At 43.2% G+C, this 288358-nt stretch overlaps 5 protein-coding genes and 1 pseudogene across 31 annotated transcripts; 3 read left to right on the top strand and 3 right to left on the bottom strand.

Annotated features, from left to right (window-relative positions):
• Positions 1-43907: 43907 nt before the first annotated feature.
• On the bottom strand, positions 43908-66855 carry Acad9 (acyl-CoA dehydrogenase family, member 9). The gene is given in 18 exon segments (NM_181768.2): positions 43908-44534; positions 45173-45245; positions 45864-45992; positions 46396-46473; positions 46688-46814; positions 47442-47521; positions 49546-49674; positions 52607-52726; positions 52951-53021; positions 54549-54624; positions 56411-56484; positions 57960-58134; positions 59096-59174; positions 59941-60041; positions 60756-60862; positions 61545-61646; positions 62739-62832; positions 66655-66855. Coding segments are annotated over 18 exon segments (1878 nt in total). The 5' UTR covers positions 66817-66855; the 3' UTR covers positions 43908-44433.
• An 18613-nt stretch (positions 66856-85468) lies between these two features.
• On the top strand, positions 85469-147148 carry Ccdc144b (coiled-coil domain containing 144B). 4 transcript variants are annotated; one of them, XM_087640295.1, is made up of 13 exons: positions 85478-85563; positions 93485-93628; positions 95724-95916; positions 109287-109470; positions 119139-119276; positions 127161-127231; positions 127760-127853; positions 132307-132597; positions 133671-133885; positions 137361-137583; positions 142052-142097; positions 144409-144485; positions 146909-147148. In XM_087640295.1, the coding sequence occupies exons 2-12, from the start codon at positions 93508-93510 to the stop codon at positions 144480-144482; spliced, it is 1650 nt and encodes a 549-aa protein (XP_087496421.1). In that variant the 5' UTR covers positions 85478-85563; positions 93485-93507; the 3' UTR covers positions 144483-144485; positions 146909-147148. The 4 variants fall into 4 exon arrangements, with proteins under 4 accessions (XP_087496425.1, XP_087496421.1, XP_087496428.1 ...); XM_087640302.1 differs by lacking the exon at positions 144409-144485 and adding an exon at positions 144239-144283; XM_087640301.1 differs by having other exon boundaries at positions 142052-142101; positions 144415-144485.
• On the bottom strand, positions 116998-117452 carry LOC134485900 (small ribosomal subunit protein uS13-like; annotated as a pseudogene).
• An 11616-nt stretch (positions 147149-158764) lies between the features above and the next one.
• On the top strand, positions 158765-210718 carry Mccc1 (methylcrotonyl-CoA carboxylase subunit 1). Of its 5 annotated transcripts, NM_001009653.1 has the most exon segments (19): positions 158850-158944; positions 161061-161107; positions 162740-162876; positions 165972-166067; positions 168135-168256; positions 168767-168914; positions 168996-169117; positions 174716-174827; positions 175932-176013; positions 191885-192012; positions 193889-194072; positions 194909-195018; positions 196438-196654; positions 198208-198294; positions 201957-202006; positions 205616-205753; positions 206376-206483; positions 209664-209735; positions 210388-210718. In NM_001009653.1, coding segments are annotated over 19 exon segments (2148 nt in total). In that variant the 5' UTR covers positions 158850-158867; the 3' UTR covers positions 210499-210718.
• Positions 210719-224703: 13985 nt separating this feature from the next.
• Positions 224704-237975, bottom strand: LOC147996219 (uncharacterized). Its single transcript, XM_087638557.1, has 3 exons — positions 237963-237975; positions 237091-237928; positions 224704-229094 (listed from the first exon to the last, which is right to left on the bottom strand). Exons 1-2 carry the CDS (start codon positions 237973-237975, stop codon positions 237114-237116), a joined length of 828 nt encoding a protein of 275 aa, XP_087494683.1. The 3' UTR covers positions 224704-229094; positions 237091-237113.
• Positions 232383-286720, top strand: Dcun1d1 (defective in cullin neddylation 1 domain containing 1). 20 transcript variants are annotated; one of them, XM_087622151.1, is made up of 9 exons: positions 237422-237473; positions 243848-243988; positions 246830-246954; positions 249019-249235; positions 251083-251251; positions 253779-253909; positions 281336-281418; positions 281639-281735; positions 282888-285615. In XM_087622151.1, exons 4-9 carry the CDS (start codon positions 249061-249063, stop codon positions 282965-282967), a joined length of 735 nt encoding a protein of 244 aa, XP_087478277.1. In that variant the 5' UTR covers positions 237422-237473; positions 243848-243988; positions 246830-246954; positions 249019-249060; the 3' UTR covers positions 282968-285615.
• The last annotated feature ends 1638 nt before the right edge of the window (positions 286721-288358 follow it).

Here is a 288358-nt window from a genome sequence, read left to right as displayed (position 1 = left end):
AATCAGTTGCCTTCCTCTATACAAAAGAGAAACAAGCCGAGAAAGAAATTAGGGAAACGACACCCTTCATAATAGACCCAAATAATATAAAGTACCTCGGTGTGACTTTAACCAAGCAAGTAAAAGATCTGTACAATAAGAACTTCAAGACACTGAGGAAAGAAATTGAAGAAGACCTCAGAAGATGGAAAGATCTCCCATGCTCATGGATTGGCAGGATTAATATAGTAAAAATGGCCATTTTACCAAAAGCAATCTACAGATTCAATGCAATCCCCATCAAAATACCAATCCAATTCTTCAAAGAGTTAGACAGAACAATTTGCAAATTCATCTGGAATAACAAAAAACCCAGGATAGCTAAAGCTATCCTCAACAATAAGAGGACTTCAGGGAGAATCACTATCCCTGAACTCAAGCAGTATTACAGAGCAATAGTGATAAAAACTGCATGGTATTGGTACAGAGACAGACAGATAGACCAATGGAATAGAATTGAAGACCCAGAAATGAACCCACACACCTATGGGCACTTGATTTTTGACAAAGGAGCCAAAACCATCCAATGGAAAAAAGATAGCATTTTCAGCAAATGGTGCTGGTTCAACTGGAGGGCAACATGTAGAAGAATGCAGATCGATCCATGCTTATCACCCTGTACAAAGCTTAAGTCCAAGTGGATCAAGGACCTCCACATCAAACCAGACACACTCAAACTAATAGAAGAAAAACTAGGGAAGCATCTGGAACACATGGGCACTGGAAAAAATTTCCTGAACAAAACACCAATGGCTTATGCTCTAAGATCAAGAATCGACAAATGGGATCTCATAAAACTGCAAAGCTTCTGTAAGGCAAAGGACACTGTGGTTAGGACAAAACGACAACCAACAGATTGGGAAAAGATCTTTACCAATCCTGTAACAGATAGAGGCCTTATATCCAAAATATACAAAGAACTCAAGAAGTTAGACCGCAGGGAAACAAATAACCCTATTAAAAAATGGGGTTCAGAGCTGAACAAAGAATTCACAGCTGAGGAATGCCGAATGGCTGAGAAACACCTAAAGAAATGTTCAACATCTTTAGTCATAAGGGAAATGCAAATCAAAACAACCCTGAGATTTCACCTCACACCAGTGAGAATGGCTAAGATCAAAAACTCAGGTGACAGCAGATGCTGGCGAGGATGTGGAGAAAGAGGAACACTCCTCCATTGTTGGTGGGATTGCAGACTGGTAAAACCATTCTGGAAATCAGTCTGGAGGTTCCTCAGAAAATTGGACATTGAACTGCCTGAGGATCCAGCCATACCTCTCTTGGGCATATACCCAAAAGATGCCTCAACATATAAAAGAGACACGTGCTCCACTATGTTCATCGCAGCCTTATTTATAATAGCCAGAAACTGGAAAGAACCCAGATGCCCTTCAACAGAGGAATGGATACAGAAAATGTGGTACATCTACACAATGGAATATTACTCAGCTATCAAAAACAACGAGTTTATGAAATTCGTAGGCAAATGGTTGGAACTGGAAAATATCATCCTGAGTGAGCTAACCCACTCACAGAAAGACATACATGGTATGCACTCATTGATAAGTGGCTATTAGCCCAAATGCTTGAATTACCCTAGATCCCTAGAACAAACGAAACTCAAGACGGATGATCAAAATGTGAATGCTTCACTCCTTCTTTAAATGAGGAAAAAGAATACCCTTGGCAGGGAAGGGAGAGGCAAAGATTAAAACAGAGACTGAAGGAACACCCATTCAGAGCCTGCCCCACAGGTGGCCCATACATATACAGCCACCCAATTAGACAAGATGGATGAAGCAAAGAAGTGCAGACCGACAGGAGCCGGATGTAGATCGCTCCTGAGAGACACAGCCAGAATACAGCAAATACAGAGGCGAATGCCAGCAGCAAACCACTGAACTGAGAATAGGTCCCCCGTTGAAGGAATCAGAGAAAGAACTGGAAGAGCTTGAAGGTGCTCGAGACCCCAAAAGTACAACAATGTCAAGCAACCAGAGCTTCCAGGGACTAAGCCACTACCTAAAGACTATACATGGACTGACCCTGGACTCTGTCCCCATAGGTAGCAATGAATATCCTAGTAAGAGCACCAGTGGAAGGGGAAGCCCTGGGTCCTGCTAAGACTGAACCCCCAGTGAACTAGACTATGCCGGGAGGGTGGCAATGGGGGGAGGTTTGGGAGGGGAACACCCACAAGGAAGGGGAGGGGGGAGGGTGATGTCTGTCCGGAAACCGGGAAAGGGAATAACACTTGAAATGTATATAAGAAATACTCAAGTTAATAAAAAAAAAAAAAAAAAAAAAAAAAGAGCACCCGACTGCTCTTCCAGAGGTCATGAGTTCAATTCCCAGCAACCACATGGTGGCTCACAACCATCTGTAAAGAGATCTGATGCCCCCTTCTGGTGTATCTGGAGACAGCTACAGTGTACTTATATATAATAAATAAAATAAATCTTTAAAAAAAAAAAGTTCACTTACGATATTCATACAATGCTCTTTTTGCTATGACTTTGCCTTCATCCTTACCCAAAATCGAAGCTGAGATAAAACTGACCTCCGAGCATCCTTTGCAGTGACTGGCAGCAGCCCTAGCCAGCCCCACCTTTTTCAACCTGAAAATTAATGAAGATTTGTGTTTACTGTAGAACATATCCTCAGTTGGAATGTTCTTGATCAACAAAATTATGCCCCTAATTTTGCAAGAGCAAATCTACAATCCCATTCATCTTTTTATCTACACGATTTCAATTGTCAGGGTTGGCAGCAAGTGCCTTTAACGACTGAGCCATCACAATGGCCCTTAGAACAAACTTTACCATGAGTCTTATTTAAGATTTCTGCATGTAGCCTCATTAGAAATATCAGCCTTTAATTTTTCCATGTATTGTCCTTATTTGACTTTGATGTGAAGCTATTGCTGGTGTGTGTGTGTGTGTGTGTGTGTGTGTGTGTGTGTGTGTGTGTGTATGGGTGTTTTGTCTGCATGGGTGTTTTGTCTGCATGCATGTCTGTTCATCACCTGTGTGCCTGGTGTCCAGGCCAAAATAAGGCATTGTTAGGTCTCAGAAACTTGAGAAAAACAGTGGAGGTGCCTATTAACATATCAAAGCAGACACTGGCCTGTCTCCTAGCATCCCTCAGTACCTGTGGCTCCTCCCAGAACTCCAGAGCTGGGCTTCTGCTTCCCTTCCCCAAGCCTGATCCCTGCATGACAGCCATTTTGACCATGCCAGTCTCTTGGCCTTTTGGCCCTCAAGGCCTCCTCTCTTGATCAACTGTTCCACTCTTGCTCTCCCTCCTCTCATGGTTCAATTTAGTCTGCCAGCCATGTTCAACTTGGACTCTTTCCCCTGCCTGCTTTATCCCATACATCAACAATAAAAACCTCTCCATACTTTGGAATCGTCATGTCTGCCTCCTTTTATATCATTCTTTCATTTACACATGAGATTTTGAAAGTTGAAAGGGAAGTTGTTAGCACCACATGGTTGCCAGGAATGGAATCTGAATCCTCTGCAGGAGCAGCCAGTGCTTTTAACAACTGGGGCGTCTCTCCAGCCCTTTCCATTAGTGTTCTTGCTTGCTATTTTTAAGAGTTTAAGAATGATTGGCCCAGTGTAGGGGAATGTCAGGGTGGGGAGGCAGGAAGGGGGGATGTTTGGGGAGGGGGAACACCCTCATAGAAGAAGGGGAGGGGGATGAGAAAGGAGGCTTATGGACGGGAAATCAGAAAAGGGAATAACATTTGAAATGTAAATAAAAATATCCAATAAAATATATATATATAAAATAAAAGCAATGTGAAATTGAAAAAAAGAATGATTGGGATTAATTCTTTAAGTGTTTTGTAGAAATCACTAGTTAAAAACCTCAGATCCAGGGTTGGGGATTTAGCTCAGTGGTAGAGCGCTTGCCTTGCAAGCACAAGGCTCTGGGTTCGGTCCTCAGCTCCGAAAAAAGAAAGAAAGAAAGAAAGAAAGAAGGAAAAAAGAAAGAGAGAAAGAAAGAACCCCAGATCCTGGGTTTTTCTTTGTAGGCGATCATTATTGTTGTTGTTATTATTAAACCAGACTTGGTACTGCTTTATTACTTTCCACACGTGCGTCATGTTGGCAGGGCAAAGATTCTTCCATCTTGTCTCGGCTGGAGTCCTCTTTGGTTTAACCTGAAAATGACCCTCTTACCCCCATTTTCTATCCTGCCATGAAAAGTTCCCTGGGAAACAATGCCAGCCTGTTCTGGAAATTCAGGGTCGAAGTGCCCTAGCTCAGCATGTATGGCTTTTGGCGTCTATTAAACTGTTTGCCTGCTTTCTTTCCCCCTGTAACTGCAAACCAGGATGTAGTCTTCCTGTGATTTTGTCTTGAAAAGCTCCCTGTAAAATGTATTCAAGGCTTCTCCGTGAGAAGTGTTTCTTTCCTGGTAGTTGCTGCAGATTGATACAGACTCCCAATTTGGACTTGGGTCATGCTGAGTGGTCTTTCTTTGAGTCTCTACACCACAATATTTGGACATCCCACCAAGAGCCTCACCGGTTTGACCAAGCCCAAGGTCTCCACGCAGGCCATGAACTTTGGCAGGGGGACTTCCTCCTAGGGTTGTAGCCTGTGGTGTTCCAGGGCTCCAGGAAGGAAGGTGTTAACACTTATAGCTATCCAGGTCCCCCTGTCACCCCTATCTAAATCCCCCTCAGTGAGAGTTGCCTCATCTGTCACCTCTGGTTGTGGGCTATGGTATTGCCCTGTGACACACATGTTCAATTAATTGGACCCTATAGCCACAGGATGACCCAGCTCTCTAAGAGCTGTGGTGGCTGCCACTATGCTAGTGAAAGATGCACACAAGTTAACTCTAGATCAGGACCTTATACTCACAGCACCACACACAGTTGAGGCTCTCCTCTGAGGAACACCAAACCTCACTGGCTATCTAATATCCATATGACCAAGTGCCAGGTCCTACTCCTGGACCACCCTCAAGTCCGGTTTTAGAAATTCAGCACCATCAAACTGCTACCATCTTACCAGATAACAACCTACAGGTGCTCATGCATGACTGTCTCAAGGAAACCATGGTGACCCCATGTAGAGAGACCCAGTGCTCTACATGGGTGGGAACAGCTTCATTAAAGATGGAGCCAAGAATGCAGAAGAGGTGTGTGTGTGTGTGTGTGTGTGTGTGTGTGTGTGTGTGTGTGTGTACGTGCGTGTATGAAAAGTCACTATGCCTTTGCTACTGTGCGTGTCCAGGGACAGTATAATCTACTGAGGAAAATGGCTTCTTACCACTGGGGGTCGGGGAGGACATTATGAACAAAGAGGAAATCTTGACTCTTCTAGAGGCTCTTTGGCTTCCCCTACAAGTTTCTTTCCTCCACTGCCATGGACTTCAAGAAGATGACTCTTCTGAGGGGAGAGGTAACCAGGCCACTGCCTGACAAGCTACACAACAGTGGAGAGCTATTGATGTTCTGGTGACATACCCTGACCCATTGTTGTCTGAGACTCCATGATACAACCAAGAGGAATTAGAGCAAGTGAGAAGAAGAAGAGAAAGACAGCAGAAACCCACAGGTTGGTGGAGGACACCAGAGGGAAAGATCATCCTCCCAGAAACACTGGCAAGACTCTGGTAACTGACCCTCACCAGGATACTCATCTGGGCTCCACAAAACTTTCTGAGTTGCTCAGACCAAGGGATGTTGCTCTTAAACTGAACAGCCTGGTAGGGGAATTTTTGCCAGACGCCAGGTTTCTGTTCAAGTAAATTTAAAACAGAGAGCCTTTACCCAGGAAGGAATGTGAATGACCGAAGGCCAACACCCCAGCAAACTCTGGGAACGGACTGAGATCTTGCCTACCAGGGGACCATACACAAGTCTTCAGTTGGCTCACCCCCCTGCAAAGTTTGGCAAACTCTGTCCCCCCCCCCTTCTCCAGCCCCACCCACTCTGAACAAAGAAAAGGAGACAAAAGCTGTTCCGTGTTCCTGACAGCTGTTATAACCTCTTCTCCTGATGTCACCAGCCACCCAAATCCCATCTAAGTGACCAAACTTGGGCACAAGCCCAATTTGTGGCTGACACATCATTTTCCTTCATGTACATTCAATAAAAATGTCCCTGGACATGACTTCCCTGGCCTCTGAGACTGGTGAACTCACCTGGGAGCTATTCCCAAATGAACCTTTAATTTAGCGTGAATTGGCTTATTACATTGGCAATGAAACCTGCCATCTTGGTGTGGAAACCCAGGAGGTGCAGAACCCTCAGCCCAGTGGAAACCACACCTTTAGTGATGCATTTGGTGGATGTGCAGTCAGGTGTGGGGGAAGTCAGTGGGCCCATGCTGAGGCATCCCTTCCTCTACCCCCCAGAGACCAGCTTCAAGAAGGTATAGTAAGTATAGAATAGAGTTTATTCAGGGCATGGGGAGGGGAATTGAGGGGGTAGTAGAGACAGAGAAAGGGAGAGAGAGAGAGAGAGAGAGAGAGAGAGAGAGAGAGAGAGAGAGAGAGAGAGAAGAGAGGGCAGCCATGAGCACATGGAGGGAAAGGGGGAAGGAGAATGGGGAAAGAGGGGGAGAAGGAGCAAGGGGACAGAGCAGGAGCAAGAAAGAGAGAGAGGGGAGGGGGCAAGCAGCCCCTTTCATAGTGAGTCAGGAACACCTTGCTGTGCTGTTGCCAGGTAACTGTGGGGCGGAGCCTAGACAAAATGCTAACACTTTCTATCTTTCTTTCTACCTGGTGAGTTCTACTTTTGATGGTAAGCAAGCTACCCTTCCCAGCCGCAGCCTAAGAGGTATCTGATACTTCTTCCAGATCGAGGACCTATCAGGATCTCGGCAAAGAGCTGCAGCTGTACCAGGGCAAGCCTGTTCTGGAACAGAGATGGTATCTGTTTTGGGAGCCTCATGGAATTGCTAGACATCTCCTCTCCCCAGAGGCTAATCCCCAACCCCACCACCTACACACTGTAAGACCCCAGGCTATCAAGTGAGTGCTGCATTCTCATCTGGTCCTCAACACAGGCTGATCCTCAGGTACCTGATTCAGATTTACGCAAATTGATATTGTCTCATATCTTGCACCCAAAATGGTTGATTATCCTTTGTCCTCAGTACACTCTAGATAACCAATCTAAATGGGCACCAGAGGGCACTCTAGACTTTAACATTCTTTGTTGATCTTGAAATTTTCTGCCAAATGCAGAAATTTCTGCCTGAACAACCTCATGCCCAGGATTTTTGGGAACTGTGCTCCCACTCTGTCTTAGTCAGGGTTTTACTGATATGGACAGACACCATGACCAAGGCAACTCTTGTAAGGACAATATTTAATTGAGGCTGGCTTACAGTTTCAGGGGTTAAATCCATTATCATCAAAGTGGGAACATGACAGCATCAAGGCAGGCATGGTAAAGGAGGAGCTAAGAGTTCTTTCTACATCATCTGAAGACTGCTAGCAGAATACTGGCTTGAGGCACTTACGACCTATTATTATAGCCCACACCCACAGTGACATATCTACTACAACAAGGCCACACCTCCCAATAGTGCCACTCCCAGGCCAAGCATATTCAAAACATCACATCACCTTTAAGAAAAATCCCGCCCAGAGAGTTCACGGGTGAGACGAGCATTTTTGCTCCAACAACTGGCCAAAGAGGGACCTGCCAGGAGGCACCAGACTCAGGAACCACAGAGGAACTGGGGACAAGATCATTCCAGTCTCCATCGGCACTGGGGAGTTAATGTGGAGGCGCAGCTTTCCAGACACAAATCCTGCCCTGAGAGAGCTGGTCTCCCAGGAGTACTGACACACCTATAATCATAGGCTCAGGCTCACTGGTGCACAGGAGGGACAGGCTCCAGTCAGAGACAGCAAGACCAACACCAGAAACAACCAGATGGTGAGAGGCAAGCACAAGAACCTAAACAACAAAAACCAAGACTACTTGGCATCAGCAGAGCCCATTCTCCCACCACAGCAAGTCCTGGATACACCAACACACCAGAAAGGCAAGATTTGGATTAAAATCACATCTCATGATGATGATAGAGGACTGTAAGAAGGATATAAATAACTCCCTTAAAGAAATACAAGACAACACAGGTAAACAGGGAGAAGCCCTTAAAGAGGAAATGAAAAATCCCTTAAAGAACTACAGGAAAACACAACCAAACAGGTGAAGAAATTGAACAAAATCATCCAGGATCTAAAAATGGAAATAGAAACAATAAAGAAATCATAAAGGGAGACAACCCTGGAGTTAGAAAACCTAGGAAAGAGGTCAGGACTCATAGATGCAAGCATCACCAACAGAATACAAGAGATAAAAGAGAGAATCTCAGGTGCAGAAGATACCATAGAAAAGATTGACACAACAGTCAAAGAAAATTCAAAATGCAGAAAGATCTTAACCCAAAACATCCAGGAAATCCAGGACACAATTAGAAGACCAAACCTAAGGATAATAGGTATAGAAGAGAGTGAAGATTTCTAACTTAAAGTGCCAGTAAATATATTCAACAAAATTATAGAAGAAAACTCACCTAACTTAAAGAAAGAGATGCCCATGAACATACAAAAAGCCTTCAGAACTCCAAATAGATTGAACCAGAAAAGAAATCCCTCTCATCACATAATAATAAAAGCACCAAATGTATAAAACAACAAAGAGTATTAAAAGCAGTAAGGGGAAAAGGTCAAGTAACATAAAAAGGCAGACCTATCAGAATTACACCAGACTTCTCACTGGAGACTATAAAAGCTAGAGGATCCTGGGCAGATGTCATACAGACCCTAAGAGAACACAAATGCCAGCCCAGGTTACTGTATCCAGCAAAACTCTCAACATAGATGGAGAAACCAAGATATTCCATGACAAAACCAAATTTACACAATATCTTTCCACAAATCCAACTCTTCAAAGGATAATAGATGGAAAACTCCAACTCAAGGAGGAAAATTACACCCTAGAAAAAGCAAGAAAGTGATCCCTTAGCAATTAATCCAAAAGAAGAGAGCCACAAAAACATGATTCCACTTCAAAAAACAAAAATAACAGGAAGCAACAATCACTTTTTCTTAATATCTCTTAACATCAGTGGACTCAATTTCCCAATAAAAAGACATAAACCAACTGTCTGGATATATAAACAGGATCCAGCATTTTGCTACATGTAGGAAACACACCTCAGTGACAAAGAAAGACACTAACTATTTCACAGTAAAAGGCTGAAAAAATTTTCCAAGCCAATGGTCCCAAGAAACAAGCTAGAGTAGCCATTCTAATATCAAATAAAATTGACTTTGAACTAAAAATTATTGAAAAAAAGATAAAGAAGGATACTTCATACTTGTCAAAGGAAAAATCTACCAAGATGAACTCTCAATTCTGAACATCTATGCTCCAAATGCTAGGGCACCCACATTCAAAAAGGAAACTTAACTAAAGCTCAAAGTACACATTGTATCTCACACAATAATAGTGGGAAACTTCAACACCCCACTCTTATCAAAGGGCAGATCATGGAAACAGACACTAAAGAGAGACACAGTGAAACTAACAGAAGTTATGAACCAAATGGATTTAACAGGTATTTATAGAACATTTCATTCTAAAACAAAAGGATATACCTTCTTCTCAGCACCTCATGGTACCTTCTCCAAAATTGATCATGTAATCAGTCACAAACAGGCCTCAACAGATACAAGAAGATTGAAATAATCCCATGCATCCTATCAGATCACCACAGACTAAGTTAGCTAACCTTTAATGACAACAAAAAAACAAGAAAAAGCTGCCATACACATTGAAGCTGAATAATGCTCTACTCAATGACAATTTGGTCAAGGAAAAAATAAAGAAATTAAAAACTTTTTAGTATTCAATGAAAATGAAGCCACAATGAAACCAAATTTATGGGACACAATGAAAGCAGTGTTAAGAGGAAAACTCATAGTTTTGAATGGCTGCAAAAGGAAACAGGAGAGAGCATACACTAGCAGCTTGACAGCACATCTGAAAGCTCTAGAACAAAAAGAAGCAAACACTGAAGAGGAGTAGACGGCAGGAAATAATCAAACTCAGGACTGAAATCAACCAAGTAGAAACAAAAAGGACTATACAAAGAATCAACGGGGGCTGGAGAGATGGCTCAGCGGTTAAGAGCACCAACTGTTCTTCCAGAGGTCCTGAGTTCAATTCCCAGCAACCACATGGTGGCTCACAACCATCTGTAATGGGATCTGGCGCCCTCTTCTGGTGTGTCTGAAGACAGCTACAGTGTACTCATATATAATAAATAAATAAATCTTAAAAAAAAAAAAAAAGAATCAACAACACCAGGAGCTTGTTCTTTGAGAAAATCAACAAGATAGATAAACCCTTAGCCAGGCTAACCAGAGGGTATAGAGACAGTATCAAAATTAACAAAATAAAAAAAGAAAAGGGAGACATAACAAGAGAAAATGAGGAAATTCAAAAAATTATCAGATACCACTACAAAAGCCTGTACTCAACAAAAGTGGAAAATCTGGATAAAATTTTCTAGACAAATACCAGGTACCAAAGTTAAATCAGGATCAGATAAGCCATCAAAACAGTCCCATAACCCCTAAATAAATAAAATCCGTCATTAAAAGTGTCCCAACCAAGAAAAGCCCAGGGTCAGATAGGGTAATGCAGAATTCTATCAGACCTACAAAGAAGACCAATATTCTTCAAATTATTACACAAAATAGAAATGGAAAGAACACTACCCAATTTGTTTTATGAAGCCATAGTTATGCTCATACCTAAACCACACAAAGACCCAACAAAGAAAGAGAACTTCAGGTCAATTTCCCTTATGAATATCGATGCAAAAATAATAAAATTCTCATGAACCAAATCTAAGAACACATCTAAATGATCATTATAATCTTCATCCCAGGGGTGCAGGGAGGGTTCAATATACAGAAATCCATCAACATAATACAGTATATAAGCAAACTCGGAAAAAAAAACCACATGATCATTTCATTAGATGCTGAGAAAGCATTTGACAAAATTCAACACCCCTTCATGGTAAAAGTCCTGGAAAGATCAGGAATTCAAGGCCCATATCTAAACACAGTAAAAGCCATATACAGCAAACCAGTAGCCAACATCAAACTAAATGGAGAGAAACTGAAACAATCCCACTAAAATCAGGGACTAGACAAGGCTGCCCACTCTCTCCCTACCTATTCAATATAGTACTTGAAGTCCTAGCCAGAGCAATTAGACAGCAAAAGGAGGTCAAAGGGATATAAATGGGAAAGGATGAAGTCAAAATATCACTATGTAGATGATATGACAGTATACTTAAGTGACCCCAAAAATTCCTAAACCTAAAAAATAGTTTCAGCAAAGTGACTGGATATAAAATTAACTAAAACAAATCAGTAGCCTTCCTCTACTCAAAGGATAAACAGGCTGAGAAAGAAATTAGGGAGACGACACCCTTCACAATAGTCACAAATAATATAAAATACCTCGGTGTGATTCTAACCAAGCAAGTGAAAGATCTGTGTGACAAGAACTTCAAGTCTCTGTAGAAAGAAATTGAAGAAGGTCTCAGAAGATGGAAAGATCTCCTATGCTCATGGATTGGCAGGATTAATATAGTAAAAAAATGGCCATCTTGCCAAAAACAATCTACAGATTCAATACAATGCCCATCAAATTTCCAACTCAATTCTTCATAGAGTTAGAAAGAGCAATTTGCAAATTCATTTGGAATAACAAAAAAAAAAAAACCCCAGGATAGCAAAAACTGAACCTAATAGAAGAGAAAGTAAGAAAGAGCTTTGAACTCATTGGCAGGGGGGTGAGGGGATTTCCTAAAGAGAACATCAATGGCTCATGTTCTAAGATCAAGAATTGATAAAGGTGACCTCATGAAACTGGAAAGCTTCTGTAAGGCAAAGGACATAGTCAATAGGACAAATAGGCAACCTACGGATTGGGAAAAAAAACTTCACTAACCCCAAACCCCATAGAGGGCTAATATCCAAAATATATAAATAACTCAAGAAGCCAACCACCAAAAAAAAAAAAAAAAAAAAAAAAAAAACCAAACCAAAACAAAACAAAACAAAAAAAATAACAAAAAAAAAAAACATACAACCCAATCAAAAAATGGGGTATAAAATTAAATAGAGAATTCACAACAGAGGAATCTCAAATGGCTAAGACACATCTAAACAAAGTCCTTAGTGATCAGAGAAATGCAAATCAAAATGACCCTGAGACTCCACCTTACACCAATCAGAATGGCTAAGATCAAAACCTCAGGTGACAGCACATGTTAGTGAGGATGTGGAGAAAGAGGAACACTCCTCCATTGCTGGTGGGACTTCAAACTGGTATAACCACTTTGGAAATGATTTTGGAGGTTCCTCCGAAAATTGGCAATAGATCTACCTGAAGACCCAGCTAGACCACTCTTGGGAATATACCCAGAAGATGCCCCACCAGGCTATAGGAGCACGTGCTCCACTATGTTCATAGTGACCTTGTTTGTGATAGCCAGAAGCTGCAAACAACCCAGATGTCCCATGACAGAAGAACAGATACAGAAAATGGGGTTCATTTACACAATGGAATACTACTCAGCTATTAAGAAGGCAAATGGATAAAACTAGAAAAGATCATTCTGAGTGAGGTAACTCAGACCCAAAAGTACATGCATGGTATGTACTCACAAATGAGTGGATATTAGCACACACACAGAGACAGAGACAGAGACAGAGACAGAGACAGAGACAGAGAGAGAGAGAGAGAGAGAGAGAGAGAGAGAGAGAGAGAGAGAGAGAGAACAGAATACCCAAGATACAGTCCACAGAATTCAAAAAGGTCAACAAGCTGAAGGGCCCAACTGAGGACGCCTCAGTTCCACTTGGGAGGAGAAGAAAGCAACCACAAGGGTGGAGGGAGGGACAGGGGAGGGAAAGGAGATGGGGTGGGGGGAGAGGAGAGCAAGATCTGGTATTGGGTTGGGGGAAAGGACTAATGCCTTGAGGACCAGCAGAAAGGATGGAAACAGGCAACCTTGGGAGGTAGGAGGTCAGGGGCAAGGGGGGAGGTTCCAGAATGTTTCAGGGACCTGGGAGGCAAGAGACTCTCAGGATGCAAAGTGAGGACCCTAGATGAAATGTCCTACGTGGGGAGAGGGAACTTACTGAACCCACTTCCAGCAGAAAGACAGGGCATCAAGTGAGGGATGGGGTTACTACCCCACAGTCAAAACTCTGACCCATAATTCTTCCTGTCTGAAAGAACTGCAGGGATAGAAATGGAGAAGAGCCTGAGGAAAAGAAGGTCCAGGGACAAGCCTAAAGTGGGATCCAGCTCAAGGGGAAGACCCAAGACCTGACACCATTACTGAGGCTATGGGGCGCTCACAAAGAGACCTACCATGACTGCCCTCCGATAGACCCAACAAGCAGCTGAAAGAGTCAGATGCAGATGTGTGCACCCAACCAATGGACAGAAGCTGCTGACCCCTGTGGGTGAATCAGGGAAAAGCTGGAGGAGCTGAGGAGGAGGTCTCAGCTAACCTGGACCCCCGAGATCTCTCAGACACTGGACTGTCACACCCAAATGCCACACCCACTCCAGTGGCGTCTGCGTGACATGAAGCTCTTGTGCTTCGTTTCTATGCAGAGCAGAGGCGTGTGCCTGGAATGGCTCGGCCTCCTGGAGGTCCTGGCCGTCTCCCTACAGATAGATGATGACCAGGGTCTATGCTTGCGGTGGAGGTGCCTTCTGTGTTCTAGCCTTGGTGATCTTAGCAACTTTAAGCCTGTCAACATCTGATTTTAAGAATGTAGCAGTGTGGGAAGATGGTCATGTACCTTTAGATGTCTCAGGAACTGAAAATTCAGAGACGGAAACGTCTCACCACCATGATCCTGATGAACTCAAGAGCTGTGATGAATTCAACTGCTGCACCCATTAGCTCCCAGCAAATAGGAAAGAAATTAATGGCAGCTACTAAGAACATGACTGTTCCAGAAAAGCCTTTTCCCCCTTTTGGAAAAGTTTTGTCTAGCATGATTCAGAATAGTAACGAGTCTTTTAGACTGATCATAGACAAGTTCCAACAAATGGAAGAAACTTATCAAGAGTTAACAACGGTTACAAAAGTTCCCTTACTATTCTGAGGGGCCATAAACAGAGTTTAAACTTTATTAAAACGAAGGTAAATGATGAATGCATACCTGGTGCCCACAAGGTATAACTGTCAGTTTAACTGCAGTTTTTTAAACTATTGTTTGCGGCTGAGAATTGTTTCCTAGACTGTACGTTCAGCTTCCTCCTTGCAAGGGACATTTGGTGGGGTGATGACTAAGAGCTGGATGACTGCCAATTATGATGTACCTGTTCTAACTGCTTAAATCTATGCCGAGAAGTAAAGCTTTTTGCAGCAGCACACACCTCGAGTTTGTGTCTGTCTGTCACGCCAAATCCGTTCTCTACCTGAAGTCCAAGCCTTGGTCCCTCTGCTGACACACTCCCCTGGGTGGTCTGCGGCACTGGATCACCAACCAGGCAGCAGACACCAGCTAAGATGAGACTCCCAACACATATACAGTAGAGGACTCCTAAGTCTGGGTTCAGTCAGAGAGGATGCACCTCACCCTCAAGAGACTGGAGGCCCCAGGGAGTTTAGAGGTCTGGTGGGGTGGGGACCTCCTCTTGGAGACAGGGAGCGGACAGGGAGGAGGTATGGGATGTGGCACAGTCAGAGGGTGGACTGGGAGCGGAATAAAATCTGGAGTGTAAAGATAGATAGATAGATAGATAGATAGATAGATAGATAGATAGATAGATAGATATAATAAAAAAGAAAAATGTGTTGTTTTGAATGTTAGACTGTTATTTGCAAGCGGTTGTATTCACAGTAAGAGGTTTATATTTACACCTTGACTTTATTGTGTAGACCAGGCTGGTCTAGGGTCCGAGATCTGTCTGTCTCTGTCTCCTGTGCCTGCTGTGGTTTAGTTAGATGCTGTGTGGTGCCTCGCCACATCCCTATCTTTCTGTTTACAGGGAGATACATTTGGCCTCCAGCCTGACTGTAGTGTAGCAGCTGACCTAGAGCTTCATCTCCACACCCATGACTAGCCTGACCCTCCCCCACCCTTCCCCTGGGCAGCTTTATACTGTCCGCTTGGGTTCTAATGGCTGTAAACTGGGCGCCATTTATACGTTGGATCTGCTTCTCCCTCCAAGCCCTATCTCCTAGAAATAGGAGTCAGACTCAACATACATTTAGAAATACCTTGTGCATATAGCTAGGCTCTTGTCTGACTGTATCATAACTTAAAATGACCCATCGTGCCACGTGGCTGGTTACCTGTGCTCAGGTACCCTGTGTCTGTCTCCTCGCATCCTCCTGGGCACATCTCCCAGACCTGACTCTATCCCAGAATGCTTTCTGCCTCCCAGATGTCCCATCTTCTATTCAATTCTCTCCTGTAGGCCACAGGTTTGTTCATTGACAAGTGATGCATCCATACAGTAAATGAGATATTCTCTCTACAGAGCAACTTCTTCCTCTGCACCCCTCTGGGCTGCTCCCCTCCTCCCCAGCACCTGGGTCTCTCTGGCCCCTTTAAACATCAATCTGCCCTACCACACACATGTGCCAACCCCAATCCAGGGTTTCCCTGCCTTCTAGGGTCCTCCAGATGCCCTGCTTCACTTCTGCTACTCAAGTTCCTCTACCCTCTGCATACCACCAAATTGACATCAACACCCACCCCTAATGCTGGCCTCTTTTGGTGCAATGGAACTTTATCTAAACATTTCACATCTGAACCTTATCTGAACTCCCCTTCTCTATGCCTCCTGTAACCTTGGCTCCCCAGATGACCCTACATGGACTGGTAGAATTTGCTATGATTTTTTTTCTCCCTCACCCACACTCAGTGAGGTTCACACAGGCCTTGCTGCTTTTCTTCCAGTCATGGTAGGTATCTCTAGTGGTGGCCAGGGGTACTAGGTCAGCGAAATAAAAACTGTCTGAAAAACTTCAAAAGACCATGGGTAACTCCACAGAATCCCTGCCATCCCTCCAGTGACAGGTCATCTTACTGGCCCAAGTTGAATTACAGAACACCTGAGCATTAGATCTCCTTACTGCAGACAAAGGAGGCACTTGCTTGCTCCTGGGGGAAGAATGCTGTTAATACTTCAATGAGTCCAACCTAGAAGAGACCCGGTTAGAATCTCTCCACATGGTGGGGAAGGACTCAGGAGAGGAAACCTGGGCACCTGCTCCACTTCCATTGGTTATAGTCTGTAGGCTTAGATTTTTTCAAATCCTACTTTTAATATGAGTTCTTAAAATGCTTTTGCCTCCCTTCTACCCCACCCCAACCAGACATAGTGGAAAAGAAAGGTTATTAGGATACAGGGGGAGTGGACCTGATTAGAAATTGTTCTTTGGAGCAAATCCAGTCTGCATTGTCAGGAAATCAGCAGTTTAGTTCACAGAAGTCTGTAGCGGCAGCTTGATCCACTCACAAACACTTCATGAACACACCAGAAGTCCAGTTCAGTAGTGTCAGGATAGCAAGCATGAATCAGAAGTGGTGGCACGACCTAGCAGGAACAGCCAGGCCTCAGTGGAATCAGTACAAGTCAGCAGGAGCGACCAGGACCACCAAGGATGCCAGGAGGAGTTCTTAGCTGTGCCTCTCTCCGTGAAGATATGAGACCAACATGCACTGCAAAACTAGCAGTCCTATTTATCCTCCCTCCAAACATCATGTGTCCTCCACGGGTCTTGCCTCACTCACCACGTGAGTCTGTATCATCTGACATCACTCTGACAACTGGCCTGAGTGCACTGAAGTGGCAAGAAACCACCAGAACACCACCAGAAGTTTTTTGATGTATTTCTCTCTATGGAGTCACCACAAATGGAGCTATGCAACAGAAGGTGAACCAATATGTGTGGGTGTCATGAGCAAAGAATCCTTCATCACGTGTCCTTTCTTGTGCTTGCTTTAGCCAAACATCCTTTCACCTGTGTCCTCTACAATCCTTCACGTGTTTGTCCCAGCAAAACACCATCCAACACAACTGACTTTCCAAAGAAACCATAAGTTTCCACTTCAGCAGTCCTGCCCCTCTCTTTTTTAATGGCTCGCACCTCATTCTCATTTGCCCCTTTCCCCGCCTAGCATCCTCCAATTTCTCCAGGACCAGATTAGAAAGGTTTCCCGGGGAATGGTCAGCCAGACACTTCCTCACCCATACATATCCCAACTCAGTACAAACGCGCCCTCCCTTTGCAATCCCTCTTCAGCAGGAAGTAGTTAGACATGACCCAGTGCCTCTGTACCCAGAGGTACAGATGTTCGGTTGAAGCCTCTGGCTACCTGCCCTGACCTCACTGCCCCCCACAATCCTGCATGGTCCCGTAAACTCTGTCTCTCCTCCTCTCTCTAGATCCATCCATTCAGAAAGTCTCTGAACAAGGAAAGGAGCCCAAAGCCCGTTCCTCATTCCTGACAGCTGTTGCAACCTTCTCCCCTGAAGTTTCTAGCCATCCTAATCTCTGCCTAAGCGACCCTACTTGGGCACAAGCCCAGCTTGTGGCCAATAAGAAAATTTCCTTCACCTATAGTCAATAACAACATCCCTGCCAGAGCCTGGACATGACTTCTCTGGCCTGGTTCTCTGAGACTGGTGAACTCATCTGGGAGCTATTCCCAAATTAGCCCGCCTTTATACTTTTTAAATTTGGCTTGAATTGGCTTATTACATTAGCAGAGAAAACTGTCGACAATTACTTGCTAGCTTTTATAGATATATTTTCTGGGTGAATAGAAGAAGCATTACCCATCAGGACTAAAATGGCTCAAATAGTAGCTAAAAAATTCTTCCAGGAACCTCAATTTGGCCTCTCTTTAGTGATGGGGTCTAAAATAGCCTAGCTTTCACATTCAAAACCTATCAAATTAATGGCTAAAGTTTTAAACATTGATTGAAAACTCCACTGTGTGTATAGACCTCAGAGTTCTGGACAAAAGAATGAACAGGTTGTTAAAAGAAACCCTAAAATACCTCTCATTAGAGTCTGGCAAAGGGTGAATAGAACTCTTTCCCTTTGCTTTGCTCCAGGCCCACTGCATCACTTATAGAGAGGGATTTACACTATGAGATTATGTTTGTTACTGTTTCCCCAGCGCAGAGAACAGCAGTTGGCAGAACTCTCTGCCATTCCTTCCTCAGGCCCCCCAGTTCTGCATCAAGGCTATTCACTGGATTATCCTAAATTCACAGATGGCCTCCAAATCCACCATCAATTTCCCCCTGTTCTAGCCCAGTGGTACCACCTAGGTTAAGCAGGTAGCCAAAGGGGCACTGGCACCAACTTGGAAAGGACCCCAAATGGTGATTATCTCCACTCCTATGGTCGTGAAGGTAGCTGGCATTATACCATGGATCCACCACGCCCAGGTCAAGAAGGTGGAAGCAACAGAAGATGATGCCAGTTGGGCTGTCTCCCAGACTAATGGCCCATTAAAATTAAGGTTTCATTAGTTCCATATTCTTCTACTCCATACCTCCTCCCGAGTCTTGTGTTTGTCCTATGGGTATGGTTATGAGTAGAGGGTCATAGTCTGAGCCCATTGCCTTTAGGCCTGACATGGGAACTGAGGAAGTCAAAGGGGATGTGTTGGTAACACAACATACTCTATCTACCTTGACTTTGCTCACAGATATTCACTTTGTCTGTCTGGTTAAATTGGAGAAAGAAAAAAAATGTGAGAGCATGCCCTGTGGCTGGGTTGTTAGTTTCCAAGAACAAGGGAGTGTCCATTGCAAAGAATGAGGTTGTCACACACACACACACACACACACACACACACACACACACACACACACACCTCTCAAGGAATGCACAATAGAAAAATGTAATCCAATGGCCATAAAATTAAAGGTCTTAAAATTTCTTAAGAAAGAATTTCTGGCCTATGGGAAACAGAGAGGACCTGGGAAATCAGACTCTATGTCACAAGAAGGGACCTTGGAGATACTGAAGTGGGAATTTCTGGTTTAGTTGGAGACTCAGTTGTGTCATGTGATGTTTTTCTGGAAACTGCCTTATGAGACGATGCTTTGCTGAGAACAGACGCAGGGTGTTAGTTATTTTGTGTCTGGTGAAGGAGCATGTGATGCTTTGCTGAGAACAAACACAGGGTGTTAGTTATTTGGTGTCTGGTGAGGAGCATGTGATGCTTTGCTGGAGCAGACACTTTAGAGACACAGATGTTTGGAAAGAGTATAAGTATAACCCAGGAGACAGTGGATGACCCTATGGTATTGGTTCGTCTTGCAACTCTTTGCTGGTCTTCCCTGGGCTTCGCTGAGGCTTGTCTTCACTGATGACACTCTTGTATTGGTTTGCTTTGCTTTCTTCGAAGATCATTGCTTGTCGTGACTTCATACAGATAAACACACTAAAAAAACTTCTGATGGTATTCTGGCTGCTTCCTGCCGCTTCTGTGAACTAGTAATGATCAGCAGAGCCTAATGGTTTCTTCTGAATTAAATCGCTGCTGCTGATTGGTGTTTGGTGTTTGCTAGTGGACTAGGCTGCTGACAAAGAAGAAGATTGAATCCCCCCCTAATATGTCTGTACAGGCCCACAACCCCCATTTTCTTTTTTTTTTTATTTTTTTTCTTATTAACTTGAGTATTTCTTATATACATTTCAAGTGTTATTCCCTTTCCCGGTTTCCGGGCAAACATCCCCCTCCCCCCTCCCCTTCCTTATGGGTGTCCCCCTCCCAACCCTCCCCCCATTGCCGCCCTCCCCCCATAGTCTAGTTCACTGGGGGTTCAGTCTTAGCAGGACCCAGGGCTTCCCCTTCCACTGGTGCTCTTACTAGGATATTCATTGCTACCTATGGGGTCAGAGTCCAGGGTCAGTCCATGTATAGTCTTTAGGTAGTGGCTTAGTCCCTGGAAGCTCTGGTTGCTTGACATTGTTGTACTTTTGGGGTCTCGAGCCCCTTCAAGCTCTTCCAGTTCTTTCTCTGATTCCTTCAACGGGGGACCTATTCTCAGTTCAGTGGTTTGCTGCTGGCATTCGCCTCTGTATTTGCTGTATTCTGGCTGTGTCTCTCAGGAGCGATCTACATCCGGCTCCTGTCGGTCTGCACTTCTTTGCTTCATCCATCTTGTCCAAGTGGGTGGGTGTATATGTATGGGCCACCTGTGGGGCAGGCTCTGAATGGGTGTTCCTTCAGTCTCTGTTTTAATCTTTGCCTCTCCCTTCCCAGACAAGGGTATTCTTTTTCCTCATTTAAAGAAGGAGTGAAGCATTCACATTTTGATCATCCGTCTTGAGTTTCGTTTGTTCTAGGGACCTATTCTTTCCAGGACTTTTATCATGAAGGGGTGTTGAATTTTGTCAAATGCTTTCTCAGCATCTAATGAAATAATCATGTGGTTCTGGTCTTTCAGTTTGTTTATATAATGGATCACGTTGATGGTTTTCCGTATATTAAACCATCCCTGCATGCCTGGGATGAAGCCTACTTGATCATGGTGGATGATTGTTTTGATGTGCTCTTGGATTCGGTTTGCCAGAATTTTATTGAGTATTTTTGCGTCGATATTCATAAGGGAAATTGGTCTGAAGTTCTCTTTCTTTGTTGTGTCTTTGTGTGGTTTAGGTATAAGAGTAATTGTGGCTTCATAGAAGGAATTCGGTAGTGCTCCATCTGTTTCAATTTTGTGGAATAGTTTGGATAATATTGGTATGAGGTCTTCTATGAAGGTTTGATAGAATTCTGCACTAAACCCGTCTGGACCTGGGCTCTTTTTGGTTGGGAGACCTTTAATGACTGCTTCTATTTCCTTAGGAGTTATGGGGTTGTTTAACTGGTTTATCTGTTCCTGATTTAACTTCGATACCTGGTATCTGTCTAGGAAATTGTCCATTTCCTGAAGATTTTCAAGTTTTGTTGAATATAGGTTTTTATAGTAAGATCTGATGATTTTTTGAATTTCCTCTGAATCTGTAGTTATGTCTCCCTTTTCATTTCTGATTTTGTTAATTTGGACGCACTCTCTGTGTCCTCTCGTTAGTCTGGCTAAGGGTTTATCTATCTTGTTGATTTTCTCAAAGAACCAACTTTTGGTTCTGTTGATTCTTTCTATGGTCCTTTTTGTTTCTACTTGGTTGATTTCAGCTCTGAGTTTGATTATTTCCTGCCTTCTACTCCTCCTGGGTGTATTTGCTTCTTTTTGTTCTAGAGCTTTTAGGTGTGCTGTCAAGCTGCTGACATATGCTCTTTCCTGTTTCTTTCTGCAGGCACTCAGCGCTATGAGTTTTCCTCTTAGCACAGCTTTCATTGTGTCCCATAAGTTTGGGTATGTTGTATCTTCATTTTCATTAAATTCTAAAAAGTTTTTAATTTCTTTCTTTATTTCTTCCTTGACCAGGTTATCATTGAGTAGAGCATTGTTCAATTTCCACGTATATGTGGGCATTCTTCCCTTATTGTTATTGAAGACCAGTTTTAGGCCGTGGTGGTCCGATAGCACGCATGGGATTATTTCTATCTTTCTGTACCTGTTGAGGCCCGTTTTTTGACCAATTATATGGTCAATTTTGGAGAAAGTACCATGAGGAGCTGAGAAGAAGGTATATCCTTTTGCTTTAGGATAGAATGTTCTATAAATATCCGTTAAGTCCATTTGGCTCATGACTTCTCTTAGTCTGTCGACATCACTGTTTAATTTCTGTTTCCATAATCTGTCCATTGATGAGAGTGGTGTGTTGAAATCTTCCACTATTATTGTGTGAGGTGCAATGTGTGCTTTGAGCTTTAGTAAGGTTTCTTTTACGTATGTAGGTGCCCTTGTATTTGGGGCATAGATATTTAGGATTGAGAGTACATCTTGGTGGATTTTTCCTTTGATGAATATGAAGTGTCCTTCCTTATCTTTTTTGATGACTTTTAGTTGGAAATTGATTTTATTGGATATTAGAATGGCTACTCCAGCTTGCTTCTTCTGACCATTTGCTTGGAAAGTTGTTTTCCAGCCTTTCACTCTGAGGTAGTGTCTGTCTTTGTCTCTGAGGTGTGTTTCCTGTAGGCAGCAGAATGCAGGGTCCTCGTTGCGTATCCAGTTTGTTAATCTATGTCTTTTTATTGGGGAGTTGAGGCCATTGATGTTGAGAGATATTAAGGAATAGTGATTATTGCTTCCCGTTATATTCATATTTGGATGTGAGGTTATGTTTGTGTGCTTTCATTCTCTTTGTTTTGTTGCCAAGACGATTAGTTTCTTGCTTCTTCTAGGGTATAGCTTGCCTCCTTATGTTGGGCTTTACCATTTATTATCCTTTGTAGTGCTGGATTTGTGGAAAGATATTGTGTAAATTTGGTTTTGTCATGGAATATCTTGGTTTCTCCATCAATGTTAATTGAGAGTTTTGCTGGATACAGTAACCTGGGCTGGCATTTGTGTTCTCTTAGGGTCTGTATAACATCAGTCCAGGATCTTCTGGCCTTCATAGTTTCTGGCGAGAAGTCTGGTGTGATTCTGATAGGTCTCCCTTTATATGTTACTTGACCTTTTTCCCTTACTGCTTTTAATATTCTTTCTTTATTTTGTGCGTTTGGTGTTTTGACAATTATGTGACGGGAGGTGTTTCTTTTCTGGTCCAATCTATTTGGAGTTCTGTAGGCTTCTTGTATGCCTATGGGTATCTCTTTTTTTAGGTTAGGGAAGTTTTCTTCTATGATTTTGTTGAAGATATTTACTGGTCCTTTGAGCTGGGAGTCTTCACTCTCTTCTATACCTATTATCCTTAGGTTTGATCTTCTCATTGAGTCCTGGATTTCCTGTATGTTTTGGACCAGTAGCTTTTTCTGCTTTACATTATCTTTGACAGTTGAGTCAATGATTTCTATGGAATCTTCTGCTCCTGAGATTCTCTCTTCCATCTCTTGTATTCTGTTGGTGAAGCTTGTATCTACAGCTCCTTGTCTCTTCTTTTGGTTTTCTATATCCAGGGTTGTCTCCATGTGTTCTTTCTTGATTGCTTCTATTTCCATTTTTAATTCCTTCAACTGTTTGATTGTGTTTTCCTGGAATTCTTTCAGGGATTTTTGTGTCTCCTCTCTATGGGCTTCTACTTGTTTATTTATGTTTTCCTGGAATTCTTTCAGGGATTTTTGTGTCTCCTCTCTATGGGCTTCTACTTGTTTATTTATGTTTTCCTGAAATTCTTTCAGGGATTTTTGCGATTCTTTCAGGCATTTTTGCGATTCCTCTCTGTAGGCTTCTACTTGTTCTCTAAGGGAGTTCTTCACGTCTTTCTTGAAGTCCTCCAGCATCATGATCAAAAATGATTTTGGAACTAGATCTTGCTTTTCTGGTGTGTTTGGATATTCCATGTTTGTTTTGATGGGAGAATTGGGCTCCGATGGTGCCATGTAGTCTTGGTTTCTGTTGCTTGGGTTCCTGCGCTTGCCTCTCACCATCAGATTATCTCTAGTGTTACTTTGTTCTGCTATTTCTGACAGTGGCTAGACTGTCCTATAAGCCTGTGTGTCAGGAGTGCTGTAGACCTGTTTTCCTCTCTTTCAGTCAGTTATGGGGACAGAGTGTTCTGCTTTCCGGCGTGTAGTTTTTCCTCTCTACAGGTCTTCAGCTGTTCCTGTGGGCCTGTGTCTTGAGTTCACTAGGCAGCTTTCTTGCAGCAGAAAAGTTGGTCTTACCTGTGGTCCCAAGGCTCAAGTTCGCTCGTGGGGTGCTACCCACGGGCTCTCTGCAGCGGCAGCAACCAGGAAGACCTGTGCCGCCGTTTCTGGGAGCTTCTGTGCACCAGGGTTCCAGATGGTCTTTGGCTTTTTCCTCTGGCGTCCGAGATGTGTGTGCAGAGAGCAGTCTCTTCTGGTTTCCCAGGCTTGTCTGCCTCTCTGAAGGTTCAGCTCTCCCTCCCACGGGATTTGGGTGCAGAGAACTGTTTATCCGGTCTGTTTCCTTCTGGTTCTGGTGGTGTCTCAGGCACAGGGGTCCTGCCGCTCCTGGGCCCTCCCCCACGGGAGCCCAGAGGCCTTATACAGTTTCCTCTTGGGCCAGGGATGTGGGCAGGGGTGAGCAGTGTTGGTGGTCTCTTCCGCTCTGCAGCCTTAGGAGTGCCCACCTGACCAGGCGGTTGGGTCTCTCTCTCACAGGGTCTGGGGGCAGAGAGCTGCTGCGGGCCGGGATCCGAGGGTGTGGGACTTCCGGTAAACACAGAACGTGCCCGGTTCTACAGGAATTCTGCTTCCGTGTGTCCCAAGCTCACCAGGCAGCTTTCTTGCAGCAGAAAAGTTGGTCTTACCTGTGGTTTCGGGGCTCAAGTTCGCTCGTGGGGTGCTGCCCACGGGCTCTCTGCAGCGGCAGCAACCAGGAAGCCCCCATTTTCTATTAACCTTTCTTTTCCTCTGCCTCTGGTAGCTGGTGGACCAGAAGGGAGGTTGAAGCATTAAAGATCCACATTAAAGTAGGTTTGAAAAATGTAACCCTACAGGATAGGTTTACTATCCAGAAGAAACCCATCCCCGTGGGTCCCCAGACCTTAGAGTCCTAACAAAGATCTATCCATGTCAATGCCACAACCAACTCTCCCCTCCACAGAATCTATCTTACTCAACACACTGGAGGGCAGAGTCCTGTCACCTACTGTGCAGGAAGCTGAGGATTCCCATTCCCACCTCTCACTCTTGACAGTCTACCTCTTCATCAGTCCTGGCCACTTAGTTCTTATGAAACAGGGTGAACTACATGTATCTGTTGTTTCTATGCTAGTCGACAAGGAGTAATTAAAAAATATCTTGCCATGGACGGAGAAAACCTCAAAAAGGATTTTGTTGATTTTAACCCTTCTCTTTCTTTTATTTTATTAATTGGTTGTTTTATTTATTTACATTTTAAATGTTCACCTCTCCCTGGTCTCCCCTCTGCAAACCCCCATCCCATTCACCTTCCCTTTTGCCTCTAAGAAGGTGCTCCCCCTACCCACCCACCCACCCTCTCCTCACACCTCTAGCAACCCCCTATGCTGGAGTATCAAGCCTCCACAGGAGTAAGGGCCTCCTCTCCCATTGGTCCCAGCAAAGGCCATCCTCTGCTACATATATAGCTGGAGCCATGAACTCATTTATGTATACTTTTTCATTGGTGGTTTAGTCCCTAGGAGCTCTGGAAGGTCTGGTTAGTTGATGTTATTCCTGTGGGGTTGCAATCCCCTTCAGCAACTTCAGTAATTCCCCTAACTCTTCCATTGGGGTCCCTGTGCTCAGTCTGATGGTTGGCTGTGAGTATTTGCATCTATCTGTCTTAGTCAGATGCTGGCAGAGCCTCTCAGAGGATACCCACACTAGGCTCCTGTCTGCAAGCACCTCTTGGCATCAGCAATAGTGTCAGAGTTTGGTGTCTGCAGATGAAATAGATCCCAAGGTGGGTTGGTCTTTTGATGGCCTTTCCTTCAGTTTCTGCTCCATTTTTGTGCCTGTGTTTCCTTTAGAAAGGAGCAATTCTGGGTTAAAATTTTGAGATTGGTGTGTAGCCACATTCCTCAACTGGGGGGTCATGCCTATCTGCTGAAGGTGGTCTCTGCAGGTTCTATCTCCTCTCTGTTGGTTATTTAGGCTATGTCATCTGGGTGGGTTCTGGGAACTTCTCAGTTCTCTGGCATCTGGAACTTTCTAGTGGCTTCCCTCCCCCATCCCACACTCCCTCCCATTGCTACACATTTCTATTAATTTTCCTGACCCTCGGGATCTCTCTTCTATCTCTTCCCATACCTAATTCTGCTCCCTCTTTTCCCCTTTCCCTCCTCTCTCCTTCCCAGGTCCCTGTCTCCCTCTACATCCCATGATTATTTTGTTCCCTGTTCAAAGTAGGATTGAAACATCCACACTTTGGTCTTCCTTTTTGTTAAGTTTCATATATGGTTTGTGAATTGTATCATGGGTATTCTGAGTTTTGGGGCTAATATCCCCTTATTTAAGTACATACTGTGTGTGTCCTGTTGTGTCTGGGTTACCTCACTTGGGATGCTCTTTTCTATTTCCTTCCATTTGCCAGCAAAATTCATGAAGTCATTGTTTTTAATAGTTGAGAAGTATTCCATTGTGTAAATGCACCACATTTTCTCTATCTATTCTTCCATTGAGGGACATCTGAGTTGTTTCCAGCTTCTGATTATTATAAATAAGGCTGCTACGAACATAGTGGAGCATGTGTCCTTGTGATATGGTGGACATAGTGGCATAGCTGCATCTTCAAGTAGAACTATTTCCAATTTTCTGAGGAACTGCTATATTTATTTCCAAAGTGGCTGTGCCAGTTTGCAATCTCAGCAGCAATGGAGGAGTGTTCCTCTTTCTCCACATCCTTGCCAGCATCTGTTGTCACCTGAGTTTTTGATCTTAGCCATTCTGATTGATGTGAAGTATAATCTCAGAGCTGTTTTGAATTACATTTCCCTGATGACTAAGGATGTTGAACATTTCTTTAGGTGCCTTTTGGCCATTCAAGATTCCTCATTTGAGAATTCTCTGTTTAGCTCTGTACCCCATTTTTTAATAAGGTTATTTGGAGTCTAACTTTGTGAGTTCTTTGTGTATTTTGGATATTAGCCCTCTATCAGATGTAGGGTTGGTAAAGATCTTTTCCCAATCTGTAGGTTGCTGTTTTGTCTTATTGACAGTGTCCTTTGCCTTACAGAAGCTTTTCAGTTTAATGAGATCCCATTTGTCAATTGTTGATGTTTGGCCATTGATGTTCTGTTCAGGAAATTTTCCCCTGTGCTGATATGTTCAAGGCTCTTTCCCACTTTCTCTTCTATTAGATTCAATGTATCTGGTTTTACTCAAAATAGTTTCAGGAAATCCCTGAAACTGACCAGACTCATTGCTCCCCAACCCCTGCAACAACAACCAATAAGGAGTGAGGAGTTACTCTCAAATGAACCCAGCTGCAAGGCAGACTCTGAGACAATCCCAACCACTTGGAAGAAGCAAGGATCAGCCAAACAGCCTAGAGGGAGCCATCTCTCCAGCCCCGTTTATGTTTTCTTTGTTTTTTTTCTTTCTTTCTTTCTTTCTTTCTTTCTTTCTTTTTTTTTTTTTTTTTTTTTTTTTTGGAGCTGGGGACCAAATCCAGGCTAGCAAACACTCTACCACTGAGCTAAATCCCCAACCCCCCGTTTATGTTTTCTTTTTTTATTTTTATTTTCTTTTTTTTATTAACTTGAGTATTTCTTATTTACATTTCGAGTGTTATTCCCTTTCCCAGTTTCCAGGCAAACATCCCCCTAGACCTTCCCCATCCCCTTCTTTATGGGTGTTCCCCTCTCTATCCTCCCCCCCTTGTCGCCCTCCCCCCAACAATCTAGTTCACTGGGGGTTCAGTCTTAGCAGGACCCAGGGCTTCCCCTTCCACTGGTGCTCTTACTAGGATATTCATTGCTACCTATGAGGTCAGAGTCCAGGGTCAGTCCATGTATAGTCTTTAGGTAGTGGCTTAGTCCCTGGAAGCTCTGGTTGCTTGGCATTGTTGTTCATATGGGGTCTCGAGCCCCTTCAAGCTCTTCCAGTTCTTTCTCTGATTCCTTCAACGGGGGTCCTATTCTCAGTTCAGTGGTTTTCTGTTGGCATTCGCCTCTGTATTTGCTGTATTCTGGCTGTGTCTCTCAGGAGCGATCTACATCCGGCTCCTGTCGGCCTGCACTTCTTTGCTTCATCCATCTTGTCTAATTGGATGGCTGTATATGTATGGGCCTCATGTGGGGCAGGCTCTGAATGGGTGTTCCTTCAGTCTCTGTTTTAATCTTTGCCTCTCTATTCCCTGCCAAGGGTATTCTTGTTCCCCTTTTAAAGAAGGAGTGAAGCATTCACATTTTGATCATCCGTCTTGAGTTTCATTTGTTCTAGGCATCTAGGGTAATTCAAGCATTTGGGCTAATAGCCACTTATCAATGAGTGCATACCATGTGTGTCTTTCTGTGATTGGGTTAGCTCACTCAGGATGATGTTTTCCAGTTCCAACCATTTGCCTACGAATTTCATAAAGTCGTTGTTTTTGATAGCTGAGTAATATTCCATTGTGTAGATGTACCACATTTTCTGTATCCATTCCTCTGTTGAAGGGCATCTGGGTTCTTTCCAGCTTCTGGCTATTATAAATAAGGCTGCTATGAACATAGTGGAGCACGTGTCTCTTTTATATGTTGGGGCATCTTTTGGGTATATGCCCAAGAGAGGTATAGCTGGATCCTCAGGCAGTTCAATGTCCAATTTTCTGAGGAACCTCCAGACTGATTTCCAGAATGGTTGTACCAGTCTACAACCCCACCAACAATGGAGGAGTGTTCCTCTTTCTCCACATCCTCCCCAACATTTGTTGTCACCTGAGTTTTTGATCTTAGCCATTCTCACTGATGTGAGGTGAAATCTCAGTGTTGTTTTGATTTGCATTTCCCTTATGACTAAAGATGTTGAACATTTCTTTAGGTGTTTCTCAGCCATTCAGCATTCCTCAGCTCTGAATTCTTTGTTTAGTTCTGAACCCCATTTTTAATAGGGTTATTTGTCTCCCTGCGGTCTAACTTCTTGAGTTCTTTGTATATTTTGGATATAAGCCCTCTATCTGTTGTAGGATTGGTTATTGAAGACCAATTTTAGGCCGTGGTGGTCTGATAGCACGCATGGGATTATTTCTATCTTTCTGTACCTGTTGAGGCCTGTTTTTTGACCAATTATATGGTCAATTTTGGAGAAAGTACCATGAGGAGCTGAGAAGAATGTATATCCTTTTGCTTTAGGATAGAATGTTCTATAAATATCTGTTAGTCCATTTGGTTCATGACTTCTCTTAGACTGTCTATGTCTCTGTTTAATTTCTGTTTCCATGATCTGTCCATTGATGAGAGTGGTGTGTTGAAATCTCCCACTATTATTGTGTGAGGTGCAATGTGTGTTTTGAGCTTTAGTAAGGTTTCTTTTACGTATGTAGGTGCCCTTGTATTTGGGGCATAGATATTTAGGATTGAGAGTTCGTCTTGGTGGATTTTTCCTTTGATGAATATGAAGTGTCCTTCCTTATCTTTTTTGATGACTTTTGGTTGAAAATTGATTTTATTGGATATTAGAATGGCTACTCCAGCTTGCTTCTTCTGACCATTTGCTTGGAAAGTTGTTTTCCAGCCTTTCACTCTGAGGTAGTGTCTGTCTTTGTCTCTGAGGTGTGTTTCCTGTAGGCAGCAGAATGTAGGGTCCTCATTGTGTATCCAGTTTGTTAATCTATGTCTTTTTATTGGGGAGTTGAGACCATTGATGTTGAGAGATATTAAGGAATAGTGATTATTGCTTCCTGTTATATTCATATTTGGATTAGAGGTTATGTTTGTGTGCTTTTCTTCTCTTTGTTTTGTTGCCTAGACGATTAGTTTCTTGCTTTTCCTAGGGTGTAGCTTGCCTCCTTATGTTGGGCTTTACCATTTATTATCCTTTGTAGTGCTGGATTTGTACAAAGATATTGTGTAAATTTGGTTTTGTCATGGAATATCTTGGTTTCTCCATCTATGTTAATTGAGAGTTTTGCTGGATATAGTAACCTGGGCTGGCATTTGTGTTCTCTTAGGGTCTGTATGACATCAGTCCAGGATCTTCTGGCTTTCATAGTCTCTGGCGAAAAGTCTGGTGTGATTCTGATAGGTCTGCCCTTATAGGTTACTTGCTCTTTTTCCCTTACTGCTTTTCATATTCTTTCTTTATTTTGTGCATTTGGTGTTTTGACTATTATGTGACGGGAGGTGTTTCTTTTCTGGTCCAATCTATTTGGAGTTCTGTAGGCTTCTTGTATGCCTATGGGTATCTCTTTTTTTAGGTTAGGGAAGTTTTCTTCTATGATTTTGTTGAAGATATTTACTGGTCCTTTGAGCTGGGAGTCTTCACTCTCTTCTATACCTATTATCCTTAGGTTTGATCTTCTCATTGAGTCCTGGATTTCCTGTATGTTTTGGACCAGTAGCTTTTTCCGCTTTACATTATCTTTGACAGTTGAGTCGAAGATTTCTATGGAATCTTTTGCTCCTGAGATTCTCTCTTCTATCTCTTGTATTCTGTTGGTGATGCTTGTATCTATGGCTCCTTGTCTCTTCCTTTGGTTTTCTATATCCAGGGTTGTTTCCATGTGTTCTTTCTTGATTGCTTCTATTTCCATTTTTAATTCCGTCAATTGTTTGATTGTGTTTTCATTTTTGTCATTCCTCTCTGTAGGCTTCTACTTGTTTGTTTATGTTTTCCTGTGTTTCTCTAAGGGAGTTCTTCGTGTCTTTCTTGAAGTCCTCCAGCATCATATTCAAATATGATTTTGAAACTAGATCTTGCTTTTCTGGTGTGTTTGGATATTCCGTGTTTGCTTTGGTGGGAGAATTGGGCTCTGATGATGCCATGTAGTCTTGGTTTCTGTTGCTTGGGTTCCTGCGCTTGCCTCTCACCATCAGATTATCTCTAGTGTTACTTTGTTCTGCTATTTCTGACAGTGGCTAGACTGTCCTATAAGCCTGTGTGTCAGGGTGCTGTAGACCTGTTTTCCTGTTTTCTTTCAGCCAGTTATGGGAACCGAGTGTTCTGCTTTCAGGCGTGTAGTTTTTCCTATCTACAGGTCTTCAGCTGTTCCTGTGGGCCTGTGTCCTGAGTTCACTAGGCAGGTCGCTTGGAGCAGGAAGGTTTGTCTTACCTGTGGTCCCGAGGCTCAAGTTTGCTTGTGGGGTGTTGCTTATGAGCTCTCCGTGGGGGCAGCAACTAGGAAGATCTGTGCTGCCCTTTCCGGGAGCTTCTGAGCAGCAGGGTTCCAGATGGCGTTTGGTGTTTTCCTCTGGAATCAGTAATGTGTGCAGAGTGCAGTCTCTTCTGGTTTCCCAGGCGTGACTGCCTGTCTGAAGGTTTAGCTCTCCCTACCACGGGATTTGGGTGCAGAGAACTGTTTATCTGGTCGGTCCCTTCAGGTTCTGGCGGTGTCTCAGACGCAGTGGATTTGCTGCTCCTGTGCCCTTATCCAAGGGATCCCAGAGGCCGTATACAGTTTCCTCTTGGGCCAGGGATGTGGGCAGGGGTTGGCAGTGTTGGTGGTCTCTTCCGCTCTGCAGTCTCAAGAGTGCCCACCTGTCCCGGCAGTGAGCTCTCTCTCCCACGGGGTTTGGGAGCAGTCCCATTTATGTTTTCTGAAGGCATACTTTATAACTTCAGTTTTGGCTGCTGTTTCAATGGCATTCTTAAAACTTCAAGTTCCAATAATTGCTATGCTGCTCCTGTGTAGGATACCAACTGACATTTGCTGTTGGCCTTCTACTTTGCTTCATGTTTTCTTCATCTGTTTTGGTCTGCTTTTTGTTGGTATAACTTAGTTCCTGAGACCAAGTATCAAGAAAATAAACTTTATTGTTCTGGACACTTGAAGTGGCTGCATCTTGTATGCCTACCAGTGTGGCCTCGTGCTCCTGACGTAATGCCAGGCACCACACAGTGAGACCCAGTATGATAGAGAGCCACTTTATAATGCCATTGATTCAAGGTTTATAAGTGCTCATAATTATGATGTAGAACATTAATATTGAGATTCAAAGCTTCTCCACAATGACAGGAAAGCTGCCACCAACACTGGTGTGCTAGACAGTTTCCTGGGTCTGCAAGCCCTCTGTCTACCACATCCTGCTGGGCCTGCTGGAAGGACTGGAACTTTCTTCCCAGGACCAGGCTTTGGGAGATGCCTGGGAAGCTTTGGAGATAATGGGATGCAGCTGAGGAAGAGTCAAGCAGGGGACTTTGCTGTTCTCACTTTCTTTGTCTTTTCTTAGCAAGATGGATTTACAAAAATGTCCACTCATTAAAGCTTTTGACCGATCATTGTAACATACCAACTCCAATATGCTTTCATTCATGTTTTTCATATTTTAATCTATGTCTAAGCATGTCTGTGTAAATATGTGTGTGTCTGTCCGTCTGTCTGCCCTGGAGGCCAGGAGAGATATGTCAGATTCCCTGGAGTTCGGATCACGGGTGGTTGTGAGCTGTTTGACATGGCTGCTAAGAATCAGTCCCCAGCTCCAAAAAAAAAAAAAGAAAAGAAAAAAGAAAAAAAAAAAAAAGAAACTGCAGGCACTGCTCCTGTCTTAATTAGGGTTTTATTGTTGTAAAGAAACACCATGGTCATGGCAACACTTGGAAGGAAAACATTTAATTGGTCCTGGCTTACAGTAATAGAAATTTAGTCCATTACCATCATGGCTGGAAGCATGGCAGTGACCAGGCAGATATGGTGCTGGAGGAAGAGCTGAGAGTCTACATACAGATTGACAGGCAGCCAAGAAGAGACACTGGGCCTTGCTTGAGCATTTGAAACCTTGAAGCCTACCTGTGGAGAGCTCTTGGTGCTGCTTCTAGGAATTTGGCAAGAATTTGACACTGGGCTAGGACAGGGAAGTAGGCTCAGATAAGAATATTTACATTTGGGTTAGGACAAGGCTCAAGATGAATACAGCCAAGGAATATACTGTATTCCTTTTATCGTGGTCATCCAGATCCACCTAGACACAGTGACCACAGGACTCTGTTTATTGCCTTGTTTGATTACATTGTCTTTGATCTAAAAACTGACTTTTTTTTTTTTGCATGTACCTAGAATGGTATAAAATCTGACTGGGAGAAAAATTATCCCACTTCAGCCTCAGCCCTGACTGGAGTCATGTTATAATGTTGTCTAATTGTCTTTTCAGTTCTCACTCCCTCCCTTGAGACCCTTTTGACTGACAGAACTGGCTTGGTCAGATGGCGCCCAAAGTGGAGCCTGAGTACGAGTTGCACAGTGAAGGACACCATTGGAAAAGGAAGTATGGGCAAAAGAGGATTTGGACCAGTGGTGAGTAAACCTGTAAGAATGGGACAAGGTAATGGTAGAATGTTTTTTTATATATGTGTTTAGAGTTATGCTAAAATCTAGAGGAGTGAAGATAATTCTCATAGATGCTTTTAGTCTTTGGACTTTAATTAGAGATAGTTTAGACACTAGACATGAGAAGGAGAATGGGTTTCAGAAAAGCAGTAACTTATTTAAAAAAAAACAGTCTCAATTGGCATAACAAAAACTGGTAAGTTGCCCTGCCCCTGTGGCTAGGAGTCTAGCACAGCTGGAGAGGCCCCGTCAGGGGCTGATTGTCTGTACAAGCTGCCCTTAAAGGGGCCAGCAGATTCTCAGCTTCTATGGTAAGGAAGATGATGGCTGTTTCTCCTACAAAAATCTCTGTGACTGTGATTATTAGGGTCAGCAGGTGACAAGGTGCTCCTCGCTTGAAATTACAGATAGAAAAAGTAAAAATGTTGTCTAGTAAATGTGTGTGGACACTTCTGTGTTTCTTTCTAACTGATCCTAAATGTATAAATATGTTATGTATGTTGTTGCTATAGATTATTGGCTTATAAGTTATTGGGTATTGATAACAAAAGGTTGGCTTAAAACTGGTGACTCAGGGTTGGAGTCATTCTGGGCAACAACACATGGCATGAGCCAACCCAGGGAAACAGGTCTCTAAAGATATCTCTAAACTGGGATAATATTTTATGTAATTCCTACCCTAGAAACCAGACTTATAAAAGATAGACTTTAAAAACAAGTTTCTTTAGTGAGGAATTAAAGCTGCACTGTCATGCATTCATACGCAAAACCTGGCAGCTAAAGTTTGTGACATGAAAGTAATGCACTTGGTATTGATTTTAGAGAGACTGGATTGTCTACGCTGTTAAAAATTGGGTTTGCTTTCCAAAGTTATAGTTATGCTCTGTTATTTCAAAAGAAACACTTAAAAATTATAGTTAAATATATATAAAGCTAATTGGCAGTTTACAATTCGAGCACAAGCTCAAGATTTTAACGCCCCTGGGATCTCACCCATATTTGTAATTAAGAAAAAAATCAGACAAGTGGAGATTACTGCAAAAAAAATTTTTTTTATTAACTTGAGTATTTCTTATATACATTTCGAGTGTTATTCCCTTTCCCGGTATCCGGGCAAACATCCCCCTCCCCCCTCCCCTTCCTTATGGGTGTTCCCCTCCCAACCCTCCCCCCATTGCCGCCCTCCCCCCACCAGTCTAGTTCACTGGGGGTTCAGTCTTAGCAGGACCCAGGGCTTCCCCTTCCACTGGTGCTCTTACTAGGATATTCATTGCTACCTATGAGGTCAGAGTCCAGGGTCAGTCCATGTATATAGTCTTTGGGTAGTGGCTTAGTCCCTGGAAGCTCTGGTTGCTTGGCATTGTTGTACATATGGGGTCTCGAGCCCCTTCAAGCTCTTCCAGTTCTTTCTCTTATTCCTTCAACGGGGGTCCTATTCTCAGTTCAGTGGTTTGCTGCTGGCATTCGCCTCTGTATTTGCTGTATTCTGGCTGTGTCTCTCAGGAGCGATCTACATCCGGCTCCTGTCGGTCTGCACTTCTTTGCTTCATCCATCTTGTCTAATTGGGTGGCTGTATATGTATGGGCCACATGTGGGGCAGACTCTGAATGGGTGTTCCTTCAGTCTCTGTTTTAATCTTTGCCTCTCTCTTCCCTGCCAAGGGTATTCTTGTTCCCCTTTTAAAGAAGGAGTGAAGCATTCACATTTTGATCATCCGTCTTGAGTTTCATTTGTTCTAGGCATCTAGGGTAATTCAAGCATTTGGGCTAATAGCCACTTATCAATGAGTGCATACCATGTATGTCTTTCTGTGATTGGGTTAGCTCACTCAGGATGATGTTTTCCAGTTCCAACCATTTGCCTACGAATTTCATAAAGTCGTTGTTTTTGATAGCTGAGTAATATTCCATTGTGTAGATGTACCACATTTTCTGTATCCATTCCTCTGTTGAAGGGCATCTGGGTTCTTTCCAGCTTCTGGCTATTATAAATAAGGCTGCAATACTGCAAAATTTTTGAAAGGTCAATGAAACTACGGAACTTACGGGAGCATTACAACCTGACTTACCCACTCCACCTGCCATTCCAAAAAATATGTATAAAATTATTATAGAATTAAAAATTGTTTTATACTATTCCTTTGAATCCTGATGACTGTAAAAAGTTTGTATTTAGTGTGCCTGCTTGTAATTTTAAAGAACCCATGAAGAGATATCTTTGGAAAGTTTTGACTCAAGGAATGGCTAATAGCCCCGTATTATTTCAAAAATGTGTTGCTGCTTCAATACAAAAAGTTAGGACCTGGCATCCTCCTGTGAATGTGATTCACTGTCACATGGAAAGACTTTTACTAAGTCTTTGCTCTTCTACAACAAGCTTTAAAATCTTGGGGATTAGCTGTTGCTCCAGAAATTACTCAAAGACAATATCTTTTTCAATATTTGGACATCAGTTATATCCTAGATAAAATATGGCACAGAAAATTCAAATAAGAAAAGATAATTTACTTATTTTAAATGATTTTTCAAAAGCTGCTAGCAGATGTTAATTGGCTAAGACCTCACCTTAAGCTTACCACAGAACTTAAACCTCTGTTTGATATTCTCAAGGGGGATACAAATTCTAATTTCCCTTAATAATTAACTGATGAGGGACGAATAGCTTTGCAGAAAGTAGAGGAAGCTATTAGTCAACAGATACGTTATATAGACTATGATCAATTGTTGGCTGTTTGCATTCTTGCTACTTCTCATGTACCTACAGCAGTTCTTTGGCAGAAAAGACCATTAATGGGGATTCATCTTTCTTCATCTCCAAAGAAAGTCTTAACACCCTATTATGAAGATGTCACTATGTTAATACAGTACCATAGGATAGAATCACGGAAGTATTTTGGGGAAAAAAACTGATGAAATATTTGTTCCTTATTCCAAACATCAATTAAATTGGTTATTGCAGAACACTGATATTTGGCCTATTGCATGTGTAAACTTCTCAGGAAAATTTGATAATCATTATCCAAAAGACAAGTTGTTACAATTTGTCTCTATGCATGCTTCTGTATTTACTATAAATGTGTGCATGCAACCCATAGAGAATGTGCTTGCTGTATTTACAGATGGCTTATTTAATGGAAAGGCAGTGTATATACTGGATCACATGTTTATTCTCTTGAGATTCCCTGCTTCAGCACAAATAATTGAATTATATGCTATAGCTGTTGTTTTTGAAATGTTGGAAAATCAACCTTTTAATTCATATACTGATAGCCAATATATAGCATGGGACTGTAAAAGGCACCCTGGTTCCCAGTTGAGCTAAGGCTAGAAACCCCAGTGACCCTAAGGGATAGTAGGCATTTAGCCTGACTCCCAAAAACCAGGCCTGTCACTAGCCGCAGCCCTCCATAGATTTATGGCCATCAGTCATCTAAGGGGAATGCCCCAAGCCCTTCCACAGGTAGAGGACGTGACCACAGGTCACATAGGCTTAAGACAGATCTCTCTTAAACATTTCAGACGTTCTGTTGACAATTTGGCATTACCCATATTACTGGGATTCATTATAATCCTCAAGAACAAGGTATTGTGGAACAGGCTCATGGAACTTTAAAACAGTATCTTAATAAAATAAAAAGGGGGGAATTTTATTCTTGTACACCACAAATTTATTTATACCATGTTCTTTTCATTTAAAAAAATTTAAAATTTGGATGCCAGGGAACTCTCTACTGAATGTTTATAGCGCTCTACAACTTGGCATACTTAGGCCTAGGTGAAATCAAAGGTTCCACTTACTGGTATATGGCATGGTTCTGATCAGGTATTAATATGGGGAAGAGGGCAAGTTTCTGTTTTTTCTACAGGATGCTGCAGGAGCATGGTAGCTGCCAGAGCAATTGGTGAGGCATGCTGATGATGGGACAAAGAATGATGCTGACTGTGAGCTTGCTGAGTACCCTGACAATGGTGACAGGGACTTGCTGAGTACCCTGACAATAGTGACAATAGTACTGGGCATATTTTCCTGACCCACCTTTGCATGTCCCAGAATTGACAATCTGCCTTGCCTCAAGCTTTTAGACCTTGTGGGACAAGAAAACATGGAGACTGTGAAAATTACCTTCAAATTTTTAATCAAATAGAGAAGTTGTTATAATGTTCCTTCTCTTTCCTTTAATGTGACCAGTTAATGAAGGAAAAGACAGTGGGCATGTGGAGGGCTGGTCATAGACATTTTGAGAGACATATTTGAAAATTGACAGTGGCTTTGTATGAAGTTACATTTGCAGTGGATAAAATTGGGATAGGATCTGGATTTTTGAACAAATGTTAGTGCACGTGTTAAGGATCCTAACCTATTATTAGTTGATCACATTAAAATTACTTTTGTTTCTTCTATGGTATTTAATGTTAAGTTTTGTTGGTCATATACTCTCTAATTGTGTAAGTGTATTGAAACTTAGCATGTCTGTTATGGTGATCTATCACCCAGCTTTTATTTTATTGCCTGTGAGTATTACAGGACCTTGATACTCTGAAAAAAAGCTTATAGAAACTGGAAGAAGTGAGTCAGGCTTTAATCAGAAGCAAGAGGGTAATGGGCTTGATTAAGGCTGGCATAGCAACTTTGATTACATTAATAGCTAACACCACTGTTTCTGCAATTCCTTTGATACGAGAAGTTAAGACAGCTACTTTTGTTAACTATTTAGTAAAAAATATTTACTAATGCTCTGAGTATTCAAGAGGATTTAGATAGGTATTTGGAACAAATTGATTGTCTTTATGATACTATTCAAATTATTGGAGAGGAAGTACAGAGTTTCAGAGTAAGAAGTCATCTTGACTGTTATGCTAAATATCAATGGATTTGTGTCACTTCTAAAATTTACAATGACAGTCACTATAATTGGGAGAAAATTCAAAGACATTTGCAGGTATTTGGCATAATTCTAATACCTCTCTGGATATTTTAACTTTGCATAATGAGATTGTGAATTTAAAGAATGTGTTTCTGCTGAGTTTTATTGCTGTGGGTACTGCTGATAAAATTATTCATGATTTAAGGTCAGCAATTCCTTCTTGGTCAAGCTTCAAGAATGGCTTGTATAGTTTCATCATGTTTGCCCTTCTTGTCCTGAATACTTTTATTCCTGCCCACTTTGATAAAACTTGCCTTTAACAGCATCAACATGTTGGCGGCCAAAATATTTGGCTTGAAATTAAAAATGGATCTCCAGCATTATTAATTTAACAGGCTGGCAGTCAAAGATGGGTAAGATTCTGCTCAGAGCCTTACCAAGGTGAGACAGAAATGTATTGCTTTTAATTATGTATAGTCCATGATGGATAAGGAAGGCATTCTTGTCAGAACAACCAGGCAGACACAATCTTGTTTATGAAATAACCGGTGTGGGGGGGCTGGGGGGTTGGAGAGCTCTTGGGGCCCACTCGCTTCTAGGAATTAGGCAAGAATTTGACATTGGGCTAGGACAAAGAAGTAGGCTCAGATAAGAATATTTACAATTGGGCTAATACAAAGCCCAAGGTAAACACAGCCCAGGGATGTGTGGCATTCATTCCTCTTATCTTGGTCATCCTGATAAGCCCCTAGAAACAGTGACCATAGGGCTTTGTTTATTGCCTTGTTTCATTACATTGTCTTTGATCTAAGAACTGACCCTATTCTTTGCAAGTACCTAGAATGGTATAAAAGCAGACTTGGGGAAAAAAAAAACCTGTTTCAGCTTCAGCACTGGCTGGAATCATGTTATAATGTTGTCTAATTGTATTTCCTTTTTCAATCCTCATTCCCTTCCTTGAGACCCTGTTGACTGACTGAGCTGGCTTGGTCATCCACCCCCAGTAACACACTTTCTCCAACAAGGCCACAGCCCCTAACAGTGCCCTGGTGACTAAGCATTCAGATGTGAATCTGTGGGGGGCTTTCTTAGTCAGACCACCACAGCTTTCATGTATGTTGGGCTTCCAGGACCAGACTACAGTGAAGTGCAAAGATCAGGAAAAGGCTTACAGCCTCCCCCGTTTCACATACCAGAACTCTTACGAACATGGAGATTAACAGACTAGCAGTTTCCATGCTTCCCTCCAACCCTATACAAACCCTCCTGGAGCCAGGGAACTTCAGCTTTTAATTCAGAGCAGTGGTGCCAGCAATTCATTTCAGAAGTGTTTTGTTTGTTTGTTTGTTTTTACATTTACTTTTATTTTCTGAGACAGGGTCTCTCTGTGTAGACCAGGCTGGCTTCAATTCCAGAAATCCACCTGCATCTGTCTCCCAAGTGCTGGAACTAAAGTGTGCTGCACCATACCCGGGGAACGTAAATTATGTGTGTGGCTGTGCACATGTGAAGACCAGAGGTATTGGATTCCTTGGAGCATCAGGCAGTTGTTAGCTGCCTGATGTGAGGGCCGGGACCTGAACTTGGGTCCTCTGTAAGCATATCATGTGCTCTTAACCACTGAGCTATCTCTTCAGCTCCACTTCCTAATTATATGCTTCCATATCTTTAACAATCTATATAATCTCTGGGCCCTAAGGTATTCCAATGCTCCCCTCCTACTTACATTACCTGCTTCAATTGTTTTCTCTTCTCAAAGTGGATCTAATATTTAGTCAGTATTATCTTTTAACTATGTGAAAATGTGTTTATGGGTACATGCATGAGCATACAGGTGTCCAAGGAGACTAGAGAATGTTTTCTGGATCTGGAGTTATAGACAGTGAGCCACCCGATAAGCATGCTGAGAATTGAAATATGGTCTTCTTCACAAATAATACGTACTCTAACCCACTGAGCTATCTTTGCATCCCCTTAACCCTTATTCTGACCTACTCCCCCTCCACTCCTAATCTTACTAAAATCTGAGTACATACCACCCTATCCTTGGTAGTTGTTTATTCTCCCACAACTACTGAAATCAAAGGGGTTACTGTTATTGGATAGCATGACAATTACATAGTGGTAACATCAAACTGCTGTGGTTGATTCTGCAGTTAACACTCTACACAAAGCTTACACAGAGAGCTTATACCAGGCACTTTGAGCTTTGGGTCTGAGGTATTATTTCTAAACTACACAATGCTACCACATTGAAGTCTCACTCACCCACTACAAATACTTCAACTGAAAGGACATATCTAATAAAAATGCAAACCAATAAACATGTATAAATCACAAAAAATAACATAATAAATGTGAAAATCAGGTTAATGATTCTTTGATAACCATAGACAGCACAAGTCTGGGAGGCAAGGGTGCATTTATGTCCTTAGCAAAAATGGTAAATGCTGACAGCCCTTAAGGCTGTGGGAAACAATTTTGAGAACATGAGTACAAAACTATATAAATTCTTAACTATACAAAATATAAGGATGCAGTATGACTTGTATGAGGGGCTTCATGGACCTAAAAGAACAGAGGCAGCTACACTATGAGGCAGCTTGTCAGAAAGATATTAAAGATGGAAATAAAGATATTTGGGGAGTGATGGCTGCAGGGCAAGATTCCACCCAGCTAAGTTTATTGTCTGTGCTTAAAAAGGCAGATTCCTGAGTTCAAGGTCAGCCTGGGACAGGCAAGGTGGGAATGGTAATCTCAGGACAGGATCCCACCCAGATAGCTTATTGTCTATACTGACAAAGCCAGGCAGATCTCAAAATAAGTGCTTGCTGACTCTAAGAATCAAAGGGCTGGGGTCATTAAATGCTGATTTGAGGGATAATCAAAAAGGAACCTGGCGTAAATGACGAAATCGATATGTAAATAAAAGACTGGTCTTTTGGTTTGCAAGAGATGAGCTATCCAGAGAGTTTTTAGAATTTTTTTCAGGCAAGAGAGGGCTGTCTGGAAAGCTTTCTTGAGCAGAAAACATGCCATCAGCTTGACTTTGAGTCATTTTTCCACTGCTCTCAAACAACCCTCTCCAAGGTGAGGCTGGTCTTTGGCAGTAGTGTATTTTTAAATACTTAAAGATAGTAACTGCCATGCTGGTGAGAATGTGGAGAAAGAGGAACACTCCTTCATTGTTGGTGGGATTGCAAGCTGGTACAACCATTCTGGAAATCAGTCTGGCAGTTCCAAAGAAAATTGAGCATAGGACCTGAGGACCCAGCTATACCTCTCTTGGGCATATACCCAAAAGATGTTCCATCACATAACAAGGACACATGCTCCACTATATTCATAGCAGCCTTAATTATAATAGCCAGAAGTTGGAAAGAACCCAGATGCCCTTCAATAGAGGAATGGATCCAGAAAATGTGGTACATCTACACAATGTACTCAGCTATTAGAAACATCTACTCAGCTATTAGAAACAAGTACATCATGAACATTGCAGGCAAATGGATGAAGCTAGAAAATAACATTTTGAGTGAGGTAACCCAGACCCAAAAGGAACATGCATAGTATGTACTCACTGATAAGTGGATATTAGCAAAAAAGTTCAGAATACCCAGGATAAAACTCACAGACCATATTAAGCTTAACAAGAAGGAAGCCCCAAATGTGGATACTTCAACCTCACTTAGAAGGGGGAAACAAAATAGTCATGGAAGGCAGAGGGAGGGAGGAACATGAGTGGGAGAGGGGAGGAGAAGGGAAAAAGGGGTACAAGATCAGGTAAGGAGGGAGACAATAGGAGAGAAGACCAGTGGGCAAGGAGAATGAATAGAAATATGCAGCAGTATGGGGTGGGGGGGCCAGGGGAACCTCTAGAAAGTCCCATACACCAGGGATATGAGAGGCTCACAGGACCCAGTGGGGATGACTTTAGCTGAAATGCCCAACAGTTGAGTGTTGGAACCTAAACAGACTACCTCCAGGAGATAGACATGGCCCCACTGAGGCATGGGGCCATCCACCTATCTTCAAAAATTTTGACCCAGAATTGTTCCTGTCTAATGGAAATGCAGGGACAAAAATGGAGAAGGGACTGAAGGAAAGGCCATTGAGAGATGCACCTAACTTGCAATCCATCCCATGCATAGGCACCGAACCCCAACACTAGTACTGTCGTGCTAAGAGACAGGAGACTAGCATGGCTGTCCTCTGAGAGGCTGTACTAGCAGCTGACTGAGACAGTTGCAGATACTTACTGCCAATCATTGGACTGAGGTCAGGGACCCCTATGGAAGTTATGGGAAGGACTGAAGGAACTGAGAGGATGGCAACCCCATAGGAAGAACAATAGTGTTAACTAATCTGGACCCCTGGGAGCTCCCAGGGACTAAGCCACCAACCAATGAACATACACGGGCCGGTCTGTGGCACCCACACATGTGTAGCAGAGGACTGCTTTGTCTGGCTTCAGTGGGAAAGTAAGTGCTTAATTCTGTAGAAACTTGATGCCCCAGGGAAGGTAGGAGTGAGTTGGTGGGTGGGGGAGCACCCTCTCAGAAGCAAAGGGGAGGGGGAAGGGGATGGAGTGAGGAACTCATGGAGAGGGGGACTAGAAAAGGGGGGCAACATTTGGAATGTAAATAAAGAAAATAATAAAGATAATATTAAAAAGGAAATTGACGTCTGAGAGTGTACTGTTGCAGAGATAGAACTGAGAGTGCTGGCTTTGGGGTTGGATTGTGGAACTTAAGGAAGAACATTTTTGAGGAAAAAAAAATAGAAATGTTGCCAAAGAGAAGTTTAAAATTTAATGAATCAAATGACGCAGTGGAAACCATTATCAAGACCAAAGTAAAAGGAAGACCACCAGAGGTGGAGGGCAAGGGAGATGAAGACCCACATTCAAACATCTGTAAAGGAAAACAAAACAACACAAGCCAAAAAGACAAACGAGTGTGACTGAAAAGTCAAGGAGCTCTGGGTACAAGCAAAGAAGAAACTCAGGAATCCATGAAACGAAAGAAGGGGAAGAGAGAAAAGTAAAAGTTGGGAAGTTATTCAATAAAATTATAGCCAAAAGATTTTCAAGGGAAGAAGAACAAACACCAGAGGCATCTGGAACCCAAACCCATACACCATAGAGGACCTGCCATACTGCAGTCAAATAGTCCAAAGAGGAAAGCACCAGCCCTGCCCTGCCAGCCTGAGAACCACAGAAATGAGAGGAGAGAAACCTCTCCACACAGCCCTCCTCTGAGCGCTACACAGGTATGCCCTCCCTCCCCACAATGTAATGAAATAAAGGTCAATTTCCAAAAAACAAAGGAAAAAAAACCCCTGCCAATCCAGCATTCTCTAGCTAGCAAAACTATGTCACAATTAAAGGAAAATTAAGCAAATTCCTTGATAAAAAAGAATTTCTGACCACAGGCCAGCTCTACAGAAGATACTTGAAGGAATATTTCAGAAAAACAAATCTATAAGGCCTTGGGAAAGAATAAACCTTGTTACAATAACTCTAAGCAAGAGACGAAGTTAAAACAAATACTAAAATCAACAAAGTGGGAAGCGATGCTGAGTCAGACTGAGTGTTTAATGAGGACTTGTGGAGCTCGGGAGGCTACAAAGAACAAGGACTACCCGGTACTCAGCTCACAATGGGGCGGCCAGGTTAACCCCCTCCCAAGAGAACACTGCTTGAAGAGGATAAAAATAATCCACACACAAGAGCAAGCCAGCAAGCTAACAGTCCCATGCAGCACTAAGGACAGAGTTGAAAACAAGAAGTAGGAAGGGGAGCATGCTGGGATGCCAGAAAAACAGAAGGGAGGAGTTAGGATGACCAGGATACATCCTTTAGTGTACAAAACCATCAAAGAGTAAACAAACAACATTCTAGTAAGATAAATCACCTAACCAGCCCCCTGGAGTGGCCCTAACAAAGGAAGTAAAGGAGCACTACAATCCCAACCTGAAAATACCCAAGAAGAAACTTTATTGTTACAATGTTGCACCCCTCACAGTCATGGACTGAAGAACAGTCTACATGAGAAATAAAGGTGATCCTGTGTATTCCTTAAGTGATTCCTGACACAGATTGGAAACAGTCTCAAGTGAGTGGTATAGACTCAACTTCTCCGGCTTTCTTCAACACATGATTGAGAAGGAATGGCTGCTCAAATCTTAGTTCACTGTGAGCCTTGTATCTTAAAAGTGGGCCCATGTCCACTGAGATGTATCCCTGCAGTCACACACAGGAGCCATCAGCATTGATTGTTTTTCTTTCTTTCTTCAACAATTTGGTCGGTACTTCCTTCCTTGCAGGAGAAGGGATCCCTCTAGATACAGGGCCTACAGGTCAACACCTAAGTATTGCTTTTCCTCAGAGAAGAAAGGGGTAGTGTATGCAAACGACATACAGTGCACACAGATGACCCAACGTTTCTGTCTTCTGAAGAGGCTGGATTATGTTAACCTGGGCTAGGTGGGTACAGGGTTCCAGCCTCAGGATGCTCTGTCCAGAGGGTGGGCACAGATGTAGGCTCGCTTCTCAAGGATCTGCTGAGACACCTTCTTAATCTGTTCATCCAGGTTCTCTGGAGCATCTGTGAGAGCAGAAAGGCGATCCTTTTGCAATATAGTAGTACAAACAGGTCTGGGAAGTATGTTTTCACCCAGGGCAGTTCTCCACCTCAGGTCTTATGTGGGAAGGCCCTTCTTAGCAAAGGGCTCATGGAAAGACGATTTCACTACCTCCCACCACATCAGTCCTGCAGGCCAGTAGGGCTGCTGGGCTAGGCTCCATCGCTTTAGAGTATTATTACATCTCCACTAAGGGTTAACGGCCCTCCCCACCACAACTGGCAACAGGGCTAGGCTCTTCAGAATGCATTTTAAGGAGAACCTGGCTATATTTCAGAATGTGGACAAGCAGTCAAGACAGAAAAACGCCATTTCAGATAGACAAGCTGGCCTGAAGTCGCATGCTTTCCAGGGCCTAAGCTTTTAGAGAAGCCATTTCATCACCTGTACAGCATACTGCAGCTCCGAAACCCATTTTAGTAAGGGTGTGTGGCTAAAGAGACAGGTATAAGAATTGTCTCCTTCTTTGGGGACATGACCTAAACAGACAGCATCATAGCCACTTTGTGGGCAGCAGCTCTGGGAGGGAACAGAGCACCAAGTGCTCAGTATCAACACGACTGCACCTGGAGCTTTCTTTCCCACGTGCCCTCTCACTTACACTTGTCCAGCTGAGACAGGCTGAAGAGATTCTGGAAATAAGCTTCCACGCAGAACATGTTGGCCAACAGAATCTAGAGAACCAAAGTCAGAGAGGATGGCAACTAAGAACTCTGAACTCTAAGAAACCCAGCCTATTATCACCTCTTAGGCAATAAAGCCTGGCTTAGAAGGTACACAGTACCCTGCAAATACATGCTGACCAGGAGCAGGCTACTCAGGATCCCTGAGACAGCTCCTTTTTTCTGTCAGGTGGGCATCCATAGGCTAGTCTGGAAGAACCTGTGTCAAGAGCCTGGTAAACAGGAGTTGTTAGTGACTAATCTGCTTCCTCCTGCAGGGTGAGAAAAGTGGGATACTGGTAATGAATGAGGATGGGCCTGCCACTCACCTGTCTGTCTTCTGTAGGAGACTAACGGCACTAGTCATACCCCAGGAGCAGCACCAACATAGCCATACCACGGCAAACTCATCTACCCATCTCTGCAACTACCATTGGTGCTAGAGACCCTGACTCATTGTCTCTCTGGTGCACGACTCTGTAACAGACCACATGACCCAATCGACCCCTTCCTCAATTCCAGGCTTCATTAAAGCACAGTGAGATTAAGGGAGTGTTCCAGTAGGCTTGACCTTGACAGCAGCTCACTGTGGCTCTGTGTATTTCCTGTGTGGGGCCATGCAAGGCTTACCTCATGGTCGTGATTCTTGAGCCCAATTCTGATGGAGCGGCTGGCCCTTGACAGCACAGCGGTCATGCCATACAGGTTGATGAGGATGTTGGCTACCCGCTTCAACACCAGCTGTTCCTCTACAATGGTCTGAGGACAGAGGTTCAGAGTGGTGACTAATGCCGCTTTCCCTTCTCTATACTTAGGCACATGTCATGGTGTATATTTTAACAGATCTCAGAAGCGTGTCTGACATCAGAGACTGGTGCTCAGTGTGCTCAGAGTTGCTCCAGCAAGATTCCACACAGAGATTAACTCCTTGCATTCAGCCCCAGGAAGGTGCCCCCCGCAGATACTCAAAAAGCCACTCTGGTTGGAAGGTGCTAAGAACACTGAACAAACCACTTGGGGGGCTCCTCCACGGGCTGGACTGGCTAGCAGTTCCAGCCTCACGGAGGTCAAGATTTCTGTTCTAAGCCTGGCCTCGTGGCTGCTGGTCATGGGGAGTGTGTGTAGGGGAAGCAGTGCGCCATTCCTGGCCGGACCCACTCACCTTTCCAAATCGGAGTAACAGGGTCTCAACAGTCCGGCCAAAGTAATGCACATTTTCTTCCAGCTTGTTGGCACTGTCCTATCAGTGAAGGAGAGAGTTAGCACCTCTCTCTCTGATGTTCTCTTGACCCACCTAATATTCAGCCTGGAATTCCAGGGAGACAGGGCAGGGGTAGAGTGGGGCATCTGAATATTCCCAACTTTCTGGAGGATCCGAGCTGCCAGTCACAGCCTTCTGGATTGGAAATACATTGCAGCAGGGTCCCAAATGTGCGAGTGGTGGGCGTACTTACTCCAAGACTGGGGTGGACAACAGCAATATTGCTCGACAGCCCCAGGTCTACAGTTCGGCCCAGCGAGTCCCGAAGCTTCCGACCAATCGTCTCCATGACTGTGGTCACATTGCCACTTTTGAGCTCTCTGCAGGAAGTTGATAGTTTTGTGACGTGAGACCCTACAGCCAGCTCCCACTGGTCAGCAGTGTGGTGCCACAGAGCTCTGTGCTCTTCTGTGGCTGAGCCTGGGCTCTATACATGCTGGCTCTTCCCGCCTGGCAGAGGGAGGCCAGTTGTATGGCTAGCTTCCAGAGCTGATGAGTCTGCAAAACCCTAGCAGCAGCCCTTACACGGCTCTGCCAGGGATGTGACTGCTCTGCCCTGGAATGAGGGGCAGACAGGAGAAACTAGGCGCAGACTGGCCCGGTTAATGGGACATCTCTCATTCCCCAGACACTTTCTGGGTGCTTGGCAGTGTAGCCAAAGTAATAAACACTTCCAAGCAGCAGTGGGAGAGATGAGAGCTAGCCGGGGACGGGGAGACAGAGTTAAGTGTTCCCAGAGGACAATGTGACAAGGGCAATGAAGGGCAGGCTAGAGGTGTGGTCTCCAGACATTGTCACAACACCAATGCTACTGTCCTTCCTTGTGTCAGCTCTGCAGTGAGCCTTAGTGCAGGCTACTCCCCACCCACTGTTCCAAGACCGGGCAGCCTTTTCCTCTGGCCTCCTATAGGCAGGGGCCAAGGAAGACATGGGAATGCAGTACATACTTGATCCTCGAGGTCAGGATGCGTCCAGCATGCTGCAGGCCTGTCAGGGCAATGAACAACCGAAGAATCTCATTGGTTCCCTGTGGCCAGAAGTGTGAAGGTCAAAAGCGGCCCAGCAGTGCCATCTGTGACTGGTTAACTACAGCCACTACACACAGGCTGTGGCCAGGTGATGGGGATCACACAGGGAAGGAGAGTAGGGCTGACCAGATGATATGGCCTCCCTTTCCCTGGAACTTCTACCTCTCACAGGCTGTCCTGCATGGTCCACACCTTTCTCTAGGTCCCAGAATACTCAGGGAAACCAGATTTCCCAGGGTGATAAACGATACGATACCCGGGACACAAAAGTATGGAACAGATAACCCATGGCTCTCTTTTAGACCAGAATCCCCAGCAAACAATAGACAGCTGAGCAGCAGTAGCTGTAAACTCCTCATGGGACACGCCCCATTACACACACATGCATACACACACGCACAGACACACACACTCACAGACACACACACACACAGACACACACACACACACACAGTGCTTCTCAATGTAAGAGCAGTACCCAACAGGACTCCTAGACTTCTCAGACAACTTTACTATAGAACAACTGTAGGCCATTGGCCTAGGCTTGCCAGCCAGAACCATCCTGCAGTCAGCTGGACTGGCACCAAGGAGATAGAAGTTTGCCTTGGCAGGAAAACTGGGTATGGAGGATCTGGGGTATGGCCCCCGGCTCTGAACAAAGTACACCTCACATCATAACTCTCCCAACCTTCTGGGAATTACGGTCCTGAGAGCAGACCCTGCTTGACCACACCACCTTGTCAGGATCTAGAGGAACCTAGGTCTCTTCTGTAGAGTCTCTGCCAATAGAGGGCAGCCACCAGACAAACAGCTTAGACATGCCTTGCTCTTGAAAAAGCTAACCCTTCTGCTATTAGGTTGTGGCTGACTGATAAGGCAGAGATATTGGCTGGGACTAAAAGACTGAGGAGACCTTCCATTGGAGCTAGCAAGAGTCTAAGGATTCGCCTCACTGCCAGACCACACTGCAGTTCAAACCCCCTTCCTGCCTAAGTGCCCACCTCGCATGGCCATGGTGACACTGTCAAGACTTATCCATCTTGCTTGTCCCTTCCTCCCAGGAGAACACTGCACCACCACAATAATCCCTTATCAAAAGTTTCCCCAGGCTTCCAAAACCCATGTACTGGTCAAGGTCATCCACGGCCCAGCTCCTTTTCTATCTTTGCCATTCAACCGCCAACATCCAACTCCGGCACATTCTACTACCGTATCCAAATTATGAGCAGGGTGACTGATGTGTCCACAAATACTTCCTTACCCCTTGTTTACCTAGTGCTAAGCATAAAGTCCTATCTGGGTTCAGAATGTGCCACTTGCCTACTTGCCACACAAACTGCCCTGCCCCCCAAGGCAGTTCTTCTGCCAAGGGTCATCAAGTTCATCATGAGACACGAGCTCCCTTTGGGAGCTATTCCCATGCCTCCATGTGTGCTCCAGGCAGGCAGGCCCTAATGGCGTCCCAATGCCCTTCCTATGTGCTATTCTTCAACTCAATTGACCCTGCAGGTTTATACATCTATGGAAGCAATAACAAGAAACGAGAAAGGCAGGGCTGAGCGAGTCTTCCGTGGACACTACTGAGCCACCTCGATTTACTGACAGTGGCCTTATAGCCTGCAGAGGGTGAGATGGGAGTAGCAGGAGCTGGGACTGGATGCTGGGTCTCTCACACATGGGTCCAAACCTGCCCAGCCAGCATTAACTTAGCAAACTACAGGAGTCACTGGGAAGCTGAGGGCTCAGTGAGATGGGCTTTCGGGAGTGTGATGGAGGGGACTCTTTGGTCTCTCCAGTCTAAACACCCTCTACAGAGCAGGGTGGGGGGGAGGGGCACTGATATATTAGGAGGGTTCAACCAGGGGACACAGCCTGCTCTACATCACTGTAGGCCATTTCATTTCTGAACACTCAGCAGCCTCTCTTAGGACTAGGAAGGCTGGAGGGTGGGGTGTACAGGGGGTACAAGATCATCACTGAGGAAGTATACAGGGGGTACAGTCAGTCAGTAGGGGACACTTACCTCAAAAATTAGGAGAATGCGGGCATCACGTAGCATGCGCTCATAAGGGTAGTCCTTCATGTAGCCTGAGCCCCCAAGGATCTGCAGAGCCTCGCTCACACACTGCCAGGCAGCCTCAGAGCTAAACACCTGCCACAGACCCAGACAAGGTTAATCCCTGGTGGGAGCACTCCACAACCTAGTCACTCCCTCCTAAGAGCAAGACCTAAGCTATGGGGAGCAGCTGCCTGGGATGCAGTTGGAGGATGTGTGGAGAACCTGACCTCGGAACTTTCCAGGCAAGCACAGGCAGGACAGACGACACCAGCCTGTGTGCTCTATCCTAACATGACTTGCATGCCTCTCATGCCAACGCCTGGCTGTTATTCACTCAGACTTCCCCTCTTAGGAAGTATGCCCACTCTTGCCATTCTCATGTGTCTGCCATCTTGCTCTCATGACCACTGTCTACTGAGCATCCTACGATAATGACACTTGGATCTAGGGCTAGCCTGTGGACATGGGAATGAAATGGGTCTCACCCAGCACACAGCTGCCCCTCTTCCTAAGCTTAAGCTGGACCCTCATGGATTCACCACTGCCCATCTCTACAGGATGCCACTTCTTCCAGCATTTCTCTCAAGAGTTCTAGAGGTTACTTTAAAGTGGGGTTGTCATCTGTATTACAGCTTTAAAAAAAACCCTTGCTTAGCCCCACCTCCCCGCCCATTCCCATAGGTCAGCCACCAATTCCTAGAAACAATTTCTACTTGGGACCCTCAGTGGCCACTCAGGACTCGGACTCAGTGGCTCTTAGCACCAGGCAACCTACAGCCTAGAGATCCTGTCCTGAGATCCAGAGAGGGCAACAGAAACTAAGGCACAGAACACCTACCCAACAAAGGCAAGGCCAGATAGATGGCGACACCTACAATACCCCCAGGCGTAACTACAGATTCGATACGCCAGAGCAAACACGCAAACATTAACAACCGAAGCATGTCTCCAGCAGAGCCCAGGGCCCTTACGGAAGTAGACCTGAGAAATTCTAATATAGCAGAAGCATAAGACAAGGACTCTAAGGATGACACAAACAAGCCCATTAATGAAGTCATGAAAACAAACAGTGGGATAAAGGTTGAAAACAGCTCAGGACATGGAAGTAGAATCACTAAAGGAAACCCAAAGTGAAGTAAAACCGGAAATGAGTAACTCAGGAAGTCAGTCAAAAACCTCAGAGTAAGCCCTGCCAACAGAGGACCAGACATGGAGGCCAGACTCTCAGGTGTCGAAGGCAAGGTAGAAGACAAGGATAATGTTAAAGTCAAAGAAAATGTTAAATCTAAAAATCCAGGCACCGTGAAAAGATGAGATAGAGAGAGGAAGGAGAAGAAACCCAAGTCTAAGATACAGAAGATATTTTCAACAAAACAAAAGAGAACTTTGCCAACCTCAAAAAAGGACCCCAAACAGAAGCAGCAGGGAATGGATAAGTACACACACACTGCTGTTTATTTTATAGACATTTTACTTTTTGTCCTGACTATGCTTTGCTATTATAAAACTGTGCAGCAGGAGACACGTGCTATGTTCGGTACCCTGAGCTGGTTATTACAACTCCTGCAGCTTCCACAACAGTTCCAAGCGGTGCTTTTATTCCCCTACTTCATCAGTAGCCCGGAGACTAAGAGATCAAGTGGCCGGGTCTAGGTGACACGGTTAGGAGCGGGCAACTGCAGAGTGACCCAGGCTCCAGAGCTTACTGCTGCTGCTCTGATGTGATGGCCGACCAGCGTGTGCTCCTTGCAGGTCTGCCCTGACCTCAACACATTAGCAGCACCCATATCCTGGGCTCCGTCTAGGTTTAGGCGGCCCAAAATGACTGATGCCTGTGGCCTCAGAGATATAGCTTTCTACAGCCAGCACCTCCAGACTGTGTAATACCCAGCTACTTAGTACAGCCCTACTTACCACAGCCCTGCTCAGGGCTCAGGGATGAATGCAGAAGAAAGGGTACAAGAGCCAGAGGTGGTGCATGACGTGGAGGAAACAGTTTCCAGTCACAAAAGAACTGACACACACACACACACACACACACATAAACTCCCAGAGACTATGACATGGGACAAATTCCAGCACGGAGAAAGGGAAGTGGACACCCCTAGACAAGAAGTAGTTGATTGCTGCTGGGAAGGGAAAATCATTTTCTTTAATGGAATGACTCTGGGCATACTACCCACACTCCAGGGCAAGCCTGATCCAACTGACAGTAATGACCCAGAGAACAGGTCTGGCAAAAAGGTGGCTGTGCTGGAGAAGGAAGAGCAGGAAACAGCTAACACCAGAGGTGAAGGTAACTGCTGAATGCTGTGGGTCACTTGTTTAACCTGCAGGCATCCATGTGAGACACCAGCACTATTATCTTCCCTTGTTATAGCTCACAGGTAAACCTAGGAGAATCAGTGCAGCAAAGCACTGGCCATCTTGAGAAGGGACGGTCTGAGGAAGCCCGGGACAGGGATATAAACTTGGGACTATTCTGGACTCAAAGGTTGTTTTAGAACATTTCCTATGTGCGATGTTCCTAGAACATTAAGATAGAGCAGCAAAAAGGAAACTCAGGACATGGCCTAAAAGTCAACACAGTTCTTTTACAGACCAAAGAGACCAGAATCTAGCAGCCAATTTTCTAAAAGAAAATTCTGACCAAGAAGAAAGACCATTTACTCTGGGGGAAAAAATGGCATTCCTTTGCAGGAGAGCCCAGATAATTCACATGGATATGAAGTTTTGATGTCTGTGTTTTCTCCTGTGGCTACTTAGTAGGAACAATCAAAAAGAAAAGAAAATGGACACAATCCATATAGGCAAGCAGTGAGCTATCCTGTAGACTCACACTCAAGTGAGTGCCACTCTGAATCCCTTCTCCCAGCTTCACCCTAGGGCCCTGCTGGCCCAGAAAGCTGCACAGGTGCAAATCACAAGATCAAGGGCCATCAACTAACAAAAGGAAGGTGGCTGACAAGCCAAGAGTAGCAGCACAAAGGATGATCTCCCTGCACGCTCTAGTTGCTGGGATTACCTTCACCATGGCTGCCTCGATAGAGCAGTCGGGAAATCCCGGTTGGTCCAGCATCCCTGAAGTGAGGTAAGCCATACTCTCCATTACATACGCCTTCTGAGCCATGAGCGCAAACTTTTCCTGAAATGTTTAGAAGAATAAAATCAAGAAACGATTTACACATGCATAGACTTAAATAAGTCTCCTAACCTCTCTTCTGAAAAAGCCAATTATATCAGAGCCTAGCTGTCCCAGCATCAATAATGCCTGGTGCACTTGTCTTCCCATTCCCCTGCCCACAGGCACAGTACAGAGACAGCAACTGAAAGCCTCTCCCACCTGCAGCAAACCAAAGTCTACAGTACCTGAATCAGCCCAAATTCACTGAGATTCCTATTGAACTGTTTCCTCGTACAGGCATACTCAGCAGTCTGTTCTAAAGAAGAACAGAGTTGTCAAAACAAATAAAACTGGCTTTTGGTTACTGGAAAACTATTTCTAAGGGCAACATGATGACTCTTCAGCACTCAAAAGGAACTGTGAGGGTTCTGTCTTTGAAAACAGAAGCCCTAAGCCAGAGTTCCCACTTTCAAAGCTGGTTGGAGATGGAATTCTCAGGCCTCATGGGTCCACAGGCAGCAGGCAAAAAGGTTAAGAACACAGAATGCTGAGTCAGTTGTGAGGGTGTGGAAGGAAACACTGCCTCCCTCACAGTACCCACCTCTCAGGAATGCTGGGAAGGTAAAGGGGGTGGATGGCTGGAGGCATGTAGCACAAATCAGGGTGCACAGGGCATCCAAGTAGGCCATGGGAGTGGGCTCACAGAGTACTACAGTACGGGGAGTATCTCCACATCAAAGCTCTGCTGGGGCCTCACTCTGTGCACGGCTGTTGACAGTGCTGGGTTCTACTTGCCGGGAGGGACACCCAGCTGTCTACTCTCATCCTTAGCTCTGCCTGCAAATGTTTTCCAAATCCTTCCTCTGGTGTGGTCCAGCTGTTGCTGGTCCCCATCTGCTCCGATGCCCATGTCTCTAGATGGCGAGGAGCCTCACTGATGAGAGCCACAGGCATGTTCAAAGGAGCCTGACCCTAGCAGGCAGGTTTACCTTCAGGTCACGATGCACAGGCTTGTGTAACCACCACTCTCTTTGGACCTTAGTTTCTCTACTAATCAAATAGAGAGAAGAACCCAAATGCATGCCTACATTGTTGTAAGCTCCAACAGGCGTGGATTCACAGGGCTGGTTATTCCAGCACTTCAGACCTACAGCTATGTCCAAGGAGCCCTGTGGCTCTAATGGGATCAGAGCTAATGTTTTCTTTCACTCATGGAACAAAGTTCACTAAACAGTCATATTTGTCATGGACAAAGCAGCAACCCTTTATGCTCTGACAGATGCCTGACTAGTGTTGAAAATATACACAGCCTCTGGGGAAGGAGTACATTTGGTCTACATCAAGGGTCAGGTGCTAACTTGAGCTGTCTGTCCAAGTGGTGAAGCTCGCTCAGACTTGCCCACCCAGTGGGAGTGGCGAGACAGTCTCAGGTGCAGCAGAGGGCTCCTGCTCCTGACTTCCCTACTGTGATTGGTCTTTGGCGTCAACCTGAATGGCTTTAGAATCACAAGTCTCTATACTAGGAGACACCTCTTGGCATGTTTGTGAGGGGGTTTTCAGAGATGTTTAACTGAGGAGGGAAGAGCCACCCTGAATATGGAGCCCATCAGCTGAGGCTCCAAACCAAATAAAAGAGGAGAAAGCTGTGGGAGACCAACACCCATTCTTTCTGCTTCCTGACTTCACACACAACGTGACCACCTTCCTCATATCCTAGCAGCCACAGCCAGAGATGCTTTCTAGCTGCACCTTGCCAAGATAGTCTATGCATTCAAACTGGGAGCAAAATCAACCTCCCTTTCTAAAGTTTTGTAGAGAATTTTGTCACAGCAGTGACACATACCAATCAGTTTCTTGAGCATCCCGGCCACAGCACTGCCCATGCTGAATCGTCCACTGTTGAGGATGTTCATAGCCACCTGTAGGGAGAGTGGAAAAGGTGGAGAGACACTGAAGGAGGCTGAGGGAGCCAGCCATACCAGTTTTCATGAAAGCAAAAGCAAGTGTGTACATATTCCATGCCAGCATGCAGACCGAGTTAATCCCCTGCCAGTTTTCAAGCCAGAAGTAAGCAGTTCTAACTCTTGACTTGGGTGGCTTCGGTACTGTTGTGCATTTCCATCAGCATCACTGGCCTCTGACTGCAAGTCATTGCCCACACTCTAAATGCACCCGTCAGCCGGCAGTCCTCGAGCAGGTGCAAGAACAGAAACGCAACTGGGCTGAGTGCTGTGAGCAGCGAGAACGCTGCGGTGGACTGCAGGAACAGCATGCATGCTGTGCAGACAAAGCGGCTGAGCTTCAGCGTGGGGTCATGGCTTTCTCCAGACTCCAGCCAGCACACACGTGGCAGGCAAACACAGAGGTGGCCCTAGTGACTGCTGCCAGCTACATACTATCTGGCTTTGCCAGCCCCCCCTTTCCTCGCCCTGCATTCTGACCCACTATAGTCAACAGCTGGGAGCCACACAGGCTGCGCTACCTCATCCAGTCTCAGGGGTTCTCCTCACCACCAGCGAGTCCAACTGAAGAACCTGAGGGAAGCCTCAGGCTTAATTTTACAAATGGACAGCATCCAAGTGTTGGTAAAGATGTAGAACCTAATTCACGATAACCACTGTGGAAAAAGTTCTTCAACAAAGTACCATTCTATTCTATTACAGGCTAACCATGATGGAAATCCACAACTGTGTTACTGACACTGGCCCCCAAGTGACAACCTAGCCTAATGAACAGATGAGCAAGACGTGGCTTGCCAACACAGGAGAACATCATCTACCCACTCAAAAGAGTGAAACAGTGACTCATGCTGTGACACGGAGGATGGCTTGAGAATATGACGTGAAAGCAGCGGGTCACGAACACACTGTATACGGTTCCGTCATGTAATGTTCATCATACGCAGACCCAAGGAAGCACAAAAGCAATCAGCAGTTGCCAAGCACGGGGTAGAATAGGAAGCACAGCACTTCTGGAATCAGAAGTGATGATGGCACAAAGGAATATTAAAAATGTGTATGTTAAATGTCACACAAACTATTTCTCGATAACATATAAATGTGGGGCTGGTGAGATGGCTCAGTGGCTATGGCCACTTGCTGCTCTCACAGAATACTCAGGTTGTTCCCAACACCCACACGGTGGCTCACAAACAGCCTGTACTCCAGCTCCAGAGATCAGATGCCTTCCTCTGGTCTCTGCAAGGCGCCAAGCACACATGCAATGCACATGTATAAATCTAGACACCCACGCATATACGTAAAATAGAAAGAAATGTGGCTGAATAGGGTAGCATAGGATTGGGAGTAAGAGGAGGGGGGACGGTAGAGCCAGGTGGGTTTCTGGCCAGTGTGGTCTACACAGTGAGTTCCAGGCCAGTCAGAACTACTTGGTGAGACCCTATCCTGCTAGAAAAATAAATCTTTAAAACACAAACCTGACTATAGGGGAAGGCTTAGGGTTTGTGGAACCTGAACTTCTCAAGACCACTAGCCTGTTTTTCACACTTGCTAGAGAGAGGAACCCCATTCCTCACTCAAGAAAAGGAGGTCTCCAAGGGGAACAAAGACTCCTCATCCTCACCAGACTCCCTCCTCTAAGAGCAAGCCATCCTAGCCAAGGCCACAGGTAGCTAGGAGGTAGGGCAGACAATGAGACTCATGTGTGAGATGGCACAGCACCTACATTAGACTGCCTGCAACTTACCTTAAAGCCACCCCCAACTTCTCCAAGGACATTCTCCACCGGCACTCTGGTATTTTCAAAATGGACTTCACATGCTAAAATACAAGGAATTTAAAGATCATGATAAACTCAAACTGCTCCGGTCTGGACCACGGGCCTGTGGCTGACTGGCTAACACACTCACTTAGCATCGGAAAGAACAGCGAAGAAAGGCTGCTCCTGCCTTCACAGCACAAGGACATGTCAGCATGGTCAGTGCTATGGTGAAATAACTAGCTCCATACAGAGAGGGAGGGAGCTGAAGGGAGGCTGTCACTTTCTGAAAGACCATGACAGACTCTTCTAAGGTGACATTTAACAGAAGCTGAAAGGACCAAAATAGCCAGACAGAAAAGCAGATGGAGAGTACCTGCGTTTCCTCAGACCTTAGGATCTACGGGATTCGTTTTAACAGACCCATACTCATGTACTGTAGCACAGCATCTTCCCAGCTCAGGGTGGGGTGTTAACAGACGAGGTGTGGACAGCCTGACATGAACAGACACAACTACCTCAACCCAATTCACCAACATCCTTCAGGCTGAAGCAGGCATCCCCAGACCATAAGAAATAAAATTCCACTGCTATAAGCTAAATCCTAAGGTGATACCGTAGCCAGGGACATCCAGCCACCCTGAAAGGAAGGCTGACTCCATTGCTCAGCATGAGTGAAACAATGAGAAGAACCCAGGATGAGGGCTGAGCATGCCCTCTGCACAGCATTCCCTGTAGCACTGCGTAGATGCTTATTACACAAACAATGCAAGTCCTGGCATGTTAAACCAGAGACAGAGACTCAGGATAAGGAAGGCTGGGGTTCAAGGGACAGTCGTAGGGGCGGAATGCCATGAAGCGTTCTACTAGTCATATTTAAGGGCTGGGTATGTGGGCTAGAGGACCTGGGCATTTCTTCAGAGTACTATGTACGGGGCACACCCGCCTTCCTCTCTCACTTCATATTCATGAACCGTCTTTTGGGGTCCTGCATGCTGCTGGGGCACCAGCCTCCCGGCTGTTAGCAGGTGAATGACACTACTCAATGTTCAGCTGCAAAGACACAGGGTGCCCAGCTGTGGGGCCTGACATGCCACTCTACACCGAGAGACTAGTATAAGAACATTATGGCCAGACCGGGTGAGCTGAGGGAACAAATAGGACACCAGCGTCCACTGAAGCAAGGGCTGACCAAGGAATGAAAGGTGGACAGTAGGAAGAAAGAAAAGGGATTCCAGGAAAGAAAGATGTGGTAGCCTGCCATGGGCTGTGTGCCTGTGTGGCTGTGTAATATGCATTCCTGCCACTACCGAGGCTGGGATTTCAGCTGCCTTCACTCACCTGGAGTCGGCAGCGCGAACTGCACCAAGGAGCATGGGTTGTGATTCTTAATTTGATGTTACTAAAGTGCAAAACTAAAACCATGAGCAACGAAGTGCCCTTCACCTTTGTAGCAGGTCAGAGTGGCCAGAGGCCTGCCTTTCAAGTCTCTGTGCCACCCACACCCATGCACAAGCACATCTGCCATACTACTTACTGTTGGAGCCTCGAATGCCTAATTTATCTTCAGGTTTCCCATTAGTGATTCCACCAAAGTCTCGTTCTACTATGAATGCGGTCATTTTGTCTTTTATCGAACCATCAGAATCAACCACCTCAGTTTTTGCAAACACAGTAAAAATATTGGCCAGTCCTCCATTAGTGATCCAAACCTGAGGAAAACACAAGAGATCTGTGGAGATCCCTCAGCTCTATCCAACACTGAGCTTCAGGCCAGACATGCAGAGTACTTCACACCGGGCTGGACATGGTCAATCTCCATACCAGCCAAGCCTGTGTGAAAGAGCACACTGTGTGAGCAAGTCTCTGCAGAGCGGGATGCTCCAGGAAGCCAGTGCTAGGGCAGGAGTGGAGACCAGCTGATGACCCAACACAGCCTCTGAGCATCTGCACCAGAGATCCCTTCACTACCAGGCCACTGACAGATTAAAGGAAGAAGTCTTCCTGTCATTGCTTCAGAAATATAAGCGCACAAACTTTATAGACTGTATTTCCTTACTAAGTAAACAAGTGAAAATGGGGCATGAGTAATAGAGAGGGTGCTCAGTGGACCATGACAGATGGGAACTGTTTACTTTTGATTTAAGGAAAACGGATCAAGGGCAAAGGGTAAGAGGTGAGCAGGGAAAGGCAAACGCTAACGCGATAAGGAGATATTACTGTCCTTTCTCCCACTTGCTAATGGCTTCACTGTACTCTATTTTTAAGCAATCCTTGATTAAATCTCAAAGATACCATCCAGAGGTGGTGACGTCCAAAGAAATACTACCAGTGTGAGGTATGTAACCCCTCCGGCTGGGTGCCTGGGTCATGCAAGTGCACGGACTATACTTTGCCTCTTTGAAATCTTGCGTAATAGAAACTGAAAATGCACGCACAAAAGCAACTGTGAACCAAGGAGGCTGTGTCGATAAGACCGCCTTGCTCCAATTCAGGCTCTGCCACTCGAAGGACTTAGGCCGACCACTGTGCTCTGCCTCAGGCTGTCCTGAGACAGGAGTGGCACACACCCAGTGTGATGTGCACATGTCTTGGCCTCTGGTGTGCAGAACGTAGACACAGAGGCAGTGAGGACTGACTAAACCTGACAGGGCAATGAGGACAGGGCTGTACCTTGGAGCCATTGAGAACAAAGTACTTCTTATCTTCACTTAACGTAGCTCTGGTCTGGATGGAGGCAGCATCACTCCCACTGCAGAGACGGAAAGACAGGACTGAGGGAGAGCAAGCCCGGGAGTAAGCATAGAATGGGTCCGAGGGCTTGGATCTAAAGACAGCCCTTAAATACTGAGTCACACAAAACCAGGTCTGTTCATTTCAAAGCTGATGCTTGAACTAGGGAAGTGGTCCACTTCTGGAAGCAGATGGGCACATCCAGTAAAATGTGTAAGGTTTGTGTGGATAACGAGTAAAAAGTGGTAGTGAACAGTGTGGTCTGAACCCAACATGGGAACATGAGCTCCCCAAAGCTTACCAAGAGCTTCTGGGTGTGATCAGGCCACAACATGAGACAGCCTGTTCCAGAATTTCAAACACAGGGAATTAAGATTAAACGAGGTGCCAGTTGGACTTGCATCGGTCTTGTCCAGGCCTGCCTCGTCCTTGCCCTGTGACCGTGGACTGATTACAACATCACTGCAGCTAATCTGCATCATCAGCTCCTAATCTGAAAACGTGCACTCACCACCCACCCCATGTGTTCTGCAAGCCTGGCAGAGGTGTGAACGCATCCCTGAGTGTCAGGAGGCTTGTGAACCGCAGACACTGGCTTAGTAGATGCTGCAGGGCTGTCATCTGTACATCTCAGTGAGTCAGAGGTAGGTAATTATCCTATCAGAGGGTGTTGACTCTGAAGGCTTCAGAGATGAGGATATACAAGCCATGTACCCCACACAAGCTCCACGTCCAGGCAGCCTGGAAGGTGCTAAGTATACACACGATGTTTTGAAGAGACAGACCTGGCTGGCTCCGTTAGGCAGAAGGCTGCGATGTGTTCCCCAGACGACAGTTTGGGCAGATACTTGGCCTTCTGCTCCTCATTGCCGACCAGGATAATCCCCTAAATGAAACACACAGACCGACTGAAGATGAGAGTGAGATGCATTTATGAGGCAGCCCCTTCTGGTGATAATTATTTCCTTTACTCAAGAGAAGACAGGGTGAGTTCAGAGCCAGCATCCTCAGACAGAACTTAGGAGGCCAACCTACTGAGGGAAGACCTTACACAATGGGCAGGCAGACACAGTGGTAGCTTTGAAGTCCACATCTAGGACTGCCATCCCTGGCTATTCCAGGGCAGTCCTGGGTGACCTGGGGTCAGATGACTCTTTTCTGAGTCTCCACCTCACCAGGTTGGCTTGGATGACAGCATGTGCATACACGGGGGTGCTAGGACTATACACAGTACAGACATGCCCATTCCAAAGCTGTGCTCTTCAACCCCAACCCTGTTGCTAAGTAACTACAGTCTGGAGACTCAACTGTGGGCTTCGATGCCAGACATGGAATCCAATTACCTGCCTTCCACCTGTACACAGCAGAGATGTATGCATCTAATGTGTGCCTTTGAAGCTGCCTTAAAGCAAAGTTGAGGGAGCAAGTAAGGTATATATAAAGATGGGACACCTCAGGGAAGGATTCATCTCCAAACACAGCACTAACCTTTGTCTCAAAGGGCTGGACTTCCCCTCCAGACCCCGAGCTGTAAAGTCCATTTATGTCACACAAACAGTCTTGTCTCCTACTCCCCCAAATGCAGCTCCAGACAACTGACCTTGAGGCCGATAGCCTGGTGTGCTGCCAGGGTCACTGTGATGGACGCATCCGTGCTGATGATCTCCCCAAGCCGGGCATACATGGTGTTGGAGAGGCCCAGGCCACCTAAGATAGACAGACAGACAGATAGACAGACAAGTCTAGCTGCTTCTCTTGGCTGAGGAAAAGGTATCCATTTTATTTTCCTAATTTCAAAGCAACAGTAGTTTTGTTTTAATTTTTAAAAGTTAACAATCCACAGAATGGCACAATGAAACGTCACCTATACCTTACTCAGCACTTCTGTGCACACCCTCAGATTCCTTCCAGGCAGGAAACACAGAGGAAGCTGAACTGTTAACACAGACACCTACACAGACAGCAGGTCTCTGAGTGTGCTGCCAGTCCCTGTTCTAGGATTCCAACCCAGACGGCCAGGCCAAGGCTCTTCTGCTGTGGCACTGGACTCTTGGGTGCTCGTTTCCTGCCGTGCAGGCTGCCCTGTGCACGGTTTCACCTAGGGCTCCAGATCTGGCTGTGCTGTGGACTTATCCTGTCTGTATACACGAGGGCCCACCTTCTGCTGTACTTCAGTATCTGGCAACACAGACAGGTAAGGAACCATGAAAACCTCCCATTTGCTACAGTAATGGCATCACTTGGGTGTGGCAGGAAAATGCCCCACAGAGCACATCTGGAAGACTGGATTTAAAGACCATGACTCCTAAACAAGAAGCCTTTATGCACCCATGGGAAGCACCTGCTGAAGAGCCAGCCCACCAGGTGGGTGGCCACTGTGCTGACTCACCATATTCTTCTGGGACCTGAATGCCAAAAAGTCCCAGGCTCTTCAACTTCGCTAAGGTGTCAGCTGGGATTTTTCCCTCCTGGTCAATTTTTCGAGAGTCCACTGACAAAAACAAGTTATCTTGATTAAGCAAGTAAAAATAAGTAAGATAAGTTCGTGTTTAATAAAAGTATACAGAATGGTTTTTTTAAGAGTATACTCATCACTGGTAGAAAATGTCTAAAACCCGAAGTTGTTTAGTCAGGCTCCCTCGGCATGTTGTTGATTTTATGTAATTAAGTATGTAAGAACTGTATTCTTAGGTGACTAGTGCTAAGTGTTTCTCCTAGTTTAGGTGCTAGTCACCAGGTTCACGTAAAGTAGCAGTGTATCATGCATGTACTTCTATGATGCAGATTCCTGGAGACATGCTCTCTATGATGGCTCATCTTGTCAGCTGGTTTTAGAATGATTTAGGAACCAAACCTTTGGTGTGACTTTGAGGGAGTTTCCAGAGATGTTTATCTTTAAAAAGACAGTGTGAGAATCTTCACTATCTCACGGAATCTGTATCTTCATGACTGTACACACACAACGGCACTGTCTGTGAACACGCACGCACACACACAGGCTCACACTCACACACACACAGATGACACACGCACTCTCTCACACACACGCACCAGTATACACTAAGCTTTGAGAACTCTGAGTGAAGACAGCAGGCTTGTATTGATAGCAATATCCTGTTTGTGCTGTTAAAGGAGCTATCCAAGATGTCACCACTGTGACAAATGGGAAATGCAGACGGTCCCCGAGAAAATACTGGGCCCCAGACCGTGAATGGTCCCTAAAACAGCCGGTACAAAGAAGCTGGCGTGAGCCTTAGGAACATGCATATCATCCTCAGGCATGCAATTAGCAAGTCTGGACCACCTGGCCTCAGCGATTTTCATCTTTTCTAGTTATTCACTTTATCATGTCGTTTGCAAGTTTTAGCCTGAGGCAACACAGAAACATTTAAAAGAGGCTGTACACCAGGAGGACCAAATTAGTATCTTTTAAGTAGGCAGAAATGAGTGATGCCTGCAGGTCCCGCTATGAGCAGAACTATGTGTAACCTAGTAATGACACTAGGAGCTGCTTCTGTCTACAGTGCTTCCAGTGTGTGCAATCTTGTAATGCAAGACAGCAATGAGAGAAAACCATACATACCTTCTTCATTAAAGAATTTTTCCAACGGTCCCACAAACTGATTGATTTCACTAAGCTCTTCTTGACTAACCTCTGGAAATGGGAAAACTCCTTTCTAAAAATGAAAAACATGGATGACAAATTTAATTTTCAGCAACTACTCATTATTGTGTTTATCACAAAGGAAAGAGGGGAAATGGTCCTGGGAAGGAGGCAGAAAGGTGACTTCCCACAAAACCTCAGGTATGGGTCTTAGCTTAGATGCTATCTATAGCTATTTTCCTCCCCATGCAGGTGGGCTGAACCCCAATCTTCAACAGTTTCCTTATCAATACCAAGCGGCAGAGTGTGCCCCATAAGAACCTAGGATTACATTTAGGTGTGTGGAGCCATCAGACTCCAGCAGCACTTGCACTTTCTCACCCACAATGTGCAGGTCACATTCTCTCAAGGTCCTTTTGAGACTTGTAGGAGAGAACAGATACGAGGCTTCCTCACTAAAATGGACCCCAGTCTTTATGTGAGCTCAGATGGTCCCAATGGTAAGAATATATGTTAATCATCCTGTGTGTCTCTGTTTGGGCAGCTGTTTCTTGTGTTGTGGATACTGGCTTCCTGTGCTGAGCATGTGAGGTAGCAGGGTCACAGGAGAAGAATCAACCTGAGCCTAGCTGCTCTATATGTGCGTGACTGGCTTTGAGCAACTTATATGTCCTCTATTGGTGTGTTTTTTCCTATATAATCCTGTTCATCAGAAAAAGTAGCTGTGAGAATCAGAAAGGACATACTTAGGTCCTGAAACATGAAGTAACCATGCCTGTGTAAGATTCCAGCTCTTCTCATGTCCACTCTTCTCCTGGAGAATGACTTGGCTTCTAATCACTAGCGGACAACTTGCCAGGTTTCCCTGCTGGCCTTTGAAATCATCCCATAAGGCTCGAGGACCTGTGGCCCTCTGAGTTCTAGCTACTCCTCTAGCTGCTTGGGATAGGGTGTATATTTGGAGCCAGGGCTGCTGAACAGGGACAAAGCACAAGTTTCCAGGCTCAGGAGCCCCCCTATCTCCTTGGTCCTCTCATTAAGGGGAGCCTTCAATTGTCCCTACCCTGTCCTATTACTCACTCTCCTGACTTCTCTACATTAGCACTGTTCCAGAATCTATTTGCTCCTCTCTAGCCCAAGGACAAGAGGTTTATGGGTCTCTATCTAAAAAGAGACAAGTGACTTAAGAGACTATGCTGCTATGCACCAGACTCTGTTGAGGCAGACTAAAAGGGAAACACAGTTCCTTTTGGCACTCTGAGCCTCTTAGAACAAGGCTGCCCACTTTGTGGAGAGGAAGGGCTCAAACCACCACCACTCCATCTCCTTCACAACCTCTCTGGTCACCTAGTCTGGGTGAAATGGCTGTATGAGAGGAAGGTAATGTCAATCCCAGAGGGCAAACTGGGCAAGACCAGACAGCCTGGCAAGTAGCTGATATACAGACAGACTTGAAGGGTAAAAACTTCAGGGCCCAGGCACAGGGAGGCACACTTTTAATCCCCGCACTTGGAAGACAAAGGCAAGTGGACTCCTGTGAGTTCAAGCTAGCCTGGTCTACACAGCAAGTTCCAGGCCAGCCAAGGCTACACCATCACGACCCAGCTCAAAAACAACAACAACAACCCAAATACAATCTCCCAAAACAGAACAAAACCCAACAAAACTAAAACAAAAAATATCAGGGGAGATGCTGGGGGGACTAGAAGGAAAATATCCTCTAGCTAAATGACAAAAACTGAATGATGCACAGCGTGGGTGAGGAGTGTGATATCAATTAGCATCTTTCAAGCTGATAAAGCAACAGAACCTGTTATTCAAGTAATCCTACAGCAGAAGCCAATTATATAAGCCAAGGGGCTGTAACTAAGTCTGCTAACGCCCCACAAACCTCACCCATTCAACCTCCCACTTGCCCCTGTGGCAGCCTCGGGTCCAACTAAGTGTATAAGTCAGCCGCTGGCATGGATAAGTGGGGTACTCTCCACTCAGACTCCTGAGTACCATGGCCACTGTCCTAATCAAGGCCCAGAATTGCCTAAGAGCTGGAGTTTGCCCAATCTAGGAAGTAGCAGTGAAGTTAAAAGTAGTCAGATCTGAATATAACTTGAAGACAGACAAAGGTTTACCTACTATAAGAGTCAAAGTGACAATGAGAATAAGAAGAATCAAAGCTGTCACTGGGGAATGTATTGAAAAGGTTGCATCACAGAGTAGCCATTATCTATGGTAAACGGGCTGCTGGGAGAAGCAGGACTGGGTGGGACCCAGGAGAGATGGTCACATATACTTATTAAAGATGTGTATTAGACAGCTAGGAGGAGATGTGGAGCAGAAAGGCAGACACAAGTCTGGAGTTAAGGGAAGAACTCAAGTTGAAAAATCAATCAGAGTCATAAGAATAGAGGTGTCATTTAAAGCTAAGACATTGAATTAGGTTATCAAGGTGCTGGTCATACTAAAAAGAGAGAGGCCCACAGGCCTGAACTTCAGCATTGCCAAAAGTAGCGCACAATTGCAATCTAGTTCTCAGGAAGGAGGGCAGAGGCAGAAGGATCTGGAGTCCCAGGGAGACTGTCTCAAAACAAGCAATCAACACAATGGCCACCCCCACATTTAAAAGAGGGGGGGAAAGGGAGGAGGAGAACAATAAGGACAATGACACTCCCTCTGACTTCAACTGTGCTACCAGAGACACTGGCCAAGGTCACAGGTTGAGAAAACAAGAAACTAATAAAGGAGATAAAAGAGAAAACTTTTTTTTCTCCAGAAACCTCAGGACTGGAGTGTGTTCAGAACAGACATTAAGTACTTATCTGCATTAGCTACCAAAGATGGGTGGGGTGGGAATAGGAATGAGAACTGATTACTCAGATCTGACAATGTGGAGACTACTGGCCATTGGGCCAAAGCCAAAGGGCACAGGTTCAAGATGCAGAATTATCCTTGAATAGTGAGAAAGTTGAGTTCTAATAACCAGGTCAGCCTCGATAGGGATGGATGGCTCAGAATAGTAGGGGAAAGTAGACGACATCAGAGGGCAGCTGACCACTGGGATTCCCACTAACTACAGAAATGTAAAACTTGAAGCAAAGCTAATGGGTGATGAAGGGTAGACTTAAAGACTGAAGGGGGATAAGGATGGCCGCTCTCTTCCTCCTGCTTTCGAAAGGCACAAGAAGCCAAGACGCAGGGCCCTCGACCCCAGGGTGGGGGGTAAAATGGTTCCTTTGCAGCAGGGCAGCCACACTTAGCCCAAGTCTTGACTTCTGCTTTAATGAAGTCAATCAGACATTATGAGAAAACTGTTCTTGAGAGAATATACCTAAAGAGTCAAATTCACTGCCAAGCCTTCTCACTCTTAATGTGATAGGTGCATTATGGCCTCAAGATTGCTCCAAGGTAGGTTGTAGATCTCTGAAAAGAGGAAAGGAACCTTGGAGTGAGTCGGAGCTGAAGGGAGGCCAGAGAAGCGGCACAGAATGAGCTGTTTCGAAATAATAATGTGAATAAAAATAATACATCATGGAAGAAGAAGAAAAAAAGATATCATATTTCCTTGCCGGAGCAGAGGGATGTCTTCATAATCATCTCTTCAATGATTCCCCAAACTTCCCTCACAAGAAACAGCGGGAAAGGCAAGTGTGATGGAGCTCTGTAAACCTAAACTCTGGAGACCGAGGCAGGAGAACCACTATTCAAGTCATGCCTGGCTGCAGAGTGATGGGCTACTTAATGAGATCCTGTCTCAAAACAAAAACTACTGTGACACTACTTAAGCTACATTCCGAGCTGTTTGCCTTTTAAAGACTCAGATAACGTTCCATCCAACTCCGGTCAGGTACCAAGGAAAGGTGGGAGCAGAGAACACCGGCAGCCCCGACTTGCCGCTTACCTGCTGGATGTGACCCAGGAAGAGCTCCTTGGCGAACGAGCAGCTCTGCAGACTGGTGTGCAATGTGCGGCGCCTCTCCGTGAAGACCCTCAGCACGCGGGAAGCTCGCGCCGCAGCTGCCGCCGCAGTCGCCCCACGCGAGAACAGTACATAGCCAGACATGCTTGCTATTCTTGACTTCAGACTTCAAGTCACTGGAAGCACCGCCGCGCCTCCTAATGACGCAAATCACCCGCGTCCCAGGAGTCCTCAGCCAGCCGGGTACCCAAGGTCTCTCCCTGCGGAGCTCCGCAACCGGAAGCTAGCTCGCACTTCCTGATGACGCACGGCCTGCTGCGCCTGGTGATGGCTCCTGAGCACATCTTGAGGAAACCTTGATCAAGCTGTTGGACAGGTCGTTACGGAATATGTTTAAAATGCCTCCGCGCCAAGCATTGCTGTATGTAATGTCTGAGTATGTAATTTAGAAATTGTATTTTTTTTACTCATCCGAAAAAGCTAGGGTTGGGGATTTAGCTCAGTGGTAGAGCGCTTGCTTAGGAAGCGCAAGGCCCTGGGTTCGGTCCCCAGCTCCGAAAAAAAAAAAAGAACCAAAAAAAAAAAAAAAAAAAAAAAAAAAAAAAAAAAGAAAAAGCTAGGAATAGGATTTTTTTTTTTTTTGGTATTCTTTCTTGTTGTACTTTTGTCAGTAAGGAAACGAAACTATTCAGAAGTCAAGTTGCAAAACTTCTACCTGGGCTCCCAAAACATGGTCCTTGAGCCTGTGTGCTATTCTCAACACATCCCCTAAGTAGCAGAATAGATTTCGGCAAATAAACCTAGAAACACAGCTTTTGTTATTCTCCTCTCACTTGATATAGGACTTTGAATATTGCTAAATGGGTATAACAAAACAAGGGCTCCATTTTACTAACCCACTTCTACCTAGTTCTATTAAATGTGTGAGTGGAGTGGTATCATTTTGTATGCAAGATTGCATGAAGCACTAACATACTGTTTCGTCCTTTCCTGAATCTGCCACTCCCTGTGTGTGCACCAGCTAATCTGGCCCCTACTGGCCAGTCTTCAGCGCTTGCTTTGTCCTTCCCTATGAAACTATAAATACCGTGTGTGTGTGTGTGTGTGTGTGTGTGTGTGTGTGTGTGTGTGTGTGTAAGTGAACCATGTGTTGAAGAAGTAAGATGAGGCAGGATCTGGTCCAGCTTCCTGACTCTTACATCAGGGTTTATTCATGTGTGTTTTGTATTGTTTCTAAGCAGGTCATCATCAGGGAACCAATGTGGCATCAACTGTTGCAAGACGACTCCTTCAGAAAATACATGCAGTATTAACAGCAGTAGAAAGTATCTATTCCCTCCATTGGGACTATACAAGGAACTTCCCAAACTATGTAGCCCAGAGCTTCGCTATTCTTTTCCTTTTAGCACAAAAAAGCAAGTAAGAACAGTCAGCAATAAGTGAAACTACAGAAGGGAAAAAGCACGGTTAATATGTTTAGGAAATTTCCTAGGTCCTGGCTCAGACAAGGTCTGTGATGAATTAGGTCTTTGTTCCCAGTTTGGTAGGTTGGGGGCCTATGTACTGAGTTCTAAGGTCAGAATGGTGGCTCTAACATGGCATCAGTTGAGTTAAGGTCTCAGGGCTACTAAGACCACATTTTAATTCATAGGAGCCAAGGAACTGCTTGCCCTAACCTAGTCTGAATCTTAGTAGACTGCCTCTTAGAAATTATTTGTTTGTTTGTTTGTTTGCTTGTTTATGTGAGAAAACAGGCATGCTGTGAAGACCAGAAGATAACTTCTCGGGGATTGAACCCTGATCCCCAGGCTTGGTGGCAAGTGACCTCACTCATTAAGCCACCCTGCTAGCCCAGACTGCCTCTTTAAAGGTTGGCACCAGTACTGTAGCCTCTGTTCCATTGATTTGAGATTTCAGGTGACCCAGGAGACCTCACACCAGTGTAGCCACCCAGTGTTGCTTTCTTTTATAAGAGTTGCCTTGATCACAATGGGGTCTCTTCATGGCAATAGAACACTGACTAAGACACCAAATGTGGTGGGAACTTTCTAAAATATGTAAAAGTGGTCTTAATGATGTCTCCAAAAATGGGGAGGCAGCTCTTTATCTCTTGTTACTGAACAAGGCTTCTGTTAGCAAGCCTGAGTTATATCCAATTGAGTTGTTGGCCAAAGAGGTTCTATGGAAATGCTCCAAACAACCCAGACTGTTGTCAATACAATAGTTTGCTCTCCACAAACTGACAAGAAGACTCCATTGCTGAAGATAACACCCAGACAATTATTCAATCATGGAGAAGTCTATGTTCTAGAGTCTTGGGTATGGAAAGTTACCCTGCGGGATACCAAAAGAGAAACATATACACCAACACAGCCACAAAACCTTTGATCTACAATGTTGTCTTGCCTGCAAACTATGCTTAGGCCAATGGTCACACAAACTAGTAGGAATAACGAACTAATATCTGATTTGAACAAGGCCCACTCTACAAGATAGAACCTATAACCAACACTGCTTGGTTGACCAAGAATCAGAGACTTAGGGTAAAATCAAATACCACTGTTCTTATAACACAGTACTAATAAAATGACTCCTAATGATATGCCAAACTCATAGATCAGTGCCTTATTTAACCATCATCAGAAACGCTTCGTCCTCCAGCAGATGGGAACAAACAGAGATGCACAGCCAGACAGTATGCAGAGGAAGAGTCCTTGGAACACACAGCTCTACGTGTGATGTCTCTAACAGCTCTCTGGCCCCTGCCCCCTCAGAGCTCAGGAGACTTTGCAGAGTATGGAGTATATGCAGAAGAGGAGGCATAAAGAGTGTGAGAGCGAGAGGGGATGGAGGACACAAGGAGAACTGTGCCCTGTAAATAAACGTAACAAAGTGTGTTTGACTCACAGAGACTGGAGCAGCAAGCAGAGGCTCTGCACGGGTCTGCACAAGGTCCTCTGCGTATTTGTTACGACTTTCAGTTTAGATTTATGGGATTCCCGAATGTGGGAATGGGTGGGTCTCTGATTCTTGTACCTTCTCCTGGGCTCTTATATTGGGTTGCCTTGTCCAACTTTGAGGTGATGGTCTTTGTTTTATCTTACTATATTTTATTTCCTTATGTTTTGTTATTATCTCTTAGAAGCCTCTTCTTTCTAATGAAAGACAGAAATGGGGTAGATTCAAATGGAAGGGGAAAAGGAGGAGCGTTGTGGAGTGGAGGGAGGGGAAGCTGCAATTAGGATTATTTTATGAGAAAAGAATATATTTCCAATAAGAAGGAAATCTTATTTTTTGTGTGTGGGTATATTGCCTACATATATGTATGTCCATCACGTGTTTCCTGGGCTTGGAGAGGCCAGACAAGGATGCTATATCCCCTGGAAGTGGGGTTGCAGATACTTGTGAGCTCCATATGGGTGTTGGGAATTGAATCAGGTTAAATACAAGAGTAGCAAGTGTCCTTGTGACAGCTGAGCCACCTCTCCAGTTCCTTCAACGATTTTAAAGCAGTTTATTCTTTAGTACTTGTGCAACTGAACTTCTGGGTATCTGATGGCCATACTTTGAAGCCTGTACCAATGTGGTCAGAGGGACTGAAAAAGAGGGCAGTCAAGCATTTTTCCCTCCAAGATCATCTAGCTCCAATGAGACTATGGTTTTGTTTTTGTTTTTTGTTTTTTATCAAAATGTCTTGTATTTCTGGTAATGCATCTGTCCTGTTATTCAGAGAGCCGTGGAGACCCCATTGTGTGGTTTCTAGCCAGTCTGCATTTACTAAGAAGAGGGTCAGTGCACAGGTGGAGTCATGGTCAAGCAATGCCTTTGATTCATTCTCAACATACGAAATTACTAATATAAAAATGAAAAAGAATAAAAGATCCAGGGACTTCTCAGTCACTTAAGGACAAGAGTGCTAACTGGCCTTAATGGGTCAGGGTTGGAGTGGGGTCATTTTGGTCATAAATAATCCAAATTAAAATGATTGACATACCACAAAACTAGATTTTAAAGGGAACAAATACATTCAGCCTTGAACATGCTTTCTCAGGGCTGGAGAGATGACTTACCAGTTAAGAGCACTGGCTGTTCTTCCACAGGCCCTGAATTCAATTCCCAGTACCCACATGGTGGCTCACAACCATCCCCAATAAGATCTGATGCCTCTTCTGGCACACAGATGTCCATGCAGAGAGAGTACACATACATAAGACATGCCTTCCCATTAAATCCTATGTGTGAGTTACTGTCACGCCTGATAAAATGTCAGAGCCTTCCCTTGTATGATTTTTTTAAAAGCCCATTTAGATTGTTTGTCTGAACCTATCATTAACTGTGGCCTCACTCCACACTTCGCTTTCCTTATAGGATTGTCTTTCTTTTATTATATTTCTCCATCACATTCCTTTTTAAAATTATTTTTATTAAGTATATTATATTCTTTTATGTGCATAAAATGTTTTACCTGCATGTGTGTATGTGCACCATGTACATGCCTGGTGCCCACTCAGGTTAAAAGAGGGCACCACAGCCCAAGGAGTGACAGACAGTTGCCAGACACCGTGTGGGTGCTGGGAATTGAACTTGGGTGCTCTGCAAGAGTAGCTAATCTACCTAACTGATGAACCCTTTCTCCAGCACGCTTAAGTCACATTCCTAATATATCACACCCAATATGATTAATAAAAACACAATCCAAGTGATTGCACCCATGAAGGATGATGATTGTTTTAAAATAAGCATGGCATGGCTTTCCTTGCTCTCATCCTCTCTGTGGTCACTGATCAACACAGTAATATTCTTCTTGCTTAAACCTCGCATTTTATTTTATATTGATTTATTTTTAATTGGTTATTTTTATTTGCATTTCAAATGTTGATCCCCCTTCCACAACCCCCATCCTATTCCCCTCCCCTTTGCCTCTAAGAGGGTGCTCACCCACCCACCCACCTGCTCCTGCCTCACCCTTCTAGCATCCCCTTACACTGGGGCATCAAGCCTCCACAGAACCAAAGGACTCCCTCTCATTGATTCTGGATAAGGCAGTCCTCTACTACATATATAGCTGGAGCCATAGACTCACCCTTGTGTGCTCTTTGGTTGGTGGTTTATTCCCTGGGAGCCCTGGGGGTTCCAGGTAGTTGATATTGTTCTTCTTCCTATGGAATTGCAAATCCCTTCAGCTCCTTCATTCCCTCCTCTAACCCTTCCATCGGAATCCCTGGCTCAGTCCAATGGTTGGCTATGAGTATCTGCATCTGTATTAGTCAGATACTGGCAGAGCCTCTCAGGGGACAGCTATACCAGGTTCCTGTCAGCAAGCACTTCTTGGCATCAGCAATAATGTCAGAGTTTGGTGTCTGCAGATGGGATGGGTTCCAAGGTAGGGTGGTCTCTGGATGGCCTTCCCTTCAGTCTCTGCTCCATTTTTTGTCCCTGCGTTTTCTTTAGATAGGAGCAATTCTGGATTAAAATTTTTGAGATGGGCGGGTGGCCTCATCCCTCAACTTGGGCCTTGCCTATCTACTGAAGGTGATCTCTACCGGTTCTATCTGCCCTTTTCATTTGGTCCGTGAGTTGTACCCTGGGTATTTTGAGCCTTTGGGCTAATATCCATTCACTTATCAGTGAGTGCATACCATGTGTGTCCTGTTGTGGCAGCATTACCTCACTCGGGACGATATTTTCTAGTTCCATTCATTCGCCTAAGAATTTCATGAAGTCATTGTTTTTAATAGCTGAGTAAATGTACCACATTTTCTGTATCCAATCTTTTCCTGAGGGACATCTGGGTTGTTTCCAGCTCCTGGCTGTTATATATAAGGCTGCTATGAACATAGTAGAACACATGTCCTTGTTCATGCTGGAGCATCTTTTGTGTATATACCTAGGGGCGTATAGCTGGGTCCTCAGGTAGAACTGTTTCCAGTTTTCGGAGGAACCTCCAAACTGATTTCCAGAGTGGTTGCACCAGCTTGCATTCCCACCAACAATGGAGGAATGTTCCTCTTTAACCACATCCTTGCCAGCATCTGCTATCACCAGAGTTTTTTTTTTTTTATCTTAGCCAACTGATTGAGGTAAGGTGGAATCACAGGGCCATTTTGATTTGCATTTCCCTGATTACTAAGGATGTTGAGCATTTTTTTTTTTTTTTTGGAGCTGGGGACCGAACCCAGGGCCTTGCACTTGCTAGGCAAGTACTCTACCACTGAGCTAAATCCCCAACCCCGATGTTGAGCATTTTTTTAGATGCTTCTTGGCCATTCAAGATTCCACAGTTGAAAATTTGTTTAGCTCTGTACCCCATTTTTAGTAGGGTTATTTGGTTCTCTGGAGTCTAATTTCTTGAGTTCTTTGTATAGTTTGGACATTAGCCCTCTATCAGATACAGGATTGGTAAAGATCTTTTCACAATCTGTTGGTTGCTGTTTTGTCCTAATGACAGTGTGTTTTATCTTACAAAAGCTTTGAGATTTTATGAGGTTCCATTTGTCCATTAAACCTTGCATTTTTAATCTTGTAAGATTCATGTCTCCTTGGAGATCTAATGGTTTCAAATACCCCAATGCCATAGGAATTCCAGCTAACCCCCATGCCTGGAAATATGAAGTGTCATCTTCAGTCAATGGATGGAATAGGGGATCTGTGGTCCTTCTTAAGTGCAGACTATGCCCACAATCAGTAGGGAAGCAGTCCTAGAAGACTAATTGATCATTTTCTTCGTTCAGATTTTTATTGCTGTGACAAACGCTGGTTAAAATTTAATGTAGCAGGCCAAGGGCTTATTTGTCATATGAGTCCTAATGACTGTTTATCACTGAGTGAAGCCAAGGCAAGAACTTCAGCAGGCCATGGTACCTCCTTTCACAGCAGGCTGGGAGTTCTGCACCCATCATTACTAAGGCTTCACCACAGACTTGTCTGCAGGCCAGTCTGATGGAGAGCTTCTCTACTGAGGTTACCTCTTCCCTCATGATCCTGGATCCTTGACAAACTAGCAAGCATAACTGACTCCTTCTACTTAATACAAGTATGTCATTATCAAACTATGACTTCTCCTTTTATTTCAAGATCTCGTGTTAATATTACAATGCATCTGTTAACCTAGCAAAGATAACCACAGAGAAGGCACCAAAGTGTGTCAGATGTATTCAAATACTACAAATGAAGTGACTTTCTCTTGGATTAGTTTGTCCAAGGGTGAGCCTAAATTTAAATTCTCCACTTCTCTCCCTGTGTCTGTCTGTGTTACTGGCTTGTCTGCAGTCTGTCTGTTGTGTGTGTGTGATCAGATCTGTCTCTATTTCCTATATCTGTTTTGTGTCTGTGTGTGTGTGTGTGTGAATCTACCTGTCCCTTAAAAAGTGATCCACTCTGCTTTTCTTGAGCAATATATAAAGCAGTATGGGAGAAGAATGAAGGGTCCTTCACAGAAATCTTAAACAGAGGGTTTTTTGTTTTGTTTTGTTTTTTGTTTGTTTATTTGTTTGTTTTTAGACTGTCTCACGCTGTAGCCCTTGCTGGCATGTGACTCACTGTGTAGACTAGGCTTGTGTCTGACACATCTGCTTTCCTCTATAGCTGGAACCTCTCTGTAATCAGCACTGAGATACTGATGAGAGTAGAAGAGAAATGTCAGTAGTGGACTGCAGCTAGGCTAGGCTCCATTTCTCAGTCCACTTCACAGTTTCATTTTACACACTGAACCACAAGATGGCGCCAGTAGGCAAGGGAGTGGGATTTTTCAGTCAGAAGCATACCTGCCAGTTAGCTTTTTACTATGTATGTATGTATGTATGTATGTATGTATGTATGTATGTATGTATTTATTAAATAAATTAATTTTATTTATTTGTTTGACACTCCAGATTTTATTCACCTCCCGGTCCACCCTCCAACTATTCCACATCCCGTATCTCCTCACAAGGATGTCCCTACCCCCGACCCCCACCCACCCCCACCCCACCCGACTTCTAAACTTCCTAGGGCCTCCAGTTTCTTGAGGATTAGGTGCATCTTCTCTGACTGAACCCAAACCGGGTAGTCCTCTGCTGAATATGTGTTGGGGCCCCCATCTCAGCTGGTGTATGCTGCCTAGTTGGTGATCCAGTGTCTGAGAGACCTTGGGGATCTAGGTTAATTGAGACTGCTGGTCCTCCTACAAGGTCACCCTCCTCCTCAGCTTCTTTGACAGGTGTAACTTTTGGTGGTCAGGCTCCTGAGGTCAATAACTACCTTGAGGCTTTGTCTTTCCAGTTGCCTTGGCCCCTATCCAGAGTAAGAGTTAGAAGGATGACGTTAGGGTTTAGGTAGATTAAGGTCAGGGTTACTTTGAAAGGTCTAGAGGGTTACGGTTAGATGGTTATAGGGTTAGGGTTAGTCTAGGATTAGGGCTTGGATTATGGTTTGGATTAGACATGGTTTAGAGAGGTTTTAGGCTTAGGGTTAGGGTTAGAATAAGGGGTTTAGGGATAGGTTTAGGGTTTAGGATCTAGTTCAAGGTTTCTACTCGCAGTAACATCAGCTCCTGTGTATATAGCTTTTGTGAGGATCTAATTATTTGAAACTGTAATATAAAGTTTATCAGTAGATATTAACTGAGTCCACTACACATTCATGGAATCACGTGTTTGCTTCCAGCAACCATTATCAGTCTTAAGAATAATAACCAATTCTGCCCATTGGGTTAGAGCTGGAGTTTTGTGCAGGAGCACATGTTATTACACAGAGTAGAGATGGGACTCATACTTGGATGCATGAACCTCAAGTTCTTTCTCATGATGTCTGTAACAAAAATCATTTCACCATCTGCCTATTTAGAGAAACTCCGAGAGTTCCACCTGGCTCACTGATAAAACCCCACAGAATTCCCAGCAGGGATGGCTTAATCACTGCTGGTCATGGCCTCTGTGCTAATGTCCATGCTGTCTCCAAACAAGCCCCCCATCGCCACCACACACCTCAAATCTTATCCATTGGGTTTTTAAAATATGCACAATCTTTTGAGGGTGGTTGTCGGAATTACCCCAGTCTATTGGAACATGCTCAGGATTTTCTTCATTGCCTTAGATAGAAACCTGGCAGCCTTTAAACAGAAATTGAATAGTTTACAGAAATATTGAGTAGACTGGGATACCATCGATGATGCTTTACAAGAATTTTGAGAACTCATTCACCAACAGGTCACGTCTAACTCGACATCCTCTGTAGGAGCTTGCCTGTAATGTTACTTATCTAATCTTATTACCTCACAGATGGGCGACGTCTCCTAATCATAAACTTCAAAGAACTCAGGTAATTTAAAGAAGACACAAACATCTCAATGAACTTAAAAGAGACCAGCAATAAATGCCAGCACAATGGGGGAAAACACAAATACATGGACAAATTAGAATTTGAAGAACACCTTGGATGTGAAAGCTGAACTCAAGAGAGAAAGAAAGACAGGAGAGAACTCAAGCTGAAGTGAAGATGAAAGTGAGAAACACAACATGACTAGGACATTTAGGGGAGACATTACAAACACAGCATGACTAGGACATTCAGGGGAGACATTACAAACACAGCATGACTAGGACATTCAGGGGAGACATTACAAGTAGAATGGACCAAGTAGAAGATCGCATATCAGGAACCAAAAACAAAGCAGAGAAGATACATCCACAAGCAAAGGATATAAAAAATTAAATCCCATGCAATGAAGAAATGTAGAGCACCATTAAAAGACTAAGTCTTCTAGTTATATGCACTCATAAAGGAGAAGGATCCCGGGACAATGTTGGAGACCAGGTCTTTAGCAGGACCATAGAAGGTGTCTCCAAATGGAGGCAAGACCTACAAAGATACAAGAAGCAAATAAACGTCCCATGTGTATCGTAAACAAAGAAAGAGTATTGAAAGATGCAAGAGAAAGAAAGAGAGACAGATACAAAGGAAAAACCCAACACAACAACAACCAGTTTCTCAACAGGAACTGTAAAAATCAGTAGAGCCTAGAGCGATGCACTTCAAATCTGAAAAGACCACAGATGCCAACCTAGACTACTACTGTACTACTGTACTGCTGTACTACTGTACTACTATACTACTGTACCGCTGTACTGCTGTACTACTGTACTGCTGTACTGCTGTACTACTGTACTACTATAATACTGTACTACTGTACTACTGTACTGCTGTACTGCTGTACCACTGTACTGATGTACTGCTGTACTACTGTACTACTATAATACTGTACTACTGTACTACTGTACTACTGTATTACTGTACTACTGTACCACTGTACCGTTGTACCGCTGTACCGCTGTACTACTGTACTGCTGTACTACTAGACTACTGTACTACTAGACTACTAGACTACTGTACTATTGTACTACTGTACTACTAGACTACTAGACTACTGTACTATTGTACTACTGTGCTACTGTGCTACTGTGCTACTGTACTACTGTACTACTAGACTACTGTACTACTGTACTACTAGACTACTATACTACTAGACTACTGTACTACTGTGCTACTGTACTACTGTACTACTGTACTACTGTGCTACTGTACTACTGTACTACTATACTACTGTATACTGAAGAACCCTCAATTGTCACTGATGGAGAAAACAAGATATTTCAAGACACATCCAAATTTAAACAATTTCTATTCACAAATTCAGCCCTGCAGAAAATACTAGAAGGAAAAATCCAATCCAAGAAGGTAACTACATCCAAGAAAACACAGGAAATAAGTAATTCCTTATCAGCAAAAAACAAGGGAAGCACAGGCGTGTGCACACGCATATACCACTAACACCACCAACATCAAAAGAACAGGAATTATAGGGGGGTTTGTGGAGGGGAAACTGAGAAAGGGGATAACATTTGAAATGTAAACAAATAAGATATCCAATAAAAAGTAACAGGAATTAATAATCACTGGCTATTAATATCTCAACATCAATTCCCCGAAACAAACTAACAGAATGGATGAGAAAACAGGATCCATCATTCTGCTAAATGCTGGGAACTGAACCTGGGGCCTCTGCTAGATTGCACAACTGTTCCAAGTCCCACTTTGTCTTGATTTAGCTTTGTAGGTTGCATATATCTAGAAATGCATCCACTTCTTTTAGATCTTCTAGTTTGGTAGAATACAGATTTCTTTTTTACATATATTCTTATGATTCTCTACATTTCTTTCATGCCTATTGTAATGTCTGTCTTTTCATCTCTAATTTCATTAATGTGGATCATATCTTGTTGGTGAATTGTTTCACATGGAACCATCAAAGAGAGAGACACTGAGGAAGGAAGTAGCCTTCACTGGCAGGGACAGCCTCTGAGGAATGAAGGCAGAGCTTTCTTGCAGACACTTTTACTCATTGTTACACTAAAGGCCCTTTAGTAAGTCAATTTCCCCATACTAAAACCTTTCTCCACATAGAAACAGATTATTAGTTCAACAAATGGTCTGGTCTAGGAGATCTCTGAAGAAACCATTTCCTGAATACTTCTCAGCCACTGCAAGACTGAGGTCATTCAAAGGCTCTGGAGTTCCCATAGGAAGGGCAACCCCATAAACTCTGATTGTTTACAAAAGATTACTTCAAAGGCCAGCACTCCGGAGTTCATGTCAGACACCTGAACTTTCCCATATCTCCCTCTTCCCTCTCCCCTAACTCCCTGCGAGCGTGTGTGTGTTTGTGTGTGTGTGTGTGTGTGTGTGTGTGTGTGTGTGTGTGTCTCATAAAATAAATGAAATAGTTGTACAGTGAGAACTCTAAGACACTGAAGGAAATTGAAGAAGATATCGGAAGATGAAAACACTCATGGATTAGAAGGATATTGTTAAAAATAGTTGTCCTATCAAAAGCAATCTTCAGATTAAGCACAATTTCCATAAAAATTCTAATGTAATCATTCACAGAAATTAAGAAACAAATTAAATTTCATGTAGATATAGAAAAGACCCAAGATAGCCAAATGATCCTGAAAGAACCAACCAAACAAACAAACAAAAATGCTGGAGTTATCGCCCGGTGCTCAGTACCCAGACTACAGGATATATTACAGAGCTATAGTTCTGAAAGCAGCATGGCACTGGCATAGAAACAGATTCATTGTCAGTTGAATAGAACTGAGGACCCACAGAAAAATTCCCATTCCCAGACTCTACAGTAAACTGATTTTGAGCAAGAAGCCAACAAAACAGGTTACAGAAAAGATAGACTCTTTCACAAATGGTGCTAGTCAAACTCAATAACTATATTGAAAGAATTGAAAGAATATTGAAGAATGAAACTCACCATTCATTTCTTAATGTGCACAAAATTCAACTCCATATGGATCCAGGGCTTCAATGTAAGACATGATAGATAGATGAGAGAGTAGATAAAATATTTGAACTCACTGACACAGGAATTAACTTTCTGAACAGGATTATGGTAGCATTAAGACCAACAATTAATAAACGAGACCTCATCAAACATTGGAATAAAGAGGCAGCCTATAGAACAAGGAAAAATATTTACCAGCTATACATCTGAAAAAATATTAATATCTATAATATATAAAGCATTTAAAAAAATCAAACAACAACAAAATGAACAACCAAATTAAAAAATAGTTCCTAGAACTAAACAGGAAGTTCTCAAAACATGAAGTATAAATGGCCAAGGGATGATTTTTAGAATATTCAACATCTTTAGCTATCAGGAAAACATGAATTAAAACTTTTTGGAGATTTCATCTCACTCCAGTCAAAATGGCTGAGGGAAAAAACAAGGGACAACACGTTCTGGCATAGATGTGGGGAAAGGAAACGACTTAGTGTCTACATGGGAATGCAGACTGGTGCAGCTACTATGGGAATTAGTGTGAAGGTGCCTCAAAAGGCTAAAAACATTCCCTGTAGGATCCAGCCACATGTTCTTGAGGACATTCTGAAGGATTTCTGACCCACTGAAGGTCTAGAAGTACCCGCTCACCCACGTTCATTGCTTTTGTGCTCACAATAATCAAGAAATATAAACTGATGAATAGGTATTAAAATGTGTTAGATTTACACATCAGAATTCAGCTATTAACTTTCAAGGAAAATATCATCAATTTTTTATAAACTATTCCACAAAATAAAAAGGCAAATATTAGTACCAATTCATTCTACAAAGTTAATATCACCATGATCCCTGATTCCAAAACACAGCAAGGAGAAAGGGGGGAGGGGCAGGAGGCAAGGAGGGAAAAATACAGACTGACTTCCTTAATGGTCATAGATGGCAACATTGTCAGCGAAGTACTTACAAACCAAATTCAAGAACACACGAAGACAATTATACACCACAATAAAATTGTTTCCATGTGAGGGGACATGAATTTTACTGAACATATGCAAATCAATAAATATAATATAACATTCAGGTAAACTTAGAGACAAAAATCTTAACAGACACAGAAAAAGCATTTGACTAAGTTCAAAATATGCTCATAACTGAAGTCCCCCAAATCCCAGCAATAGAAAGAACATATTTAAACATAATAAAGTCTATGAACAAAAAAACCCCTATAGTTAACATTATACCAAACAGCAAAATTTGAGATCACTTTCTATAAAATCTAGAAACACTGTTCTCTCTAACATCACCTTCTTCTTATACATCATGTAGTGCTTGAAGTTTTTCCTGAAGCAGTAAGACATGAGAAACAGAAGGGATACAGAAAAGAAAGGAGAAAATCATCTGTATATACTGTGATCCTGCCCTATGGACTCCAAAAAAACTTCTTAGATATGACAAATATTTTCAGTGAAGTTGACGAATACAAAATTGTGGGAGGTCATGGGTGTAGCTGCTTGGATTTGTACAGGATTTGCATTTAATCTACAATCCACTTTCATAGTATAGGCATTTTCACAATATTAATTCTATCAACCCAGGAGCATGGGAGGTCTTTCTTCTTGCACTTTATTAAGTTTTCCTTTCCATGGTCTTCAAGTTTTCATCACAAAGGCCCTAAACCTCCTTTGTTTGGTTCATTATTATCTCTCTCTGTGTGTCTGTGTGTCTGTGTGTCTGTCTATATGTTGCCTATTGTGAGTGGGTTCTTTTCCTGATACCTTTCTTAGCAAATGTATGGTGGGGGAGACAGGGTAGAAGAGAGATTATGGGGAGGAATGACTAACACTGAAGGCCCTTTGAAAGTCCACATGGAAACCTGGAGGAGCTTTCTAAAATATATACACATAGAAAAGGAATTTAAAGAAAAATAACTTATAATGGGGGTCAGTACCCCAACATCATATGCTACCAAAAAAGATCCCTAAACATCACAGGGCATTGTTACTGATTCCCTTCCACAATCTGGTGATAAAACCTTATTGCTGAAGACACCACATAGTAATAGAACATGGAGAAATCAAATTAGTGTTCACCTGGAAATGTCACCTCTACTGGGTAGTGTTTATAGTTCTGGAAGGTGCTACTTAAAGAGACTATGCTACTGAAGGAAAAAAGCCGTCATCTTACAGAGACCGTAATTAGTAAAGAATGCACAATTGAACAACATGTAGAGAGTCAGGAACTTTGGAGGCCTCAGCCCTGAATCCAAGGTCTTTCTCAGACCCCTCCCCTTAGGGCTCAGGGATCTCTGAGTAAGAGCCAATGGAAAGACTAAGAGCCAGGTGGGAAGCAGGTGCCAGGACTGAGGCGCATATGAATGAATGCACATATGAATGAATGCACATATTAATGAATGCACACACAGTGCGACAGCATGCACAAGACCTGTACAAGCTTAAACCAGACAAAACCACAGCACACAGAGAGGGAAGTGGGCACAAAGGAGCTATCTGCAGTTGATGGTTACTCTGAGGGAGAAAGTCAGATGTCTTCAGTAGCTTGACAGTAATACGTAATCCACACTCCAGGACAGGCCCCAGGTTCAGAAATAGTTGGCCAACACAAATCAGACTCCATGGTTTTGTGGGTTACTTTTTAGTTTGTTTTAAGAAAGAAAGAAGATGAAATTGGATATGATAGGGTGGTAGGGTATATCTGGGAGGAATTGGAAGAGGAGAAAGAATGTGATCAAAATAGATTATATGAAATTTTCAATAAATAAAAAGCTTTTAAAATAAAAAAAATCTCACTGCTTCCTTATAGTAACTTCACATCCTGCTACTTTGCTGAAAGTGCTTAACTAACTTAAGAAATTTCTGCTGGACTCCTTAAGACTTTTTAAGTATAGGATCATATTTTCTACAAGAAGAGGTAATTTTTTTCCTATTTGTCTCCCTTTAATGCCATTCCCTTGCTCTTGGTAAATGTTGCACTGTGCTGAATTGAGAGGTGAAAGATATATCTCTCACTTGTTCCAGATTTTAGAGGAAATGGGTTCAGTGTTTTCTCACTTAACACAGTATTTGCAACATGTCTGCTGCTATGATGTTGAAGTATGTTTCTTCTGCTATTTTCTTCAAGACTTATAAAGAAATGTTGATATTTTTCAAAGTCCTTTTCTACAGCTTTTCAGATGATTGGGTGGCTTCTGTAGTTGAGTCTAAATATATATTCCATTTTCAGATTTGTATATTTGAACTATCCTGTATCTCTGGAATGAAAAAAGTTGGTCATAGTATATGGATTTTTTTAGTGTGTTGTTGAATTTAGTTTTTGGACATTTAATACTTAATTTTCTTACTTTTATTTTTATCTTCAACAATTTAATTATATATATCGTCCCACTCTTTCTGGTCCTTTACTTTTCCTGTCTGTCCTCTCGCCTAACTTAGGTCTTTTGTGTGTTTGTTTCCCTCACTAGGTATAAATAGGGTTGGTTTCACAAAAATTTACTACCAGTGGCTACATCTCCAAAAGAAAATTTGCCCCTTCCCCCAAGAACATTTAACTCCCAAAAGATCCTCAGAAAGGGATGGGGCTTCATTTTGTGAATCCCTATCTTGAGAAGGTAGCCACAACTGGCCTGTGTTCGTGATTGCAACAGCCATGGCATACCCAGAAAAGAGATTCCATAGCTTGGTTCTCCATCCTGCTGTTTAACAGTCTTCCCACTTAATACTCCATGACATTATCTGGACCTTGGAAGAAGTTGTTGAAATCTGTGTATGTCTGTTTATCAGGAATAATGATGTATCATTTTCTTTTTTATTGATCTGTCATCCAATTTTAGTCTCAGGGTAAAACTGGCTTTACAAAATGTATTTGGTAGTGTTCCTTTCTGTTATGATTAGTTTTTTCTATTTGTTTTTATTTTAATTTTTATTAGTTTTGTTGAGAACAAGCAAAAGAAATTTGTTCTAAATACTACCATTTTGTTTCAAGACTCCATTTAGTCCTAAGGAGAAACTACCCAATAGCTGGACAGCTTCTGTTGTTCAGAAAGAAATAGTTGTATGAGTCCAGCAATCTCAAGGACAATTCCATCTTGCTGGTAGGGTTACACTAAGTTCATGTTCCCAGGCTCAGGAATCAACTCCTATCATGATTGGTGGGAAAATGGAACAATAACTTGGTGCAGATTTTTATGATTTGCAAGCTTAAATATTCTGTCATGTTCTGACTGTTGCCATTCAACTCTCGAGTCTGCTCTGCAGCCTTGATCAGTCAGTAGTAGCTTGATTACAATACATTTTTGTCATCTGTATTGACCTGCTGTTTGTTTGAGCTACATTGGATTGAAGCAGACTCCATAACAGTTTTTCTTTTTACTAGACACAAGCGAGACTTATCTGGGAAGAGTAGTCTCAATTGAGAAAGTGCCTCCATCGGATTGTCTGTAGGCCAGAGGTGATGGATGGTTCTAGAAAAAGAGTGTCCTACAGGTACGACATGACTGATACATACTGCTATGTGTATTCACAAAGATTGTAGCAGCACATACCACAGGCTCAAGTCAGATGAAATCCCAGCAGTGACAGAAGGAAGCAGACTCAGGGTCCCACTCATACTCAACAGAATATAAGGAAAAATCCGTTTTCTCCAATGAAGTCTCACTGGATATAATAGTTCCACTTCCTGGTAGGCTCCATGCTCAGGAGTAGTTGGCCAACACGAAATAAACTCAACAGTACTTTTGTCAACCTTTTAGCCTCGTGTAGCTTTGTTCGGGCCTTTGTTATTGTCTTTTTTGTCTTTCTCTTGTTTGTTTTGATTTCTGTATTTGTGGCTTTCTCTGTTAGTGTGTTTTTTGTTTTTGTTTGTTCATTTGGTTTAAATAGAGAGAAAAGGAACATAAAGTTGGATGGGTAGAAAGACGAGGATCTGGGAGGACCTGGGGAAGGGGAAATGATCAAAACAGATATGAACAATGTTTCAATTAAAATTAACTATAAGAAACAAAGTTGGAATAAATTTAATAAAGGAAACAATTAACTATATAGCACTAATATACTTTGTATCACAAAAAAGAGAGACTTTTGCTTTTTAGAGATATTGTATATTTTAAAGAACTAAATGTCTCAGTGAGGGTTTTTTTTGCTGTGATAAAATGTCATGATATGGGGTTGGGGATTTAGCTCAGTGGTAGAGCGCTTGCCTAGGAAGCACAAGGCCCTGGGTTTGGTCCTCAGCTCCGAAAAAAAAAGAACCAAAAAAAAAAATGTCATGATATAAAGCAACTAGGGAGAAAGGGGCTTATTTTAACTTAGATCTTGTAGTCTGTCTCCCAGGGAAGTCAGGACAGTAAGTTGAGGCAGGAACTTCTCCAGGCTGAAGCTGATGCAGAGGCCATGAAGGAACTGCTTCCTGGCTTGCTCAGTCTGCTCTCTTACATCATCTAGGACCACGTGCCCTTAGGGGGCAACCCCCAATCAGATGGGACCAGCCACATCAACCACTAATTAAGAAAATGCTTCACAAACATGATTACAGACCTATCTTATGAAGGTGTTTTCTCAATTCTGATTCCCTCTTCTCAATTCTAGCTTATATCAAGCTAAAAACAGAACAAAACAAGAAACCCAAACAAACAAACAAACAAAAACAAAACCAGATTCTGGATTTCATTAGTATCTATTGTGGGGGGGTCACTGTTTCCATATCTAATTTTATTAACCGATCTTTTTCTCCTTTGGTTATATAAAGCATTTCTCGACCTTGTTTGTGTCAAAGAATGGAAACTATGTTTCACTGATGCTTTGACTCTGTTCTCTCTGCCTCCATTTCCTTCATCTCTGCCCTAATCTTTGCTACTTTCTTTCTATTAGTTTTGTGTGTTTTCCTTAGCTCCTCTTGTTTGTCTTCTTACTGTTGCTTTTGGTACAGCTCCTCACGTAGCTCAGGGTAGCTTTTAAATCACCATGCAATCAAGAAGAGGCTAAGGCTGGAAACCTGATTCTCTTACTTCCAACTTTTAAGAGTTGTCATGTGTTTCTAAGACGTGGAGGTACATTGTTATTAGCGACCTACTGTTTATCCAGAATATACATTGTTCCAGTTCCTTATTTTTACATTTCTGTATTCTTTTTGCTGATTTTTAGATTTATCAATTATAATCTGCTAATATACAGAATTATTTCAATTATTTTGTATTTGTTAAAAGTCACATTAAGAAACTAGAAAAGAGATATGTCTGCCACTTGGTGCTTTAAAAAATAATTTATCCACAAAACTCAAATAAATATAGAAATAATATTCTCATGCAGTGTATATGTACTAACAAGGAAAATATTGGAGAATTTTTACAAACTTGCTACATTTGATCATCTTGCAACATGGGGTGCAGCGGCTATCAAAGACAACAGAACACGTGCTGCCCAGGACTCCCAGAGGCCTCTGCGCCTAGCCATAACCCTCACGAGTCTACCGCGGGACGGTTGAACCCTCCAGGAAAGGGGACATGGCTAGAGACAACTGTGAGCTCTTGTATTTTCGGTGAAGAGGTGAGGAATAAGGGATGCTATGCGATCTCGGAAAAATTTAAAAAGCTCGCTGATAAGAATTCAAAGTTGGGATTTTTCCAAGTCACTCCAAAACCCAAGTGTATCCGTTTGACCATTGCTTATATTCCGGGGAAAGGGATGGTTTACGTGTAATAAAAAGTAAAGTATAGTCAATAAGAGACCATGAGATCCAAAGCACCGACCATGTCACTAAGCTGGCTTATACGATGCATGTTTGTAGATTCGTGAGTAAACATGTCCATTGAGGAATTTCCTTTGGAAAAAAGGGAGCTTCCACAAATTACCTATGTTTCTTGTCATTTTATTTTTAAGAGTATTTTTCAATATTTGGGGGTGATGATATGACTCAGTAGGCAAAGTGCTTGCCAGCATTAAACCTGCGATCGGGTCCCCAGCACCCGCATAGAAGCCCAGCACTAGAAGACAGAGGCAGGAGGGTTCCCAGGACTAAGATTAGACAAATGGTGCACTCCAGGTTCAAGAAACTCTGTCTTATAATAAGATAGAAGGTGCAGCGAGGTTACCAATTAGGAGCACTTGGGACTTGGGCGTTTGGTTCCCAGCATTCTCATGTCAGCTCGCAACTTCCTGTAACTCCAGTTCCAGTGGACACAATGCCGCACTCTTTTTTTTTTTTATTATTAACTTGAGTATTTCTTATATACATTTCGAGTGTTATTCCCTTTCCCAGTTTCCGGGCAAACATCCCCCTCCCCCCTCCCCTTTCTTATCGGTGTTCCCCTCCCCACCCTCCCCCCATTGTCCCCCTCCCCCCAACAGTCTAGTTCACTGGGGGTTCAGTCTTAGCAGGACCCAGGGCTTCCCCTTCCACTGGTGCTCTTACTAGGATATTCATTGCTAAGTATGAGGTCAGAGTCCAGGGTCAGTCCATGTATAGTCTTTAGGTAGTGGCTTAGTCCCTGGAAGCTCTGGTTGCTTGGCATTGTTGTACATATGGGGTCTCGAGCCCCTTCAAGCTCTTCCAGTTCTTTCTCTGATTCCTTCAACGGGGGTCCTATTCTCAGTTCAGTGGTTTGCTGCTGGTATTCGCCTCTGTATTTGCTGTATTCTGGCTGTGTCTCTCAGGAGCGATCTACATCCGGCTCCTGTCGGTCTGCACTTCTTTGCTTCATCCATCTTGTCTAATTGGATGGCTGTATATGCATGGGCCACATGTGGGGCAGACTCTGAATGGGTGTTCCTTCAGTCTCTGTTTTAATCTTTGCCTCTCTCTTCCCTGCCAAGGGTATTCTTGTTCCCCTTTTAAAGAAGGAGTGAACCATTCACATTTTGATCATCTGTCTTGAGTTTCATTTGTTCTAGGCATTTAGAGTAATTCAAGCATTTGGGCTAATAGCCACTTATCAGTGAGTGCATACCATGTATGTCTTTCTGTGTTTGAGTTAGCTCACTCAGGATGATATTTTCCAGTTCCAGCCATTTGCCTACGAATTTCATAAAGTCGTTGTTTTTGATAGCTGAGTAATATTCCATTGTGTAGATGTACCACATTTTCTGTATCCATTCCTCTGTTGAAGGGCATCTGGGTTCTTTCCAGCTTCTGGCTATTATAAATAAGGCTGCAATGAACATAGTGGAGCACGTGTCTTTTTTATATGTTGGGGCATCTTTTGGGTATATGCCCAAGAGAGGTATAGCTGGATTCTCAGGCAGTTCAATGTCCAATTTTCTGAGGATCCTCCAGACTGATTTCCAGAATGGTTGTACCAGTTTGCAATCCCACCAACAATGGAGGAGTATTCCTCTTTCTCCACATCCTCGCCAGCATCTGTTGTCCCCTGAGTTTTTGATCTTAGCCATTCTCACTGGTGTGAGGTGAAATCTCAGGGTTGTTTTGATTTGCATTTCCCTTATGACTAAAGATGTTGAACATTTCTTTAGGTGTTTCTCCGCCATTCGGCATTCCTCAGCTGTGAATTCTTTGTTTAGCTCTGAGCCCCATTTTTTAATAGGGTTATTTGTTTCCCTGTGGTCTAACTTCTTGAGTTCTTTGTATATTTTGGATATAAGGCCTCTATCTGTTGTAGGATTGGTAAAGATCTTTTCCCAATCTGTTGGTTGCCGTTTTGTCCTAACCACAGTGTCCTTTGCCTTACAGAAGCTTTGCAGTTTTATGAGATCCCATTTGTCAATTCTTGATCTTAGAGCGTAAGCCATTGGTGCTTTGTTCAGGAAATTTTTTCCAGTGCCCATGTGTTCCAGATGCTTCCCTAGTTTTTCTTCTATTAGTTTGAGTGTGTCTGCTTTGATGTGGAGGTCCTTGATCCACTTGGACTTAAGCTTTGTACAGGGTGATAAGCATGGATCGATCTGCATTCTTCTACATGTTGACCTCCAGTTGAACCAGCACCATTTGCTGAAAATGCTATCTTTTTTCCATTGGATGGTTTTGGCTCCTTTGTCAAAAATCAAGTGACCATATGTGTGTGGGTTCATTTCTGGGTCTTCAATTCTATTCCATTGGTCTATCTGTCTGTCTCTGTACCAATACCATGCAGTTTTTATCACTATTGCTCTGTAATACTGCTTGAGTTCAGGGATAGTGATTCCCCCTGAAGTCCTTTCATTGTTGAGGATAGCTTTAGCTATCCTGGGTTTTTTGTTATTCCAGATGAATTTGCAAATTGTTCTGTCTAACTCTTTGAAGAATTGGATTGGTATTTTGATGGGGATTGCATTGAATCTGTAGATTGCTTTTGGTAAAATGGCCATTTTTACTATATTAATCCTGGCAATCCATGAGCATGGGAGATCTTTCCATCTTCTGAGGTCTTCAATTTCCTTCTTCAGTGTCTTGAAGTTCTTATTGTACAGATCTTTTACTTGCTTTGTTAAAGTCACTCCGAGGTACTTTATATTATTTGGGTCTTATGAAGGGTGTCATTTCCCTAATTTCTTTCTCGGCTTGTTTCTCTTTTGTATAGAGGAAGGCAACTGATTTATTTGAGTTAATTTTATACCCAGCCACTTTGCTGAAGTTGTTTATCAGCTTTAGTAGTTCTCTGGTGGAACTTTTGGGATCACTTAAATATACTATCATATCATCTGCAAATAGTGATATTTTGACTTCTTCTTTTCCGATCTGTATCCCCTTGACATCCTTTTGTTGTCTGATTGCTCTGGCTAGAACTTCAAGAACTATATTGAATAAGTAGGGAGAGAGTGGGCAGCCTTGTCTAGTCCCTGATTTTAGTGGGATTGCTTCAAGTTTCTCTCCATTTAGTTTAATGTTAGCAACTGGTTTGCTGTATATGGCTTTTACCATGTTCAGGTATGGGCCTTGAATTCCTATTCTTTCCAGGACTTTTATCATGAAGGGGTGTTGAATTTTGTCAAATGCTTTCTCAGCATCTAATGAAATGATCATGTGGTTTTGTTCTTTCAGTTTGTTTATATAATGGATCACGTTGATGGTTTTCCGTATATTAAACCATCCCTGCATGCCTGGGATGAAGCCTACTTGATCATGGTGGATGATTGTTTTGATGTGCTCTTGGATTCGGTTTGCCAGAATTTTGTTGAGTATTTTTGCGTCAATATTCATAAGGGAAATTGGTCTGAAGTTCTCTTTCTTTGTTGTGTCTTTGTGTGGTTTAGGTATAAGAGTAATTGTGGCTTCGTAGAAGGAATTCGGTAGTGATCCATCTGTTTCAATTTTGTGGAATAGTTTGGATAATATTGGTATGAGGTCTTCTATGAAGGTTTGATAGAATTCTGCACTAAACCCGTCTGGACCTGGGCTCTTTTTGGTTGGGAGACCTTTAATGACTGCTTCTATTTCCTTAGGAGTTATGGGGTTGTTTAACTGGTTTATCTGTTCCTGATTTAACTTTGGTACCTGGTATCTGTCTAGGAAATTGTCCATTTCCTGAAGATTTTCAAGTTTTGTTGAATATAGGTTTTTGTAGTAAGATCTGATGATTTTTTGAATTTCCTCTGAATCTGTTGTTATGTCTCCCTTTTCATTTCTGATTTTGTTAATTTGGACGCACTCTCTGTGTCCTCTCGTTAGTCTGGCTAAGGGTTTATCTATCTTGTTGATTTTCTCAAAGAACCAACTTTTGGTTCTGTTGATTCTTTCTATGGTCCTTTTTGTTTCTACTTGGTTGATTTCAGCTCTGAGTTTGATTATTTCCTGCCTTCTACTCCTCCTGGGTGTATTTGCTTCTTTTTGTTCTAGATCTTTTAGGTGTGCTGTCAAGCTGCTGACATATGCTCTTTCCTGTTTCTTTCTGCAGGCACTCAGCGCTATGAGTTTTCCTCTTAGCACAGCTTTCATTGTGTCCCATAAGTTTGGGTATGTTGTACCTTCATTTTCATTAAATTCTAAAAAGTTTTTAATTTCTTTCTTTATTTCTTCCTTGACCAGGTTATCATTGAGTAGAGCATTGTTCAATTTCCAAGTATATGTGGACATTCTTCCTTGATTGTTATTGAAGACCAGTTTTAGGCCGTGGTGGTCCGATAGCATGCATGGGATTATTTCTATCTTTCTGTACCTGTTGAGGCCCGTTTTTTGACCAATTATATGGTCAATTTTGGAGAAAGTACCATGAGGAGCTGAGAAGAAGGTATATCCTTTTGCTTTAGGATAGAATGTTCTATAAATATCCGTTAGGTCCATTTGGCTCATGACTTCTCTTAGTCTGTCTACATCTCTGTTTAACTTCTGTTTCAATGATCTGTCCATTGATGAGAGTGGGGTGTTGAAATCTCCCACTATTATTGTGTGAGGTGCAATGTGTGTTTTGAGCTTTAGTAAGGTTTCTTTTACATATGTAGGTGCCCTTGTATTTGGGGCATAGATATTTAGGATTGAGAGTTCATCTTGGTGGATTTTTCCTTTGATGAATATGAAGTGTCCTTCCTTATCTTTTTTGATGACTTTTAGTTGGAAATTGATTTTATTGGATATTAGAATGGCTACTCCAGCTTGCTTCTTCTGACCATTTGCTTGGAAAGTTGTTTTCCAGCCTTTCACTCTGAGGTAGTGTCTGTCTTTGTCTCTGAGGTGTGTTTCCTGTAGGCAGCAGAATGCAGGGTCCTCGTTGCGTATCCAGTTTGTTAATCTATTTCTTTTTATTGGGGAGTTGAGGCCATTGATGTTGAGAGATATTAAGGAATAGTGGTTATTGCTTCCTGTTATATTCATATTTGGATGTGAGGTTATGTTTGTGTGCTTTCATTCTCTTTGTTTTGTTGCCAAGATGATTAGTTTCTTGCTTCTTCTAGGGTATAGCTTGCCTCCTTATGTTGGGCTTTACCATTTATTATCCTTTGTAGTGCTGGATTTGTAGAAAGATATTGTGTAAATTTGGTTTTGTCATGGAATATCTTGGTTTCTCCATCTATGTTAATTGAGAGTTTTGCAGGATACAGTAACCTGGGCTGGCATTTGTGTTCTCTTAGGGTCTGTATGACATCAGTCCATGATCTTCTGGCCTTCATAGTTTCTGGCGAGAAGTCTGGTGTGATTCTGATAGGTCTGCCTATATATGTTACTTGACCTTTTTCCCTTACTGCTTTTAATATTCTTTCTTTATTTTGTGCATTTGGTGTTTTGACTATTATGTGACGGGAGGTGTTTCTTTTCTGGTCCAATCTATTTGGAGTTCTGTAGGCTTCTTGTATGCCTATGGGTATCTCTTTTTTTTAGGTTAGGGAAGTTTTCTTCTATGATTTTGTTGAAGATATTTACTGGTCCTTTGAGCTGGGAGTCTTCACTCTCTTCTATACCTATTATCCTTAGGTTTGATCTTCTCATTGAGTCCTGGATTTCCTGTATGTTTTGGACCAGTAGCTTTTTCCGCTTTACATTATCTTTGACAGTTGAGTCAATGATTTCTATGGAATCTTCTGCTCCTGAGATTCTCTCTTCCATCTCTTGAATTCTGTTGGTGAGACAATGCCGCACTCTTATGATCTCCCCCGGCCACCAAGCATGTACCCGGTATAGATACACATGTAAAATTTAAAAATAATTAAGGGGGCTAGAGAATGGTGTGATGGTTATCAGTATTTGTTGCTCTTCTTGGGGACCCACGTTGGGATCTCGGCTTAACATGGTGGTTAGGCTATATACCGGTGAAAGATGCTTACACATGCGTGACCACACAAATATTTACAAGAGTCGGAAATTATCAATTTTTAATAAGATAGGGGTGATAATATGGATTCCCCTGCTAATATATGACTTAAACACAGTTGGAAATACTACATTTATAACATATTGTGAAACAACATGTTGTGGAGTCAGAATCCCTGGGTGGAAATTCTCTGGGTTTAGCCACTTCCTACGTGATTCAGGCTTTCTCTTAAAATTTTTTTTATTACATTGATTAATGGGGGGACACACGCTTGCCACTCGCCACATGTGTGGAGGTCAGAGAACCACTTGTGGAGTCAGGCCTCCTCTTCCGGCCTGTGGGTCCTGGAGATTGAACTCAGGTCCTCAAGCTGCGCACGGAGTGAGTGCCTTTACCTATTAAACCTTCTTGCTAGCCCAGGACCGTAGAAATGTTTCTAATTCATCTCTTCATAATATAATTAATGTGTAACCTACCTCATAATTCTGTGAGGACTGGAATGAATTCAACACATGCCCAGTGCTTAGATTAACACCCAGTAATTACCTAGTAGGTCTCAAGAAAGCGAAGGGCTTATGTCCGGGAAACCGGGAAAGGAAAGGGAATAATGTTTGAAATGTAAATAAAAAAATATCCAATAAAAGAAAAAACGGTTTTCCCCAAATAAGGATTTAAGTAATATTTTCCCAAATTGAGTTTAATTGTCATAAAAACTTGTTTTATAAAATGTAGCAATAACAGAATACCTGGTGTGTGTCTATTTAATAAACTGTTATCCTCTTGCTTAGACTGACATCTGATCTAAATTTAATTGTTACATTGTTAGTAGTCGTAGCCTTTGTCCCTCAATGTCCCTTTCCAGCACAGACATGTCCCCCTGGCATTGTTTTTCAAGAGTTTATAAATACTATCTCTGGGGCAAAGAACAAAATCATTCTTGTATGAAATGGCTTGTGAGTACTGTATAAACTTTATGAACAAGATAAATAGCAAATGTGGTATTTTATGCACAGATGACAGCAGGTACAGAACTTTTCTGTATTTTACAGATTTATTATCTTCTTACAGGGGTTTTATGGTTTGGGAATCCTGAAGGGCAGCACTAAGGGCAATGATGTAAGCTGCTATAAAAATAAACAAAATAACATTTCATTAAAACATATTACAAAATGCAAAAATGATGCATTTTAAAACAACCAGAAGCTTCCAGGGATGTTGAAGGGAAAGAGGGAATTGGAGAGAGGATAAAGGAGTACAGAGTGGGGGTTGGAGAGATGGCTCAGTGGTTAAGATCACCTGACTGTTCTTCCAGAGGTCCTGAGTTCAATTCCCAGCGACCACATGGTGGCTCACAACCATCTGTAATGAGATCTGATTTCTTCTTTTGGTGTGCATGAAGACAGAGAGCTTGCATATGTAAAATACACAAATGAATTCTTTAAAGAGAACAGAAGAGATGGAGGTGGTCAAAATATACAAGTGTATATGGAATGACACAATGAATCTTTTTATTTTGTACCATTAATACAGACTAGTACAGTAATATTAAAAGGTACATTATAAAAGTTAAGTTGAAAGTAGAAAATGTTGTTATGGGAAGTCATTTAACTTTTAAAATGAAACTGAGAAACAATGGTTCATGGATAGTTTCCTTCTGATTAAACGTCAGTTCTTTCAGAAATCCCTGAAGTTCTCTTATTATATAAAATGATTGGCATTTGCCTTTTCTGTGTGGATGGCATGTGGTAGGAGATATTAAAGTACACTTTGAATTGGTATGACTTATTTTAAAGGTCAAAAAGAAAATCTGCCTACTATGGAAGATTTGGGTGACTTAACTCAGTCATCTGAAACAGCCTCGGAGTGTGGCAAGTTTCCCTCCCCTAACTATGAAGCTATACTGAAGCTAATTGAACGTCTTAGCTTAGAATGCAAAGGTAAGTCTGCTGTGGATAGATCAGCAGGGGCTCGAAACACAGTTTGCACGGCACCCCGGAACACTAATGCGTCTTGGCGTGGCCATGCCGGAGACGTGCTATACATTTAAGGAGAAAGAGAATCAATCATACACTATTAGCCATTAATTTTATTCCTACTGTAGTTTCTTCAGTGTGGGTGGCACACCCTGTCTTTTTAAAACCATTGTTTCTCTCTTGAATTTCCTATAACAGATCAGGTTATCTTTGTCTCTGCCTTGTATATTTGGAGCCCCTTGGAATGAATGGCTTAGAACTGTTTCTCTGCTAACCTCACCCATCTCTTGAGACCACCGCCTACCTCACAACCCTAATGATGTGCTGTTAACAGTTAAGATGCGATCATGTTAACACCTTGCTTAAGACCAGCTGTTTCTCTACTTTCATTTATACTTCCTGTCTCTGTCTGTATGTCCCTTCCTGTCTGTATGTCGATCCTCTGCCTTAGACATTTGTTCTTGTAATGGAGCCTTTTGTTTTCTAAGGTTTTACTGAGATTTTTCTTATACCATGTACTGCACATGTACAGAGTGTACCATTTGAGAAGTTTTAACATACACATTAAACACGGTTAGTCAACGTACTAAGACATAGACAGATCTACCACTTAGAACACTGTTTCCATTCCTGATTTATCGTCACTTGTGAGATCACAAAAACTGTTTCCACGTTTGGACCATGTTCCATCCCTTCCCTCACAGCATAGATATTGCCAGCTGTTTTTAATTTTTCCATGTATTGTAATTCATGTAACATAAATCAATAATAACGATCAACACTTCTCCACGTGCTCGTTTACGCTTGTGTGTTTTCCTTGGAAACTGTCATCCCCAGTCTTTTTGCCAAATAAAATTAAGAATGTTTGTTTGATTTTTAACCTTGCTATTTATGTTCCAGACTTCAGTCCTTTATCCGCTGTGCTTTTTGACAGGACTCTCCCCACTCCAGCTTTAGGGAATTTATGTGTTCTCTTGAGACTATCTCAAGTACTGTCTCTTCCTTTGTGCTAGGGAATGAACTCAGGGACCCACACACTATAGGCAAGCATTCTAACGTTAAACTGCATCCGTTAACACTTATTGGCATATACTTACACCTTTCTTCAGTCAAATGATACTAGAGCGGTGAGGCGGGAGTGGGCGAGTGGCTGGAGGAGCAGTTGTTTTGCAGTCTAGATCTTTTGCATTTCCATATGATTCCTTGGTAGATTTGTTTTACTTGTGTTTGTTTTTGTATAGTGGTAAAGATTAAGCAGAAGCCTTTGAATCTACTCCTTAAAGACCTAGCCATAGATGTAGATGTGAATTTTAAAATCAGCTTGCCAACTAAAAATGAAGTGTGTGGCCCTGGTTAGACGGCTGAGCGCTAACATCTTAGTAAATCTTCAAACACCTAAGCAATGGTTTGCGTTTATTTTCATGGGCAACATTTCATATTTCCATGTCGTTAATATTTCCATGTTTTTGTGCATTAGATATGCAATATTTCTATATTTTAAAAGTTTTATTTGTTTTTCAGATATTTTGATAAAATAGTATTTGCTTTGTGAAGTAGCATTTATTTTAGCTAACACATAGGAAGGTATCTTTACTTGTATTTATGAAGCTATACTAAAGCTAATTGAACGTCTTAGCTTAGAATGCAAAGGTAAGTCTGCTGTGGATAGATCAGCAGCAGCTCTACACACATCTGCACGGCACCCCAGAGCACTAATGCGTCTTGGCATGGCCAAGCTCATGCCACATATGCATTGTGTGTATAATTACCAAAACATCATTTTTATAGATATATAACCTCAAATATTTGTCATTTCCTTGCTGTGAGAACATCAAGAAGTGTCTTTAGTAGCTGTTTTAAGATATTGAGTTAATGTCAAGCATAGTTATCTTGTGCTGTGTGGATGCAAAAGTGACTTTCCTCATCTGGTGGCCTTACACCCCTTTATAAACCTTCTCTCTGGTCAGTATTGGAATTGGGGAATGAGGCAACATACAGCCATTCATATATAAAAAGTTCTCTCATATTTTATTCCCTTATTGCTTTCTCGCTGATTCAGATTCTGGTAGCCTACTAAAAATCCAGAATGCAGTTTATTCATATAAAAGGTTAATACAGCTGAAAAATGGTCACTGCAAAGTACTTCAAGGGAAGCTTCAAGTGGTGGAGAAGGAAGTCAGTGGACTCCGTAAGAAGCTTACGGATGCAGAACGTGAACAACTTGAACAAGAACAAGAACTCTGCAATGTAAGGTATGACGTCTCCATTTCAAAAATGTCTGATGGTTGTGGGGACAGTTTACTGAGTCCTCGGCTAGCATGTGTGAGGCCCTGAGTTTTATCACTGTATTACACAAGAGGGTTACAATAGTGTGTGTAATTCCAGTCCTTGCAAGGCAGAGGAAAGCGAATCTCAAATTCAAGGCCAAAGGCAGTCTGCAACATATGGGGAACACTGAAGAAGGGGAAGAGAAGGAAGGCAGAGGTGTGGGGGAGGGCAGTGGACATTAAGTAGCCAGATTATGTAAAGCAGAGAAGTATCTGTGATAGTCCACAGATGCTGTCTGGTGACATTCTTACCCTTTGAGTTGAAGTCTACCGGTTCCCTTTGAAAAGGATCTTACCCAATAGTCACAGGGATGTTAGCTTAAACAAACACATGGCTGTTAAGAAAGCAGAAGATATGGCTGTCCTCTGAGAGCCCAATAAGCAGCTGAAAGAGTCAGATGTAGACACCAGCATCCAACCAATGGACAGAAGTCCTGGACTCCCGAGATCTTCCGGACACTGAGCCACCAACCAGGCAGCATATACCAGCCCATATGAGGCCCCTGACAGCAAAAGACTATCGGGTCTGGGTTCAGTGAGAGAAGATACACCTAACCCTCAAGAGACTTGAGGCCTCAGGGAGTGGAGATGCCTGGGGTGGTGGGGGTAGAGGCAGGAACATCCTCTTGGAGACAAGGAAAGGTGGGGAGGAGGTATGGGATGGGGAGTGGTCGGGAGACAGACCAGGAGGGGGATGAAGTCTGGACTATAAAAAAGAATTAAAGAATAAAAATAAAATAAATAAAAATAAAAAAATAGAAGAAAGCAGAAGATAAGACTAATAATCAGGGTCTGCAACCTTTTAGCTCTCCACAATCAGAGACATTTTTCCTTCCAATTTTATTAAATTGGGTATTTCTTATTTGCATTTCAAATGCTATTCCCTTTCCTGGTTTCCTGTCCATCAGCCTCCTAACCCCTTCCCCTTCCCTTCTATATGGGTGTTCCCCTTCCCATCCACTCCCCATTACCATCCCCTCCACAGTCCCCTACACTGGAGGAGCAACCTTGGCAGGACCAAGGGCTTCCCCTTCCACTGGTGCCCTTAAAAGGATATTCATTGCTACCTATGAGGTTGGAGTCCAGGGTCAGTCCATGTGTAGTCTTTGAGTAGTGGCTTAGTCCCTGGAAGCTCTGGTTGCTTGGCATTGTTGTTCATATGGGGTCTCAATCCCCTTCAAGCTCTTTCAGTCCTTTCTCTGATTCCTCCTTCAACGGGGGTCCCAATCTCAGTTCAGTGGTTTGCTGCTGGCATTCGCCTCTGTGTTTGATATATTCTGGCTGTGTCTCTCAGGAGAGATCTATATCCAGTTTCTGCCAGCATGCACTAATCAGAGACTTTTTAATAAGTCAGTCAGATGTGCCCTCCCTCCTTATTTTTTTAGTTGCGAGAGGGCTTCCAGTCATAGTTCATCTTTTGGTCAGGACCATATGTTGTGCTAAAGGAGGCAAATATTGTTTTGTGTTTCACTGTAGTTGGAAGGTTCATTCTTAGAATCTGTTATAGATGAGGCTGAGTCAAGAGGAAAGAGAGAGAAAGAGAGAGAGATAAAGACAAACACAGAAACACAGAGAGAGACAGAGAAAGGCAGACAGATAGAAACACAGAGAGAGTGAGGAGAGAGAGGGGGTGAGAGAGGGAAAGAGGAAAGACAGGGAAAGAGACAGACAGACACATACACAGAGACAGAGATACAGAGAGACAGAGACAATGATAGCTACAGAGAGAGACAGAGACAGAGACAAAGACAGACACACACACAGAGATACAAAGTAAGTGGAGGGTTCAATCCCTGGAGGAAGAAGAGAACTGACCAATGTGAATTTCTCTGAATTCCACACACATGAGGTCCCCTCCCCCAAACACACAAGCTACAGCACAGGAGCCCAAACACACACACAAAACAAACAAACAAACAAACCAGGGCTGGAGCCCCAAAACAGTGAGCTCCAATATCAGTGAAGGACGGACTTACTAGCGAGCTAGAGCAAGCAGGCAAAGAGCAAAAGCTTCCTCCTTCCATGTCCTTACATAGCTGCCAGCAGAGTGTGTGGTCCACATTAGATCTGGATGAAAGAACTGGATTAACAATCTGTCTTCCTACCTCAAAGATCCAGATTAGAAGTAGATCGTAAGCAGAAACGCCCCACAGGAGTGCCTCCACTTGGGCGTTTTAGTTAATTCCAGATGTAGTCAAGTCGACAACCAAGAACAGCCGTCACATCTTCCCTCTGCCAACCCCTTTCCTATCTAGGTCGTTACCAGACGTTTCCATCCATAATCAGAGAGGGCCTGCCCTCAGCACTTAAGACAGCCAGGACAGTTGTTAGTTCAGACTCCCTGCTCAGGTTATCCTACTTTGTAGCAATTTGACATGATAGTCCTGACCATCTCACAATATAAAACGAATTCAGTCTAACATCAAGTCTCTGGGGGCATCCACAGTTCCAAGGCTGGAGGTTCAAAGACTCGTAGCTGTCAGCTCTCACAAATAAAGGACAAGTTATAGACAAAAACATATGGCATGAAAGCAACAGTCCCATTCCAACATGGCAGATTCAGGGTATATCATTGAGCAGTGACCCCACCCCAAAGCCAAACTCCAGCATGGCAAACACCAGTGAAATCCTGAAGCATCTGTCTGCTGTCTGGGGGCTCCTGATGTAGCCAGCTGGGCTCCACATAGCATGGGCAGTCCCAGTTCTCCAGTTCCAGTACCACCTCCGGTCTCCTGCACCACAGCTGTTCTGGGTGCTCAACCCATGATTGTACAATATCCACTATCCTGGGGTCTCCACTGAAACCGTGCTTCTTCCTCACACGTTTATAAAGTAGTTCTCTTGCAGGGACTTTGAATCTGCCAGAGGCTGTGTGTGGTCTAATTAACCCAACAGTGGCTGGCTGTGAATGGAAAATCCAAGAATCCAGTAGCTGCTCATTCTGTGAGGCTGGATGCCACAGCTAGTTTTCAGCATATGCTGGAATCCTACAGAAATAGACTCTAATGCGATGAAGGAGTGGACTTGCTAGCAAGGCCAGAGCAAGCAGGCAAAGAAGAAAAGCTTCCTTTTCCCACAGGCTTACAACCTAGGCAGAATAAAGCCGAAATAGCATATTAATTGCTCCTGTCCCCATTTCCGAGCAAGTCCTTGTTCCAGTCTGAAACCTAGAGAGCCAGTATGTCACTGCCTAACGTTCTTTCAGCATTCTTTTTAGCTCCCACTGAGATGGCCTCCCCTACTCTCTAGACCTGATGAACCCCTCAGTTCTTTTATCTTTCATGTCTGGAAAATCAGTACCACAGGGATGCTGCTGGCCTGCTTGAGATGCAGTGTTTTTCTCCCTGGGACAACAGCGTCTGTGTGCTAACTCTGGGAATATACTTTCCTAGGCAGGTGCTTTTAAGGATCAGGGAATCTCTTCTGTCTTTAAATGAACTTGGATCTCCACATGACGGAGCCTCCAAAGAGTGGGATCTTGCCCTCGGGACATCTTTCCTGCTGTCCCATGGTAACATAGGGAGTTTCTTTCTCTTTGGTGGTGCTGAGGCCTTCAAAATACAGCTGGTTTCTCAGCACCAACCTGAATGCTCTCCTCTCTTGAAAATTTTCTCTGCCAAATAAATTAGTCCTTTGTCATTCCGTTCATCTGACTTGGACTCTTAAAACACAGAGTAAAGCCAAAGTATCATACAAATGGCCTCTGACCCAGTTTCCGAGAGACTCCTTGCTCCGTTTTGAAACCTCAGGAGCCCAGACCCAACTCTCCACATTTCTATCAGCGTTGCTATCTAGCTCCCACCGAAAGGGGCTGGTTAAATCCTGCCCACAGCATTTGTGGGTTTTTCTGACCACCAGTTTCGAACTTTTGAACATTTCTCCTGCAAGCCAGTTCTAAAGGCCTGCGAAACTCACGGTCGGATTTATCACAGCAGTGTGCCCTCGTCTCGCTATCAAATCCTGTCTCTTTCTTTTCTTTCTGCTGTGATAAAACCTTTTTGCAGTGGAGTTAATGGAGACAGCGTTTATTTGGCTCGCAGTTCCTGGATATGTTCCATCATAGCAGGGGAATCACAGCCCCAGGGGCTTGAGAGATCTGGTCATAGTGCACGTACAGCCAAGAAGCAGAGGGCGACAAATCAAGCCTCATGACTGCTCAGCTTGCTTTATTTTATACAAACCAGGCTGACCTGTTCAGGAAATTGTTCTGCCCACAGTCAAGATGCATCTTTCCACACCATTTATGTAATCAAGATAACCCCCTGCAGGCATGCTCAGAAGCCCATCTCCCAGGCGATTCTAGACTTTATCACATTGACAATGCTAACGGCCAGAGTCTTGGGGCATAGCTGTGAGGGCTTATCTGGATAGTCGAGGTTGGAAGGCATAACTTGAAAGTGAACATCAGCCTTCCACAGGTTGGAGTTCTGAACCAAATGGAAAGGAGAAAGTGAACTCAAGGCCAGCATATTTTCCCTATCCTTCCTGACTGTGGATGCCAAGTGGCCAGCTACCTCAAAGCCGCCACCACGGTTTCCCTGACATCCTGAACTGGACACCAGGGCTGTGAGTCCATCCTTAGTTTCCCTTTATCAGGTATTTATTTTACCACAGCAAGGAAGAAAAGTAACTAACACAGAAAACTAGTAACAAGATATAGGGTGATTGTGTAAAATTAATGGTGCGTGTGTTACAAGCTAACCTATAGGAGGAACGCCAAAGAGTTTGTAGAGTAAGATGAAAACCAAACCAACAAAAGCGCAGGGCGCTGCCAGCAAGCAGAGCGTACCACACCAGGCTTCTGGAAGGTTGGAAACAAGTGTACCTAGAGAGAGGGGTCTGGACCAGAACTCCCGTTAGATGGTCCCAGACTAGCTTCTACCTACCTGCCTGCCAATCAGCCACCATACCAGTCTTTCTTTTTTTCTTTTTCTTTTCTTTTTTTTTTTTTTTTGAGCTGGGGACCGAACCCAGGGCCTTGTGCTTGCTAGGCAAGCGCTCTACCACTGAGCTAAATCCCCAACCCCCAAGGCAACTCTTCTAAGGACAACATTTAATTGGGGCTGGCTTACAGATTCAGAGATTCAGTCCATTATCATCAAGGTAAGAACATGGCAGCATCCAGGCAGGCATGGTACAGGAGGAGCTGAGAGTTCCACATCTTCATCTGAAGGCTGCTAGCAGAATAATGACTTCCACTCAATTAGGACGATGCTTTTAAAGTCCACACCTGTGATGGGACACCTACTCCAACAGGGTCACACCGTCTAATAGTGCCACTCCCTGGGCCGAGCGTATACAAACCATGCCAATACCACAATGCCCATTGCACCTCGAGGCATGATGCTGAGTCTGACATGGAACTCCAAGTAGTTCCCCCAGACCCATTCCACCTGCCCATCAACTTACGGCGCCATCCAGCACTGCACGGAATCCAACCTGGAGTTACAGGTGTATCCCTCAGAGCCTGTCTGCCACCATACCTACCAAGATGCCCTAGGAGTACACAATATTCTGCGTTTGATCTTGGATAAAACCCTATAGCCTATCCTCCCTCTCTCTCACCTCTACCTGAGGATGGTGCGCTATCCTGCACTATGTCCCACAGGACACTTCCTACTCCCACTGTGAAAGCCCCCTGCTCCCCTAGGACCACCTGCAGAATGGAAGAGTTTCCCACAAACCTGTGAAGATCCGCAGTGAAAATGCAACCCTAAGGAAAGATTACTGTTGGGTACAGAAGTCCCACTGTACCTAGCAGATGTGGGAACACTTCCGACCTTAGAAGATATAGAGTTAGAGGCACAAACATAATAAAAGCTACAGAGTGGCCCCGAGACTGAGCATCAAGCATCGTTCATCTGGTCAACAACATGACGAGTTGTGACAGTAGCAAAGATCCACCCAACAAAGGCGAGGCCAGGAACCCATATCAAGAAACATTGTCGATGTCCTGGCTCCAGACACCTAGCTCACCTACCCCCAAACACAATATGAACAACCAAGACGAGATGTGTGTGTACTCCAGGAACTAGAACCTTCATTGCACTATCTCTCTGGTGATTTCAAAACAGCAGTTATGAATATGGTCAATGAAAGTTCAATGTATATGTCCTTCTTCGTATGTGTGTGTTGTTGATGTATAGAAAAGCTATTGATCTGTGCAAACTGACTCTGTATCCTGTCACATTGCTGAATTTATCATTCCTAAAAATTTTTTCTGGTATAATCTTGGAATCTCTAGCATATAGTATCATATCATCTGCAACTAGGGGTAGTTTGATGTCTTCTTCCTCTGTCCATATCCCTTTAATTTTCTTCTCGTGCCTTATTGCACCAGCTAGTACTTCAAGAACACAGCTGAAAGGGAGTGGGATAGTGCATGCTCCTGACTGCACTTGGGTTGCTTCGAACTCATCTCCATTTAGGATGCCATTGGGTGTGCACTTCTCATATGTAGCATTCATTGGGTGTGTGCCCTCTAATCCTACAAACTTTAAGATTTTTACAATGAAGGCATGTTGGGTTTTGTCAACAGCTTTTGCTGTATCTATTGAGGTGGTCATGTGATTTTTTTAAACATCAACTTACACGTTTATTACGTTTATTCACTTGGGTATGTATGGCAAACCATACATACATCCATTTTAGAGATAAAGTCAGCTAGTTCATGACATTTTTTAGTATTCTGTATGCAAGGATTTTTCTTGAATAATTTTGAGTGTAAGCTCATCAGGGAGATTGGCTGATAGTTTTTCTCCCTTGTATCTTTGCATGGTTTTTGTATGAGAGTGATACTAACTTCATAGAAGGATTTGGGGCGTGTTCCTCCTGTTTCTTCTTTTTGAATAGTCTAAGGAGGACTGGCTGTAGATCTTGGAATGCCTGGTAGATTTCTGCTGTGAATCCTTCTGGTCTTGACCATATCTTAGCTAGAAGGCTTTTTTTTTAAAGATTTATTTTACTTATATGAGTACACAGTAGCTGCCTTCAGACACATCAGAAGGGGAGCATCAGATTCCATTACAGATGGCTGTGAGCCACCATGTGGTTGCTGGGAATTGAACTCAGGACCTCTAGGAAGAGCAATCCCGCTGAGCCATCTCTGGAGCCCAACTGGAAAGCCTTTCATTACTATTTCAGTCTCCTCATTTACTATAGTCCTGTTTAGGTTTTTGAATTCTTTTTTATTTAATTTTGATGTTTTGGCTTAATCTAGAAAAGAATTCATTTCTTTTAGATTTTTCCAGCTTTGTGGAATGAAGGTTTATAAAATACCCCCCCATACTGCTCTGAATTTCTCTGGTGTCTGTTGTAATGTTTCCCTGTTCATTTCTCAGTGCTAATTTAGGTCCTTTCTTTTTTCTGTCAGTTGGCCAAGGGTCTGTCAGGTTTGCTTGTCATCTTCTCCAAGAGTCAGCTCTTAGATTTCTGGATTCTTGGTGTTGTCTTCTTTGTTTCTACTTCATCAATTTCTGCTCTGGATTTTCTTATTTCTTGTCATGGCCTGGGTTTGAATTTGAGTTGTTGAAGTTTTTCCATCTCATTTGCTGCATGTATCAGTGCTCTTTCTGACTTTCTGATGTAGGCAGTCAGAGCTGTAAACTTCCATTGTAGATTGCTTTTAATGTGCCTCAGGGGAATTCATTTGCATTCAGTCCCAGAAACTTTTTCTATTCCTTTCTTGATTTCTTCTTTGACACATTCATTTTTTTTTGTAATGAGTGTTTTAATTTTCATGGGTTTGTGTATTTACTAGAGGTGGGCTTTTTATGTTAATTTAAAGATATTGTACTCTGGTAAGATAGCATAAAAGTAATGAGTTCAATCTTTTTTAATTTATCAGTATTTCTTTTGGGTCCCAGCATATGTTATATTTTACAAGAGCTGGGAAGAAAGTGAATTCTTGGTGTTTAGATGGAATATTCTGTAAGATATCTATTAAGTCCATTTAATGTATGATGTCAGCTCTGATGTTTCTCTCCTTTTGTGCAGATAATGTGTATATTGGAGAACGTGGGAGTGATCTAATGGATTGATGTTAACCTGTGCCTTAACTGCAGTTGTAGATTTTTTATGAGCTTGGCCACCCCTGAGTTTGATGTGTATGTGTCTAGGATAGGAATGTATTCACGTGTATGTGTTCCCTTGATTAGGAAGAAGTGTCCATAACTCTTTGTATCTTCTGGCTAGTTTCAGTTTGATGTTTATTTTGTCAGATGTTAGGATAGTGACGCCCGAGTGCATCCCAGTCCTATTCGACTGGAGTGTTTTGGTCCATTCTTTAACCCAAAGTCAGTGCCTGTCCTAAACACGAAGATATGTTTCTTACAGGCAGCAGATCGGTGGGTTCTGTTTCCTGATCCATTCAGTCGGTCTATGTCTTTTGATTGGAGAATAGAGCCTTTGAAATGCTCTTTTTGAAGTGTATGTGTTAGCCATGGTCGTGCTGTTGAGCTGGGGTGTATGTGTTAGCCGTGGTCGTGCTGTTGAGCTGGGGTGTATGTGTTAGCCGTGGTCGTGCTGCTGACTGGGGTGTATGTGTTAGCCGTGGTCGTGCTGCTGACTGGGGTGTATGTGTTAGCCGTGGTCGTGCTGCTGACCTGGGGTGTATGTGTTAGTCATGCTCGTGCTGCTGAGCTGGGGTGCTGTTGCTCTATGCTCCGTGGTATTTTGGGTTTAGTGGCTGTGGCTCTGCATTGTTTGCCATGTCTGTCTCCCATTCTCACGCCCGAAGCACCACTTCCTGTGTTTTCTCCAGCTTTGGTTTGTTGTATATAAATTTTTATAAGCTCTTGTCTCAGAGTCTTACTGCTGTGAAGAGACACCATGACCAAGGCCCTAGGCCAAGCATATTCAAACCATTTCCTGGCCCCCCTGGCTTGTTTAAACACACGAGTCTATGGGGGCCATACCTAGCCATAGAGCACAATGCAAAATAAATCTAATCCAACTTCAAAAGTTCCCATATATCACAGTCTCAACAATGTTTACAAGTTCAAAGTCTCTTCTGATATCATGCAATCTCTTAACTGTAATACCCAATAAATTCAACATTAAAAAGCAGTTCACATACTTCCAATATCATAGAACATACAGTTTCATTCTGAAACATCATAATGAGGAAACATCAGACCAAAGAAAGACCAGTAACCAGCTGCACAAACTCCAAAATCTGAATCTCCATGTCTCATGTTCAACAAAGCATAGCCATCACAATCCATCCAGGGTCAATTTGATACACAATCATCTTATTTTGTCCAAATGCAAACAATAACTAGGTCAAAATAATACCTAACATAATAAAACTGTCCCTTGTTCAACTGCAAATGCATAAACAATAAAGTTAAATGGGTGGGATCTTGCCGAGGTCACCACTTCTTTAATTCCATTTAATATACTTGAACACAGATTTAACTCCATTTTACCTCTTGGTGCCCCTTTAATAGTTGAAGCATACATTTTGTATTTTTACTTTTTAACTTTTATTTTTCATAAGAGTGAACTACAGGACAGAGTCTATGCTGGGCTTTTTTGAGACTTCCTTTGTCAATGCAATTAATCTAAATCCTGTCACCCTAGCCTCAAGCAGACTCTTCGGGCGAGGGCAAGAGGTAGCCCCATTTGTCACCAAAATATCACAAGAATGATCTCTAGCCAACGTACTAAAATTCTTCTCCTCTGAAACTATAGGTCCCCAGAGTTCAAATCACCCTCAGCACCAATGGCTTCCATATTTCTCCTAGGATGGCCCATTAAGCCCTGCTTAAAGCATTCCGCTGCTTTCCAAATGCAAACTCTCCAAATTCACATTCCTCCAAACAAAAGCACGGTCGGGCCTATCACAGCAATACCCCAGCCCCTGGTACCAACTTCTGTCTAGGTGAGGGTTTTACTGCTGTGAACAGACACCATGACCAAGGCAACTCTTATAAAGACAAACCTTTAATTGGGGCTGGCCCATACTTTCAGCAGCTCATTATCATCATAGCAGGAAGCATGGCAGCAAGCGGGCTGACACAGGGCTGGAAGAGCCTAGAATGCTATATCTTGATCTGCAGGCAGCAGAAGTGGACTGTCTTCCTCAGGCAGCCAAGGGGAGGGTCTGGATCACACTGGCCAGATTTGCGCATATATCTGAGACTTCAAAGCCCGACAGTGACACAATTCCTCTACCAAGACCACACCTCCTCCAATAAGGCCACACCCCCAATAGTGCCACATCCTATGAACCAAGCATACACAAACCACCTGTGTATGATGTAGAAAGTTTTTCTTTTTCCTGCATCCATAGTAGATAGTTTTACTAAATATATTAGTCTAGGTTTGCAGTCATTTAAGGACTTGACATGCATCTCTCCAGACTTTTTCAGGCTTTCAAAGTTTTCACTGAGAAGTTAGCTATTATTCTGATGGAATATGTTCTTCGTGCTACTTGCAATTTTTGTCTCTTGTAGCTGTCTATACACTTTCTTGTTCCTCAGTGTTTTAACCACTGCATGCTGTGGGGGTTTCCTTCTGGTCTTGTCTATTTGCTCTTCCATGTGCTTCTTGTATTTGGGTCTTTTCTTAGTTTGGGGACATGTTCTTCTGTGATCCTGTTGAAGCCCTGGTCTATGCCATTGACTTGGGATTCTTCTTCCTCATCTATGCTTATAATTGGAAGACTTGTTTTTATGGTGCCCCACGTTCCCTGTGTGCTCCCTGCTGTTTTATTTTTTAAATTTATTTATTATATATAAGTACACTGTAGCTGTCTTCAGACACACCAGAAGAGGTTATCAGATCTCATTACAGATGGCTGTGAGCCACCATGTGGTCGCTGGGATTTGAACTCAGGACCTCTGGAAGAGCAGTCAGTGCTCTTAACCGCTGAGCTGTCTCTCCAGCCCGCTCCCTGCTGTTTTTAAATGTTTTCACGTTCATCGATAATTTGGTCTAGATATTGCACTTCATCTTCCAGACCTGATATTCTAGTCTTTGCCTGATTCATTCTGCCAGCAAGGCTTTCCTTTGTGTCTTCTAGTTGGGCCATTGGGTTATTCAATTCCATCTCCATCTCAGACTGAGTCCCCATCAGTCTCTATTTATTTAATTTTGTTTCTATTTATTTAATTTTGTTCTCAAGTTCTGGGTCGCTGCCATCACTGCCATCAGCCTTAGGTTTGTGTTTTCTTGGGCACCACTCAGGCATTTATTCTCCTCAAGCTCTTTCTCCCTGACTTCATTGAGCGGTTTCTTCATGATTTCTTCAAACTGTTTGAATTCTCTGAGGAGGTTTATGGCTGTTTTCTTTTTTTAAATTTCTGGGCCTTGGAATTCATCTAGATAATTCTCTTTGAAAATCATTTCTATAGGACTAGAAAATTTTGGAGAGAAGTTACCAGCTTGATCTTTTATATTGCTGGTATTGCTGGGGTGACATCTTGGCATGTAGAATTCCTGTATTAGTTTTAGGTTTGTGTGGATGGAGCAGGGTCGGGGAGAGAGAAGATGTTGGGGCAGGTTGGGTCTAGAGATTTGAAGTGGCAGTCAGATGTGTGGAGGGAACTGGGCTGGTACACAGGATGTGCTTCTTGTTCCAAGTTGGAGTATGGGTGTAGATAGGTCTGAGTGGGAAGGGTGGTTATGACTTGGGAGAGTCCTGTTGTATGGCAGACAGGTAGGGAAGATATGGGACCAAACCTAGAGCAACTCTGCAGTGAAGACAAGACTAGGTTTACGCACTTATTGTGGGATCAAGGCTAATCCTGGTAGATTGTAGAAAATGTGTGGATGAAGTGATCGGGAGTATTCACCAGGATGAACCCTGGAGGAGGACATTGGGATCTGAATATGGAATGGGGTTGTGAAGGCTGCACTATAGGAACAGTGGGTAGATGATGGTAAGGAAAAGGTCCAGTGGGTAAATGATGGTAAGGAAAAGGTCCAGTGGGTAGGTGATGGTAAGGAAAGGTCCAGTGGCTAGGTGATAGTAAGGAGGGTCTTGGTGGAAGCCTGGATGTTGGCTGCAGTATAGGAGGAGATGGTGAGACTAGGTCATAGGTCAGATCATGGGACTAGGGGCACTGTGGAAGCCTAGAGGTCACTATTATCAGGCATGGGCCATCAGATTTGGCTAGCACACTGTCTGAGAAACCTGAACTATATTCAGCAGGATATGTAAAACAAGTATGGGGGTCGTGATACTTACCAGGCTAGAACCTGGAGGAGGATGTGGAAAGTTTAGATACAGAGTAGGGTGGTTTATGCAATAGCAAAGAGACCTGTGGGTTGATTTCAATAGTTTTTATTTTTTGTTTGCTCTATCTGGTTGGTTTACTTATTAAGTAATTAAATGAATGTTGTTATTTACCATGTACTTGTATTTGTCTGCATCTGTTACTTTTTTTGTTGCTGTGACAAAATAGGCCATTCCATAATGAATTTCCACTATGCGTAATAGAAAGAAGCTAGTTTCTACTCTAGACATCCTTTGTGGGTAAATAACAGTGATGTCTGCTGGGAATGGTTTACGTCTCAGTTGCTCTAAGGATATAGGGCCTTTACCCTCAGGCTGCTTTATTGTTCTTCTTTTCTTCATCACAGAGTCAGGGCTCAACCTGACCCATGATAGGGATTTATGAGAACAGAATGGGGCAAACTTGCTTGTTCCTGAAGTGGGCAGCCCAGATTCCTCTCTAGAGCCAGCTTCTCGGGGAGCTGTAATAGCACGTGACCACTTATCCATACATCACACATGTAAAGAGACATTTGCTTCTGTGTAGAGCAAAACTCAGTGGTTTACATCAGACAGGAGATTCGCTGGGGCATCCAGTGACAACTGGCTGGGCCCACAGTCCCTGTCCTCTGTATGGCCTGTCCTTCTTCAATCAAGTCATATATTCTGGGTTGTCCACTGGGAAAAGATTGACAAGAGGCAGGAAGTGTTTCCCCCTTTCAGTGTCCTATAAGAAACAGAAAACTTGACTTAGGTTCCACTCTGGTTTCCTTACATTTCGCAGGTTTTGAGTGTGTGGATCCAGGTGGCAGAGGTGTCTGCCTTTGCTGGTGTCTAACTTGACATTCTCCCTGGCTAGTCTTGGGGTTACCCACGGCTCGCAAACCTGTACCCAATTTGTGTGTGTCTGAGGATGGAGAAGAGACATCAGAAGGGGCAACGGGGGGTAAGCATGCTTCAGAGGAAGGTTGGATTCTCTAGAACCTTCAGAATAAACAAACCTATAGGCGACTAGCCAGGCGAAAGAAACATTTTCTAACAAAACGCGTTCCTAACAAAGCATCTTAAACTGTAGGTTTACTTTAAAACAAGAAGAGGAGAAGAGAAAAAATGTGGACTGGATTTATAACAAAATAAAGGAACAGCTAAGAGAAAAGGAAGAGCAATATAATAAAGAAGTTAAAGCGAGACAAAAGCTCGAAATTCGTATCAGGGAACTGGATGTGGAAATGAAGACCGTGAGAAATAATCTTAACAAAGTGAGTGCACTGTTTACACTTTGTAAGGTTGGGAGTGTGTGCCAGTCTGAATCAAGCAGGATCAAATACATTTAAAATTATACTTTCCCCCCATTTTTATTAAATTGGGTATGGCTTATTTATATTTCAAATGTTATTCCCTTTTCCAGTTTCCTGCCCATCAGCCCCGTGACCCCTCCCTCTCCCCTTCTATATGGGTGTTCCCCTCCCCATCCATCCCCCCTTACCACTCCTCCAACAATCCCCTACACTGGGAGTTCAACCTTGGCAGGACCAAGGGCTTCCCCTTCCACTGGTGCTCAACAAGGCTATTCTCTGCTACATATGCAGTTGGAGCCCAGGGTCAGTCCATGTATAGTCTTTGGGTGGTGGTTTAGTCCCTAGAAGCTCTGGATGGTTGACATTGTTGTTTTTATGGGGTCTCAAGCCCCTTCAGCTCTTTCAGTCCTTTCTCTGATTCCTCCAACAGCGGTCCCGTCCTCAGTTCTGTGGTTTGCTGCTAGCATTTGCTTCTGTATTTGACATATTCTAGCTGTGTCTCTCAGGAGAGATCTATATCCAGTTCCTGTAAGCATGTACTTCTTAGTTTCACCCAGCTTATCTAGTTTTAGTGGCTGTAAATATATGGGCCACATGTAGGGCAGGCTCTGAATGGCCATTTCTTCAGTCTCTGCTCTAAACTTTGCTTTCATATCTCCTCCTATGGATATTTTTGTTCCCCTTTTTAAAAAAGGAGTGAAGCATTCGCATTTTGGTCATCCTTCTTGAGTTTCATGTGGTCCGTGCATTGCATCTTGGGTAATTCGAGCATTTGGGCTAATAGCCACTTATCAATGAGTGCATACCATGTGTGTTTTTCTGTGATTGGGTTACCTCACTCAGGATGATATTTTCTAGTTCCATCCATTTGTCTATGAATTTCATGAAGTCATTGTTTTTGATAGCTGAGTAATATTCCATTGTGTAGATGTACCACATTTTCTGTATCCATTCCTCTGTTGAAGGGCATCTGGGTTCTTTCTAGCTTTGGCTATTATAAATAAGGCTGCTATGAACATAGTGGAGCATGTGTCTTTGTTGTATGTTGGAGCATATTTTGGTTATATGCCCAGGAGAGGTATAGCTGTGTCCTCAGGTGGTTCAATGCCCAATTTTCTGAGGAACCTCCAGACTGACTTCCAGAATGGTTGTACCAGTCTGCAATCCCACCAACAATGGAGGAGTGTTCCTCTTTCTCCACATCCTCGCCAGCATCTGCTGTTGCCTGAGTTTTTGATCTTAGCCATTATGACTGTTGTGAAGTGGAATTTCAGGGTCGTTTTGATTTGCATTTCCCTGATGACTAAGGATGTTGAACATTTCTTTAGGTGGTTCTCAGCCATTTGATATTCCTCAGCTGAGAATTCTTTGTTTAGCTCTGTAACCCATTTTTAATAGGGTTATTTGGCTCTCTGGAGTCTAACTTCCTGAATTCTTTGTATATTTTGGATACTAGCCCTCTATTGGATGTAGGATTGGTAAAGATCTTTTCCCAATCTGTTGGTTGCCGTTTTGTCCTAACCACAGTGTCCTTTGCCTTACAGAAGCTTTGCAGTTTTGAGGTCCCATTTGTTGATTCTTGATTTTAGAGCATAAGCCATTGGTGTTCTGTTCAGGAAATTTCCCCCAGTGCCTATGTATTTGAGACTCTTCCCCACTTTTTTTAAAAGATTTATTTATTTATTATATATAAGTACACTGTAGCTGTCTTCAGATAAACCAGAAGAAGGCATCGGATCTCTTTACAGATGGTTGTGAGCCACCGTGTGGTTGCTGGGAATTGAACTCATGACCTCTGGAAGAGCAGTCGGGTGCTCTTAACCACTGAGCCATCTCTCCAGCCCTCTTCCCCACTTTTTATTCTATTAGTTTGAGTGTATCTGGTTTGATGTGGAGGTCCTTGATCCACTTGGACTTAAGCTTTGTACAGGGTGATAAGCATGGATCGATCTGCATTCTTCTACATGCTGACCTCCAGTTGAACCAGCATTATTTGTTGAAAATGCTATCCTTTTTCCATTGGATGGTTTTGGCTCCTTTGTCAAAAATCAAGTGCCCATAGGTGTGTGAGTTCTTTTCTGGGTCTTCAATTCTATTCCACTGGTCTATCTGCCTGTCTCTGTACCAATACCATACAGTTTTTATCACTGTTGCTCTGTAATACTGCTTGAGGTCAGGGATGGTGATTCCCCCAGAAGTTCTTTTATTGTGGAGGATAGTTTTAGCTATTCTGGGTTTTTTGTTATTCCAAATGAATTTACAAATTGCTCTTTCTAACTGAAGAATTCAGTTGGAATTTTGATGGGGATTGCATTGAATCTGTAGATTGCTTTTGGTAAAATGGCTATTTTTACTATATTAATCCTGCCAATCCATGAGCATGGGAGATCTTTCCATCTTCTGAGATCTTCTTCAATTTCTTTCTTCAGAGGCTTGAAGTTCTTATCATGCAGATCTTTCACTTGCTTGGTTAAAGTCACACTGAGGTATTTTATATTATTTGGGGCTATTATGAAGGGTGTCGTTTCCCTAATTTCTTTTTCAGCCTGTTTATCCTTTGAGTAGAGGAAGGTTACTGATTTGTTTGAGTTAATTTTATACCCAGCCTCTTTGCTGAAGTTGTTTATCAGGCTTAGTAGTTCTCTGGTGGAACTTTTGGGATCATTTAAATATACTATCATATCATCTGCAAATAGTGATATTTTGACTTCTTCCTTTCCAATTTGTGTCCCTTTGATCTCCTTTTGCTGTCTGATTGCTCTGGCTAGGACGTCAAGAACTATATTAAATATGTAGGGAGAGAGTGGGCAGCCTTGTCTAGTCCCTGATTTTAGTGGAATTGCTTCAAGTTTCTCTCCATTTAGTTTAATGTTAGCGACTGGTTTGCTGTATATGGCTTTTACTATGTTTAGGTATGGGCCTTGAATTCCTATTCTTTCCAGGACTTTTATCATGAAGGGGTGTTGAATTTTGTCAAATGCTTTCTCAGCATCTAATGAAATGATCATGTGGTTTTGTTCTTTCAGTTTGTTTATATAGTGGATTACATTGATGGTTTTCCGTATATTAAACCATCCCTGCATGCCTGGAATGAAGCCTACTTGATCATGATGGATAATTGTTGTGATGTGCTCTTCAATTCGGTTTGCAAGAATTTTATTGAGTATTTTTGCATCGATACTTATAAGGGAAATTGGTCCAAAGTTCTCTTTCTTTGTTGGGTCTTTGTGTGGTTTAGGTATAAGAGTAATTGTGGCTTCGTAGAAGGAATTCAGCAGTGCTCCATCTGTTTCTATTTTGTGGAATAGTTTGGACAGTATTGGTATAAGGTCTTCTATGAAGGTCTGATAGAATTCTGCACTGAACCCATCTGGACCTGGGCTCTTTTTGGTTGGGAGACCTTTAATGACTGTTTTTATTTCTTTAGGAGTTATGGAGTTGTTTAACTGGTTTATCTGTTTCTGATTTAACTTTGGTATCTGGTATTTGTCTAGAAAACTGTCCATTTCTTCCAGATTTTCCAGTTTTGTTGAACATAGGCTTTTGTAGTAGGATCTAATAATTTTTTTAATTTCCTCAGATTCTGTTCTTATGTCTCCATTTTCATTTCTGATTTTGTTAATTTGGACACATTCTCTGTGTCCTCTGGTTAGTCTGGCTAAGGGTTTATCTATCTTGTTGATTTTCTCAAAGAACCAGCTTTTGGTTCTGTTGATTCTTTGTATGGTCCTTTTTGTTTCTTGGTTGATTTCAGCCCTGAATTATAGTCCTTTTTGTTTCTACTTGGTTGATTTCAGCCCTGAGTTTGATTATTTCCTGCCTTCTACTCCTCCTGGGTGTATTTGCTTCTTTTTGTTCTAGAGCTTTTAGGTGTGCTGTCAGGTTGCTGACATATGCTCTCTCCTGTTTCTTTCTGCAGGCACTCAGCGCTATGAGTTTTCCTCTTAGCACAGCTTTCGTTGTGTCCCATAGGTTTGGGTATGTTGTACCTTCATTTTCATTAAATTTTAAGAAGTCTTTATTTCTTCCTTGACCAAGTTATAATTGAGTAGAGCATTGTTCAACTTCCATGTATATGTGGGCTTTCTGTCGTTATTGTTATTGAATATCAGCCTTAGTCTGTGGTGATCTGATAACACGCATGGGATTATTTCTATCTTTCTGTATCTGTTGAGGCCTGTTTTGCAACTGATTATATGGTCAATTTTGGAGAAGGTTCCATGAGGTGCTGAGAAGAAGGTATATCTTTTTGTTTTAGAATGAAATGTTCTACAAATATCCATTAAGTCCATCTGGTTCATAACTTCTGTCAGTCTCTCTATGTCTCTGCTTAATTTCTGTTTCCATGATCTGTCCATTTATAAGAGTGGGGTGTTGAAATCTCCTACTATTACTGTGTGAGGTCCAATGTATGCTTTGAGCTTTAGTAAGGTTTCTTTTATGTATGTAGGTGCCCTTGTATTTGGAGCACATATATTTAGGATTCAGAGTTCATCTTGGTGGATTTTTCCATTGATGAATATGAAGTGTCCTTCCTTATCTTTTTTGAAGACTTTTGGTTGAAAGTCGATTTTATTCGATATTAGAATGGCTACTCCAGCTTCCTTCTTCAGACCATTTGATTGGAAAGTGGTTTTCCAGCCTTTTACTCTGAGGTAGTGTCTGTCTTTGTCTCTGAGGTGTGTTTCCTGTAGGCAGCAGAATGTTGGGTCCTCTTTATGTATCCAGTCTGTTAATCTATGTCTTTTTTGGGGGGAATTGAATCCACAGATGTTGCGAGATATTAAGGAATAGTGATGTTGCTTCTTGTTATTTTCATATTCAGAGGTGGGATTATGTTTATGTTCTTCTTTTCTTTTGGTTTTGTTGTAAGGAGATTACTTTCTTGCCTTTTCTAGGGTGTAGTTTCTCTCCTTGTGTTGGGCTTTTCCATATATTATCCTTTGTAGGATTTGTAGAAAGATATTGTGTAAATTTGGGTTTGTCATGGAATATTTTGGTTTCTCCCTCAATGTTAATTGATAGTTTTGCTGGATATAGTAGCCTGGGCTGGCATTTGTGTTCTCTTAGGGTCTGTATGATATCTGTCCAGTATCTTCTGTTTTTCATAGTCTCTGGTGAAAAGTCTGGTATAATTCTGATATATTTGTCTTTATGTGCTACTTGACCTTTCCCCCTTACTGCTCTTAATATTCTTTCTTTGTTTTGTGCATTTGGTGTTTTGACTATTATGTGACAGGAGGAGTTTCTTTTCAGTCCAATCTATTTGGCATTCTGTAGGCTTCTTGTATGTTTATGGGCATCTCTTTCTTTAGGTTAGGGAAGTTTTCTTCTATGATTTTGTTGAAGATATTTACTGGTCCTTTAAGTTGGGAGTCTTCACTGTCTTCTATACTTATTATCCTTAGGTTTGATCTTCTCATTGTGTCCTGGATTTCCTGTATGTTTTGTGCTAGAAGCCTTTTCCATTTTATATTATCTTTGACAGTTTTGTTGATGTTTTCTATGGTATCTTCTGCTCGTGAGATTCTCTCTTCTACCTCTTGTATTCTGTTGGTGATGCTTGTATCTACGGCTCCTGATCTCTTCCCTAGGTTTTCTATCTCCAGGGTTCTCTCCCTTTGTGCTTTCTTCTTCTTCTTTCTCTTTCTTTCTTTTTTTTTCAGAGCTGGGGACCGAACCCAGGGCCTTGCTCTTGCTAGGCAAGCTCTCTACCACTGAGCTAAATCCCCAACCCCCTTTGTGCTTTCTTTATTGTTTCTATTTCCATTTTTAACTCCTGGATTGTTTTGTTTATTTCCTTCTCCTGTTTCATTGTGTTTTCCTGGAGTTCTTTAAGGGATTTTTGTGTTTCCTCTTTAAGGGCTTCTAGTTGTTTACTTGTGTTGTCCTGTATTTCATTAAGGGAGTTATTTATGACCTTAAAATCCTCCATCATGGGCTGGAGAGATGGCTCAATGGCTAAGAGCACTGACTGCTCTTCCAGACGTCCTGAGTTCAAATCCCAGCAACCGCATGGTGGCTCACAACCATCTGTAATAAGATCTGATGCCCTCTTCTGGTGTGTCTGAAGACAGCTACAGTGTACTTACATAATAAATAAATAAATCTTTAAAAATCCTCCATTATCATGATAAAGTGTGATTTTAAATGTACATCTTGCTTTTCCAGTGTGTTTAGATATCCAGTGTTTGCTTTGGTGGGAGAACCTGGCTCTACATGGTGCCACGTAGTCTTGGTTTCTGTTGCTTGGGTTCCTATGCTTGCCTCTTGCCTTCAGGTCATCTCTGGTGTTAGTTTGTCTTGCTGTTTCTGATGGTGGCTTGACCCTCCTGTAGGCCTGTGTGTCAGGAGTGCTGAAGACCTGTTTTCCTCTTTTTTTTTTTTTTTCTTGAGCCAGTTATGGGAACAGAGGGTTCTGCTCTCAGGTATGTAGTTGCCCCTGGTAGCTGGCTTTCAGCTCTCTGAAAGGGCAGCAACCAAATGGGTCCTGCCCCTACTGCTCCTAGGTCCGTGTGCACAGAGGGCATAGATGGCACTAGGCGTTTTCTTCTTGAGTCGGGAATGTGGGTAGAGAGTAGTCTCCTCTGGTTTCTCAGGCGTGTCTGCACCTCTGAGGGTCTAGATCCTCCCATTGGGTGCAGGGAGCTGTTTGACTGGTTCAGTTCAGATCTGGGTACAGATCTGGACCACGGGGCTCCTGCAGCTGACTGCTCTATTGCTTTTACTTCACCAATATTGTTTACCCCTTTGAATATATATTGAGTATAAACATAGAATCATATGGTACTTGCATATGGGGATATGACCTGAGATATATGCTCGGCATACTGATCCTGTAGTCATCAAAAGTGTGCACACACAAGCATAGCACATCGAAGTCATCACCTGGGCAATGTGGCCCTATTCTTACGGCTACTGTGAATGGGATGGAGGCTTTCTTGGTTCTCTCTTTAGGCTTACCAAGGAAGCTTAGGTCATGCAATCGTGGTTGAGTCTGGAGCCACTGGATTCTGAGTCTGTTGTTTCATGTCCACGGGAATGAAGAAATGTGGACAAGAAGACAAGGAAAATACAAATTCATTAAGGAAAATTGAGAATGAATTTATGAGTGTAGGGCAGGCTTCAAAAGCGAAACATCCCTGTGTTGCTCTGACCATTTGTATTGCCCTTGTCTTTCATGGGTTTTATGGAGAGAATTCAATGGAGCCTGAGGTAGGGATTATCTCTACAGGGATTAGTCAGTTTTTGTGTACACCACGGACCCAGCTAATAAGTTTATATCCTCTATGTATGGCTCTACCAAAGAGCTATTCATTAATTTAGGGATGGGGTTATGTATGGTATATGACTATCTGGGGTCCACCAGTGGTCCTGTCCTTACAACCACAGGGCAGCTAGCTCCAGTCTCAATGCAGGAGCACTGTGTGTTCTTTTTTTTCCCCCATTGGTATATAAACTATTTATTAACAGCAAAGGCTCAAAGACTCATTTCTTCTTGGACACACCCACAGTATGGCCCCTGTGGCCAGTGGTCTTGGTGTGCTGACCCCGGACACGTAGGCCCCAAAAGTGGCACAGCCCCCTATGGGCACAGATTTTCTTCAGCCGCTCCAGGTCCTCGCGCAGCTTGTTGTCTAGACCGTTGGCCAGAACCTGGCTGTACTTCCCATCCTTCACATCCTTCTGTCTGTTCAAGAACCAGTCGGGGATCTTGTACTGTCGCGGGTTCTGCATGATGGTGATCAAACGCTCCACCTCGTCCTCTGTGAGCTCCCCAGCCTTCTTGATGAGGTCAATGTCTGCTTTCCTCAACACCACATGAGCGTATCTCCTCCCCACACCCTAATGGCAGTGATAGCGAAGGCTGTTTTCCGTCCATCGATGTTGGTGTTGAGTACTCGCAGGATGTGCTGAAACTTCTTGGGGATCACTAGGGACATGGCGGTGGCACAAGTGGCGGCTTGTAAGCCTCCTGTGGAAGAGAGCGCACTGTGTGTTCTTATGTGGTATGTGACTAACTAAATTATTTAGGTTTTCAAATAAAAATCGACCCCCAAGTGCTGGCAGTTATCTAAGAACTTGACCAGCTCATTCCCTGAGTTAAACTAAAAGTTGAGCATTTAGAAAAACAACAAATCCAAAGCAATGGAGTAAGCATAAAAGCAAACAGAACCCCTTGAGATGGGAGGGACCCTGAGGCTGAAAGTCTGCTAAACAGACTCTGGGTTGAATATTCTACAGGACCTCAAGTCCTTCCCTTCCCCTGTTGGTCCTCCCTACATAATGTCTCCTGTGACTTACCATTGTTTCTCCTCTCAATGTCTTCTTGGAACAAGAGGCTTCCATCCTGGGGAGCACGATTTTGTTTTTCTTGTCTACTTCCATTCCTTTAAGTCTCTTTCAGGCAGGGAGGGGCAATGACAACTCCAGCTGCCTCGTGCTGAGGAGGGCAGAGTCTGGGTGGGGGTGGTGGTGGTGGTGGTGGTGGTGGTGATGGTGGTTGGTGGTGGTGGGGGTGGTGGTGATGGTGGTGGTGGGGGTGGTGGTGGTGGTGGTGATGGTGGTGGTGATGGTGGTGGTGGTGGGGGTGGTGGTGGTGGTGGTGGTGGTGGTGGTGGTGGTGGTGATGGTGGTGGTGGTGGGGGTGGTGGTGGTGGTGGTGATGGTGGTGGTGGTGGTGGTGATGGTGGTGGTGGTGGTGATGGTGGTGGTGGTGGGGGTGGTGGTGGTGGTGGTGGTGGTGATGGTGGTGGTGGTGATGGTGGAGGTGGTGGTGGTGGTGGTGGTGGGGGTGATGGTGGTGGTGATGGTGGTGGTGGTGGTGGTGATGGTGGTGGTGATGGTGGTGGTGATGGTGGTGGTGATGGTGGTGGTGGTGATGGTGGTGGTGGTGGTGGTGGTGGTGGTGGTGGTGGTGGAGGGAGGAGTTGGTCCAAGACAAAAGGAACCCTTGTGAGGCAGGAGGCTCCTGTTTGCAATAAAAAGTGCACTTTGAGATCCACCTGTAAAAGCAGAGCTATTGAAGGATTGAAGGAGAGAACATTAGAGGCCATTATACCATTGCTCAAAGTAGTGCTGCCACCCCAAGAAAAATCTCACATAACAGCAATCATTGAACAACATTCCAGAAGGTGTACTAAGGATGATAAATAGTGCTACTCATCTAGGACATAAACGGCACCCCAAGGCCCTTCACTGGGTCCATTCAGAGCTCAACTTGTACCTTTCTTCCTCCATTATCATCCTCAAGTATCTTACCCGAGTCTGGCATTCTTGAACTCAAGACGAATCCTGAAATGACCTCGAACTCCTAATGTCCCTGCCTCTACCTTCTGAGTTCTTGACTCACAGGTGTGTATCACAGTTCCTGATTTTACAGGGACCTCAGGCAAGCACTCTACAAACAGAGCCATGTTCCTAGCACCAAGCTTTTGGTTCTGCTGTTGAAAATGTCAGCTATCATTTATGTATTTAAATTTTGATTAATTCATGTGGGAGGCAGGCTATTGTGGGTTTTATAGGCACTTTGAACACTTTTTCAAGGTTACTATGGCTTTAGACTCCTTACCCCCACCTATCCTACCATGAGATGTAATAATAAAAAATGTCTCTAAATGTGTCTCTAGGTTTTAGAGGAAAGAAATTGCATGGAGAGGCAACTTCTGCAAGAACAGAAAGCCAGAATCTTACAGGACGGGATTCTGGCAAGTCACCTTCACAAACAAAAGGAGCTAAAACTTGCACAAGAAAAAATTAGTTCTCAGGTATTTTCTTTAGTTGCCTTCAAGTCCCTGTATATGTATTTGTATGTGTACATGGGGTTAAAAAAACAAGTACAGGGCTCATGAAAACTACAGAACAGTTTTCAAAAATCCTATGTGGATGTTCGTGATACACATACTTCAATGTGGGAAGAGCTTTTGTGCTTTTTAGCAACTTGGATAAAGGAATGTTAATTCAAGTCCATTTGTCTATGGCATAGTGATGACATTCACAGTGACATCATCCAAATGCCATGCAAGTCCTGCTTTAAAACAGCATAGAATAATACTTTTGACACTGGCTTCCTCTGAAGAAAGGGTTTGGGTTATTTCCATAAAAAAATGTATCTTTCTGTTGTCACAAAAGCCTTGCTAGTAACAATGTATCATCTGCTTTGGGGCATGATTTCCGCTCTCAGATTTTCGCTCTCTCCATCTGCTGCTAATGGAGACATTTGTTTATTTGTTTCAACATTTGATAAAGGGGGGGGAAACACAGACAACAGAGATCAGATTTTAGATGTCATTTCCTTCCTTTCCAGAAGAGTAACAGTTTGCTACAATTCTTTATTTCACTTCAAAGAGCTTTGGACAACAAAGATGGACTCTACTGTAGACAGAGAACTGCTTTACTGTCAAGTCTCACCCAGAACAAAGACTTTGTTTCTGAGTCATGATTTCAACAGTGCTGTAGCTGGAGTCTAGGTCTTCGCACTCCTATACAGTTACTCTCTCCGCTTAGCATATACCTAACCTCTGAAGTGGATATATTTATTCCATATTTTTTCAAGATGACTCTATAGAAAGACCATTATAGTTTTCTCAAAAAATATTTAAAGTATTTAAAAGATGAGGCATTTTCTTTTCATTTTAGACATTTTAAAGCACAGAATTAGTAAGAATAAGTTATAGTACTTTTATCTAAAGTAAATCAATTATCTAGATTTTGTCAACTGGAGCATTGGAAAGCAATTTTAGGTAGATATAACAATACATATGTAACAGATGTACCATGTAGTTTTGACACTTAACATATAGAATCCACTGGGTTTTGTTTTATAGTTTAATGTATTTTAATAGCAGACTTACAGGAACAGCACAGAAGACAGACAACATTAAAAGCATGTACCTGCTTGTAGGACAACTCCGTTAGAAAAGTACAGTGAATGGATGAAATCTACTGTGTGATAAAATGCTGCAAACACCGCTTAGTTGCCGTCAATAAGAAAGTTACTTATTTTTTAAAAATTCAAATGCTGGCATTGTCCAGAACATTTTTAATGACTTATTTATAAGTGTTATAACGCTGAACTGTTGAAATGCGTTCACTGAAACATTTCACTTGTATTAATGCTTTACATCTTGCATTTATATTAAAAAGTCACACACAAATAAATGTGGAGAAACTGCCAATACTGATTCCATCTCCTATGTTTCCACTCGCAATCACATACTTAGGTATCGTTGACCCCATGGGAAAAAAATATCTAACATTCAGAACTACTGATAACAGGAAGAAGAGGGAAAAAAATGAGAAACAAGGTTTCCCCTCATAGTGGACTCTTCACCACGTTCTCCGTGTATGCGGCATGCTAACTGGGTATCTTTTGGCATAATTGTTACATGTTTGGCATGGCTGCCACACAGGTTGGTATCTTCAAAAAGGCCAACCAGATGGGCCTCACTTGCCTCCTGCAAAGCACCAGTAGCTGCCCTCTGGAAGCGCAGGTCTGTTTTGAAGTCCTGAGCAACTTCTCGCACCAGACGCTGAAAGGGGAGCTTGTAAATCAGTTCAATGGACTTCTTTTTTTTTTTTTTTTTTATTAACTTGAGTATTTCTTATATACATTTCGAGTGTTATTCCCTTTCCCGGTATCCGGGCAAACATCCCCCTCCCCCCTCCCCTTCCTTATGGGTGTTCCCCTCCCAACCCTCCCCCCATTGCCGCCCTCCCCCCACCAGTCTAGTTCACTGGGGGTTCAGTCTTAGCAGGACCCAGGGCTTCTCCTTCCACTGGTGCTCTGACTAGGATATTCATTGCTACCTATGAGGTCAGAGTCCAGGGTCAGTCCATGTATATAGTCTTTGGGTAGTGGCTTAGTCCCTGGAAGCTCTGGTTGCTTGGCATTGTTGTACATATGGGGTCTCGAGCCCCTTCAGGCTCTTCCAGTTCTTTCTCTGATTCCTTCAACGGGGGTCCTATTCTCAGTTCAGTGGTTTGCTGCTGGCATTCGCCTCTGTATTTGCTGTATTCTGGCTGTGTCTCTCAGGAGCGATCTACATCCGGCTCCTATCGGTCTGCACTTCTTTGCTTCATCCATCTTGTCTAATTGGGTGGCTATATATGTATGGGCCACATGTGGGGCAGACTCTGAATGGGTGTTCCTTCAGTCTCTGTTTTAATCTTTGCCTCTCTCTTCCCTGCCAAGGGTATTCTTGTTCCCCTTTTAAAGAAGGAGTGAAGCATTCACATTTTGATCATCCGTCTTGAGTTTCGTTTGTTCTAGGGATCTAGGGTAATTCAAGCATTTGGGCTAATAGCCACTTATCAATGAGTGCATACCATGTATGTCTTTCTGTGATTGGGTTAGCTCACTCAGGATGATGTTTTCCAGTTCCAACCATTTGCCTACAAATTTCATAAAGTCATTGTTTTTGATAGCTGAGTAATATTCCATTGTGTAGATGTACCACATTTTCTGTATCCATTCCTCTGTTGAAGGGCATCTGGGTTCTTTCCAGCTTCTGGCTATTATAAATAAGGCTGCGATGAACATAGTGGAGCACGTGTCTTTTTTATATGTTGGGGCATCTTTTGGGTATATGCCCAAGAGAGGTATAGCTGGATCCTCAGGCAGTTCAATGTCCAATTTTCTGAGGATTCTCCAGACTGATTTCCAGAATGGTTGTACCAGTTTGCAATCCCACCAACAATGGAGGAGTGTTCCTCTTCCTCCACATCCTCGCCAGCATCTGCTGTCACCTGAGTTTTTGATCTTAGCCATTCTCACTGGTGTGAGGTGAAATCTCAGGGTTGTTTTTGATTTGCATTTCCCTTTCAATGGACTTCTGATAGCTTCTGATTTCACAGAGTGCCACAGTACCAGGCCTGTAACGATGAGGTTTCTTCACCCCTCAAGAAGAGGGTGCCCTCTCGTGAGCAGCTTTTGTAACCAGTTGTTTTCTGGGTGCTTTACTACCGGTGGATTTGCCCCACAGTCGGCTTGGTATGAGCCATAGTATGGTCGCCTCCTTACTTACCCCCCCCCACCCTCTCCTTCAGCTGGAGCTCGGCAAACCAGAGGTAGCACTGGCATTAGAGAGCAGAGGCAGCTGAATTTACTGTTTCTTAATGTGCACACAGAGTTCACAACCACTTCCACCACCACAGGCAATTTTAGAACATTTCATGGATTTGAAAAGAAACCATAAACTCTTATCTGGGAAGCCCGAAGAAACTGGTCCCTCCCTCTTTTCCTGTGCTAGAAACCCTCCAATCCATTCCTTGTCTCTTTAATCTCTTTGCTCTAGAAACAGAGTCCCATGAAATTAGTCCTCCTTGAATGGCTTATTTCTCTTAACACAATGTGACGTGTTATCAAGTGGGAGTCCTTTCCACTTCAGTTTATTCTGCATCTGTGCCATTCATTCTCCATTCATCGGCTGACAGACATCAAGGTTCTGTCAAGGTTCTGCCCGCTGGCTGTTGTAGTTACTTCTCTTTGACTGTGAAGAGGCACTGTGACCAAGTCAACTTATAGAAGAAATACTTACTAGGGCTTACAGTTTAAGAGGGCGAGCCCATGGTTATGCTGGTGGGGCGCATGGCAGCAGACACGACACTGAAGTAGTAGACGATAGCTTATATCACCATCCACAAGCAGAAGATAGTTGGGGGGGAGGGAGAGACAGAAGAGGGAAAAGGTGAAGAGGAAGAGGGAGGGAGAGAGGGAGAGGGGGAAAGGGGAGAGAGGGAGGAAGAGACTAAGACTGGGAATAGTATTTCTCCTAATCCTTTCCAAATAGTTCTGCCCACCAGGGAGTAGACATTTAAATACACGAGCCATTTTCACTCAAACCACCACACTGGCTGTTAAAGAAAATATTTCTATGAACTCTCATTTATGAAGTATTGGTATAATATGTTTATCTCTCCACTACTAGATTTTATTCTCAGAGTTACCTGGGCCATTTCTCTTCTTTTGCTCTTTCTGACTTACTCATTGCTTGCGTGGTAGTCCAGAGTCTAATGCTGCATCCTGATAGATCTGGAACTCATGATGAGTCTCCTGCCTCATCCTCCCAAATGCTTGGATTCCAGGTATAAACCACTGTACAAGGCTTCATGTCTCATATTGTTAAATATATGGTAAATACGAGTGCTTGACAGTTGTTAGGATAGCATTAATTCCAAATCTAAATCAGTATTACTACACAGAGTCTTGCACGGCCATATTTATCGTGGCATTGTTTACCACAGTCAACTTAAAAAAAAATCAACACTTATGTCCATCAGTGGAAAAAGAAAAACAATGCTATATATACACAGTAGGATTTTATTGTGTCACAAAGAACATTATATATATATATATAATATATGTATGTATATATATAATATATATAATATATATGTATGTATATATATTATATTCATATATATGAATGCTATATGAGAATACATATGTATATACATACATATATTATATACATATATATATATACATATATTCATATATATATATATGATTGCTATAAGAGAGACTGGAAGACTATTTGGGAAAATGAAGGGGTTGGCCTAGCTTACAGGATAAAGAGAAAGATAGAAAAGGACAGTGTTGGCTGGGATTCAATATGGTCAAAGCACATGATATGTAGAGATGAAAATGTAGTTTTGAAATTCACCACTACACTTGGTGAAAATATGCTAACAAAGAAAGAAAAAGATTAAAATGGCATTTTCATACCATAGCAATGATTTACTTAAGAAACTGATATAATAAGGCTCTCATCTTAAATATGTTAAGAAATTAAATATAAGATTAATAGCACTCGCATTAACAGTGAAGAATTGTTTGGCGTTTCTCTCGCCATGCATGAAGAACGAGACTTGCCGTCATTCATTCTGCAATTGGAGCTGGGATTTATAGAAGTGTAGTAATTTACCAACTGAAGTGCTGTGGAGACAGCGTTTCTCATGTGCCGTCATTCCACATGATCCCCAGTATTCAGAGTACATGCTAAAGCATCCCAGCAGGAGCGGTGACTGGGAATGAACTGATTCGGGGGTAATCTCAATTTCACATTACAGTCCAGCACTTTCAGCCCACTGGCTCTTGCCCACCTCTGACGACCACGCCACTTGCATATGCATACTACTCAGTCCAAGAGCAAACACTTGCTTTATGCACACCATCACTGACCACCAGGGAGTCCGAGAACCAGTGGGTTGTAAATAATGACTAGCAGACAGAGTACCATTGGTTAGTGATAGCATGGCTTCATGGGGCATTAAGAAATTAATGGCATATACAGCCACCAAACTAGACAAGATGGATGAAGCAAAGAAGTGCAGGCCGACAGGAACCAGATGTAGATCTCTCCTGAGAGACACAGCCAGAATACAGCAAATACATAGGCGAATGCCATCATTAAACCACTGAACTGAGAACGGGACCCCCATTGAAGGAATCTTAGAAAGGACTGAAAGAGCTTGAAGGGGCTCGAGACCCCATATGTACAACAATGACAAGCAACCAGAGCTTCTAGGGACTAAGCTACTACCCAAAGACTATACGTGGACTGACCCTGGGCTCTGACCTCATAGGTAGCAATGAATAGCCTAGTAAGAGCACCAGTGGAAGGGGAAGCCCTGGGTCCTGCCATGACTGAACACCTAGTGAATGTGATTGTTGGGGGGAGGGTGGCAATGGGGGAGGATGGGGAGGGGAACACCCATATAGAAGGGAAGGGGGAGGGGTTAGGGGGATGTTTGCCCAGAGACCGGGAAAGGGAATAACATTCGAAATGTAAATAAGAAATACTCAAGTTAATAAAAAAAAGAAAAAGAAATACTCAAGTTAATAAAGATAAAAAAAAAGAAATTAATGGCGAGCATGAAGCTCACCATTTGTTGCAATCTCAGAGGAAAGAATGCCTCAGTCCATGTCACAGAGACTATTTCTTCCACTGGCATGCGCTTACCTGGATCAGATTTCAATAAAACATAAAGCATATTAATAATGCTGACAGTGGTATGAACCTAGTATGTTCTTTATGCATGCACTGTAATTCAGCCTTACCAATCTCCCAATAAAACATATAGCATTGTCGACCCCAGTTTACAGAGAAGAAGTAGGCATCGCAAGGATGACTTGTTTGGGACTACATAGCCAGTAACCCTTGAGTCTGGACTCAGATGCAGCCTTTAGACTGCGAATGACCGCCATCATTGAAATAGCAGCAGCTGTTTATATGCTCGAAGGTGATCTTCGGAATGCAGCAATTTAAATGTTCACCGTGGGGGATGTCTTGTTTCCCTCCATTGTACCAATTTTTGTTGGTTTTAGTGTTATTATGGCTCGAGTGGAAAATGCCTCTCGTGTGTAGTTCTTGGTCTGTCGTGATGAGCTGTGGAACCTTGAAGAAGCAAGGCTTAGATGGAAGGAGCAGGTTCCGGGAGGGAGGTCTTGAGGCACTCAGGCTGGCCCAGAGTCACACATGACTCTGCTTCCTGATTACAGACACACAGTAGCTGTGTGACAGATTCTTGCTCCCATGGATTGAAGCCCAGCTGCCATGCCTTCCCCACCACAAAACAGAAATAAAATACGTTCCTCTTCTCTCGAGTTTTATATGTTGATAGGTTTTTATATCACAGCAAAGAGGAAAGAAACTAACTGAAAACTGGCACCAAAATGTGGGGCTTTTGCTGTAAGAAACCCACTGATGTGGTTTATGGGCCTTTGGAACGAGTTTGCTTGAGGAATATGGGGGAATTTGTAGCTTGGGGCTGAAGAATCCTCAGAATGTTGTAAGTGGCTTCTTTTTGCAGTAGACAATGGCAGTAACGCAGAGAGGTACAACCAGGTGTAAAAGATTGTGGTGTGCTCAGCCCTAAATGGGACTTCTATTTTACACTTCCTCTCCAAAGGTTCAGAATTCATTGCAGAAAAGGGACAGAAAGATTGTAAGAGCCGAGATAATTGGAACCTAGAGCAGGGCAGTATTTACCAGAAACGACAGGGTCACTGCAAGTGTGAACTCACAAGGCGGTGACTGCAAGCTCAAGGCCTGCACAAGATCTAGCCCAAGATCCGCTATGGAAAGATGAAATGTTAGCATTTCCCTCAGCTACAGGGCCAGCCAGGATGTGGGCCAGCTACCCCAGTCCCCTTCCCCCAAAGCCACGCCCAGCACCACGTGCCTTATACACCATGATGGGACGTATTCCTCAAACCATGAGTGAGCCAAAAGGAATCCTCCTCATTATTTCTGTATTCTCTTACAGCGGCACAGAAGGTAACTAATACGATATTTAAATTAAAAACAAAATCTTTTTCGGTCCTAGTGCAAGTATCTTACAGAGAGAGTTCTAGGACAACCAGGGCTACACAGAAAAACCCTATCTCAAAACAACAAACTCTGTAAAGGACTACTGGTGTTATTTAGGCTTTGCAAATTATAAAATCTGCGGGGTTCATTGTGAGGAATACTTTTGGATGTAATAATTTAGCTAATTTTGCAGGTGTAACAGCAACAAAAGTAAATATGCATAGTCTTTAGTGACGGTTACTGTATCCACTGATTATCCACTGATATTTTAGCAGGAAACCCAGAAGGGCACATGCACAGCAGATTGTTAGTAAAGGACTGTTTCCTTTGTCTTAGTTACAAGAAGCACTGGAGCAACGCAGACAGCCCTCCCAATGCGCTACGAAGATGCAGGACTGCGTACAAAAGTACAAGGCTGCGTGCAAAATGACTTGAGTACTTACAAAGCAAATACGTAGTGTGGTATGGGAATTATACCGGTCATGACAACTTATGAGATTTATTCTTGATTTACTTGAAACACACAATTTGGCCTGGGGGTACAGTTTGATAGTATAATAATTTTTGCAAATCTTACATGTTTGCTTAATTATTCATAAAATAAAGCTAGAAAATGATACATTTATTATTTTACTTTTTTTATAAAAGATTTATTCATTTATTATATATAAGTACACTGTAGCTGTCTTCAGACACACCAGAAGAGGGAGTCGGATCTCTTTACAGATGGTTGTGAGCCACCATGTGGTTGCTGGGAATTGAACTCATGACCTCTGGAAGAGCAGTCGGGTGCTCTTAACCACCGAGCCATCTCTCCAGCCCTATTATTTTACTTTTTATCAGAATTTATATATTATTTAAGATCTTTGTTGATAAATTGCATGATGTTTTAAAATTGGTGCGTGAGTGTAACTATTTTAAAATGTGCATTATAGACTTGGACTTGAAAATCACATGTTAAAAGCTACAGCAAGAAAGCAAGCAGAGAAAATTGAACAGTTAAAGAAAAATCTACTCAGTGAATTTTTGGTAAGTTATTCTCTTATTTTTTTGTAATAACGAAAAGAAAGTTTTACTTCTCTAATATTAGGAATGTTGTTTGCCTGAGCTCCAACAGTGAGTTCAGTGGTCCGACAAGGAGATGCAGACTCAGTGGCTAATGGAAAGCAGGCACACACTTACACACACACACACACACACACACACACACACACACACACACACTCACACACACACACACACACTTACACACACACACACTCACACACACACACACTCACACACACACACTCACACACACATACACACACACACACACACACTCTCACACACACACACAGTGGGTGAAATAAGGCAACAGCGACTTAGTTTTTCTTTCACAGCTTTTTAGATTTTCCCAGCAAAATCTTCCAAGCAGTACCACAGTTACAATGTGGCTATAGTCTATTTTTCTTTTCTTTTCTTACCTCGGTGAGTCCCGCCCTCAACTATCAAGAATGTACCTTTCTGAACTTTACACTTCCCAGCAAGATTCTTCCTAGCAAAGCAACTAACAAAAACATCTTAACAACTTTAACAACAGCCTACATCTCTAAATTCTCTCTAAGGATAGTGGCTGAGTCATTAATCCGTTCCAGCAGCAATACTGTAAAGATCACTCACTGTTATTGTAAGCACCAATGACACTGGGCAGCAAGGGGCGGGAAACCCCCTTAGAATTTTCCCACAGCTCACAGCTTATGAGGGACATGAAGACCAAGCAGGCACAAGCAGAGAGATGCTGCATCAGTCTGAGGTCGTCAGGACTTGTGGTCCTCGGGCCCTGCCTCTCCCAGGCACACCCACAGGGGTCATGCTAACCTGTGGGCTGTCCTCCGTGAACTCCAGAGCTCTGTGCTGTCCCTCTTGCATGGCTCTTGACAATTTTAGGTAGTAGGACCTTTTCATTGGTAAACATGTTTGTGTGCATACCAATACATTCCTTATATTAGTGACACAGGTAGTCCTAAAATCAATGATCTGGGTAGTAAATTTTAAACAAAGATGTTGTAAGAGTATAAAACCAATTTGTACAACCTACATTTTTAGCCAACCATCAACCAAAGAACATGTAGGTGTCTTCTGTGTTTTGACCTTTGTGAATAGTGCTGCTCTTAGTAGATTGTTTAGTTATTGTAAATAATGTGTGAACTTTAGGTACAATGTACAAAAAGAATACATTTTTAATTAAGAGGCTGTTGTTGCTATTACTATTATGATTTCTGTGGCATGGACCTTACATTATACCTGGGACCTTACAGGTACAAAGCAAGCGTCCCAGCACTGAGCCACACACCAAGCCTGAACGGTGCATCTAAGTATGTGTCTGACTCTCTGGGTTTTAGAACAACCTTTAATATGATAATAAAGTAGTTATTTAATCTAGAATTTGGGATATCTATTTTTTCTAAGACTTTTTCAGCAAGATTTGATAACGAATTTCTTATAACTTATATATCTTATCAGGAATAAGTCATTATATAAGCATTTTCTCCCAGAGGACAGTGGTTTGATCTTCAGATTTTAGAAAAGAATTTCCTACATTCATCTGTGATCATTAGGCAAACACTTAACTGTCCAACCTCAGGGGAAGAAAGATGCTGTTCATTATGTCAATATAATCATGTATATTAAAGTTCTGTTTCCTAAGGAGGCCTGGACTCTGTCATTCGTGCTTTTTTCTGTAGAACTTAAGACCCTAAGCTTACAATATGGACACTATAAATTGGAACGATGAAGTCTTTGCTCCCACTAAGTGGTGCTTTTAGGTCACAGTTACTAGGTCGTTACAATTCCGTTGTAAGACCATAGTTTTTAGTGTGGGAATTGATATGTAGTCCCTCTCCCTGCTCCCATCCTGTGCACACAAGGACTTACATGCTGAAAACATATCTGCAGTAAGAGGACCATGACAGCTCTGTGTCATTAGAGGAGCAATGCACCCAGGAATTCATGTAAACTGAAGAAAGTGAGTCATGGGAGGCACATCTATCCTTGGCCTCATCCCCGTTTCCCTGCTCCATGGCTGCCATGAAGTGAGATGCCTCTTCTGTAACACACTTCTGCCACCATGGCATTCTGCCTCACTTCAGGCCTAAAAGATAGAGTCCAGTGATTAAGGACTGACACCTTTCAAATCACGATCCAAAATAAATCTGTTTCTTTTTCCCCCAACTAATTAAACAAGGGCAGGGAAACCTGACCAATAGGGTGTCAGTGCTAAGAAGCAGAGTAATCACTGTGTCAAAAAATCAAACAGTGTGCTTCTTAGGCCCTTGTGAAGAATTTGGGAATGATTTTTAAAATCAGCGTTTAGAATGCTTTTACGAGAACTTTCATGTGGGAGCCGAGAAGACCAGACTGTGAAGAGCTCATGAGGTTCCAGATAGGAACAAGGATTGCATTGTGGGTTAGACCAGAGACCATCCGTGTTGTACTTTTGCAAAGAACATGCTCTCATTTTCCTTTTGCCATACAACTACCTGGAGCCAAGTTTAAAGTGGTGAAGCCATTTAACTAGCGGAAGAAGAATTCCCAGGTAGCCTGACATTCAGGCTGCAGTATCTCCATTGATACCTGCTTTTGGCCAGTTGTTTACTAAGGATTAGAAGCAAAAAGATTATTGGAAAAAATATTAAAACTTATAGTTTGGTCAGTTATGCCTGTATAAAAGCTGGGGTTAAGGAAGGCACTGTTTCTGCAGAGATAAGCACCATTTAAAAGGAACCACAGAGCAGCCACAGTGGCACACATCTTCAATACAAGCACTCAGGAGGCAGAGCCAGGCAGATCTCTATGAGTGCAAGGCTAGCCTGCTCTACACAGTGAGAGAAGGCTACTTAGTGAGACCATCTCAAATATATATGAGTCCCTCTCAAATAAAAGAGTAATTTCATTTAAAGAGACTTAAAAAGTGAGAACAACTGGACACATTTCTGACACAAACTGCATAAGAGGTTGTTTCCCAGAATTCCTTGTACATCGCTCAGTTCATAGCTAAGAGTTTACTTGCATCTCAGAATCAAACAACTCAACAAAATGATTAGATCATAGAGGTGCTAAAGCCAACAAAAAGTGCACTCAAGAATTCATAGCTGAATATGGTATATGGATGTGGGGCCTATAAGTCACCGGGAATACACCTTTGAAACATGAATCTATCCTTGAAAAAAAAACTACTAACAGTTATGTTGAATGATCTATCTTATGGTTGGAAAAGACAGATTTTCTTACTATATTTTAGAATACACATAATTTAAAAATTTATTGAACATGAGTTAGCTGACAACAGCTACCAATATCATCCAGAAATGTATTAATGGATCAGAAAGATGAAAGTCCAATAATAGTACCCCAAGCCTACTGAATTTATTGAAAGCAATGAGGATTTTTCCACAAATTCTGAAAAATTAGGAATGATAACTAAAATCATTGGCTACTTTGCACTCCTACCCAAAGGCCGAAAGTGTCTGACATGTTCCAGTTTTTTTGTTTCGTTAAATGACGACGCCTCACATTCAGTAACATCATCTCACTCCCCACTCAGTAACATCATCTCACCCCCCACTCAGTAACATCATCTCTCCTCCCATTAGTAACATAATCTCACTTTACATATCTATGTCACTTTGCTTCTTAAGTCACCTCAAAGTTCACTTTCTCAAAGCCAGCATTTTTTTCATAATTGACGTTTATTTAAATGAGGCATAGTGTGGCCAGCTTACTTAGCATCGAATTCAGTGACTTGAAACGAGGCACTAAAATAATCTACAAGCTTGTTCATACACATGTTTGGTAAAGGAATCTGACTAGGCCTTTGGCAGGGTTGCTTACATTAGGATTCACTGTGTGGCTTGGGCTGCCTCACAGTTATAATATCATGCTACTGAATTGAAGTCATTTGTATTCACAAATAAATATCGATCATATCTCTCAACCTTCGTCATGGGAGACATTGCTTCTTTCTGAGAACCGTTACATCTTAGAATTCAATTCAAATATCAAACATTTGCAGTTCAGGAAAAGGATTATTACCATTAGAACCTTTAGTTATATGATTAACTATCATTATTATTCTTTTGCATGCCTTATTTTCCTTTTCCTGGGAGCCAATTATTTGTAGGACCTATATAATGCTAATGATATCTTCATGTCTTCTTTTAAAGTGAAGATAGATACTGTTAGAGGCCTTCTTCTAAGGGGTGACTTCATGTTAAGACCAAACTATAGAAAAATAACACTTATGTAACAAAGGTAATGAGTACGTTCTGCGACTCTTGGTGATTTTTTCTTGTTGACTTTCTGAGTAATAACATCGTAAGTATCAAGTAGACACGATACTTTGTTGCAACTAAAATTGTGTCAGATTTTGTTACTTGTATTCCGTTAGACTATTGTCAACTCACTTTCCTCAGTACCAAGGTGTATTATTTTATGTCTACAGAGTGATGATCTTACTGCAAAACTGGAAACTGCAACGTCCAAATGTCTACATCTCTATAAGCAAAATCAGCTGCTCCAGCGGGAGTTACTCTCTATGAAAATGATACAAAGGAAATATGAAAAATTAAAGAAGCATAAAAAGAAGTTAGAACAAGAAATAGCTAACCTCAGAAGTCACATGGAGCAGCATATGATAGAGTGTGGTCAAATAGAACAGTATAAGTGGGAAATCGAAGAGAAGACAAAGCAGGATTTGGTGGAAAAATTAAAACAAGTCAACCTATTCTTGCAGGTTAATTATATGCAATATGTCTTCATTCTTTTCACTGCAAATAATAGTCAGTGTGTGCACATTTTATGCATGCTTCTACTTCTCATGTTACAAGCTGCTTTATAAATGTTTAAGAAATGGCGGGAAAAGCCAGAGGTTCAGGAGGAGCAGGTTGAAACAGAGTCTTCCAGACAGGACAAACCCACAGTTTTCATAAACTCACAGCAGGTGTGATAGCCAGCAGGAGACCTGGGCAAGAACAAATCAGTCCACATTTTAACTGTGTGGGAGGAGCTTCATGCCCCTCCTGCTAACTAAGGAGCCATGGACAGTTGATGGTGTCTAGGGAGGGGAGAGTTGTTCTTTGTGAATGCAACTCCCAGTAAGTCAACCATGTTCAGTGGACGGCCCCACATGCAGGAGTATATGATCAGCACAAATTGAGACATGTTTTTTTTTTAAATGACAATGCGAAATTGTAGGAGGAGTTGAAAGGAGCAGAAGAGACGATCAAAATTCTAGGAAACTCTCAAAGAATAAAAGTGTTTTGTTAGAAATTTTGGAAGGAAAGTGATGCATGTTTTCCCTTGAAGTAGTTCTGTCAGTGTATGTAAACTGATCATGCAAAACTATTGTTCTTAGAGAATCATTTGATGTTTTAGACTAGCGGGCATAAAACCTGACTTAGGAAGAAAAGGAGAAACTATGGAACAAAAATCACACTTTGAATTCAAGCTACCTTGGTCAATTTATTAAATTTTGAGTTGGTATTATTTTGTGACTTGTCAGATTGCATGAGTATGAACATGGAATAATATTGATCTGAGGCCCCAGTTCTTTGGTAGGACATGTGCTAAGCACATGTATTCAAGTCTCAGCACCTCAAAAAGTTATAAAGGTAACAAATAAGAATGATTCTACTTTCAAATTCAAGTTTGACATAACTCAAATTAATGAAAAATATTTGGAATTTAGCATTGTTTTACATATTTAAATGCATCTGTTAAATAACTGGTCGAAACAAAAGGAAATGGGTCACGATAACTCCTGGAGCTACAGTTATTTTTAATCTGTCTGCATTCAATTTGCTGTAGGCACAAGCAGCGTATGAGGACAAGCTAGAGAAGCTAAGACACAAACAGAACGCTTCGGTGCGAACTCAGATGGAGCGCAGAATAAGGGACCTGGAGTCTGAATTCTCTAAGATGAAAAGCCAAGTTGACTGTAATCAAATAGAAATGGAAAACTACAAGCAGCTCTACCTAGAAGAAGTGAAAATTAGAAAATCGTTGTCAAATAAATTAAGCAAGTAAGTCACAACTCACAGAAGATAAATTAAGCTCAGGATTCTGTCCCTAGAACACAATTGTTGGTAAAATGGGTTATAGCAATCGGAGTGGAAATCAACTGTAGGATGTAAATTTGTAGGCTGGTGCTGATGCCCCGTCAGAGTTCTGTTCTAACGTGTGCAGTGCCCACCCCGTGTCCCACAAAGTTACGAAGGAAAAGAGAATATAATTTTAGAAAAAAAGATCAATGACATAAGTGATCTGAAGGGGTTGGAGGGATGGCCCCAATGTCTAAGAGTGCATGCTGTTGAGCCACCGAGTTCAGTTCCCAGCCTCCGCATCAGGCAGGCCACAGCGCCTGTAATTCCAGCTCCGGGGGAGCCAGTGCTTCAAGCTCTGCCAGCACCTGCGGTTATGTGAGCATGCACATAGTCGTCCTTTTAAAAACATTAATAGCTTCGTCCATGTCAACTTATATCTCCTTTTCTTTCTATATAGCTTTTTCATCCTTCCTCATGCTATCCTATAGTTAACCTGGCATATTGCTAAGGCTCTGTATTTCATATCCCCTCATTACCAAATTTCTGCTTATCACCCTCTCAGAAAGAAACATTGAAAGGTTGGAAAACTACAGCTTGGGTCATGGGATACTGTTACTGTTGCAGTGGGCACATCCTTGTCACTGGCAAATTAACTCTCCTTCCTTATGTTTGTTACCACTGAGGGTCCCTAGACACAGACTCTCCTGTAGAGTTCTCTACTGTGCCTTAAAGCATAGCTTTGTCCCAGGAAAACACTAGCCTAAGACTAGAGGAAAGTGTACTTTGGGACATGGTAAGACACAGTTTCCTACTCAGGACTGAGTAGAAGACAGGAAGGGTGGAAGCCGCCTGTAACATCTTGGCAAATGAGTAACGACCACGTTGTCCTCAGAGGTGCTTTGGCTGTTCGAGATCACTGACTGGACCACCTTATGACTAAAGATGCATTTCCCTTATGACTAAAGATGTTGAACATTTCTTTAGGTATTTCTCAGCCATTCAGCATTCCTCAGCTGTGAATTCTTTGTTTAGCTCTGAACCCCATTTTTTAATAGGGTTATTTGTCTCCCTGAGGTCTAACTCCTTGAGTTCTTTGTATATTTTGGATATAAGGCCTCTATCTGTTGTAGGATTGGTAAAGATCTTTTCCAAATCTGTTGGTTGCCGTTTTGTCCTAACCATAGTGTCCTTTGCCTAACAGAAGCTTTGCAGTTTTATGAGATCCCATTTGTCGATTCTTGATCTTAGAGCATAAGCCATTGGTGTTTTGTTCATGAAATTTTTTCCAGTGCCCATGTGTTCCAGATGCTTCCCTAGTTTTTCTTCTATTAGTTTGAGTGTATCTGGTTTGATGTGGAGGTCCTTGATCCTCTTGGACCTAAGCTTTGTACAGGGTGATAAGCATGGATCAATCTGCATTCTTCTACATGTTGACCTCCAGTTGAACCAGCACCATTTGCTGAAAATGCTGTCTTTTTTCCATTGGATGGTTTTGGCTCCTTTGTCAAAAATCAAGTGCCCATAGGTGTGTGGGTTCATTTCTGGGTCTTCAATTCTATTCCATTGGTCTATCTGTCTGTCTCTGTACCAATACCACGCAGTTTTTATCACTATTGCTCTGTAATACTGCTTGAGTTCAGGAATAGTGATTTCCCCCTGAAGTCCTTTTATTGTGGAGGATAGTTTTAGCTATCCTGGGTTTTTTGTTATTCCAGATGAATTTGCAAATTGTTCTGTCTAGCTCTTTGAAGAATTGGATTGGTATTTTGATGGAGATTGCATTGAATCTGTAGATCGCTTTTGGTAAAATGGCCATTTTTACTATATTAATCCTGCCAATCCATGAGCATGGGAGATCTTTCCATCTTCTGAGGTCTTCTTCAATTTCTTTCTTCAGCGTCTTGAAGTTCTTATTGTACAGATCTTTTACTTGCTTGGTTAAAGTCACACCGAGGTACTTTATATTATTTGGGTCTATTATGAAGGGTGTCGTTTCCCTAATTTCTTGGCTTGTTTCTCTTTTGTGTAGAGGAAGGCTATTGATTTATTTGAGTTAATTTTATACCCAGCCACTTTGCTGAAGTTGTTTATCAGCTTTAGTAGTTCTCTGGTGGAACTTTTGGGATCACTTAAATATACTATCATATCATCTGCAAATAGTGATATTTTGACTTCTTCTTTTCTGATCTGTATCCCCTTGATCTCCTTTTGTTGTCTGATTGCTCTGGCTAGAACTTCAAGAACTATATTGAATAAGTAGGGAGAGAGTGGGCAGCCTTGTCTAGTCCCTGATTTTAGTGGGATTGCTTCAAGTTTCTCTCCATTTAGTTTAATGTTAGCAACTGGTTTGCTGTATATGGCTTTTACTATGTTTAGGTATGGGCCTTGAATTCCTATTCTTTCCAGGACTTTTATCATGAAGGGGTGTTGAATTTTGTCAAATGCTTTCTCAGCATCTAATGAAATGATCATGTGGTTCTGTTCTTTCAGTTTGTTTATATAATGGATCACGTTGACGGTTTTCCGTATATTAAACCATCCCTGCATGCCTGGGATGAAGCCTACTTGATCATGGTGGATGATTGTTTTGATGTGCTCTTGGATTCGGTTTGCCAGAATTTTATTGAGTATTTTTGCGTCGATATTCATAAGGGAAATTGGTCTGAAGTTCTCTTTCTTTGTTGGGTCTTTGTGTGGTTTAGGTATAAGAGTAATTGTGGCTTCATAGAAGGAATTCGGGAGTGATCCATCTGTTTCAATTTTGTGGAATAGTTTGGATAATATTGGTATGAGGTCTTCTATGAAGGTCTGATAGAATTCTGCACTAAACCCATCTGGACCTGGGCTCTTTTTGGTTGGGAGACCTTTAATGACTGCTTCTATTTCCTTAGGAGTTACGGGGTTGTTTAACTGGTTTATCTGTTCCTGATTTAACTTCGGTACCTGGTATCTGTCTAGGAAATGGGGTTTTTATTATTATTATTATTATTATTATTATTATTATTATTATACTGATTTACTCAACTCATTTATTTCTCACTTCTTCTCTCGTCTCTCGACCTTCTCACAAAGCAGAATGGTGGTTAAGCAGATGAGCTAACACACGTGTCTTTCCACAGTTACCCTTTTCTTGCATTTCTAAGACATCCGGGATCTTAGGCATAGGACTTTTCCAGAAGTCTGCAGTATAAGTGTTGAGCCACGTGTCATCGACAGATGTCTCTCTCCTCCACACGGATTGAACTGCTTGCTTGTTGTTCTCCTAGGTATACAAGCATGCCCTGCTTTAGAACGGTTTTCACACTGTACTTAGATGCACTGTATATGCCCTGACACAATTCAAGTTCTACGATCCTGTCAATGGGGAGTGCCATTAACTCTTTTTAAATATAGGTTATTTATGATCAGTTCTGGAACACAAGGCATGGAGAATTTATCTTTGCACTCTTCTCAGAACAGATGAAAGACTGGCAGAGGTCAAGACCAAACTTCTCCTAGAGAGAAAACAGAACAGAGCTTCACAGTACAGCATGGTTGACATAAGACCCGTCCTGGAGTCCACCTGTCCAAGAGACAGTAATAGATTTTTCACTCCAAGAAGCTTCTCTAGAGAAAATATGCTTTCTACATCAAACCTCTGGCTTTCAGTTGAGACCATGGAAAACTGCAAGACCAAGGTTAGTTTTATCTTACTTATGTTCCTTTGGATTCCATTCCTGGTGTGGCTCTTGTTGATTTAATGTGCTACCAAGTTATTTGATTGCCTTGCACAAAATGAGTGAACATTATAACAATGCATGCTCGTGAAGAAAGAAAATAGAAATTCTATAATTTTCAAGATTTCCAAAATTCTCGTTGGCAAGCAACACTCGTTTGTTGACTTGCTGTTTCAGATGGAGCTGACCGGTGGGCTTCCAGCTCCTTTAAGAGCTTACCAGCTTGCCACATTAGCAAACAGACGGGATTGCAGAAAACTGAAGGGTTGAGAAATGCTTTGGACTCCCTTGCAAGTGATTTAGTTTGTGCTTCTAGATTAGTTTTAGGATGTTTTTTCGTAGTCGAGTGAAGAATATCGTTAGAATTTTAATGCAATTGATTTGGCTCAAGGTTTGCTCTCCAGACCATGGACAAATTCACAATGTTAACTCTGGTGTCCCATTAGCATGATGGCATCTCTCTGTCTTCTGTTGCCCTCGTCAGTTGTGTGTTCTTCTGCTTTAAAATGTTCATGGTAAACTCTCCAGCATCCTGTTCCTTACCCACTCAGCTTTGTGTGTGCCTCCCCTTCAAGTCCACTTTCAGTGCCAATGTATCCATGAATGCAGAGTATAAGGAGTGGATCGGTGGCATTGATCTGAAAGAAAACCGTCTTTCTCTCAATAGCCATCCGTTACAATAGTTCCTCTCATGGGGGTGGGGGGACGGGAGAGCTTCACGCCTGGCTGATTCTTCTCTCCCTTGGCTATGCTTATTCCTTGATTTTTTTTGTGAGATTATCTAAGTGATACTTTTTCCTGACTTCTTTCTTGGAAGCTCTTTGGTTAGTTCTTGGAGAACTTCTTATGAGTTTTTATCATATTCACCCCACCCTCCAACTTCTCCCAGGTCCTCTGCCCTCTTCCTTACCCACTCAACTTTGTGGGTGCCTCTCCTTTTACTCAACCATCAAGCCCAGTTTTGGTGCCCATGAGTTGGTGAGTGTGGAATGTGTGGAATCCATCCGTGGCAACACTCTGAAAGAAAACGATCTCTCTTACAACAGCTATCAATTACGATAGGTTCTTTGATAGGACTGGAACTTCAGGTCCGTCTCCAGCTGCCATGCTGATATTTCTTCTGACTTGAGCTTGCACCAGGCTTTGTATGCCGCCATAGCCACTGTCAGTCCATACGTGCAGCTGACTGCTTTGTGTGGAAAACACTGATTTTGTATTCATTCGTCTCTTGCTTTACCTTCTTTATGCCCCTTCTGCAATGACCCCTTAGGATGCCACATCAATGTGTCGCCCAGGGCTGAGCGTTCTGCTGGCTCTCACTCCCTGAACCGTGGCCAGTTGTGAGTCTCTGTGTTCATCCCCACCCATAGCAAACAGAAAGCTTTCCCTGAGGGTTGATTTGATGCGTTAATCTATGGATATAATGGTAAGTCATTAGAAGTCAGTTTAACATGGTGTCCATTTACCAGATGAATAATGGTAGGTTCTCCCTGAGACCCAGGACCTGTCTAGCCACAGGTTCTTGGCCTAGTAATGATGGCAGGAATTGGTTTTATCTTGTCCAACAGTACTTTTTTAAATAAAAAAGACAGTTGTTGGTTACTCTGATGGTGTTTATGACACTATCGCACCATCTAACACTATCTTGCCAGGTCAATTGCTATCACACACCACGGGGTTTCTCAGCCAGGTAGAATTGATGACCTCCTCCTCTGGTAGCACACATAGCATGCTCCAGCACTATGCAAGCTAGCCAGTATGAATACATTTTACAGGTCAGGACTAGTTTGATTTCTCCATGTCCTATGATTCAAGTATGTGGTTCCTTCAGGGATAGGATCTTGACATCTAGTTCTGTGGAGAACCAAGAGCATTGGCAAAAACCTGTTTTGTTCTAATGGCAGCTTGTCGATGACAGATCACACCAGGCCAGCACAGTTCCATGGGAGAGATTTATTGGCAGAGGAAAGATGAAGGGGTGATGAAGAAGGAGGAGGAAAGAGAGAGAGAAGTAGAGGATGGCCATGAGCACATTGTGGGGGGAAGGGTGAGGAGAGAAGGGGGAAGGGGCAACGGGACAGAGTGGGAGCAAGAGAAAGAGGAGGGGGCAAACAGCCCCTATTATAGCGAGTCAGGCATCCCTGGCTGTTTCAGGGCTGTTGCCCCTAACTGTGGGGTGGAGCATACCTGGCTGTTGCCAGGTAACTGTGGGGTGGAGCTTAGACAAAATGCTAACACCTGTAATGTTGACCCTAATGGCCAACAACTTCTATAGAAGTAACCCATATCCAGGACTAGGTTTTTATTTGTTAGACTGTGGTGTCTAGTAGGGACATTGTTGCCATGTTATGGAGTAACTACAAGTATCCCTGTAGTGGTATATAGTGCTGTGAGTAAATATCTAAGAATTGTAGAGCTGAGTCATGTGGTAGATGATTTTCAGCTTTTCGAACAACCCCCACTTTAATTTCTATACTGATTTCACCACTTTGCAATTCAACAACAGCAAATATGTGTATCCATTTCCCTACATCCATGCCACCACTTGTTAACACTGGTTTCTGCATTCTTAACCATTCTGGTCGGGATAAAATTAAAATAATGAATGTATTTTTAATTTACATTTCCCTGATGGGTAAAGATGAACATCTTAGAAGTGTTTCACGATCATTTGTGTTGCGTCTTTTGAGAAGCTGGCCTATAATTTTCTCTTTTGGTTTAGTCTTTGCCTAGTTTTGATAACAGTGTGATGGAAATGTTTATTTACTATTTTGTGGGATGATTTGAGGAACGTTGGTGTTAATGCTTCTTTGAAAGCACAGGGATACAGCAGAAGATGGTAGGCAGGGTAGCCGGAGCCGTAAGTGGAGAGTTCACATCCTTGAATTGTGAACGGGAAGCAGAGAGAGTGAACTAGGAAGGGTAAGAGTCTTGGAAACTTTAAGGTCACCTCCAGTAACAAACTTTCTCAGCAAGGCCATACCTCCTAAGCCTCCCTCAACCATGCCATCAAATGGGGACTAAGCATTCACTTGTCCAAGACTATGTGGGGTGGGGGGCGTCTAATTCAAACCATCACAGGGTGTAATAGTAGCACTGAGAGCAACCAATGCCCATCTGATTGGACTTTAAGGCCCACTAAATAGGAGAGAAATCAATTATGGCAGCAGAAACGTAACCACAGTTGGTGAAGTCAAGGACCCTACCGGAGAACCTGCTACTACCACTTTGCTATACCCTCTAACTGCATTCTAAAAACTTACACCTCTCCCCACGTTAAAACAAACTTGTTTTTAAAGTAGACAGAGACCTGACAGACACTCACCACCATCTTTTCGTCCACTCTTCTGTGAGGGTCCCTGAGGTTTGGATGGTAGAGACTGTGTTGTAGGTCAGCTCTTCTCTGTTTTACCAGTGTCTTAACTAAAGGGAATGTTTTCCTTTGGCTTTTTTTTTTTAAATCTTTTTTTTTCCTGGTACTTTTTTTTTTTTTTTGGTTCTTTTTTTCGGAGCTGGGGACCGAACCCAGGGCCTTGCGCTTCCTAGGTAAGCGCACTACCACTGAGCTAAATCCCCAGCCCTTCCTTTGGCTTTTTATAAACACTTTTAAGATAAATGAGTGGGCAGATGCATACTATAATTAAAAAATTTTAAAGATAACGTTTTACTGTATAATCCAATGACCATGTAGCGGTCTAACTTCTTGAGTTCTTTGTATATTTTGGATATAAGCCCTCTATCCGTTGTACGATTGGTAAAGATCTTTTCCCAATCTGTTGGTTGCCATTTTGTCCTAACCACAGTGTCCTTTGCCTTACAGAAGCTTTGCAGTTTTATGAGATCCCATTTGTCGATTCTTGATCTTAGAGCATAAGCCATTGGTGTTTTGTTCAGGAAATTTTCCCCCATGCCCATGTGTTGGAGGTTCTTCCCTACTTTTTCTTCTATTAGTTTGAGTGTGTCTGGTTTGATGTGGAGGTCCTTGATCCACTTGGACTTGAGCTTTGTACAGGATGATAAGAATGAATCGATTTGCATTCTTCTACATGCTGACCGCCATTTGTTAAAAATGCTGTCTCTTTTCCACTGGATGGTTTTATCTTCTTTGTCAAAGATCAAGTGCCCATAGGTGTGTGGGTTTATTTCTGGGTCTTCAATTCTATTCCATTGGTCTATCTGTTTGTCTCTGTACCAATACCATGCAGTTTTTATAAGATCATATTTTAATGATAAATAATACTCATCATAATGTCTCACCTAGATGGCAGGTAGTGCAAGGATAATACATATGTGATGTATTTCCACAACATTAATCAGCTACTAAGAAAAAGAGCTATGAAAAATAAATAAATCAGCTATTTAAAATGACAGCAATTTACTCATATATGAATTAATTCATATATTATAAATAATATCTAACTGATTTCAGGTGCTTCAGGAGTGGGAACGAAGTATAACCAGAGAATTAAGGCAAGGTAGGTGTCACATTTTATTTGTTGAGTTTGGGTTGATAACTGATTCCTGAAATAAAGTATGAACCTCTAATTGTTTCACCTTCATTGGTAGTTTCTAGGTTACTATTTGTTCTTATGAAACCAAGTTGAAGGCGGGAAGACTCAAGCATCCTTAGTGAAGTGTGTATTTACACACCATTTATTCCTGCCCTTAGAACTTCTGAAATCCTTTCTACCTTATCTGGCTCACTGCTTTCTTCACTTCTGCAATCCTTATGAAACTATCAGCCTGCACACTGAAGCTATCCTCAAAGACAATGCCATAGCTTCTAAAAACCCCAGGGGCCCAGGCAACTAAGGGGTTCTGAGAGCTGGATAAGTACTGTCCCCTGAACACACCGGATGATTATCCCGTACCAAGTGGTCAGCCCTGAGAACATACACACATGTATTGCGGCAGTACAGAGACGGAGCAGGGTGGGCCATGCATTTAGTAATACGTATATGTATGTGTGCGTAACAAGAATTCATGACAAAGAAACTGTGGATCTGGAAAAGGGTTGAGGAGGGGTTTATGAGGGGACTGAAGAGAAGAAAGGGAGGAGCCATGATACAACTATATTACAATCTCAAAAAATAAAAAGTTAAATATGAAAATGTAATGGCATGCTGGCCTTCTCAGCTTATGACCAAGAAACCAAGGTTTATTTACTAAAGCTTGCCAACAACAATGAAAAAAGCCACACTTCATAAATTGTCACCTAACAAGTGCTATTTCAAGTCTCCTAGGATTTATTTCCTTATGTGCTTAGCTCAGGGAAAGCTCATGTCTCCTGAACACGAACTGAAAATTTCCAAACCGCCTCTATTCCAGACCTTAACTCAGACGTACCTCTAGATGAGGGTCCTTTCGCGCCCTTTGCACTCACATGTAGTCAACCCTTGTACCTGTCAACATATGTGGATACCGTCTATCCATCAGTCCCTTTTAAAAAAGCATCACAGTATTTGGGGGGGGGTATATAAATCTCACATCACCAGTGCTTGTTACAGCATCTGGTTAGTGAGGAATTGTGAAGACGAGGAAACCAAATGCATTGATAATCACCTGGCAATTAATTCTGTAACTATTATCAAATCGTGTACTATAGTTTGTACTGTGATATTCTTATTTTTTCTTTATTCTTGAGAATTTCATACAGGTATACAACAATATTATACACACACACATGCACACACACATGCACACACACACGCACACACACATGCACACACACACGCACACACACATGCACACACACATGCACACACACACGCACACACACATGCACACACACACATGCAAACATACACGCACACACACATGCACACACATGCACACACATGCACACACACACATGCACACACACATGCACACACATGCACACACACGCGCACACACACATGCACACACACATGCACACACATGCACGCACACACATGCACACACACATGCACACACACGCACACACACATGCACACACATGCACACACACGCACACACACATGCACACACATGCACACACATGCACACACACATGCACACACACATGCACACACACGCACACACCATTTCCCTCTTCATTTTCCCTTCCACCTCCTCCAATATGTCCCCTTCCCCACTTCATGCTTTGTTTCATAATTCGCCAGCTCCAGTTAGAGCTGCCATGTGTGTGCATGGGTGTGGAGCAATTCGCCAGAGCATAAGAATCCTTCTGATAATTTAGTATACATTCCCCCAAAGAATGGTTCTCTCTGCTCTAGCAACTGTCGGCTGTCAAGAGCTCCTCAATAAGAGGAGGAGCCTGGAATTCATGAGCCCATCTGTGCCACAAGTTGATGTTGTGTAGGCCATGAACTCATCTGCTCTGAGCCCATGAGCCTGATAGGCATTTCATGTCCAGACAACAGCATCCTCCCTCCCCTCCCTCTCCCTCCCTCCCCTCTCTTCCCACCCTCCCTCCACACCCTCTTGCGTTTATGTTCTTTCCATTTTATTTATCTTCAGGATTCCCTGAGGCTTGGGTGGGTGGGGTCGTCCTGTTCAGAGCTGAGCACTCAGTCTCTTATTCTTAGCCTTCTGACTAGTTATGCATCTCTCCATTGACTGCTGTCCACTGCAGAAAGAAGCTTCTCGAATGAATGCTGAGACCAGCCCAGATCCATAGGTACAAACACAACTATTTAACTGACATCGTGAGCATTAGAAAAATGACAAGAGTGGGTTCTACCCTCCAGCCAATGGCCTACCCAGCTGTGCTAATTTTTTCTTTTTTTGTCAACTTGATAAAAGGTATAGTCATCAGAGAGGAGGGAGCCTCAATTGACGAAATGTCAGGAGACACCATAGGAGAAGCTAAAAACTAGCCGGTGAGCATCCTGGGATAGGGCTGCCTTGGATTAAAATCTATGACAGCTCCAGTAGGCAAGGCCCAGGAGAAATCCACTTTAGGAAAACTTGTGGCTATTAATATGCTCTTCTGTTATCACTAGGTATTAACACACCCCTTTGAGCAGATCTCTGCAGACCTACAGTCTTGTAGGGATGCTATACAGACAAATAGATAATAATTCTATAGAATTCCTGATTTGATTCAAATGGTTTTAGTAAGAAAGATTTTAGAGATGGTCTTAGTTGCTAAAAAGATGTAATAAAGTTAGAATCAAGAATAGAATGTGCGGGCCAGAGAGATGGCTCAGCCATTAAAGGCTAGGCTCACAACCAAAAATATAAGAAGAGAATGTGCCCATTCCTCAGAATAGTAAGTAAAGGTTGCATAATAAGAAACACAGGGTTAGAGAGATGGCTCAGTGGTTAAGAGCACTAACCACTCTTCCTGAGATCCTGAGTTCAAATCCTAACAACCATATGGTGGCTCACGACCATCTATAATGAGATCTGATGCTCTCTTCTGGTGTGTCTGAAGACTGTTACAGTATACTTATATATAATAAATAAATAAATAAATCTTTTAAAAAAGATACAATGAGCTTTCATAATCACGCTAGTAAGAGAAATAGATTTGGGACAATTTTGTGTTCAAGAAAAAACATTTGGATCCAAGGATAAAGTCACAGGTGTGCATTATGATAAGGTCAGGCATGTAAAATTGTTGCTTTAAAAATTTTAATGAGTATATTATGAGGAAACACTGCTTTGAACTTAATATCAACATCCTTTTGTAACTCCCATTTTATGTAACATTTTATCTCTGAGGTAATTATCTAAAAAACTTTTTTGTCTAAGAAGGCATAAAAAGACCAGAGAAAAGAAATAAAGTTGTTGGTTGAATGGTTTGACTTGGGGAACTCATAAAAAGACCAGAGAAAAGAAATAAAGTTGTTGGTTGAATGGTTTGACTTGGGGAACTCTGCCCACCCATCCATCCATCCATCCATCCATTCATCCATCCATCCATCCATCCATCCATCAATTCATCCATCCATCAATTCATCCATCCATCCATCCATCCATCCATCCATCCATCCATCCATCCATGTCTGTGTGTTTGTCTATATGTTTGCGTGTAGGGTATATGTTTATATGTGTGAACATGCATGAATACATGTGGAGTTGAATGTGACAGACAGTTGAGCCTGGCCAGAGTATGGGTGCATGAATGATTGAATGTATATATGTCTGTGCATGTTTGCCTATATACAGCATCTTAATTCTTTTCCTTTCCTTCCTCTCTGGTTCACAAAGAGTTAACCTGCCAGGCCAGCAAGGGCTTCTGGCTGTCTGGGTAGAGAAAGGAGCCAGCAATAAACTCCTTTCAGTTAACTCCCTGCTGCTAACAGTATGTGTTAATTGCCAGATATTAGCATTGCTTTTTAAAGCACAAGTAATAAAGAGTTAAGTTTTTAGTGCTTAATGAAGCACAGAACAGTAGGAAAGAGTTCTTAGCACAGAACAGTAAGAAGGAGTTAAGTTTCCCTACGGCTTATTTAAGCATAAAGAGTTAAATAAATCATAGAGGATTATAAAGTTTAATAAAGCACAGAGTTAAAGAGAAAAGAAGCCAGTGCTTTTTAAACCACAGAATAAATGAGAACGTCTTTAGAATCTTTTGGAAGTTATCAACAAGCATTCGGTATAGTTTGAGAGCTAGAAGGCCAGAGACCATTAGTCTTTAAAGCAACATCCAATGCTGTGTCCCTCTTCAATCCTGTTCAAGGCCAGGCAGGTTCCCGGACCAACAAAATGCCAACATAATATTGGGCTGTAGGTAAGGTGAGGGGGCATTTTTTCAATTAGTCGTTGATGGGGGAGTGATCGATCCACTACCAAGCCAGTCCCATTGTGGATAGTGTCAGCCCCAGACTGGTAGTCCTGAGTTCTATAATAAAGCAGGTTAAGCAAGTCACAAGGAACAAGCCAGTAAGCAGCATCCTCCATGGCTCTGCATCAGCTCCCGCCTCCAGGTTCCAGCCCTGCCTGAGTCCTTACCTCCTTCAGTGTTAAACAGTGATATGAAGTATAAGCCAAATAAACCCTTTCCTTTCCAACTCGCTTTAGTCATGGTTTTTCATCACAGCAATATTAACCCTGACTAACACACCTGCCATAGACTTTTGACCAGGATCACAGTACCAGGAACCCAATCTCCTATGGACTGACCTCAAATCCAATCAGAAAGCAGACAGCCAGCCATAACAGGCATGACACTGTTACACCAGTGGGACACATTAGGTTAATCTTCATTAACATTGGTGAATTTTTAAAAAACTTTAAAACTAACTCATTGTTAATTTAATATAAAGTCTTTAACATAGATAATTTTTTTTTGCAGCTACTGCTGAATTTGAATCTGGACTCCATAGAACTTCTACAGAATTTACTCATATATGAAGTTAGAGTCTTCCTAAAGAACCTATCAGAAGAATATGTAGAGATTTTAATATGAATATATATGTATATATACACACATAATTTGAAATATAACATTTACCTTCAATATGTTACTTGGCTGTTCATAAACCATTTTTACTTTTTCCAATATGTTAAATATTAAAGAATATTTTGTATCAGAGATTAGTAGTAAAAATTGAATATTTTAAATTATTTGTGAACCTGTAATTTTTAAGTGAACACATGTCTCATAGAGTTTTATGCACTCAGACTTCTTCAATGTTAGTTGTTAAAGCAGCAAAGAAACAAAATGTTAATACTTTGGTAGAGTTAAATGTCACCTTAATAATTGGCTTATTTGCCAATTATTATTAATCCATGAACATTCTAAAGTATACATATCATTTCAGTATACTGGTACAATAGCCATTGTCAATACATTTTAATCTGACTTAACAAAACTAGGGATAAAAGGAGAGACATTACAACAGACACTGTGGATATTCAGAGAGTTGTAATGACAGACTTTAAAAATCCAAACCAGAACATCTGAAAGAAATGGATCTATATCTATATATTTATATATACACACATATACACATATGTACATATGTGACAGAGCTGAGTTGAAATAAAAGAAATAATTTAGATAGAAACATAGCACCCAGTGAGTTACAAATGGTAATTAAAAAATCAACTAAAAAAAAGTTCAGGGCCAGATGGATTTAGCTCAAAATTCTACCACATATTCAAATAAGAATTAACACTGATACTCCTTAACTTATTCCATAAGCAGAAAATGAAGATTTCCAATTATTTATTTATTTATTTATTTATTTTTACACTCCAGATTTTATTCCCCTCCCGGTCCACTCTCCAACTGTTCCACATCCCATACCTCCTCCCTGCCTCCCTTGTCTCCACAAGGAGGTCCCCACCCCACCCACCCTACCAGACCTTTAACTCCCTGGGGCCTCCAGTCTCTTGAGGGTTAGGTACATCTTCTCTGACTAAATTCAGACCTGGGAGTCCCCTGCTGTATATGTGTTGGGGGCCTCATATCAGCTGGTGTTTGCTGCCTGGTTGGTAATCCAGTGTCTGAGAGATCTCAGGGGTCCAGGTTAAATGAGACTGCTGGTCCTTCTACAGGGTTGCCCTCCTCCTCAGCTCCTCCAGCTTTTCCCTAATTTAATCACAAGGGTCAGCAGCTTCTGTTCATTGGTTGGGTATATATATCTGCATCTGACTCTTTCAGCTGCTTGTTGGGTCTTTTGGAGGGCAGTCATGATAGGTCTCTTTTTTCGAATGCCCCATAGCTTCAGTAATGGTGTCTTGGGGCCTCCCCTTGAGCTGGATTCCTCTTTGGGCCTGTTGCTGGACCTTCTTTTCCTCCGGCTCCTCTCCATTTCCATCCCTGCATTTCTTTCAGACAGAAAGAATTATGTGTCAGAGTTTTGACTGTGGGATAGCAACCCCATTCTTCACTTGATGCCCTCTCTTTCTGCTGGGGGTGGGTTCAACAAATTCCCTCTCCCCACTGCAGGGCATTTCATCTAGGATCCCTCCCTTTGAGTCCTGAGAGAGTCTCTCACCTCCCGGTCTCTGGTACATTCTGGAGGGTCCTCTCAACCACCTCCTTCCCAAGGTTGCCTGTTTCCATTCTTTCTGCTGGCCCTCAGGGCTTCAGTCTTTTTCCCCCCACCCAATACCAGATCATGCTCCCCTCTCTCCCTACCCCATTCCCTTTCCCTCCAATTAAAAAAAAAAGCTAATATTACCCAACCAGACATACCCTACAAAACAGAGAATTAGGAACTAAAATCTCTAATGAACAAGAGTATTCAATAAGATTCGGGTCACCCAAGTCCCATACCTACTTGTTAGGAACGATGACTTGCTCTCAGACAGTCTCCTGCATGATTTACCCCACCCCAGTTTTCTTGCTGCCAGGAACTCTTTAGCTACAATTAGTGCAAATCCAGTTAGGCTACCCATACTCTCTTTCTCCAGCTTCCCCCTTTCTGGTTACCCAAGTACCACAACCTCCTCTTGGGCACTTTCCCTGTCTTTGGGACCAGACTGGTCCCAGCTCAGTCACTACTATGAAGCTTTTATACTTGGTATAGTCCCGGCCTCCCTGCACTTTCTGTCATAGCTTCTGTCTGTTAGGGCAGGCTAAGCTCTGCAGCTCCTTTCAATGGACAGGCACCTCCTGTGGTTTAGCCCACTCCCGCCTGGACCCTCAAGCCAGCACATGGAAAGAGAGGCAAAGCTCAGCCTGCTGCCTGAGCAGGAACCTTCCATCGCCCTCCTCAGTTCTGAGACCCATGTCCAGTCAGTGCCAGGAAATTGTTTTAGGCTTCTGGGCCAAAGTTCTAAAGGCACCAGACTCTAGCAGAGAACCAAAGATACAGATGGAGGCTGTAGTCCCAAATACTAGATAACAGGGCAAATCGAGGTTCCAATCCTCATATGAATTAGGTCCCCCTAAACATAAGTGCCACCGCTAAAGTAAGAAAAGTCAACCAACAAACTAACTCAAGCTGTGCAAATCCTAAAACAAATACCAAAATATGAAAAACATATCACCTTACCTAAACGTACAAGTCCCATAGTAATGTCAAAAATGAAAATGACATGGAGGATTCCAGACAAAGAATTCAAAAGAATAATTATAGCTATGGCCAAACAATTCAACAGAAAGGAAGGAAGGAAGGAAGGAAGGAAGGAAGGAAGGAAGGAAGGAAGGAAAAAAGAGTCAATCCAAGACATGAAAATAAAGTTTGAATTTTTAACGAAAACCCAAAATGAAACAGTATTGGAAATGAAATAACAAACCAATTCCAGAACTCAGTGGAAAGCTTTAGCAAGAGACTTGCTTATAACAAAAACAGAGAGTCAGGTATGGAAGACAAAGTTGAATTGGCTCATTCTGCAAAGGCTAAACCATATGAATGGAACACGGGAGAATCTGGAGACTCTACGAAAAAACGGGAGACTTTTAGCTTGGCCTGATACCTGGGTTATTGGTAAAGAAGAATGATAAGAAAACTATCACCAAGGCATAGGGATTCTCTTTAGTAAAATCATGGGGCACAAGTTCTCCAACTTAGAGAAAGAGATGCATAGCCCAGTCTAAGAGGCCTGTGCAAAACAAAATAGACAAGACCAGAAAGGAAACTCCCATGGCATGCTATATTTAAAACATTAAACACAGGATAAAGAAGCTACAACAGAAAAAGATCAAGTTACTGATAAACAAAGACTATTTAGAATAACACTGGATTATCTGACAGAAACCCTTAAAGCCGGAGGGGTCAGAAAAGATTCCAAGCTGTAAAAGAACACAGTCAACCCAGACTATTATACTCAGCAAAACTATCCCTGAAAATTGGGGGAGAAATAAAAACTTTCCATGCAAAGGATAGATAGAAGAAATTTACTACTACTAAGTCAGCTCTGTCAGGGGGAGGGGGACAAAAGGAATGCTTCAGACTGAAGAGAAGGCTAAACACAGCCAAGAGGTCACAGAAATGAAATAAACAATACCATGGCAGGGAATCCAACAAGATATGAGAAAATCCCACAAAACTAACAAAATGATAGCAATTGGTTTATTTTTAAAAGAACTATGAATGTCAGTTGTCTCAATTCCCTAACAAAAAGACAGATTAAAAGATTGGGTTAGAAAACAGGACCTATTTTTTTCTGCCTCTAAGAAACATGCCTCACACAAAAATAGACATCCCCTTAGAGTAAAAAGATGTTTTTTTTTAAAAAGTATTCAAAACAAAAAGAAACTAAAATGCAAACACATTCTAATGTCTGATAAAACTTCAAACCAAAAGAGGTAAGGAGGGTGTGATGGTTTGTGTATGCTTGGCCCAGGGAGTGGCACTATTAGGATATGTGACCTTGTTGGAATAGATGTGTCACTGTGGGCGTGGGCTTTAAGACCCTTGTCCTAGCTGCCTAGAAGCCAGTCTTCTGTTTGCCTTCGGAACAACTCTCAGCCCCTGTGCTGTGCCTGCCTGGGTGCTGCCATGCTCCTCCCTAGATGATAAAGGACTGAACCTCTGAACCTATAAGCTAGCCCCAATTAAATGTTGTCCTTGTAAGAGTTGCCTTGGTCATGGTGTCTGTTCACAGTACTAAAACCCAAACTAAGGCAGAGTAATTCTTCACTCTCCTCAAAGGAAAAAAAACTCTACCAATAGTATACTACAATAGTAAACGCATGTACACCAAACACAGGGGCACACAATTTCATAAAAGAACCACTGGTAGATCTAAAAATCACTACAACACAATAGTAGTGGGTGATTTCAATACTCCATTTTTAGCAATAGACAACTTTTTGAATAAGGAATGTACCCCCGTAGCCTCCAGTGCTTGAACATTTGTTTCCCAGTTGGTGACACTGTTTCGTGCGGAGGTTTGGTTGGGGTATTTGTGTGCAGGACTTTGTCTGACATACTCTTACTTGTTGTATGTTGCTCACATGGAGAAGGGTTTGCAGTCTTTCTCTGACAACTGGCTTCTTCCTTATGTTATTCTCTATGCTGCTGTCTTCAGTACCTACTCACTCATCACAATGCCTCAGTTTGACTTGTTGAGCTGAATTTCTGCTTAGGCAGTAGCGGGACTCAGCCCCAGAGCACAGGGCCCTAGCTCAGAATAGTTTCCATGCAGCCCGTGACCGTCTTCTCTGTGTGCTGAGTGTCAAGAAATAATTTGGTAGATTGAAGTATAAATGGACAAATTTTATAAATACTGTCAAAATACTGTAAATGAAAACTCCTGAAAGAAAACTGTCTGTAGACACTGATTAGAATATCAATACTGTGAAGAGATTGGAATGTTACACACAGGCCTAGAGGCTGATTACCTTATCTTGGGCTAGATTTAGCCAGCCATCCTGGCCACTTCTGTGGTATAATTAACATCTTGTGACTAATACACAAATGCTTTTGGAATCCATTAGCTTAGCAGATGCAGAGGCTCTCATCAACAACCCCAAAAGCTAAGAATGCCATAAGAAAGCATTTTAGATGTAGAGCAAAGCCCCTCCTCGCTGTAACTGCTCAAGTGCACCCACCGATCCATTATAACTTGCCTCAGCTTATGAATTTTGGCTCTGTAAAACGACAAAACTTCACGAAACTGCTTCCATGCTAGAACATGGAACGGAGGGTGACCTAAATCTCTGTTCCAGGCCGTGCTCACTCGGGTTGCTCAAGAACAAACCAGCCCTTACTTCCTTTAAGACGAGAGCTGTGGGGGTTGGAGAGATGGCTCAGCAGTTAAGAGCACTGGCTGCTCTTTCAGAGGTCCCCGAGTTCAATTCCCAGCAACCACATGGGTTCACAGCTATCTGTAAGGGGATCTGGTGCCATCTTCTGGTGTGTCTGAAGAGTGACAGTGTGCTCATGTACAGTAAACAAATCCTAGAAAGAAAAGTCAGGTGATCCATATACACCTCTAATCTGTACTCTTTATATTGGACCGCTTTCGGTCTTGCATTATAGATTACTCCCTTAGTTCATCTGAGGTTCTTTATATATTAAGGAAAGTATATAGTTGCATTAGCTGTTTTCCTATTGCTATGATAAAACACCATGACCAAGGCAGCTTACAGAAGAAAGTGTTTGTGTGGGGCTTCTGGTTCCAGAGTAAGAGCCCTTCATGGTAGAGAATCATGGCAGCAGGTAGCAGAGGGATGACAAGAATAGTTAAGAGTTCACATCTTGAATAGGAAGCAGGAAGCAGAGAGAGCTAAGTGGGATTGCACTGGCCTTGGAAATCTCAAAGCCCACCCCAGTGACATGCCTCCTCCAGCAAGATCTCACCTTCTAAGCCTCCTCACACCACACTGGCAACCAGGAACCAAACCTTCAAAGGTCAGACTTTGGGACAACATCTCATTCAAACCATCACAGTAATTATATATTTAGAATCAAATTTTGAAAGCCTTATTCATACTTTGCTCTTCATTTTTGTCCATGTTTGTTTGATGTAAACCAACATGGTAAAAGTTTGCTTGAACTCATAGACACTGAGGTAGCCAGCACAGGAGCAGTACGCATCTGCACCGGGTCCTTTGCATGTATAGCACGGTTTCGAGTTTAGTGTCTTTATAAGACTCCTGAGGGTGTGAATGAGTGGGTCTCTGGTTTTTGTGTCTTCTCTTGGGCTCTTTTCCTTCAGTTTGTTTGTTTTATCTGATCCCAACCTGTTGGTTTTGTCTGGTTTTATTATTACCCTTTGGACGCCATTTTTGTTGTTTGTTTGTTGTTTTGTTTTGTTTTGTTTTTCTGATGAGAGACAACAAGAAGGTGGATCTGGATAGGAGGAGAGGTAGGGAGGAAGTAGGGGTGGAGAGGGGGTGGGAGAAGCAGGGGAAACTGCTGGGAACCACCTTCCCTGGAGAGGATTGAAATGAGATACAGTCCAGCTAGGTGCAGCTTTAAAGACTGATGGTATCCAGATGTTCTAGCTCTCTAACTATACTAAATACTTGTAGATAGCTTCCCAAAGGTCCTAGATTTTTTCTTGCTCTTTTGAGGGTTAAAAACTACTGGCTTGGGCAATTAACACCTACAGTCTAACAGCTGCAGAAGTAAAGTAGCCTTTTTTCTATCTCCAGAGAAATTAGAGGGCTCTAACATCAGCCTGCTAGTTGAAGTCACAAGGAAAAAAGACACTTTGAAAAGTGATTTTAGCAATTATTTCTACATAAAAGTTTCCTATGAAAGCTCTTTAATAAAAGGGGGGGAAGGGCTTGTAAGAAAAGGGTGAAAAGGAGTCTAAGACAAAGGGGATAAGCAGGCTCTGAGAAAAGCAGGATAAGGAGAGAATCGCTAAGAAGGGGGAGATAATGCTAAGAAACACATCGCTCTCCTCTCTTGTCCTCAGCACTTAGACATCTTTCAGAATACACAATCATAGGGTAAAAAGTACATCACAAGTCTACACATAAATTCAAATCATAAATCGAATAAGAAATTTACAACACAGAATGTTCACATGCATATCCACTAGGAATAATTATCTGGCTAAACATCCATCACCTGTCACAGCTCCACAGGTTCACTGAGAGTTAAAAGCCACAACTAAGTTATTAGTGAAGCTTTGTATAGATAAACCCAGTCAATATTTTATCTTCTGTCCTAGCACCTATAATACATCATTAGTTCCCTTTTATAACCTTTGATTAATGGTTTTTCAACCTCTTGGAATGTGCTCTGAGTAGTAGAATGCCTGCCTACAGTCTCAGAAGCAATTAACTCATGACACTAAAGACTGGCAGAGTTCCCATTGCAGTTTTCACTATCAGAAAGGATTAAATATCAGTGTTATTATTAAAGGAGCTTAATAAATGCTATAAGTTTACGAATTCTTATAGGATCATCATTAAGGATTAAGAAATTATCTATTTGTCTATATAGCATCACTACAAGACAGTACACCTTTGCTGTTCTGCAGAGATCTGCTCAAAGGGGTGGGCTAATACATAGAGATTGTTATATTTGTTTAATAATAACAGGAAAAGTATATTAATAGCAGGGATCTTTCCTAAATGAATTTCTCATGGGCCTTGCCTATTGGATCTCTGTTGTAGTTTTTTTTTTTCTTTTTTTTTTTTTTCAGAGCTGGGGACCGAACCCAGGGCCTTGCGCTTGCTAGGCAAGCGCTCTATCACTGAGCCAAATCCCCAACCCTGTAGATTTTTAATCCAAGGTAGAGTCATCTCAGGAAGATCACCTGCTAGTTATTAGCTTCTCCTATGACAGCTCCTGACAGGAAATCAGCATATATTAAGTGAGAAAAAAATCTATTTTCAACAGGAGACAAAAAATAATATCCAATGCTCTGATAGCTTTTGTTTTTGTTGTTGTAGAAATGTAGGTCCAAGGAAAAAGACAAAGCTGTAGAAATAACTGGAAGAACTTACACAACAATTTTTCCCATGATTTTTGTAGTGCTTTTAAAACCAAGTGCAGTTTTTCTAACTTTTTCAATAGAAATTGATGTCAAGTCCATGAGTGGCTTGGCAGCCTTCCAGCATCTATGATACTTGGCTGACCTTGGGAGCTCCACACTTTCTCAGCTGTGGCACGTGGGTCTCATGCAACCAGGACAATCTACAGGGGAGGGGAAATACACAGTGAAAGAACCCTGTCATGGTTTTAGAAGCCCCTCAACTAACATAGCTGAGGAAAAATAGCTTTAGCGTATAAGAATCACAAACAACAATTTGGAAAAGTAACCATTAATCCCACTGGGCAAGAATAAGACAACTACCACAATTTTTGAGCCAAATTCAAAGCAGGCCATGTTAAGTACTAGCACGAGGATGGACACATCGTCCATGGTTGGGACTCCCAGAGAATGGCCAAGACATATGTTAACCCCGTGCTTATAAAGGCAAACCCCACAAGGCTCCATAAGTCTCACGTGCGTCCAATCAGGGGCAAGCATGCACCTGATGTACTTCTGAGTATGTATCTCCCAGCTACTTGGGACCAAGCACATCCTGTGCAGTAGGGGCAACCAACCTTGTTTACAAAAGTGAAAGTCGAACAACAGCTGCCAGCATTCCAGGACGTTATCTGTTCAAGTGCAGCACATGGGTCCCAGGCATTTGTGTTTTATAGGTCCCCTAAGCACAGCAATTAGAGCTAAAAACATAATGTTAGCCCTCACATAATACTAATAGGAAAGTAAAATCTATTTCATTCTTAAGGCAGTGTCTCATGTAGCCTATGCTGGCCACAGACTCCCTTTGTGGCATTTGCACTAACCATCTGGCTTGATCTGACCAGGCTTCTCTGTTGGATCTGACTCTCTCTCCATCCTCCTCCTGCTTTGATAGGATCCATTCATCTGTCTTCTGTGATGCATCTGGCTGCCTTTGCACAGCCCGATTGTTCCCTTCACACAGGTCTCTGTAATTTTTATGTTAGTGCCAATGTGTTGCTGTTTCTCCCCAGATAACTTTTTCTTAAGAAGAGCGCACATTTATCCAAAAGATCTAGGAATCTGACACTTCAACCAAAATTTCAGTTATATACTGTGACTTTTAGTCACTGTGATACATTAAATTTCAGAGGCAATTTGTGACTCAAAAGCTAAGATTCCCATGTCAGTATGTGTATTTCACGGGATAAACTGCTAATGGTGAACGAAGTATTACAGATTTTCCAGGTCTGTAAAGTATATGTATGGCATTGAGATTATAGGAAGCTACACATGCATGTGTGAATGTGTTTTTGTCCATTTAAGCCTTATTTGATATTGAGCGTCAAAAATGAAAAAAGATCTGTCTTATTCAGGGTTTTACTGCTGTGAACAGACACCATGACCAAGGCAACTCTTACGAGGACAACATTTAATTGGGGCTGGCTTACAGGTTCAGAGGTTCAGTCTATTATCATCCAGGTGGGAGTATGGCAGCACCCAGGCAGGCGTGGTGCAGGAGGAACTGAGAGTTCTACATCTTCATCTGAAGGCTGCTAGCAGAATACTGACGTTCAGGTAGCTAGGACTAGGGTATTAAAGCCCACACCGGCAGTGACACACCTAGTCCAACAAGGCCATACCTTCTAATAGTGCTACTCCCTCGGCCAAGCCTATACAAACCATCACAGGATCCAACATTTCTTTTCCAGAGAGCCTAACCCTATCTCTTGAATTGAGTTAAAATAAGGAACCACGCCTGGGTTTTGTCAAACAGTGATCAACTACCTATGAGCATGTTTTCTTCTTTCAAACATTAACGTGATCAACTATGTCAGTGACTTCACAAAAGTAAACCAACCTTACATTTCTACAATAAAACTTACCTTTTTATATATCATTGTGTGTTTTAGTTAATACTTATAAGAGATTTTCTATTAATACCCGCAGCGACATTTGACTATCAACGTGTGTGAAGTACATGTTTTTTTTTTTTATTGATTTTGGCATTAATGTTATCTTCACTTCATAGAAGGAACTCTAAAATTTTCCATCTTTTGTGCTCTAGAAGAAATTAATAGCATTGCAGTGAGCCATTGTTTATTACACATGGAGTTTCTTTTAGCTAGAGAAGGTGAGCTTTTTAATCCATTGGGGTGGAGGTAAAGAGGGGCTCAGAATGGAAGGATTTATCTTTGATCATATAGTCTCGTTCCCCTGCACTGATGGTTTGTTTAGATCTTGTCTCTTTTCCAGCATCTATTTTAGTGAAGAGTATTTTCTTATAAAATCCATTTCATTTCTAGTTTGTTCAAAGTTGTGCAAAAATTAGCTTCTTGGTAATTTATTGTTTTTTATATATGATTTTCCTACTATTAAAATATTATGTCAAGACCAGTATGGTTGTGTACACATTCAGTCCTAACCCTTAGGAGGCAGAGGCAGGCTCTCAAACTCTGAATTTGAAGCCAGCCCGGTCTACATAGTGAGTTCCAGGACAGTCAGGGGTACATAGTGAGACACTGTCTTAAAAAGGAAAAAAAAAGTTATGTGAGATTTTTTTCTCTTTATTTCTTACTTATTTGGGAGCCGTGTTCACTTTTTTGTTATTTTTAAAATATATCTTATATTCATGTTAAGTACAAGGTAGAAAAAATTTCTCCCCAGCCCAGAAAACAGTGTGTGGCTTATTTAAAAAAAATTGGACTCTTCACACCTGAAACAGCATAAAAGTAAACAACTGAATTAAAACCTGAGGAAATATTAACCACAAGTAACTGTGAGAAAATATTAACCTCTATAAATAGAGTTCTTACAACTCTGTAGGGGAAAATGGTATCCAGCCACACAGAGCAAGCCAATGGCAAGTATTCCCAGTGAAGGTTTGAAACTATTTGTTGACTCTACTGATAAAGGTTTAAACTTATCCAATATAAGATATTCTTCCTTCCATTCATAATCATCTTTCTGAAGGAAGGAATTCATTACTGGTGAACTACAGAGGAATGGGTTCTCTTGTGCTGGCCAATGGACCAGATAACTAGGAACCTTTTTGAAAATACACAAGCAAGCCAGTTTGTATCCAGAGCTTCTAAAAGTTCAAAACTTTCAAGAAAACATCTTAGATTTTAAAGACAGGTTCAGGCAGAGAGCTTACTCTGTCCGTGAGGATGAGCTAGAACTCCCTATCCCCACCCCCACCCCCATTTATTTCTGATTATGTTCTTAGGTATTTTCCTAGTTCCTGGGTTTATTTGTCCTTTGGTATTAGTTTTCTGGGTTCAATTATTTATTCCTCTTTACCTTTATTTTCCTTCTGCATTCATGTTTACTTTTTATATCTTATTTATTTTGGTTTTTGAGGGACAGCTTCAACATATTGCTCAGGCTGGCTTGGAACTCACTGTCTAGTCTGTCCTCTAACTTAGCACAATCCTTCTGCTTCAGCTTCTTCAGCTCTGGGATTACAAATATACGCCACTATGCCCCATTTCTTTCAGCACTTGTAACCATTCAACTGGCTGTTTCACTTACTTGCTTCCTCCTCCCCACCCCCAATATGAGCCCTGCCCCAGTTGTATTAAATACGTAGGGATAGTTTTTACTGTGTCTTTCTTTCCCTGATATTCTGCCACGCAGTTCCCACTACCCCTCTTTCTTGATGTTTAGTGAAAACGCTTGCATTTCGAGTGGTGGTTTGAAAGGCTCTGTATTTTCCTGTCATACTGGAGCCCAGCCCCTCACAGTTCACCCCACCCCCAGGCACATGGTCCAATCAGCCAACCGGAGCCTTTGAGACACCCAGTTCTATGATTGGCTCTTGCGGAGACGCCCACTTGCTCTTTTGAGGGCGGCCGACAGGGAACAAGAGGCTTGCGCAGGGAGGAACGCTTTCACGAGTTAGCCAAGCAGTTTTTGGCGGCCAACAAGGCAGTGCGGAAATGGCGGCGGCGGCTCTGTTGGCTGCGGTGGACAGGAACCAGTTGCGGCGGGTCCCGATCCTGCTGCTGCAGCCGAGGTGACTCGTGGGGGCAACGGGCCTGTGTACAGATTGTCGATCTATGCGGGGGCGCTGGGTCACGTGAGCAGCCCTTTACGCGTCTGTGTGTAGTTTAGGTAGGCGCTATCCCTCTTCACCCTTTTGGCTCTTCCTACAGACCCAGCCGCCTGGTCTGGTTTCTGCTCTGAGCTTGAGGGGCTAGGCGTCCGGAATGCTGCTGCAACCGAAGATGGCATACATACATAGCTAGAGGCTTGCACCAGGACCCCCTTCCCAAAGTCTCTGTCAGCTCAGCTCCCCCGTTTTGAGTGCAGTTCAGAGAAGGATTCCTAGAGATCTTTCCCATTGCTGGGAAGAATCAAATTAATGAGAGGTGAGTTTGGTCGAACGCTCTTGTTCACAAGTTTGAACAAAGCTGACAGATGAGTACCCCGGATCCTTTTGGAGATGAAGCTCCGCACTTTGGGTACAGTGAAAACCCCGAGTCGTGTAGGTAGATTGCTTCATCATAACCATCATCTCCCCGCATTCTGAAAGATGTGCTGGCCCAAGGGCAAGAGCTGCTGGCAGAAGGTTGGGTCCACATTAGCTGCTCACTACACCTGTAACCTTGGCCGAGTTACTTAATATCTGTGCTTCGGTTTCTTCTCCTAGGAGAAGGTGATGATGCTTGTATCTAACCGAGATGATATTAAGACAATACTAGTCGTTTGTCCAGATCAACACGTGGATAAAAATTTAATCACATATGGTCCATTCAACCATATGTGGTTAAATCTGGTCGGTGCCCCAGATTTTGGTGAATACTAAAATATAGGTCTTCACACTATATTTTAAATAAGAAAGATGGTAAAAGTCATATTACTGTTGTTTTCCTTCTTGTGAATTTCCTTAGGTTCTTAAGAATATCACAGACTCATTCTCTGTCTCTCAAAGCATTCTGCTGTTTTTAAAATTAAAACTCTTACCAGCACGAGACTTTTATTTTATTTTTTTTTTTTTTTTGCCAGCCATGATTCCTCCAATACCTCAGAGAAAAGAATTCAGAATAGTAAGGTTCCACGCATGAGAATAGAGACGGTCTTAATCAGTGGATTATCTCCTGGCAGGCAATTGACTCATCTTGTTTAAATGTTTTGAGATGTAGCAAAAAGAACTTGGAAAAGTGGGATAGAGAAATCGGAGCATTGTCAAGATAGAGGACTGCAATTAAGGGGCGTGTCTGTCTACGTCACTCAGTCTTCAGTCTTTACTAGCTGAAAAAGCTTTAGGCTGTCTGTCGGTGATCCCAGGTTGAATACATGCAAAGCCGACATTTCATAGGCATGGCTGCTGGAAAGGCCTAATATCCCAGCTTACCTGAAGAGGTCAAAGGGAAAGCCATGCTCCAAGCTGGAAAATTCCTTCAAAAGATCAGGAAAGTTAAGTCTTCCTCCTTGAAGAGTAAGACTGAGAACCGGGCTGTATTGGAAAGATTTGGGAGCACCATTCTCTGGGGAAGCCATCTGAAAAGCTCTCATGCCAAAGATGTATGTTTTCCCAGTAGGCTCCAGGATGACAGCATCCAATGACGTGTGCCTCCCGGGATGACAAGTGTATGTGTTCCTCACATGACCCTTGTGTCCTGCTGGTTGCACAGTCACATGTAAAGGGTATATGCATACTGTTGCAGTCATCTAATATCTAGTGTATCCTGTGACCTTTGTGCTTTGTGAAGGAACTAAACTTATCAGTCTACATATGACCATGGCTTTGTTGGGGAAAATTGTATACTTTAAAACCGGGAAGTGTCTTCAGGATTTACCTCTTACAAAATGGGAGCTAGATGACCTAGCCAAGGTAGATGAGCACCTGAGCTTTTTAATCGTCTCTCTGGCCAGATGCCAGCTTCAGATATTAAACAAGGTAGGTGACTTATCCAAAGACGTGAACAGAGAGGGAAACTTGTCAGAACTCAACATCTCAGGCTCTGTTTATGTTTTCTTTCCACAGAGAGTCTTACTAAATCAGTAATTGCTAATGGGCTTAAGGTTGACCTTCCACCATATCTGGACTTGTTTATAAGTTTTGAAAGAGCAGCCGCCGATCTCGTATGTTGTGGTGAATTATAATTCTGTTTGGGTTTATATTGTAGGGAATGGCCTTGGAAGCACAGAACCGTGAAATATGGAACAACCCCAGGTACCAGCACAGTTCCCTTAGCTTTGCATGAGAGTGTGAACCAGGAAAAAGAAATGTTTAACCTCTAATGTGTGCACAGTAGAACTAGCACTCACAAACCTTCATACTTTTGTATTTTCACAATAACTTTCTTATTCATGCTCAGTCACCAGCTTTGCTCTCTGTGTCAAATCCTTTGTGTGAATTCTGATGTATGATGACAGAGAACATCTAAAAATGTTTGAGACAGGGTCTCTCTACACAGCCCTGGCTGTCCTGGAACTCACTGTGTAGATCAGGCTGGCCTGGAACCCACAGAGATCCACCTGCCTCTGCCTCCCAGGTACCAGGGGTAAAGGCATGCAACGCCGTGCCTGGTGAGGGCCTTTATACTAATGTAATTTCTGCCTTTTAATAAAAGCACTGTTATTTTCTTGAAGTGGAATTTTACAAGAAATTCAGAGATAAATTGATACAACTAGTTATAACGGAATAAACTCTGGTTGAGTGGATACGACGCCTACTTATTCTAGATCGCAGCAGCCTCAAGGGCCCGTCACGGTGCTTGGAATATTTAGATCGTGTGGGAAAACATTTCATGTTATAGGAAACCTTATTATTTAAGAGAAACCTGATTTTAAGCTCTCAGCGTTTAGCTCACGTGCGATGATGAAACTATTCATCATATTATTTTTTTAGATCGGACATTTTTTTTTTGCCATGGTTGAAACAAAAATGGCAAACCTCTTAGGCATTCAGAATTAAGTATAAATCATCAGGTGAGAGTGCAGGCAATAGTGTAAGGAGTGTTGCCCACCATACGATATTATTCCCTTATAAAATTACATAGGTGGTTATCTTATGGATGAACCGTGAGTTTGTGAACAGCATGTGATCAGTACAAATGACTTTTTCAGACATAAAATGGAAAGAACTATGCAGAGTGGTTGGCAAAAGAAGGCCCCTGTGGACATATTTGAAATGCCTGTACTAACTAGGTTTAGGTTAATAAAGATGGGAAGGAATTCTCACGCTTCAAGAAAGAGTGTAAGGAAACATTGGGAACACACCTGACTTGACTGAATAATGGCTGGCACCTCCAGAGAAAAGATAATCTTAACTTGCCCAGAGTTTGGGAACTGGGAAAAGAGTGTCTGTGCAAAGAAGCCATGGTTTGATTCTCTGATGTTAAGTTGACAAGGAGACTTCCATGTGGAAATTGACATTAGAGAGATAGAAACATCAATGAGCTGAGAGTGCAGATGCTATCGACATCTTGGGGATGGCATCGCACAGCCGCAGTGGGGCGTTTCCATGGCATGACAAGAGAGAAAGACTGAGAGAACCAAGTCGTGTCTCCTTCGCATTGCACTTCTTGACTTAAATGTCCTACCTTTTCCATATGAAGGTCATACAGTCTATATGTTTTTTAAGATTTATGTATCTTTTACGGAGTAACTCGAGTTTGCATTAACAAAGCTATCATGAACATTAGTGAGTAGAAAAGAAATCCACTATCTAATAATAAAATGGTAATTTTAGCCATTCATATGCAGTTCTATTAAAACAAACCCTTATGCGCTAACTAATAATATATTTTTAACTTCTTATTTCCCAATAACATTTGGGTCTATTCCTCATGATTTTTAACAGGAGGAAGCATCACCAAGGTCCTCATTGCAAACAGAGGAGAAATTGCCTGCAGGGTGATACGAACAGCCAGAAAAATGGGTGTACAATCTGTGGCTGTTTACAGCGAGGCCGACAGGAATTCCATGCATGTAGATATGGTATGTTGTCAAAAGCCAGAACAAAATCTAGTTAGTGATTGTGTGTATTTGTTTGTGTCCAGTTCGGCTCCTTGGATTATATTTATTTTTATTTTGTACATTGGTGTCCTGCCTGTGTGCATGATTATAGACAACTGTGGTCTGCCTTGTAGGCCAGTGCTCTTAACCACTGAGTCATCTCTCCAGACATAATCATGATTAAGTTTAGTTGTAGAAGTTGTGTTTTTTATTATTTTATTTGTATATTTATTTGGTTTTGTTGTTGTCGCTTTGGCTTTCTGTTCGTTTGTTTGAGACAGGGTTTCCCTGTGTAGCCCTGACTGCCCTAGAACTCCCTCTGTAGATAACACTGGCCTTGAACTCACAGAGATCTGCCCCCCAAATGCTGGGCTCAAAGGCGTGCACCACCACTGCCCAGCTCAGTTTAGTTCTTGATGGTAACAGCTGATGCTCGAAACCGTGAACAAGGTTCACGTAGGTGGGTTCCAGCTACTCAGTAAGCACTCCTCTTGGGGACACTTTTAAGACGTAACACCAGTTGAACCAGACAGCATGGTCAGTCACCTGATTTATAGGCCAGGTACTTGATCTCCTCGGGGACTGCTTCACTCCAGGTCCCTGACATCCAAGGACAAAACGACCAAGACACTTGTTAACAGTGGTCAACTACTGGCTTGAGCTGCTGCCTTAGACAAGTCACTTGATGTTTCTGAACTTTAGCTCGTCAGGAAAATCCCAGCTAAAAACACCATCTCCTTTGTTCCGCTGCTGACTCTTCAGGCCTAGCACAGGACTGCACGTACCAGTTCGAGTTCCCGGACCAGCTTAAGTTCGGCTGCCTTTCTGGCCTCGACACCTTCTCCTTTCTCCATTTGTTCTCTGGACCCCCACCCACCTGTATTAATTCAGCCATAATTGTGGAAGTTCAGCTGTCAAGACTTGATCCTCCTCTTTCTTCTCCCTGAAGTCGTTCATTCTAGATCACCTTCCCCTTTAAGGGAAATCCCCAGGTTTCTCTTTTGCAGCTCAGACTTCCTTTTGACACCCCACATGCTTCCCTCCCCAGCTGACAACACCACCTCTACTTGTAGGAATAATGACGCAGAGATCTGGGTATCTTTAACGCCTCCCTTCCTCTTCCAACTTTACACGTCATCCTCCCTCATTTACAGCACACTCCGAGTTACTTCTGCCGCCCAGACCCTCCTGCCCACTTCCTCCTGCCCTCTCCTCCCTGCACCCAAAGTCTGGTCACTCGCTGTCTTGTCTTGACTAGGGTGTGCGGCAGCCTGGTGAGCCTTCTAACTGTCTCCTCCTGCTCCGCTCTAATGATCTGTTTCTTGCATTTCAGCCAGACAAGTTCTGAGCCACAGCCGGTTCATACGGTGTAATTGCTTTAAACCTTGTATCTAACTCTTCCAGTCAGGGGTACTTCAAGAAACAGATAATACTCGGCGTTGGTAAAATTGGGTAGAATTGCTGTGTTGATGCAGATGTTAGTGAAACCCAAGTACTGATGAACCAGGAGCTATTAAAATGTACACATTCTTTTTTCTTAAAGATTTGTTTGTTTTTTATTTATTTATTTATTTATTTATTTATTTATTTATTTATTTATTTAATATGAGGACACAATTGCTGTCTTTGGATAAACCAGAAGAGGGCATCAGATCTTATTACAGACGGTTGTGAGCCACCACGTGGTTGCTAAGAACTCAGGACCTCTGGAAGAGCAGTCAGTGCTCTTAACCACTGAGCCATCTCTCCAACTTAAACGTACACATTCTTAACCCTGCCCTGCAAACATTCTCTTAGGTCTGTGGCCCCAACATAGGCTCAGATACGAATGCGTACAGGCACGTAAAGACTCTTGTCAGCGTTGCCCGTGTCCAGTGCCATGCCACTACAACTCACATTAAGCGAAGAGGCTTGTGATTAAACGAGCCGTGGCACCTCCATTCTGTACAGCTATTCTACACAGTGAGCCACGTTTATGTGAACAAATAAAAATAAAGTGTCCTAAGCTGATTATAGTGGAAACGTGCCTGGGGGAACTGTAACGCAGAAAGGGCGCTGCCCAAGGTCAGTTTGCCATTGTGTTATTGTCCATGTTTCTCGGAGTGAGAACAGACCTGTGTTTTGTGAAGTTAAAAGTTAAAATATAGTATTTTTGGTGTTTTTCTGCCTCATTCCCCCCCCCCCCAAAACTCATACTGAGTTCTATTAGGAAAGAAAAAATTCAAATGTTTTTTACTTCCCAGATGCCTCATGAAATCTGTGTTATCACTGGTCCCCTGACCTCTGGCTTGCTGTGGCCCAGCCACATGGGCTGTCCTTGTTTGCTTACACAGACCAGGCTCCTGACCATCTGGATCTTCACATGTGTTGTGTTCTCTGCATGGAAGCTCTCCGATCCAATCCCTTCCTGGGTCCACTTTTTCCATCCACCCCTAGACAAAGTCCTTACCAACCTGGAGGAACCTGCCTTGACTGCCCTGCTAGCTCACCCTGGCCACCTGCTGACCAGAGCCAGTCCTTCCATCACCTTCACAGTCCCCCCTCCCTTAGGGCCTTTGTCACGGCTTCCATTTGTGTGTAAATGCTAATGGCTGCCTTCCCTCTGTGCAGAACACTTCCCAGATCGAAGCCTGGCACTCAGTAGGCATTCTGCACGTGTATGTAAATGAGTGAATGCATGACTTGTACTTAGGCTGCTTCAAGGGATGCCTCGGTCAGATGAGAAATTTAAAGGATAGGGTAGGCTGATTCACAATTGTGAGAGATTCTATAAACTTTGTAACATTTTCCTGCTGTGTATTTCTCTTCATGTATTTTGTATCTGTTTTCAAGTAATGACTTTTGGCATTAGATACATTTAAGATCATAATCAAGTGTGATTGAATCTGGAATGCAGTTTATTTGGGAAATCGAGGTTTGACTCTCCTTATGTGCAAGGTTGAGTCCTAAACTGCCTGCTTCTGCTTCATTTTTAAATTTTTCACGCCATTAGCATTGCCCAGCATTCTATATTTAATAGTAAGTAAGGCTGATGTGGTTCTGTATAGAATACAAACTAACCACGCCTTCCTTTACAGGCAGACGAGGCGTATTCCATTGGCCCTGCGCCATCTCAGCAGAGCTACCTCGCAATGGAGAAAATCATCCAAGTGGCCAAGAGCTCTGCAGCACAGGTGAGACGTGCAGAAAACTTCACAATACGAAGCAAATCAATCTTCCATAGTTTATGCAAACTTACTTCTTTATAGACATTTTCTCTCTTTAGCTAGTTTTTACATCTGATTATTGAGTTATCCTTGTAAGCTGTATTCATTTCTTCTCCTTAGCTTTCTTACTGTGTCCTCTGCACTTGAACTCTTTTGGGAAGCAAGAGGAGGGAGAATCTAAACTATAAATTAGAGTTAAGAGAGTTGAGCTCTTCTTGGAACCTCAAATGTTAGAGGTCAGGCTAGTTTTACACAAAAACAATAGTTAACAAATCCCTCTTTCCAGGGTGCAGTCCTTTTCTTTCTTTAATAAAGATGTTGTTTTGCTGCTGAGCCTGTCAACCTGAGTTCAGTTCCTGAGAGCTGACAACTGACTCCTCCCAATTGTCTCCTGACGTCCACATGCTCACCCCACAAAACACACACACACACACACACACACACACACACACACACACGCACACACACGCACACACACGCACACACACGCACACACACACGGAGTAAAAGATGTAGTAACAACTATTTAATAGCCATCACTATCTTTTAACCCAAAATATGTCTTAAGATAAAAAGGGAAAGATATTTTAATTGTTTTTTGAATTTAACTTATAATAATAGCCACTCCTCGATTTAAAAGTTCAGTTATTAAAAATTTTGAAAATTGGGGCTGGAGAGATGGCTCAGCGGTTAAGAGCACTGACTGCTCTTCCAGAGGTCCTGAGTTCAAACCCCATCAACCACATGGTGGCTCACAGCCGTCTGTAATGAGATCTGATGCCCTCTTCTGGGGTGTCTGAAGACAGCTGCATATATATATATATATATATATATATATATATATATATATATATGTATATATATGTGTGTGTGTGTATATATATAATAAGTTGTTTTAGCTTTTTTAAAGTTTTATATAAAGATTAAAAATGTAATATATATAATAAGTTTTCTAGAGATTACAATATTACTCATTAATTCTACTTTAAAATTTTATTATATGTGTGTATTTTTTGCATGTATGTGTATGTGTGTGTTTGCATTTATGTGTATGGATGTTTACATATATGTGTGTATATGTGTTTTGTGTGTATATATATGTGTTTTGTGTGTATATATATGTGTTTTGTGTGTATAGTGTGTGCGTGTGTGTGTGTGTGTGTGTGTGTGTGTGTGTGCTTGTGTAGGGCTAAGAGCTCATGAGAACAACTTTGAGGAGTCAGTTTTCTCCTTCTACCTTCTGATGGCTTCCAGGAATCAAGCTCAAGCTGCCAGGCTTTCTGTAGAAACTTTACCCACTTTATATCTTACTGCCCTGTTAATTGTACTTCTAGGTTTATATCAAATAATTTATACCAGGGGCTCATCCTTGTATACCATAGTTCATAGTCACATTGTTTATAGAAGATTAAAAGTAGAAACAACTCACATGCCTGTGAATGAACAAATAGTGGATGAACAAATGTAGGAAGTATGTAGAGTGAAATATTGGCCTTACAATAGATGAAATTCTATACAGGTTGCCGCAGGGATGACCTTTGAAATCATGCAATGTTAAATAAGCCAATTGTAGACACTCGGGTATACAATTCCATAGACAGACATTTACACATGCAAATTCATAGCAAGGGAAACAGTAGGTGCCTGGCCATAGGGAGTAGGTCTAGGATGGTGACGATGCTTTGCAGACAGAGGCTGATGGCAGGAGGAGACTGCCCCAGCTGCTGAGACGGGGGCCTTGAGCTTTCCTGTGTATGACTACAATAAAAGGACCAAGGCTGAGGATGGAACTCCACAGTAGACAACTTGCCTTCGTACATGTGAGGCCTGGGTTTGATGTGAAGAAAGAAAACGGAGATTTTTCTGTTGTAAAACAGGCTTCAAAACTTCAACACGAATGTTCTAGTCATCTCTTCAGGAGGAACTTATAACAGAGACCTTGTTGTCTTGTCAGCCATGTCTGGAGAGGTCTCAGAAGGCAGCTTTGCCAGCTGAGAGCTAGTGAGTAAGTTCCTTGTGCTCTCTCTCCTGTAGGCCATCCATCCAGGATATGGTTTTCTTTCAGAAAATATGGAGTTTGCTGAACTTTGTAAGCAAGAAGGAATTATTTTTATAGGTCCTCCTTCAACTGCAATTAGAGACATGGGTATAAAGAGGTAAGTGTCAGAAGAAATTGAATTCGTTTATTACTACAGGGAATTTTAAAATCAAATTAGATGCATTATTATTGGTGTGTTTCTGCAAGCCAAGTGCAGGGGCATTCCTCCTTTGCATGGGTCCTACATGTGGGACTAAACTCAAATAGTCAGGGCACGCACTTTATCCACGAGGCCATATTACCAGCTCCATTAATAGAGGCATTTCAAACTGTACTCTTTGGTTGGCATTCTTCCAAAATATAAGGAAATTCCACTGGATTTTGGAAAATATAGACATAATTGCATTGTAATTGCAAGATGCACATTAGTTGTCTGGGGTTAGAAGACGGCTGGCGGGATAAGCTACCACAATGAAGTGAGAGCAAGTATGGAACAAGGACTTTTCAGTGTGTGTGTTAACATTGGTTCCTGGCGCAAGCCCTGTCTTTACCTGCGGTGTGACGGTTTCTTTAAAGAGTTGTGGTTTGTAGATTTTAATTGGGTCATCTTGGAATTTTTCCTCTAAAGCACATCCAAGTCCATCATGGCTGCCGCTGGAGTACCTGTTGTGGAAGGTTACCATGGCAACGACCAATCTGATGAGTGCCTGAAAGAGCATGCAGGGAAAATCGGGTATCCTGTGATGATCAAAGCCATCCGTGGTGGAGGAGGAAAAGTGAGGCCCTGGGTACCTGCCCCTGTCATTTCTGGCTAGAGGTCTGTATTCACGTTGTGGTAACAATCCTTTCTTTCTTAGGGCATGAGGATCATTAGGTCAGAAAAAGAATTCCAAGAGCAGCTAGAATCAGCCCGGAGGGAGGCAAAGAAGTCTTTCAACGATGACGCAATGCTGATCGAGAAGTTCGTGGACACGCCAAGGTGGACTGCTGGTTGGGTGTTTGGCTTTGTTGTCTGTTTTCGTTTGTGTGTTTGTTTTTGTTGGGCTATAAGCAATGCATGCATATTCTGTTAGCTATGATGTTGTAATTCTATGGAAGTTCTTGAAGTCCCCCAGTTCTACCTCTGTAGTATGGACAGTGTGCTTGCTCCTAAACATGTTCTTCTGTGTTAATAGAAAACGCACGCATACGCACATAAGAAACAAACTATGTCCAAAAGAACAGTGGACAGAACCAGTTATAACATAATGATGGTATGCAGTGGTATTATACCCCAGGCATCTTTCTGTATCAGTAAAAAATAACTCTCTTAGTACCTTTGTTCAAGGTAAAGTGATCCTGTGACATTGATGCCCCAAAACATGCTTGTTACTGGTGAAAGTCAGGGTTTTCTTCCAGTATAAATAAGTTCTTCTAAGAATCAGCTATGTGCTCTAAGCGCTAATCAAAGGACTCAGAAAAGCAAAGCTTGTGAGTTAACTAGAGTTGATTATGAAGACTTTTCTCATCATTTCGTGGTATTTTAACAAGTTGTAACCCTCCTCGCCAGCACTTACCATGTGCCAGGCTCTATGTCTCTCGTAGGCTAGGTAATCTTATTGTCGTTGTCATTTTAACACAATCCCCCATACGTGTAATCCTACCTTCAGTCTGTGCGTCAGGGCACTAGGCAATGGAGCGACTGTGCTGTCTGTGGTCACCCATGGTTGAGAAGCTGGAATTTGAGTGCAGACAGGTTGACTTCAGAGTTCACATTCGAGACCATCGCACTGGGGTGCATCTCTAGACGCCACCATAGAAGGATCATAAAGATTCCTAGCTTTTTCTGTTTTTTAAAATAAAATAATGATAAAATTACCTATACCGTAGGTTTTTGTATGTGAATATAACCTTTAAATCAAGTGGAAAGAACAGTTCATTTCTGGAATATGGGTAGAAAGTTTTTTGCTTGCAAGCAATGAACTAGAAGTACTGAGTTCTTTCCTTAAAACAAAGTCCAAGAAGGACCTCTCTTTTTAATATTATCTTCTCTTTAAAGAGGGCCTGAGTTGGTTTTGCCTTTGGTTTACACCTTATGAAAGGTAGAACTGGTGGCTGGAGAGATGGCTCAGCAGGAAAGAGGACTTGATACTCCTGCAGATGACCTAGGTTTAATTCCCAGCGGCCACATGGCAGCTCACAATCATCTGTAACTCAGATTACAGAGGATCCAGTGATCTCTCCTGGTTTCTGTGGGCCTGGCATCAACACGCATGTGGTGCATGATTATACATAGAGGCAAAACACCATACACATGACACAGACGTAAGTCTATCTTTAAAAAAAATAGAACTATACCCGAGAATGATACAATAAATGAAATTTAATTGCAGTTTGATAGTTAAAAAATAAATCAATTCAAAACAGGGTGATTATTAGGAGAGCATAGCAGATGCCACCTACTAGTGGGAGTAAGGCAGAAATGAAGAAGGTTCTAGATGTTTCCTTCTGTAATGCCTTTCAGAAGAAAACAGATGGGTCATTCAAGTCAGCGTCCTCTTACGTGAGCTCTGAAGGAGCACTTGCTGGCTGTCCCAGTGTGTGTGGCTCAAACAGCAAACAGTGATTATTGGAGGCAGGGCCGTATCCTGTAGCCGGACCACCATGCTGACCTGGAACACACTATGCAGAGACCTTGAGCTCATGACCACCCCACCCCAGCTCTGCCTCCCCAGAGCTGGCAGACACCACCACATCCAACCTGATCAAGTTAGTGTTTCTGTCCTGTAACTTCTAGTCAAAACCCTCGAATCCTTTAATAGCATAGTTACCATGGTGTTCTTATAGCCTGCTGAATAGCTACCTCCTGGAGTAGAGTTCCAGAGAACTTGTAGTCGTGCTTGCAAATCCAATTAGCATTATTGTTTATGTAAGAGACGGGGATGGGGAAGCATCTTCAAAGTATATGATGTTAGAGATAAAATGCCACATTCCTTTTTCAGATTACATTTAGCACGTATTCTAGATGGCTTGCGAACAGACATATTTTTGGTGTTTATCCCTTGACAGTCCATGCACTGCTGTACTATCCCACAGCTCATGTCTCCTTTCTAACCAGACTTAACATTGGCTGAGTTGGAACCACTGGTCAGATGCATCTATGCACTGGGCCCTTGACCTCTGCACAAGGAAAGGATACCAAGAAAGAAGAGAATGAGGGCCATCGGATGATCTCAGAGACCACAACAGAACCAGAGTCTGTACTGAGCCTCCCTTACATATTAAGTTCCAAAGGAGAGGAATTTTCTAGTTCTGAGCCTCAGAGGGCAGCTCCTGTGTACAGTTTGGACCCACATGTGACCTTCATACCTTGAAGTCACTACTGTAGTGTTTCCTTCCACAGAGCAATGAAAACGTGAGAGAGGCAAACACACTTCATATCTGATGTGTAAAGAGGTTGGATACCAATGAAAGCAGGAAAACAAACCCTCTGAATGACATTTGGATGCATCACAGAGCAGTCCACTCGGCAATGTGGACCTGCCTATGAACACAAGTTGCAGTTGAGATCGCCTTACCTGGGGTAGCTGCTGCTGAAGCCCTCAGACTTCACAGGAATTCCCACCATTGTTTGGTGACTTAAGTATCAGTCAACATGAAAGAGAGGCTCCTGTGTCATGGATGCACCCACTTTCATGGAAAATCCAAATGACCTCATGATTTGGAGAGGTGGTGGGAAAAGCGTTTAATACTCGGCCTAGAATATTCTGCTCTCTTTGAGAAGCTTATCCTCCAAGGAAACCATGCTCATGTTTTATATAGTGAGAAAGGCACCACCCAGTCTACCATTTCTGCAAAAATCCAACAGCCAGAATGGCGACAAGACCCTGGATGGAGCTAAGTGTGGAACATTTGCCTGCCATTTGCAAGCCTTTGGGTTCAACCTCAGAACTAAGAAAGCCTCTTAAAGTAACTAGGGCCTTTCGTGAGTGTTAGGTCATGAGTCTTGCCTTGTGAGTGGAATTAGTGCCCTTCTAGAAGGGCTTCAGGGAAACCATCTGCTTGTCTTTGTACCACATGAAGACACAGTAATAAGACACCATATGTGAAGAACAGGCTCTCACCACACTCAAGCTCGGGTCCATCTTGTACTTCACACCCTCCTGAGCTGTAAGACATAAACTTATGTTGTTTATAAATATCTCAGCCTAAGGTGTTTTGTAATAATAGGCAGAATGGACTAGACTGTGTCTCTAGACTCCTTGTGGTGACAGTGTGCTGCTCCGAAGGAGGTATAGTGCCAGTTTAGTTGGAGAAGTGCTTGGGAAACCCAATCAGTCAGGAGAAAACAGCAAACATGGAATGACAATACAAGAAGCAACTGAATCTATGGTGTGTGTGATGCTGACCTCCATCATTCCTGGGCTAACCTGAGGGCTCAGGTCTGTCACCTAGTACAGCATATTCTATTTCTGACAAAAAAAAAAAAAGTTACAAGGCCAGAAAAGCACGTCCTGAAGAAACAAAGTGAGCACCCCAACCAAACAGCCGTGACCGAATCTAAGCACTACCAGATAGAAAGTGTAAAGTAACTCATTAATTCATTACGGGCTTTGACCCGACAAACAGAAAATGCAGCAGAACAAATGGGAATGAGAAGCAGAGTCATGGCAAAAGCATAAAAAGAAACTGAACTCCCAACAGAACCATTTTAAAGGTACTCTGTGTTCCCTGAATAACAAAAGAAGGAGCAAAAGGAAGAAGTAATTTGAAGTAGTTATAGTCAAGGACTTTCCAAAGTCATGGTCCACAAGACCATAGGAGACAGATGACCAGCTCTCTGGATGAGTAGGTGCCCCCTCCTGTGCACGTGAAGTTTAACCTGGGAGACGTGGAATCTACGGGAGGGGAAGGCTGCTCGTTTGGATCTGAAACACTCATATTTGTGAGAAGGTTTAGTCTCCAGCTTGACATTCTTTGGAGGAAAAGCCTGGTCTGAGATATTCCAGGAGGATGTGCCGTTGGAAGAGACAATGGGGCCCACCCCTCGTTCCCTTTCTTAGCTTGGCTCTGCTATGTCCTTCCACTTAGATGAGCTGTCAAAGGCCCAGGGCAGCAGGGCCAGTTGGTTGTGGATTGAATCCCAGCAACCATGAACCACAAACAATGACAATAGTTTATCTTTTTATGATTTATTTATTTTTAATTTTTGAAAGTATAGTTTTGCCACTCCCTTTCTTCTCTCAAAACCCTCCTACATACCCTGCCTTGTTGTCTTTCAAATGCATGGCCTTTTTTTTCATAAATGTGATGTTATGCATGCATATATGTATATGCATATATCTAAGTATAACCTTCTCGATCTGTACAGTGTTACTTGTATGTATCTTCTTAGAGCTGACCATGCAGCATTGGCTGACCAACTCATGTGCTCGTCCCTGGGGAAGACTGTTTCTTCTTTTCTCAGTGCTCTTTACTTGCCTATAGTTCTTTGTGTAAGGTTGAGTGGAGCCATCTGTCCTTTCTGCCATTCACTCTAGCATGCCTGTTCTTGTTCGGCTCATGTCTAGGCAGTCATTTTGGTGCAACGTCATGGGTGTAACCTCCAACATTACTAAGAGATGCAAAACCCCTGACCCTCTGGCTCTTAGGATCCCTCCACCCCTCTTGTACAATATTCCCCGAGCCATCAGAGCATGTGCGATTTATAGATGTATTGACTGGGACTAGGTTCCATGAGTCAGTGTTTGATTGGTTCTGGTTTTCCGTAGCGTCCGTCTGTTATAAAGAGATGTTTCCTTGACAAGGGGTGAGGACTCCACTATCTGTGTGTCCAGCAGATGTTTCCACTGCTGTTAGGGATTGTGCTGGCTTAGTGAGGTGGTGCCTGTAGGTTCTTCTCCAGGACCTGTGAGTTCAGTAGCCCTGGGTAGTGAGCTAGGACCAAGTAGTGTGGGAGCCTCATTTTTCTAGGCATTACATAGGTCCACTCTCAGTATGACTTATCAGAATTTGCTAGCTTTTCTTTACTCAATATTAAAGTGCCTTTTTGTTTCTGTTTATCATGATTTAATGTTAGCACACTCTTAAAATACTAATATATGTTTACTTTTAATTATTTGATGTATGTCTTAACTCCTTTGTAGATGAGACAGTTTGATTTCAGTTGTCCATTGATTTTTAAAATCTAACTGTAAAAGGCCTTTTTGGTTTTTCAAGCTAGTAATTATTGACCTTCCCATGAGCTATAGTTTGTAATTAATTTTTGTAACAAATTAATCAGTCTTTGATATTTTTATTTTGTGATTAACCTATATTTCGAGTCTCCTGTATTTTCACTCTTCTTGCCTACCAGCCATTTCAGGTACATAAATTTGTTTTCTGCAGTTTATCATACAAACTTTTGGAATCTTTTAACTCAGATTTTATAAGATTGTACCCATGTTCCTAGGTTGTAATCTCCACATACAGTGCAGATAACACGTTTCTCAAAGAAAATGGTGGATCTTGGTCATTTTGGCCAATTGTTTGGGCTGATAAATGTGAAATCTCTCAACCCTGAATGAAGTATATTAACATGTGTTTCTTTTTGAAATAGGCATGTGGAAGTCCAGGTGTTTGGTGATCACCATGGCAATGCAGTGTACTTGTTTGAAAGAGACTGTAGTGTGCAGAGGCGACATCAGAAGATCATTGAGGAGGCCCCAGCGGTAAGGAAGCTAAAAGGATATTTCTGAGGTTCTCTTGAATGTATGCCCTGTTTAATCTCGTTTTCATGACTGATCTAGAAAGCTAAAGTCTCCTATCCCTAGCATCCGAATAGTAACATAATGATAAAACTTTGGTGCACAGCTGAGGATCTGTGGTTGGGAAGTAGAGTATTGTTCTGGGACCAGACACAGGTGAGTCCTGTTCCTTCTGGACAAAGTTCAAAAATGTCTACCTTGGTGCAAGTGTCTGACTAAGAATTGATATTAACAACTGGACAGTGAGGTTAGAGCACACAGTTTAAGCTATAGTTATTATCTAGTTGTTGGACATCTTCATAGAGAAGACTCTTGTTTTAACCACTGTTTCAGTGTGTTCCTAAACTATTTCAGTCATCCCCTTGTGCAGTAGTTATATTGTGGAGGAACTGTAATCACTGACATCTCCCCTTTAGTATGGTTCCCATCCCTTAGTTGGTTCAAGTTGCTAGGAGCCAGGGCTACTTATTTTTGGGTTTATGTTCCTTTGGGACTTACAATGGCCATTGGTGAGATTCATGTCTGTATTTCTGAAACATCAGGGGTTTGAGGTTCATAGTTAACCTAGTCCTTACACTGTTCAAAAGAGAATATTTTGTTTCAGAATATATTAAATATGTGAAATAGATGTCAACAACTTCAGTAAAGCTTAATTTTAAGCAGTGATTATTTAAATGCCTATGACTGTGCCTGCAGAAGCAAGATGCATCAGATTCTCCTGGGTTCCCTTACAGGTCGTGAGCTGCCTGATATGATATGGGTGATGGGAATTAAATTCTAACCCTCTGCAAGAGCAGCACACACTCCACTGATCCATCTCTCCAGCTCAATACTTGTTATCTTCTATATAACCTTCTATCTGAATGTTATGGAGGTTGTTATGAAAATACAAGGTATAAAAATATGTACTAGCACTGAGTCATAGATGAGCAGAAGCATTCAACTTTGGTATAGTGAAGACAAAGTTGCACATTATCTTTTTAATGCAGCTGCATTGTCTTTACATTTGGTATAAATGTATTGTGAGACTAAGTACTAATGGAAATTATCTTCAATATCTTCCTGTAGCCTGGTATTGATCCTGAAGTAAGAAGGAGGCTGGGAGAGGCTGCAGTCAGAGCTGCGAAGGCTGTCAACTATGTGGGAGCAGGTGTGTTAAAACTTCCTTGTGAAAATTGTATTTGTTTCAGGAGATTAGAGGGACATAAATCAGGCTCCCTTGATGTTTTAACCATATCTACAGTAAGAAATATACTTTTAAGAAAAAAGCATTCTCCTAATCAGTTCTTAGCCTAATCAGATATGTAAAAGTTTGATACTTCCTATTCTTTTTTTTTTTTTTTTTTTATTAACTTGAGTATTTCTTATATACATTTCAAGTGTTATTCCCTTTCCCGGTTTCCGGACAAACATCACCCTCCCCCCTCCCCTTCCTTATGGGTGTTCCCCTCCCAAACCTCCCCCCATTGCCACCCTCCCCGCATAGTCTAGTTCACTGGGGGTTCAGTCTTAGCAGGACCCAGGGCTTCCCCTTCCACTGGTGCTCTTACTAGGATATTCATTGCTACCTATGGGGACAGAGTCCAGGGTCAGTCCATGTATAGTCTTTAGGTAGTGGCTTAGTCCCTGGAAGCTCTGGTTGCTTGACATTGTTGTACTTTTGGGGTCTCGAGCACCTTCAAGCTCTTCCAGTTCTTTCTCTGATTCCTTCAACGGGGGACCTATTCTCAGTTCAGTGGTTTGCTGCTGGCATTCGCCTCTGTATTTGCTGTATTCTGGCTGTGTCTCTCAGGAGCGATCTACATCCGGCTCCTGTCAGTCTGCACTTCTTTGCTTCATCCATCTTGTCTAATTGGGTGGCTGTATATGTATGGGCCACCTGTGGGGCAGGCTCTGAATGGGTGTTCCTTCAGTCTCTGTTTTAATCTTTGCCTCTCCCTTCCCTGCCAAGGGTATTCTTTTTCCTCATTTAAAGAAGGAGTGAAGCATTCACATTTTGATCATCCGTCTTGAGTTTCCTTTGTTCTAGGGATCTAGGGTAATTCAAGCATTTGGGCTAATAGCCACTTATCAATGAGTGCATACCATGTATGTCTTTCTGTGATTGGGTTAGCTCACTCAGGATGATATTTTCCAGTTCCAACCATTTGCCTACGAATTTCATAAACTCGTTGTTTTTGATAGCTGAGTAATATTCCATTGTGTAGATGTACCACATTTTCTGTATCCATTCCTCTGTTGAAGGGCATCTGGGTTCTTTCCAGTTTCTGGCTATTATAAATAAGGCTGCGATGAACATAGTGGAGCACGTGTCTCTTTTATATGTTGAGGCATCTTTTGGGTATATGCCCAAGAGAGGTATGGCTGGATCCTCAGGCAGTTCAATGTCCAACTTTCTGAGGAACCTCCAGACTGATTTCCAGAATGGTTTTACCAGTCTGCAATCCCACCAACAATGGAGGAGTGTTCCTCTTTCTCCACATCCTCGCCAGCATCTGCTGTCACCTGAGTTTTTGATCTTAGCCATTCTCACTGGTGTGAGGTGAAATCTCAGGGTTGTTTTGATTTGCATTTCCCTTATGACTAAAGATGTTGAACATTTCTTTAGGTGTTTCTCAGCCATTCGGCATTCCTCAGCTGTGAATTCTTTGTTTAGCTCTGAACCCCATTTTTTAATAGGGTTATTTGTTTCCCTGCGGTCTAACTTCTTGAGTTCTTTGTATATTTTGGATATAAGGCCTCTATCTGTTGTAGGATTGGTAAAGATCTTTTCCCAATCTGTTGGTTGCCGTTTTGTCCTAACCACAGTGTCCTTTGCCTTACAGAAGCTTTGCAGTTTTATGAGATCCCATTTGTCGATTCTTGATCTTAGAGCGTAAGCCATTGGTGTTTTGTTCAGGAAATTTTTTCCAGTGCCCATGTGTTCCAGATGCTTCCCTAGTTTTTCTTCTATTAGTTTGAGTGTGTCTGGTTTGATGTGGAGGTCCTTGATCCACTTGGACTTAAGCTTTGTACAGGGTGATAAGCATGGATCGATCTGCATTCTTCTACATGTTGCCCTCCAGTTGAACCAGCACCATTTGCTGAAAATGCTATCTTTTTTCCATTGGATGGTTTTGGCTCCTTTGTCAAAAATCAAGTGACCATAGGTGTATGGGTTCATTTCTGGGTCTTCAATTCTATTCCATTGGTCTATCTGTCTGTCTCTGTACCAATACCATGCAGTTTTTATCACTATTGCTCTGTAATACTGCTTGAGTTCAGGGATAGTGATTCCCCCTGAAGTGATACTTCCTATTCTATTTCAAGGTAAGATGAATGAATTGTTTTTCTTTTGAGCTAAGAGTTGAAGCTAGGCCTCACATATTCTGGTCAAGAGCTTTACCGTGAAGGTACCCTAAAGGTCTTTAAGAGTGGTTTTTAGATCACAGCAAAACTGAACAGAAAGCCAAAGTTGTATTTATACCTAGCCTGCCCCATCACAGCCTCTAGCTGTGTTAGCATTCCCAGACCAGAGTCAGACCATGTGTGCACTTGCATGGTTCACACCCGACCCTAGTCCATGGGGTTGTACAGCCTATGAGTTTTGAGAAATGTGTAATGAAAGGGGCCGCCTCCTGCATTAATAGTGTCACACAGAGTAGTTTCACTGAATAAATATCCTCTCTGCTCTCTCTGTGCATCCCTTCCTGGGCATTAAACACCAGCAGCCATCATTCTTTATATAGCCTTCGTGTACTATTGCATGAACTTAAACAACTGGAATCATGCAATGTGAATCCTTCACAGAGTTGTCCTTTCTCCTTAGGGCCAGGTATATTTAATTTTCCTCCATGTCATCTCATAGTTTGATATTTTTTTCTTTCTTTTTTTTATTGGACATATCTATTTACATTTCAAATGTTATTCCCTTTCCCAGTTTCCTGTCCATAAGCCCCCTATCCCCTCCCCCATTAGGGTGTTCCCCCCATCCACCCCTCCTTTAACCCCCCCAACATTCCCCTGCACTGGGGGTCCAACGTTGGCAGGACCAAGGGCTTCCCCTTCCCCTGGTGCCCCAACAAGGCTATTCTCTGCTACATATGCATTTGGAGCTCTAGGTCAGTCCATGTATAGTCTTTTGGTAGTGTTTTAGTCCCTGGAAGTTCTGGTTCATTGGCACTGTTGTTCTTATGGGGTTGCAAGTCCCTTCAGCTCCTTCAATTCTTTCTCAAATTTCCCCAAAGGGGGTCCTGTTCTCAGTTCAGTGGTTTGCTGCTACGTTCACCTCTGTATTTGACATGCTCTGGTTGTGTCTCTCAGGAAAGATCTATATCCGGTTCCTGTCGGCCTGCACTTCTTAGCTTCATCCATCTTGTCTAGTTTTGGTGGCTGTATATATATGGGCCTCATGTGGGGCAGGCTCTGAATGGCCATTCCTTCAGTCTCTGCTCTAAACTTTGCTTCCATATCTCCTCCTATGAATATTTTTGTTCCCCCATTTAAGGAGTGGAAGCATCCACATTTTGGTCATCCTTCTTGAGCTTCATGTGGTCTGTGGATTGCATCTTGGATAATTCAAGCTTTTGGGCTTATATCCACTTATCAGTGAGTGCATACCATGTATATTTTTCTGTGATTGGGTTACCTCACTCAGGATATTTTCTAGTTCATTCCATTTGCCTATGAATTTCATGAAGTCATTGTTTTTGATAGCTGAGTAATACTCCATTGTGTAGATATACCACATTTTCTGTATCCATTCCTCTGTTGAAGGGCATCTGGGTTCTTTCCAGCTTCTGGTTATTATAAATAAAGCTGTTATGAACATAGTGGAGCATGTGTCTTTGTTATATGTTGGGACATCTTTTGGGTATATGCCCAAGAGAGGTATAGCTGGGTCCTCAGGTAGTACTATGTCCAATTTTCTGAGGAACCTCCAGATTGATTTCCAGAGTGGTTCTACCAGTTTGCAATCCCAGCAACAATGGAGGAGTTGTTCCTCTTTCTTTACATCCTCACCAGCATCTGCTGTCATCTGAGTCTTTTATCTTAGCCATTCTCACTGGTGTGAGGTGAAATCTCAGGGTTGTTTTGATTTGCATTTGCCTGATGACTAAAGATGTTGTATATTTCTTTAGGTGTTTCACAGCCATTCGGCATTCCTCAGCTGTGAATTCTTTGTTTAGCTCTGAACCCCATTTTTTAATAGGGTTATTTGTCTCCCTGCAGTCTAACTTCTTGAGTTTTTTGTATATTTTGGATATAAGCCCTCTATCAGTTGTAGGATTGGTAAAGATCTTTTCCTAACCTGTTGGTTGCCGTTTTGTCTTAATGACAGTGTCCTTTGCCTTACAGAAGCTTTGCAGTTTTATGAGGTCCCATTTGCCGATTCTTGATCTTAGAACATAAGCCATTGGTGTTTTGTTCAGGAAATTTTCCCCAGTGCCCATGTGTTCGAGACTCTTCCCCACTTTTTCTTCTATTAGTTTGAGTGTATCTGGTTTGATGTGGAGGTCCTTGATCCACTTGGACTTAAGCTTTGTACATGGTGATAAGAATGGATCAATCTGCATTCTTCTACATGTTGACCTCCAGTTGAACCAGCACCATTTGCTGAAAATGCTATCTTTCTTCCATTGGATGGTTTTAGCTCCTTTGTCAAAGATCAAATGACCATAGGTGTGTGGGTTCATTTCTGGGTCTTCAATTCTATTCCATTGGTCTATCTGTCTGTCTCTGTACTAATACCATACAGTTTTTATCACTATTGCTCTATAATACAGCTTGAGGTCAGGGATGATGATTCCCCCAGAAGTTCTTTTATTGTTGAGGATAGTTTTAGCTATCCTGGGTTTTTTGTTATTCCAAATGAATTTGCAAATTGCTCTTTCTAACTCTATGAAGAAGTGAGTAGGAATTTTGATGGGGATTACACTGAATCTGTAGATTCCTTTGGCAAAATGGCCATTTTTACTATATTAATCCTGCCAATCCATGAAAATGGGAGATCTTTCCCTCTTCTGAGATCTTCAATTTCTTTCTTCAGAGACTTGAAGTTCTTGTCATACAGATCTTTCACTTGCTTGGTTAAAGTCACACCGAGGTACTTTATATTATTTGGGTCTATTGTGAAGGGTGTCGTTTCCCTAATTTCTTTCTTGGCTTGTTTCTCTTTTGTGTAGAGGAAGGCTACTGATTTATTTGAGTTAATTTTATACCCAGCCACTTTGCTGAAGTTGTTTATCAACTTTAGTAGTTCTCTGGTGGAACTTTTGGGATCACTTAAATATACTATCATATCATCTGCAAATAGTGATATTTTGACTTCTTCTTTTCCAATCTGTATCCCTTTGACCTCCTTTCGTTGTCTGATTGCTCCGGCTAGAACTTGGAGAACTATACTGAATAAGTAGGGAGAGAGTGGGCAGCCTTGTCTAGTCCCTGATTTTAGTGAGATTTCTTTGAGTTTCTCTCCATTTAGTTTGATGTTGGCTACTGGTTTGCTGTATATGGCTTTTATTATGTTTAGGTTTGGGCCTTGAATTCCTGATCTTTCCAGGACTTTTATCATGAAGGGGTGTTGAATTTTGTCAAATGCTTTCTCAGCATCTAATGAAATGATTATGTGGTTTTTTTATCTTTGAGTTTGTTTATATAATGGATTATATTGATGGATTTCCATATATTGAACCATCACTGCATCCCTGGGTTGAAGCCTACTTGATCATGATGCGTTCTTGGATTCGGTTGGCAAGAATTTTATTGAGTATTTTTGCGTCAATATTCATAAGGGAAATTGGTCTGAAGTTCTCTTTCTTTATTGGGTGTTTGTGTGGTTTAGGTATAAGAGTAATTGTGGCTTCATAGAAGGAATTCGGTAGGGCTCCATCTGTTTCAATTTTGGTACCGGCAGCTGACTGTGTCTATATTCCTGTGTCCAGAGGCACTATGCAATTTTTTTCTTGGACCAGGGGTGGGCAGAGGTGGGCAGAAGTGGCAGTCTGTCCTGCAGTCTCAGGATGGTCTGCACTTCTGGGTGTTCAGCTGTCTTCCCTATGGGATTTAGGTGCAAGGAGCTGTGTAATGGGATCAGTTCAGTTCTAGGCACAGCCAGAAACCAGAAGTGCCCTGTCCCAGAGGACTTCTGCCTCAGCGTGTCCTGAGTCCACCAGGCAGGTCACTTGCAGAAAAGTTGGTTTTATCTCTGCTCTCAGGTGTGTAGGCGCTTCTGGTGACTGTCTTTCAGCTCTAGGCGCAGGCAGGAATCAGAAGGGTCCTGCCCCTGATTGTTCCTAGGGTCTCTGTGCCCAGGGGGCACAGCTGCCACTAGGTGACTTCCTCTTGGGTCAGGAGTGTGGGCAGAGGGTAGTCTCCTCTGATTTCTCAGGAGTGTCCTTACTTCTGAGGGTCCAGCTCTCTCCCCCACAGGATTTGGGTACAGGGAGCTGTTTAACTGGTAACTTTGATATTTATTTCTTACTGTTCTAAATAATATGCCATGTCTGTATAACTTATCCATTGATAAGCTTCGTTACTTCCAATTTTTGGCAATTACAGATAAAGTTACTATAAATATTCATACATAGAATTTTGTGTGGGTATAAATTTTCATTTTATTTATAAATGCAAAGGATTATAATTGTTAGATCATGATACAAATATATTTATTTTAAAAGAAACTTCTGTCTTCCAGAATGTACTGTTTTACATTCCCATTAATAATTTACAGTTCAAGCTGAGTACTGTCATTCCTCCATTCTCCTGAATTGTTAACTCAACAGTTGATTCAGTTGTTTTACTTTTTTAAAGATTTATCTTTACGTGTACCATTAGTTTGCCTGAATGTATGTGTGCACACTTAGTGTGTGCCTAGTGCCGCAGAGGCCAGAAGAGCATGTTGATCCCTGGACCTGGGTTTACAGATGGTTGTGACCCACCATGTGGGTGTGGGGAATCCAACTGGGATCCTGTGCAGGAGCAGCCAGTCCTGTTCACCCTGGGCTCTCTCTCTTGTCCCCTGATTGGTGTGTATGTGTGTGTGTGTGTGTGTGTGTGTGTGTGTGTGTGTGTGTGTGTGTGTGTGTGTGTGTGTATGTAGTGCTAGAGAGACAGAGAGACAGAGATTGTTCAGATGGTCAGTTTCTTGTTCCTTCTGAGGAATTGGTATTGGTCTGTTTCGTCATGATTACTGAGTTCATGAGTATAGAGTTACTGATAATATTCCTTTAGGTCTGGCTGTGCTTTCTCATACCGGCTACATGGAAGGCTCTGGGCTCAACCCCCAGCACCAACAGGGAAAGGGCAACGTCCCCTTTAACTGTCCTGAGACCTGCTGATGTTCTTACTCTATTCCAACAGTCATTTCTGTTCTCTCCTTCCCTCAGCCTGGCTAAATGCTGCTGATTTTATTGATCTTTTCAAGGGACTCTGTTTTTTATTTTTTAACTTTCTCTACTGATTTTTATAATTTCGTGATATCTTATTTTATTTCTTCTCTCTCTGTGTGTGTACATTTCTTTGTTATTTTTTAATTAGCCAGTCTAACTGGATGAGCTATAAACTTACTGTGTTTTGATTCCAATCTTTCTAGCCTCAATCTTTTCTCTAACCATTCCTTTGAGTCTGTCCTCGCCTAGCTACTGTGAACGATGCTATCCTAAGCCTAGATAACTGCAGCTGGGACCTGTGCTCACGTGTGCACAGGTGTGCCACACCTCACGAGAGGAGATCAGGGGTGACTTTGGAGAGTCAGTTTTCTTCTTCACCATGTGACCTCCAAAGACTGACCTCAGGTCACCAGGCGAGGCAGCAAGCCTTCTGAGCCGTTTCTCAAGGCCTCCGTCATAATTTGTATTGTTTGACTTACATTATTGTATTACTGGATTTAATTTGATATACTCTTTCTTCCTTTTTTCAGCTATAAATTTATGTGCATGGTCTCTGTTACATTCATCTTAATCATGTTTTCATTTAATATAAATATATTTACACTAGTATATTTATTAAATAAATATTACATTAGATATAAATTAGTAAACTTATATAAAATATGATATAGATATAATATATTAATTTATAGTAATTATGATATAAATACAGTATATATCTAATATAAGTATCTATTAAATTTCCTTAATATAAAAATATTTCATTTAATATAAAATACGTTTCCAGGTATGTGTCTGATCTTGGCTTCTAGTTTAGCACCATTTTCTTCTGCAAGCAAATGTTATTGATACTGTTTTTATTGTTACAGTTATTAATGCATTTGTAAAATCAGTGGGTTCCCCTGTGATTTTCCACATGTGATGCTTTTGATAATCTTCACTCTTCCTCTGCCTTCTCTCTACTTCATTCCCTGCTTGAGTTCCTGCTCCATCCCTAAGAGCCCCATTTTCAGGCCCTGCTATGCACTGGCTCCCTCGCCTGCTTTATTTACAGTCCGGGATCACTTGTCCAGGGGTGGCACTGCCTAGGGTGTGCTGGGCCCTCCCACACCAATCCAGAAAATGCATCGCCGATGCGCCCACAGTCGACAAAGACAACTCGCCTGAAGTTGCCTCTTCTCTGGTGGCTCTAGGTTCTGTCACGCCCACAAAAATTAACTGGCACGAGGTGAAAGTAATATTAGGGTCTACCTCGCCTGCAGGCTCTGTCACATTTATTTTTAAATGGAGTGTTTGGACGTTTGCTGCATATGTGTTTACAGTTTTGTGTACATGGCGATTGGTCTGTTGTAGTATCTACATATTCATTCACAGTCAGGTTTATTCTTGATGACGTGTACCAGTTCTTGATTCGTTGTTTTCTTCTGGCTGTTCTCAATATTTATGTTCATGTCTTTCTGCTTTGTTGTTATTAGGGGCTTGTTGTAATTAGGCAGTCTATGAGTTCAAGGCCAGCCTGGTGTACATAGTTCCAGGATAGCCAGAATTATGTAGAGAGATCGTGTCTCAAATAAATAAGTAGGAAAATAGGTAGGTAGGTAGATAGATAGATAGATAGATAGATAGATAGATAGATAGATAGATAGATCTTTTATAATACTGAGCTATTAGCCATGAGTGTCTTTATCTTATGCCTGTATTGGCAGGCCTTTATTTCTCCTTTGATTCTGAATGATTATTTTTCTCGATAACACTCTCCCACTGGCAGTTATTTCTGAGTCTAAAATACAGCATTCCATAGCTGGCATGGGAATTCCTTTAATTCCAGTACCTAGGAGGCAGAGACAGGCAGATCTCTGTTGAGTTTGAGGCCAGCCTGGTCTGCAGATCGAGTTCCAGGACAACCAGGGCTACACAGAAAAACCCACTCTTTTAAAAACACAAAAAACAACCAAACCAAACAAAATAAAATACAGCATTCCATATCCTCCTGGGCTTCAGAGTTTCAGAGAAATCTGTTATGGGTTTCTCCTCATAACTGCTGTGGTATCTCTCCCTTGCATCTCTGAGGTCCCTTTGCTTCTGGCAGTTTGACAACCATGTAGAGAGGTTCCTTTCTGGTCCTGTGTAATGGAGCTCTGATTACCTCCTGTACTTGCATGTCCATGCCTCCCATGTCTTGAGAAGTGCTGCTTTTCACAGTGCCTTCCCTTCCACCATCTTTTTGCTTCTTCTTGCTTATCCACCAAGAGGGTTGCCCATGGCATTAGCCTGCATTGTGGCTCCTGTGTTGTCATGCCACCTGCTGCTGGTGTCTCGGAGCCCTGCGTAGGCTGTGGTCTGTGCTTTCTTGTTTTGTTATTACAGAACATTCTAATCCACCGACTTGCCCTTTAAGCCCTAGTATTCTTTCTTTTATTTGATCTCATCTCATGATTCTTTAAACTGGGCTGTTTTCCTGTTTTGTTTTGTTTCTCTGGTTTGTATTTGGTTCTGAGAAAGAGGCTCACAGGGTAGCTCAGACACAGTGTGTGGTGATCCTTGCTCAGTCTCTCTGACGCTGAAACTACGGGCGAGCCCCTCCAAGCCTGGGCCCACTGAGCTTTCTTTCTTTCTTTTTAAAAATTATTTATTCATTTTAGACTTAAAGGTGTTTTGTCCAAATGTGTGTCTGGGTACCACGTGCATGCCCGGTGCCCTCAGAAGCCATACAAAGATGTCAGATCTCCTGTGACTGTAATTACAGACCGCTGTGAATCACCATGTGAGTACTGAGACTAACTCCTGAATCTTCTGGAAAAACAGTCAGTTCTCCTAACCACCGAGCTCTACTCTGTACCCTTTTGAAATTTTACTTACTCAGCTTTCATTTCCAAGATTTCTGTTTGGTTCTTTTTCAGAATTTTATTGAATTCTTCTTTCATGCTCCATAATTCCATGCCTTTAATTTCTTCGGCAATTCATGTGAATTTGGTGGCAATTTCAGGATCAATCATTTGCATTTTTAGTCACTTAGTCCATCCTCTTCTGTGTCTTTGGGCTCCTTGTCTAGGGTGTTGCCGGCTAGCATTTGAGGAGTCTGTTGTTTTCTGTTCATATTTGTTGTGTTCTATGTTGAGTTAGCCCACATCTGGTAACTAAGTACCTTACACATTTATTCAGAGACGTCTTCTCTCAACAATGTGTCCACATTGCTTTGTGTCCTGTTACCCTTAATCACAAGTGACTTCTTACTGTCAGTTGGCTTCTTTTGCTCATGGCTAGTGGTATTTGATACAGAGTATTTTGTATTGGAGCCCAAGTCACCGGCTTTCTATGTAGGTCTACAGGGTGGAGATACTGTGGAATCTGAGGTATATATGCTAGACATCTGTACATGTGTGTGCACACGTGTGTGTATGCATACGTGTGTGTATGCATACATGTGTGTGTGTGTGTGTGTTACCACAGATGTGCCAGTCACATGTGGTCTAAAGTGAGTGGAGGCCATTCCTTGCCGTGCTGCTGTAGGGTGAATGACTAGGAATGGGGCCTTGGACTTCCCCACTTGTGCTCACTGTGGCGTCATCATCAGCGGTAGGGGTGGTGTATGATGAGTCAGTATTAGGTTAAAGCATTGTCAAGCATGATGGTTAACATAGATTGTCAACTACTCAGGATCCAGAATCACCAAAGAGACTAGGCAGATGGGCCTCAGAAGGGTTACCTAGGTCAAGTTCACCGAGATTAAGTTAATTGAGGTGGGAGATCCCACCTCACTCAGTGACCAGTATTCATCCTCCCTTCTTCCTGCCGATTTACAAAATATGACAGTCACCATTGCATTGCCTGGTCAGACTCTCCCTCTGACCTCTGAGCTCAAATAAATCCCTCTGTCCTTTTATTGCTTTGATCAGGGATTGTCACAGCAACAGGGAAAGGAACATGAGGATTCGGGGAGAAATATATCCTGGTTGGGCTGGGGCAGCTCTGTGCCACAACACCCATTCAGCATGGTCACTGCCCCAGGCTCTAGCTCCATCGTGACAGAGAAGAAAACAGCAGTAATAGTAATGACATAGTAACAACCAGACACAGAAATGCTGCAGCAGCTAAGAGCTTTTCCTAGCACAATACGAATAACAGAAGAGAGAGACACAAAGATAATGTGACATGTATTAGTTGATAAATATGGGAATAATAAAATTATTATTTTATTTGGGTTGTTGGTTTTACTTTCTTGAGTTCTTTATACTTTTTGGATATTAGCCTCCTGTCAGATGTAGGATTCTCCTATTCTGTGGCCAGCTGTTTTGTCCTACTGACAGCATCCTTTGCCTTACAGAAGCTTTGCAGTTTCATAAGGGTCCCATTTACTAATTTACTAATTGTTGATCTTAGAGCCTAAGCATTGGTGTTCTGTTCAGGAAGTTATCTCATCGTACCAATATAATCAAGGCTGTTCCCTGCTTTCTCTTCTGTTAGGTTTAGGTCTGGCCTCAGTGAGAGGATGTGCTTAGTCCTGAGGAGACTTGATGTGCCAGGCCAGATTGGATCAGGGCTGGGGGCGCGGGGCTCTGAGGAAAAGGGGCTCTCAGGACTGGGAAGAAAGGGAGGGGGCTGCAATTTGGATATTAAGTGAATAAATAATTAATAAAAATATAGAGACCAATAAAAATGATTTTATTAGTTAAAAAACAATAAAACAAAAATATTTTTTAAAGAATGAAAAATGTAGGAAAAACCTTTGTTTTGAGACCGGGTCTCACCATACAGCTCAGGCTGACCTGGAACTTACTATGTAGACCAGGCTAACTCCCAACTCAGAGAGATTTATCTGCCTTTGCCTCCCAGGTGCTGGGATTCAAGGTGTACAAGTCTAGACAATAAGATTTCAGAAGTGCTAAATGAAAACAGGAAAAAGGAGACCAAATTAAAATAAAAACTGGGGGCGCGAGGTGTGCGTTACCTTCAGCATTTCAGAGGGAAGAATGGAGAGGAAAGACAGGCAGGAAAATAAGGAGGAAAGATCCAATTACAAGCTTTTAGAGGGGAAAATTGCATGTTAACAAGAGAAAAGAGTAAGCAAAATCTGTACCTGCTCGAGCTCCTGCCTGCCTGTGGCCTGGGGTTACTGACAGCATCGGAAGCACTGGGATTTTATCACCAGGACACACACTGTCCTTCTCTGAAGTGGTGGTGCGGGCATTTCCCCGGAGTGCAGACCTCATGAGCTGTGAGAGTAACCAATGAGAAAAGCCAGACTGCAGTATAACTAATCCCCAGACGTGGGTCCTTCATAACCACACAAGATTAAAGCCCAGCAAGAGAACACTTTGAATGTGTAACTCTATACCACACATAAGCGTCTATTTGTTTATATCTAAGATAATTTCTATAATAACTAATCTTTAGCAGTGTGGTTTGAACGAGAGTGTCTCCACCAGGCGCCATGTTCACCAGGTCCCTAGCTGGTGGTGCTGTTTGGGTAGGTTTAGGAAGCGTGGCCTTACCGGAGGAAGTGTGTCACAGAGGGCAGGCTTTCAGGTCTCAAAGCCTCGGGCCATGCCCAGTGCTCTCTCTGTGCTGCACTTGTGGTTCCAGATGTGAGGCCTCAGCCTCCTGCTCCAGCTGCCATATTTGCCACCTGGCACCCTTCGGAGCTGTAAGCCCAGGTACGGTCTTCTGAGTTGCTCTGGTCATGGTGCTCCATCACAGCAGCAGAGAAGGAGTGAGTGGGAGCGCAGCCTGCTCTGATGGGATTGGGTCAGGCACCCACACCGAGGGAGCGTGCATGGGGGCTGTGCCGGATCACACTCCTGCACTCCAAAATGTAGCTCCTAAGTTTTTTCATGCAACCGTGTGCCCTTTTCTCAACCTTTGTTCCCTTACTGTCCTGGACCAGGTTTTGTCCCAGCACAGAGCTCTCAGCACTTGTGCTTCAGAATCTTCCCCTCATTCTCAAACCAGCTCTGAAGGCCAATGCCCAGTGCATGTGCATAACCTTTGCTGCAGGTTCCTGATCCAGAACAATGTTAGGGCCTTTGACTCCCAAAACAGTAAACTCAGACAAGATATTCTCGTGATAGCCCTAAAGATGTTACGCTGCTGAATTTTCATGTCTTGCAAGATTTTAGGTATTACATGTGTATAGACTGCCCTGAGGCCTGTGCTAACTGCTTCCTTGGTCTGGCCCTTCAGTTTTCTCCTTTACCCTCCCTTAGGTGCACTGTGGGCCATTTGCCTAAAGCTCTCTTCTCACCGTTTGCTCCCCAAACTTCTGGACCTTGTCAAGTGTCTGTTTGCAGCTAAATTCATCACCTCATCGTCACAAGTTCAAGAACATCTGCTCCCTGGTTGTTTTGATTCTGTTCCCTAGAGAAGTGGCTGATTATGTATTTATAATTTCATTTCTGTTTCTCATTGCTAAGGAGTCATCTGTAGCCCAGAATATGATCTTTGCCAGTTTGAGAATATTTTCTACCATTGTGGTTCATAGGTGACAATTTACCTATTTGATTGACGGTGCCGTTCACCTTTAAGAATATGTCCTTGCTAATTATCGGCCTTCTGGATCTGCCTAATCGGATAGAACGTTGTCATTTTTAACTCCTATGATGAATTTATCTATGTCTCCTTGTTCTCGGGCTTTGCCACACGTATTCAGACATTGTTAGGCACTTTTGCAGGTCTGACCCCTTTACCATTTTTATACTCTTTATATAATCACTATGTAATATAAAGATGATAATGATAACGTTGCCTCTGGAGTGTGATCTGTCTCAAATAGCTACTCCTGCTGTCTTTGGTGTGTGTATGAAGTACCTTTCTTCTATATTTTTTCTTTAAGTGAGTTAAGTTTTTAAATTAAAGATGACTTTCTTGTAAACAGTATACAGTTGGGTCCTTTTTATTCTCTTACTTGGATTCTGTCTTCTGTTGGTATGGGACTATCGGACTCTTCAGTGGTTGCTGCTACCACTCAGGTGATGTCTGCCGTGCTCAGGGCTGTTCGCCACCTGCTGCCTTTGCTCTTCATTCTTGTTCTTGTCCTTCCCTCAGTTTCTTCCTTCCATGCTTTTCCCTTGCTCAGGTCTGTTACTTTCATGGTTTACTGAGCATTTATAGGACTTTCCCCTTTCCCCTAACATTATTAGTTAGTATCCCAAGTCTCACAATATGCATTCAAATGAATCCTAGTTCACTTTCAGATGATGGGCTTAGGCCAGTCAGATGCACTCGTCATTGCAGCCTGACCATCTGAGCTCAGCCCCAGGATCCACAGTGGAAGGAGAGGACTGACCCCCAAAGTCATCTTCCAACCTCCACATGTGTCATGTATGTGTCTCCACTCATATTCACACACACACACACACACACACACACACACACACACACACACTCAATAAATAAATAAAACTTAAAAAGTCTTACCATATCACAGCATAAGCATAGGTACTTTATAATAATAATCAGGCGTCTCTAACTCCTCCCACTTGTCCCTTCTGTTACTGTTGTCATGCAATATTGTTGCAGAAGCACACATACGGGGACATACCTAATCGTAACCAATCTTCATTTCTGCTATTTTAAACTGTTAAATCAACTAGCAGTCAATCAGAGAAAATGAACTAAGAATCCATCCTCCTCTCGCCTCGGTATTTATGATTATTCCTTTATATAGACACACATCTCTTACAGGGCAGGGATAATGGTCATAGTCATTTGACAAAATGAGCTCTCCTATACCTAAAATAATCACAGTATTGTGTAAACTTAAGCCTAATAAAACTGAAGGACATTTGCCTACACTCGGGTCTGGGATCCACCCCAAGCACTTAAAAAAAAAAAAACAATCCAGAAGTGTTGCAGCTCTTAGTATAGCCTACCGATGCCGACGGACTTGGCCTCGGCATATGGCTTGGACACCGAGTGCTGGAAGGCCGTCCAGTGTTCCTGACAAACGGACTTCTCTTATTGGGGCAGGGGAGCCTGACATAAAAGATTACCATGGAGCTACAGCCCCACAACTCACAAGGACTTTAAGGGAGAGCTTGTGAGCCCACAGTGATCAGGGGAAGAAAGTTACGTCTTTGTCTAGAGTTGAAGTGAGGTGGGGCATCATCGTACAAGGCTTCTGGGGTAGGGATGCTGGGACAGTGCCTCACAGTCCAAACGTGTTCTCATTACCGCAGCAGGCACCCCTATATAATTTGGGCTCAGCGTTTGCTCAGGATTCTGGAGACATTTCCCATTGCCAACATTTCATACGGTTCTCTATTCTAATTGGAGACTCATTTGCTGCTGAAAATACGGTGTTTTCTTAATGAAACGCAGATTATGTACCACACACGAAGTCCGCTGCAGTTAGATCGATGTACTGCATCATAGAAAATATTTTATAAACGTTTTTAAAAGTATATTTAAATCATATCTGTATCTTTCTCCGTGTGTGGGTGTTCTGCCTGCGTGCATGCCTAGGCAGCACTCCTGTGGAGGCCAGAAGAGGACATCAGATGTCCATTAAGTCCCCTGTGGGACCTGGGACTGAACTGGTCAGGGGGATCTGGTGCTCTTAGCTGCTGAGCTGTCTTTCCAGCCCCCGCCCTAGCGAATCCTGATTTGCTGCTGACTGTATGCCACTGAAGTGTGACACTGTATCTTATCTCCCAGGAACTGTGGAATTCATTATGGACTCAAAGCACAATTTTTATTTCATGGAGATGAACACAAGGCTACAAGTGGAGCATCCGGTCACTGAGATGATCACGGGGACTGACTTGGTGGAGTGGCAGCTCAGGGTGAGAAGGTTTTCCTGGTAGATGTCAGTCCTGGGCTGTGGGGTGCCTGCCTAGCATGAGCGGTGCCTGGGAGCAGCCCCAGCACTACCAGAAATGAGGTCAGAGCTGTGAACGCACTGCGTTCCGGACTCCTCCTTACGCTGCTTTGGGTGGGACTCAGTTTTGTGGTTGTGATGCGGACAGGGAAATCGAAGATTTTTTTTTACAAAATTGCATCTGACATTGCAATGTTATTAGAACTTTAAGGACACAGAGTCCTAATTTGTAAATTATCTTCACCTCCCCTTGGGCCCTGGGCTGCAGGCAAGCGAGCCGTTTCACTGTATCTTGTTTTTCCACATGGCTCTCCTGGAACTCCCTTTGTATACCAGTGTGTCCTCTGATGCACAGAGATCCTGACTGAGGTATTTAAGCCGTGCCACACCACCCCCTGTCTGCTCAACAACTTCTTAAAAATGGGGTTTTGTGGTTCAAACAGCTGAATTCAGGCTTCAGTACAGGTGGTCAGCAGGGTTCAGGGGCCAGGGAAGCAAACGTCAAAGCTCTCGGATACTTAGTAACTGTTTGAGGGTGATAAGGCAACCGGATTCCCAACTGAATGGTGCAGTTAGGACCGGTCAGGGTGCAGTTAGGACCGGTCAGTCTCCCTGGTACTTGGATAGAAGCTAGTCTCAAGAGGGAAAATCCATTACAGATAAGCCAGTTCCAAAAGTCTGTGTGATAAGAGATAAGATGTCAGAGATAAGATAATGTCTTAAACTGTGAGATTCATGGCCAATACTTCTTTTCTTTTGCATAAGAAGACAATTAGAACTCTATTATCATATCAAAGTTTCATTTTGAAACATAGGAAGGAAAGGGATACTGGGAAACACAGTGCCTTCTGTAGCCAGGCTCTGAATGCAGAAGCTTGAGAAATTTCCCTGGTCTGGGTGTGTTGAGACGAACTGAGCCCAGTCAGGATAGACAAAGGCTGTGGTTTGAAACACCATAAACACACTGAATTCAGTTATTTCTAGTCTGGTTCTGTAGTACAGTTCCTGGCCTTTCCTGATAGCAGGTTCTGAGGGACGACATTATCTCTGTTGTAGGCTTACCTTTTCAGCTCAGAGTCATTAGGTTAAGTTACCTATAGTCTTTTTCTCCTGTGTCTATGTTGCTTTCGTGTGTGTGTGTGTGTGTGTGTGTGTGTGTGTGTGTGTGTGTATGTATGTGTGTGTGTGTGTGTGTATGTATGTGTGTGTGTGTGTGTGTGTGTGTGTGTGTGTGTGTGTGTGTGTGATCTTGGGAAAAGTTTGTAAAGAGGGAGGAAGTGGCCACATAATCTCCATTAGCTTTTCCAAGTCATACTTATTAGGGAATGAAATGAGTTGAATTGCCCTATGTGAGTCCAAATGCCAAGTATTTAGTAACAGTGAATGAACACAGTTCTACAGCTTGTGGTCTGGGGTCACACAGGCCTCCAGTTCTTTCTGCCTTAGGGTGTCATGCATTTGGTGGAGAGAGCAAAGGCTCAGATGGGCTGCTCACAGCCCTTGTCCTGGGTGTGAATGTAATTCAAACACCAAGTGAAAATACAAAGGTGTGTGGGGAACTGAGTATTATATCCCACATGGAAACAGTCTCACCAGTAAGAAACTTAGGGTTTCATGGTATTAAACACCAGTTCTTTCTCCACTGAAAACTCTAGAGCCCATGCTGACTCTTTTGTCTGATCCATATCTGTCTTACCTAGAACTGGGGATGGACAGCCACCTGTTTTACTTGACTGCTTCACAGACCCATTTGTCCAGGGTATAAGCAAGACCACTGACCTGCAGGTCTGTTCGCCAACTCTTACCAGCCACTTTCATAAAACGCACTATTTTGTCAACAGATTGCAGCAGGGGAAAAGATCCCTTTGAGCCAGGAAGAAATCCCTCTGCAGGGCCATGCCTTTGAGGCCAGAATCTATGCAGAGGATCCTGACAATAACTTCATGCCAGGAGCTGGACCATTAGTTCACCTCTCTACCCCTCCGCCAGACATGTCTACAAGGATCGAAACTGGAGTACGGCAAGGTAACATTAAGTAAGGTCAAAGCCAGCATTCTGATTAAACTCTTTTTTTTTTAATTTATTTTTTAAGATTTTATTTTATTGTGTATGAGTACACTGTGGCTGTCTTCAGACACACCAGAAGAGGGCATCAGATCTCATTACAGATGGTTGTGAGCCACCATGTGGTTGCTGGGATTTGAACTCAGGACCTCAGGAAGAGCAGTCAGTGCTCTTAACCACTGAGCCATCTCGCCAGCCCCTGATTAAACTCTTAATTTGTTACTTTTCTCTAAGATTGGCCATACTGTTTTGCCCAGACTGGCCTTCATCTTCAGGGCTCAAGTGAGTCTCCCACCCCAACCTGCCAATGAGTTAAAACTGTAGACCTCACCACCGTACCCAGGTGTAACCACATTATCACTGGCATGGTCAAGTTTTATTTTCTAATTACTTTGTGGATTGGTGCATGTGTGCACAGTGAGCATGTGTAGAACCTAGGATGTCATACAGGAGATTGAAGGTTTAGAAGCTCAGAGCGGAAATCAGTTTAATAAGAGAGGGTAGGACTTTGCCTTGACCTCCAAAGAAAGAAAGGAAGAAAAGACAGGCTGAAGAAAGCCTGCCTGTGTGTCGCTGAATCACATGAGGAAGTCTGAACTCTTGGTGACCAGTCCTTGTCAGATTTTGGACAAGTTTTTAAATCCCTCTGAGCCATGGAAATAAAATTGTGCCAAGGGCACCCGCCATGCAGGAATTGGAAGAACTGGGCGTGAGGTGACAGGAAAAATGTCTTCCTCGGCCTTGCTTCAATCCTCAGAGGTCTGGCATTGACAGCTTACAGTGTCTCTCGATTCCAGGAGATGAAGTCTCGGTGCATTACGACCCCATGATCGCAAAGCTGGTGGTGTGGGCCTCAGATCGCCAGTCAGCCCTGTCAAAACTGAGATACAGTCTTCATCAGTACAACGTGAGTGAGCTGAGGCCAGAGGCCCGGTGCTCGCACCTCCTCCCTACCCTCCTGTGTGTCAGACACAGGCGGTTCTTACAGGGCAGCTCCCAGGCACCAGTGTGTGTGGGCTTTGAGCTCATCCTTCTTTCTGTTGGAAAACAAAGGGTTGTAGAAATACAGCCACTGATGTCCCACAGCATTCCAGGGACATCCTAGCCATCTATAAATAAAGCCAACTATAGGATGAGTCTAATCAGATTTCTTTTTTTAAAAAAAATTTGATCTTCATTTTCATCCACTGGTCAGAGATAGGGTTTTGTTGTTGTTCTTGCTCTGTGTGTGTGTGTGTGTGTGTGTGTGTGTGTGTGTGTGTGTGTGTGTGGTGTGTGTGTGTGTGTGGTGTGTGTGTGTGGTGTGTGTGTGTGTGTGTGTGTGGTGTGTGTGTGTGTGGTGTGTGGTGTGTGTGTGTGTGTGTGTGTGTGTGTGTGACATTAATTTTTGTGATGTATAAGTCCCAACCACCTTAATTTCACTTCATGGAAAAACACATGGAAAAACAAATTTATCATGTGTGATTAATCCGGGTAAAAGCTGTGATTTCTATGGCTCCTATCACTGTGGCCACACTTGCTATCCCTTCAGTGGACCAGTGTGGAAAAGTGCTCTTGGCTCCCCTTCAGCACGTCCTCACCCCACGGTGTGCTCACTGGCCTCCATCAGCTTCCTCAGGTTCATTGTTCCATTTAGACAGGGACACTCTGCCGTTCTCTGTTACCTTGGCCAGCCTCAGCCTCTGTCATGGCCCTTGGAAGGCAGGGGCTGCATTTGTTTTGCCTCTCACTGTCCCCAGAGCCAATGTCAGAGCCTGGTCCTTACAGCTGCTCAGAGAATGAATTAAGGGGACGTGGCTGGGTGAGCGAGCGCATGCACCCAAAGCTGTGGTTACTCCATCTTTAATCCTTTTACTGTTCCTTGAAGGGAGAATTAGAGATGGTGGTATTCCTTTTTTTAATCTTCATAGCCATGTGTGAACGTTGGGCTTCAGTGCTGGAAGAAGGTTCCTTTCAGGCTGTGTTCCCCTTCCCTCTCTTCTCTCACAGTCTGGCTTGCCTGTATTTGCAGGCTCCTATTTTGTGGAGTGTTCTAAATGAAAATCATTGGTCTCTTGCAAATAAATTTCATGTCTGTCTTTTAACTTTCATCGCTCTCCTAATGTAAGTCAATTAAACACCCCTCCCTGCCATGCCATGTCCCACATCCTGCTTCTCCTGTTAAACCACATTTTTGAAATGAAAGTCCAGATATGCCATGATAAATCCAGTGACAGTGAGTGTCGCCTTTCTGCACATGACACCTTAGAAGGTCATGGAGCAGACGCCTTCCTGAATATGTTGTTTTCTATGCTCAGCAGGAACCTGGTTTTGCTTCTCTTCCTAGATTGTTGGCTTGCGCACCAATGTGGACTTCCTGCTCCGGCTCTCCGGCCACTCAGAGTTTGAAGCTGGGAATGTACACACTGACTTCATCCCTCAACACCACAAGGACCTGCTGCCCACTCACAGCACCATAGCCAAGGAGTCTGTGTGCCAGGCAGCCTTGGGACTTATCCTCAAAGAGAAAGAAATGACCAGCGCTTTTAAACTCCACACTCAAGGTACAGAGCGCTCTTCTTCCCTTGCCGTGTTCTCTGAATCAGCAAGAAACATGCTTCTGTGTCTGCAACATTCTTGCCTTTTGGCTTCCAGTGACTGAATCTATTTTCTGATGATTTTTGGGGGGTTTTTCTTATTTTCTTTCCTTCTTTTTTCCTTCCTTCCTTCCTTCCTTCCTTCCTTCCTTCCTTCTTTCCTTCCTTCCTTTCCTTCGTGTGTGTGTGTGCGTGTGTGTGTGTGTTGTAAAAGAACTCTTCATACATGAGCATACATATATATCACAAGTGCATGCATAAGCTTAAGTGCATATATCATACATGCTTATATCACTAATGCACACACATAAGCACTATTGAGCTCGACGAATGCCCTAGCATTGCAGAAATGGGCCGCTAAGCCAACACCAGTTCTTTCTGTATCTCACGCTGACCCCTGCTGGCCGTGCGTGTTCAGTGCTCCTGTGGCTTGCTTCACTGTACCTGCTGTACCTAGGGCCCTGCCCTTGGTCTAAGGACAGAACACGGAGAATCGGACTCCCCTGGATCTCTTCTTCCTCTGTGTTGCCACCCTATGATTGACTTTCTGTCTGAGTAGAGGTTTAGGCCCTTCAGGGTGTCAGAGGATGCACCGTGGAAAGATTTGCCACACATATGCTCCTTCTCCAGAGTGCTCTCAATAGTTTCCCAAATTTCTTCTGTCACATGATGGCTTCCAGCTTCTGTCAGCTCTGCAGTGAGAGGCCTCTCCCTCTAAACTATTGAGACATGTACACTCCCTCAAACCTGCCCCACAGTATTTACTAATGCTGATCATTGGAGTGAACATAATTCTTAAATCTATTTATTTTTTATTATTAGAATTATTATATTTTTGGTTTATTTTAGGAGTATGAGTGTTTTACCTGCATCTAGGGCTGTGCTTTATATGCATGCAGTACCTATGGGGGCCAGAAGAGGGCATCATAAACCCTAGGACTGGACCTATGGATGGACATAAACCTCTATCTCTCTGGGAGAGCATCTGGAAGAGCAGCCCCTGCTGTTAAACATCAAGCCATCTCTTTAGCCTGAGGATTATTATATCTTCCTGCTTCCTATAGGATTCTGTTGTTCAAATTTTTGATTTTTGGCTCTGTTCATGGTCATTATATCGAAAGCTTAAAGAGTATATCCGTGTCTTTAGGTTTGTGAAGTACCACAGTCACAGGCGTCACACTAGATGGCTGCAGTTTAGCCGCACCACAGCCACAGGTTGTATCCAGCAGGGTGTGTGCTCAGCACCTAGAGCCAGGCCAGTGACAGTGACAGAGACATAGGAAAGGGAGGCAGTGAATGGTAGGGACTGAGGCACGGTGGACCTCTGTGCCACCAGAGGACAAGAGCTGAGTCACATGTGAGAAGCTGGGACCTCTCACATCGAGGCCTCTGAGATACAAGTGCGCACACGTCTGAGCTGCCGCCCAAGGACCCGTGGTTTACGCTCACTTTTGTAAAGTATTCGTGTTCGGGGCCTCGATACTTGTAATTTTGTTGTTGTATTTTACATTTTTTTCTAGATCAATTCTCTCCGTTTTCATTCAGCAGTGGGAGAAGACTGAATATCTCTTACACCAGGAACATGACTTTAAGAAGTGGTAAAAACGGTGAGTGATATACTGATACAAGATCAACTCAGAGCATAGAGACCCAGCAAATCAAACCAAAGCACAGTCAGCTGGGAGTTCTCAAGTGGCCGAGGTGGAACTGACTGGCTCAGGGCCATGGGGCTAACGGTGCAGATATTTTCCCTACTTCTGTGTGTTTAAACGTCCTGAAGATAAGTGGTAAGAGATACCCTAACAGACAGCCGAAGTGAAATATGGCGAAGTGAGTGAGGTGACTAGGGTGTGATTTGAGGCCAGGTCTTTCTTTGTATTTTTTTTTTTTAAATAAGGAAACAATGTTGCGAACTGTGGGAGACAGGGTTGCCCACTGTTCAGGCAATGCACAAAACCCAGTCAGTCAGTGTTTATCCTCACAGCTTCACGAGGGGAATGAGGGAGTCGCTGCTCATGTACAGATGCCAAAGCACAGAAAGCAGGGTGACTCGCTAAAGGCCAGTCAGCACAGAGTACCGTGGACGCCCACTCCTTTGATATGACTCCAGGCTTTTCTAACACTCTTTGGTTCAGTGGCTTTCGTTTTCGTTTTGGTTTTTAACCGTGTACTAGTTTGAGAAGGCTCAATGTTTTAACTAAAGTTAGAAGACGCTGGCACCTAAGCCGGAAGATAGTTAATGAATTGTGAGCAGGCAGGATACAGAGGGTCAGAACGCCCGCCACGAGAGCCAGTGACTGTCCCTTTGCTACAGGCCAGTGTGCATGAGATGCCAGGGTAGATGAAGCACGCTGGACTTGAGTATGTGAAGTATCCCTGAGCCATGACAGCGCTCATGAAAAACAGGCCTACTCGCTAGAGCAGCTCCCGGCCAGCATCAAACACCCTTTTCTCCTAGCAGAGCAGGGCTTTCCTAACTCTAAGATCAGAGATGTCATTCCTGTGCAGCCAATGCGTCCTTCACAAAGTGACTCATTGTAACTACTGTGTCACCTTTAGCCTAGATGGACATTACTAAAACTACACTGGGTGGTCTCCAAGGAAGTTTGCAAGTGCCCCTCCCCTCCATAGCGTAAGTGGGTGACCCTGTGTCCTGGGCTGGAGTGCTTACTCATATTGTCCTGCAAAGCGATCTCCAAGGTCTGAGGATGTCTCCCTAACCACCCCTGTGTGCTGAATGCACACATCGGAGTCAGGGACATTTTCAGTGTGCTCTCCAACCTAAATCAGACAGAAAAACCACGTGTGCCATGGAAATTCCAATGAGCCAACTGCGTTATTTGGCGTGGGTCTTCATTGAACCACTCAGTGCTGCTTTGAATTGTACTGAATTTTCTTAGAATTAAAAACGTTTTAATTTAGAAATGAATGAGTGCATAGTTGAAAAGCTGCCATGATTGCTGTTTACCATGCATAGTTCTTTTTTAACACCTACTCCACAAAGATGCTCTGATTCTAAATGTAACTCCCTGGAAATGCTTTAGGGAGTTCTTGCAAATTGTTAATGAGAGTAACCAGGGGAGTAGCCCGGACACGAAGCCCAAGGCATTTATGAGTCTGACATAGGACCAGTCTTCAGTCTTGTTAATGAAAATGACCTCGTGTTTCAGTACCATGTTTATAAGTTGAATCTTTTATGTGTTATTTTGTTACTGGTGACCATGTTTTCAGAACCCCCGAGTTGGCCCTCAATAGTAATAATAGCTCAAAGTTATTCAAGGCTTTCAGATACAATAGTAAACGTTCTCCAGAGACTGCCTCATTTGCATTTTCAGAGCAGGCCAGTAAGATTCACACTGTTATTAACACCACCTTTATTTCTTTAGCAACTAATTTTTCTTAACCAAGGACAAAGCTCGGATATTAGTATTTTTCCAAAGGTCACACCAAACTAATTGCAGGCCAGGTTTGACCCCATACTCCAGGGAATGCATGCTTACATAACACTACACCCACTAAATTTCCATGCCTTATTAAATGTGTACAGAGCTGTTTAAGAGTCTCCAATGGGAAATAAAAAATATCTGGGGAGGGAATCACAATTCCATGCTGTAAAATTACAGTCAGATCTCTGCTGTAATTCTACTTGCACTGATGTCACTTACACACTTTTACTGTCTTGTAATTGGAAAACAGGATCTGGTATAATTGAAGACATTTTCTCCTAAAATTTTAAAGCATGTTTATAATATACAGAGTGGAGAATTTTCAGCTACCCAGTGCAAAACTTCTGAAATCAGTGATGGGGATAGATGCTGGAAAGAGCAAACCAGTTTCTGTCCCCTCTCTTCATGGTGGGGGGAGGGGAGGAACGGGGAGGGAGGGAGGTGTATGTGGTTGGATTGTGGGTATTGTCGTATGTAAAGGTGCCAGCCACAGGGTTAATAGAATTCATTTGTGGATAGTTTCAGTTTTATGGGATTTTTTTTAAGAGAAAACTTTCCCATAAGTTGGTATGAAGAGGGAATCCTAATTGTTTTATAGGTAGAAGTCTAGAAATGTTCTGAAGAGTGAGTTCAAAGACCTAGGCAGACACGTCCCAAGGCCATGTCACGTAAATAGGCAGTAAATAAGGCCTGGACTCCGTGGTGGTGTAAGGAGTAGGGAAGGGTAATCATCAGCAAAGGCCTGTCGGGTATCAGGTGCTCCATTTTCCTGTTGACTGTTAGTTAAGTCACACACAGAGGGGAAAGAGAAAACAATGTTGAGAGGCTGGGCCCTTGTTCCCAGGACAGTAATTCAATATGAGGGTTGAGATGGGTAGCAGGGAGAGACCAAAAGATGTCTTCAGAGTTAGTCAGCCTAGGTCACTCTGGTAGAGCACCAGGAAGGGAAGGAAGAGACTCGTAAGACAGGTTTTGGAAGGAAAGAACTTGGCAGTCAGGTGCTGCCCACTGGACATGGTGTCAGGCAAAGGTAAAGGGTTTCCGCCCGGATGGTGGGAGAATAGCCATGCCAGTGTGGAGCTCATGAGGCAGGTGGGACACAGTGGACAACGTGCTCATCGCAAGATGTCAGCAGCGTTTAGCCGGGCATAACTAATCAGGGCTGTGGAGAAGATCAAGATTGGAGGCATCCAGATGATGGCCAAGACTTCAGGAGACCATCAAATGGTGTTGACTTGCATAACTCCGGGCACAAAAATGTTTGCTGCTGGAGATCGACCCAGGACCTTGTAGATACCACAGGAGAACACTTTAAATAAAACCTTCTGATTTCCAACTTGGAGAATAGTCTTCACCCAATTCCATATTCATATATGGCATGAATCATCTCATATTCTTATGATCTGTTACTGTTTCACATTTACTGAGTTATGACATTCACACACCTATCCAATGGCTGGCCAGGGAGGCCCATAGAAACAGTGACTTAGCCAAGGCCACAGCAGTAACTAGATGGTAGATTTGGTTCTCAAACCAGACCTCTTTCTAGTTGATCGCTCTTTCTGCACTATTGCTGTAGCCTTTGTGTACAGGTGAAAATGTGTGGAATATGAAGAGTCCATTTTTAAAAGAGAAAGGTTTTCCGATCGATCTGTACTGAGCCCAGTCAGAGACTTTGCTAAGAAAAGCATTGTATCCCTCAGAGTTAAGATGTTGCCTTTCCCTTGAGTAGTTGCCTAATGTTGAGGGAGAATTGAATCATCTCAGTTGTTACATAATGCCTTCTCTCTTTTTTTCTTCAATTTCTCCCTCATTCCATAAAGATATAGTCATAGCTGTGACGTATAACCGAGATGGGTCATATGCCATGCAGGTAAGCCATGTTGGTTCTGGTCTGTGGCTCAGAGCCAAATCCTATCTCCCTCATCCTGAGTAGGGTCAACTTTCCTTCTCAACTTTCCTGTACGCCTTTGAATATTGTAATTGTAGTGAGAGTGCCGCATGCTTTCATTTCAGAGCAGTTTAAGGGAATCACCCCTGCATTGTTTCTGACTTGTTTACTCAGTTTGCAGTGGTTCCCTTAAGCATAAAAACTTAGCAAAAAGAGTAGCCTAGAATTAAATGGGTAATAAGCCCCTCAGATACGTGCACAATATCACCAAAACAGCAGCCCTCAGGATTTTCAGGCTTAGGAACCCTATACACACTTAAAAGTTATTGGGAGGTCAGATGTGCAAAGAGCTATCAGAAAAGCTAAGAAAATTAGTCGTGCAGCTTAGTGGCACGAATACACTTGCATTGTGTAGCCATCACCACCACTCGTTACCAGAGATGTTTAAAATTACAAAGACTTTCCTTTCTTCCTCTCTCTCATTCTCTGAGAGTTTCTCATAAATACAGTGTACCGGGAACACATTCCATCTTCCATTGACCTCTTACCCCTCCCCATTCTCAGCTAGTCCTCCAAGCTTCATGACTATTGGAGCCCACTAAGTTAGTCAGGGCTGCTTGTGTGAGCACGGCTGCTGGCCATAGGCAACTCCTGACTAGTTACACCACTTAAGAAAGCGATGCCCTTCCCCAGCAACCACTAACTGCCAGTGGCCCCTCTTCCTCCTCCTCTTTCTCCTTCCCTTCCTCGTCCTCCCCATAAGGCCCCACCCCATCTATAACAGAATGCTGAAGAGCCAGTCTCGTGCAGGCCTTGTGCAGGAGTGCATAGTTACTGTGCCCTGACCTGTGTCTTGGGGGTTCACGGTGTTTACAGCACACCTCCTCATTCTGTTTTCTTCTGTTCTTTCCACCTCCTCTTCCGCGATGCTGAGCTTGGAAAGGTGAGATGGGTACCTATCTGTGGGTGCACACTCATGACTCATGCTCAGCACACTGGCCACTTGTACGTCTCTGTATCAACCGTCAGCCATTTCAGTAAGGGACATCTCCACCCACTGATGAACTGGCAGAAACACAAACAATTAGAAGGTGGTGCCTGTGACAGCATGAGGCGTTCTCTTCATCGTTTGAAACCAACACTCTGCCTTGTAAGCAGCTACAGCAGTGATTCTCAACTTGGGGGTCAAGACCCCTTTCACAGGGCACCTAAGGCCATCGGAAAGCACAGATCTGCACATTACCATTTGTAACAGTAGCAAAGTTACAGTTATGAAGTAGCAATGAAAATCATTTTATGGTTGGGGGGTCACTACAAGATGAGGGACAGTATTACAGGGTCGCAGCATTAGGACGGTTGAGAACCACTGAGCTACAGTCTCTTCTCCTGTTCCTGAGAACCTCTGTTCTGCTTCCTTTGTGAGTCTGATGCTGTAGGTGCCTGATAGACATGGAACAACTTAATATTGGTCCATTTGTGACTGGCACACTTCACTTTAGTATCATGTCCTCAAGGATCAAAGCTTCCTTTTGGATGTGGATAATTTTCATGCACTGTGGTCTCCTTATCCATTCATGCATGGCTGCAGAGGGGTTCTTTCTAACTTTTGGCTGTTGTAAAAAACGCCGCTAGTGGTGTGTGTACACAGATAGTTCTTCAAAGTCGTTCTAAATGTTTGTGTATGTATCTAAAAGTAGAACTGCTTTATCATGCAGCAACTCTTGTTTTTCATTTTTGAGGAACTACTGTAGTTTCCTGTAGCAACTGCAGTGTTCTGCATTCTCACCAGCAGTACACAGGACTGTCTCCATCCTGGCCAGAGTACTTGTCATTTTCCCCTTTCTTGTTGTTTAATAACAACCATCTTAAGTTTGGCAAGTGGCAAAATGTTGATGCTTTGAATCTTTGATTTATAAATGACTTAAGAATAATGGCTGTTTTTCTTTTCTTTTACTGTGCGTGCGTGTGTGTGTGTGTGTGTGTGTGTGTGTGTGTGTGTACTACTTACTGGCCATTGGTATGTCTTTATCTCTGTTACCTTTGCCTATCTATATTTTAATCCAACTATTTTGTTGTTGCTGTTGAGTTATGGGAAGACTAGAAAAAAATCTAAGATCACACGAGTACCCATTACACTAGTCATCATAAAGTGTAATATTCTCAAAGGTTCAGTGGCTTCTAGTGAATTCTACTCCATACTCATGGGGGGGGGGGGTTGTTTTAAAAGCCCGATAGCATCTTGGCCTTAATGTGAAGATAGTTTAATTTTATAGGCTCTCCGAATGGCTGTTAGAAAACCCAAGGAGACTAAGTCATTGTGTAAGAAGCTGCAGGGTAAAGCTAGCCCTTAGTTTAAGTCTGTTGCAAGCAGAAAAGCCAAGAAGGTCCTTGTTGCTGTCTATTTTTGTGTGTAGGCTCACGCATGCGTCGCAGAGCCCGTGTAGGAGCCAGAGAACGATTCACAGGAGTTGGGTCCCATTTCCGGTGCGGGCTCCTGAAGCTCAAACGTGAAACTCAGGTCTTCAGGCTTGGTGGCAGACACCATTTACTGGGCCATCTTGCTTGGCTCTTTTAAAGGGTGTTAAAATGTAAGAATTCAGTTACAAGTTCTTAAAGTAAATCTAATATATCACTTTTAATAGGAACTGAAAGATTTCACATTCTACAGATACCCAGTGATACCCAGCACTTTGGGACACAGCAGTTTTCTCTGTCACAGAGCCACGGGAAGTCTACTCACTGTAGACATGTACACTTGCTTCATTCCGGTACCTCTTGTGTGGGGACACTTTCTTGTCCCTGTCCCGTGATGACAGTAAACTTATTCTGTTTGGTTCATGGGAATAAATATATTGATGTGAACTTTTAGACAAAACTTTTATACCCTAAGATCTCACAGATATTCAAAGAGCTGTTTTAGTCGCTTAGAGGGCAGAGTAAATGTCATGTTTAACTCACGCGAGATGAGGACCAGTGTACAAGTACTGCCATGTAACCTACTTCACTCCAGCCCAAACAGCATATTTACAAAGAACAGACACAGACTTCTATACAAATATGTTGGAAATTGGAAAGAAAAACATAGATTTAAATAAATTTTCTGTGTGCGAGGGAAATCTTCTCTTACATGTACATTCGAGAAAACACTCTTCAAGACAGAAAACTTGTGTCTGTTGCCACCTCCTTTGAGACGTAAATTGTCATCTGGCACAGCCTCTGAGAGCAAGGCAACTGTGATCTGTCTGCAGCGCCTCTGTGTTTTCTGATCATAACCACAGCGTATGGGTCAGGTCTGTGTGCTGATAAGATAGAAGAAATGCCCTCTAGCTCCGTGTGGACTCCAGCTTTATTCTTTCTGTTCTCAGATGAACTTTCATCTGTGGTATTATATTGGCATAGATAACTTACGTACAGTTATCTTTCTTTTAATTATCTTACTGCTATTTGTATCTAAATTGCTCTGGTTAGGAATCTTGGAGGCGGATTCTACTTGGTTCATTGAAAAACTATGTTTCTGAACTGCTAAAGATGAAGATGTTCTGATTTTATTAACTCTGCATGGACATTTATTTAAAGACTTTTTCCCCCCAGATTGAAAATAAGTTATTCCAAGTCCTGGGCGATCTTTCCAATGAGGATGGCTATACCTACCTGAAGTCTTCTGTTAATGGAGTAGCCAGTAAATCCAAGTTCATCCTCCTGGACAACACCATCTACCTGTTTTCTATGGTGATGCCTCTTATTCTTGTCTTGTCTTGCTTTGATGAAATCTCAGTCTATAGTCCAAGCTAGACTAGAACTCATGGCAATCCTCCTGCCTTAGTTTTCCAAGTGCTAGGGAAGAGTGCCCTGGGAGACAGGGCATGAAAGGGCAAATGACTCTGGAAGGTAAAGTCGTGGATCAAACCCTGGCCCTGCCACTGGGCAGGTGTGTGACCTTGTACAGGTAATCTTTCTGGGATTGGGTCTACTGTCTTTAACCTTGACTCATAAGCATGCCTACTTACAGAGTTGTGACAATTAATGACATAGTGTCTATATAAGTGTAAAGTTCTCACTGGACATTGTGCTGTCCACAGTAAAGATGCTAGCAAAATCCACTTCCAGAAAGGGACCATCAGGTCACCTACAGTCCTGTCCTTTAATTCCTAAGCCCTGGTCAGGCGTTTAAGCCATGGCCTCTGTGTCGTGGGAGAGACTGAGCAAGGCTTTGTAACCTGTTAGCATCATAAGGCTTATTAGCACCTGGTGTCCATGACAATGAAGTTACTCACAGCTTGAAACTGTTTGACCCCCTTGGACTAGTGGGAAGGGGATAAGATCTTGATCCTGTGTTCACCGTTGTCTATAGGAAGGCAGTATTGAAGTTGGCATTCCAGTACCCAAGTACTTGTCTCCAGTGAGTGCAGAAGGAACTCAGGGAGGCACCATCGCTCCCATGACTGGAACCATTGAAAAGGTAATCAGGGGACATCTGTCAAATGATGCCAACAGTGGCTAGTAAATGTCTTTTTGGAGTTTGGTGTGTGTTTTCCTTGTGATATCCTTTCCCCCCCTAAATTTTGCTCACTGGGAAGCACTCACTTCAAGAAAATAAGATTATATTATAGTGGTTCATTTGTCAGTGAAAATAACTATTTACCTATTTTTTTTTTCATAAAAATTCCTGGGTTTTGGGGTTGGGGTGTGGGGTAGTGCACATATCTGAATCCAAACCCAGAGCCTCATACATGTTGAAAACTCTGTACCTGAACTCCACCCCAAAACTACTGGGGGAGGTTGTTTGTTTGTTTGTTTCTTGTATTTTAACTTTATTTTATGTATGTGTATGTTTTGCCTGCATATATGTCTACACGCCACATGTGCACAGTGCCCACAGAGGCCAGAAGAGGGTATTAGAGGCCCTGGAACTGGACTTAGAGACTGTTGTGAGCTTCCATGTAGATCCGGGGAAACAAACTAGGTCCCCTGGAAGAGCAGCCAGTGCTCTTAACCACTGAGCCACCTGTTTCCATCACAGAACAATGTGTCTTGCCTGATGCCTTGAGCCTGTGAGTGCAGCTCAGTGGCAAAGCGTGTGTTTAGCATGCTCGGGGATTTGGATCCAATCCCCCTGCCAGAAAAGAGAGAGGAGGGGTGAATTAAAAGAGGAATACAGGTTGGGGATTTAGCTCAGTGGTAGAGGCCCTGGGTTCGGTCCCCAGCTCCGAAAAAAAGAAAAAGAAAAAAAAAAAAAGAGGAATACAAATAAGCAAATTTTTCCTTTCAACAGTACCATATTTCTCAGGCTGGTCTTGATTCCTGGGCCAAAGCTATCCTCTTCCTCTTCTTCCTCCTCTTCTTCCCTCTCCCCCTCTCCTCCCCCTCCCCCTCTTCCTCTTCTTCCTTCTCCTCCCCCTCTTCCTCTTCTTCCCCCTCCTCCCCCTCCTCCTCCTCTTCCCCCTTCTTCCTCCCCCTCCCCCTCCTCCTCTTCTTCCTCCCTCTCCCCCTCCTCCTCTTCTTCCTCCTCCCCCTCCTTCCTCCCCCTCCCCCTCCTCCTCTTCTTCCTCCTCCCCCTCCTTCCTCCCCCTCCCCCTCCTCCTCTTCTTCCTCCCCCTCCCCCTCTTCCTCTTCTTCCCCCTCCTCCTCTTCTTCCTCTTCCTCCTCCCCCTCCCCCTCCTCCTCTTCTTCCTCTTCCTCCTCCCCCTCCCCCTCCTCCTCTTCTTCCTCTTCCTCCTCCCCCTCTCCCTCCTCCTCCTCCTCCAGCCTCCCAGGGCATGCCACCACACCCAACTCAGAATGTACAGGGTCTAATGCAAACTCACCAAACATTACCTAGAAAGTCAGTTTTAATGTGAAATTTAACAAAAAACAGCTTTGTCATGAAATAGTGACATATTGCATATGTGTTGAAATAAATTTTAGAAGCCCGGTATTGGGGAGACCCATGTGGTTCAGGGTGGGGTGCAGGTTGAAGAGGAAGTTGTTTGTTTCACTGTGTGGCCCAGATGACCTCAGACTTCGAGCACTTGCCTTGCCCAGTCCTCCAAGTGCTGAAATTATGAGCACACACCTCCACACCCAGAAAGTCACATGGCTTGAGGGAGTCTTAAAGGTGGAATCAGGGATAGTCCTCACTCTGTCCATTTGGGCTGCTAGCACAGGATTGCAGACACTTCAGAGCCGAAACTACACGTTTTATTCTTCCTGGTTCCGGGGGTTGAGAAAATCTCAGAGCAAGGCACCAGTGGATTGTATGGCTGGTGAGAAGTCTTCTTGGTATCACACCAGACAGACCATCTCATCCCACAGGACCTCTCTGGGGCTTTCCCTGCGATGGTGCAGATCCCTGGTGACCTAATCACCTCCGAGAAACCCTAGCTCCAAACCATCACCTTGGGTTTAGTATTTCACCATGAACTGCAGCAGAATGCAGGCATTCAGATGGTAACGCAAGATGGTGTAACTGCTGTGGGGATAGATGTCTGGTCTCCCCAGTACAGTAAATCATAACAATTCCAACGTGGCTAGAGATGTGGTTCTGTGATAGAAAACCTGCCTCACATAGGGGGAAGTCCTCTGTTCATTCACCGATACTGCAAAGATAGGTAGGTAGGTAGGTAGGTAGGTAGATAGGTAGGTAGGTAGGTAGATAGATAGGTAGGTAGATAGATAGATAGGTAGGTAGGTAGGTAGGTAGGTAGGTAGGTAGGTAGGTAGGTAGATAGGTAGGTAGGTAGGTAGGTAGGTAGGTAGGTAGGTAGATAGATAGATAGATAGATAGATAGATAGATAGATAGATAGATAGGTAGGTAGGTAGGTAGGTAGGTAGGTAGGTAGATAGATAGATAGATAGATAGATAGATAGATAGATAGATAGATAGATAGGTAGGTAGATAGGCAGACAATAGAAACAATAATAAATTCAATTCAGCTGTATATTCTTGGAACCCACACACAAAAAAGAGGAAAATAATCACAACCACACACTGTTCTCCACTATGTGAGCTGACAGACTTAGATCTGCTTTTAGGATGATCAATCTCGGCTCACACCAGCATCACACACTGAGGAATGCCATCAGCGAACACTCACCCTACATCTAAAATCGTGCACACATTGGCTTCCAGAGGCTGTACCAACGGAGCATCACCAAGGTTCAGGTGATGCTTGGTGCTGGCGACTGAGCTCTGGCTCTCTTGGCGATGTCTTTATAGGCTGTTTAGTAACTGTGCTAATTAAAAAGACGTTTGGCCTCCTAAACCAGAACTAGTCAGGACCTTTGTCCTCCACCCTGTATTAGCCATTTACAGGTATCTGTCCTTCTGTCCTTCTGTGTGTCATCTCTGTGTATCAGACACATGTGGCTGTCCTGATTCTACACTCATGCGAGAAAAAAAGAAAAGCAGTACCAGGTTATGTAAAAAGTCCCTTCCCCTGAAACAGCACAGCCAGGTCATTACTGAGGAGACACAGCAGGCGCGTGCACACTCAACAGTGCCAGCCATGCTGCGTGGACAGCAGGCTCCAGCTTACCTGGTGCTTCTGTCTGTCTTTGGCAAATAACACAGACATGTAGGCATGTGCTTCTGTTGTGTTTGTTCATGCACAACTCTGGAGAGCAAGAAGGGCCCGTGTCGATGCATCTCTCCATCTCCAGGTGTTCGTGAAGGCTGGAGACAGAGTAAAGGCTGGAGACGCTCTGATGGTTATGATCGCCATGAAGATGGAGGTAAGGCACGAGTTCAGCTGCCAAGTAAACCTCAGGGCCGCCGGGCCTGGTTGTTCGCATTATTCGATGGGTTAGTAATGCTTCAAATGCTATAAGGGTCGTGAACTGGATGCGCATTGATTGAAAGAAGCCAAAGCAACCCCCCTTCTGGAGTACAGTTTCATTTTGTGAAGCCATAGCTGCCATTCTGAACTTAATGACATTATCGTCAGCAGGGTCCCAGCTGACTCCGTCATTATTCCTAAAGCTGAATGTAGGATGGCAAGCAGTAGACTGCAGGCCAGTGGCTCCTAGCCCCGGACAGATACTACATTTACTTTTGGAAGCCTTGTCTTTGGAAGCTTCCAGAGACAAGTGGACGTTGAACATCCCCCAGTGAGGCACAGGGATCGGCGCTGTGCTGTCATTCTAGGACTGATCCAGGGTCTTATGCAGCTAGGTGGGTGCCCTGAGTCTAGTACTTCATGGAAGCTGCCCACATGAGAGTCTGGATGTCAAGCTAGACCTCTAGGTAGACAAGAGCTTCCCAGTTGTGTCCTTGAGTGTATTACTGCTCAGTATTGACCCTTCTCAATAAAAGTAAACAAAACACTGGCTCGGTGTGAGCTGGCACTCACCGGCGTGACAACCATTGTTCTCTATGTCCCTGCAGCACACCATAAAAGCCCCAAAGGACGGCAGGATAAAAAAGGTGTTTTTCAGTGAAGGAGCCCAAGCCAACAGACATGCACCTTTAGTGGAGTTTGAAGAGGAGGAAGTCTGACAAATGCCAGTCACAGTGAACTGTGTCCCCAGAGAAATGGTCTACTGCACAGCGCCTTACCTGTCTGCAAACAGCAAGTGCCTCTTCGGTCTCGATCTTGGAAAGAGGAGCTTTATTAAATCAATGATGGTGTGATTGTATTTAAACCCTTTTATATGTATAAATTATCTCAAAAGATTTCATAGAAATAAAACCGAGTTGTATTTTCTTTATTTGGAAACTAATGTTTTCTTTAAATCACTTATGTTGTACTCTTTTAGGAATAAGATAGGGGACAGCTTTATCAAAACAGAAGAGGAAAAGTCATGTAGATGAATGGCTTTCCAGTCACCCCTGATGACAGTACAGTAACATGCTTCAGAGGCTCATGTCACAGAGCTAAACTCAGCCAACAGTAATTAATCAAGTAGGACATGAGTGGCATTTGTCTCTTGTCCTTATGTTTGGGACTTTTCTTTCTAAATACTTCTGCCTTTGTTGTATTTGTGGGGAGCCCAGGAAGCCCTGATGCTGTCAAGTCAGCCCTGTGTGCTGTTGACATGGCCATACCCTATCAAGGACCTCACATCACCTTAGACCCACCCCCCAAATGGCAAAGGCTCTTCCTACCCTCTTCCTCTTGCCAAGATCTCCTTGTTTCGGGGGTGGGAGTAAGGGTCAGAGGAATTTGGGGAGAGCATTCCTCTGTTTCATGTGCAGATATGGATATTGTGTGCAGAAAATGTCCGCCACAGCCTTCTGTCCCCTGGGATGTTTACAGCCCGATCTCTAGCAGAGACTGCTCCTACCAAAAATTAGCTGCCCTTGTGGCCATGGTCCAGCTGCACACCATAAACCCTGTGTCCTTGTTTATCTGTATGCAACAATCCCACCTCCTTGTTCGCTCTGGGCATCCAAGGCACAGCGGTGGTTTCTCCGTTACAGACCACCCATCTGATCCCAGCTTTTGCTGTGTCTCTGGTGCTCGTCTTTTCTTCATCCTCTTGCCAAGCCTGTCAGGTCTATCCCTGGATCTCTGCTGGACATGGCAGGAATGTTCTTGCTAAGTGTGTGTTTTAAAGGGTGTTTGAATCAAACTAGAACGTTGTGGATTGGTTCTAATGCCATTTGTGTTAAATCAGGAACCCACCCGTCTGCACTGAGGGTCCCTGCCCCCAGTTGGTTCTGATTGGGAGATAAAGTTGCCAGCGGCCAATGGCTGGGCAGGGAGACAGAGGCAGGACTTTTAGGATTCTGGGGCAAGAAACACAGGTGGAGGAAGGGATTCCACCATGACAAGGGTATAGGAGACAGGCCATGCTGGGAATGTTCAGGAGGGAGAGATGGCTGAAGTGTAAAGAGGAAAGCCCCAGGAGGGCTGCCTAGAAGGGTCTAGGGCAGCAAAGATAAAATAGAGACTTAGTAAATATTAACTCAGGAATATCGAGGGGAGTGTGTTAGCCACAGGGGGTTCAGGAGTGGCCCAGCCACTGAGCTAGTTAAGCCATATTAAAGTATAGTGTGTGTGTGTGTGTGTGTGTGTGTGTGTCCATGTGGGATCCAGACATAAGGGCGAGCGGTGAGGAGCTCACGCGCACACACCCCTGGGAATTTAGAGCCAATTAACAACTTACTGCTTCACTAGAACATTATTTATCTTTAATTTGAATAAATTAAAAGAAAACAAAAAAGTGGCTGGGTGGTGGTGGTGGTTCACACCATTAATCGCAGCACTCGAGAGGAAGAAGCAGGCAGATCTCTATGAGTCTGAGGCCTGCCTGGTCTACGGAGTGAGCTCCCAGAGAGTCAGGACTACACAGAGAAACCCTGTCTTGAAAAACAAAACAAACAAACAAACAAAAAGAAATGAAAAAAACAAACCAGTTTTACATGGCGTGAATAAAAGTACCTACACAAAAGCAAGGACTGAAGTTTTGATTGCTAGAGCCCATGAAAATGCCGCGTCTGCATGCCAGGCTGCCTATAATCCCACCCTTGGAAGGTGGAGACTGGGCCCTTGGCATGAGTTAGGTAGGTAGCAAGACTAGTAAGTATTAGCTACTTCTCTATTAATGTAATAAAACCCCATGACCAAGACTACTTAAAAAGATTGTGTTTACTTGAGGGTTACCATTTCAAAAGGATAGCGATCTTGATCATTACTGGGGAGCATGGCAGCAGGTAGGCAAGCATGGTACAGGAGCAGTAGCTGCGAGCTCAGATCTTCACCAGCAAGCACAGGAAGAGAATGAGTGCTGGGAATCTTGAGGGTCTTCTGAAACTTCAAAGGTTGCCTACCCTCAGCAACACACCTTCTCCAGCATGGGCACACCCCTAAATCCTTCCCAAACGGTTCCACTAATGGAGGAAGGGTCAAGTATTCAAATATATGAGCCTATGAATGAAAAGGGAGCCTTTTTGATTCAAACTACCATAGTGCCCAATACAGGGGACCCTTGGTCATGACTCCTCTCCTGCTGGCACACTTTTGTTTGCACTTTCTCAGGTTGCAGCCAAGGCCATGATAGAATTTTAAATCCTTCCAGGCACCCTGAAACTCCTGCTCATAGCTCTCAAGCCACAGGCAGAGTGGAAGCCTCTTGCCCTTTTCTCCAGGACCGTGCAATGACCCTGCAGACATTCTTCCATGTGGGCTATGGGGTTTCCAGAGTATCCCCATCACTAGATATTTTCCTTACAGCTTCTGGAATCAGGATGCCTTGGTTCCACAATCTCCCATGATAAGTTCCCAAGATACATACTCTTTGTCGACCCTGAAAGCCTCATCAGTGACATAAATTCCTTCTACCCCAAGTAATGACTGTCTCAATTCTTTGTATATAACGATCCTTGTTATTGTCTTTATATTAGTGTAGAAATAATTGTCAAGGAGTTGAGTAGTGTAGCTCAGTACCAAAGAATGTAGTTAACCTGTGTAAGGCCCTGGGATTAATCCCTAGCAATAAACACCCCAAAACTGACTTAGTAACTTTTCCAATTGCCGTCTTAAAATACCCTGACAAAAGCAAATTAAGGGAGAAAGGATATATGAAAAACATGTGGAAAACCAGTACTTTGTTAGCCAATAATTTTTTTAAGGAGTCTGAATAGTGGTACACAACATGGGTGATCAGACAATATGGCCCCTAAGACAATCTTAGCACCACACTAGGGTCATCTCCCTGAGCTGTTGATCAATGAGGTCCTAGAGGCTTCAAACTAACACAGGCTGCTGTCTTTGCCTACCAGAACTAGACGGTAAGAGTCTGTTGTTGAAGATAGCACACACTTGGGTTTCAGGACAGAGAACTTTATCTGGAACTGACCAGAAAATGTCCTTCTGCTGGCTAGCTTTCATGAAGCCAGAAGGTGTTGGTTGTGGGGGGAGTCTTAGCTAGATCCTGACCCTGCATGACAGAACGCTGATATGCCAGGCAAGATCTGCCTATCGACATAACCGCACCAAAGATTTCTAGGGGTGGCAGAAATAAAAGAGGTAATCAAACACCTTTTCTAAACTGGAGTTAAGTCCTAGTTTACAAAAGAGAACTCATACCTAGTACTGGCTTAGTTGGGGTTTCTTTTGTTGTGATAAAACATCATGACAAAAACCAAGTTGGGAAGAAAGGGTTTACATATTTCATCTTATGACTTGTCGCTTATCATTGTGGAACTCAGGAAAGGCACTCAAAGCAGGAACCTGGAGGCAGGAACTGACGCAGAGGCCATAAAGCAGAGCTACCTACTGGCTTGCTCCTCATTGTGTGTTCAGTTTGTTTTCATACACACCCAGGACCATCTTCCCAGGGGTGGCTCCGCCTACAGTGATATGAGCCCTTCTTCATCATCATGAATCAAGAAAACGCCCTACAGACTTGCCTACAATACTATGGAGGCATTCTCTTAAGACCTTGTCTTCAAGTCACTGCAGGACTAGGCACATCCTCTCACACTGAGGCCAGACAAGGCTGCTCAGTTAGGGGAACAGGATCCACAGGCAGGCAACAGATTCAGGGTCAGCTCCCGCTCCTGTTGTGGGGGACCTGCATGAAGACCAAGGCGCACATCTGCTACAGATGTGCAGGGGGCCCAGGTCCAGCCCGAGCTCAATCTCTGGTTGGTGATTCAGTCTCTGGGACCCCCCCAAGGGTCCAGAATAGTTACCCAGGGTGGAGACTCTCCATTCTCAGGGAGGAAAGGGAGAGGAAAATGTGGGGAGGATTTGTGTGAGGAGAGAAGGGGTCTGATCTTGGGATTTAAGGTGAATAAAATAAATGTGAAATGATCCATCTTCCCAGATGACCTACCTTGTGTCCGGTTGACATAAAACCAGCCAGCGTATAATGTGAAGCTGGTCAGAAGGTTATTTATGGCTGGGGAGGTCATAGCTTTAGGCGAGAACTTACTTCTTTTGCTTTGCTAACTGGCCGTAGTGTCAGACTTCTTCTAATATTTACGTTTATACCTGTAGACTAGTGCGGCCCTCAGCCTCTGTAAGAAAAGCATTTACAGCTAATGCAGAGACTCATAACTGCTCAGAGTTCTGAGAGAAAGGGACTGATCAATCCTAAATGATCATTTATATTAACTCTGTCCAATTCAGAGAACATCATAGAACATAGGGAGGGAAAAGTCGAAGAGTTGACAGACAGGGGAAATGTGCCTTCTAGATATGGCGTGACACTTGTGTCCATGGACTCACCACAACTGTGCTTATGCATGAGATCAAGGTATCAAAATCATAGCATGTGTAGGGAAGGGGCTTGTGAGGCCTCACTGCTAGCTGAGAGATGACTGGAAGTTGATGGCTGCCAGAGGAGGGATTTTCATCTGCCTTTGGGAAATGCCAGGTTCCAGTGAATGATTCCACACTCCAGTACATTCAGGCAGCACCAATGACCACAGTGAGTTGGGAGGAGGGTGAGGGATAGGGAGGACGAGGAGATGAAAATGAAGCTGAGAAGGGGGTTCAGGGAGAGTCCACACGAGAAGAGTGGGTGGGTGTGATCAAATACATTGTATACATGTGCGGATTCTCAAAGAAAGCAAACATCATTTACAATTAAATAAATTCAGAGACTTCATCCTCCACCTACTGAGCTCTAGTTCCACTAGCAGTTAAGCACGACTCTATCTTACGTATCCTGGCATTTCATTACACTCACAAAGCAAGCAGTGAAGGAGTAAAAGTAACGTTCTACACAGCCCTTCTGGTGAGTGTGTAACAGAGTCATATAGGAATTTATTCTGCATTTCCCTAGAAATAAACGATGGACACCTTTTCATTTACCTGCTAGCTATTCTGCTCTTTTTCTTGGTGAAATATCTATTCAACTCTTGTCCGTGTAAAGGTTGGGGCTCTTACTATTTGCCTGCAGGAATTCTTTGCACATTCTGGACACCCTTCATCTGACAGAATCTGTAGGTGCTTCCTGTGGCCTTGGGCCTCTCTTTTCATTGTGTAACTGCTGTCTTTGGAAGTGTAATTTTAAAAACGTTGGTGAGTCATTTTCTTTGATAAACTGTGTTTTGGGGTCATTTCTAAGAACTGACTATGGGATGATGTCACAGGTGAGGCAGGCACAAGATAGAATGAGGCCTGTCATTGGACGAGAAGGAAGGATGGGCGGGAGAAAAGTTTGAAGGAAGAGGTGGAGAAGGAGACAGAAGAGGGGAGGAGACAGAGAGAAGCCGTGGCTGAGAGAACATGGAAGCTGGCATTAAGATTCCACTCTGTGTATTTTCAGGTTGTTATGGATGTACTTGAGGGATGGATGTGTATAGGGCTTGGTATGTTTAGGTGGGCAATTATATCTTATCAATTGGATCAAAGGTTATTGTTCGTGTGTTCTTTCTTGTGCAGACTTAGGTGTAAGAAAGTGTATGGTGGCAGAGACACTGGGCTGCCACAGAGTTGGGATGTGTGTTTCTGACATGGAAACCTGCCTTGGGAACTAGATAGGTAGAGAGATTGCTGCCAGGCTTAGAGAGAGGCCTTTGGCAGTGTGATATGAGATGGAGTAGAGCGGGTGAGACGCTTTGCTGACTGAGACTTAAGATATCTGACAGATATCTTGGGGCACTGCAGTGCAGGACCTAGTGGGGTAAAAAAGAAAACATCTTATTTTTTTATAATTTACAACAACAACTAAGCAAACCATGAACATGTTCTTCTCTTTTTCTTCTAATGTCTTAGGTTTAGCTCTTACCTCAAGTCTGTGATCCATATGTTACTTATAGTTATTTTAGCATAATACAAAGAAAAAATTAAATTCATTCTTTGAAAATCCAGTTGCCCCAGCAATATTTGCTGAGTATCATTTCCCTTACTAAGTTGCCTGGATCCTTTTGTTGAAAATCATGACTGTAAAGGTTGGTTGAGAGCTCTCAGTTATGGGCAATTGGCTCATGTCTGTCTCTATGCTATTACTATAATGTTTATTATCAGCCTTATGAGTAAGGTCCACAATGAGGAAATGTAAGTTATCGAATTTTGCTATGGTTTTCCACGTTCTGTTGCTATTCTAGGTCCTATGAATTTTCATATCAATCTTTCATAGATTATCAGTTTCTACAAGGCCTAATAAGATCTTGGTAGAGATTGGACTGAGTCACAAAGTTAATTTGTGGGGGAACATTGCAAGTTCATGAACATGGGATAATATTGGCTTACATCAGTCTTAACTTCTGGCAATGTTTTATAATTATCAGATGTGTACATCTTGCACTTCATTTATTAAATTCATCCCTAAGTATTTTATAGAGTTGTTCCATCAGTTCATTTTTTCTAAAGAATCCTAACACACTAGCTTTAGTTAATTATATTGTTACAGCAATGGAAATAGACCAATACTAAGGGTGATACTAGACATACTTGTCTTCCCATTTTAGGGAGAAGCATTCCAGGTTTTCATTTATTCACCAATAAGTATGATGTTGGTGCTAGGATTTTTCTTCAGGCCCTTTGTGAGGTATGGAATTTTCTTTTATTACTAGTTTATTGAGAAAAGTAACTGTGATGGATAATCTTGGTTGTCAACTTAAATTTATTTGGAATCAATTAAAACACTAGCAGCTGGGCATACTGTGAAAGACTTTTTTGGCTGAATTATTTGAGGTGAGAAGACCCATTTTACTTCTGGTACCACAGAGCTCTCAGGGTTAGCATTAGTCAGGGTTCTTTAGAAGAACAGAACTAATTGAATACACACATGTTGTGGTAAAAATTTAAAAAGCAGTGGAACCGGTTCCTGCATGTTCCCACTCTGCGAGGACCCAAGCAGGAGCCCCTTGCTCTGGTTGTTTGCCAGGAACTTTGCTCACATCTCCTGTAACCTGGTAAGATCAAAGCTCTAGAAACTTGTAGTTTAACAATTAGATTTTTATGTTAAATTCTCAATCTACAATACATCCACAGAATAAATCCACTGCCAATTAATAACGATAGAAACCACCCATGTAGACAAGATAAAAATTGACCTAGACCACCTGGACCGGAATCATCCTTCCTCCTTCCTAGACTTTTCCCTGCCTACCCTTCCTTCTCATCCAATGATAGGCTTTGCCTTATCCTGCACCCACCTTGTTGCATAATGACATCATCCTACACATACACATACAAACACACACGCACACATGAGAGAGAGAGAGAGAGAGAGAGAGAGAGAGAGAGAGAGAGAGAGAGAGAGAGAGAAACAGACACAGACAAACAGACACAGACAGAAGAAGGAGAAGATTTATTAGAGTGGGTTACAGGCTGTAGTCCAGCTAGTCTAAAAATGGCTGGCTCTTGAAGGAAAAGGCCAATAAATCTAGTAGTTGTTCAGTTTATGAGGCTGGATGTCTGAGCTGTTCTTTAGTCTCTATTGATCCCAACGAAGTAGGTTCCAAAGTCCCAAAGTAATGCCTTAGCAGAAAGATAGATAAAGTTGTGAGAGAGAGAGAGAGAGAGAGAGAGAGAGAGAGAGAGAGAGAGAGGGAGGAGAGAGAGCAGGCAAAAAGCAAAGATTCTCTTCTTCCATAACCTTCCACTACACTAGAAGCTGTGGCCCAGAGTTGGGGTGGTTCTTCCTTCAAATGATCCAGTAGAGAAAACTCCTTCCTGTGCACGTCTACCTGTTTGCATTTCAGTTTTAGATGAAGTCAAGTTGACAACCCAGATTAGCCATCACATACCACATAGCCATCGCATCTCTACCGAGTGGAGAGTCTAGGTTTAATATGGACACCTGAACAGTTTTTTTTTTTAAGGTGTCAGTTTGTTTTACTGGTCGTTTGAAGCTTTTGTCAAGAGATGGCCTCCTGAGAAGTAGCTAGAGATGCCTGATGTCCCTTGGCTTAGTGTTGATGAGGGGATGTTAAGGCTCAGGGAAACTACAATGATAGAGTGGGAATGACGTGCGAAACCTAATCCTGCACAATAGAGGGGCAGAAAGACATGGTCTTCATGAATCCTGTAAGACACAAAATGATGAGAGGGGCAGTAGCGTATTTGAAGAGCTTTGTGGTGGCTCTTTTCTTTGTCCTAGACCTTTGAGTTGATGCTGTGCTTCCCGATTGGGCAAGTTAAATATGATAGATTGACTGGGCCCTGGCGTAGCAGGGACCAGGTGGCAGCACTGAATTGTTTAAAGGCAAGATGATTGTAGTTGCTGTAATAGGGAACACAGGCAAAGTGGTGTTTATGGTGGTTTGCCTTGCACGGACCTTTGCTATTGGCTAATCAGTCTTGGTGTTTCCAGGAAGAAAATGATCAATCTACTACATTTTTATTCAATTCATATAAGCATAAGGAGAATAATTCTGGAACAAATGAAAGAAAGGCTACATTGGATCATAGTAAGAGAGAACTTGGCCTATCAATTTCCAGACTTGAGACAGTCTGCAGGCCCAAAACCTCTTAAGTAAAAGGATGGCCAGATCTACCTGAGAAAGGACCTTTCTAAAATATCTAAGAATTTACTTTAGCCTTTCTCCCATCCTTACTGTACACTTGGTTAAATGAAACAATTACTTTCCAGAGTCTATTAGATACTGGTTTACCATCAACATCAGTTTGGGAAACCTCAAGAAACACTGTGCTCTTCGAGTTAAAGTGGAGCTTATAGACATCAAGTAGTTAATGGAATTTGGGTTGAGTCCAACTCACAGTGGGTCCAGAGTGTCTCCCAACAAATCCCATGTTTATTTCCCCAGTTCCAGAAGGTATAATTGGGATAGATGTAATTAGAACTTGGCAGAATTCCCATATTGGTTCCCTGGCCTGTGGAGTGGTGTGATGGCTATTGTGGTTGGAAAGGCCAAATGGAAGCCACTGGAGTTGCCTCCACTAGGATAAGAGTGAACCAAAGAGTATACTGAACCTGGATGAATTGTAGAAATTAGTGCCATGTCAAAGACTTGAATGAGGCAGGGATGGTGGTTCCTACATTTCCCTTCAACTCTTCAACAAATTAACCATGGAGACTGACAGCTGATTATCACAAACTTAATCAACTGGTGGCTTTAACTGCAGATGTGGTATCATTACTTGAGCAGATCAGCACGTCTCCAGGTACAGGACACAACTACTGATCTAGCAATGCTTCTCTATAAGGACTACCAGAGGCAATTTGCTTTCTGCCTTTATGGTTTTTACCTCAAATGTATCTAACTTTCAAACCTTGTGTCATAACATAACTTGAAAGGATAGTTATAGTCTTTGTCTCTTCCATGAATTATCACACAGGTCCATTATATTGATGACATTTTGATGATTGGACCAAATGAGCAGGAGGTAGCAACCACTTTGGACTTGTTGATCGCACACATGAGAATCAGAGGATTGAAAATAAATCCATCCAAAGTTCAAGAGCCTTCAAATCCAGTGAAATTCTTAGGAGCCCAGTGGTAGAGGCATGAAGATGTATTCTCTAAGGTGAAAGACAAGATATTGTACTTGGCCCATCCAACTACCAAGAAACACACACAACATTTAGGACTGTTTAAATTTTGGAATTTTGTTTAAATTCCTCACTTGTGTGTGTTATTCTGACCCATAAACCAAGTGACTCAGAAAACTTAACTTTCAGTGGGTCCTGGAACAGGAGAAGGCACTTCAACAGGTTCAGGCTGATGTGCAGAATGGACTACCACTTGGAACCATGTGACCAGCAGACCCAATGGCACCAGAGGAGTCCATGGCAGATAAAGATGCCGCTTGGACCATTTAGAAGCTATAGCTGAATCACAGAAGAGACTCTTGGGATATCGGAATAAGGCTCTACAATCATCAGGAGACAACTATTCTCCCTTTGAGAGACAGCTCTTGGTTCACTATTAGGCTTAGTGGAAACTGAATGTTTGCCAATGGCCACCAAGTTATTATGCAACCTGAACTGGGTATCTGACCCACCAAGAATAGGATACACACCGCAGCAATCCATTATTAAAGTTGTATGTATGTGATTGCCAGCTTATAAGAAAGTTACATGAATTTATTGCCCAGATACCTATTATTTATTTATTTACCACTTTAGAGGTGGTGTGTTGGAGATTGGTTCTAATGCTTTGATTCAATTGGGAATCTGCCAAATGCTAAAGGTCTTTGTCCTCAATTGGCTTTTGATTGATAAATAAAGATGCCAGAAGTCAATGGCTGGGCAATGGGAGAATGGCTAGGACGCAGGGGGGGGGGTTGGGGTGGGGGAGACAGAATCTCTATGGTTTGGTGGCTGATGGAAGAGATTTAGAGCTGCAGGAGAGAAAGGCAACAAGCCATGTAAGAATTCAGGTAAGTGGCCATTGGCCACTTCCCCAATTGGGCCTGGGTTGGCAGAGGAAGGTTTAGGAGTGCCTAGCTTTTGAAGTAGCCAAAGCACTTTAAAATTAACTGGTGTGTGTGTGCATGTGTGCGTGCGTGCATGCATGCATGTGCGTGTGTGTTTTCCATTTGTGAATCTGGATAGCTCCTAGGTGGGTGTACGTGAGTGATCCGAAGCTGGGAGCCAAAGCAGTGTAGCCCAAACTCACCGCTGTAGATGGAGGCCAATGTGATATGTGAGAATGCATTTCTAAAATTTAGAGATTATCCGACACACACACAATGATATAGCTTAGGAGGAGGGAGAATTAGTCTCTCAGCAAGCTGAGTCACGAGTCAAGTGGTGTGGTTCTCGCACAAGCTGTGAAATGAGAACAAAGGAACACAGTCACTTTACCTGCTAGTAGGAAGACAGTGAAAGGCAGAGAGCCAGATGATAAACACATCCGGCTTCCTACAAACATAATCAAAGGATAGAGACAAATAAATTTGATTTAATTGTTTTTAAGGACAGAAGGGAGATTGAATGAAAGAAAGCTGCTTTAAAGAAATTTAAAAGTCTTGCCAAGGCAAATTCTCAATCTTTGAACATGGTCCACATGGTATTTTGGGGGTTGCTTTTGCCTGGCACAACATAAATAGACCCTGGAAGTGGCTCACACAGTGAGTAGACATAAACACTGAGGCATTTGATCTTAAATTAGGTCAAAAGCAGGGGTTAGAAAGCCTATCCTATCTCAGACAGTGGAAACTGGGGCCTTGAGAACTATATAAAGAGAAAGGGGCATACTACCATAAATTCTATATTAATTTCCACAGTAGGGAGGATTTAAGTGTACATGGATGTATAAAATATTGAGGCATTTGATCGTAAATTATAGGTTGAAAAGCAGGAGATGGTAAAGAAGCACTAGCTCAACAGATATTTGTTTAGATTGCTCTAATTGCTTTGAATTGCTTTAATTATCAAAACGCATATGATTATGAGTTTGTGGTTATATTAAAATTCCTCTAGGAGAGAGGCCAAGTTATACCTTTAATGATTTTCAATTACTAGACCAAGGACATGCTATTTTGGGAGAGAGGCTCTGTATTTGTGCTGACAGGCGAGGAGAAAAGATTTTGGACCCATTCCGAAGTCATATGGATCAGATATGACAGGGGAAGGCCCCCTGCAGAGCTCGAAAAATTTGAGAAAATCAAACAGGACAGGTAACTTGATCTGCTGATTTCTTGACATGGGGACAGCTCAATAACTAGCTTAGACATAAAAATGTCTGTAGCAAAATTCAACTAAAATTAGACAATAAATCTTATTGATTACGGAATCCTTAAGATTCTTTGTGCCCTCCTTCACCTGACATTAAGACTTAATACCATTGGTTATTAATAATTGGTTACTCATAAAAAAGACAGCTGTCTTTCACCTGCTCAGACAAGAAGCAAAATGTCAGCCTTAACTGATCTGTGCAGCCTGCACAATCCATACAAATATCATAATGATACTAAAATGTTGGTTGTGAGATTCATATATTACAGAATGTATAGCTTTGACAAGATTCATCTTCAGAAATGCTGAACTGATGCTGTCCAGAGACTTGCTTCAAGAAGAGTTTCAGGAACTGCTACTGATTCCAGTTCATTTCACCTCATCCAACCTTTTAGATGGATCCAGTCAGAACTTCAGTCAAGCCCTGAGCCTTCTAAGCATAGAGAGACAGGATAACAGATGCTAAAGCTAGCTTTCTTAAGTCTAACCATTTTTTCCTAATTTTCCTACCCCTCCCCACCCCTTTAAAGAATTTCTCATCACCCCTATTCAGCAGGAAGAAGCCAATTCCCTGGGTTTGGTTATTTGGTTATAGTTATTTTTACAAACTATAGATAGGCCGTCATTTTAAGGGATAATTTGGAAATGGTCATAATTTTGAATAGGGAGGAAATAGAGGCATTACTAAATTTTATTCTTGAACAAAGCATTGTATAGCCATAATCTTACATTCAAAGAAATCTTTGTAAATGATACAAAATTGAAGCTATAATTTCTTACATTGGTATAAAATGTATATATTCATCAATATATACATTAAGGTTTTCATTGGTATAAATTTGTATAATGAATACAAAATTTGAAATTAATATTGTTACTCTTAGATAGACATTGTGCCTATGCAACTCATTTAAGACCACAAGGCTTTGACCCAGTCCTTCTTTTTTTTTTTTTTTATTTTTTTTTTATTAACTTGAGTATTTCTTATTTACATTTCGAGTGTTATTCCCTTTCCCGGTTTACGGGCCAACATCCCCCAAACCCCTCCCTCTCCCCTTCTTTATGGGTGTTCCCCTCCCCATCCTCCCCCCATTGCCGCCCTCCCCCCAACAATCACATTCACTGGGGGTTCAGTCTTAGCAGGACCAAGGGCTTCCCCTTCCACTGGTGATCTTACTAGGATATTCATCACTACCTATGAGGTTAGAGTCCAGGGTCAGTCCATGTATAGTCTTTAGGTAGTGGCTTAGTCCCTGGAAGCTCTGGTTGCTTGGCATTGTTGTACATATGGGGTCTCGAGCCCCTTCAAGATTTCCAGTTCTTTCTCTGATTCCTTCAACGGGTGACCCAGTCCTTCTAATAGCTGCTATTACAAACTGTTTAAGATGTATTACTTATAATACAAGTTAAGGGCTAGATAATAAACTCATGGATATGTTAGATTCTAATTTAATTATAATAAAATGCTTTCAATGTACTCAAATAGAAATGACTGAGTAGCTAAAGTTTACCAGTTAAAATATAATTTACGTAGAGTCTTCAAAAACATCAGAAATCTACAGAATGTGACAATTAATGTTATTTCATTATTAAGGATCATTTGACAATGAGATATGTCTTCTTCTTCAAAGGAGAATAAGGCATCTTTACCTCCACTCAAGGTTGCTTATTGTGTGGCAAGGTAGACACAGGGCAAAAATTGCCCTATCTATCTACAGACATAATACATCCAGGAAAGGACACTCAATGTGGGAGAGTCTGCCAAGACAGAACAATCTAGTCCTTCATAGTTCCTGCTCCATTTTAAGGTCTGTCAGATGGTTCTGAGCCAGAAGGCTGAAGACAGATGCTCCAACATTATAAAGAATAGGGGCTGTGCAGGGATCAGCTGTCTCTACAATTGTTTACGTTTTAGAAGCTATGTTTGGTACTTCCTATATACTCAGATAATATTTAAATTGTTCTTGGACTTCTGACAGGGTTGAAGACTAGTTATAGCCTCTTAAGCAAACTTTGTTTAGCATTGAAAGATATGATATAGAATTGAAAGCATGGTTTTCATATGGTGATACAGGCTAAAATCAAAACACCACCAAAGTGGTGTTGCCCAAATTCATCGCTACTTGGTGGAGCTGAGGAATGAGGCAGACTGAAGTTCCATGCAATAACAAGCTTTATTCAGGACATCAGACAATTTATACTCTGAGGGTTAAGAGGAGTCACATGGATAAAATGTAGTCACAAAAGTAAGCTACATGTGGTGGACAAGCCGCACACAGCAAACACATGTTTTCCCATAGAGGTATATGAATGACAATAGCCAGCTGTGGTGAATAATTTGAAGTAAACTCACTCCTATCCACTATGTGAAAGCATAATCCAAGAACAAGTTCACATTTTGGAAGAAACTGAGGTCATACGATCTTGTCTTGTTTTCTTGGAATTTTTTCAGAAGCACTGAGAAATCTCACAAGACCCTATTATTGGATCATGTTCTGATACCTATGGGCTCTACTGTTAAAATGTCTTCTCCTGGGGCTGGGAATTTAGCTCAGTGGTAGAGCGCTTACCTAGGAAGCGCAAGGCCCTGGGTTCGGTCCCCAGCTCCGAAAAAAAGAACCAAAAAAAAAAAAAATGTCTTCTCCTCCTGTGTATATGCCTAGGGTCTGCCCCGTGATCAACTGTCTGAGGGACAAAAGGCTAGAGTCTGGCTTACTGATGGTTCTGCATGCCATGCAGGCACCACCCAGAAGAGGAAAGCTGCAGTGTTACAAACCCTTTCTGGGATAACCTTGAAAGACACCAGTGAGGAGGGAGTCTTCACCGTGGGCAGAACTTCATGTAGAACACATGGTTTGACATTTTTCTTGGAGGAAGAAATGGCCAGATGTGCAGTTTACTGATTCATGGGCTGTAGTGAATGGACTGGCTGGCTGGCTGGCCAGAGACATGGAAAAGAGCATGACTGGAATGTTGTGAGAAAGACATGTGGAGAAGATGCAGGCAGATCTCTCTGAATGGGCAAAGGATATGAACATACTTGTGTTCTATGTAAATGCTCATCCAAAGGTGACTTCAGCTGAGTTCAGTAAATTAAGTCTATTAGGATGACCCCAATCTGTAGACTGTCAGCCTCTTTCCCTAGACATCCCTATCATTACCCAATGGGCCAATGAACAAAGTGTCCATGGTGTCAGAGATGAAGGTTATGCATGGATGTAACACATGGACTGCCATTGAGTAAGGCTGACCTGGATATAGCTTCTGCTGAGTGCCTGACCTGCCAGTTGCAGAGACCAACCCTGAGACCCAATATGGCACAATTTCCTGGTGTAACCAGCCAGTAACCTGGTGGCAGGTTGACTACATTGGACTATTTCCGTTGTTGAAATGGTCACACTTTGTCCTTACTAGAGTAGATACTCATTCTGGCTATGGATTTGCCTATTTTACATGTAATGTTTCTGCCAAAACCACCATCCATGCATTTATAGAATGCCTGATCTTGCATTATGGTATTCCACATAGTACAGCTTCTGACCAAGGAACTCACTTCAGAGAAGTGTGACAGCGGACCCACACTCATGGATTCCACTGGTCTTACCATGTTCCCCATGATTCTGAAGCAGTTGGTTTTGTACAAGAGTGGAATGGCCTTTGAAGACACAGTTTCAGTACCAATTAGGTTCCAGTAGCTGGAAAGGTTGTAGCAGGCTTCTCAACGAAAAAAGATGCTTTGGATCAACATCAAATATATGGTGGTTTCTCTTCTAGTCAAGATTCATGGGGTCTAGGAATCCAGGGGTGGAAATGAGAATCATTCCACTACCACCCCTAGAGACTCATTAGGAAAATTTTGCTTCTTGTTCCCATGACCATAAGTTGTAATGGCCTAGAAGTTTTGGTTCTAGATGGGTGAGCACTCCTGCCAGGAGCTAAAATAAACATTCCATTGAACTGGAAACTCATACTTCCCCTGACCATTTTAGGTTTCTTATGCTTTTAAGTCAACGGGCTAAGAAAGGAATATCTGTGTTAGGATGGGTGATTGATCCAGATTATGGGGGAGGGGATTGGATTTGTTCTCCTCAAAGGAAGTAAAGATCATGTCTAGAGTGTAGGAGGTTCATGAGAAAGTCTCTCTTGGTGTTCCAATATCTTGTGATTGAAGTCGATAGGAAACTACAACACTATTGAAGCTAGATGTCAAAGAATTCAGACCCTAAAGGAATGAAGGTATGGGTCGCTCCTCTGAGATCCAAGACCTGCTAACACACACACACACACACACACACACACACACACACACACACACACACACACACACACAGAGAGAGAGAGAGAGAGAGATTTGGGTTTTCCTTCCTATTTATTATGTAACAAGATACCAGTTGATATTATCAGTGGCTGCATAGTTAAGTTATAAGATACTTAAAGAATGTCCCTCAAGGGATATTCTAAAATGTATCATTCATTTCTAGGTGGGTGTGAGATACTTTGTAGTTGTTTGTGGAGGAGTTACATCATATTAAGTGTAATTATAATCTGGTTATTGTTTCCATTTGTAAATTAAGCATACATAAGGAGATGTGATTGTATGTCAAGTTGACAAGGGGTAGGCTTGTGGTGGCTAATTTTCATTCTCAACTTGACTTTATCTGGAATCAACTATAACCCAAGCAGCTGGGCAGGCTTCTGAAGAAATTTTCTTGATTGGATCATTTAAGGTGAGAAGACCCACCCTAAATCTGGGCCACAACTTCCGGTGATAGTCTACATAGAACATGGAAGGAGGAAACCTTTGTTTTTGGCCTGCTTGCCCTCACACTCACTAGGCAAGTTCTTCTTTCTTGCTGTGAACCATTCTAATGGAATGGTTCAATACCATTAGAACCAACTTAGTCAGGATTTCAGCATAGGCTGAGCTGAGACATCCAACCTCATGAACTGAACCACTAGGTTCTGGGCCTGTCAGGAGACATTCAGAATAGCTCGACCACAGTCTGTAAGTCACTCTAATAAAACTTTTTCTTAACAAGCTCACATATATGTACATATTCTTTCCATCAGTTCTATTCATCTAGAGCATATATCATGAATGGGTGTCAGATTTTATTAAATGCTATTTCTGCATAATTATAAAGTATATCTTTGATTCTCTTAAAGCCATATAAGATTTTAGTTGATTTTCATTGATAAAATCAACTTTGAATTTATGGCACTTGGTCATACTATACGTTTTGACTTAATGTGCCAAGTTTTTGTCTGTGCTGGGCATTTAGTTCAGGGCATCGATGAAGACAGTGCCTGCCACCAGTAGCTACACTCCAAGATGTTTGCTAATACTTGAAGACAGGTTCTTACTATATTGCTTGGATGTTCTGGAGCTTGTGTTCCTCCTGTCTCAGTCTTCCAAGTGCTATGATTTCAAGAATATGACATCATGCCCAGCCTTCTAATATAGTTCAAAGTATTTTTTTGTATCTATATTTAAGAGATATTAGTCTTTAGTTTTATTTCCTGATTTGTCTTTTCTTTTGTGTTCTGGAGTCAGGATATTGGCTCGTAGAATGATGGCATGTTTCTGCAGACATGTAAGTGGAATTTCCATGAATCATTTGGTGCTTGGATTGGACCTAGTATTTTAGTGTGCACTCTGTGACTAAACCATGGTCTCAGCCAACTCCCAAGGTTTTGTTAAGGAATAAGCCAGTCCTCAATCACTAGTTTGACCACTGTCTAATTGGTGGTCATCATGTGAGAACATGTCCAAAGTCTTGTACTGTATCTTGTTGCTGATCAGAACAGATGCATATTACCTAATATGCTAGAAATGGTAGCACTTGGAAGGCTGAGACAGGAGGATCAAAAGTTCTAGAACAGTCAAGCTGTATAGTAAACCCTGTCTTGAAATAGTAGCAAGCAGCTTTAAGTGTGGCTACTGGTGGCAGACATTGTTACTGAGGCCATGGACCTCGGCATCACTGACAGAAGAGGAGTGTGCTACCTACTTCTACTGTTCTGTATCACGGAGTCATCGCTGGCCGCTGCCACCCCAGCTTATCACATTCTCTTGAGACCTGGAGGAGATACGTCATAGTGATGCACACATTTATGAATGACCAAGTGGACTGCTGTTTAGTGTCTCCAGATGCCAAGGTCCAATTGGCTGTCAGAAGAATCTGTCAACTGTCAACCTAGTGTTTCAAGAGATCAAACTTAACCAACGCTACCTTCGCCATGCATCCATAGCACTTGTTATGATCACCACTGGCCTGGGTTATTGTTCCGTTTGTGAAGTGCAGTATAGTACAAATATAATGCAATCGAAAAGAACGGCTTCTTTCCAAATTAACTGATCTTGGCACATAAAACTTGTGGTTTTGTAAACAGAACAAAATCATATTGGCTTGATATTTACTGCTGTTTATTCTTCAAACCCCAGCTCGCGTCACCTCTTCTGGGATGAGCAGCACTGCCTGTCAGCTTGCACTGTCTTCTTTGCCCTTCACACAGGTTGAGGTGGGCGTTTTACAGGTGAGGACCCTGGGGCCAAAGAGGTTAGGAAGTTATCACCTCTAGATAAAATGATCAGTTTGGTTCAAGCACAGATTCGGGCAACTCAAGTTAGCCTCTCCTGTTAACAAGGTAGCCTTCTGCGTGCCGAGCTCTTCCCCAGCACTTGCAGTTTTCTCAGAGACCCCACCTCACACAGACTCCATAGAGCTCGACACAGAACTCCTGATTGAGTAGCTTGGGCAGGTCTGCCAGAACTGTGTGTTTTTATTCTAGAGTGCAGTGTGTTGAAACAGGTGACTTACTGAAAACAGCTATACTTCTAGAAACTTTGACATAGGAAGGACCAAGTATTTAGTGTAGACTTTGTTTCTAGTCAGGGGAAGGGGACCTCAGAGAAGGGAGGTGTCATTGGCCCAGTCATGTACTGATAAACAAAATGGGACATATCTCCCTTCTGTGACTAGTTCATGTAACCCTCAGGCTTAGGTCGAACTGATATACTCCAGTTTGTAAGTTGTCAAAGAAAAACCTGTAAAACAAAAACAAACAAAAAACTAAGGAAATCTCACCTTCAAGTATCAGAGGTGCCATGGAAAATTCCAACCACGGTGACTTTGTACTTACCAAAGCTGCTTATTAGTTCTTCTGCGTATTCCCACCCCCACCCCCACCTGAAATAAGCCAAAGCCTCTCTCAGGCCCCAGTCAGCCAACCTGACCCTGGCTCAGTGCTAGTAAACTAAGAGCCTGAGAGGTGAGCCACAGAATACCCAAGGCATGCGGCCCGGCTCATTCTCAGTGACAAGTGTGGGGCTGTTCTTACTCCACAGGGCCGGGTCCATGGATGAAGAATATATGTGACCTCTCTCAACCCCTCCCAATGGCTGCTTCTTCCAGCTAGGCCTGACCTGCTGGTTGTGCTGTCTTCCCCCTCACACCAGAGCTCAGCAGGCCTGCCCAGCCACAGGCCTCAGGCTTCCTTCCTCCCTAGTCGACATCCACCCCACCCATCCCATCTGTAGTCAGGATTATCAAGAAAACCAACCTCTTCTGCCACAGTGCAGCAGACAAAAGCAAAGACAACCGTCAAACATCAAATTCTCTAAAATTCAGTTTGGGTCCATCCTAGTAGGCTGTGGTCACAGCCTGTCTCACTGCTGGTCAATTAAGGCTGCCACATCCCACCCATGAGGAATCTAGCAGTCACTTCCTCCCTCAATTGAGCTAAAAGGTCCTCCTTTGTCTCTCATGCTACATTAAAAGGTTCCTAGATTTTCACGTGTTAAGTCCACTGGGCTGTGCCTTTTCTCATTGGCATTTATTTCTGTATAGATATGTCCTCAAAATGATCGTCTCCTAATGTAAGCAGACAGACGGGTGTTCTCTGTGTAGCCTTGGCTATCCTAAAACTAGCTCTGGAGAGCAGGCTGACCTCAAACCCACAGAGTTCTGCCTGCCCCCACCTCCTGAGTGCTGGGATTAGGTGTGCACTACCACCCGGCTGCTTTCAGTTATTTTTATTATTCCCGCTTGTTTAGCCTAACCAGAGTCTGGTATTTGCATTCTCTCCATTTTCTAATGTTTGCGAAGAAATTTAATTCTTGACTCTTCCCATTTGTCCTAAATAACTTCTTTGAAACTATTTCCCTTTGAAATTATTATCCAGTGTGGGTAGGAAGGTACAAGGTCAGGGCCAATTAGGGGTGAGTTCAAGGTTGGGCTTCACAACTTAAGCAGATTCTGACTCGGAAAAAAAAAAAAGTAAAAAGAGGGCTGGAATGTAGCTCAGCAGTAGACGGTTTGCTTGTCTGGCATACATAAGATCTTAGGTTCAATCCCCTAGTACCTGAAAAAAAGTTTTCAGTATGTGCTTTTCCTAAAATATGTATCTTTTTAAAAAGAAGATACATATTCAAGGCAGGTAGAATTAACTCAAATGTAAACATCTATATACAAATCCATCCTTACAGAAGATCTTAGAAAGAAATCTCCAGACCACGATGGTTAACTACATCCATGAAAACACAGCAAATAGTCATACACTAGCAAAGCAAAAGGAAGGGAACACACACACTCTTGAAAACTTAGACACACACACACACTGACATGCACATTCACACTCAAACACACAAACACACCCACTTGTGCACGCATGCACTCACACTGGAGACAGAATCTCATGTAGCCGAGGCTGCCCTGAGTATATAGCCAATGATGACAAACACGTGATACTCCTGCCCCACCTGAGTGCTGCATTAGAAGGTATGTCACCACTCCTGACTATGGTTGCTGGGGGAAGCAGCCAGAGCTTTGTGCATGGTAGGCACCTCTATCTCTGAGAGATTTACAAAGATTGCCTTTTATTTTCCTCTTGTCCAACGTTTTATTCCAACTGAACTCTCTTAGCTTCCCAAGTGCTAAATGTCTGTGCTTCCTATTGGCCAGACATAAATATTCCAGATTTACTTTGCTATTTTCTGAAGGTGAGAATATTAACTTTGGGGCTGGAAAGATGCCTCAGTGAAGAGACAGAATACTCTTCCTGAGGGCCCAGGTTCTTTCCTGCATAAACGTGGGGGCAGCTCACACCTGTCTGAGTCCATTCCCAGGAGGCTCAACACCTATTTCTAAGCTTCAAGAATCAGACATACTGTACGCAAACACCCACACATATTTAAAAAAAAATCTCAATAATACTACTAACTTCCGACTGTTGAGCTTCTAGGGGCTATTCCTGCAAACAGCACCAGGGCTGTGACCAAGTGTTCTGACTTAGGATGTGCTTTGGGCAGGAGTACTCACCCAACACAATCCTACCTGGAAAACAGAATACAAAGCATCTCCGTAACACTTTACATTAATATATATTTGGGTTAAATAATAGGTGAGACCTTTGAAAACTTTTAAATGTTACTGTGAATTTAAAAGTTTCCCATTACCCCACACTTGTAGTGTTATGTTGTGAAACAGTGGTGGCCTATGAACGTCACACACCCAGAGTGACAGGTAAAACTGATTATATTTTCCTGAATTCTTTTCTTTGTTTTGTGAGTTGAGGTCTCAATTGTGTGGCTCTAGCTGGCCTGAAACTCAAGATTCTTCTGCCTCAGCCTCCCCAAGCTGGGATTATAGGTGTGGAAACCTGGCTACTCCCCTGATTTGGGGTAGTTCACTAGCAACGAATCAAACAAACAGGATTTTTGTGGAATTTATTAGAATTAACACAATATTTTCATTTGTACTTGAGAATACCAAGTCCTAGAAGGACAGCTTTATACCTTGGGTGCTATCCATTCACTGAAGACAGGAAGCAGTAATAGTTCAATAATAGAATTCTTCCGCCATACCTGGTAGATGACAGAGGAACCACGGACCTTCAGCCTTGCTCTGTGGACTCCTTTCAGTGGTTATGGTCTCCACATTGAATTCATCCGTTGAAACTGGGAAAGAGTTGTTCAGGATGGATACCTGAGCAGACAGGGGTCTCATCTAGCAAGGACTGAGCCTACGTGGGCAGAGAGGCAGGTTCCCTCTGGGACAGTAGGACATTGTGACATCAGCAGTGATGGTCTGAGTTTCCTATGATGACCCACCCAGTTCAAGCTGTTACTTGCTCCAAGCCCAATCCTCTACCATGAGTGTGAAACAGCTAAAATCAGCAGATCCGCATGGACCTTGAGGTGACAGACTGGCTCTGGTGAATATTCCTATTTTCTATTTAGAAGGTGACCCACCAAAGTATTACGTTTTTACTATGAATGGATAATGATGCCTAGTTCCCTGAGGCTTTTCCCTTTGTCCTGATTAAGGCTTCCTCTTCGAATGGTTCCGAATGTGGAGGAAAGAGTCCCAGGCAGTCATTCCTTCAGCTTCACTGGTAATGTGTACGGGGGCAGGGGACAGCAGAGGCTTTTATTTCTAAGCCTACTCTTACAATTTTGGTTTGAATTGGGGCCTGTGGCCACCACGGATTCCACGTGGGCCATAAGGTCTAATCCTCCAACAGGCTTCTCCCTTAAACATGTATCTTTTGGAGGCTGAGAGTCCAGTACAGAGGCACAGGTGTGCTCATCATGTGCGAGGCCCAGAGTTAATTCCAGCACACGCATGCACAAACATGTCACAATTCTGCATCAGACAGCTCTACATGTTACTTTATTCAAGCTAAAATATGGTGCAACAGTCACAGCCAGCGCACACTTATGGATAAGCTTGGGCACAACGAGCCATTTTGTAACACAGGACTGAACTGCCCCCACCGAAGTTATGAGGGAGAAGCTGGTGATTCCGTGGCTCAGGCTCATGCCTCAGAACTGCAGTTGGGTATAACAGCTGGCCATTTTAGATAAACGACTACCAGAAAGTCCAGCAATCTGTCTTTTCAGATTTCTTCTCTTTCTGCTAAACGCAGATGCTAGGACTATAGACTTTGGTTTTACACATTTCGATGAACAAAGTTGCATTGATTTTTATCAGTGAATATTCGCCTTACCATGAAAAATTTAAGCTTCGCAGCAACGTTTTCCAAGTCGGTCAACCTTGGAACGTCACCTACCTACAAACACTATGTCCTTATAGTTTTGGGTGTAAAAAGAATGTGTGTATGCATGTGTGCAGCACTCAGTTTCAGCCACATGTTTTTATCTTTTTTTTCTAAACCAAAATTACTGCTATAAAAGTAGTTATTTATAATTATGTATGTGAGGGGCTGGAGAGAGCACTCAGTAGGTGAGAGAGCCTGATGCTTAAACACAGGCACCTGAGTTCAGATCCCAGACCCACATACAAGTTAGGCATGCCAGTCTGTAACCCCTATATGGGGTGAGACAGAGGTAAGGGGACCACTGGAGGCTGCTGGCAGCTTCCCTATCCAGGTTCAGTAGGAGACCCTGCTGCAGAAGAGTGAGGCCTGGAGTGATAGAATACTATATCTGATCTCCTCACTGGCCTCCCATGTGTGCAAAGGTACGTGCACCCCTGTTCACAGCACACGAGTGCACACACACAAACACGCATTTCCATATTTGAAAAACCCTAAAATACTTGAAACAACATGTTAATGAGCACCTTTCTGTTAATTGAATATTGTACCTTAGGCTTTATCTTCAGGAACCTTCCGTTTAAAAAAAGGTAACCAGGACAATTTCCACGAACAATTTCCATCTCATACAGTAACAATGGTTAATGCTCCTATTACGTCAGGTTCTGTGGCCTGGAAATGTGGGACGGGCACAATTGCTTTGGATTTGTCATATGACCATGTATACAATATGCATCTCCCAAGGAGCATGACTCTCCCGCCACAATAATAAATAGTATGGACACTGTCATTATTATAACTTTTTTGAGCTTTCTCACTGTGTGATTCTGGCTGATCTGCAACCTGCCATGTAGATCAGGCTGGCCTACACTTGCATCAGCCTAGCAAGTACTAAATTAAAAGCATGTGCTGCCACACTGGGTCCAATTGTTACTGTGTTCTGTAACATTCCACTACTGAGCTGTATACCCACAGTTCTTTGCAGTCTTTTGACCGACAAGACCAACAGAGAGCCATCAGATTATTTTCTTTTAATTTATACAACTGCTACTGTGGTGTATGTGAGAGAGATGGAGAGGGAGATTGGGAGGGAGAGAGGGAGAGGGAGGGAGGGGGAGAGAGAAGGGGGAAAAGGGGAGAAAGGGAGGAAGAAGGAAGAGAGAGAGAGGGAGGAAGAGAGGGAGAGGGAAAGGGGAGAAGGAGAGAGGGAGAGGGGGAGAGAAGGAGAGAGGGAGGGATAGGGATACAGGTCGGCTTCTTAGCCAATACTGAAAACTCAAAGATAAGTTGGCTTAGTGGATAAAATACTTGCCACATAAATGTGAAGATTTGAGTTTAAATTTCTGGAAAGTATGTAAAAGTATAGTTCAGTGCCTGTGGTCTCAGTACTACAGGGAGATGGAAGGTAGACACTGAAGAATCCCCAGAAGTTCAAGGGTCAGCCAGTCTGGCATATCAGGTGGAAAAACAATAGGGAGCCTGCTTTAAACGAAGCAGACACATGAGCTGACACCTGAGGTTGTCCTCTGACCTCCATACAAATGGCATGGCATCAGTGACCTCATATAAAAACAAAGCAAACAAACTTACCTCAAAGATGGGTGTGATCAGGTCTTTGCCCTGGCCTTGGAGGAAATGATTATCAGATGATGTCCTAAATCTAATCTAGGGGTTATAAAATTGCAAAGGAGATGCCCCAATTGAAGAAATCAAGAGTAAGAAATAAACTATAGTAGCTAAGAGAACACATTATGAGCAGATTGAGTCTAGTTCCCAGCTGTATTACTTGCTGCGCAACCTTAGGCATATTTCTTACCCACTCTGTATTTCAGTGCTCCCTACAAAATGGGTGTAGCTCCAACTTGAAGTCTGCATGAGTGCTATGGGCTTAGATAGTACAATATATGGGGAATCCTCACTCTGGTGACCTAGAGTGCCAGGGACAAAATAAGACCAAGCCAGGAAATAGGAAGTATAATATGCTTAGCACTGAAACAGGAGCTGTGTTTGTTCCGAGGTCATGACAAAGGGAGTAGGAAGATGAGGAGAGACGGCTGCCGATGACTCCAGAGGGACTCATGTTAGGAAAGTTCTCGGAGACCTCAAGGAAGAGACTCCAGTCTGCATCGCAGACAGACAACTCTGGTGCAGAAGGAAAAATACAGAGAAGATGGGATGGGGGACACACTTGCCTGTAACCCCAGGCAGCTCAGGCAGGACCAGCAGTTAGCCTGGGCTACATAATGAAACCCCATCTCAAAGGCGATGGAGAAAAGAGGGTCCTGATGAGAGACGAACCACCGTTAAGGGACAGAGGTAGAATGCATGTTTGCTCAGGCGATGAAATCAGCCAGCTTAGACTAAGGGAGATGAGCCAGATACTCTGTGGGTGCTTCTAATATTTAGCATGTGTGATGAAAAAGCAGGGTTAAGGGTTTTTGGGTATAAGATTTTGGCTTTGTAGAGTTTTGGGGGTCTGTGGAATGAGCAGAATTTGTGCTCAAGACACGTCACTGAACTTTAGTTAAGATTTTGGACTCACTGGAATACTGGCATAGTCTAGGAAAAAGAATACATGAAGAGATTCAAGATGGTTCTGGAAAGCCCACCACTGAAAAGCCAGGGTTTAACTAGCAAAGAAGAATGGTATGAGGAGGGGAGACTAGAAATAATTCAAGTCATGAAACTTTATGGAAATTCTAGGAGGACATGCTCAAATGCAGGAGAGAAAGAGGTCAAGTGGAACTAAGAATCACCCCTTGGAGTTGGCACATAGGAAAAAGCTTTAAGAAAACCTACGAGCTATTGTTGCAGTAAAGTCTAACGGAATGTAGCAAGAGACTGAGTCCTCTTCGTTAATATTTTAGGTTGGTAGGTTGAGTTCCTAGAGAATATCCACAAGTGTGATCCTGTTTCACCCTTGCTACATGTTATTTTCTTAGGGCTTAGCAAGAGGCTAGCAACATCAAAACACACACACACACACACACACACACACACACACACACACACACACACACACACTGATGGTGTAAAGAATGAATGGGTGACGACAGGACTGCAGTGCCAAAGATCTGCCGCTGCAGGACTCGGGAGCTCCCACCACGTGGCTAGTTCTAAGCAGTAACAGGAAACCTAGAGGAGTGAAGACACAGTTGTTTTAACAGAAACTTGGAACTTCTAGGGCGGAACTGGTGCTGTTTGCCGGTGGTGAAGGGAGACCCAGGTTTGGTAATGAAGATGAGGATGGTACTTGTTGAGTGACACATACAAACCTGGGCAATCTTGGACAGCTTTTCCTAAGTACCATACCTTTGTTTTATTTCCTTCCTCTGCAGGGAGTACCGTATTTCCTTCTCCTTGCAGCACACATGCATCCTCTTGACTGCAGCTCAGCAGCCAGGCTAGGTCAAGTTTGGCCCGACCACCAGGCATGACAGTGACTCTAGGCGCAATAGTCTCCCAGATTCTTCCAAAAACTTACCCGGGAACTCTGACGTGGAGCTATTAGGAGCGCACGGAGGACGGGACGCGGCCGTGACGAGGGCGCCCGGAGTAGGGGCGCAGGCAGGGCCCCGGCGCTTCGTCCTCACTGTGCCCGCGGCCGCCAGCCGCGCAGGTCTCAGCGCGTGTCCGCAGCCCGGGCGGCCGGGTCGCCCGGCCGCTCGCGCCACGGATGCCGGCAGGCCAGGCCGCCCACCCCGGGGCCCGCGCCCTCCGCCTCCTGCAGCCCGGCCGCTCCGCGGGCCGCTGCACTGCGCATGAGCGGGAGCCCGGCGAGCCCGTGAGAGGCGCCGCCGCCGCCGCCGCCGTCCATTCGCTGCGGAGCCGGAGGAGGAGGGGAGAGGTCCGGAGGACACCAACATGGTGAGGCACCGCGGCGCCGTGCCGCCCGGCCCGGGCCCCCGACCCCGCCGCGCTCCGCTGCCGCTGCTCAGCCGGCGCCCAGCTCTGCCCGTCCCTTCCCGGTGCCGCCGCTACGCGAGGGCCGGGCAGCGGAGCGCGGCGGGGCCTAGTCGCCGGAGCGGGGCCGGGCGCCGGGCGCGGAGGCGTTGGGGGACGGCCCGCGCCCCATTGTGCGGCCGGGCGGCGCCTGGGCAGCGGGCCTGGCGCTGCCTGGTCCCGGCCGGGCCCCTGGGTGCTGGCGGCCCTGGCGAGCCGGCGTCGGCCTTGCGGGTCCCCGCTGGCGCCAGGCGCCCAGGAGTTGGGGCGGCTTGGCTGAGGCTCGGTCCCCGCGAGGGGACTGGGAGGCTCCGGGCTGCGGACGGAAGTGCAGCCGGGGGACCCGAGACCTGCTGCCTTCCGAGCGCCTGCTCTATTTGCTTGGGGTGGGAGGAGTAATTGCTTTATTATAGCAGTTAGGGACCATTTGTGATTCTTAAAAAAACAGTTTGTCAAGTTGCTCCTCTCCTGGTTTTTGTTTGGGTGAGAAAAAGTCACGGATGCTGGAAGACGCCGTGGTGAGCTGAGTCCTTTGTCATTAAGTACCTGGCCGCTGCTGGTCACTGCTTTTCAGTTTGGAAGTATACAGTCACACCTTGTTGGAGTTCCCGGCAGGCTGCTGGGAGAAGAGTAAAAGTGATAAGTTTTTCGCTCCTGAGAGCTGAAAGGCCTCTTTGGGGAGGATGTAAGCCTCAGTCTTCAGTCGTGGGGGGTTGTTTTTGCTCAGTGACACTTATATGGCCCCAGCTGCCTTGGTATCATGTGTGTCTTATGTGGTTTGGTCCCACATATTCAAGATTTCTCTTCTGTGCTAAGTTCGTAAAACTTTATATTTGTAAGAAAGTTCAGGTTAGTGTTTAGATTGAGAGTACAGTAAAAGTTCAGAGACCCAGCAGAGTGTGCAGTTTCTCCTTTAATTATTTGAACAGGCCTTGGGTATGACTCCTGAACCCCCAAGAGTTTCACTCTCTTACTGAGGTGCTTTTAGCCGGCTGCAGTAATGTAGCGCGCTTCTCTGGTGGACATTCATCATGTGCATGTAAGCAGTTTCCCACAGCCCACATCAGACACCTGCCTGCCCTTGAATTCAGTGCCTGCCGGTGCTCATTAGAAATATAGGATTCACGCCGTTTCCCGAGAGCTCACTTTGGGTTAGGACTTGTAGCCTTCTGTTCCTTTGGTTAATATTAAATTAGCTCATTTTGGAGCTTAGCCATCCGTCATGCAATCGTACTGGTTGTGGTTAACTAGTTAAGATGCCCTTAACTTAAAGTACTTTCTATGCCATTACCCATTTTATGTCACACGTACTGTCTTGGTATGATCTTGTTCGTTTAGAAAGTCAGTATGGGCAAATAAGATTCTTACAGTAAAAGTATTTCATTATAAGTGTATAGTTGTTTTCCTAAACGCTATCAAACAGTTTCAGACTTGTTAGGAGTTTTGTTTTTGGTATGTGCACCACAACTAATTTCTACAACACGAATTTTTGTCAGTTTTAGTAAAGACATAATAATAGAATATCTCACATATCTTTCTTTATAAGGGGGGAAAAGTTACCTACCTCTTACAGTCACACAGAGACCAAAAATAGCCTAGGGCTGGGATCAAACCTAGACAGGGTTTCATGCGTGATTGGCAAGTGTATTTTAAGAAGTATTCAAAACATCTGAGTTTTTTCCTTATTTATTAGATGACAGGACTGGGTTTGTTAACTTTTAAAGTATTACCAAGTTTAATAAATTTATGGTTCTAATGACTTTTTAAATGTGAAAGATCTATGTAGATGATGTAATCTATTAGATTTTTTATAAATTACAGAAACCTTTAGACCTATAGTGTCTTAGATCACTTGACAATATTCCCTTCCCTTTTACAGAAGTAGAAATTGAGGCCCCACAAGGTTTTGAAGTTCAAGTTTGTAAGATGGTTACAAAAATGTAACTATTTTCTCCCAGTCTGTCACTTCCTGGTATTTGTGGTATATATAAATAAGTCTTTTAAGAATCACATGAACTTCAGAAAAATGTTTGAAAATTACATTTGAGATTAAACTATAATAATTAGGAAAATAACTATTACAATAACTGTTAAGTAGCAAAATTAAAATTAGGGGGTTGTTAATTGCTACTTTAATGAATTTAAAATGTATAGACTTTGAAATGTATAATTATATTTTCTGCAAATAGCAGACCCTAAAATGCAGTGTGTAAATCTGTTCTGGGTTGTTCTTTAGAATTTGTTGCACATCTTCCATATATCCACAAGTAAAGTAAAAGAAAGTCTGATTGGTTTTGAAACTCATTAGGTAACTGCTTTGTACCTCACACTGTGAGATCTATCTGTATATATCAGACAGAAACCTGGAAAAAGTCAGATCGAAATCTAGGGAAAGTCAAAAAACAAACATTGTATATATTTCTTTCCCTACAGTTTAGAAGGTGTTACATATTATGGGGGAAAGACAGTAAGTATCAAGGGGAGGGGATGATTACAGGAGTACTAGGGCCTGGTGGAAGTGTGGATACAAAATAACAAAATAGTGTCCACACCACTGGAGAGATAAAACTTGAGCAAACTGGAGGTTGAGAGAGTAAGCCTTGCAGAAACAGGGTGGGAAGAGAGTTGCATCCAGAGAGCAGTGTGTGTCGTGAGTTGAAGAGATCACTAGAGCAAAGTGGGGAAGTAATAGGTTGTGCTTTGCCTGGTGAACATTGGAAAGATACCAGAGATTTTCTTCCAAGAGAGACAGGAAGCACTGCTAAATTCTGAATGGTGTGGCAGTTTTTCTTTTGTCTCAGGTATCCTGTTACAATATGACAGTCATTTTAAGACAGTCCTTTACATACAAGACTCTCATTAATTTTTTTTAAATGTGGGTTATGTGTACAGAGTTTTGAATTCTGTATCACTATATAATGTTTAATACAACATTTTTCTCTAGCTGTTCTAGGGGTAATTAAAAAATCATTTTCTTAAATTGTTGGATGTTTTGGTAATTTGGTAAATCAATGACTGTGTGCAGAAAACTTGGCTTTTAAGGAGAGGAGAAATTGAGACTTTGAGAACATAGTGCATGCAGTCTGACAGCTGATAACTATGTATTCCTACTCCCACTTGTAGAGTAGGCAGCATCACCAGCTCCTGTCAGCATAGCTGGTGAATGTCTTCATGGTTCTTAGTGCTGTGAATAAGGACAAGAACTGGTATGGGAAGACAGATTATAAACAGGGTCCTAATCCATACTCAATTCCTCCTCTAGTTCTCACCTTTCCAACCCTTGCTTTAAAAAAAAAAATAGCAAGCAATATTTCACTACTGATATGGAATCTCTGGCTAGTCTGACTCTAGGTTGTTACATCGAATGCAACCAAGTTACTTCTATTTTAAATCAAATGATCTGATATAAACATTAAATATGTAATTGAAAAGTAAAACTCTTGGTATATGGTGAGAACATTGTAAATTGAGTGTGGTTTTTTTTTTTTTTTTAAGTTGTAAAACGAGCAGAACTCACTTGAGTATAGTGCTTTTTTTTTAAGATTTATTTATTATATATAAGTACATTGTAGCTGTCTTCAGACACACCAGAAGAGGGCATCGGATCCCATTACAGATGATCATGAGCCACCATGTGGTTGCTGGGAATTGAACTCAGGACCTCTGGAAGAGCAGTCAGTGCTCTTAACCACTGAGCCATTCCTCCAGCCCAAGTATAGTGCTTTTTTTATTTGGGTCTTTTAGGTTGGGGCATATATAAAGAAAAGTCAAGGGAAGCTGTTTCACACACAGCTTTTGAGGTGCTAAGGCTTGTGCGTGGTAAACAAGTAAGTAGTCTACCATTGCCTACATCCCCAGCCCAAGAAAAGTCACTTTTTAAAGTACAAGATGTGCAGTTCTGGGCATGATGGTGCATGCTTGCAATGGCAGCATGCTGGGAGGTGAAACAGGAGGATCACAAGTGGGAGCTCAAGGCCAGCCTGAACAACATAATGAATTCAGAGACAGCCAAGGCTGTTTAGTAAGACCCTACCTCAAAGCAAACAAACAAACAGCACATCAACACATAAATGGCACTCACTGTGTGGTGTTTGGGCCATGTTGGTGTTGGTCATGACAGTTGATGAAGAGAAACAGTTCCACGTGGGATTCAGTTGCTGTGTGGACAGAAACAAGCCCCTGAGAGCTAAGTGATTGCTTTGACCCAGTGCTTTAGGTTTGCAACCCTCAGCCAAGAGAAAGCACCCCACAGCAATCTTCAATATTCCTGTGAAATGTTTAAAATTGTGGATCTGCATTGTAAAAATTTAAGAGATTAACTTTTGAATAGTAATTTTCTAAAAAAAAAAAAAAAAGTCTTGAATTAAACTTTTGAGTCCCTCACCATTGAGCTCAGTGATCAGTTGATGAAGTTTATATAGCTTACCTCCTTGTTAGGTTGCTATATTTTAATTTTAATAACCACTTATGGGGCTAAGTGTTGGTAGAGTGCTTTATAAAGCCCTGGGTTTCATTCCCATGACCCTATAACCTGGCTATGGTGTTATATGCCTGTGATCCCAGCATTCTAGATGCCTAGACAAGAGGGTCAGACGTTCAATCATCCTTAGCTATGTATGTGACACATGAGCAGTCCCTAGCTTACATTTAGAGTATTTATTACATTATAAGAATATTGGTTAAGATTTAGTAGATAAGGAATCTTAAAATTAGATTCTACTTTTTAAGGATCTTTATGAAACAATATTGTATTGACTGTTGAATGCTAGCCATTGTAATTATCTGAAAATTTAAAAATACTCAGTTCTTTGGGTTCTTTTTTTTCCTGCCCCCCCTTTTTTTTTGGTAGAAAAATATTTATGGAAAGAGATAAACATTTTTATTTATTTCTGAGATGAGATTGCCAAGGCTAATTTCCAACTCTTGGGTTCAAATGATCTTTCTATATCAGTTTCCCAAGTATTCTGAGCAAAATTCATCATTATACCCAGCTTAGAGAGGAAAGTTAGCCATTATGGCTGCTTGATAGATGGTTAGGCAGTAAATTAGGGAAGCTCAGTTGGAAAGTTACTGGCAAAAGTAAAGTTGAAGGAACTAGTTTCTGCCCTCTTACCATATATAACTAGAAGTTAGTAAAAATAACTTAGTCAAACATGTTTTCTTAGGAAATCAAGATACTCATTTTCAACAACAGCCATCTTTTGAGTAATCTTAACAATTTTGAGGGGTAATAGAAGATTATTTAAATGTTAAAATGCTGTGAGGGTCAGGTGTGATTGAGCACGCTTCTGACAGTGGGGATGATAACACGGGGTTGTGTGGACTCAAGACTACTCAAGGCTGCATGGAGAGGTCTCGGCCAACCTTGGCTACAGTGTAAGCATGATCCTGTCTCAAAACACATGGGGAACACTGTTTGCAACCATTCTGAATCACATAAATGAACTTTCTGATTTTATCATTGTACATAATAACTACACAGAGTACTCCACATTCCATCCAGTAGCAGGATACTGCATACCTCTTAGATATTTAAACTGTTACTCATGGTGCAGGAAACTAAAAAATGAATGTTAACCTACACAGGCCTAGTAGTAAGTAACTATTCTATACTGCAGATTATAATGTAAAAGAATAATCTGCATTCAGGTTCATTTAGCTTAGTGTTGGAAATTGTACTCACTTCCCTAAGTTTCCTTGCCATAACCTGTGTGTTTATATTTTGTGTCAAGTCTTTTCATTGGAAAAGAAAATGCTGACTTCTAGTAGCTGTAGGTCTTTTTGCCTTTTTATTCAAAGCTATAGATTGTCATCTGTTTAAAAATAGACTGTCATGGAGCCATAAGTGTACTTTCAGCTTGTTTTATTATTTGTCTTAAAAATAACCCTACCCACTTACCAGCAGAGCCCTAAATAGATGTTGTATGTTCCTGTATTAGCCTGGGGACTAATGTGGGAGCCAAGGTTTAGGGAGCCTGTAGTTAGAGTGGAGATAGTTACATGTGAGAAGGGGACTGTTAGTTCTGTCAGTGTGGATGAAGAGAGTGCCGCTCTCCACCCCTGCACTTTCTGCTGAGTCAGCATTTGCACTGGTGTCACCTGTGTTCACATGAAGCTAGGCACCATACTTTCACTACCAGTTCTGTACTTTTTGGTGAGTGTAGATGCTACTCTTAGATGTGATCTCCTTTTCCTTAAGATGGGTTCAGTGAGACCACTCTTCAGTCATTACATGTAAATCAAGATGACCCATTGTCTCTAAACCCAGCCTGGGCAGCTAAGACAGGACTGTCTCTCAGGTCTCAAGCTAGCCTGTGGCCACAGAGGGAGATTCTAGACTTCCTCAGTGTCCCGGCCCCAGAGAAGAGAATGGCGAAGAAGAGTAACTGGCTGGCAGTCTGAAGCAGTATTGAGTCAAACACAAGCTGCTAGGGTTTTGGGTATGGTCATTATTTTTCATTTACCATTTAAATACTTTTTGTTTGCCTACCCACTGTTATTCTTGCTTAATTTATGGACTAATAAGAATCATTACTATGTACAAGTTAAGGTTAAAGGTAAATTAATTCAAGGTAAATGCCTAGAACTGTAGTACTTTGTTTACTGAAGCAGAGATTCTCTAAATCATACTGCAGTCGGGAGGTATGGGGTGGGATGGAAACCTTACTGTAACTGGGCTTCAGAGTAGACTAGGTTTCAGTAAACCATGTTTTAGTGTGCCTCAGCAGTGAAAGGAAAGTTGCACTGTTTACTCTTCCCTTAGCCTGACTTCCCTTTGTGCCCAGGTGAAAGTCTTCTCCTGGAGAAGGTCATCCCATGTAATTGATGTTTCCTGCACTTTTGGCCTGTGACCTATGGGAGGGCCATTTGTAGTTCAGTGCTTTGGGTATGAGTAACACTGGGCTGTGTTTACAGCAGGCTTGGTCTTATGTAAGAAAAAGTAGCTGGCTAGACCAAAGCTAGCATGTACAAATCTTACAGCAACCCAAAAGTGTTAAACACATGCTAGTCACATAGGAATAGCCACACAGGACTTTTCAAAAATGTATTGTGTTTGTTTGTTTGTTTGTTTGTTTATGGGCGCACATGGAAGTCAGGACAGCTTGTGGGAGATTGAACTCTGTCATCAAGCTTGGTGGCAGTGCCTTTACAGGCAGAGCCATCTCACTGGCACCAGGACACACAGAGCCTTTTACGATAGTGACGCATGCTCAAAAAGATTGTTTTGTTTTTATTTTGAGTCAGTCTCACTAAGTAACCATGTTAGCCTGGGACTTGCTATGTAGACTAGGCTGACCTTGAACTCGCATAGATCTGCCTTCTGTGTGACACTACACTTGGGCTCAGTAAGGGATTCTGATATTTTTGAAACACTGACTCTTGTGAACTAGATATCTACCAACTAGAATTGCATTTCAGAAATTAATTCCAGTCCACAATCATCTGTGACTCCAGTTCCAGGGTTTTTGATGGCCTCATCCAACCTCTGCAGGCACTTGCTGTGCGTGCATGCCTGAAGGCAAAACCCATACTCACTTTTACAAACAAAATCACTTCTTTGAAGCATGGACCTGAGTATCTTAATGGAGTTGAGATGGAGGTTAAACTTAGGGACAAAAAAATGAACATTTTGGAGGGAAATAAATGAATGAATCTTTCTTCTTTTACAAATACCATGTCCTCATTGAAGTCACTTCGATTGTGTTCATTGAATTTGAGGTGTAAGTTGGCCAGGAAGCCATTTTCCATGTCCAGAGTTTTCTTGGGGAAACATAACAGGAACACTTTCTCGACTTTGCTCTTACTATTACCTTTTCCTACGGTGTTCCTGGGCTTCCGTTAATCTAGTCACTGTGTTAAGTGAGTTCAGGGTAAAATAACCTTGAAAATGTGCTTGGCTAGATGCAAAATACTGTATTTGATTTTTTTTTTCAGTTAAACCACTCATTTTGGTGCCTGAGATTAGATTTGTAGTGTGTACTCTATTGCTAAGCCACACCCTTTTCCAGGAAAATAATTTTTCTTAATATGATTCTTAAATTTATTGAGTTAAAACAGGAGGGACAGGAACACACACAAGTTTAAGCACAAAGTGTGTACTCACACTCTAGGCATTTTTTTTATTTTGTAAAGCAAACAGGTGAGTTTTACTGTTCAGATTATGGAAATTTTTTAGTTTTTTTCTTCCCCACACCTTTCATTCCTTCTCCATTGGTCTAGAATAAAAGCAAGACCCTTAACACAGCTTGAGCACTACATGTCCCTGTATGCACACTACTACTGACTTTTCTTGAAAAACTTTGTAATATTTAAGTGGCCCTAACACTCGAGGATTGAAGTGTGCTGCTTAGTCATATTTACCAGCTACCCTTTTAAATACATAGCAAAGTAAATCTCATCTCACCATTGACTGCCAAATCATTGAGGCTGTCTCATGGAAGAGACACTGTCTCCACAGGGTTTCTAATAGCAATAGAAAAAAAACTACTTCCTGTGTGGTGGCACATGCCTTTAATCCCAGCACTCAGGAGGCAGGGGATCTCTGTGAGTTTGAGGCCAGCCTGGTCTATACAGCGAGTTCCAGGACAGCCAGAAATAGAGAAACCTGCCTTGAAAAAACAAATTTAAAAAAAAAGAAAAATCAATTTCTCTTCCTCTTCAGTTTTTCCCCCCAAACTCTTGTCTTCTGCCTCCCAGGAATTCTCTGTTTAATCTAGTAACCCCTTTGCTCTTCCTTAGGTTGGCAAGCTTTTGATATCATTCTCTCTTGCCCAATACCCCCTGTGCAACCTGGGAAAAGGAGCCGGGAATGTTAGTTCTAAATGTTTGCTCTGAGCAGGGCAGGTGTAATTTAGCTAGGAGAGACAGTGGAGGAAGTACATCCTCCTGGAGGGAGGTGATGGCTAAAACTTGCTCTGGTGCTGAGCTGGAAGGGGTGCTGTTAGCTGGTTACAGGAAGTAGGGCTGCTTATCACACAGTGCAGGGCAGCCAGACATGGGACATCTGACCCACCAACTTGCTCCCCTATCAGCTGGGTGCCAGGTGCTGCTCATTTGTTTTTAAAAGGTTGCACATGGGTAACCAGCTCCTTTTTAAGAATTTTTTTTTTATTTCCCCACAGATGAAAAGTTTATACTTGAACTAGACAAAATTGTTTATTTAAAACTAAGATGTATGGCATGAAATGAAATAGTTTGTGTAATGTTGATACTTAGTTGGACAAGGCAGTTTTTTATCTTTTCCCTCATCATTTTCTAATATCTAGCTTTCTGTCAGGAAGCCACCAATGCAGTGAGCAGTTCTTGGCTTGCAGAAGTCATCTACGTTGTTCTTTTTGACTTAAGTTCCCGTCTTCGGCAAGGAGCAGCACACTGGGCACAGTACTGACTGGGGCTGAAGTCCCAGGTAGGCCAGGTCGTCCGCTGCCTCCCACTTTAGGGATGTAGGGAAGCTGCTTAAGACTCTGTCGGGTCAGTTCAGAAGGCCTTTCCAGCCCACTCTATGGTACAGTGACCCAGCGACACTCAGCCACTTTAACAGGGTGTAAATGTGTCAGATACCCAAGCAGAACATATGCTGTGTTTCAGAAACATTTCCAAGGTTAGATAAAAATGGACTTCTTGTTTACTTTCAGTTAATTAACTTTCAGGAATTTAAATTATTTCCTTTTCGGTTTAGTTCATTGAGATCGTCATTGAATAATGCATTGAAAGGATACTAATAATAATACTAATAATCCTTATTATTATCCTAGATGGCTGCAGCAGTGCTTCTCAGCCTTCCCGGTGCTGGCCCTTTAATGTAGTTCCTCATGTTGTGGACCCCCAGCCATAAAGAGATTTCTGTTGCTACTTCCTAACTGTAATTCTGTTCCTGTCATGAGTTGAGATGTAAATATTTCTGGAGCTCGGTTGCCCAAGTAGTTGTGACCCATGGGCTGAGAATCGTGACTCTAATAGCTGCAGAGGTGTGGAGAGCTGGTAGGACTGTCAGTCAGTACAGGAAGCTACTCTACGATACAGTTTCTATTTCAGTGAAGGACAGACGACACTCATGGGCATAGACGTATTTCATGTTGTGAGAGAGTTTGCTTCATACTTGAGTGTGCAGCCTTCTTTCCCTCTGTGACAGAAGCACAGCTTCTTCATCTTCGAGAGTCTCTCGGAGATCCTCAGAATGTCTGTCAGGCAGGAAGGGTCCTAGGACAATCACTAGGATCTGAATTTCTCAGGCTACTTTTGTTCTCTCATTTCTTCTATGAAAGCTGGCTGATTTTTACAAAGTACTTAGCCTTCTGGGTCTGTTCTCTCCTATGTTGAGTCATGAAGTTGAAGTTTGTGATCTGTCACTGTGGGTCAGGTCAGAACCTCAGGGGATGTTAGCAGTGCTGCTTAAACTGCAGAACACTGGGGCTTTAATGTGCTTGCTCCTCCATTTACAGTGCACTATTAGAAGAGCCCAAGTATTTTGCTGAGAAAACAGAATTGGGACTTGACAGGAGGAAGAGTGCAGTGGCCCTTGCTCAGGAGACTGGCTTGGACGGGGAGGGAGGGCACGGGCCTTGAGAGCAGGGAGAGTGGAGAGCCTGCTAGCTCTGTCTTATTTTGCTTTGGGTTTCAATCAGAGAGGTGGATCCTTGTCAGTGTAGGGCAAGTGAAAAAAGAAAACACGAGGCCTCTTGGGCACAAGTGAAGTAAGAGAGATGGTTCCTTCTAGGAAAATAGAAGTGAAAGAGAGTTGTAGTAAGAGAGAAGTGCCTCAGGGACCAGTGAGGTGGCTCAGCTGGTAAAGACAGGCACCTGCCACCAAGTCTGATGGCCTGAGTTCTGTCCCATGTTAGAAGGGAAAAACTGACTACTACAAATTGTCTTTTGACCTTCACATTAGTATCTTGACATGTATGTGACCTTAAATACGCATGCACACACATAGAGGAAGAGAGAAACACACACACTAAATACATAATTAAAAGAACCTTTTTAAAGGTTGGATATAAGTAGGATAAATGCTTGTTATTTAAGGAAAATATGGGGAATTCTACTGAGAATTACATGTTTTGTAAATAGCAACTAGGAGAAATGTAGGATGTTCATATTCCATTACATTTCCTCTATTTGCTGGACAGCACAGACCCAGACAGGTAGCTGCACTGGGCATTAGGACGGCAGCCAATGCCTGCTTAGTTTCCCTTCCCGTAGTGCTTTGGCTCATTGTCTGGGTACCTTCTTTAATGTAATGAGCTCCCTTGTTCTGTCTCCATGTTTCTTACTTTTCCAGAACTCAACCAGACTTTGTCTTCTAGATATTGTTAAGTTGTCTTGCTTATAATGATAGATCACAAATAAATCTTAGTAAAAATGTTTCTATGATTTGTGAAAAGAAAACCATCCCTAATAACTGCAGTTGGTTACATTGACATGTGTGGTGTGGTGGCCTACACAGTTTCAGTTTGTCTTCTGGTTCTCGTAGAACAAGTTGAAATCATCGCAGAAGGATAAAGTTCGTCAGTTTATGATCTTCACACAATCTAGTGAGAAAACTGCAGTAAGTTGCCTTTCTCAGAATGACTGGAAGTTAGATGTTGCAACAGATAATTTTTTTCAAAATCCAGAACTTTATATACGGGAGAGTGTAAAAGGATCGTTGGACAGGAAGAAGTTAGAACAACTGTACAATAGATACAAAGGTGAGTATTTGACTCAATGTTAGAAGTCGTGGGCGTGTTCTGAGACCTTGTCTTCCCAGATTGTGGAGTCCAGTGTGCCCAGGAGAACTACAGCAGATCCTGGAACTAAGAGATCTTGAGAGAACTCGTTCTCCTTTTTACTCAATGTCTTCTTGGCCTCTTCCCAGTTATGCAGCTTGAGAGTGGAAGACTGGAGACAATTTTTCCTAACCTTGTGTTTGTAAAACTTGCTGAGTCAGAAAGTCTGCATAATAACTTTCTGTAAAGTAACAAACTTTTAAAAAGCAGGGCAGCTGAGATTAGTGGAACAAGCCCTTATCTCAGAGGTGAAGGCAAAGAGTCCAAGGGTAGCCTAAACTGTAAGACTCTCTTGGAGAAGGGAAAAAGCAGAACAAAAGAGAATGAAAAAGGACAACAGTTCCTTTATCCGTTCCTTATTTTCCTCAGGGAACCTATAGTTAATAGTCCAGTCTGGCTACATACATGTCTGTCATGTTTTTATGCAGATGTATATAGAGTTATTTTCGAAATTTCCCCAAATGGGATTGTATTATATACATATTCGTGCTCCAAAGTATTGTTACATACCATGCACTGTTGTAACTGAGAGTCACTACCTGATATTTTACATTTTTTTCTTTTTTAAATAATTTTATTTATTTGTTGTCCCCCTTTCCGGTCCCCCTTCCCACAGTTCTTCATCTCATCCCCTCTCCCCCTTGCCTCTGAAAGGGTGTTTCCCCCTCCCTGCCCCTGCCCAATCCCCCCTTCTGGGACCTCAAGTCTCTGAGTATTAGGCACGTCTTCTCCCACCGAGGCCAGGCCAGGCAGTCCTCTGCTATGTATGTGCTGGGGCCTCGGACCAGCCCTGTATGCTGCCTGGTTGGTGGCTCAGTCTCTGGGAGCTCCCAGGGATCCAGGTTAGTTGAGACTGCTGGTCCTTCTATGGGGTCCTCCTCCCCTTCATATCTTTCAGTTCTCCCCCTAATTCCTCTATAGGGGTGCCCGACTTCAGCCCAATGTTGGCTGTAAGTATCTGCATCTGTCTCAGTCAACTGCTGACAGGATCTCTCAGACGACAGCCATATATTTTACATTTTTAGCAAATCATATTTGGTAGCAGTATAAGGGAACCTCTTTCTTTGTATGTGTCTAGGTTTTTTTTTTTTGTTGTTGTTTTTATATAGTTTTCCTATTGTAAATATCAGATATTTAAACTATTAAGATTGAATTGCATCTTTCATTTTATTAAGACTTAAACAATTGTGGTAAAATGAGTTTTGTTTTAAGTAAAAAGAATTTCTGATTTAACATTCGTTAATTTTGAATACTTAATAAAATATGGATGTCTTGACTTAAAAGTCTCTTGTCCCTGTATAGGCATGTCTGATTTTGTTTGTGTGTGTGGCATTTTTACACAGATGTGTGTGTGTGTGTGTGTGTGTGTGTGTGTGTGTGTGTTCTTATTTTTTTTACAGATCTCATTCTGTAGCGCTATCTATTCACTGTGTAGACCATGCTGACCTTGAACTCACAGAAATCTGCCTGCCTCTGTCTCCCTAGTACTGGGACTAAAGGTGTGCAGTACCAAGTCTGTGGCTCCATTAGTGAGATTTTAAAAAACTAAATGTCCAACTACTTTTACACTTTCCTGTACACTTTAAGAGTACTACTTAGGGGTGCACTGACTTAGGCTGTTATATAGGGAAACATCTGTGAAAATAATACAGCTTCATGTCTCTGGTATATTGTGAATTGTTTTAAAATGGGAAATAAAACCGTATCTTTTTGTTATGACTATAACAAAGGATGGCACTAATTGTATTTTGTGTTGGTGTTTTTTAAAGACCCTCAAGATGAAAATAAAATTGGAATAGATGGTATACAGCAGTTCTGTGATGACCTGGCCCTCGATCCAGCCAGCATCAGTGTGTTGATCATTGCATGGAAGTTCAGGGCGGCCACACAGTGCGAGTTCTCCAAACAGGAGTTCATGGATGGCATGACAGAGTTAGGGTGAGTATCTGACTCCAGAGGGTCCGAGGCGAACACTCCAGGAGAACAGTGCAGCTCAGTGTTGTCTTCTGTTTTAAGTGGGAATGAAGTTTTTACTAGCCTACAAGCAGTAGTGAGTCAGCATGTTGTTTCCCTGGTATGTTCTGGGTTTGCCTAGTGTCTTATAAGCTTGTAGCCTTCTGTAACCGCATTGCTGAGTTATTTGTTCCTGGGAGTCAGTAGTATTAACATTATCTGACCTTAGTATTTAACATAACAAAGTAAAATGAACAACTCAATTGTTTCCTAATTTGAGGCTGTGTATTCTGAAGTCATAAAAATGTAGATTTTCAGTAGAAATTATTAAATGCTTTTGGCTCTGCTTAGTGCCTCGATGGCTTGTTAGTGACAGGTTTGCTGACAATTGGCTAGTTGGCTGACAGGACTGCAGAAGTAGTCTGAGCTGGGCATGGTCGGAGGCCCAGCCCTTGGAAGGCAGATGCAAGAGGATCATCCTCAGCACATAGGAGCTCAAGGCCAGCTTGGGCTGCAGTGTGAGATCCTATCTCTAAAATATAACAAAACCAAACGCTAACACTGACTGAGCAGGGCCTCATTCCAGTAACTCTTTTTGCCTATCCCTTCATAACCAGTCTGTGAGGGAAGTAGTTTACTGACCCTTAAGAGAGGACAAAACCAGGTGATAGATGTTCTAGTCGGGACTACAAGCAAGGTTCTGCTCAATAAGTCGGAGGGGCTTTGGAAAGCTGGGCACAGTAGGGACATAGCCTCTTCAGTAATCTGAACACAGAAAATGTAAAGAAGTGCTATACCACGTAAGAGAAAACCTGAATATGTGAAGAGGTGGCAGTAGCTGTTGACCACCCTTGGGGCTTCATGAAGTGAGCCAGGCAGTCAGGTCAGAATTCAGTCCCGGGGAGAGAAAAGGCAGGGCTGCAGAAGCAGGACACCTGCTTGGAAGCTGCTACTGTGGTGGATAAAACTGGTTAAAGGGCAGGGTGGGTGGAGTGGGGGTGGGGGCTACTACTGTAGGAGTTGTCTCCACTGGTAAATATCCTGAGACCTTTCAAACACTGACACCATTTCCCTCTACTGACAGCAACCTGAGTAAAATTCCCCTTCCTCCCCTAGCCTTTCAGCCCTGTAGACCCTGACCACAGGAGAAAGGATGTCCAGAGCTTTGTGGCTGGCAGCTACCAAGCAGGGCAGAGCAGGGTGGGCTTACATAAAGAGACAGTGGGTTAGCGATGCGCCCACCCTATTTACAGACTTTTCTGTCAGTAGAATTATGGAAGAACAATGTCTCTACTTATGGAAAATGTAATAATAATGTATCCTGTGAAATGTTATGGAGAATATACAAGGAAGATAAAAAGCAGGAGTATTTAGAGGATAGACTGGGTTGATTTGTTTGTGGAATCTTTAAGACATAGGACACTTCTGTCATAAGACCATTGTTAGGAGGAAAGTAATTTGGTACATGTTGAAAGTTTTGTAAACATAAGGAAAAATCCTAATTCTGCTTTAATAATTTAGTTGAAGGCAGTTCAGGTCTTAGCTAGTATTTATTAAAAGCAAATTTTCAAAAAGAACATGTCCTTAGCAAGAGGCCTAGTTGTTTGGAAGTTTTCTAGTCCCTGTCATAGTGAAAGAGGTGGATACGGGGCCACTGAACTGTGCACATTCTTGTCTATTCACGGCACAGAAGTGGAGTCTAAGTCAGCATGTCAGGTGAATTAACATTTAAAATGAGTAGCCAGTTTCTTTTAGAAGTAGTAATTCTAACATTTCATCATTGTGGACTTTGCCTTCTTTACGCTAACTCTAGACAAGAGTTACCCTCCATCCATGGCTTTTGTGAAGTTTTAGTGACTCATAGTTGACTGTGTTCACAAATTATTAGTTGAAAGTTTCCAGGAAAAAAAAAATCCCTAAGTTTTAAATTGGGTATCCTTCTAAGTAGAGATGTAAGGTTTAAACCGTCCTGCTGTCCTGTCTGAAGTAGAAGCTGTCCCTTTGTCCGGCATGCTCCCACTGTACCCTGCCTGCCTGTTAGTCCCTCATTGGTGGTGGTTAGCATCAGCCTTGGCCTCACCATCAGTACTGGTGTTCAGGTGGCCTGACTTTACTTGACAGTGGTCCAGAGGGGTAGGAGCAGCAACGTTGGCAGATGTGCCAGAGAGTATCGCCTTTTAAGTGGCGAGAGAACACATGCATAGCGTTTCCCTTACTGCATAATGTTTTAATATTAGTTCTGATTAATCTCTTGCTTTGTCTTTTCTGTAAGCTGCACTTTGTATCACAGCTGTGTGTATGTAGGAGGAAGCCATGCATAGCTGGGGCATGGTGCTCTCCAAGGGCTCAGGGGTCAGTAAGGGACTTACTATGTCGAGATGAAATCCAAACTATCTGATTTCTTAAACATAAGTTCTAGGAAACAAATGCAAGCCCTCATAGGAATAATTAAGTTAAGTTTTTAATGTATAGTGAAAAGTTAACCATCTATAAACTTAATTTTATAATGTAGATGTGACAGCGTAGAAAAACTAAAGGCCCAAATACCCAAGATGGAGCAAGAATTGAAAGAACCAGGACGATTTAAGGACTTTTACCAGTTTACTTTTAATTTTGCAAAGAACCCAGGACAAAAAGGATTAGGTAAGAATATTTTAAAATTATATTTGGTATTTTACATATATTTAAATACATTGATAGTGTCACTTTTGCAATAGACAATCTTGTGTTTTGAACATGATGTTATGGAAATACCGGCTTTGGAAAACACGGAGCAGTGAGTAGTTAGTTAGGGAACTGTGGGCACGGCACAGCACAGGGTGCTTGGGTGTCCTGTGTGAACCACCGAATACCAGACACAAAAGCTCCACGTACAGAGCACAAGTGGCCCGTAGTATTTCACTGGCACCTTTTTTGGGCTGTTTTGTCCGTAGATGCCCAAGAAAGCTTTATGGTGGTAGGAGCTACAAGATAATGTACAAGATCACTAAGTCGTGGGTACAGCGTCCGAAAACGTCACTTCTGGTTCTTTTCTTTCTTTTTTTACATTTGAAAACTAAGAAAGGGTGGAAAGAAAATGGTCATGACTCAGTCTTACGGGGGAGCAGTGAACAGTGCAGAGCATCTTTGCCCTGTGCTGGGCGTCACCTCGTCTTAGAAATTTAGATTAACCAATTTGTACCAAATGCCGTGTGCATCCATTTGCTTCAGGGCCAGTTAGGGGCTGTGAAAGTGAAATGTGAAATGGAATTTGTTTACAAAGTTCCTAAAAATCTTAGACAGCAGTAGATAATACTGAGGGGTAAAGATAGGTCCCAAAGAAGAGGAGAGTAATTAAAGCCAGGGAGATTAGAAAGTGCTTTCCAGGTTTGGGAGATAGCGGTGGAAGGCTCATTATCTGGCTGGATAAAGAAAGGTACAGTAATAATGAAGGGCTAGGGGCTCCCACACTTAAAGAGCAGTCGGAGTATGCCAGAGAGAAGGCATCAGCAGGAAGACGATGGGACACAGACAGCTAGACTAATGCCATAGTCCTCATTTGAAAATGGGACAAAATGTTTTGAACTGGAGTATGAGAAATAGGATCAGTGGTCCCGTTTAATGTGAGCTTTAGTATACCCGTTGGTGGGCCAGGTTCTCACCATACTGTACTGTTCAGCAGTGCAGAAGAATTTTATTCTTTCCTTCAGCAATTACTCCTGGGTACCAGATTCACAGATACAAATCTAGACTTTTTTCTTCTTAATTTGCAAATGAGAAAACTTAGGCACAGGAAAGGTAAATCATGAGTGAGAGGTTGGGGTTTCTAGCCCTGCACATGCTAGGGATAGAGTCAGAGCCCTGCACATGCTAGGGATAGAGTCAGAGCCCTGCACGTGCTAGGGATAGAGTCAGAGCCCCGCACGTGCTAGGGAAAGAGTCAGAGCCCCGCACGTGCTAGGGATAGAGTCAGAGCCCCGCACATGCTAGGGATAGAGTCAGAGCCTTGCACGTGCTAGGGATAGAGTCAGAGCCCTGCACATGCTAGGGATAGAGTCAGAGCCCTGCATGTGCAAGGGATAGAGTCAGAGCCCCGCACATGCTAGGGATAGAGTCAGAGCCCTGCACGTGCTAGAGATAGAGTCGGAGCCCTGCACGTGCTAGGGATAGAGTCAGAGCACTGCACATGCTAGGGATGGAGTCAGAGCTCTGCACATGCTACGGATAAAGTCAGAGCCCTGCACATGCTAGGGATAGAGTCAGAGCCCTGCACATGCTAGGGATGGAGTCAGAGCTCTGCACATGCTAGGGATAGAGTCAGAGCCTTGCACGTGCTAGGGATAGAGTCAGAGCCCTGCACATGCTAGGGATAGAGTCAGAGCCCTGCACGTGCAAGGGATAGAGTCAGAGCCCTGCACATGCTAGGGATAGAGTCAGAGCCCTGCACATGCTAGGGATAGAGTCAGAGCCCTGCACATGCTAGGGATAGAATCAGAGCCCTGCACGTGCAAAGGGATAGAGTCAGAGCCCTGCACATGCTAGGGATAGAGTCAGAGCCCTGCACGTGCTAGGGATAGAGTCAGAGCACTGCACATGCTAGGGATGGAGTCAGAGCTCTGCACATGCTACGGATAAAGTCAGAGCCCTGCACATGCTAGGGATAGAGTCAGAGCCCTGCACATGCTAGGGATGGAGTCAGAGCTCTGCACATGCTAGGGATAGAGTCAGAGCCTTGCACGTGCTAGGGATAGAGTCAGAGCCCTGCACATGCTAGGGATAGAGTCAGAGCCCTGCACGTGCAAGGGATAGAGTCAGAGCCCTGCACATGCTAGGGATAGAGTCAGAGCCCTGCACATGCTAGGGATAGAGTCAGAGCCCTGCACATGCTAGGGATAGAGTCAGAGCCCTGCACATGCTACGGATAGAGTCAGAGCCCTGCACATGCTAGGGATAAGAGTCAGAGCTCTGCACATGCTAGGGATAGAGTCAGAGCCCTGCACGTGCTAGGGATAGAGTCAGAGCCCTGAACGTGCTAGGGATAGAGTCAGAGCCCTGCACATGCTAGGGATAGAGTCAGAGCCCTGCACATGCTAGGGATATAGTCAGAGCCCTGCACGTGCTACGGATAGAGTCAGAGCCCTGCACGTGCTAGAGATATAGTCAGAGCCCTGCACGTGCTAGGGATAGAGTCAGAGCCCTGCACATGCTAGGGATAGAGTCAGAGCCTTGCACGTGCTAGGGATAGAGTCAGAGCCCTGTATGTGCTAGGGATAGAGTCACTGCCCTGCACGTGCTAGGGATAGAGTCAGAGCCCTGCACGTGCTAGGGATAGAGTCAGAGCCCTGCACGTGCTAGGGATAGAGTCAGAGCCCTGCACGTGCTAGGGATAGAGTCAGAGCCCTGCACCTGCTAGGGATAGAGTCAGAGCCCTGCACGTGCTAGGGATAGAGTCAGAGCCCTGCATGTGCTAGATATAGAGTCAGAGCCCTGCACGTGCTAGGGATAGAGTCAGAGCCCTGCACATGCTAGGGATAGAGTCAGAACTCTGCACATGCTAGGGATAGAGTCAGAGCCCTGCACGTGCTAGGGATAGAGTCAGATTTCTGCACATGCTAGGGATAAGAGTCAGAGCCCTGCACGTGCTAGGGATAGAGTCAGAGCCCTGCACATGCTAGGGATAGAGTCAGAGCCCTGCACATGCTAGGGATATAGTCAGAGCCCTGCACGTGCTACGGATAGAGTCAGAGCTCTGCACGTGCTAGGGATAGAGTCAGAGCCCTGCATGTGCAAGGGATAGAGTCAGAGCCCCGCACATGCTAGGGATAGAGTCAGAGCCCTGCACGTGCTAGGGATAGAGTCGGAGCCCTGCACGTGCTAGGGATAGAGTCAGAGCACTGCACATGCTAGGGATGGAGTCAGAGCTCTGCACATGCTAGGGATAGAGTCAGAGCCTTGCACGTGCTAGGGATAGAGTCAGAGCCCTGCACGTGCTAGGGATAGAGTCAGAGCCCTGCACATGCTAGGGATAGAGTCAGAGCCCTGCACATGCTAGGGATGGAGTCAGAGCTCTGCACATGCTAGGGATAGAGTCAGAGCATTGTACGTGCTAGGGATAGAGTCAGAGCCCTGCACATGCTAGGGATAGAGTCAGAGCCCTGCATGTGCAAGGGATAGAGTCAGAGCCCCGCACATGCTAGGGATAGAGTCAGAGCCCTGCACGTGCTAGGGATAGAGTCAGAGCCCCGCACGTGCTAGGGAAAGAGTCAGAGCCCCGCACGTGCTAGGGATAGAGTCAGAGCCCCGCACATGCTAGGGATAGAGTCAGAGCCTTGCACGTGCTAGGGATAGAGTCAGAGCCCTGCACATGCTAGGGATAGAGTCAGAGCCCTGCATGTGCAAGGGATAGAGTCAGAGCCCCGCACATGCTAGGGATAGAGTCAGAGCCCTGCACGTGCTAGAGATAGAGTCGGAGCCCTGCACGTGCTAGGGATAGAGTCAGAGCACTGCACATGCTAGGGATGGAGTCAGAGCTCTGCACATGCTATGGATAAAGTCAGAGCCCTGCACATGCTAGGGATAGAGTCAGAGCCCTGCACATGCTAGGGATGGAGTCAGAGCTCTGCACATGCTAGGGATAGAGTCAGAGCCTTGCACGTGCTAGGGATAGAGTCAGAGCCCTGCACATGCTAGGGATAGAGTCAGAGCCCTGCACGTGCAAGGGATAGAGTCAGAGCCCTGCACATGCTAGGGATAGAGTCAGAGCCCTGCACATGCTAGGGATAGAGTCAGAGCCCTGCACATGCTAGGGATAGAATCAGAGCCCTGCACGTGCAAAGGGATAGAGTCAGAGCCCTGCACATGCTAGGGATAGAGTCAGAGCCCTGCACGTGCTAGGGATAGAGTCAGAGCACTGCACATGCTAGGGATGGAGTCAGAGCTCTGCACATGCTACGGATAAAGTCAGAGCCCTGCACATGCTAGGGATAGAGTCAGAGCCCTGCACATGCTAGGGATGGAGTCAGAGCTCTGCACATGCTAGGGATAGAGTCAGAGCCTTGCACGTGCTAGGGATAGAGTCAGAGCCCTGCACATGCTAGGGATAGAGTCAGAGCCCTGCACGTGCAAGGGATAGAGTCAGAGCCCTGCACATGCTAGGGATAGAGTCAGAGCCCTGCACATGCTAGGGATAGAGTCAGAGCCCTGCACATGCTAGGGATAGAGTCAGAGCCCTGCACATGCTACGGATAGAGTCAGAGCCCTGCACATGCTAGGGATAAGAGTCAGAGCTCTGCACATGCTAGGGATAGAGTCAGAGCCCTGCACGTGCTAGGGATAGAGTCAGAGCCCTGAACGTGCTAGGGATAGAGTCAGAGCCCTGCACATGCTAGGGATAGAGTCAGAGCCCTGCACATGCTAGGGATATAGTCAGAGCCCTGCACGTGCTACGGATAGAGTCAGAGCCCTGCACGTGCTAGAGATATAGTCAGAGCCCTGCACGTGCTAGGGATAGAGTCAGAGCCCTGCACATGCTAGGGATAGAGTCAGAGCCTTGCACGTGCTAGGGATAGAGTCAGAGCCCTGTATGTGCTAGGGATAGAGTCACTGCCCTGCACGTGCTAGGGATAGAGTCAGAGCCCTGCACGTGCTAGGGATAGAGTCAGAGCCCTGCACGTGCTAGGGATAGAGTCAGAGCCCTGCACGTGCTAGGGATAGAGTCAGAGCCCTGCACCTGCTAGGGATAGAGTCAGAGCCCTGCACGTGCTAGGGATAGAGTCAGAGCCCTGCATGTGCTAGATATAGAGTCAGAGCCCTGCACGTGCTAGGGATAGAGTCAGAGCCCTGCACATGCTAGGGATAGAGTCAGAACTCTGCACATGCTAGGGATAGAGTCAGAGCCCTGCACGTGCTAGGGATAGAGTCAGATTTCTGCACATGCTAGGGATAAGAGTCAGAGCCCTGCACGTGCTAGGGATAGAGTCAGAGCCCTGCACATGCTAGGGATAGAGTCAGAGCCCTGCACATGCTAGGGATATAGTCAGAGCCCTGCACGTGCTACGGATAGAGTCAGAGCTCTGCACGTGCTAGGGATAGAGTCAGAGCCCTGCATGTGCAAGGGATAGAGTCAGAGCCCCGCACATGCTAGGGATAGAGTCAGAGCCCTGCACGTGCTAGGGATAGAGTCGGAGCCCTGCACGTGCTAGGGATAGAGTCAGAGCACTGCACATGCTAGGGATGGAGTCAGAGCTCTGCACATGCTAGGGATAGAGTCAGAGCCCCGCACGTGCTAGGGAAAGAGTCAGAGCCCCGCACGTGCTAGGGATAGAGTCAGAGCCCCGCACATGCTAGGGATAGAGTCAGAGCCTTGCACGTGCTAGGGATAGAGTCAGAGCCCTGCACATGCTAGGGATAGAGTCAGAGCCCTGCATGTGCAAGGGATAGAGTCAGAGCCCCGCACATGCTAGGGATAGAGTCAGAGCCCTGCACGTGCTAGAGATAGAGTCGGAGCCCTGCACGTGCTAGGGATAGAGTCAGAGCACTGCACATGCTAGGGATGGAGTCAGAGCTCTGCACATGCTACGGATAAAGTCAGAGCCCTGCACATGCTAGGGATAGAGTCAGAGCCCTGCACATGCTAGGGATGGAGTCAGAGCTCTGCACATGCTAGGGATAGAGTCAGAGCCTTGCACGTGCTAGGGATAGAGTCAGAGCCCTGCACATGCTAGGGATAGAGTCAGAGCCCTGCACGTGCAAGGGATAGAGTCAGAGCCCTGCACATGCTAGGGATAGAGTCAGAGCCCTGCACATGCTAGGGATAGAGTCAGAGCCCTGCACATGCTAGGGATAGAATCAGAGCCCTGCACGTGCAAAGGGATAGAGTCAGAGCCCTGCACATGCTAGGGATAGAGTCAGAGCCCTGCACGTGCTAGGGATAGAGTCAGAGCACTGCACATGCTAGGGATGGAGTCAGAGCTCTGCACATGCTACGGATAAAGTCAGAGCCCTGCACATGCTAGGGATAGAGTCAGAGCCCTGCACATGCTAGGGATGGAGTCAGAGCTCTGCACATGCTAGGGATAGAGTCAGAGCCTTGCACGTGCTAGGGATAGAGTCAGAGCCCTGCACATGCTAGGGATAGAGTCAGAGCCCTGCACGTGCAAGGGATAGAGTCAGAGCCCTGCACATGCTAGGGATAGAGTCAGAGCCCTGCACATGCTAGGGATAGAGTCAGAGCCCTGCACATGCTAGGGATAGAGTCAGAGCCCTGCACATGCTACGGATAGAGTCAGAGCCCTGCACATGCTAGGGATAAGAGTCAGAGCTCTGCACATGCTAGGGATAGAGTCAGAGCCCTGCACGTGCTAGGGATAGAGTCAGAGCCCTGAACGTGCTAGGGATAGAGTCAGAGCCCTGCACATGCTAGGGATAGAGTCAGAGCCCTGCACATGCTAGGGATATAGTCAGAGCCCTGCACGTGCTACGGATAGAGTCAGAGCCCTGCACGTGCTAGAGATATAGTCAGAGCCCTGCACGTGCTAGGGATAGAGTCAGAGCCCTGCACATGCTAGGGATAGAGTCAGAGCCTTGCACGTGCTAGGGATAGAGTCAGAGCCCTGTATGTGCTAGGGATAGAGTCACTGCCCTGCACGTGCTAGGGATAGAGTCAGAGCCCTGCACGTGCTAGGGATAGAGTCAGAGCCCTGCACGTGCTAGGGATAGAGTCAGAGCCCTGCACGTGCTAGGGATAGAGTCAGAGCCCTGCACCTGCTAGGGATAGAGTCAGAGCCCTGCACGTGCTAGGGATAGAGTCAGAGCCCTGCATGTGCTAGATATAGAGTCAGAGCCCTGCACGTGCTAGGGATAGAGTCAGAGCCCTGCACATGCTAGGGATAGAGTCAGAACTCTGCACATGCTAGGGATAGAGTCAGAGCCCTGCACGTGCTAGGGATAGAGTCAGATTTCTGCACATGCTAGGGATAAGAGTCAGAGCCCTGCACGTGCTAGGGATAGAGTCAGAGCCCTGCACATGCTAGGGATAGAGTCAGAGCCCTGCACATGCTAGGGATATAGTCAGAGCCCTGCACGTGCTACGGATAGAGTCAGAGCTCTGCACGTGCTAGGGATAGAGTCAGAGCCCTGCATGTGCAAGGGATAGAGTCAGAGCCCCGCACATGCTAGGGATAGAGTCAGAGCCCTGCACGTGCTAGGGATAGAGTCGGAGCCCTGCACGTGCTAGGGATAGAGTCAGAGCACTGCACATGCTAGGGATGGAGTCAGAGCTCTGCACATGCTAGGGATAGAGTCAGAGCCCTGCATGTGCAAGGGATAGAGTCAGAGCCCCGCACATGCTAGGGATAGAGTCAGAGCCCTGCACATGCTAGGGATAGAGTCAGAGCCCTGCACGTGCTAGGGATAGAGTCGGAGCCCTGCACGTGCTAGGGATAGAGTCAGAGCACTGCACATGCTAGGGATGGAGTCAGAGCTCTGCACATGCTACGGATAGAGTCAGAGCCTTGCACGTGCTAGGGATAGAGTCAGAGCCCTGCACATGCTAGGGATAGAGTCAGAGCCCTGCACGTGCAAGGGATAGAGTCAGAGCCCTGCACATGCTAGGGATAGAGTCAGAGCCCTGCACATGCTAGGGATAGAGTCAGCGCCCTGCACATGCTAGGGATAGAATCAGAGCCCTGCACGTGCAAGGGATAGAGTCAGAGCCCTGCACATGCTAGGGATAGAGTCAGAGCCCTGCACGTGCTAGGGATAGAGTGAGAGCACTGCACATGCTAGGGATGGAGTCAGAGCTCTGCACATGCTACGGATAAAGTCAGAGCCCTGCACATGCTAGGGATAGAGTAAGAGCCCTGCACATGCTAGGGATGGAGTCAGAGCTCTGCACATGCTAGGGATAGAGTCAGAGCCTTGCACGTGCTAGGGATAGAGTCAGAGCCCTGCACATGCTAGGGATAGAGTCAGAGCCCTGCACGTGCAAGGAATAGAGTCAGAGCCCTGCACATGCTAGGGATAGAGTCAGAGCCCTGCACATGCTAGGGATAGAGTCAGAGCCATGCACATGCTAGGGATAGAGTCAGAGCCCTGCACGTGCAAGGGATAGAGTCAGAGCCCTGCACATGCTAGGGATAGAGTCAGAGCCCTGCACATGCTAGGGATAGAGTCAGAGCACTGCACATGCTAGGGATAGAGTCAGAGCCCTGCACATGCTACGGATAAGAGTCAAGCCCTGCACATGCTAGGCATAGAGTCAGAGCCCTGCACGTGCTAGGGATAGAGTCAGAGCCCTGCACATGCTAGGGATAGAGTCAGAGCCCTGCACATGCTAGGGATATAGTCAGAGCCCTGCACGTGCAAGGGATAGAGTCAGAGCCCTACACATGCTAGGGATAGAGTCAGAGCCCTGCACATGCTAGGGATAGAGTCAGAGCCCTGCACATGCTAGGGATAGAGTCAGAGCCCTGCATATGCTAGGGATAGAGTCAGAGCCCTGCATGTGGAAGGGATAGAGTCAGAGCCCTGCACGTTCTAGGGATAGAGTCAGAGCCCTGCACGTTCTAGGGATAGAGTCAGAGCCCTGCACATGCTAGGGATGGAGTCAGAGCCCTGCACATGCTAGGGATGGAGTCAGAGCTCTGCACATGCTACGGATAGAGTCAGAGCCCTGCACATGCTAGGGATAGAGTCAGAGCCCTGCACATGCTAGTGATGGAGTCAGAGCTCTGCACGTGCTAGGGATAGAGTCAGAGCCCTGCACATGCTAGGGATAGAGTCAGAGCCCTGCACGTGCTACGGATAAGAGTCAGAGCTCCGCACATGCTACGGATAGAGTCAGAGCCCTGCACGTGCTAGGGATAGAGTCAGAGCCCTGCACGTGCTACGGATAAGAGTCAGAGCCCTGCACATGCTAGGGATAGAGTCAGAGCTCTGCACGTGCTAGGGATAGAGTCAGAGCCCTGCACGTGCTAGGGATAAGAGTCAGAGCCCTGCACGTGCTAGGGATAGAGTCAGAGCCCTGCACATGCTCGGGATAGAGTCAGAGCCCTGCACATGCTCGGGATATAGTCAGAGCCCTGCACGTGCTACGGATAGAGTCAGAGCCCTGCACGTGCAAGGGATAGAGTCAGAGCCCTGCACGTGCAAGGGATAGAGTCAGAGCCCTGCACATGCTAGGGATAGAGTCAGAGCCTTGCACGTGCTAGGGATAGAGTCAGAGCCCTGCACGTGCTAGGTATAGAGTCAGAGCCCTGCACGTGCAAGGGATAGAGTCAGAGCCCTGCACGTGCAAGGGATAGAGTCAGAGCCCTGCACACGCTAGGGATAGAGTCAGAGCCCTGCACATGCTAGGGATGGAGTCAGAGCGCTGCACATGCTAGGGATGGAGTCAGAGCTCTGCACATGCTAGGGATAGAGTCAGAGCCCTGCACATGCTAGGGATGGAGTCAGAGCTCTGCACATGCTAGGGATGGAGTCAGAGCTCTGCACATGCTAGGGATAGAGTCAGAGCCTTGCACGTGCTAGGGATAGAGTCAGAGCCCTGCACGTGCAAGGGATAGAGTCAGAGCCCTGCACATGCTAGGGATAGAGTCAGAGCCCTGCACATGCTAGGGATAGAGTCAGAGCCCTGCACATGCTAGGGATAGAGTCAGAGCCCTGCACATGCTAGGGATAGAGTCAGAGCTCTGCACGTGCTAGGGATAGAGTCAGAGCTCTGCACGTGCTAGGGATAGAGTCAGAGCCCTCCACGTGCTAGGGATAGAGTCAGAGCCCTGCACATGCTAGGGATAGAGTCAGAGCCCTGCACATGCTACGGATAGAGGCAGAGCCCTGCACATGCTACGGATAAGAGTCAGAGCCCTGCACATGCTAGGGATAGAGTCAGAGCCCTGCACATGCTACGGATAAGAGTCAGAGCCCTGCACATGCTAGGGATAGAGTCAGAGCCCTGCACGGGCTAGGGATAGAGTCAGAGCCCTGCACGTGCTAGGGATAGAGTCAGAGCCCTGCACATGCTAGGGATATAGTCAGAGCCCTGCACGTGCTACGGATAGAGTCAGAGCCCTGCACGTGCTAGGGATAGAGTCAGAGCCCTGCACGTGCTAGGGATAGAGTCAGAGCTCTGCACGTGCAAGGGATAGAGTCAGAGCCCTGTATGTGCTAGGGATAGAGTCAGAGCCCTGTATGTGCTAGGGATAGAGTCACTGCCCTGCACATGCTACGGATAGAGTCAGAGCCCTGCACGTGCTAGGGATAGAGTCAGAGCCCTGCACCTGCTAGGGATAGAGTCAGAGCCCTGCACGTGCTAGGGATAGAGTCAGAGCCCTGCACGTGCTAGGGATAGAGTCAGAGCTCTGCACATGCTAGGGATAGAGTCAGAGCCCTGCACGTGCTAGGGATAGAGTCAGAGCCCTGCACGTGCTAGGGATAGAGTCAGAGCCCTGCACATGCTAGGGATAGAGTCAGAGCCCTGCACATGCTACGGATAAGAGGCAGAGTCCTGCACATGCTACGGATAAGAGTCAGAGCCCTGCACGTGCTAGGGATAGAGTCAGAGCCCTGCACATGCTAGGGATAGAGTCAGAGCCCTGCACATGCTACTGATAGAGTCAGAGCCCTGCACATGCTAGGGATAGAGTCAGAGCCCTGCACGTGCTAGGGATAGAGTCAGAGCCCTGCACATGCTAGGGATATAGTCAGAGCCCTGCACGTGCTACGGATAGAGTCAGAGCCCTGCACGTGCTACGGATAGAGTCAGAGCCCTGCACGTGCTAGGGACAGATTCAGAGCTCTGCACGTGCTAGGGATAGAGTCAGAGCCTTGCACGTGCTAGGGATAGAGTCAGAGCCCTGTATGTGCTAGGGATAGAGTCAGAGCCCTGCACGTGCTAGGGATAGAGTCAGAGCCCTGCACGTGCTAGGGATAGAGTCAGAGCCCTGCACGTGCTAGGGATAGAGTCAGAGCCCTGCACCTGCTAGGGATAGAGTCAGAGCCCTGCACGTGCTAGGGATAGAGTCAGAGCCCTGCACGTGCTAGGGATAGAGTCAGAGCCCTGCACGTGCTAGGGATAGAGTCAGAGCCCTGCATGTGCTAGGGATAGAGTCAGAGCCCTGCACATGCTAGGGATAGAGTCAGAACTCTGCACATGCTAGGGATAGAGTCAGGGCCCTGCACATGCTAGGCAGGTGCGTTATCTGCGGAGCCATGCCCTCTACTCTTCGATTTTGAGTTCATGTTCTTACTGGCTGCCCGGGTTGGTCAGAAGTTCACTTTTCCAGGCAGATCAGACCTTGAACTTTGCATCCTGCTTGGACTCCAGGCCCAGCTTTACTGTCTGTGTGTTCATTGGTAGGAGTGAGACCTGGTCCTCTGGGAGGGGCACGCTCTGGCTCTGTGCTGGCCCCAGCCACAGGTTCTCTTTGGAAGATAGAATAGCCAGAGAGGCTAGTGAGTCCTCTTGTACTGATTCTGCCATGTGTTTTAGATTGAACATAAGGATAAGGGTCAATTCTATGACTAGGAATTAGTCCAAGAAGCAATTAGAGAAGAGCTAGAGAAGAGAGACAAAGGTGTGCGTGTAATGGAGAACTAGCCTAAGAGATGAAATGGGACTGATTAATTAAAGATTTTCAAAATGTTTGTAAGAAGAAGTTCTAGTCAGTTCCTTTTTGAACTGATGGATGAGTATGAGCATGATCTTGTTCTCTACATGCATCTGAAACAACACAGTTACACATAACTGGTGGGTGCAGCATGATGTCAGTGCACAGCACAGATGATCAGGCTGGATGGACTTCCCACCACAGAAGCTGCCTCCCCTTTCAGGATGAGGCGGGAAAGCCGCACTGTACTACCTGCAGTTAGACACGGGTAGCCTAGCCTCTCCTTTTTCTAGTTTCCCTTTCCCTTCTTACCTCAAGTAAAAGTCTGGTGAAGCCTTTCAATCTGAACATTATTTTGTGGTACGTAGAAGTATAACAGTGTTTTGATAAGATTATCTATAGTGTTGTAGATGTCATTGATTAGGAATCAGTTTCTTAGTCACATTTCTGCCCTTACAGAATACATAATAAATGGTGTTTTGACTAAATACATACTTTGATACTAAAATAAAAACCAACATTTTATGGTTATTTGATATATTAATATTATAATAAATTAGAATTTTTATATTAGAAAAAAGTGAGAAAGTGATTATATGAAAACAGATTTTGGAAAAAAATGATTTGCTAGTATTAAGAAAAATTATATTGTTCAATGTGATAGAGTTTGCTTTGTAATAACATTCAGGAGATTACTTAACGTATTTTACATTTTTATTTCTAAAAATAGAACTATAACCACAATAAAACGTTATTTGTGAAGCTCCCCAGACCATAGTGTTTATAATGAAATGAACCCTAACGTTGGATAAGGAGTTTATTAACAGTAGTCTATCTGTGTGGATTTATCAGCTGCACTGATAGATTTGTCTGTAGGAACTGAGGGTTGAAAAAGAAACTCTGTAGGAGGGAGAGGAGCTTAGAGAGGGCCTGGGAAGGAGGAAGGGAGACCGTTTGGGTGGTAGGAAGTACAGTGCCTTGTTTGACTGAAGACCTTAATTAACAAGGAGGGTCTTCCTGACAGTCTTGTGAGAGTGCAAAAGTTAGTGAAGGTTATGTATGGGAGGACAGAAAGCCCTGGCACACGAGAAGGCAAGTGGCAGCCCTGGGCAGCCATGCTAGTGCTGTGAGCTGAGAGCTCTTTCCCTGCCTACCTCACCGCTCTCTCCTTGTCTCTGCCATCTGCTTCAGTCCCCTGCCGTTTCTGATTAGTCTGTGTATCTTAAATTTGAAAGAGGTTTTTGTAAGCCCTGCATTAAGTCTTCATCTCCCTAAATACCAGCCCTGCTCAGCAGCATACTGTGGGACATGGACTGTTTCAGGAAGTTGCCTCCTGCCATGGAGTTGCCTCTGCTGTCATCGCACACTTCTCCTTACTGAGCACATGTGTGATGTTCACGGTTGTCTTTCGGTTTAAAACAGAGGACGTGTAACCATTATAGCCCATCACTGCTCGTCCTTGTCCTTTTCCGGGTCAGTGTTCCAGTTTACCACTCGTCATCTAAGATGTTTGTTACCCTGCTGCTGTCCTCTAAGCACACTGCTAGTGCTTTGGTGTCTTTCCAAATTGAGCATTAAAAGTTGTCCCCAGTCTCTAGAAGGCTGTTAGATGTAGGCCACTGTAGGAGGCTATTGGTTCTGCTAATTTGATCAGAGTTTATATATTTTCTATAACAGCCAAGCCTTTTTAAGGACCATATTGAACCTTGGTTAGTGGGCAGAGGCAGTGAAAGGCAGGCTTGACGAGTGGCATTAGAACAGGTATGCCACAAGAGGGTGGTAGAGAGCCGCTTCCTGAAAGTGTCCTCTGACACCTCTGACACCCACTAAAATAAACTAATTTCAGAATAGAATCTGAAGGCCATTTTCTTGAGAGCTGTGGTTCTAAAAGTAGAGGCAAATTCCATATCACATATATGCAACCACAATAAAAGGTATTTGTGAAGCAGATGATTTCAAAGATCTTAACCTCATTGTTTAAATATTTACTCTAAAGCCAGCTGGAGTGGTACCTGTCTGTCAATCCTAGCACCCAAGGCTGAGGCTGGGGGATTGTGAGTTTCAAGCCAAGCTCCATAGTGAAACCTTAGCTCAGAAGAAATGAATTTGCTTAGAAATAATTTACAGTGTTCTTTGTTGCTGTTTTGGGTTGGGGGAGGGGGCATTGAAACTCTCTTCCTATGTGGCTTTGTCTGGCCTGGAAGTTGGTAAATCAACTAGACTGGCCTCAGACTTTTAAGGATCCTCTGCCCCTGCTTCCCCAGTGCTGCGATGACAGGTATGAACCATCACCTCTGATTAAATTGATAACACTCTAGAGGGCATTTCCGTGAATAGCTAGGTGGCTCTCAGTGGCAGTCCTTTGAGCTATGTGCATGCTGTACTAGGACACTATCAACAACACTACTGCCCCAGGCCTCTAAGATGTGCTTTAAGATGGATCTTAATGATTTTTCTTTTAATTCAAAACTGTTTTAATGTGTCCTTTTTCACACCTTGGAAGAACCATCTATGTGTCACTGACGTTTTACACTGTGTTGTTGCTATTCTCTTTGGAGCTCAAGGACCATTTTCAGGAATCTGACAGAAAACAATAAAGCAGAGCAGGACAGAGAAGCTGCAAATCCTGGTGGTGCCTGGAGGGAGGACATGGTGAGGAAGGAGAGAGTTTCCTGGTTTTGAGTTAGCATCAACAGTGGGGATGAAACAGCTATAAAAAGTGTGGGGAGGGAGGGGTCTTCAGAGAAACCTGGTGTTAAGGCAAGCATGCTCAGGATTTTGGCATTTTGAAAAGAAAGGGGGGGGGGAGTTCAGACTCTGACGAAGAGCTCAGAAGATGTGGGCTGGCTCAGCGTGGGCTGAGTACAACCGCACCCCTTTTCATTTCTATTTCATCTGTTTCTTCTTTTTAACTTAATGCATTTATTGAGAGAGGGAGGGGAAGAGAGAGAGACAGAGAGAGAGACAGAGAGCGAGAGCGAGAGCTGGAGCGCACCAGCCCTAACACATGAAGGTCAGACAGCAATGTAGGAGTCAGTTGTCTCCTTCCACTGTATGGGTTCTAGGGATCAAACCGTAGACCTCATCAAGCTTCCGTATTGGTGGAAAGCTTCCATAGTCGCTGAACCATCTCACCAGCCCCATTTTACTTACTTCTGTCCTGATCTTTATTCTTTTTTCTGTCTCCAATTGTAGGTATGCCGTGTTCTCCCCCCCGCCACACCCCCTCAAGGTCCTAAAGTACATTTTTGAGTCGTTATGCTTAGGGCTCTGGCTTTTAGTATTATTTTATTTGTGTGTATGTGTATGCGCGCTCACCCGCCACACATGAATAGACACAAGGTACTTACGCAGAGCTTGGACAGCTATGTTTGTGTGCTTGCACGTGCCCTATACACGAGTATACACAGGCATATATGTAGAGTTGGACAACTGTGGGACTCATCCCGGCCGTGTGAGTGGTGGGCGTCGTACCCTGGTTCTCAGGTCTGCAGGCTTGGTTGGCCCTTTACCCTTTACCCTTTACTCGCCTTGCCCTGCCTGTACTCCTGAGTTTTCAGCGTGCACTTGAAGCTATTAACTCTCCTCTCTGATTGCTTTCACTGACTGCAGCCCATGGGTGTTGGTATGTTATGTTTTGATTTTCATTTGATTCTTAAGCATTCTTAATTTTTTAAATTACTTCAGTGACTTTCAGTCAGTAGTGTGTTGTTCTTCATCCATACGTTTGCATATTTTCTGCCATTTCTCTTGCTGATGATTTCTGTTTTTTTACATCATGATTGGATATAATAAAAGAAATGGTTCGCTTGTTTTATGCCGTGTTGTGTGATTTGTTTTAGAGTATGTCCTGATCTGCTAGAAGAAAGTATATACTGAGGTTTTTAGATGAAATATGCTCAAGGTCCCCTAAGGTCCATTTAATCAATAATTTCATTTGACTTATATTTTTGTTTTGTTTTGTTTGTCTGAATGACTTTGGTGAGTAGAATATTGATGTGAGCCACTGTTGTTGCATTGAGATTAAATCTGTGTCTTCAAATCCAGGAGAGTTTGTTATATGAAGCTGGTTTAGAGCAATATATTTAGAATTATGTTTTATATTAAGGGAGGGAACACTACCATATTTGTCTTATGGAGCCAGTATTATCCTGATACCCAAACCAGGTAAAAAGACAATGATAGGGGCTGGGGATTTAGCTCAGTGGTAGAGCGCTTGCCTAGGAAGCGCAAGGCCCTGGGTTTGGTCCCCAGCTCCGAAAAAAAGAACCAAAAAAAACAAAAAAACAAAAAAACAAAAAAAGACAATGATAAAAGGAAAACTTCACACCAGTTTCCTCAATGAACATAGATGAAAAATTATCAACATACTTGTAGACCAAATTCAGGGGCATATTAAGATGGAAGGTTGATTCAACATATGCAAATTAATAGATGCAGTAAACCATATAAATAACTTATGGACCAATCACAGAAGTGAAGGTAACATTACATGGAGAGCAGCTGAGAGCACTGCCTTTAAAATCGTAGCTGGGCAGAGGCGCCTACTCTCACGTCTCACATCCAGTAGACTGCTTTGAAGTCTTATTTGCAACAAGACAAGAGAAAGATGTGAAAGGGATGTGGTAAGAGAAGGAGGAGTAATGGATCCCTGTGTGTAGACAGCATGAGTCTGCATCCAAAAGACCCAGCAGAAAACTCCAAGGTCTAATGAACAGTTCCAGTCAAGTTGCAGGATGAAAGAAGAAATCCATGTACAAAAGAGAAAGAAATTAGGGGGAAACGCCTCACTCATAATAGCTGAGAATTCAAAATAATCTGTGAGTAAGTCTAGTCAGAATGAGGAACGACTACTCCATGAATACGTCAGGGCACTGAACAAGGACATCAAAGACCCTCGGTGCTGGGAAGGCATTCCATGGACTGGTAGAATTGATCCTGTGAGAAGGGCCCCATCACCCAAAGGAAATCCATATAGTCAGTGATTGCCTTCAGAATTCTCATGTCCTTCTTCACTAGACCAGAAAAACCAAACAGACCAGAATAAGCAAAGAAATTGTAAGAATTACACAGCTAGACATATAACAATGCTTCTGCTCAGGTTGTTCTTCAGAGCTACAGTGGTAGTCAGTCTGGTGCTGGCCGGGGACCAGCAGGCCAGAGCAGAGGCGCCAGAAATAATGTCATAAGAATTCAGTGACAAACAAGTGGACTATTCAGCAAAACTGGATGTCTGTTTGTGAAAGAATGAGATTAAATTCATCTTTCCCCATACAAAAATCAACTTGAAGTATATACAGAACTTAATTTAAAACTTGAAACTGGGACTGGAGAGATGGCTCAGCGGTTAAGAGCACTGACTGCTCTTCCAGAGGTCCTGAGTTCAAATCCCAGCAACCACATGGTGGCTCACAACCATCTGTAATGGAATTTGATGCCCTCTTCTGGTGTGTCTGAAGACAGCTACAGTGTACTCACATACATAAAATAGATAAATAAATCTTTAAAAAAAAAAAAGAAAACAACTTAAAAAAACTTGAAACTGCTAGGGGAAAATTTGGAGAATGCACCTGAAGTTAGGCAAGAATTTGCTGAACAGCTCTCTCCAGTATCTCATGAATGAGCCCCACGATTTAACACGTGGTACTACATTAAATTAAAATGTTCCTGCACAACAAAAGAAACACAGAATGGGAGGAAATCTTACCAACTACAGAAAGAATTTACAAAGAACTATAAAAATTAACACTTAAAAAAAACCTGCCAGTTAACAAGAGTTTTTAAAAGAAGAAACAGCTAACAAATGTTTTTGAAAGATATTGAACATCCCTAGTTATCAGAGAAATGCCAATTAAAAGTAAATTTATATACCATCTCACCTTAGAATAGTTATCAGAAAAAATAACACTGCATGTTGAAGAATGTGGGGGAAAGAAGTTTTTTTAAAGAAGTCTTTATTTTATGTATGTGAGTACACTGTAGCTGTCTTCAGACACACCAGCATTTCAGATGGTTGTGAGCCACTATGCGGTTGCTGAGAATTGAACTCAGGACCTCTGGAAGAGCAGTCGGTGGTCTTAGCCACTAAGCCATCTCTCAGCCTGGAAAGAATAATTTTAATTCATTGCTGGCAAGCACAAAGTAGAATAGTTATGAGTTCAGCATTGGAGGTTTCCCAAAAACTTAAAAGTAGTTACTGTCATGTATAGACCTAACTGTTCCACTCCTGGGCATACACCCATGCCCTCCACAGAAAATAATACACATCCATGGTGTCTGCTGATCTCATTCAGACCACTAAAGGGGCAGAAATGGGTGACGAGGAGGATGAGTGTGCAGAAGGGTACATGGGACATGAGAGTAGTAAAGAGACTGGCTGACAGGTTATGAGGGGCAACTAGAGGTACCAGGAAGATGGGGAATAAGAGGAAGAGAAAATCTGCCCAAGTGTACTTTGAAAATGCCATGCATGATATCTAGTATACTGTATGCTAACAAGTAAAAGCACATGTGTATTAAAGCAGTTTTTGATTGCTCCCTTGTCCAGTATGAATTGATCTCTTCAAATTGTGCTTTAAAGTCTAGTGTTAAATATTACAAGTTATTATCGAAGGGTGTTTATAGATTCATGTCACTTTATTATGCCCTGCATGTTCCTTATTTGCTTATCCACTGCCCTATGGTGGTGTTTCTTTTCTGTGTCCTCATATGCACATACATGTTTTTCTCTTCAGTGCATAGAACTTCTTTAGGCCTCTCTAGTACTGGCTTAGTTTTCATACATTGTCTGTTTACCATACAAGTTTTTTTTTTCTTTTCCACTAATCATGCTAGAAAATTTTGCAGGATATAATAATCTTAGTTGAGAGTTACTGTCTTTCAGAGCATAATGCCAAGAGCCAGCCTTGGCTTGCAGAGGGCTTCTGAGAGAGAAGGGGTGTTTCAGAGTGGCAAAACTAAGGACTCTTAAGTCCAAGCTGGCAGTCTATGTTCTGCTCGAGATGGCTTTCCAGTGTGTGTGTGTGTGTGTGTGTGTGTGTGTGTGTGTGTGTGTTCATTCATTCTGCTTGAGACAGTTTTCTCTTGCTGTTCTAAAAACTGTCTGGATGGCTCTTGTAGACCAAAAGCCCAGTCCTTTATTTACTTATCAATTCAGTCTTTACCCCTGGTTCCGTTTTGATTATCCCATGAGTCAGCATCCCGTGATCCCAGCTCCTTGATGCTGAGAAAGAGACAGCAAGCACAAGCACAGACAGTAATATACCTGGATGGCACCCTGCCCTGAAATTACCATCCTGACCATGCCTGGACCTAAATTAGCTCTGTCCAAGCTGACCTTGAACTCAGAAATCTACCTGCCTTGGTGTAAGCATAAACAAAAAAACTTAGCTGGGTAGGATCTTGCCTTGTGATCACCAATCTTTAATTTTCTTTCTCTCCTTTCTTGGTATCTTTCTGACCTGCTGACTCATAGTGCAGCTGCCTCTGTTCCTTTACATCTGTGAGGCTCCTTAAGCAATTCATATTGCATCCTTTTATTTTGCATAGTTGAGAAATTATATATTTTTGAACTCATGTTTTTAGCATGCTTTCCCACAGCCTTAAGGGCTGTCCTGGAGGTCACATGCTCTACCATTTTGCTGAGACATAGGCATGCCCTTGCCTCCCAGACTCATGCTGTCTCTGATTGTCATGGAGTTGTTAGCCTTGGCAGAGGTCTTATTCCTCGAAGGAGGAATGTGAAAATAAGTACACTATTATACAAACAAGCCTTATCCCCACAGCAGCTGTCAACACTTGCGGAGGCCCACACCCTGCGGGCTCTCTTCCAGGGGCAAGAAACCATGTCCTACTGGCCAAGCTGGACTCTGGCAGTGTAGAAGACATGTATCTGTATTCTCTTTGAATTTAGGTAGTTTATTTGTATCCTCCAATTTCACTAAATGTTGTAAATGTTTTTATAATTATTGTGGAACATCCTCGTGTTCTTTCGGATTTGTCATTGTACCTAAGTTGATTCTGCTCTACCATAGACATGGAAGTGCAGTTATCTCTTTGGAGGGCTTAATTTTCTTTGGATATCCAGTTGTTGCCTTAGAACATATATGAGTTATATGGTACATCTTTGTGTTTGTTGTCTCTCCTTTTTTTAAATGAGTGATCTTAGGATGGCTTCAAACCCTTTGGGATTAGAGATGGGTACAGCCATGCCTGGTTTCCAGTTTTAGTCTTTTGAGTGGCTCCCCTCCCCCCATCCATAATTCCCCACCACAACCACCACAGTAATTTGCAGTCCCAGTTTTTCTTTCTCTACATCCTTTTCAAGTGGTTTTTAAGTGAGTATATGTTTACGCGTTTGACGTTTGACAGTGCGTGTGAGGGAGGCAGCAAAGGCGAATGCAAGCCTTGGGCCCACTGGAGCTGGCATTGCAGGAGGTTGTGAGCTTCCCTAAGTGGGCCCTGGAGGAGCACGAGACAACCACTAGCCTCAAGTGTTTGTCGTCTCTGTCTTTTCCAATGGGAGTTTTGAGTTGCATTTTTGAACACTCTTTTCATATATTTGTTGGCCATTTGTATTTCTTCTTTGACAAAGATGTATCAGACTACTTGCCCATTCTTTTATTTTTTGGAAGGTTTTGTGGCTATTGTTTTCAGTTCTCTATTTAGTTTTGTAATTAGCCTTTGGTCAGATAAACAGTTTACAAGTGTTTTCTGTAGATTTTCTCTTCACTCTAGTTCTGTAATGATGCTAAAGTTTCCTGGTTTGAGTTCTGTTTTAGCCTTTGTGTTTTTGAGGTCTCAACCAAGAGACCGATGTCTACGCTAATGTTGTCAATTTATGTTTGTCATTGGGTGTGTGCATGTATGAGCGCAGAGGCATGCATGCCGAGGTGCAGGCAGTCAGGGAGTTGTTCCCTCTGTCTACATTCATGTGGGTGTGGGGCCTTGAACGCAGGTTGCTGGGCTTGTACAGCAAATGCCTTGCTTGGCCCAGATGTTAGTGTTTTTGTTGAAGACAGCTTTGGCTATTCTGACTTTGTTGTTTGGATTTTTGTGGTACTAGGGTCGCTCCGTGGTTCTTGCGCATGCTAGACAGTGGTGTACCACTGAGTTAGGTCTTCATGCCCTATGCAGGGTATGCTTCTCCATGAATTTTAAGGTTGGTTTTCCTAGTTCTTTGAAAATGTCATTGAGTTTGTACATCATTTAGGTGTTTTGTGATATTTTTAGCAACATTAATTCTTATAATGCAAAAACACAATTTTTTTTTGTTTCAATTTCATCAAGGTCTATAAATTTCATTGTCAAAGCCCGTCTCTCCTCTGGTTAACGTTAGTAATTTAATTGTGTGATACGTGAGTAAGTGGTTTCTGTGATTTAAGGTGCCAGACCACTTTTACTGGAAAATGACACCAGAGATCTTTGGGATCAGCCAGACTTCACAGAGCACCAGGTGACTGAAGCACATATTCCTTCTCTGTGTGGAACCTACCCAGTAAAACGTGTGCACCTGGGTGCGTGCGCGCGCACACACACACAGATTGAGTATAGAAAAGAGGAAGACAAAGGCATGAGGAAAGGATAGGTAGGTGATCGACATGAGTTATGGAGGGATATAAAGCTAATCAGTTTTAGGTCTAACTCTGCCGTGGACTTTTTATCTTTGGTGGTAGATAAGTGTATAAATATATATATCAGTGACTGTAAAACCCAGTCGGAAGCTGTACAGCCTCAGAGTCGGTAATTCTAAATGCATAGGAACTCATTGAGGTCTTTGCTTAGCATAGACTTTGGGTCTGGTTCATTTTGGTGTGTGATTTTTATTTGTAAGATCTTTTTAATAATAAATCTATAAAATACTCTTCAGCTGTAAAGAAAAAAATGAAGTTTGAAGGTAAATGGATAGAACTAGAAAAGATCATCATCCTGAATAAAGTAACCCAGACCCAGAAAGATAATGCTGCATGTTTTCTCTTGTTTGTGGATCGTAGCTTCTACTCTTACATTGTAGCAAAGAGTCAGAATCAACCTAATCGTCCATCAGCAAGTGAATGGGCAATGAAGATTGGGGGAGGGGAAAGGAAGGAGACTATTCAAAAGAAAAATGTTATCATAAAATATGCTGAAAAATGATGCCATTAGGATGTATATTATACAAGGTCATACAACCTCAGGATAAACAGAGACCTGAAACGCTGCATGTTCTAGAAGACACAGTTCTGTAGCAGTTGCCTTGCTTCTGTATGCTTTCCACTTCCTCGTCAGCAGTGTGCCCGAGACTTGGGTGCTCTGGTCTGTTGTGGATGTATCAGGTGGGGCACCCGCATCATTAGCTCTCTGCATTCTAATCAGTTGTAACTGTCTGTAATGGCCTGGACTGCCACAAAAAGAAACTTCTTTTATTGGGGTGTGTGAGAGAGAGCTACACTCATCTATGGGTGTAAGGATAAATAATTAAAACACAGTTAGGAGTCATTCAAGTTTATGGCCGTGCAATAGTAGGCAGTCCTCTAAGATCCGTGTCCTCACCAACCACAGATGGCTAAGTTGACAGTACTAGGTGTGATTTCCATGTAGTAGGTGACTGTTGTCAGTCACTCTCAGGACAGAAGTGCTATCATTTTGCATCTGTAGGGACAGCATGCCATGCTGTCATTGTGGTTCATAGACATCACAGCTGGGTAAGAGGATGATTCCTCTCTTCTATGCAATCTGCATGTTGTCTTCTAACTGAAATACTAGGCCTCAAGGAGGAAGCTCATGCTGGACATTATCACCCTAAGTAGCATAACTTAAACAGAGTGTGTGTGTGTACAAATAGACATATATATTTTCTGAAATTTTAGATAAATACAAAACTATGATTCCTCATGACTATTTCAAATATATTAGAGTGTTAATTATCTCTCCTCCCTCTGCTTCCTTCTGCCCCCTCTCCCCACCTTCCATCTCCAGTTAGAGCCTCCCTCCCCATTTTTTCATGTTCCTCTTTCACATGACCCATATCCTGTGATGACCCAATCTAAAGCTTTCTACCCCACAGTCTCTCTTTCTTTCCCGGCTTCTGCAGTTACTCCAAATTATATACTTACATCTAAAGATCTGGTGCTATGAAGTATGGATTTGAGAGAGAATACATTATGTTACTGTGATGGTTTGAATATGCTTACCCCAGGGAGTGGCACTATTAGGAGGTCTGGCCTTGTTGGAGTAGGTGTGTCACTGTGTGTGTGGGCTTTAAGACCCTCACCCAGCTGCCTGGAAGTTAGTCTTCTAGCAGCCTTCAGATGAAGATACAACTCCCAGCTTCTGCACTGTGCCTGCCTGGGTGCTGCCATGTTCTTGCCTGGATGATAATGAACTGAACCTCTGAACCTGTAAGTCAGCCCCAGTTAAATGTTATCCTTGTAAGAGTTGCTTTGGTCATGGTGCCTGCTCACATCAGTAAAACCCAGATCCTTTCTTGATCTGGATTACTTTACACACACACACACACACACACACACACACACACACACACACACACACACACGTTCCATCCGTTTACTTGGAAATTTTATGATTTCTTTTCTTCTTTACAGTTTTCTGTAGTGTACATGAACTACATTTTCATTACCCAGTCATCAGGTGGAGGATGTTCAGGTTGTTTCTATTAACTACTGTGAATAGAACTGAATAGAGCTAAGCAGGTGTCTGTGGAGTAGGATGTCGAGTCCTGCCATAGTGTTCTGTTGCCATGAAGAAACACCATGACCACAGCAGCTCTTAGGAAGAAAAGCATTAAATTGGGTGCTGTTTACAACTTCAAAAGTATATTTCATTATCAGCATGATGGGAAGCATGGTGGCACACAGAAAGACTTGGGGCCAGAGGAAGTGAGAGTTCTATGAATGGACCTACAGGAAGCAGGGAGAGAGAAGTGGGGAGAGGGAGGGGGAGAGAGAATAGGTAGGCCTGGCTTCAGCGTTTGAAACCCCAGTGACCCACTTCTTCCAACAGGCCACACCTTGTAATCCCTGTCAAGTAGCACCACTCCTTAGTGACCACATATTCAAATTATAAGTACCTATGGGGCCATTCCTATTCAAACACCACATTTCACTTCCTGGTTACCACAGGCTTGTAGCCATATAGTACCACAGTGGCAACACTGTTTACAAGTCCAAAGTCTCTTCAGAGATTCATGGCAGTTTCTTAATTGTGACTCCCTTCACAGCCTCATGGAAAAGCCTCTCTGGGCTCCATACAGGCACATATGCCTGGCCTCAGCAGCTTTCCTTAGTCGCAGAGGGAGACTCTGTAACTTTTCTTTGTATCCTTGACTCTGATGCCAGGACTACATGGCCAAAGCTGCCAAGTTCTGCTGTTTGCTGGGGCTGGATCATGACCCCTTCGTTCAATTGCACCTGCATCAGTCTTCTATTTTCGATGATTTGTTCACGGCCTAACCTTTTCTTAATTTCTTTTCACAAGTTAGAAGCCTAGCTGGTTGGGATCTTGCCCTGAGGGTACCACTCTGTTTATTACATTTAGAATAAGGCTTTTCTTTAACCTTTTCTGTCTTTGAACCTTGGACTTAGCTCTATTATCAGAGTCACCTTTTCTCCTCCAGCTGCGTTTTGTATTCTCGTCTGCTTAGCTCGCACCTTTTCATTCTCGACCACAGAAGAGTGATCACAGACAGTCACAGGGCAGAGTCAGCACTGGGCTGCCTTGATATCACCTCTGCCAATGCCATTTAATCCAAAGCTCTTTGGTTTCGCCTCTGGTAGACTTTTCAGACAAGGATAAAAGGAGGCACATCCTTTGGCAAAATATCCTAAGAATGGTTTCTGGGCTGCTTACTAACACTCTTTCCCTGAGACCTCTGGGCCAGGCCTCATAGTCCATGTCGCCTTCAGCCTTCAGCACTGTTGCCTTCCCTCCTAGTAGGAGGCCCACCATCAAGCACTAGCTGCCCTCCTACCCGAAGTCCAGAATCTGTGAACAAGAACCGTTATGAGGCCTGTCACAGCAATACCCACTCCTGGAATTCTTCTGTCTTGGTCACCACTCTAGTTGGCAGCATGAACACTGGGGAGCAGAACCTAGAAATGAGGTGCACTGAAGTCTGATGCAATAGCCAACTTCATTCAGTGTCGGACAATTCTATTCTGCAATATTCTGACGGGTAAGCAAGGTCAGATGAGCAGAGTTCACTTGAGTTCAATTTGCAGTCAGAAGGACAGGTCAGAGGAGTTTCAGCTGTATAGAGTCAGGACAACTAGTGGTGGGAACCATCATCTGAATAGACTAATAAGATAATGAAGTAAACCCACTGCTATTTACTGTACTTGAGGAGGGCACAGAAAGCCCAAGAACAACCCACAGTACAGAGAAATGGAGGGTACAAGACTTTTTTCTTGCTTCCTTGGAGTTACTCACACACTTTAAGAATTCTGCTAGATAGGACTTGCCAAACCAGCTATCAGCCCCAAGGACATTGACCATCTGTAGCCACCCCCTCCCCTTCCTTCACCCCCCTGAGTGAGATGAGCCACCCTACCTGCCTGCCGAGCTGCTAGAGAGCATGTACTCCTTGCTGATGTAATTTCGAGCCGAAAGTAACTGTGCACCATTTGAATTGACCAATCATGTGTAACCTCGAGAATGCCCCTATATAAACCCCCGAGTCTGGAGGCTCGGGGTCGATTCCTCTGTCCTCTGTCTCCTGTGTGAGATATGTGTCGACCCGGGATCCCGCTAAGACCCGGGATCTCGTTAATAAAGCTACCTCTTGCTGTTACATCAAAAAAAAAAAAAAAAAAAAGAATTCTGCTCACACAGCTTCATTCATGAACCGTATTCTGAGAGACACAGTTGTACTGTTGTGAAGAGACACCACAGTCATGGCAACTCTCATAAAGGAAAGCATGTAATTGAGGCTGGCTTAGAGTTTCAGACATAATGTTTGTTATCAGAATGGTGGAAAGCAAGGAGGCACACGAGGAGGCATGGTGCTGGAGGAACTGAGAGTTCTACATCTGGAGGCACAGGCAGCAGGAAGAGAGAGAGAGAGACACTGGCCTTGGCTTGAGCATTTGAAACCCCAGAGCCCAACCCCAGTGACAGTTCCTCTAACAAAGCCACACCTACTCCAACAAGGCTACCCCTCTTATTCCCTGTCTAGTAGCACCACATCCCACTCCCTAATGGCCACGCTTTCAAATATATGAAGGGGACTGTTCCTATTCAGGCCACAAATGCTGAGGAAGGGACTATATTGGAGACTTATTTTTAGCTTTTTAAGAATTCTTAACAGTGTAGTCACTAAACAACAAGTGAGGGTTCTCCTCTCCCCTTTTGTCGTTGCCAACTTTTACTGTAAGTTTTGCCAATTTTGGCTATTCTGACTGCAATAAGCTGACATCTTAAAGTCGTTTGTTTGTATTTCTCTAATTACTAAGGAACCCTGATGTAGTTACTTTTCTACTGTGAGAGACACCATGACAAAGGCAAATTATAGAAGAAAGCATTTAATTCTGATTTGTAGTTTCAGAGGCGATTCTCTGAGCATCACAGTGGGCACCATGATAGCAGCAGGCGTAGTCTCTTCTTAAAAGCTCGGCTTAGTAGCAGCTTCAGCTACTGGAGTCCCTTGAGAAGATCTAACTTGTCCTTTCTGTTGCAGAGTGAGTTGGAATTTGTCACAGTGGGTGTTGGCAGGATCACTCCTGTAGCCTTCTGTGTTCATGTACAGCTAAAGAGCCTTTTATGTTGTCATGGGGAAATTTAAAAAACATAGGTTATTAGTAGTGTTTAATTTTTAAATTACTTTATTTTCCCATGGTGCTGAGGAGTGAACCTTGCCATGAACATGCATTTTGTGAGAATGATGTTCTGGGGCAAGAGAGCAACAGACTTAAGCTTAAACAAACAAAGCAAGCCCACAATATTTTCATGGCCCTTTATAGTTAGGACATGCTAGACATCAACTGTGGAGGGTAGGAAGTTTAAGATTAGAAATTGAGCAATCCTTTGCATTTTAATCAGTTGATGTTGTCTTTGGAGACATATTGTATGAGAGACATATTGGTGTCTGATGATAAAGTCTGGGTGCTGCTAAGTGGCCCATGCTGTATACACAGCCACTACAGCAAATAGTTATTTGCCTCAGAATGTTGGAAGGTTCCTGTTGAACCTGGGGACCTCCACATGTGAGTACGTGACAGTGGGAAAGTGCGTGACTGCACCAGCTTGTCCACATCAGAACACCCTGTGAGGTAAGCCATGTTGTTATTCCCCCAGAGGCCCTGCCTGGAGGCTCACTGGAATGGAAGCAGGTTACACATGTGGACAGCAGGTTACACATGTGGACTCGGGTCTTTAAGAAAAGTTTGATCTATGACACTCAGAATGCAACTGGCTTTCTTTGTTTCACTGTTCTTTTGCAGGGACATATATTCAAAGCATTAAAGTTCATAACTTATTTTTAATATTACAGATCTAGAAATGGCCATTGCTTACTGGAACTTAGTGCTTAATGGAAGATTTAAATTCTTAGACTTATGGAATAAATTTTTGTTGGTAAGTTAACATTTTTTCAGTTTCTATTTTCTCCTATACTTAAATATTAATTTATTTCAAGGCATCATTAATCTCAGCATGTCATGGACGTAAATGAGAAATTTGATTACCAGAATTTCATTTACAAGTGTTACATTTTCTAATGTTTTGTAACAGCTGAACTAGCTTTTCCCAACCGTTTCCATAGTTTAAAGGCATCTTGTTTTTGATATCTTAATAGGAGCATCATAAACGATCAATACCAAAAGACACGTGGAATCTTCTGTTAGACTTCAGTTCAATGATTGCAGATGACATGTCCAATTACGATGAAGAAGGTAGCAAAAGCATTTGCCTTGCCTGACCTTTCACCCACTGTTTCCATGGAAGTGACCTTGCTTTCTGAGTTCTTACATATACAGACCCCACTGTGTATGTGTGAGTGTGAGTGTGAGTGTGTGTGTGTGTGTGTGTGTGTGTGTGTGTGTGTGTGTGTGCGCACATGTGCTAGAAATTGAACCTAGGCTTTAATCTGCTAAGCACTTGCTGTAACACAAGTGCATTTGAGTGCCTAATCAGAATTTTTTATTTTATTTTTATTCATTCACTCACTCATTCATTCATTTTTGCCTCTTAGCCAACTGCTGTGAAGGAGGGTGGGATGAAGTACTAGCTTAGGTGCAGAACATTTGTGGGGTCTGGACTCTGTAGCACCACACAAAGGAGAAAAAAGTCTTCCCAGTGTTTGTCCTCTAGAGAGACATAAGAATCTCCACTCATACCTCAACATCTTCAGTTTAGGAGTTGCAACCTCTTAATGTATTTATCGCATTTGAATCTAGTGAGGTTGTTTTTGGTTTTGTTTGTTTTCTGTTAGTCTTGTCTGCAAACTTGTGTGCTGGATTTGTATAATTTGAAATGATTCCAGCTGCCTGGTGGCCTTTCTTGCATTCAGCCATTGTTCATAAACTCTATCTGTTAATTCTTCACAGTTGCCTAGTTTCTTATGAGAACCAACCAATCATTGTTTAAATGTTTGAGTGTAGGATATTCTTTGAAAGGTCTCCCGTAGACTTCCTGTCTTCACAATGTCCTAGGACCTTGCGGCTTAGCCTCCACTTCCTTGTCACTAAAAGTGAGAGGTGCTCATAAGAGCTGTAGAACTTTTCACAACATCATTAAGTGGACTGCCTGACTTAACAAAAATCTCTGAAAACCGTACTACTACTGTATTACTGATTTATTGCTCAGAAGATATAATCTTCATTGGTTAAGCAAGGACCCCACTTTAGAATAATAGATTAAAGACAGGCTACATTAACAGAAGACATGATGGTGGTATTTTTAAAGAGTGATCAGTGGGAGTGATAAGAGTAACGTTCTACAATTCTTCTGAGGAAGCTATGAACAACAAAGGATCCTAGTAAAATGTTAGCTTTGATTCTGCTGTTCTCTGTTCCCTTTCCTCCCATTTTTTTCTTTTTTTTCAGGAGCATGGCCTGTTCTTATTGATGACTTTGTGGAATTTGCACGCCCTCAAATTTCTGGGACAAAAAGTACAACAGTGTAGCACTAAAGGAACCTTCTAGAATGTACATAGTCTGTACAATAAACACAACGGAAAAATGCACAGTCAATTTCTGCTGGCTGGACTGAACTGAAGATCAATCCTCATAGTTCAAACTGAGGGTTGAGACAAAACTTTAAGGATACATCTCGGACCTACCGTACTCCATTCTTCTGCTGGTGGTTTGGGCTTGTCTTCTAGTCTGGGCCACTCTAAACATTTATAATCCAACATTGTGGATTCCGTCTTAAACCTGTGGACCATCTTAGTTTGTCTTCCCATAAGTCATAGACGCTTGATGGGGATTATTTTGAGGTTTCCATTCTTGCATAAAGCACAATGCTGTCTTCATCAGAAAACAGTTTGGCATAAGAATTAAACATAATAATGAACACCACAAACAATTTATAAAAACTTGTTAAGTATATGCTTTGGGCTAGTTGCAAAGACTATGCTGTAGCACTTCAACTGAGAGTGTTATCTGAGTGTACCGCATCTGGAGTGGTGTTTGATTTGGGGGAATTTAGTTTTCCTGGCAAACCATATGCACTGTTGGTGTGAGTAGAATACCTGATAAAGACGTGTCAAAATAACCAACACATAAAAAAAGGATAATTTGATGACTCCCTGAAATATGCCCTGTGTTTCAGACTCTCGCGAAGGTTCTACAAAACAAGTCTGTGGCTGTCTTACCCGTGTGTACACAGTGTCCTACAGTGAGCTTTGATTTAAAGTATTGTAATGAGACGGAATGTTAGACCCCACTCATGTGCACCCACACACCACATCATTGGATTCCATTACGCTTGGAGAGGCTTCTATGCCTTTCGAATAAGTTAAACTATTTCATTGGTTTTGAATGTTTTGGATTGCTATACAATATAATACTCTAAATTTAGGCATGAGGGTTTTAGGTTTGGGGTTTTTTTTGTTTTTGTTTTTGTTTTTTAATTTTTTGTCATCGCACAATGGAACACAATGCAATTCACTTAATTTATAAGAAGACAGTAAGATTTAAATTTTCAAAATGGTTGTGATGAGCCGTGAAGTTCACCCTTTCTCATGTGGCACTGCTCTTTCAGGCAGTTGGCCAGCCCTGCTGACGGCTGGCTGCTGAAATGGCTTTACTGCTAAATCACTGTGGTTGCCAAGTCTTTACTCCAAGAGCGGAGATTGTCAGACAGGCGAGCACTGGTGCAGAATACCAATGGCTTCTGTTGTATAAATTATTTGACTTTTGACTGTTTTTGTTTCCCTTGCATTTGCTATTTCCACATCAAAGCAGAATGCAGTCTTGATTGTTTGTTTTGGTTTTGGGTTTTTTTTTTTCTATGACAGGACTCACGAATTGCTCTCCTGCTGAAAATGCTTGTTTGTCTGTTAACACACTGACACGTGTATTCATAAATATCTCCATGAGGAAGTTAAAATGATGACCTAAATGTTGGGTGACTGGTCTTCAGTAGGAACAGATTTTGCTTCATGTATCCAGGTCCTCTGCAGGGTACTAAGGAGTGTTCCTCAGAATAGCAGAACAGTTTATGCAGATATGGAAATGATTAAAACTGCTTTCTAGTCACATGATTTGGAGAATGCATAGAAAACTTACATATCATTAATCCAATCATAACTTTAATTGAGGAATGCATTTCTACCAAAAGAAGCTTAGAGTAAATTTCTATTCATGTTACAGGGATTGGTTATTAAAAGAAAATAGAATCTTGCTGTTTTCAGTATTTCTTGATTTTATTTTTGTAAATATGAAGAACTTCAATTATGAAAAAAATTAAAGATATATGTGTATATATATACATATATATATATATATATATATCTTTAAAAGTTTTGCAGACCTATATTGTTTATTCCCTACGTGGAACATTTTGAGTTCTTGGTATTGTTTTCAGATTGATTGATTCAGATACGATTTGTTTTCAAATGAGACTCCATTAGCTTCTTTCCCTGCCTCATAAATTTTTTTTTCATAAAAATCTTGATATTTGTGTGTGGCCTAATGCTTTGGGTTTTACAGATTTTATTTTTAAATGCAAGACTTTGGAACAAAATAGTGATTGTCATCAGTTTGGCACTAAACATTTACAATTACTGTGTAATTATAAACAAAAATATATAAAGCTTTTGATTATGTAGCAAAAAACGTTAAGGCTGTTCACAGTGATGGCATCTTAGAATTAAAACCATTGCTAGGGCTCAAACAAGAAAGTTGATTTAATGTGTTTATTCTGAGGGTGAATGTCTGGTTATAGGGAATGTTTTGTACTAAAAATGCTTACCCTGCTGGGGGAGGGGCGTCGGTGAGTCTGAGAGAGAGGCCATGTGCGTACACAGCGAGCTCTACTGCTTCAGTTCATGGGGTCTTTGGGTGAGGTTTCCAAGCTGATTCCTTTCTTTTTTTAGACAGAGCCACAAGGAGAGTTTACTTTTTGCCAAATGTCATAACAGGTACACATTTTTAAATGTAAAGCTTTTTAAATAGTAAAATGTATAAAATGAGAAGTACCCACATATAAAAATACTTGGTCAAGGTTCTCTTCATCTGCATATCTCTGTAAGTTCAAGTGTGTCTTTCCAACCCCTGTCATATTACCCACGGAGGCAATAAAAGCTTCAGTAAATTTGCCATGACTAAATCCTTTACATCTTATTTCAGTGTTTCAGAGTTTCACAAAGCTAGACTATACTTGAGGACGTTTGCAGAAGAGTCATGATAGACGAACTCTAGTGGCTCCTCTGGGGGAGAGAAGCTATGCCAAGTGCACACTCGTGTCCACGACTGCTCGCCGCGACTGCTCACCGCACGGTCATCTGACTGTGTTGTTGTTTGCGGCAGCGTTGTGAGTGTGCATCCGTCGTCCTGCTTTTTAAAAGTTTAGTGACAGTAAATTCACTCAGCAAAAACGTCAGAAGCCTTTTATGTAATCTCTTTCCTGAACATTCTTTTTTTTTTTTTAAAGTACTTAACCCTTCATCCTTTTTTTTAATTTATTATGTATATGAATACACTGTAGCTATATCTTCAGACACCAGAAGAGGGCAGCAGATCTCATTACAGATGGTTGTGAGCCACCATGTGGTTGCTGGGAATTGAACTCAGGACCTCTGGAAGAGCAGTCAGTGCTCTTAACCGCTGAGCCATCTCTCCAGCCCTCCTGAACAATTCTTAGACAAGGTAGACGACTCTTTTCCTCAGAGATCTACTGTAGTTATTTATTTTTTCCTTTGATGATAAGTTTTGAGTCATTCCATGCCCACTCTGCTTAGGGGTTTAGGTGTGTTACTGTTAAGGACTGCTGGTTGGAAACCTGTAATTTTGGCATACAAATAGAAGAAACAAGTTGACCTAAGAATAATTTTGGGATTAAAAATGGGAAAATGGTGTTGGGAAAAATTACAATTGTTTACAAAGTATGCCTTTGTAAAAGAAATCAACTTTTAGTGAGAATTTATGTGGCTCTGAATGTTAAACTGTATTTAATAGGAAATATTTACCTGACATCTCTGGGCTTTTTTTTGTTGTTGTTATTGTTGTTACCTTAAACTTTGAATAATATGATTTATATTGAATGCTGAGATGTTTTGATAAGAGTTTATCAAATTTGATAATGTAATGATAAATGTTTTAAAATGTGAACTATTTATCTTAATAACTGAATTGTGGTTTTTATATAACAGATGACGGATAGGGTCACACTGGCTCACCATTTAATTGATTATAAACTTGAGTGTATTTCTGAACCTTTTTATTGCTTCCATTTTTATAATCAAAGCAATATTTTTTGTTTCATAGGAGTTTAGTGAAGTTAATTTCTGGTTTCCATTTACTCCATTTAGCTGAATTGGCTTCATCTGGAGACAAAACAGATAAGCTTGGAACTGTCACCATTGTTCCCTCAGGGCCCTCTTGGTGGCATCTTTTCTATATTGCCTGTTTAGGAAATGTCATTTTCTATAGCCACCTCTTGGACAGCCTTGCCCTGGGCTCAGTAATCAGTGCTAATGCAGCTTTTGACTTCTCTTTCATTGATTGTTTTTCTAGAGTCTTTTTTATTTTAAATTATGTGGCTGAGGGTATGTGTGGTATGTATACATGATTACAGGTGCTGATTAAGGCCAAAAGAGTGCACGGGATCCCGGACAGCTAGAGCCAAGGGCCCTTGCTAGCGAGCTAAAGCAGCTGCCGAGACTTGAGTCGCCCAGCAAACTATCCTCAATCTCCAGCCCCAGGTTAATTTGAAAAACAAACATCATCAAAAATAATAACATAAAACCTCTCATGAACAAATCATGGCACTGGAGAGATGGCTCAGTGGTTAAGAGCACTGACTGCTCTTTCAGAGGTCCCGAGTTCAAATCCTAGCAACTACATGGTGGCTCACAACCATGTGTAGTAAGACCTGATATCCTCTTCTAGTGTGTCTGAAGATAGCTACAGTGTACTCTAATAATAATAATAATAATAATAATAATAATAATAATAATAATAATAATAGAAATCATGGTGAAAAGAGCAGACTTATCACAGCCCAAAGGGTAATGGCTCTATCTAGGGTGGTTTAAAGAGAATTCCTTTGTAGTTACTCACTTTTGCTTTTGTTGTTACTGTTTGGAAATGGAGGCCTCATGGACTCTTAGGCTGTTCTCAGAACCCCTTTGTAACCAAGGATAGCCTTGAACTTCTGATCTTCTAGCCCCCACCTCCTGAGTGGCACAGATCAAAGGTGGCATTGTGTATGCTAGACAAGCAAAGCAATACTAAGCCACACCCACCCACTCTTTTAAACTGAAATGTTAAAGATGGGCTGAAGTGTATACACAGGCTCTCTTCCCTCACAAGCAGGTTACTTTCAGTTTAAGCTTTTGCAGTCAGACTGTCCTTTGGTTTGCCTATGGCACAAGGTGCTGAGACGTCCGTCAGGATTTTACACTCTTCTGTGGGTAGTTGGTGCTGCTGCTGCTGCTGCTAGTGGGGTTTGGGGGGTTTGTTTTGGTTTTGCTTATTTTGTTAGTGTGGGTTTTGAGACAGCTGGCCATGAGCTCAGAAATCCCCCTGCCTCAGCCTCCTAAAGGCTGGGGTTAAAGGAGTGTGTCACCAGACCCTACTGCTTTTCTCTCCAAGTGTTTCATGGGGGATTTGTTAGGATTAGATTTTTTAACTTTGTTTTGATACTGCGATCTTGGAAATGCAGCATTCTATAGCCCAGTGCCTCTCCACTTCCCAAATGACCGGCTTGGGTGTTTTTTCTTCCTCTTTTATGTGTGTGGGTGTTTTGCCTTTGTGCTTTTCTGTATGTCATGTTCAAGGAGCCCAGAAGAGGGCACTGATTCCCCTGAGACAGAAGTCAGATTCTGGTGAGCCACCATGTGGCTTCTGGA

The sequence above is a fragment of the Rattus norvegicus genome, chromosome 2 (assembly GCF_021556685.1).
Source record: "Rattus norvegicus strain SHRSP/BbbUtx chromosome 2, alternate assembly SHRSP_T2T, whole genome shotgun sequence".
Taxonomy (NCBI): domain Eukaryota; kingdom Metazoa; phylum Chordata; class Mammalia; order Rodentia; family Muridae; genus Rattus; species Rattus norvegicus.
The sequence above is the reverse complement of the archived record's forward strand: the minus strand, read 5'-3'. Positions and strand labels throughout refer to the sequence as shown.

Bases quoted from the DNA above. Each gene is read 5' to 3' on its own strand.
- Ccdc144b (XM_087640295.1), top strand. From the start codon at position 93,508: ATGGAAGATTTGGGTGACTTAACTCAGTCATCTGAAACAGCCTCGGAG. The intron at 93,629-95,723 runs GTAAGTCTGCTG...TCGCTGATTCAG, and splicing joins TCTTAGCTTAGAATGCAAAG to ATTCTGGTAGCCTACTAAAA. The intron at 127,854-132,306 runs GTAAGTTATTCT...TTATGTCTACAG, and splicing joins ATCTACTCAGTGAATTTTTG to AGTGATGATCTTACTGCAAA.
- Dcun1d1 (XM_087622095.1), top strand. From the start codon at position 232,899: ATGTGGAGGAAAGAGTCCCAGGCAGTCATTCCTTCAGCTTCACTG. The intron at 249,236-251,082 runs GTGAGTATTTGA...TGTTTTTTAAAG, and splicing joins ACTGTACAATAGATACAAAG to ACCCTCAAGATGAAAATAAA. The intron at 251,252-253,778 runs GTGAGTATCTGA...TTTATAATGTAG, and splicing joins GATGGCATGACAGAGTTAGG to ATGTGACAGCGTAGAAAAAC.
- Mccc1 (XM_087619070.1), top strand. From the start codon at position 158,868: ATGGCGGCGGCGGCTCTGTTGGCTGCGGTGGACAGGAACCAGTTGCGG. The intron at 198,295-201,956 runs GTGAGTGATATA...CATTCCATAAAG, and splicing joins TTTAAGAAGTGGTAAAAACG to ATATAGTCATAGCTGTGACG. The intron at 209,736-210,387 runs GTAAGGCACGAG...ATGTCCCTGCAG, and splicing joins TGATCGCCATGAAGATGGAG to CACACCATAAAAGCCCCAAA.